Genomic DNA, 243,793 nt, shown 5'->3' on the forward strand with positions numbered 1-243,793 from the left:
CTCTCATTAATTCCATCATTGTTTCCTAGCTTAATGAACATGGCAATCCATCAAGGCAGTCCGGCAGCCTTCCTTCCTCCCTGGGCCCCGTCTAGTTCTTGCCACCACCATTACTTGAGGCCTTCAGCCCTTGCTCACCACCTGTAGAGGTGTGTGTGATTGGGGGGTTTGATAGCCTCTCTTTGCATACCTGACATTGACTCATGGAATATTGGTAGTTTCTAGCTTGCTAAGAAAAATGTAAAAAATATACAGCCGCAAGCCTTGTTGTGACTTAACCCTTACTATACTAACATGCATTAAAATATACTGTTTAGTTTCATTCATGCTTATGATTCTCTTTGAATATATGCAAATCATCAACTTTGAGGATATTCTTTTCTATAGTATTCACCTCTACAACTTGAACCAATGAAAGTTCAGCTTCTTACTCACTCCATACCACTGCTGCCAAGCAAACACAGAACAAGACATGACTCCCTCACAATTCTAAGCTGATGGCTTTACACACATACACTGTGAAACCCACTTAATTCAATAGATTCACCAGTCGGGCTCAACTGCACAGCACTCTGGGTAAAATGCTTAATGTGATTAGGCTGACTTATTACACAATTCACATACAAGTCCACACAGACATAACCCATAAGATACAAATTCAGAGATACAGAATCTCATTTCCTGTTTCCTTTTACAGTCACAGATTTTCATGGTTTGTGACTCAGTGTTTTATAATTTCATGTGCTAACAAGTTTACCACCAATTTTTAGCATGCAGTAAAATTTATATTGAGTTGGTAAATACAGAATTGAAGTCTTGGACACCTTTAAAAAAAGTTTATATATGTTCATTGAGTGTCATATCATTTAGCCATTCTCCATCATTAAGCTCCTTTATCAGAGAGTTTTTTTTGTAATCATTTATAGAAAATTGTATTCTTAAAATTGGTAATCTCTATGTATTAGAAAAGTATTGTGAGCACATGAGAAAAGTAGACACTATATTTTACTAAGCATTAAGACATAAGAGTTAAGATTAAAAAGACATCCCTACATATTTTTTATTATTCTGTATGAGCTAGAAACCGCCAATAGTTTATTAAGCCAAAGGTTAGACGTGCAGGAGAGCTGGAGAAAGATGGCCCCTCACATAGAGAGGGAATGTGAACTGTTTGGCTGTAAATTAGACCCCACTCTGTTTCTCTTATCTGTTTGATAAGGGCTATTTTCGCTTGCTAGTATGACACCCCCTTAACTAAGAATTATTGGTGGAATCAATTAGAGGTTGGAATAGAGCAGTGATTCTCAAACTGTGGGGCGGGCCCCCCTAGGGGGGCGCAAAGTAACCAAAAGGGGGGCGTGAAGAACAAGAATCGAAAATATGAAAAACACATCTATTGAAACCAAAACAAATTAACTTAAACTACATTCTGATACTAGAAAAATTAATATAGAGTTAGATAAATGTTGATAAAAGTTAAGTAGGTATAATAAAATATGCATCTATGATATAGCATTAATTAAAAAAGAACAAATTGGTATTAGTGGGCTCCTTTGAAAAAAAACGTTAGGGGGGGGCGCGATTAAAACTGTTATGAAAACTCGGGTCGCAAACACTTAAAGGTTGAGAAACGCTGGAATAGAGCAATGGATTGGTACATGTCAGATGAGGAATAATAATGACTTGTGTGATAAAAATTGTAATAAAAGTAAAAGGTTCCCATTGCTTGGAGTTCATTGTTCCATCTTAAGTGAGTCTGCATGTGCTCCATACCATAAAGTTTAATTCTGCTGTCTGTTCTGAGTCTCAGTGCCTTCATTGGGGCTGAGGGTGCCCCTGCCGTGTCAGCCTGCTTCAACACCTTTTGCAAACGTTCACTGTTTCGGTTATATGTGACCTTCCATGAGTCTTCAAACTGTGTGCTCAAAATTCCTGCTTTTTCTGTGGGCCCAAAACACTCATATTAGAAAAAATTTGAATTAAGGGGTTTGGAGAACATTGCGTTAAAGAAGTAATGTCCACAATGGCACCATGCTGCTGGGTATATTACTACACTTGTTAGCTGAGTAAGATATTATATATTTTCGTTATTTTGATTTAAGGAGGAAAATAATCAGAAACATACTTTTTTCTTTTTTTAGGAAGCCATTTCACCTTTTAAAGAAACTGCAGTCAGGATGTTCAGTGAGGCACAGGGCTCCAGATCTCTCATCAGATCGGGTGTAAATTTGCCGGTCATAAAATGAATTATTCCAAATATCATATATATCTATGTCTCTGGTTTTTTTTTGTCAGTGCTGCTTTGACATCATGGACCCTAAGTTGCATACTAATTCAGCATGAGCAGGAACACTCAATAAAACTGAATAACAAAAATGTCAATGAGATATGAAGAAGGCAGATTCACCAGCATTTGTGTGTCAGCTTTTATCCCTCCAGATCACAGAATTTCCAGTTCCATTATCTCAAAACACCACTCACGTCTACAGTTTTTCCCAGTTTCAAATAAAAACTAACCACATCAGATCTGGGGTTTGGGGTTGTACCGTGATCGTGACTGAGAGAATAAAAGTGGATTAAAAAAAAGTTAGCTTTTACAAGTACTATAAATTTACATTGGCTGTTACAGACACAAATCAAATGTATGTTTTTATTGTATAATATTAACAATAAGAGCAGTTCACTACTCCTCTTCTTCTGCTTTCGACTGCTCCTGTTAGGGGTCGCCACAGCGGATCATCTTCTTCCATATCTTTCTGTCCTCTGTATCTTGTTTTGTTACACCCATCACCCGCATGTCCTCTCTCACCACTCACTACTCAAAACAGTAAATTTGCAAGGCAGCCAGAATCAAACCGGCGACCTCTTGGTTACAAGCCAGCAGTTCTTACTGCTGCACTATGGAAACTGTCGTATTATACTTGTACCTTTTGTGAAAGTGTTTATTTGATATTTGGACTTCAGCCTTCACATATTATACAGTTCATGTCGACATTTTGTCATTTATTACTAAAACATGAAAAATGTTTCTGTTATTCTGTTTTAAATTGTTGTAGACATGGATCACACATGAAATGCATGTGTTCCAAATAATGATCTATTATTTATCCTCTAAAACTCCAGCACTTCACTCCAAGATAATCGAGGCTTGAACTGGGAGAGCTTTGTGCCCTTTCTGCGTTTGGTGGTGGGGATGGTATAGTAGGCTGCTTGCTGTTTGTGTTGGTCGGCACATTTACAAGACAAAAGACACTGACGGAGAGGTACAAAGGGATTTAAGATGGCCCGAAATTACCAAGTTTTTTTGTAGGCATTGGTAATTCTAGTGTTAAGCAACATGACCCCTTTTATTAACTAACTAGGAAGATTACATTATGCAAGCTTTCGAGGAAACTCAGGCCCCTTCTTCAGGCAAGACATCTCAGGCATGCTCTGTAAAGCATATTGTGATGGTGTCTGCTGTCAATAATTCCATCTAAATTAAGGATTGGTTGATGGTCACAACATAAGTGTTCATTAATGCAGTATGTCCTGTGTCACTATTTAATTTCCTGTAAGTTCCTATAGAAATTCAATTAAGTGCTTCTTAAGATAAATGAATAGATGAAGTAAATGTGGTGGCCTGCCATTCAGCTCATTTACTTTAAACACACTATGCGTAACCCAAGTAGTGAATACTGGTGGGCCTCAAGTGTGTGAGGTGGTTCCCCTCAAGCCCACTGGACCTTCACTTCACACTTATGAGTTTGTTTTACACCTGATAGTCTGATATGAAGAGTGATGATATCAGCATGCTGTAATGTGATTTCTGTAAGTTGTCTGACTTAGCTGGTAGGATGCCAGAAAAAGAAAATCAAATGTGTTTAGATCTGAATTGTGTAGTTTTGATGGAATTAAATTCTGTTCTTTCAACAGCAAGGAGGAAGTAGCTGCCATTTACTGTTAATACCGAGATGGATGTGAAAGAGGAGACGTGGGAGGCTGACATAAATACCATGGAGACAATGGCTGTAACTGTTAAAGAGGAGGAATGTGAATGGGAGTGTGTCCACCCTAAGCAAGAGAATCTCAGCATTAAGGGTGAAGATTATGAAGTGGGCTCAGTGGACATTAAAGAAGAGGCAGAAAAGAAGTATGTCAGCCTGGAGACGCTCGACCATACAAGTATGGAGGGTGTCGACTTCAACGTGAGGTCTGAGTCATTACAGTCTGACACAAAGAGAACTGAGGAAATTTCATCTGTTAGAACTCTGGAAGATCAGCCGTCATCTTCAAATTGGGCTGAAAGAAGTAAGTGGGTAAACAAAAATACATTTACTTTTAGGTTCAGTGGTTGTAGCAAGAAGTTTATTTGTGACAAATGTAATTTGTGAAATTTAATCCATGCACTTCAGCTGAGAGAGAGAGACTGCTAGGGAGATTGACTAATGACAACTGTAAGTTAGGTTAGGGAGATGGGCAGAAAACATGTGAAGGACAAAAGCGTGTTGTTTTGTGAAGAGGTAATATCTGCTTGACCAATATGGTTACAAAACACCAGTGTTTGTGAGGGTATTAATAACCAGCCAATTTTGACAAGAATTCTATGAATATGTAATTATGTGAGTGTTTATAATGAATAATAATTCTTTGCATTTATATAGCGCTTTTCTCAATACTCAAAACGCTTAGCAATTGCAGGTTAAGGGCCTTGCTCAAGGGCCCAACAGAGCAGAGTCCCTTTTGGCATTTTACGGGATTCGAACCAGCAACCTTCCGATTGCCAGTGCAGATCCCTAGCCTCAGAACCACCACTCCGCCACATGCCTATGCTTCTCTCCAGCATGAATATATATATGTATACAGGATTATACATTAAATATTAGGAATGGATGCTCTCTTTTTAAGCAAGTTAAATACATATGTCTCTTTTTGTACCATATTTCTCTCTTGTAATCATTTTCCAGCATGGGTATAAAAGGGATGGTGTTTGGTTCTAGTCAATTCTGCATCAAGAAAGACATCCCGGGGAGAAATAGCACCCCCTGCTGGATACAGTGGCATAGCCCTGAAAAGGCAGCCTTGTACTTTTTACATGAAACTTGAAAATTTAGTGAACTTCGATATGGAGAGGTGGAAAGCACTGTAAACCTTTGCTCCAAGAAGAGTTTGTTGATTTAAGTGGTGGTGGTGCTGCTGTCTTTTTTTCCATTAGTTGGACTCAGTGTTGTTGATCTTAATCTCCAAGGTGTCATTTTGAGATGTTGCTGTGTTTATAGCAGTATTCCCTTTACATAGTAGCAGTTAAAATATTTCTCAACTTAAACATTAATGTAATCAAATCAAATATAAAACCAAAGCTATTTGCCACTGCCAGTGCATTAATGTTTTATCTAGTTTGTTATATAAAAATAAGTTACCTTCAGAGTCACAATCACAACATTATAATGGGCACCTTCCGAACAACAGCAAGTTAACATTTCTAATTCTGTTTTCTTTATTAACTGAACAGATGCCAGCAGAAACATTTTATTTTATCAGGGAGCAGCATAAACAGTCTATGTTCAGTAGCAACTCTTTGAGGGCTAATATTTTTTTCCAAAAAACTCAGTTTTCTGAAAAAACGCACAAAGCAATGGTTTCACATATAAATCAACGTAAAATGTCTGTTGCTGCCTGTTGTGCCTGCTGCCGGTGCCTATTTACAGTTTATAGCAGCAGCGGCTTTGTGGGGGGAGGCTCAATGGCCAGCAGGAATGCACGGTGGGCTGGCTGTCTTTGTGAGACAGGTGTGCTGGGGTGGCAGTTGCAGTGAGACACAATATGATTTTGTAGCTCCTGTCTTCGTAAGTGTCTGTCCTCCCAGGCGAACATTGCCATAGGCGCATCAGCTACACGAAAATGTTCAGCACGACAATCAGCTGGGGACTGATTAGCTGATGCTGGTACCTCACTTTCATTTTCAATCTACATCTCCAGATCATTTGCATCAAAATCAGAGTCCGACAAATCGGAGTCTGATTCGGCGATAAAACAAAAAAGGTTTTGCTTTGAGCATTCACGTTGGTATCTCTCCACATGCCATTTTAGAAGCCGTTTGCTTTTCGCTACTCATACACATGCAGGGAATCGAGGTCAAATCAACAAAGCTAACTTTCCTTCTAGCAAAAGCATAACGAACAGCGATATAACAAGAAGATCACTGATCTCTGTCGATTTCTAGCGAGACTGAGGCTTTCAAAATAATAATAACAAAAACTGCGTTAATGCTCAATAAAATAATTGTCGGTGTTAATGCGTTAACGCGATAAAAACACATTAACTTGCACCACCCTGATATTGATATTGTGCTTTGAGAACAATTAGAGATATATGAAATACTGCATTTCAAGTCAAAATTATCACAATATCAATATAACTTTATATCGCCTAGCTGTACTTGGAGTTTCCTGCTATAATCCTGTGACAAAAATAATAAGTCAGTAAGTAAATCATTTACTTGCAAGAATATAAAAATTAAGCAAGGATTAAAACCGAGCATATTTCAATATGATTAATCTAAATAAACAATAATACATGACCTTTGCTATTATAATAGAGAGTACATGTGAGACCAATATGTGTCACAAAGCATGGCACTCAGTTTTACAAATGAGTGGTCTTGTTTTTATGATTAACTGGATATTGTAAATAAAATTTCTCTTTAAGTGAATTAATTGTTCAACGTTTAATTTTAAAAAATACTTTAAGACTGATGGTAATATGATGATACAATTCTGTAATACAGCTAAAAAATGTGATCAATAATCTTGTCAATCATATGCGACCTCTTTACTGTTTTCAGTTCTGTTTTAACATGAGTGGTAATCGTGTTCATGTGGTTAGTAGTTGTAATATGAAAGGGGAATGATCAAGATGAGAGTATTTTCACATGCATTTTTAAGATTGCTTATGCTGTGAGAAACTTCCTTATAATTTTAACAAGTATTTATTTAGTGCTGTGACTTAATGTAAATAATACGGCAGTGAATTGAAAATAAGCTTTTGTTTTCCTTTTCAACTTCATACAGGAGACAAACCTCACTGCTGTCCTAAATGTGGCAAACGATTTCATCATTTAAGAAAGCTTCGGATTCACACAAGAATTCACACTGGGGAGAAGCCGTACAGCTGTTCTGAATGTGGCAAACGATTCTGCCACAAGAGTTCTCTCCATGGACACAAAAAAATCCACACTGGAGAGAAGCCGTATTGCTGTACTGAATGTGGCAAACAGTTTGCCGAAAGCAGAAGTCTGAAGAACCACACAAGAATTCATACTGGAGAAAAACCATTTTGTTGTTTGGAATGTGGCAAACTGTTTTCAGTGAAGAGCAGCCTTAAGATACACACAAGAACTCATACTGGAGAGAAGCCATACTGCTGTTCTGAATGTGGCAAACGATTTCGTGACAGGGGTTCTCTTCGGTACCACACTAGAAATCACACCGGAGGGGAGATGTATGGCTGTTCTGAATGTGGCAAACAATTCTCACATATCACCAGTCTTCAGATTCACACCAGAATTCATACTGGAGAGAAGCCATTTTGCTGTACACATTGTGACAAGCGATTCTGTACCAGGAGTTCTCTTCAGAAACACACAAGACTTCATACAGGACAGGATCTGTATTCCTGCTCTGAATGTGGCAAACAGTTCTCAAGAAAGAGCTCTCTTAGGAATCACAAATTAATTCACACTGGAGAGAAGCCGTATTCTTGTTCTGAATGTGGGAAACGATTTTCTTCAAGTAGCACTCTTCAGAACCACAAAAGAATACACACTGGAGAAAAGCCATATTGCTGTTTGGAATGTGGCAAACAGTTTTCTCAAAGAAACACTCTTCAGAGCCACACAAAAATTCATACAGGAGATAAGCCGTTTTGCTGTTCAGAATGTGGCAAGTGTTTTTCTGGAAGAAACACTCTTCAGGGCCATAAAAGAATTCATACAGGGGAGAAGCCATATTGCTGTTGTGAATGTGGCAAACAGTTTGCACAAAAGAACAGTCTTAGGAGGCACAAAAGAGTTCACACAGGAGAAAAGCCATTTTGCTGTTCAGAATGTGGCAAACAGTTTTCACTTAAGTTCAATCTTCAGAGCCACCAAAGAATTCACACAAAAGAAAAGCCGTATTGCTGTCCTGAATGTGGTAAACAATTTTCAATGAAGAGAGGTCTACTGGAACACACAAAAACTCATACAGGAGAAAAACCATTTTGCTGTTCAGAATGTGGCAAGCAGTTTTCACAGAAGACCAATCTTCAGAGCCACATGAGAACTCACACAAAAGAGAAGCCATATTCCTGTACTGAATGTGGTAAGCAATTTTCAGTGAAGAAGGTTCTTCTGGAACACACAAATATTCATACGGGAGAGAAGCCTTTTTGCTGTTTGGAATGTGGCAGGAGGTTTTCACAGAGGAGCAATCTCCGGGGCCATAAAAGAACTCACACAAAAGAGAAGCCTCATTGTTGTTCTGAGTGTGGTAAACAGTTTTCAGTGAAGAAGGTTCTTCTTGAACATATAAGAATTCATACGGGAGAGAAGCCGTTTTGCTGTTCAGAATGTGGCAAGCGGTTTTCACAAAGGAGCAATTTTCTGACCCACAAAAGAGTTCACAGTGGCTCCACCACCACCACCACCACGAACAGACAAGACCACACAAGAAAATGAAAGAATTGGACAGTTACCAGTGTTCAGTTAAAAATGAAGATGACCTCATGTAGAGCTACTGTTATACGACGAGTCCAGAGTTTTAAAATAAAGCATATGCCAGAAGGACTTGCACAAAACTGAAATATATCAAAGTAAACTTTATACCTAAGTTAAGTAAAATAAGCAATTCAAGCCTAAGAGCTGCAATTGGAATAATTAATGAACGAAAGCAAAAAAAGTCAAGAGTGTTTAGAATATCTAAAGAGGAAAAACGAGCAGAATTGATACCATCTAGGGTTGTAACGGCACCTGTATTTGTACTGAACCATCACCGCATGGACGTTACAGTTTGGTCCGTGCAGTCGTACAGAGAATATGCGGCGACTGTGGAAGGATTGAGTAATGCAGTGTGGAACCAAATTTACTATAATGAGTTTCACATGGAAACGGTATGCTTTTAGCAAGTTGAGCCACAAGCTGATAGACGTCTCACAAAATCAGTCACACTATGGCAAGGGTAAACACCACAGATGCTTCTTTTAACACTAGGATTACCAGAGTCTACGAAAAAACTCGTAGATCCGGCCCACCTTAAAACCGTTCTCACCTCTCTTTTGTCTTCTAAATGTGCCGATTAAGAGGAGCAGCGAGCAGCCGGCTATTCCATCCCCCACCGTTGCAGAACGTTCACTAAGTTTTCCCAGCTCATGCCTTGTTTGATTATCTGGGAGTGACTGAACTGCTGGAGTTTTAGAATGGAAATAATAGATCACTATTTGGAATACATGCATTTCATGCGTGTTCCGTTTCTACAGTAATCTGTGTAATCACATTGCTAAAACAGAAACTTTTTCATATTTTAGTAATAAATGTTACAAAATGTAGGCATAAACTATAGAATCTGTTAAGCCTGAAGTCCAAACATCAAATAAACACTTTCACAAAAGGTTCAAGGATGCTACGACACCTTCCGTGGCTTAACGCTACGGTTTTGCTGACTTGGAGCACAGCTGCCTTACTGTGCTACAGAGACCTGAGTTCGATTCCCAGCCTTGGAGAAAGTTTTTTTTTTTTCCTCAAACGGACATTAAATTTATAAATTGGTATGCACTGTAAATCGTTAAGTTTAAAATGTCAATAGCGGTTATTTCTGTTGATTAATTCATGCTTTTTTACTTAGAGTCAGAACAGGAGCTTGTTCAGCTTATTCAGCTTCTGATCTGACTCAAACAGCGCCAGTATAACTTCACACCCCGATCTGCCGCTGTTCGTTTTCAAATAATATTGCATTACTTCGACGATGTTTTCTAATTGGTACTATTCGCGGTCATAAAATGATTTCTTCAAAACATCATATTTTTTTAAAATGTGCATTGTAGCACGCAGCAACTGGCCACCTGCATGTTCTTGCACACACTGAATAAGACAGCGCTATATGCAATCATCAGATTCAAATGTTAACAGTTATATAGCACGGAATGAAAATCAGCAGTTCTTAGCATTCCACCACGCAAGCTGTCATATCAACTGCCTACTGTAACATGCTTTCTTTTTCTTCGGTTTATAGTCTTGAATAAAAGTACACTTGTTTTGTTATACTTTTACAACAACATATGTTCCTGTGTTTGAGCTACATGGGCATGCTCAAAAAATACACGTATAATGCCACGAAAAGTGCATGCAGACACTTCAGTTCGCAAGCATTGGTACGACAATGCAGTCACAAGTACACTGCAGAGCTAAAGCGAGTCTTTATGTGAAAACAGCAGTGTCAGATGGGGAGTGTCTGATGATTGCATATAGCGCTGAAGTTACTACTCTTTACTATGCTTTCCTCTGCATGTCCTGGAGTACAAAAGAAACAGCATACAGCAACATGTGGGGACTGGCAATACTGGGGGAAAAAAACACGCGGTCGTATGTATCGTGATAAACTGCAGAACTATAGCGCGTCTTTATGTGAAAACAGCAGTGTTAGATGGGGGGAGAGGGGGTGGTAGGGAAGGATCCTGAACGCGACTGAGACAATGAAAAGTGAATTTAAAAAAAAATAAACAAAGCTAACCTTTACAAATATCATAAATTACACCGCCTGTTACAGACTGAAATCAAATGTATCTTTTTATTCTAAAATAGTGAAAATAAGAACACTTCACAAAAGGGAGTCATGCAGGATCGAACTCATGACCTTGTGATTCCCAGTCAGCGACTGATACTGTTGTGCCACGGAAGCAGCGATAGCTAACGTGTGTCAATGTCACACACTAAGGCGGCTTTTTTTGGCGGTGGCTTTTTTTTGTACCTTTTGTGAAAGTGTTTCTTTGATATCTGGACTTCAGGCTTCATACATTATATAGTTTATGCCTACATTTTGTCATTTGCTACTAAAATATAAAAAACGTTTCTGTTTTAACAATGTGTTTACACAGATTACTGTAGAAATGCAACACTTATGAAATGCGTTTGTTCCAAATAACAATCTATTATTTCCACTCTAAAACTCCACTTCACTCCCAGATAATCAATCAAGGCATGAGCTGGGAGATGCAAGTCGGTGGGGGGGATGGAATAGCCGGCTGCCGGCAGCTTGTCTTTATCAGTACATTTAGATGACAAAAGACGCTGGTGGTGAGGTGAGAACGGTTTTAAGAAGTGATTTAAGGTGGGCCGGATCTACAAGTTTTTTCGTAGGCTCCGGTAATTCTAGTGTTAAATTAGCTGTGTTGGGAACATTTTGGGTTCCCAGTGAATTACGATCGCAATGGAGAGCGAGTGGACAGTGTGGTGACGTGGCTCGGCATTTGTAGGATATGTGTGGCAAACGCATCAAACATGCTAATGCATTGTCAATGAGTGGACACTAGGTGGCACTGTTGCCCTTTTTTTTCCTCAACAGATGGACGCAGGTTAAAATACCAAGAAGTTATTTAATTTCTTCTTTAGTGCCCTTCAAGCACCACAGCCACCAATAAACAGGCAAGAAAACACCAATCACAATACTAATAAACATAAATCTCTCATCCACACCTCCCAGCAAGCTCTGTCCTACTCCCTGCTGGGTTCACAACAGCCCTTTAAATAGTCCTTCTGTTCTTCCTTCCGTGTGACGTGCCAGCACTTCTGGGTCAAATGGAGGACTTGAATTTTCTTCAGCCCGGCTTCCGCCCTCATGATTTGATTGTACTTCCGGGCTATATAGAAAAAAAGAGGTCCTTATATGTTTCTGCAGCGTCCCCTGGCAGTGCCCACAGCAGGGTTGCGATACCAAAGTCCATTATGCCCTGCAGGAGTTCAGGGCACCATTATACTGTAGGGACGCTGCCTTCTATAGTCTTGGGGGGGAAGCAGGATCCCAAATTAGCTGCCTTCCCCCCATCCTTCCACTCTTGGGGTGTCCCATCCGTGTTGAACTGTCGGCCGTCCCTCACAGCATATTTAGATGACGTCACCCACATGTTCCAATCACTGGAGCTAGGCAAATAAATAACTAAAGCGGGAGGCCAACAACTGATCCCTGCTGTTTTTAAGAAGCCCAAAATATTACAGAAGCAGTTGGCATCTTGGTCCCCAGTGAGAGGGTTTTCCTGACGGCAGCTGACATAGTTACTGCCAATCCCATCTGCCCTCACTACTGACAATGTGAACAAACTCATTATGTGGAAGTAAAACTTAAAAACAGAATGTGATTCACAAAGCTGATCACGAATGTGATTCATGGTTATTTCATTTTGTTATTCAGCTCTGTTTTGTAACATTTTCATAGCATAAGAAACGCTTTTCTGTGTATATGTTTGTTCAATATGAGGTTGTTTGCCGTTTACACTGCGTGATACATGCAAATGTTTTTTGTTCCGTATTTTTATAAAGCAGTAACCAAAGATGATGCCCGACTGTACCTGCTATCTCAGTCGCTCTGTGCCAGTAAAGCTGTTTTCTTTTAACAGCACCAAGAGATGTTTTAGTTTGTAACTTATTGCCTTTTGTTTTTTTTTTTTATCATTCATACATAAAAAATTTTGCAAGAGTGGGTGTCATGTGTTTACTGTTTAATACGCTGCAGGCTGTCGGCTATCAAATAGACGACCTCTGGGCTTGGTGGATGGTAACCATTACTGCTGACTGTTCAAAATAAATGAAAAAGAAACCTAGCCTTAAATTCCCTTGTATTGAACCGTGACCTTTCTGTACCGTTAATATCCCTAACCCTAACATGAACACATCAGCACCTAAACCGATTTCAAAAACGCAAAGCCGACATTGACATAATTGAAAACAAATTTTAAAAAAAATGAAGGCTCAAAAATACACTGGCACAACCAAAAAAAAGAGTCGCAACGGGAGTGAGACGTCCTCGAAAGCTACCAATTCTGAAATGCGTAAATTATGGAGGACTTAAAGAGGGGGATGAGGATGGGGCAGATTGAAGGCAACAGTGAAAGGTTAAGTTCAACAGCAACCAATAAAAGAAGGTGACCCCCCCAATGATCCATGATTTGAAAAAAAATCAATGAGAAAATGTGACAGTCACCCAACTCTTAAGGAGAACAACCCAACAAGAGCGGAAATGACACCAATAGAGGACAAAGAAATCTAGGATATAAAAGCAGAGCTTTGTAGACTTAACACTAGAATCCCTGAAGCCTACGAACATGTTTGTAAGGCCGGACCACTTTAAATTCCTTCGCATCTCCTTATCAGTGTCTTTGTTTATTAAAGACCAGAAGTCCATGTGACCGTCATCATCAAGTCTTTCCATGTGAACCCTGAATATCACGAGGACTGATTGAGGTCATTTATGTTAGGTAGAATGCCTAGAGGGGGTGGGTGGTCTCGTGGCCTCGGAATCCCTGCAGATTTTGTTTTTTCTCCAGCCGTTTTTTTTTTGTTGTTTCTTTCCTCCCTGGCCATCGGACCTTACTTTTATTCTACGTTAATTAGTGTTCCCTTATTTTAATACTTTTTCTATTTTCTCTTTCTTCATCATGTAAAGCACTTTGAGCTTCATTATTTGAATGAAAATGTGCTATAGAAATAAATGTTGCTGTTTGTTTAGCAAATGTGTTGATCAGCACAGGCAGCCTGCTATCCCACCAACCAGCAACACAAAATTCTCAGAGCTGAAGTCTGTACCTTGGAGTGAGGCATCTGGAATTGCATAGGGTAAATAATATATCGTTATTCCGAAATACATAAATTTCATATGTGTTCCGTGTCTCCAACGATCTGTGTAAATGTAGGATGACAGGAAATGCGAGGCACGAAATGTTGAACACATAACTAAAACAAACTTTTTTTGTTTTGTTTTAGCTGCCATTCTTGTTACTATCTTCTTTATCTATAATATGCTACCGTAGCTATCCGTTTCTTTGTCCGGGATTTTAAAATCACCCGTAGCTCGCAAACCATTTCACCTATTGACCTGAAATTTGGTACACATATACTACGTGACGTCTACTATCCACTTTCGGGGTGATGCTTTTTATTCCTCTTTTTATTTTATTTTACTGTAGAATCAACTCTCGGCAGCGCGCAGCAGAGTGGCTGTGCGGCGTATGCATACGGGCGCCGTTCTCATTTCCTACCACCTTCACAATCACTTCCCCTACCTCTTCATATTTTAAGTCTTCAGTCTGCCTCAAGAATGATTTAAGTGCCATCTTAAGTGAAAAATTAAGAAAATAATTGCAACACAAACTTAATCAGTTTTAACGCGAAAAAGACGCTGACGAAAGAAAAGAAGAGCTGCTCAGGAAGCAGCAAGCGCATCAACCTCTGAGGAAACGAATGATAAACGTACAGAGAAAGAGGATGAAAACTAGGAATGCTCACATTATCGTGCAGTGCGCCGTTACTGGTCCAAGAATAAAACTGAATACAAAAAGAAACTGTTCAAATTCAGTTTTACGCAAGAATAAAATGGAATAAAAAATAAATCGCTCAAATGACATGTTAATATGAGTGTCCGTGTGTGAAGAAAAGCAACATCTTTTGCAAGTACCTTATATTTACACCAGATGTTACAGACTCACATCAAATGTATTGTAGTGTGTGCCTCCTCGCTGGGAGGTAACACTCTGGCTATGCTTGATCCCCCGGGACACTAGATGGCATACCCCCCCCCCCTCGGTTGCAGCGGACTCCTGCAGAGCTTCATGGGAGTTGGAGTTTGGTGCAGCTCTATTGGGATCCGCAGGCTCCGCAGCAGAAGCCGCTGACCCCTTATGGGCAGTTCTTCCGCCACACCTGGAAGTAGGTCATCAAGCACCTGGAGCACTTGTGGGTGGGCTATAAAAGGAGCCAGCAGCCACTACTCGGGGAGCTAGAGTTGGGAGGAGGGAGACGAAGCTTGACCGGAGTAGTGGAAGAGAAAGGTATTGTGTACGTGCTGTGCTTTGGACTGTGTTCTGCCTGTGGGAAACGGGGAAGGCATTTCCCACGAGGAAAAAAGTTTGTGTGTGCCTAAAACTTGTGTGTGTCGGGTTCAACTGGTGGTGCCAGCCTGGGTGGTCCACAGTATGTTTTTGTTGTATGATGATAATAATACAGGGTGAGTCCAAATTATCTTAACATTTGAATGGTGGAAACAATTTATTTGCAAAATATGTGCCAGATGATTTACAGGAATGTTCAGCCTGTTCGCTATCGTGTTCAACACACAAAACCCAACGAGCTGCAGTACCATTTAAAGCCCGGACACACATTTCACAGGGAATAGATGATAGCACAGTCCGTATTCTGGCTTTCAGGTCACTGATCTCATGAACGTTCCTGCTATACACGCACTCCGTCACCAGACCCCATAACCAGAAATCACAAATCAGGGGAGTGTGGAGGCCATGGCAGTGGTCCATTGACCTGAAAAGGTGTGGTCGAGATAAAAATAATCCATTAGTGTTGACATAAGTTTGACCCACCCTGTAATAACAGCAGCTCACAACTCAAGGCGTTACATACAGCAAAGACACGAGATTTGAGCCTATTACCTCGCCATTGCTGAATGGTAGCTTATCCACTGTGACGACTTGTTGAAAATGAAACACACAAACACACAGGCATGCGTACGTCTTTTATTTCGTACCGACTGATAGTTGGGTGTCAGCAACTTGACAATTGAGCAATTTCTTTTTCTTCAGTTTTATTCTTGAATACAATTATTCTTGCTTTGTTACACCTTTTGTGAAAGTGTTTCTTGGATATTTGGGCTTCACATATCCTACACTTCACGTCAACACTATGTCATTATTACTTCAAAATATGGAAACATTTTTCTGTTTTAGCTGTGTGTTCAGCATTTCTTGCCTCACATTTCCTCTGTCACACTCTGTTTACACAGATCATACAGTTTATGCATTTCAAATCACAATATGTCATTATTAGTATCATTCCTTACAAGCACATCGCCAGATCAGCACTTCAATACACACTTGAGCTGGGAGGATTGCAGCAGGGCGATGTCTTCATCTGTCGGGATTGGGGGGAACTTGGTGTAGCAGGCTGCGTTCCACTAATCCACACATCTGCAAAACAAAAGTAGCCCATTAGCTCAGTGACAAGGAGCTACGAGCTTCTTGGCGTATATCAGGAAAATTTAAGGAGGGCAGGGACAACGAAAAAAACTGTAAGCTTCATGGATTCTACTGTTAATCAACAGACAATCCTACAGAAATCTACAGAAGAAGAGTGACTAAGAATAACATTAAACAGAAGCCGACACAGGTTTACGTAGAGAGTGACGTGAAGGTCATCACGGAGAGAAAAACAAGACCAGCGAGGTATCCTAGACTTAACAACAGTGGACAGGATGCGGAATCGTGTAGTGGAACTCCACATCTCTAAAGTAACCAAGCAGATGACAATGACACTCCTCTACCTTAGAGGAAACAAACTGGAGAACCAAATAAAGATTAGAACATTGGAACACTATGGACGAGAACAGGCCATTCAGCCCAACAAAGCTCACCAGTCCTGTCCACTTAATTCTTCTGAAAAAACATCAAGTCAAGTTTTGGAAGTCCTTTAAGTGTTACTGTCCACCACGCTACTTGGTCACTTATTCCAAGTGTCTATCATTCTTTGTATAAAGAAAAACGTGCTAATGTTTGAGGGAAATTTACCCTTAAATTTCCAACTGTGTCCCCGTGTTCTTGATGAACTCATTTTAAAATAACAGTCTCGATCCACTGGACTAATTCCCTTTATAATTTTAAACACTTCAGTCAGGTCACCTCTTAATCTTCTCTTTAAACTGTAAAGGCTCAGCTCTTTTAATCTTTCCTTATAATTCATCTCCTGTAGCCCTGGAATCAGCCTAGTCGCTCTTCTCTGGACCTTCTCTAGTGCTGTGATGTCCTTTTTGTAGTCTGGAGACCAAAACTGCACACATGACTCCAGATGAGGTCTCACCAGTGTGTTATAAAGCTTGAGCAGAACCTCCTGTGACTTGTACTCCACACATCAAGGTGCTATATAATCTGACATTCTGTTAGCCTTCTTAATGGCTTCTGAACACTGTCGGGAAGTCGATAGCTTAGAGTCCACTACGACTCCTAAATCCTTCTTATAAGGTGGAATTTTGATTTTCCGACCGCCCATTGTGTATTCAAACCTCACATTTTTACTTCTTATGTGTAATACTTTACATTTACTGACATTACATTTCATCTGCCACAAATCTGCCCAAGCCTGTGTGCTGTCCAAGTCCTTCTGTAATGATATAACAGATTCCAAATGATCTGCTAATCCACCTATTTTGGTATCATCTGCAAACTTAACCAACTTGTTACTTATATTCCTATCTAAATCATTTATATTTATTAATGATAGCAGCGGCCCTAACACTGACCCCTGCTGGTCACCACTCTTAACACTGGCCAATTCTGATGAGGTCCCTCACACCATCACCCTCTTCTTCCTGTGTCTGAGCCAATTCTACACCCGTCTACAAATATCACCCTGAACTCCCACTTCTTTTAATTTGATGCCCAACCTCTCATGTGGCACCTTATCAAATGCTATGCATGAATCTATCTATGCCATGAAGATTCTGTATGGAGTGGTGGCATTAATCAAAGGGTCTTAGCAGAACTACAACAGTTGAGATGACAGGATTGCACAATAACATCTGAGGACTCCAGCGTCTCAGTGGCAAACAACAATCTCAGAGTTAAGAAGATCTAAATAGAAACTGTAAGACCCTAAGTGGCCTACAATATTAAGTGGGAGCAGCTTGTGTAAAGTTTACCACCAGACAGAAGGAAAACAAAGGATTTGAAGAAAAACATATGATGCGCCCGAGTAATTCCACGTTTGGACCTCATTGTCACAGATTTTAACAAAACCTGGCCTGCTGGTCATATGAGTAACTCTTGGAGCTGAAGTTGCATGCGTCTTAGATGAATATTAAGGGAGATTTCAGATAACAAAGTTTGAAGTTATTGAGGGGGGATTATGACTTTGACTGGCTATATCTTCCTAAATATAAGTTGCAAAGAAGTGGTTCTGATATAATTTTAAAGCTCTTTTGCATCTTTACATTTTGCATAAATACTATACTAAAATGAAAAATTACCATGTTATGAGTGATTATATTATTAAATATTGAATATTGAAAAAAACTATATTTTAAAATTGGACAGTTTTTTTTACTACAGCTGGGTTATAATATCATGAACATCTCCAGAAAATGTGGTCTTTTGGTCACTGCTGAGCTATTGTGACTTATGTGAAGTGTGCATCAAAACCACAATTCCTTACAACGCTGTTGGATAGCAGTTATTGATCAGTGAGTGGTATGTTAGGTTATCAGGGCTCATGAAAATGAAGACTAAAGCCAGAACTAGCCGTGAAAATATAATTTTAATTGAGGATGCTTTCACAGATGCACTCTTAAAGCTGCAAAATGTAAACAAACAAATGACGAGATTTGGAAAATGAAAGCGTCAGGTGTTTGTGACAGTTGAAACTTGAATTTGTCCATCAAGTATTACTCTTTCATTAAGTGTATTAAGCAGCTCGTGTCTTCACCATAAAGTGATGCAAACTTCCAAAACACACCTAAGCTGACCAAGTGACTTACTGATGTTAAAAGGAAGTGTTTACCAAAGTATTTTTAAGACACTGTCCTGAAGATTAGTGGCATTCACTAGCCTGTGAAGTGTGCTGTCTCCCAGTATCGTGATATATTTACATGATACACGTTTAAGCTGCCCTTCTTTTTATTAGAAATGTGGAGAGGACTAACACTTACAGTATTGTTGCACCTTAACAGTTATCAGGAGAATAAATAATGGTCTTTATAAACTGCTATTTGTGTAGAGAGTTAGGAGTAGTGTGACTGTCACCACCACTGTAGGACGCTCCAAGGGTGACATTCAGTGACATCCAAACTTGCAGGCACTGTCTGTAGTTGATTCTATAGATCAGGACTTGCCTGTGCTAAAACAAAAATGTCTATTGATGACTGACGTTAATCAGACAAACAGAGGAACATCAAATGTTAGTACCAAGTTCTTAACGCACCAAAAGTAAAATTTCAGTAAGCACTCATGTATAGGGAAATCATAGACACCAACTCCTCCTGTTTTCTCCTTCTTCAGCAGGGTACTTTTCTCAAGTAGCGGACTAATTCTACAACTTGTGGAACTCCTTGTTATATCCAAGAATCCGCACGCTCCATATTACAACCTGAGGGAGGTATGGGCCCAACTGAAATCGATTACACACACTGATCATCGATCTTTGGACTTCAAGCCTACCTGATGCACACTAGAGACCAACACATAAAAAATTTATTTAACCATGCAACCAAAACAAAATCCAAATCAACCTCCAATTTAGGATGTTATTTGGTAAGAGTAAAGGTAGGGTAGGAAAATACCTCACCTTCTGTGAAGATTAACCTTTGACATCAGTCGCGGTGTGGAAAATCTTCAGTTTCTGAACTGCAGACTGTTTCTATTAAATTTGAACTGGTTTTCCCAAACTGAATTTACAGGACTTTATTTACAGGAACTGCAAGCATTATTGTGCTGTTCTGATCAACTTTAATCCAACCATCTTCTCCAAACTCACAGATTTTTGGAACAGATTGCTGACCTGACTCAAAAGTGGATGAACCAGGTCGCTGAGGCATTGAAACAACATTATACCACAGTGATACGTGATTTAACGCATACATTACCTCAGAGTCATGGACTAGCAGTGCATAGGGCAATATCTTATAGCACGTAAAAAGATTTAAAAATAGGCTAACTCTAACTTCTCTTGATGCTTTTAGAAGGATCCAGTTTGACCTTTATACACCACACTTAGGTTACTACATTCCTGATTTGGAAGATGACAAAAAGTGGTCCTGTACAAACGATATCTCAAAAAAAGGTTCCACAACAGTCAACAGTTATTTATTCTTCATTTCTCAATCCCAGACATGTGGAACCTCGGGTCACGACCGTAATTCTGCTGAAGTAATTTCCCCCATAGGATTGTACGTAAATACAATTAATCCGTTCCGTTCTCTCTCTCTCTCACACTCTCTCTCGCTCTCTCTCACTCTCTCTCTCTTGCTCGCTGCACAGGGAATACACAAGGAAGGGAAACTGGCTTGTTTGTCACCCGAGTGTGTGGTCGTGAACAGATGCAAAAGTTTGGTGAACATTTTGGTCATAACCCGATTTGTATGCGGTCCAAGACGTTTGTGACCCGAGGTTCCACTGTACTTAGTACTGAATGAGACTTGACAACAGATTTGCAATAAGGAAAGCTAAAGATTAGCACCATCTAGTGGCGATATTCAGCATTTTTTCCTACTTCGGGAATTGCTTGTCGTTGGGTAATGACGTCATCAAGCTGAGCCTCAGAGAGAGAATAGGAACAAAACGGAGATGGCGTGTTTGTCTCGCTTCTTTGGCTTTAAATATCCAGCTCAGTTCGGCTTTTGAAGGCATTGTCGGTATGTAGAAATGTTTTATAGATTTTATTTCTTCATATTAATGCACATTTGAGAGTCTTTTAAGTATTTAAAGTTATTTGGTGGTGTACATTTAAGGAGAAAGTTCTAGTTTTATGGGAGCTTTCACTGCATTAAAATTGTACTTGTGAGCAGAACTTTGCCAGAGTATGTACAGACAATGTATGCCATTTCTTTTTTATATACTGTATTGGTAAAGAATAAGTAATTCCACCATTAAGTTTGTTCTGTGAATTCGTATATAAGGATTTCTCACATCTTTGTGTTTCTGATTTGCTTGTACTTATTTACCCAATTCCAACTGGCTTCAGTAAACAAAGCTAACTGGAAACTCTTGTCTGTGTGGTCATTGGAAAGGAGTTGATAGGAATGTCGACTTGAGGCAGAAGGCAGGACAATTATTATTATTTTATTGTACTAGCAATTTATGCGTTTGTTCCAGTGTGATTGTTTTTAGACCTGGGAATGGTAAATAAGTACAGCTGCCTCAGAAGCTGTTTGAATTGGTTTAAATCCTGGGGAAGGATGGATGCCGTAGGAGTAGGAATTGTAGAATTAGTTTACAGCTTGAGAAAGGAAGGAGTCTGGAGGTAATTAAACGCTCAAATACTTCAATCGGTCCCCCCCCATTAAAGGGTACCATAATGTTGGGGACACTTGGCATCTCATGTGTTTGTGATTCCTCAGGTGTGTTTCATGGCTTCATAAGATACCTCGCCCTCCTTCTGCCCTTTGGAGTCTGTAGTTGCCATTGTTCACAAGTTTTGCAAGTGAGCTTCGACAGATGAAAGCAGTTGGACGAGCTTCGAGCGGCGTTTTGTTGCAACCAGTTTAACGGTTCACAAATTAGCTTATCGGGAACACCAAAAAAACTACTCCAGAGCACAGACCAGTGCCAGATCTCAATACTATTGAAATTTAATCAACAGTCCTGGAAATTCCGTGATAAATTATTTACTTTATCCTCACATAGAGGAGCAGTGCAATAATTTTATTGAATATTTCACCTCTAAGGTGGACATCATCTGCTCCTCATTGTCTGCCTCCAGCCCTCCATCGCTGGATGTTTCTACATCAAAGCCAATGGGCTGCCTTTCCCAGTTCCTCTGTACCACAGTTAAAGAAGTTGAGGACATCATACAGAGGATGAGACCTTCAACGTGTTCATTGGACCCTTTTCCTACTCCTCTGGTAAAAGCTAATATATCAGATATAAGCCCTCTTATTGCTGATATCATTAATGACTCTCTCCAGAGCGGCTTAGTCCCACTGGCCTTGAAAACCGCAAAAATTAGACCTCATTTAAAAAAAATCCTCTTTGGATCCTGAAGTGATAGCAGATTATCGTCCGATCTCCAACCTTCCATTTCTGTCTAAGGTTTTGGAGAAGGTTGTTTTGGTTCAGCTTTAGGATCACCTCAAAAAAATTCAATCTGTTTGAAAAATTTCAGTCTGGTTTCTGAACTTCTCACAGCACAGAGACAGTCCTAGTTAGAGTCACCAATGACCTCCTGATGGCTGCTGACCAGGACTCTCCATCCCTCCTTATCCTCCTGGACCTCACGGCTGCATTTGATGCAGTAGATCATAACATTCTCCTTCATCATCTTCACTATATAATTGGACTTTCTGGCATTGCTTTCAAGTGGTTCGAGTCCTATCTCACAGACAGGACTGAGTATGTGGCCTTGGGGGATGCTAAATCTCATACCCACACTGTCACCTGTGGGGTCCCACAAGGATCAGTCCTTGGGCCGACCTTCTTTAATATCTATATGCAACCCCTGGGTCACATCATCCACAAGCATGGAGTTTCATTCCATTGCTATGCCGATGATATGCAGCTCCATGTGAGACTCGATTTGACTTCTCTTACACCCCCATCAACGTTTTCCTCTTGCTTGGATGAGATTGAGGCCTGGATGTCCAAGAACTTCCTCAAGCTGAACAGCACCAAAACAGAAGCTCTTTAAATTGGCACCCCTAAATCAACTTTGTTCCTCTGTAAATTATATTTCCTTTTCTGACCGTTCCATTACCTTCTACCCTTCTGTTACTAATCTGGGTGTCAAGTTAGACTCCCATCTGTCATTTGATACACATGTCCATCACATTTGTAAAATTGCATTCCTTCATCTCCAAAACACAGCCAAACTCCGTCCCTACCTCTCCTCCTGTGATGCTGAAAAGCTGGTTCATGCCTTTGTCTTATCCAGACTGGACTATTGTAATGCACTCCTCATCGGGATACCCAACAAGAGCCTTCAAAAGCTCCAACAAATTCAAAATAGTGCTGCAAGAATCCTGATGAGGGTGCGGAAATATGAACATCTCACCAATCCTTCGGTCACTTCACTGGCTCCTCATCCATCTCCGTATTTAATATAAACTGTATGTTTACTCACCAGTGTATCCATGAAAATGCTCCACAATATCTCAAGGAACTCCTTATACTTCAATCCACTACAAGAAACCTCCGTTTTACAAATACCTACCGCCTTCGCCCCACTGTGACCAAACTTCATACAATGGGTGACCGAGTCTTTACAGCCGCTGCTCCAGGGCTCTGGAATGTCCTACCAGAGAGCCTAAGAACACAGCAGATTGTGGGCTGTTTTAAAAAACAGATAAAGACTTTTATATTAGGAAAGCTTATTAACAAGAATGCTAGAATTATTGTTGTTTTATCTGTTTTTATCTTGCCTTGCCTTTGTTTAATCTTTTTATGTTTCACTTTGAGATTTACTGCTAATGTAAAGTGCCCTATAAATAAAATGCATTATTATTATTATATTATTATTATTGTTCAGACAAGAGCTGTGCCAATGAAAGTCATAGAAGCCATTATGAGCCTGAAAAACAAGAATAAATCCATCCATTGGCAACACTTTAGGATGACCAAAATCAACTGTCGGGAATATCATGAAGAAGAAAGAACACACTGGTGGCTCAGGAATCACAAAGGGACCGGCAGGACAAGGAAGATGACTCTGGCAAAGAAAAAGCCCCCAACGCCTGATGGACAGATCGTACACAGTCTCCAGAAGGCAGATGTGTGTGGCAGAGATGACTATCATCAGAAGACTTCATGCACAGAAACACAGAGGACACACTGCAAGATGCAAACCACTAGTTAGCCACAAGAACAGAATGGCGAGATTAGTTTGTGAAAAAGGACTTCAGCGAGCCTGCAGAATTCTTGTGGACAGACGAGACAAAGATAAACGTGCATCAGAGTGATGGAAAGAGCAAAGTGTGGAGATGAAAAGGAACTGCCAGAGATCCAAAGCAGACCACCTCAACTGTTGAACATGGCGGTGATGGTGTTATGTCTTGGGCATGTACGGTTGCCACAGGTCCTGGCACACTTCTCTTTATTGATGATAGAACTGCTGACAGCAGTGGCACAGTGAGGTGTGTAGAAACATCTGATCTGCTCAAGTTCAAGTAAATGTCTCCAAACTCACTGGACGGCGCTTCATCTTACAAGATAATGAGCCAAATATACTGTTGAGGCAACACAGGAGTTTTTCAAGATGGGTTGTTTTGAGAGAGCATAGGATTATCTGGATACAGGTTCCAGCACTGGAGGACATTTATAGCACACGCTGCCTCAGGAAAGCCACCAGGATCTGCATGGATTCCACTCGGCCATGTGCACAGTCTATTTGAATTTCTCCCATCCACTTCAGAGCCTTTCCTGTAGGGACCTTGCGGTTCAGAAACCGTTTCATCCCAAGAGCTACAAACGCACTCAGTCAGTCCATCAAGTGCTCCTGGTAGAAGTGCTTGTACTTTGAGTTGCAATCACCTCATTGTAAACTTGCACTACAACTGTAATATTGCACAACCTGAGCCACTTTGTGAATCATGTGCAATATATGTACATATATATTGTACTTACATTGTTCTTTATTGTATTATTTTTTTAACATTTTATACAAAAATAAGTTCATGGAGGAGTGGCATTTTCAATTATTATTGTACCATACAATGACAATTAAGGAATTCAATTCAGTGCAATAGAAGAAAGCGCGTATTTACAGATGATGTTGATGACTGCCTTCTAAGTTGGTTCAGATTTCCAAGAGCTATCCTGTTTGCTATTAGAATACTAGGACATATACTTGATATTTTATGATGAAATGAATTAAAATATTTATATTACATTTTACTGGTATTTGGTTAACTTCATTAAATAATGTATACTGTTAATAGTTAAACAGGTGAGGACGTGGTGGCGCAGTGGTAGTGATGAGGGGGGTACCCTGTTCAGAGGTTGTTCCTGCCTCGTGCTCTATGCTTACTGGGACCTGTGTGACCCTGGATGGATGGAATAATTAAACATTTACTATGAAGATTTTTGAATGTTCCTTAAAAGTTTTGATGAATCAGAATTTTACGCTTACCACTGGTTTTACATTTATTACAGAGCTCATTGTGTGGCAATTGGTTAGGTGGAGAAAGAAAAAGGAAGCACAGGAATTGAGGGTTGGTATGTTTGACCACTATCCCTCATTACTACTGTTGTGCCACTATGCCCATATGTTTAATACATGCTTTAATGCATTTCTTCATGAAAGTGATACCAAGTATACGTCTTAGTATTGTAAAATGTTCAGAGAGCTGTACTATTCTGTATGTAATATATTCTGTGTGGCAACCACTGCCTGTGCTCTCCTCTCAGCACAAGAAGAAGCCCATTTAAGAAGCACGTACCAATTAAGGACTGGGTCGGGGAACGCATAGAATACAAAGAATACAAACATGCTACTTTAGTTACGATAGGATTTGAGAAACTCTAGTAAATTAAAAGTTTATAACAGTCTGTTTTAATGGCAAAATGAACTACTAGATTAAAGTGGAAATTTCCGAAGGACAGCATCTCAGAATACAGACTCCGTGACTATTTGTTGGCTGATTCAGTGGACCAGACATGTTGCCTCCTATATTTTTGTGCATAGACTGGAATCTGGCTACAGGAGACCTAGAGGAAAACAAATGCAGTTCAAAGATTATCTTGAAAGAAAACCTTGATTTTTATTTAACATCAGAAGAACTGGAGAAACTTGCAGCAGAATGTAAACTACCTGCCAAAATGGCATAAATTGGAACACCAAGAATGCGACTTTCTGAGGAGCATCGCCAATGAACTCCCCAGCAATGGCTGAAACCTCTGCTGAACCCCACTCTGTGGCAATAGTATTGACCTGTTCAGCCAGATTCCTCTTAACAGCGAGAAGGGGATAGACAAGGTTGTTGTTGTCCCATTGTTGGCGGACCACCATTAGCATCCCCACTTACCTAATTCTTTTAAAGCAGTTCCCCATCTTCTGTTCCTTCTATTCTGAAGCAGCACTAGGCAACAACTTAAAAAATGCTCTTTTGCCTTGTGCCTGATGGTGGCAGGGTAAGCTTTAATATCTCCATACACAATGCCCCAGAGAGCATTGATTAAATGAGTGTAAAAATGTTATGAAGACAAAAATGAAATGCAGGAAAGATACTGGTAATAAATACTAAACATTTACAAAAAAGCTCAATACTGCAAAGATAATCTCACACGTACAAGTGATCAGCTATAAATACAACACAATTTGAGGAGACTAATATCTGTTGTTGGTACATAAGTCTTATTGAAACCAAACCATTAACTTATTAAAAGGATAACAAACTGCAATAAGTAACTAATATTTTAGATATCCCTCCCCTTATGTCAAGTATTACTCTCTGGTTGATACAGCCCCTTTGATCGGTGCCACTTCAGCTTACGTTCTTCTTTACAGCACAGGTACGTTGTATTTTCCATAAGGTTTCCAATGGAGCAGTCTGGAGACTTTGTGGTGTATAAGCCCTTCGCCACTTTCTATCCGGATGTTTGTGAGGTCCTACTTCTATACAGACCGTTCTACAGGTAACAATTCCACCCTTTGAGCACAGCCCACTGATCAAATATTCATCGCATCGATATGTTGGTGTATTGAAGAGGGTGGTCGTCCATTTGGTTTTTGATCTTTGCTATCTATGTGGTGGGCTGGTACCCTGTCCAAGATTTGTTTCCTGCCTTATATCCTGTGTTGGCTGGGATTGGCTCCAGCAGACCCCCGTGACCCTGTAGTTAGGATATAGTGGGTTGGATAATGGATGGATGGATGGATCTTTGCTATCTTAATTCTTTTATTACACTTAGTTTAATTAATTAAAGTTCTTATTCAGGCCATCACTATTGCCAAGAATTTGCCCAAGCCTTACGACAGAGGCTTATTTGGGGACTTTTTTGTGCCATCGTGTGAATTTAAAATAAAAGTCTGTATTTCATTGACTACTAATCTGTACTTGCAGTCTGTTTCAATTAAACACACTCCACCTTCTCACCCTGACATGTCCATCTTAAGAAGTCTACTTTTCAGATGACACCCAGTTATACCTTTCATTTAAATCAGATGAAGTTTGTCTGATGTTGTCTTTAATGAGTTGTGTTAATGAATTAAAGGAGTGGATGAATGAGAACTACTTGTCTTTAAATACAGATAAAACAAAGATGTTAATTGTTGGAGGGAATGATGCTGATCATAACAATATTTTGTCATCATTTAATTCAGTTGGAATCCCAATTAATTTTACTGAACCAGCCCGCAATCTGGGAGTTATCTTTGACTCTAGCATGTCATTTAAAGCGCATATTACAAAGTTGTCCAAAACATGCTTCTTCCATCTTAAAAATGTTAGGAAATTAAGGTGCTTTCTAAATAAACAGGATTCTGAGAAATTAATTCATGCATTTATCTCTAGTAAGATTGACTACTATAATGCTGTGTTCACTAGATGTTCAAACTGTTCTTTATACAGCCTCCAGTTAATCCAAAATGCAGCTGCAAGAATTATTACAAGAACAAGAAAATACGAACACATTACTCCAGTTCTTAAATCCTTACACTGGCTCCCGGTTAATTTTAGGGCAGATTTCAAAATCCTTCTTTTAACATATAAAGCATTAAATGGCCAAGATCCGGCTTACTTGTCTGAACTTATCATGACTTACAAACCAGAGCGCACATTAAGATCTCAAGATGCTGGTCTGCTTATGGTTCCAAGGATTAATAAAATAACAGTGGGAGGTCGAGCTTTTAGTTACAGGGCCCCTAAACTGTGGAATGGTCTGCCTACTACTATAAGAGATGCCCCTTCGGTCTCAGCTTTTAAATCCCGGCTGAAGACTCACTACTTCAGTTTAGCACACCCTGACTAGAGCTGCTGATTAACTGTACAGACTGCATCTCTGTTGTTAGTCATTAGCACTAAAACATAAGTAACATGAGAGTTAGAATTGGTCATTAACCCTCACCTATTCAGTTTCTCTTCTCGGTACTCAAATGTGGCACTTGGTGCCACGGCCCACCTGTCAAGTTGTATTGCGTGCCTAAGGTAAAGTCATCCCTGATGGAGGATCGCAGGAATCGTGGGAAAGAGGGGTCCTTTCATCGGATTGGCTGGCCCAACACTGTTTCAGCCGTGGAATGGCCAAATGGGGGAGGCAGCTTGATGGATGAGGTCTCCAGGAGTCTAAAACTATCCAAATTTAATTATGTGATATCATCTACTGTTAAATTCTGCTCCGTACTTCGAAAAATTTTTTATTTTTTATTGAGGATTTGTTCTGTTCTGTGTATTGTACTGTATTGTATTGACCCCCTTCTTTTGACACCCACTGCATGCCCAACCTACCTGGAAAGGGGTCTCTCTTTGAACTGCCTTTCCCAAGGTTTCTTCCATTTTTTCCCTACTAGGTTTTTTGGGAGTTTTTCCTTGTCTTCTTAGAGAGTCAAGGCTGGGGGGCTGTCAAGAGGCAGGACTTGTTAAAGCCCATTGTGGCACTTCCTGTGTGATTTTGGGCTATACAAAAATAAACTGTATTGTATTGTACTTTTGTATTTATAGGTTGCTTTTGGCTTTTCTCTTATGTGTAATTACTTCAAAATTTCATGGTGTGCTTCCTTTTAAGACAGAAGTGAACCTCACCTTTAAAGCACGAAGTTTCTGTTGTAATGCGGTAACTCATTCCCTTAAATGTACAGCGAGGGTCTGCTGTACCACTTGAATTCTTCCCAATAACACATCCTTTTGCAGTTTTTGGAGTTACAGTGATTGATGGAGATGGACCTGGCCATTTCTTTTTGTTATTCCTGTGCTTGCGACTTCGCTCTAGCGTGAATTCTTGAATGTCTCTGAAGATTACTGCTGGTGGTGAATCGTTTGCCACATTCAGAACAGCAGTATGGCCTTTCTCCACTGTGAACTCTTCTGTGTTTCTTAAGGTGGACGATCCTTGAGAATTCTTTCCCACAGTCCATACAACAATAGGGCTTCTCTCCAGTGTGAATTGTTTGGTGGGCCAGAAGATTGCCTATTTGCGAGAATTGCTTGCCACATTCAGTGCAACAATATGGCTTCTCTCCAGTGTGAATTCGGGTGTGTCTCCTAAGGCTGCTATTGCTAACAAATCGTTGGTCACATTCAGTACAACAATATGGCTTCTGCCCAGAGTGAATTCTTGAGTGGTTATACAGACTGCCCGACTGTGAGAATTGCTTGCCACATTCTGAACAGGAATATGGCTTCTCTCCACTGTGAATTCTTGTGTGATTTTTAAGCAGGCTACTGCAGAAGAATTGCTTACCACATTCTGTACAGTAATGTGGCTTCTTTCGTTTACGACTGCCTTGCTCATTATTGTATTTCAGTTTTTGTTTAAACCTTTTCTTCCGCTCGTGAAATACACATGAAGCAGCTGAATTTGTGCTGTGCACCTGTCGTTGAACACTCCTTTTATCTCTCCTTGTTAGTTTCACAACAGGCAGAGAACTCCTTTCTAAAGCGGCTGGCGTCAGTGCCTTGGACCCGGATATCAGAGCTATAAGAAAAACACAAAATATAATGTTGAGATATCGGTAAAACACAATATAACATATACCAAGAAATAACTGCTATATATGAAATACTAGCCATCCCCCTGCGGCTTTGCCCGCGTAGAAGTGAAACAGGACAGTGAGGAGGGGCCTGCCCGGCTTACTACTAACAACGTATTTCCGCCTCCCCTCGGCCCGCAGCCTCTGCAGTTCCGATATATTCACGCTAATCCGAGACAAACAAACCATGATTCTTAGCGCAATGAGAGAAGTCGCAAAATTAACTGGAATGTTCAAGCAAATTATAGAAAAAAAACCAATCTAAATCCGTGAAGTAGGTCTCTCGTGAAAAAGAGGACAGACATACAGACAGAGACATTGAATTATAATTATATAATTATAATATATAATTATTATATAAAGAGAGAGAGGGAGGGATAACACTCAGGTAAAGACATACAAAATGCAGATGTTTGGATGGATATGTCTGACATACTGTGGGTATAGAAGAGAATCCCACCCTTCAGAATATTCCCATTTTTTTTTGCTTCACCACCTTAAATGAAAACACACAAACCAATATTTTTTCCATCTTTACTTACTCAATGCAATCTATAATATCCAAATGAAGATATCACAGCTATAGTTTAGAATTATAAAAAATAAAAAACAAGAAATCCTGAGATGAATTAAGGACCCCCCCACCCAAACTCCATCAGGTGTAAGTGCCCACCATTTCCATTGCAGACCACGGTTACTGGCGTCCTTCCACCTGTGATCAATTGTAATCTGTGTGATTAGTGAAGCTGTTCCTGGAGCATTCATTCCCTTGCTTGGTAGTGCAACTGACAGCAAACAACTGACTAGGGGTGGCAAGCCACCTTCAAAAGATCTCAGGGATAGTGTTGTGGACAGTCAAAAGGCAGGAGATGGAGACAAACAATCTCAAAGGTTTTATCAATCCCAAGGAGCACAGTAAAGTCCATCATAAAGAAGTGGCAAGTGTTTGGTACTATTAGGACCCTCACTGGATTTGGCTGTCCCTCCAAACTGGATGGAAGAGCAAGGAAGAAACTGGTAAGAGAGGCTACCAGGAGGCCAATGGCCACTTTGAAGGAGTTACAGGATTTGATGGCAAAGAGTGGTCATTGTGTGCATGTGACAACAATTTCACAAGCGCTCCACAATTGTGGCTGGTTCAGGAAGGTCGCAAGGAAAAAGCCACTTCTCAAGAAAGGCCACATTAAGGCTCGTTTGAGCTTTGCCAGAATACACCTTGAAGATTCTGATGCCAAGTGGAAAAAGGTCTTATGGTCAAATGAGGCCAAAATCAAACTATTTGGCCTCGATACCAAACGGTACACCAATGCAGCTCACCATCTACAACACACCATATCTACAGTAAAGCATGGAGGGGGCAGCATCTTGTTGTGGGGGTGTTTCTCTGCCACAGGGGCTCTCATTAGGGTAGAAGGAAAAATGGATGGGGCCAAATACCATTAATGTTTTGAGGAAAACCTGCTACCCTCTGCCAGAAAGTTGAGGAATGTTCACCTGTCAACATGACAATGACCCGAAGCACACAGCAAAATTGACCGCACAGTCAGAGCCCAGACCTAAAATCACACTGAAAATCTGTGGAAAGATTTGAAGATAACAGTCCACCAACGCTCACCATCCAATGTGACCGAACTTGAACAGTTCTGTAAAGAAGAGTGGGGGGGGGCAAATATTGAGTGGGCTCAATCTAGATGTGCAAAGCTGAGTGAGAAGAATCCCAACAGACAAGGCTGTCATTAAAGGAAAAGATGGGTCAACAAAATGACATTGACATTGGGGGGTGATCCTTTATTAATCTCATTATGTCTTGGTTTTGATTTTTTTTTATTCTTCTGAACTGTAGCTGGAAAAAATACTGGTTTGTGTTTTTTCATTTAAAGCTGTAAAGAAAAAAAAAAAAAAAAGAATATTTCGAAGGGGGGGATTCTTTTCTATACCCTCTGTATATTGCTCACAACATGGAAAACTTTTGTAAGAGTAGAATTTGAACCCTGGTCCAGTGTGCTCCTAGCATGTGTCTGAGTCTCATATCCTTCTGAGCTAATGCCTAAAAGCTGATACTGTTATTTTATTATTCACTGATAAGTTCACTTCTTGTTATTTTATATAACTCTTAAGAGAAAATGTTATATTTTAAGGTACAGTATAATCATTTTTCTATTCAGTAATCCCTCTGGAACGTAACCCCTGCGATAGGTGAAAATCCGCGAAGTAGCAACCTATATTTATTTTATTATTTATACATATTTTAAGGCTTTATAAACCCTTCCCACACTCTTATAAACCTTTCTCACTCTCTTGTTAACCTTTCCCACACTCTTATAAACACTTCCTATGCTCTTAAACATTGCAGACCAACACTGCTGACCAACACTGCACACAGCGATCAGACGTCGATGTGTCTGCACTCGCTTTGTGAAGGGGGGCAGCTGAACTCACGCTGAGCAGAAATGGACTTTGTGCTGCTTCTGCCAAAATGCCTGCTTGTCGCTCTGCGCGTTCAGAAGGATGAGGAGGAGTGGGGGGTGTGAGGGCTGAACGCACATTCGCTCAAACCCCCCTCCCCGGAGGTGGAGTACGCTCCTGCCACTTTGCATTGTCAAGGGGGTGGGGAGCTGAATGAACGCTAAGGAGAAGTGGACTTTGTGCTGCTTGTCGCTCTGCCTGTCAATAATTTAAAAGCATGTACATCACCAATTTTCCTGTCTCACTGTCTTGTCTTGCGTGAAGTTAAAATGTTTTATAATAGTAAGATGTTACTCATATCCTTAGCCCGACATCCACATATCATATGTGTTAAAGTGTGTTTTATAAGTTTACATGTGTTTAAAGCATGTGGGATGGGTATTTGAAGGCTTAAACTATAAAAATGTTTATTTATATGGTCTTTCTATATCGCGGATTTTCTCCTGTTGCTGATGGGTCTGGAACATAACTTCCGCGATAGGCGGGCAATCACTTGTATTTAAAAACCTGCAAAGTCGTGAATCCGCAAAAAGTGAACCGCAAAGTAGCGAGGGATTACTGTATTTTGCTTAGTACTAAGGTTCCCCAGCTGGATTACAAATTTAGATAGATAGATACTTTATTAATCCCAAGGGGAAATTCACATACTCCAGCAGCACCTTACTGATAAAGAAAATATTAAAGAGTGATAACAATGCAGGTATAACAGACAGTAACTTTGAATAATATTAACGTTTACCCCCACCCCGAGTGGAATTGAAGAGTCTCATAGTGTGGCGGAGGAATGATCTCCTCAATCTGTCAGTGGAGCAAGACAGTGACAGCAGTCTGTCGCTGAAGCTGCTCCTCTGTCTGTAGATGATACTGTTTAATGGATGCAGTGGATTCTCCATGATTGACATGAGCCTGCTCAGCACCCATCGCTCCACCACAGATGTCAAACTGTCCAGCTCCGTGCCTACAATAGAGCCTGCCTTCATCATTAGTTTGTCCAGGTGTGAGGTGTCCCTCTTCTTTATGCTGCCTCCCCAGCACACCACCGCATAGAAGAGGGCGCTCGCCACAACCGTCTGATAGAACATCTGCAGTATCTTATTGCAGATGTTGAAGGACGCCAGGCGTCTAAGGAAGTATAGTCGACTCTGTCCTTTCTTACACAGAGCATCAGTATTGGCAGTCCACTCCAATTTATCATCCAGCTGCACTCCCAGGTATTTATAGGTCTGCACCCTCTGCACACAGTCACCTCCGATGATCACAGGGTCCATGAGGGGCCTAGACCTCCTAAAATCCACCACCAGCTCCTTGGTTTGGCTGGTGTTCAGGTGTAGGTGGTTTGAGTTGCACCATTTAACAAAGTCCTTGATGAGGTTCCTATACTCCTCCTCCTGCCCACTCCTGATGCAGCCCATGACAGCAGTGTCGTCAGCAAACTTTTACACGTGGCCGAGTTGTATTGAAAGTCCGATGTATATAGGCTGAACAGGACCGGAGAAAGTACAGTCCCCTGTGGCGCTCCTGTGTTGCTGACCACAATGTCAGACCTGCAGTTCCCAAGACACACATACTGAGGTCTGTCTGTAAGATAGTCGACGATGGCGATACTCCATCTGGACCCACTGCTTTGCTGACATGAAGTCTCCTCAATACTCTGCTTACCTGGGCTGCTGTAATTGTGGGTGGGGGGGGAACTCTCCCCTATGCTGGTATCAGCAGACGGATGGGTGGAGGGTGCAGTACTCCGAGGTGAGAGTGGGTTAGGGTGGTCAAACCTGTTAAATAAGTTGTTCATTTGGTTTGCTCTGTCCATGTCTCTGTCGATGGTGGCACCCCGCTTTGAGCTGAAGCCAGTGATGACCTTCATCCCATCCCACACTTCCTTCATGCTGTTATTCTGCAACTTCTGTTCCAGCTTTCTCCTGTACTGCTCCTTCGCCGCCCTGAGCTGGACTCGGAGTTCCTTCTGCACGCGCTTGAGCTCATGCTGATCACCACCTTTAAAAGCCCTTTTCTTCTGGTTCAAAAGGCCCTTGATGTCACTTGTAATCCATGGCTTGTTGTTAGCATAGCAGCGTACTGTACATACTGGAACTACAATGTCCATACAGAAGTTGATGTAGGCAGTAGTGCAGTCAACAACCTCCACAATGCTCTCAGTATGTGATCCCTGCAGGATATCCCAGTCCGTAATTCCAAAGCAGTCTCCGCCTCAGGGGACCACTTCCTGAATGAGCATGTGGTTGTAGGTAGGACCCTCACTCTTGGTTTGTAGTGAGGCTGAAGCAGAACCAGGTTATGATCTGCTTTACTAAGCGTAGGCAGCAGGGTGGCGCAGTATGCGTCTTTGACCTACTGTATGCAAACGTTAACAGTCCTATTTCCCTTGGTGTTAAAATCCAAATACTGGGAGAAGGCAGGTAATGTTTTGTCCAGCGTCACATGGTTAAAGTCTCCAGCGATTAGCACAAGCGCCCCAGGGTGCTGCGTTTGTAGTTTAAGCGAGATCACTGTTCTACAAACCATAAGAAACAGGATAAATGTGAAAAAACTGTCACGTCTCTTAAGAAAAGAGTAATAATAATACATTTAAAAAGTCACGCACACCCTAAGATATCAGGACTATCAATCCACCTAGTGGACGGGGTTACATTGTGGTCATTTAAGGTATCAACGTTTGTCATGTCCCGTTAGCAACTGGGTGTAACCAATCATGTTAAAAGTTTTCTGATCATGTAATGAATTCCTTTTTTTCCAGTAGTGACCTATTAAATGAATTGTATAAATATAGCGCAGAAGACACTTTATTTTTCCTTGCAACACTTGTTATTAAGATATGCTGTTGCCTCTTGCAAGATTTAGATAAGGAATGATGATTGATTCTTTCTCCTGCCTGTGTTTTATTGCTTAAATTTATTGCTGTTTCAAATTATTTTCTTCCGCACTTTGCAAAAGAAGACTCTCAACATCACAATAAATATAAGAAACTGGCTATGTCCTCACACTTAGTCACAAATACCCCAGTCAGCACAGAGTGGTCCTTCTCAATTCAAACTAAACACTTATCAGACTGCTCCACTTGTCAATCCTCTTTATCCCTGTCACTCAGATATAGCATACACACTCACTAGATTCACACTAACGACCCTATGGAGCTTCCTTGCACTTCACTGAGGGAGCTGCTAATTTTGGATTACTCGAGTCAACACATAGGGGCAATAATTTGTGCACAATTAATAATTAATACATTTGTTGCTTGTTAAAAATAATTTTTAGTTTGAAAAGTACAAATATATCAGATCTACTAAAGCTGTTAGAATACTCCATTTTACAACAGTATTGATTTTTGACCATATTCCTCACTGCTACTGCCATAATCAACAGAACCATTCCCACTTACACAAAATAATGTTTTAGCAAATAAAATTATATATATATATATATATATATATATATATATATATATATATATATATACGTTTATAGGTCATAGGTTTATATTGAAAAACTGGTTTATATCAATGTAGTTTTCTATAGGATATATAAGTAAGAAAGTATTCACAGCGCATCACTTTTTCCACATTTTGTTGTTACAGCCTTATTCCAAAATGGATTAAATTCATTTTTTTCCTCAGAATTCTACACACAACACCCCATAATTACAACGTAAAAAAAAGTTTACTTGTGATTTTTACAAATTTATTAAAAATAAAAAAATTGAGAAAGCACATGTACATAAGTATTCACACCCTTTGCCATGAAGCACAAAATTCAGCTCAGGTGCATCCTGTTTCCCCTGATCATCTTGAGATGTTTCTGCAGCTTAATTGGAGTCCACCTGTGGTAAATTCAGCTGACTGGACATGATTTGGAAAGGCACACACCTGTCTGTATAAGGTCCCACAGTTGACAGTTCATGTCAGAGCACAAACCAAGCATGAAGTCAAAGGAATTGTCTGTAGACCTCTGAGACAGGATTGTCTCGAGGCACAAATCTGGGGAAGGTTACAGAAAAATTTCTGCTGCTTTGAAGGTCCCAATGAGTACAGTGGCCTCCATCATCTGTAAGTGGAAGAAGTTCAAAACCACCAGGACTCTTCCTAGAGCTGGCTGGCCATCTAAACTGAGCGATCGGGGGAGAAGGGCCTTAGTCAGGGAGGTGACCGAGAACTCGATCGTCACTCTGTCAGAGCTCCAGAGGTCCTCTGTGGATAGAGGAGAACCTTCCAGAAGGACAACCATCTCTGCAGCAATCCACCAATCAGGCCTGTATGGTAGAGTGGCCAGACGGAAGCCACTCCTTAGTAAAAGGCACATGGCAGCCCACCTGGAGTTTGCCAAAAGGCACCTGAAGGACTCTGCTCTGATGGGAAAAAGATTGAACTCTTTGGTGTGAATTTCAGGCGTCACGTTTGGAGGAAACCAGGCACCGCTCATCACCAGGCCAATACCATCTCTACAGTGAAGCATGGTGGTGGCAGCATCATGCTGTGGGGATGTTTTTCAGCAGCAGGGACTGGGAGACTAGTCAGGATAAAGGGAAAGATGACTGCAGCAATGTACAGAGACATCCTGGATGAAAACCTGCTCCAGAGCGCTCTTGACCTCAGACTGGTGTGACGGTTTATCTTTCAGCAGGACAATGACCCTAAGCACACAGCCAAGATATCAAAGGAGTGGCTTCAGGCCAACTCTGTGAATGTCCTTGAGTGGCCAAACCAGAGCCCAGACTTGAATCCGATTGAACATCTCTGTAGAGATCTTAAAATGGCTGTGCACCAACGCTTCCCATCCAACCTGATGAAGCTTGAGAGGTGCTGCAAAGAGGAATGGGCGAAACTGGCCAAGGATAGGTGTGCCAAGCTTGTGGCATCATATTCAAAAAGACTTGAGGCTGTAATTGCTGCCAAAGGTGCATCGACAAAGTATTGAGCAAAGGCTGTGAATACTTATGTACATGTGATTTCTCAGTTTTTTTATTTGTAATAAATTTGCAAAAACCTCAAGTAAACTTTTTTCACGTTGTCATTATGGGGTGTTGTGTGTAGAATTCTGAGGAAAAAAATGAATTTAATCCATTTTGGAATAAGGCTGTAACATAACAAAATGTGGAAAAAGTGATGCCCTGTGAATACTTTCCGGATGCACTGTGTATATATATAACACCCAAACCCTTACAAACCTGTGATCTTCGCTAAGGCCCACCAAGTCCCTATTAACTGCTGTGATGCTTTTTCAGAGAATTTTGGTGGGTTAAGTTTGAAAATGCCACTGTCCATTTTTTTCTGACATATTGTAATTATTTCCAGGTGCTATAACTGTGGAAAATGAGTGCCCTTGTGAAATCTCATAATAAGCCTACCACTGCTGTTTGATCTGATTTTCACCACAGTCGGGGCCTGTTCAACGCCATTCAAATTGTTATTATTTGTTTAAAGCTCTTCACAGAGCACAGGCTCACAGGGCTTACACATTTATAGCTATAATGCATTGCCAGTAAATTATTAAACCATAAGCAGACACATTATATTAATCAGAGCAAATACAAAGGTAACCTTAATGTTTAGCATAAACAGATCATGATCATGTCCCATATACAAGTGACAGAGGTATGACCGGTTGGCAATGGAGGACAGTAAAAGAAAACTCCAGTTGACAGCTTTAATGGAATAAATAAACCTGGGGGTCTGCGGTCAGTATTAAAAGAAAAGTTAGCAGCCCTTATCCCCAGCCAGGTGTTCTCCACTGTGATAAATACATGCAGTCCGATTTAAAACTGGACTAATATGAGAGCAGAATTTCATTATCAAGTTCCAGGCTCCCAAAATCTCTGGAGCTACTTTAATAAATTTAAACAAGCGATCATGCTGCTCAAGAATGACTACATTTACTTGAGTAGTTTACTAAAATTTAAACAACTGTCCTGACTTTTCACCATACATTTTTCAGATGTAAAATATGAGACCCCCTCTTTCAGATTCACATCCCCGAAACCTTAAAACATATATATTTTTTTATTTTTATTTTGCACTTACTTTTCCCAGACTGATTTGAAGGTGACGGCTGATCTACCTGACTTCGAACAGATGAAATGTCCTCCGTTCTCATTTTGTCGCACTTTAGTGACTCGGACCGCAGCTTGACGTTGTTATGTTTGGGTTTCTCAATGCTGACAGACGTTTCCTCGGCCTCTTCTTTAATGTCCACAGTCCCCTGCTCATAATCCTCATGTTTAATGCTGAGACTTTCCTGTTCGGAGTGGTCAGACTCCCACTCACAGTCCTCTTCCTTAATCGTTACAGTCATGATCTCCATGGTGTTTGTGTCACACATGTCCTCTTTCATATCCATCCCAATGCTGCGGTAAGTGGCAGCTGCTTCTTCCCTGCTGTTGAAAAGAACAGGATTGAATTCCATAGTGATCTAAACACATTTGAAATTCACTTTACTGTAGACTCCCTGCTAAGGTTTATGCAAAATCAGACTGTCTAGATAGATAGATAGATACTTTATTAATCCCAAGGGGAAATTCACAGTCTAGAGCAGGGGTCTCCCAACACGTCGCTCGCAAGCTATCAGTAGCTCGCCATCTCTTTCCAAGTAGCTTGCCAAAGGGTTAATGAATCCTACATAAATTTGAAAACTTGATTAGTCAAATTAGGGGTGGGCAATCTTTCCAAAAAATCTTAACATGATCCACAATCTGAACTGCAATCTGTCTTTTCAATGTGACATACCCTTAAGAGAATATCTGGACTCGCGACTCATCAAGACCTCAGTAACACTTTATTTTAAATATCAAATAAAGTTGAATTTAATTGTTCTCTCATTGCTAGCAAAGTGGAGTTAAGGACCACACCCTGAAGCTGGTGAGCGAGTGAGGAAGGCCCCTCCCCTTGGCCTGCTACCTTTTTCTCGGATTTGCGCAAATAAATCGGTACTGCAAGCGAACTATGATACATAGAAAAATCAACGGGAATGTTCAAGCAAAGTATAGTAAAAAAAAAACAATCTAAATCTGTTAAGTAGTTCTCGCATTTAAAGCAGACATACAGACAGACATTGGATTTTCTATATTATATATTAATAAACCTTCAAAATAATGTGCAGTTAAAGTCTCAGCAGCATTCTCAGCATTTCTGGAGCTCACTAGAGCCAGATAACTATAAGAATCTTCACCAAGCAGCTCTGAAAATGTCTGCTTTGTTTGGGTCTCCATACCTCTGTTAGTCTGACATGAATGTCATGAAATAAGAAAGTTTCAGAACAAGACTGAGAGATGAACATTGAAATGACTCCATAAGAGTGAACCTAAGTGGCTCCACTCCACCATACACCTCAGTGCCAGTTATCTGACTAACTAAAAAACACATCACACGCGCAACTGGACATGTGAATAAAGTGACACAGTGACATGGAACAAAATGACAAATGAAGAAGTCATATCTGTGGATTTGGAATTGCATTTTGTTTTGACAGCATTCATGTTTTAATTCAGTAGTGTGAGATAAACTGGAAAATGCATACAGACACAAAATGCACTTGCAGGTGAACTATTTTTTGTGATGTTTTAATGTAAAATGTGAGTTGTGGACACCAACATTTTGTAAATGTTCAGGAAAAACAAGTGTATTCAGTTTGTTTGGGTTGAAATAAGTGATGAGAATGTTAGAAAACATGAGTAGCTCTCGGCCATTTACATTTTATAAAAGTAGCTCTCAGGGGGGAAAAAAAGGGTGGAGACTCCTGGTCTAGAGGCATCACACTTTACAGAGCTGACCATACCTCATTACTGTTCATATCAAATTATCAAGTGTAAAATAAATAATAAATAATAAGGACCACCTCACACAGTTGTGGCCCACCACCATTAACCATGTGGCTTACACGTATTGTGTTTAACAGTAAAGGTGCTGAAAGGCAGGCCACTGGATTTATCTGACATATTTAGTTAAGATTTGCTAATTTCGCTTAGTTGTGGGTCTTTAGTTCAGTATGCGTGCCAGGATTTCAATTTACAGTTAGCTGTACTCAAAGCATAGGAAACCCCCCCCCCCCATCCCAAATGGGACTTCACTAATTGCCAGATCCCATCTGTCCTTCCATCTTCACAGCAGAACAATCTTAAAGTGTGTGTCAGTATCTTCCTGTATCACAAGCAAAGAAAGCGGACTGTTTCCTGATGCATTTGTATACATTGTCAGCCCTGCCGTGTCTGTGAAAATATCGTGAGCAAGCCACCTTCCACCATGCTCATCACTCACAATGATTCAATAAACAATGGAAACCTGTTAAGAGCAGTCTTTCCTGTATCCTCAGGGAAATTCTCTGGTATATGTCAACCATATATGTGATCTCACCTATGAAGGGGAAACCAGACCAGTAATGGTATTGTGACTGCAGCATTTAATTTAAATGACACAAGCTATGGAGGGTGATCAAAGCAGCAAACAATCAGTATGGAGACAGGTTATAAAATGATTTCAGTGGCAGCAAACTACGTCGACTGTAGAAAGGTCTGTAGGCGATCAGCAACTGTAAAACCTCACCAGCTGTGCCCACCTCACCTTGCTCCCACAGCTTTGCTTGTTTTTAGCCTCACTGCTCACACTTGTTAAGTGTTGCGATGTGTCCAGTGCTACTGGGCAGGTGACAGAGACAGACGTATGTAAAACTTTATATACTTTCAAATGCACGCAAGCCTTGGGCCCAGACCACATCCCGTCCCACATCCTGAAGGTGTGCGCCATCCAGCTGTCATAGGCATATCCTGACATTTTCAACTTGTCCCCTGTCTTTGTGCCACAGTATTTTAAGAAAATGACAACGGTGCCTGTGCCATAGCAATCTTCTGTTTCCTGTCTGAATGACTACTGGCTTGTCACGTCAATCTCCATTGCTGATGAAGTGTCTACAGAAGCTGGTCATGATCCACATTAGCCACATCATCCCCGACACCCTGGATCTGCTATAGTTTAAAGAACAGCATAATAGATCTTGTGGATGATGCCATTCCCTCACCCTGCACACCGCTCTGGGACATCTGGAAAGGAGATACACCAATATCGAGATGTTGTTCATTGACTATAGCTCTGCCTTCAAGACGTGATGCTTGGTCTGAGAGGATCCATTTATAACTAGGTGTTTGATTTCCTGAAAAACAGACCTCAGTTAGAAACAACTGGCAAAAAGAACTCCATCATGCTATTCACAAACATCGGCAGTCTGCAAGTCTGCTGCCTTAGCCCACTGCTGTACAGTATTGATCACTTATGACTGTGTAAGAAAGCATGCAGACAACAGTATCATCAAGTTTGCAGACGACACCACGGTGATTGGCCTCAATTCAGTGACAATGGCAATGAAGCCTACAGCAGGGAGACAGAAGACCCAACTGCATTGTTGCATAACAATAACCTCTCTCTGAATACCGACAGAACAAAGGAGGGCATTGTTGACTTCAGAAAGAACAAAGGCAGTCAGGCTCCACTCCACATCAATGGCTCCCCTTGTCCAGAGAGTTAGCAGGTTCAGATATCTGACTGGCTCTTGTGGCTTGTCAACACCACCCGCATAGTCAAAAAGGCTTAGCAAAGTCTCCTTTTTTTATGAGGAGGTTAAAGAGCTTTGGGGTTGGAACCAAAACTTTAGGGAACTATTTCCGCTGCACTACTCTACACTACACTATCCTGACTGGATGCATTACTGTAGGGCAGTGGTTCTCAAACTGTGGGGCGGGGCGCGAAGATGTGAATAAAAAGAAAGTACTTCTATTGAAACCAAAACAAATTAACTTAAACTACATTCTGATATTAGAAAAATAAATAGTTAGATAAATGTCGATAAAAGTTAAGTAGGTATAATAAAATATGCATCTCTGATATATCATTAACTCTTTTAGGGCGGATGTCGACTTTTGTCGACAGGAGGGGTTGAGGGCGAATGTCGACAAAAGTCGGCATCCATGGATAGACGGCGACAATCAGTTATTAATGGCAACAAAACTCACTGTCACGTCGCAGGCATTCCCTCTGTGCTTGGAGGAATGCTAGACTCGTTGACTCGGCAACTAATCCTTGCATGTGCATGAGTTGCGAAATGTAAACAATGGCAAGATGGCATCGACATGTCACAAGGGAGCGAAGCGACTGCAGAAAAGAAAACACTCGGCAGACAATGTTTCGCGCATTATCGCGGAGTCGGACTCTGATTTTTCAGAATCGGATTTTATTGACAGTAATCAGGAGATCGAACAAGAGAGTGAGAAGCCGGTATCAGCTGCTCGGACACCAGCCGATGCCGCACCAGCTGAGCACATTCACACAGCCGATGCATCTACGGCAAGGTTCGCGTGGGAGGTATACACAGACATTGATCCGTGGGAGCCGAACTGGCTACCGGACTTCACAAGACGGCATGGCTTGCTGTTGGACACGACAGATCACCAGCTGCTGAACTACTTCAGGCTACTCTCTCCTGATGCTGCTTTTCAGCTACTGTCAGACGAGACAAACAGGTAGGCAGAGAAATTTTTTGAATCACCAGCTGCGCTTGCATCGCATTCTCGTTTTTCAAAGTGGAAACCCACAACAAAAGACGAGATGAAGCGTGCTGTGGTATTACAAATAGAGATGGGACAGAACTGGTGATATAACTTCAGGGAGCACTGGTCCAAACGTGCTTTGTCCCCTGGTGGCTTTGGACAGGTTATGCAGCGTGATGATAGGTATGTGATGCCGCAAAGTTTTATTCACTTCTGTAATAAACAGAAGCAAATCCCATGGGGTGAGCCAGGCTATAATGCCATGCATAAAGTTCAGCCCCTGCTTGACATTGTGGAACCAACATAGAAACAGTTTTATCAGCCTGGCTGTGATTTGTCTGTGCATGAATCTATGATAAAATAAAAAGGGACACCTTTTTTTCTGCAAATATATTCCAGACAAGCCCACAAAGTATGGCATAAAGGATTTTGTACTGGCAGAAGCAAACACTGGTTTCTGCCTGAAAGTAATTACATATACAGGAAAGTATTTCTTTCAAAGAGAGAACTGTCCCTTGACAAGTCAGGTTGTGCTGGAGCTGCTTCAGGGCTATGAACATTTGGGTCATGTTGTGTACATTTGGCCAATTTTTATACATGCCCAGAATTGTTCATGGAGCTACAGAGCAGAGGAATTTGAGCTTATGGCACAGTGAGTGTGAACAGGAGACACACAGGCCTTCACAGTTGAAGCCAGACAGGCTGAAGATGAAAAGGGGTGACAATACGGTTTTCATGCAGGCGGAAAACTTGGTGGCAGTAGCATGGCACGATGGCAAACGGGTGACTTGTCTCTCTACAGTACACACTAACAATATATGTGAGAAAGTGCAGCAACAGACAATTGAAAAGTAGGCACCAAAGCAACACGTATTGTAAGCAGTGCAATGTGGCAATGCATTCAATTGGCTGCTTTGAGCAGATCAGACTTTGAAGGACTTTGCTGTGTAAAATGTATGTGATGTGTATGTGAAATCATAGAGTATGCAGGCTCATACAACATGCAAGACAGTAACATTTGTGAAAAGTAAATATTTTTTGTTGATTTCAATTGCTTTGTGTTCTTTTTTTAAAAAAAGTTAATTTTTGGAAAAATATTCAGCCCTGGGAGAAAAGAAACAAAAAAAAAAAATTAGCCCTAAAAGAGTTAATTAAAAAAAGAACAAATTGGTATTAGTGGGCTCCTTTCTGAAAAAACGTTAGGGGGGGCACGATTAAAACGGTTATGAAAACTCGGGTGGGAAATACTTAAAGGTTCAGAAACGCTGCTGCAGGGATTGGTAACTCCACTTGCCAAAACTGCAAATTCCTCCAAAGTACTGCCCATTGTTTCTAAAAAATCTGGGGCTGATCTTCTACAGCTACCATCTACTCAACCAGAGATCAGAGAAGAGCTGCCTCCATCATATTTGAAGCCCACCACCCAGCTCATCCCTTGTTTTCACTTCTGTCTTCTGGTTGTCATGTTTCTGCCCTGGCTGGCGTTCACAGAGACATTTGTTTGTTTTGTCTAATGTTGTATCATTTATTTGTATTAATGTTTCTTTTGTTTATTATGTTGTAAGGTTTCTAAACTTTTTTGGGACTCCCCCCAACTGGATGACATCCTGAAGAGAGTCCTGAAGTGCAATCGCTGCGTTTGTGGCAGACAGCATATCCGTTGCCGGGGCAACTGCAGGCTCCCAGCGAAAACAAACCCGAGCCGTCTATGGTTGCACTTTAAGTGCTCGTCGTCAATGGGTGATACAAGGAACATTAGAAATGCAGGGAACAGGATTACTTGGACACTAACCTGCCTGATTGATGTGTCTGTGTATAAGAGAGTGGTAGATCCCGCTACAATAAATAACTGTGCTGTTCCATTTTCCAAGCTGAATAAAGTTGGTTTTGCTAAAGTACTGAGACTCAGCCTCGTGTTTTCGGGTGCAAGACAGGGACTCACACGTCATAAAGTATATTTTTCTTTGTCCTTATTTGTAAGTGGAACTGGCCAAATTACAAGGGGCAGTCAAAAAGTTGCCAGAATATGTGATCTAGCGGGAGAGTGAGAGATCAGATTGCGCACACCTGGTTGAGGAGGGTAGAGAAGCACGTCTGAAGACCAGTTAGAACAGGTCTGGATTGGTTTCAGTGTGTAGTATTGTTTTAATTACTGTTTTGAGTTAGACGTGTGGATAGTCATTTGGCGCAATGTCACAGCACTTGCTAGCATATCTGAAGCCAATTTCCCCAATTTGAACATGAACTTGATGATAAAGCGTTGTCTGAACTGCGACATTGCACCAAATGACGACACACATGTTTAACTCAGATTGCCAAAACCAATCCAGACCTCTTGTAACTGCTCTACAGACTTGATCACAATTCTGGAAACTTTTTGACTGCCCCTCGTATGTCCCATGTGTTTTGTGGGTGGTCTCCCAATGGGGAGGGGCCACCTGCCAATCACAACCAGGAACTGCCCTCCAACCTATTGATGAGAGGGACTTCTGTAGTTCCTGGTGACTCCTTTCGAACGTGCCACAGAGTGGAGAGTTTGTTGTGTTTACTGTGACTTGTGCTATTGCATTTTGTGTGTTCTGGATTTTTCAAACCTGTGCTCTGTTTCTCGACTACATCTTCGGATTCCGTATTGGGACTATGTTTATGGATTTTTGAACCTGTGCTGTTTTTGACTACACCTCTGGATTCTGTATTGGGAGTTTGTTTGCTGTGACTGCCTTGCCTGTTCAGGCAATCCCTTTGAACTCTTTGGACATCATCTAATGTGGTCTACCTAATTTTCTGCATGAAATGTCCTCACACTGCACTCTATGTGGGAGAAACTGGACAAACACTCTGCCAGAGAATGAATTTCCACAGGTTCCACATTAAACATGGCAACACAGATGTTCCTGTAGTGGCCCACTTCAACAGTCATGGACACTGTGAGAGGGACTTTAAAGTCACAGTGCTTATGGGCAACTTCAAAACACAGCAAGAGAGAAAAGAATGGGAAGTTAAACTTATGCTAAAATGTAATACATCACAACATGGCTTGAATAAAGACAAGAGTTTTATGGCCAGATATAAGGATTGTTTACATCTCTCAGAATGACAGACAACCTGTCTACAGATCCACATTGTTTTGAAAAACTCATTACAAACTTCAAAAGACTTTGTTGGACTGTTATCTTATCCAAAGATCTTCACCATACATTGTTCTTCTCTCTCTTGTTAAATTAACCCTAGCCTGAATGAACCTATTAATTTTTTACATTTAAAATTTCTCATTTAAATATTTACCAATGTTGTTTCTTGTCCTAGAGTGTGTATATAAACATAGGGAACTCCAGTGTCTGTATTACATTTTGCCTGAAGAAGGGGCCTGAGTTGCCTCGAAAGCTTGCATATTGTAATCTTTTCAGTTAGCTAATAAAATGTGTCATTTTGCTTGGCTTTTCTTTGCATACAAGTTGATAAATATTTTGTATGTCTTTATTGATAACTTGTAGCACTAATGTCTATCATTGATAAGAACAGCAATGGTTAGATGGTGTCACACACTTGCGAGTAGGGGGACGTTGTATGGACCAAGCAAAGGTAATTCCACACCAGGCCTGGGGGTGGCAGGGTGCACTAAACCTTCTCCTGTTCTCTCTACAGACCAGCCGCGGGAAAACCTATCTGATTCAGTGCTGACAATGCCGGTTCCAGCACCCATAAGAAGGTCACTTCCGGTCCTGGTGCACAGAATGACGTCACTTCCGGCACACAGGCTGACGTCAGAAGGACATCACTTCCAGTTCCCTTACATCACTTATGGTCTGATCCCTTAAAGAAGCCATCTTTTCCAACCCTCATCAGTTCTGTTTTGGACTCAGTATTGTCAACAGCTGTGTGCTATTTCAAAAAACCATTTGCAGCCAGGAATATTATATGGGTGGCTTCTCCAAACCTTTTTACATGTGTTGAGTCTGTTCCTTTTTACAATGGTTAAGAATCACCACCCCACCCCCTTATAAGAACAAGTCCTTTGTAGTTTTACAACAGGGTTGGAGGAAATGCCTTAAACAAGTTTGCCTAATATTTCTCTGCTAAAGTCTCTCAGTGTACCCCCAGAGGAAAGCCAGACTGCCTAACTGCCAAGCTTTACCTTAACAAATGGTTTGGAGGGCAGGTGTGAGGGTATTCTGTCCCCCCATTGGTCTGAAGTATTACTGTTTAGAATTGGCTTGTATCAGAAACCTTTAAGTACCACGACGCCCTATTGGCTGTAGGGGATGGACAGAAAACCTTTAAATGTGCTTGCTTTTCCCAGCTCTCTGTCTCTCTCTAACCAAGCTGATGATGTCTCACACCATGAACTGAAAAGGACAACACAATGAAGAGCACAGCTCGGCAGCCATATTGAGACAGGCATGCGGCCTGTCTGAAGAAAGCTGACCACAAACAATGCCTTATAGAGACATTTTAAGTAACAAGTCTGTGTGCCGCCTGAAACTACACATCACCATTTTATCAGGTTGTATGATTGCCAATATTCACTTGTACTTTGCATATTGTTATTATTTATGAATATTATCATATATCATTATCATATTACACATTATTAAAAGTGTAACTTAACTCCTGCTTGTCTTTTACTACGTCTAGTTGCCGGAGATTATACATGTAGAAGGGAAGGTGGGGAGTATACAGACGGAATGGTGGCTCTGAGGCTGGGGATCTGCACTGGCAACCAGAAGGTTGCCGGTTCGAATCCTGTAAATGCCAATAGGGACTCTGCTCTGTTGGGCCCTTGAGCAAGGCCCTTAACCTGCAATTGCTGAGTGCTTCGAGTATTGAGAAAAGCGCTATATAAATGCAAAGAATTATTATTATAATTATAAACAGTGGTAAGTCTGTGAGATTTGAGGCATTCTGACAAAGGCTACATATTAATAATACAAAAGGGGGAAAGTAGAGCAATATACTGTATTACTCTACCAAGACAAAATAGTCACTGAACTCCCAGTACCCTGATCTTACTCGCCCTTACTGTGTACTGTACCCACCTGCTGGTTAATGTGCAATTGTACTGTATGTTACCCTTTTTTAAATTGTTATTCACTGTATTATTTATTTAATTAGTAAGAAGTCAGGGAAAATGACACTTTTTATTGGCTAACTAAAAAGATTTCAATATGCAAGCTGTTGAGGCAACTCAGGCCCCTTCTTAATCACTTGATTACACCTTGCCTGAAGAAGGGGCCTGAGTTGCCTTGAAAACTTGTAGTACTAGGGTGTTGTACCGTGTTAGCCATTATGAATGTAGAGAAAAGCCAAGCAAAATGACACCTTTTATTGGCTAACTAGAAAGATTACAATATGCAAGCTTTCGAGGCAACTCAGGCCCCTTCTTCATTATTACATCTTGCTTGAAGAAGGGGCCTGAGTTGCCTCGAAAGCTTGCATATTGTAATCTTTCTAGTTAGCCAATAAAAGGTGTCATTTTGCTTGGCTTTTCTCTTGAAAACTTGCATATTGTAATATTTTTAGTTTAGCCAATCAAAGTTGTCATTTTACTTGACTTCTCACTACATTCATAATTGCTAACACTGTACAACACCCTAGTACTATTTATTTAATTAAAAACACTGTGCTCAGGCCCCGTGAGGCATAGGTGTGTGCAGTATTGTGGTGCAGCAGCCCCGGAGTGTTGATGAGATAATTGGTGGATCATGCATTCACATGCTGCTCAGTTGATTTCCTCATTGACGCCCACTGAAGTATAAAACAGCCTGAGCAGGACAGACAGGAAAAAAGGAAAAGGATTGAGAAAGAAATGAAAAAGATGGAGATGGAGGTTTAAGGAAAGGATAAGGAAAATGAAATATGAGTAGACAGGATTTTGGACGAACCAGTGCTACTATGGAGCGGAGGCAGGCGTTCAAGGCATGTGACCCTGAGAGGAGCAGGCAGACGACTCTCTCACTGCCTGCGGAGTGCTTGAGGAGGAGGAGTGACCAGTCACCCCAAATGGACTTCCACTGATGGTAACGGGAGAAAGGAAAAGTGGGACTCACTGGGTTTCCTGCTGAAGGCCACGGGATAGTGGCAGGACCACGAGTCGGATTTGAGGGTCGACTGCGCCTGTCAGAGGACGTCTGACTGTAGTGGGTAAGCAGAGGAGACGTCAGTTTTAGAAAGATCCCCAGAGGTTTGGGAATGATTTTAAAGTACAGATCCTGTGTATTTTAACGTGTTTTTGGGTGTATTTATTTCAACTTTTAACCTCCATAAGAGCACGGATTTTATTGAATTATTTATCGACTTATTTATTTAAAGAAGTTTACACTGCACTTTATTTTATTTTGAACAGGTTTTTTTTTAATAAAAGCACCGTGCACTTTGCACCATCCCCTGTCCGTTATGTGTCCACATTGCCCAGTCCATCCTCATTTTCATGACTATTGTTGTCCCAAGTTCAAGGCAAGTGATGCCAGCTGAAGGCAACCCGGGCATCACAATCACGGAATAAATTTGAAAAAATTACACCCCACGTAAAAGAACATGTAGAGCATGCACAGGGAGCTGAAACCCATCTGTACCATCAAGGAACGACACTCCGAGTTCAGTCCCAGAGATTGTGTCATGGTTCACGACCCAACATCCCACCGATTAGCGTCTGGTGGATAAAGTCCTTCTACCTCGCTATAACTATAGTGCCTCCTACCTGATGTGATATTTCAGCCAGGGTTCCTCCCCTGGTGAGGTTCAAATGCCATTTTTATGTGTCTTTTTTGGTTCATTTTTGATTCCTTTGTTTATGTTGTAAGAGTTGAATTTGAACCCTGGTCCAGTGTGCACCTAACATATGTCTGAGTCTCAAATCCTTCTGAGCTTATGTTTAAAAAAGCTGCTGCTGTTATTTTATTATTCACTATGACAAATGTGTATTTCGTGTTATTTTATGTAACCTCTTAAGAGAAAGTTATATTTATGGCATAACCATTCTTCTATAGTACTAAGTTTCTCCTGGTTTGTACCCAGCTGCATCATAAAAAATTAAAAAAAAATAGATCTTTGTCCTTTTGTTCAAAACAAGATATATCTAGACAGGAACTCGCACGTCTCCTAAAATAAGAATAAAAATAATACATTTTAAAAAGTCATGTACATCCTAAGCTAACAGGACTATCAATCAAATTGTGGTCATTTAAGGCAGGGGCCGCCAACTCCAGTCCTGGAGGACCACCGTGGCTGCAGGTTTTCATTCTAACCATCCATCCATTTTCCAACCCGCTGAATCTGAACACAGGGTCACGGGGGTCTGCTGGAGCCAATCCCAGCCAACATAGGGCACAAGGCAGGAACCAATCCCGGGCAGGGTGCCAACCTACCGCAGGACACACACAAACACACCAAGCACACACTAGGGCCAATTTAGAATCGCCAATCCACCTAACCTGCATGTCTTTGGACTGTGGGAGGAAACCGGAGCGCCCGGAGGAAACCCACGCAGACACGGGGAGAACATGCAAACTCCATGCAGGGAGGACCCGGGAAGCGAACCCAGGTCTCCTAACTGTGAGGCAGTAGTTTAAAAACCCTTTTTTTTTTTTTAAATGAATGCCCTGTTTGTGCTGCTAATTAACTTCCTGTGAATTCATTTTAATTGAATTGCTTCTTTAGGATTTGTTCCCCTGAATTTCTTTATCATTCCTCTGAATTGCTTCATTTCTTTCCTTAAGTGGCACCCAAACAGAAATTAATGTGAAGTGAGTGAGCCAGCAGAAGACCAACTAAGTCAGGGCCTCAAACTCCAACCAGTTGCTTAATTAGGCACCGAGTCTTGTTGTTAAGTAAACCCGTTCTTTAATTCCATGGCTTGTTGCTGCTCTCGTGGTGCATTAGCAGACATTTTCAAAATTGTTGACTTTCTCTTTTCTAAGAGCACTGGTCAAATGTTTTGGGGACCCGAGCACATCAGCATTCCTGAGACCTTCATTTTTCTTTCTTTTCAGATACTGTATGATGGACACCAGTTGTTTTGGCTCATTTTGTATCTCATTATTGTTTGGCTGCTAATTAAGGAAAAAAGAAACAATTAAGGGGTCTGAGTCTTCAAGAGCAAGTCAAATAAAATTAACTCAAAAGACATTTATTAGCAGCATAAACAGGGCACTCATTAAAAAAAGAGGCAAGAATGAAAACCTGCAGCCACGTCGGTACTCTATAACTGGTGTTGGCGACCCCTGCTTTAACGTATCGCTTGTCATGTCCTGTTATCAACTGGGTGTAACCAATCATGTTAAAAGTGTTCTGATTATGTAATGAATTCCTTTTTTTGAGTAGTGACCTAATCAATGAATTGTATAAATATAGCGCAGAGGACCACTTTTTTCTTTGTAACACTTAACTAATATGTCATTTGCCTCTTGCAAGATTTAGATAAAGAATAATGATTGATGCTTTCTCCTGCCTGTGCCTTACTGCTTAAATCGGGGCATTCCACTTGGGGGGTGTCTGTATTCATAATTTTCTTCCACAATGTTAACATTGACGGTCATTTAGTTTGTATTTATCAATACGTCTTGTTTTATGTTCCATGTGTGTTGTGAGTGATCCCCCATGTGGCAGGTCTACCTGCCTCTCACTGCACTGGCCTGCCCTGTTCCCTGTGAAGGCTGAGGATAACCCATTGTCCCTTGCAGTTCACCGAATGCATTAATGGTGTGTCGAGTTTCTCTAGTGTTTAATCTGTGCCTTTGCGAAGGTTTTGGATTTTTGATCACTTCCTTTGTTTTTTGACTTCACGTATTGGGACTTGTTGTCTCTGGATTACCTTTCATTTCCAGCAGCTCCTTTTATCTGTGTGCTCTTTTCATTTAATAGAGCTTCTGAAAAATAAATCTTTATTTTTAAAGATTCAGTGTTTGCCCTGGTGGTGGTTAGCAGAGGTTTGGTGCCCCAAAGTGTGGGGACTATTGTGCTTAATAACTTCAAGTTTATAACACCGGGATGACATAGTCGTATATTCCTGCACACGGGAGGAATATGTGCTGCCTGTTTTGGCTGTTCTTTACTCACTATGGGATGTAGGGCTCCAAATAAATCCTAAAAAAATGGCTTTTATAAATTAAAAGTAGGCCAAATATTTAGGTGATGTGCTGGGTGGAGAGATGGTCAGACCAGAAAGTTCCAAGGTTACTGCATATCCTTAACTGGCCCACTCCACAAAACTAGCGGCAGGTAGAAACGTTCTTAGGTTTAGTGGGGTACTACTGTCAGTTTGGAGCCCAATTCTCCAAGACAGCCAAATCCTTGACAAACCTGACATGAAATGTGTGCTTTGAGTACAGTGGTATGGAATGAGCATGGAGGCTGCCTTCAGCGACTTGAAACACTCCCTTACTCAGGCACTGGTTTTGATTTCCCCTGATTTCTCTCAATCAATACTTCGGACACTGGACTGGAAGCTGTGCTAAGCACCCTATGATCTACTTGAATCAGAAACTATTGGCCCACACGACGAGGATTGCGACAGTAGGAAGGAAAGCTCCAGGGATACTACTACCTCATTGGTCCCGAATTTACCCCAGTCGCTGACCATGCACCCTTACAGTGGATAGCCGCACACAGGGAGTCAAATCCAGGTGTCACTAGATGGTTTCTGGACCTTAACCTGTATAAAAAGAAGGTCCTACATCATTGAAGGTCCCTTCATGGCAATGCTAACAGCACTCCCTCAGTTCAAATCACAAAACCGGCTAGGGGCATAAATTGGGGGACATCTTCAAGGCTTATTTCACTACTTGTAATACCACTGCGAGTCAGGGGTTGACACTATCTTTGACATTCTCTCCCCTTTTTTGACCTCAGAGTGGAAGATTGGAGGCCTGAGGCCCTGGGACATCACTTCTGCTTCTGCCAACAAACCCACCTCGCCCTCCTGAAAGCACATTTAGGAACACGACCACCGAAGAGGTCAGCCAGAGATGAAAAGTGACATCTTCCTCAGACACGCATCAATGTCTCACCGTTATTCTTTTAATAATTTGTTCATGTATCGGTCAATCATCTGCCAGTCATGAGGGGTTCACCATCCGATAGTCCAACTGTTGAGCTTTGTCTTTGCTTTATTCTTACAAGTGATTTATTAAATAACTAAACACTAACAAGGTTGTGATGCCACCAAAAGAAAACAAAATCTATTACTTTCAGGCTTTTCAACCTCAATTAGTTTAATATAAAAGTACTAGTGCTCACTTCACTCGCCAATCCCCCCGGCCTGCGCTACATGCCAGCAACTTCGCATCTCTGCCACTTGCATATGTGGATTTCACTTTCACCAAACAACAAATCTTTTAATTCTTGCGGATATGCCTCTTCATTGGGAAGAAACACTACTTTTCCCTGATGGCAAAATGAATTAGATAATCTACAAGTCTCTGACTTAAAGTTTAAAGCTGAACAATATCTACATACTTCTGTCATATCACCTATGTCCATATATTTGATCTCTTTTCACTGTTATTTCACCAAGTAATAATTTCCATTTGTTAGCGCTAATGCCATCTTTAATATGTTTTTTGAGCCTTTCAAATTTTAGTACTTCCATTATCTCTAACCTGCTCTGCATGTGTATTGCACCATCATTTTTGAACCTCTTTTCGACGTTCTACTTTGTCTTCTATTCTTTGTCTTTTATTTCCAACCCACTCGGAGCTGAGTGTGCAGGAACTGTGTCTGACAATAGCATTCACACAAATGAGAAGTGAGTGGACCGTGGGTGCGCCAGCAACTTCGCGTCTCTGCCACTCGCGTATGTGGATTTCACTTTCACCAAACAACAAGTATTTTAATTCTCGCAGATATGCCTCTTCATTGGGAAGAAACACTACTTTTCCCTGATGGCAACATGAATTAGACGATCTACAAGTCTCTGACTTAAAGTTTAAAGCTGAACAATAGCTACATACTTCGGTCATATCACCTATGTCCATATATTTGATCTCTTTCTGCTGTTCCGTTATTTCACCGAGTAATAATTTTCATTTGTTTACGCTAACGTGATCTTTACTATTATTTTTTGAGACTTTTGAATTTTAGTACTTTCATTATCTTTAACCTGCTCTGCATGTGTATTGCACCAACGTTTCCGAATTTTTTACAACGTTCTGCTTTGTCATCTACTCTTTGTCATTGGGTGTGGTTAAATCTCTTGGCACAAAGTCTTGTCTCGTGGACATGAAAGTGTCTCTCGGAAATACTATTGGTACCCTAGGTTTTATGCTAGTTATTTTCCTTTAAATCCAGTATGTAAGAAATTATCCATGCTTATGTTATATATTCCTGGAATGTGCAAAGCATTTTAATAACAAATTGTAAAATGTGCCTTACAGAAGAGAGATGGCACAAATATTCCTGTTGCCCTAGGAGAAGAATCCAAATACACGTCTCTAAACTCAATTTGACATTTACATTTGATAACAATAATAATAATCTCTGTACGGATCTGTTTTCTTTTTATTATATGGATTTTTTAACTACGTGTGAACTGTTTGCTACTGCAGCTGTTGTTTCTCTCTTAAATAAAGTTGGGATGCTACGTAAAATGCACATAAAAACAGAATGCAATGATTTGCAAATCTCATAAAGCCATATTTATTCACAATAGAACATAGAAAACATATCAGATGTTGAAAGCAAGTCATTTTACTATTTCATGAAAAATATTAGCTCATTTTGAATTTGATTTTGAACACATATGGAAAAAAAAGTTGTGATTGGGGCAACAAAAGAGTGGAAAAGAAAGTGATACCAAAAAGAAACGACTGAAGAAACCTTTTGCATCGGATTAGATTAATTGGCAACAAGTCAGTAACAGGACTGGGTACAAAAAGAGCATCTTAGAGAGGGAGAGTCTCTCAGGATAAAGCTCTGTCATGCAAAGAAGCAGCCATAAGTGAACATGATCCAGAAACTCTGTTGCTGCTTTCTGTGAGCCAAAGCTCATTGAAAGTGGACTGAGGCAAAGTGGAAAACTATTCTGTGGTCACACGAATCGAAATTCTTTTTGGAAAACATGGAAACCGTGTCTTCCGGACTAAAGAAGAGAGGGACCATCTAGCTTGTTATCAGCACTCAGTTCAAAAGCCTGCATTCTCTGATGGTATGGGGGGGGGTACATTAATGCTTATGGAATTGGCAGCATGCACATCTGGAAAGACACCATCAATGCCGTTAGGTATATACAGTTTTTAGAGCAACATATGCTCCCATCCAGATGACATCTTTTTCAAGCAAGGCCTTGCATATTTCAGCATGACAATTCTAAACTGCATACTGCATCTATTACGACAGCTTGGCATCATAGTAGAAGAGTCCAGGTGGTGAACCGGCCAGCCTGCAGTCCAGACCTTTCACCGACTGAAAACATTTGGAGCATCACAAAATACAACAAAGACGACCCAGGACTGTTGAGCAGCTAGAATCCTATATCAGACAAGAACAGGATAACATTCCTCTCCCAAAATTCCAGCAACTGCTCTCCGTTGGTTCCCACATGTTTACGGACTGCTAATAGGGGATGCTGCACGATGGTAAATTTGGCCCTGCCCCACTGTTTTTGAGACCAATTGCTGCCTTGCTGCCATCAAATTCATAATGACCTCATTCTTTTCTTAAAATGGTACATTTTCTCACTTTCAATATTTGATAGGTTTTATATGTTTTATTGTGAATAAAATATGGGTTTATAAGATTTATAAATCATTGCATTCTGGTTTTTATTTACATTACTTACATATACACGGTGTCCCAATTTTTTGGAAATGGGGTTGTAAATCAAAGCATGTTTTCTAGATGAAGTCGCCTCCTTCTCGAGCTCAAAGTATTCAGCTGTCCTCAGAGGACACTGACTGAAGGAAAATATCACAGAACAAATATGCATTTGTAGCGGCTGGAGGCGATGCGCCTCTGTAAGGACACAACTCACATGCACTGGGAGGAGGCTGGGTGATGAGAGGAGAGGCAACAGTTATGTATATAGTCAGTAGTAGTTTTCGCTTGCATCGAGAAAACGTTGTCTTGCGTGTTTTCTTCCCTCGCAGGGAATTAAAGTCGCGTAACTCGGACTAAAGCAAATTAAAAACCCCACACTAATAAAGTCACGAATCCGAACTCGGATAACTTACCTTCTACCTCCGAATGGTATGATAAAGTCGATTCACTCAACAGGAAGAGCTTACAGCCTAGTTTACAACTCTTAAGTAACAGACGCGAGACGCACGCCGACATCTGTTTTCGTCGCGCGTGTGACGTCACATCGCACGCCGCGCTTCCTGTCGCTTAAGTGCATGAGCGGCGTTCTGCGTTCACTCGCTCGCTCTGGTTTAAATGACGATGCGCGCGGCCGCCTTTAAAGAAAGAATGAATCGTTAGGAAAAGGCATGTGTAAAGTGGCGTTTTAAACAGAAAGCTCGTCCTTGTTTGAGAGTCTGTAGTGTTTCAAGTCTAAATATAAGATGGGAAGGCTTTCCGTTTTAAGACTCTTTCTTTATTGTCCTCGGATTTAACAACTGCTTTTCATAAACAATATGATTTTACTCCCTGCCTGATTTCTCCGAGACATAAGTTTAAAAGCAATACGTTCTGAAGCGAGTACCAAATAAAGTAAGAAGACGAGCCCTTCAACGAATAAACCGGCTATTTTAATACATCACGGCAGTGCTGGCGCATACTCTACATTACAAATGCTGTTCCATGTAACTTTTTAGAATACCGTCACGTGTACCCGTTAGGCGCCCGCGTGACGTCATTTAGCGCGACGGATGCTGAAGCCACGCCTTCTCTTCGCATTGTCCAGTACATGAGAGCAAAGGTAATCATTCACTGAGTAAGACAGGAGATTAAATTCATTTAGAAAGAACCCCAAAACCGAGAGGCAGCAGGTAAGTGCTCGGGGTGCCACTTTATGAATGTATGAGTTTTCATTCGTTCCACTCAGTAGCAACTTGAATCAGGCACGAACAGCACGTTTATGTTTATCAACACAACCCGTTACTGTCCTCGTGTGTTGTTACTATTTATTAGTGTGTCCCGCTCACTTCACACGTTCAAGTCCCATTTCTGTTTCACATCGCCGCCTCTTTCCGGTGTAATCAGTCGTGTCCTTCCTTAAGTACGGCGAGTCCAAAAACGACGCGACTTAATTTCTTGTCCTCTTTCCAATTTATTAGTTGGCGTGTCCACTTCAAAGACAATTGCGAAGTCGGTGTCTTGGACACTTGAAAGGGCAGCGGGGAGTCAGTCGGGGTTTGCGGGTCTCTTTAGTAAAAGAGAAAAACGAACTGGAGCGACTGGAGTTCGTGATCGTGGAGAAGAGTGAGAGTGGATACAAATGTTACAGTGAGGGAAAATTGTCATGCTGGCATAACATTATACCTTCGTAAACTTGCCTGTGGAACTATAAATTGAGTGTTAATAAGTAGCTAAGGTCATCATCCGTATGTATTTGTGTTCACGACTGCACTTTCTCAGACCTGCATAATCCAATGTAGAGAGCATTACATACTTTGCTTTAATGAACAAGTTAGATTTTTTATGTCTTTTAAACAATATCAAATATGACAAAATCCAATATTTTAGCGTTAAGGTACAAACCAGTAATACCTATTATGTGTATTAAACAAATTCATTGAGATTTGTGGTTAGTGGTACTGCCTCACAGCTCCATCATACTGAATTTGAACCTCAGCCTGTTTACAGTTCGACTGGCTCTTCTAACTTGGCTTGCTTATGGACGTGGACTGAAGTGACCAGTGACCCTGTGATGGCCTTTAGTTGGTTTCTGTCCTGTTCAGGTGCTCTGGTTTTCTCGCCATATCCCAGTGACATCTGTTGGTGTTTGTTTTGTCCAAGGCCATGGTGGTGAAGTGGAGGCTAAGTTGCATACGTTATCAGATACATGCAGTTTTATCGTGCTGAGCCCAACTAGGTTGTGTGTGGGACTAGGAACTCTTAGGTGAACACCACTGCCTGGCATACTCTTTTTTGGCAAGGCCCTGTTTGATATAATTAGGATATTTGTAAGGGACAATGATGGGTAGTTCTTTTCCTAGTCACTCCCATTAAGGTTACCCATGGCACATTGGTTAGTCAAGATCACAATTCTGAGGACAATGGAGCTCTAGGAGGGATGGGGTACACAAGCTTCACAATGGCACAGCCACAGTATTGCGTGGATATAGTATTTAATAGGAGTTTATTACTGTGTTAAATATAAAATTATTAAAAATTTTGCATGTCTGTTTGCAACATTTACAGGTGAAACTGATAGACTTGAAACTTGGTTCGAGTTGTTCAAGAGGCTGACATTTTCTAACCCTTCTTATTTCAGTCTAGGGTCATGTCAGTGGGGATTGTGGTGCTTGAGCCCATCCCAACCAGCATAGGGCACAAGGCAGGAACAAACCCTGGAGAGGGCACCAGTGTTGAACACATATATACCCCAACCACAAACTAGAGGCAGTTTAGCGTCACCATCCATCCATTTTCCAACCCACTGAATCTGAACACAGGGTCACGGGGGGGGTCTGCTGGATCCAATCCCAGCCAACACAGGCGCAAGGCAGGAACCAATCCTGGGCAGGGTGCCAACCCACTGCAGGACACACACACCAAGCACACACTAGGGCCAATTTAGAATCGCCAATACACCTAACCTGCATGTCTTTGGACTGTGGGAGGAAACCCACGCAGACACGAGGAGAACATGCAAACTCCACATAGGGAGGACCTGGGAAGCAAACCCAGGTCGCCTTACTGCGAGGCAGCAGTGCTACCACTGTGCCACCATGCTGCCCTTAGCATTACCAATTCACCTCAATTGAATGACTTTGTTAGTAAACTGGAACACCCGGAGGAAACTCACACTGACAAGGCCAGAACATGCAAACTTAAAGCAGGGAGGACTGATGATGCGAACCCTGGTCTCTTCTCTGTTAGGGAGCAGCACTTTTGTTTGAGATTTTTTTTTTCAAGTAAAGTATGCAAACATTTATTAAGGCTTGTACCAGGTAGCTGCTCTCATCTTTGACTTGGCACCTTTTTCCAGACAGTTTTATTTGTAAACCTCCTGCTGGTGCCTAAAGCTTCTTTTATACAGAACATGACCGTCCATGAGTATTTAAAACGTGAGGCCAAAACTCTTGTTATAGGTTAGACAGGAACTGAATTTTGGAGGTAGGTGTAGATTATGCTAATTAATTACAAGTACACAATGGCGCTGGCTTACTGCGTATTTTACTACACTTGTTCACTGAGATGGCATAGTTCTGTTTGGATTAGAGTGGACAGTATTAAACATACAGTTGTTCTTATGATTATGAAGTCCCTTAAGGCAGGACTCCAACACCCTTAATGCTTGTACTGAACAGCTCACTTAATGCACGCTGTTGTCATTTCACTAAAGCACATATCTGAGTCCTCACGGGATGCATCAGGCTCCATTACAGGGGGCACCAATATAGTCATAGGCGAGTGTAACAGAGCTTATCATGTTCAGTGTTATACTTGGGATTTTAATATGTGTACATTTTTTTTTTATTATTTCCCCCAAATGTTTGTGTTCTTTTTGTCCAATGTGTATTTAACATTGACAGGAACCATTATTGGGAAAGCAAGTGTTTTTAGGCTCCTGCCCAGGGCGCAAGTATATGGACGCATTTCCTGTCTTAAGTAAGCACAGATTTAATTTACTAGAGATAGGATGGGCTTTGCAGAGCTCCCATAAAATTTTTGTTTAAAATACATTTTTAAAAATGTGAAGTTTTTTTTTGTAATGTTTTTTCCTTTCTTTTAGAGGAAAGTTGGAAATAGGAGCATCCCTCAGAAACCATGCCAGAGCCTCAGTTAAATTATTTTTCTTTTTACTCCCAGCCCGATGCCAGGGAAATAAAACTTCAGAAATTCAAGGCTGCTGATGCACTGTCTTTTGCTATTTTTCTTAACTGAAAGTTATTACTGACACATTTCCAGTATTCAATGTTAAAACAGGTAATAATACAAAGTTAAACACTCAATACTGAGCAGTCCAGAAATGCATGGGCAGAACATTCAAATTCCATACAGTTGATGATGGAACGGCAGCTATATAAGTTAGAATATCTGTACTAAACATCCATTATCCAACCCGCTATATCCTAACTACAGGGTCATGGGGGGTCTGCTGGAGCCAATCCCAGCCAACACAGGGTGCAAGGCAGGAAACAAACCCCAGGCAGGGCGCCAGCCCACCACAGGGCACACACACACACCAAGCACACACTAGGGACAATTTAGGATCGCCAATGCACCTAACCTGCATGTCTTTGGACGGTGGGAGAAAACCGGAGCACCCGGAGGAAACCCACGCAGACACGGGGAGAACCCAGGAAGCAAACCCAGGTCTCCTAACTGCGAGGCAGCAGCACTACCACTGTGCCACCGTTCCAAACATTAACATGATCAAAACTAATTGTATCCCTTGTGGCCAGGTGCAGTAATGACTGCTCTACTAAATGAAACAAATTTGGGGCACCAACTGGGTCATTCCTTTCTTTGACATGACTGTCCTGCAGAGCAGGGCTGAAACTTACACCAAAGTAGTTTGGCAGGTTAGCCACAAACCAGGTCACTTCTGTAGCAGAGTTCTGTCCAGCAGGTAGCTTTTGCCAGAAGCTCAAGCTTTTATGGAGGCTGAACGGAAGAGGTAGAGTCAGTGGCCCTCACTGGGTGTTTTCTCGACACTGTTAGCGATCGCGCCCCTTCCTGTCCCAGCAGGTTATTACATTATCTCGACAGCGCCTGCAAGGAGATCCTCTGATGCGCATGCGGGACAACCTATTTGTTTTGTTAAATTCTTGTCACTTGATTGCAAGATACGTGTTCATTTGACCTCACCCTCAGAATCTGTCACTAGAGGAGCAAAGGACACTCGTGTTCAATTGCCCCGCCATTTTGTTTTAAGTTTCAGTCAACTGAAGAGGCAGTGACTTCCTGTAAGAATGCTTCCCAAGGGTTATTTGTTTTCTTTTACCAGCATGTTATGAGCGTTCACATTGACTTCAGTGCAGCAGGCCTTAGGGCAGAAAGTGCTCGAAATCTGCTGCGTGCAGAGTTTTCTAAACCACTTCCTGCTAAAACGGACAGTGTCAATGACAACAACGGCAAATACATTTTCAATTGGTGTAGGGAGAGTTCTGGTTGAGCACTAAAACACAAGAGAAATGCTTAGGTGTGAATGGACACTTACACCAAGGGTAATACACCTGCATGAGGCCTCACTGCGACTGTGACTGTCCTCTTTTCTTTTAGTAAAGTCGGACGTTTTTTCTTTATTTTTGTAGTTCTTCTCTGGAGGTTGGGTGGTGGTGGTGTTCTGTTATAATATTTATTGAGCTTCTGTATAAAGGTAGATTTTCCCCTTAGGACAAATAAATATCTGTCTGCCTAAAGTCTTAAATAACTAGTGCTTTAAATGCTTTAGTTTATGCAGAAATCCTTAGTGGACTATTGTGTACGTAACTAAGAGTGTTTTAATTGACTGGATTTTCTCCCTTATTTTTCCTCCCATTGAAGATAACGGAATGTCAGCTTCATCTGTTTGAAAATTTGTTTCCGGTTGTTTTCTGAACCCTTCCTTGATTGTGCTTGTGTGTTTCCTTCTGTCCAACGACATGTAAGTTAGGTGGCCTGCAACTGCTAAACTGTCCCTAGTCCAGGTGGTGTTCCTGCCTTCCACCCAATGATCACTGGGAAAGGCTACAGCTGCCCTGAAACATTGCCCTGGATAAGCAGGCAAAGAAAATGGATGTTTTCTGGAATAAATTATATTGAGCTTTAGTTTGTTTCCACTAAGTTGTCATAGAAATTCAATTAATGTATCTCTATTATATAAAAAAAATCCTGGGATGAGATGTGACTTTTTCAGACTGACACTGTCACGTACCGCAAGACAAGACTTTGTGCCAAGAGATTTAACCACACCCGGGGCTGAAAATAAAAGACAAAGAGTAGATGACAAAGTAGAACGTCGTAAAGAATTCAAAAACATTGGCGTGACACACATGCAGAGCAGATTAAAGGTAATGGAAGTACGAAAATTCAAGAGTCTCAAAAAAATGATAGTAAAGATCGCATTAGCGCAAACAAACGGAAATTATTACTCGGTGAAATAACGGAACAGCAAAAAGAGATCAAAAAAATTGTTCGGATTTAAACTTTGTCTTGTAGATTGTCTAATTCATGTTTCCATCAGGGAAAAGTAGTGTTTCTTCCCAATGAAGAGGCGTATCCACGGGAATTAAAAGATTTGTTATTTGGTGAAAGTGAAATCCACATACGTGAGCGGCAGAGACATGAAGTTGCTGGCTCATAGTGCAGACCAAGGGGTTAGTGAGCGAAGCCCCCCTAGTTTTAAGTTAAAATAATGCATTAAGCAAATCTGGTGGCCTACCATACAGCACTTTTAAAACACTAAAAGCTTACGTCCCTGAAATGGCAGTGCAAAAAATGATTGTCATAGAAGCTCAAAGTCAGGTCAATGAGCTTTTCTGCAGAAAGGAAATTCACAGTTCAACAGAATAAAACACTTTAAAATTGGAACAAGGGGTTTTATAAAGACTGTGACTCCAGTCAAACATTGTGATTGTCTCGGGGTAAATGGGTGACTAGGCGACAATTTTGTGATTGGTTTTAATCAGTTGCCAAATACCAAGGGCTATGACTAAATTTCAATCAAAAATCAAAATGAACCATCATGGATAACACCTAAACTAGAAAACTTCATTCTCTCTGCTCATTTTTTCTTCATGTCACAAGCCGTGCATTCCAGCAAGTTAAGTTCTCCTTCATCTGACCCTGTGTAACATGCATCTGTTTCTTAACCCAATCATAAGGCCTTACTTACAAAAAACATTCCTCCAAATAACTCCTAACGCAATTCTGGGACTCCAACCACACTGTTTGTTCAATCCAAGTAGTGAGTACTGCTGACCTACAATCATGCAAGATGGTGTTCCTTTCTTCTATTCTGTTTATTGGAAAGGAAGGTGAGAAGGCAAACTTGCAGTTTTCTGTAGTCGGTGTGGTGTGTCGGTTAGAACACAGCAACTGATCCAACCATTGCAGGAACATTGCTTTAATGTTGAAATGCCAGAAATACGTATGAGGTAGAGCAAGTGTACAGGTAGGTGAGTGTGTGGTTATTTGGTCAACAAACGTACAAACTTAAACTTTCTCTAGCGTCTCCAGTAGTTCTGGCTTTCACGTGGTATATCTCACAAACTCTCATACTCACTGCACACTCTGCTGCTTTCACGTGACTGCGCCTCAGCACCTTTTTTTACACTGTTAGTTGTTCCTCCCTAAATTTGTTTCACTCCTGATTCAATATTAAGATTGACGAGTTACTGTCAATTTTCTATGAACTGTCTGAGTTGATGTAAACTTTAACTGAGAGGGTGTTGTGAAATGAAAATCAAATGTCTTTAGATCTGAAGGATGCAGTTTTGATGTAATTAAATTCTATTCCTTCCACAGACAGAAAGAGAACGAACTGCTTTTTACTGTAACGTCTAGATGGACGTGAAAGAGAAGATATGTGAGGGTAACGCAAATTTAACGGAGGAAAGAACTCTAAATATTAAGGAGGAGGACTGTGATTGGGAGTTTGTCCACCCTAAACAGGAGAGTCTGAGCATTAAGGAGGAGGATTGTGAACTGGGGTCAGTGAGTATTAAACAAGAGGCTGAAGAAAAGTGTGTCAGCATTGTGGTGCACAAACTTGGAAGTGTGCAGAGTGTTAAGGAAGGTGACCTTCATTATGAACATCAGGATGGAGCAGTGACTGAGTTTGCCCCTTCATCTCCCGAATCTTCTGTCAATGTAAAGTCTGAATCATTACAGCCTGACACAAAGAGGATTGAGGAAGCTTCATCTCCTAGAACTCTGGAAGGTCAACCACCACCAAAGAAGAAGTCTAAAAAAAGTAAGTGAAAAGTAAAAGTTGGTGTCATTTTTAGGATTGGGGGTTTATGAGCCTCAAAGGGCAGTCTTGTACTTGGAAACATAGTGAAGTTGCTGTGATTTCTTGTGGTTTTTAATGTAGTTTGGAAGTTCCTCTATGGCGTTATAAGGTTTAGCAACTTACTGTTGTTGCATTATAGTTGTAAAATTATGCAAACGCTCTAAGCCTGTCCTCAGTAAAAAAAAGAAAAGTGCTATACAAAAGTACATTTGCAACAAAAGGTTGTAAACTCTTTGGAATTCCCAGGATTTATGCATAAATTCCTCTTAACAATGTGTTGGATCTTCAGTCAACCCTTTTGGCCTTGACATCTTATTACTAGTACATAAATAGGTAGCCATTTTTGTAAAGCACAGGTATGTTTGCAGCCATTGGAACCGGGAGTGCTACTATTAGTGCAGACTGGAGAGACTGGCATACAGTCCGCGAAACACGGAAGTGAAAATGGACGCTTCTGGACTGTGCGCACCACATAGTAAGTAGCTTCACTTTCAATTTTATTTCCTCAGGAAGACTAAAGTATTTGTCAGCTATTGTATAATAAATCCATAAATTATCCAACCAGCTATATCCTAACTACAGGTTCACGGGGGTCTGCTGGAGCCAATCCCAGCCAACACTGGGCACAAGGCAGGAAACAAATCCTGAGCAGGGCGCCAGCCCACTGCAGCTATTGTATAATAATAGTGATATTTTTTTGTTTTTTTAATTTTTGAGCTTCCTAAACACCCCAAAGGTAGAATTCCTCACAAAATAATTTGTGCCTGAAGAAGGGGCCTGAATTGCCTTGAAAGCTTGAATATTGTAATCTTTTTAGTTAGCCAATAAAAGGTGTCATTTTGCTGGACTTCTCACTACTCCCATAAAAACAGAAAATCCAGGGCTGAAAGGGTTAAATTCCAAAATCAGGAACTTAACAGGGACACAGTAGACTTAAACTAATAACACACAAACAGTTAGATGACTTCTCAGGCCTGAACACATTGTTGAAACTTTCATAATCCAGTCTGTGACCTCCCGTCTTTAGTAACTGGTTGACCCGTCTTTAGCTTAAATCAGGGGTCGCCAAGTCCAGTCCTGGGGCCTCATGTATAAACTTTGCGTATGCACAGAAATGTTGCATACTCACGTTTCCACGCTCAAATCGCGATGTATAAAACCTAAACTTGGCGTAAAGCCACGCACATTTCCACGGTACCTCATACCCTGGCGTACACAATTTCTCCGCTCGATTTTGCAGACTGGCGGCACCCAGCGTCAAAGCAATGCTACTGTTCCTGTGTGGTCACCCTTTCTTTCTTAGACCCACATTCCTGACGCGGCTTTATAAATACACTGAAACTAACTGCATATTGTTTATTAGTGTAATGCATCTGATTGTAATTAACTTGCAGCAATATAATGGTCCAGGGAATAGCCATAGAATTCCATAACTGCTTTAGCGTTGTTACTGTGAATGTATCTTCTTCTTCTTTCAGCTGCTCCCGTTAAGGGTTGCCACAACAGTTCATCTTTTTCCATATTACTCTCACTGCACCACTCGGAGTATTTATATCACTGTATCTGAGTGGGAAATCACAGCAGCAGCTAATTGGAATTATCGGTATACAGCATGAAGCAGATGCTGCCTCAGCCACGGCAAAACGTTTCAGAGCCTTTCCTGTACGGACTTTGCGGTTTAGAAAAAGTTTCATCCCAAGAACTATAAACGCACTCAATCAGTCCATCAAGTGCTCCTTGTAGAACTGTTTATACTTATAAGTACAATTATCTCACTGTAAACTTGCAGTACAGTTATAATATTGCACAACCTGCGCCACTTTATAAAGCGCGTATTTACATATGATGACGATATCATTTTTAAGATGAAATGCAGCAAAATAAGTTGATTATACAGATAAAACTTTAACTTCATTTAAATAATCTGTATTGTTAATAATTAAACATGTGAGGACACGGTGCCGCAGTGCTAGCTAGTTCACAGATTGTTCCTGCATTGCGTTGTATTCTTGCTGGTGCTGACGCGAAACTGGAAGGATAGATGGATAGAATAATTAAACATCTACTACGAAGATATTTCAATGTTCCTTAAGAGTTTTGAAGAATCGGCATTCTAAGCTTACAGATGGCTTCACGTCTATTACAGAGCTGATTGTGTGGCGATTGGGTATTTGTAGAAAGAAAAAGAGTGAGCCCGTTTAAGAAGTAGGTAGTGATTCACACACAGAGCACATAGAAGATCAAATACAGAACAAAGCATTTAACATGCTACTTTAGTTACAATGGAATTTGAGAAACTAGTAAACGATTTTAAGATAAAGTTTATGATGTTCTACTTTAATGGCAAAATAAACTACATGATTAAAGTGGAAATTTCGAGATTAAAGTTGACATTTCGTGCTTTTTTTCCCCACTGTGTGCCTATTTTTTGTCTGTACCCTAATAAGCTTTCATATGACACTCAGACGGTGGGCTACGACTCGCCTTTTCACAGCGACTTTGATATGTGACTTTTTTTATTTCGGGCACTGTGCGACTTTGTGAACTTGAGCTTTCGAGTTTCTCCGACACTCTATGTCACTCGATCAGCTTCCTTTTGTTGATTATACCACTGTTTAAACTAACAGTACGTTTTTCCTTTGCCTCCACTTGATATTCGCTGAAATTCTTATATTTTCCCCCGTGCTTTTCCCATTGTCTTTTCACAGAACGCTATTTATATTGATTTGCATATTCAAAGAGGCGTAATTCTGGGAGGAGTTGGGGCCGGACAGAAGGCGCATGCACGTGTGTTACTTTTCACGCTGATCGGGATTTATGTAGCGGAAGAACGTGGAAGTTTGCGTACGTACAGATTCCTGCATCTGGATTTTTCTGTGCATACGCACATTCCCGCTTTTGTGCTTACGCCATGTTATAGTGTGAGTTCTACGCACGGCGTTATACATGAGGCCCCTGGAGAACCACCGTGGCTGTAGGTTTTCATTTTAACCCTTTTTTTAAAATGATTTCTCTGTTTGTGCTGCTAATTAGCTTCTTGTGAATTCATTTTAATTGAGTTGCTTTTTTAAGATTTCTTCATTGTTCCTCTGAATTGCTTCATTTCTTTCCTTAAGTGGCACCCAAACAGAAATGAAATGTGAAGTGAGGGAGCCAACAAAAGACCAGCTAAGTCAGGGCCTCAAACTCCCAACCAATTTCACTCCAACCAGCTGCTTAATGAGGTGCAGATTCTTGTTGTTAATTAAACCCATTCTTTAATTTTGTGGTTTGTTGCTGCTCATGTGGTGCATTAGCAGACATTTCTGAAATTGTTGATTTTCTCTTTTCTAAGACCACTGGTCAAATGTTTTGAGGACCTGAGCAGATCAACATTCCTGAGACCTTCATCGTTCTTTATTTTTAGATATTGTATGATGGACACCAGTTGTTTTAGCTCATTTTGTATCTCATTATTGTTTGGCTGCTAATTAAGGAAAAAAACAATTAAGGGGTCTGAGTCTTCAAAACAAATCAATTAAAATTAGTTCAAAAGAAGTTAATTAGCCACACAAAAAGGTCACTCATTAAGAAAAGAGTTAGAATGAAAACCCGCAGCCACGGTGGTCCTCCAGGACTGGAGTTGGGGACCCCTGTGTTAAATGACATTTCCTGTAACTGCTGCTCAGCCTTGAAAGTTTACCCCATTCCTTCTTTCCAAACTTTTTCAGTTCCTTGATATCTCTGGGATTCCTTAAATGATCGTCTGTGCTCAGGTCAGGCCATGGCCTCGAGCTCTGGATTCTGATTGGCCATTCCAGAATACCAGTTTCCTTCTGCTTAAGCCGTTTTCTTGTTGATTTCTTCCTTTGTTTCAATGAATTATCTTGTTTTATCATCCAACTTCTTTTAACCTTGTGGAAGTAACCTCCGAGGAAGACAGGAATAGTTAAATCAATCGGCTTTTTATTCAGTCATAGATTAGTACGTGGATTCATGCATTGCAAGGCAGAAGAGCACAGTTTTCTGTTTTTTCTCAGGTTTATATTTTTTCCTCCCCTTACTTATCAATAAGCTTAATATCGTTTATCTAAGCATTACATCTTATATTGTGCAAATTGGCGAACCGTTTGTTTTGTGTATGTAGCAGAAGAGGTCCTAAAGAAGTAAAGGTCTTCTTTCCTGTTCTTAACAGATGCGTTCCTAAAGAGGAAGTTGTCCTCGGTCAGCTTACTACACCCTGTCTTATGACAGACGCCTGTATGAATAACCTGCCATTAGAGCAAAACGGCTTTGCCAGCTTTTAACCCTTAGTAGCTTGCAAGCAGTTAATTTTTCTTTCACAGCCTCCTTATAGCGTTGCATTTTATTCCAAAAAAAAAAAATGTAAAAACCGTTGCATTTTTTTTTTTTTTGGCATGAAAAATTTCATTTTTGTTAAATCTCAAAAGTATAATAATGATACAAATAATAATAGTAATGATAAATAAAAATAATATGAAATTAACAATAATAAGAGTAATGATAATACTACTAATGATGCCAAAACAGTATATATTGTGGAAGATTGTGGGTTCGCTTCCTGGTTCCTCCCTGTGTGGATAGCGCTTTGAGTATTGAGAAAAGCGCTATATAAATGTAATGAATTATTTTATTATTATTATATTATCTCAAAATGAGTGCTTTGTGGTAAATCTTAAAGCGCAGTTAAAGACACAGTGCAACTCACAGTCGGGACATTAATAGCGTGTTTCTTATTGGGTTTTCTTTTCAGATCTATCAGTTTTTGAACAGCACACTGCACAGAGTAAGATTTCATTTTCTTTTTCTGTTGGAGGTATATAATCAATAAAATGTCATCTACTAATAAGACACTCTGGATTGATCTGCGATGTGCCGGGTCGACCGTGTCTGTTTAGTGGTAGTGTGGCCGGAGGATGTGCAGCAGTGATTTGTTCTACAAGCTGGCATGTAAACTTTGCATGAGATTCAGTTTCGCCAGCTTCTTGTTTTTATAAGACTAATGCATTCCAAATGCACTGTTCCACCAGATGATGAAATATCTTTTTGTAGTATTTCTTTTGTTGCCTCCACATAATTAGATAGAAAGTCCATTCTTGATCCTCACGATCTCCGCCGCCCATTGTGGTATTTTAGTCGAGCACAGCACAAGGCCTTGTATCCTGCTTGTCGCCTTTGCCTGTACATTGACTGCAGCCCCATTATGTACGGTTCTAAGACGACAAACATCTTTCTTGTCTTTTCATTTCAGCGTTTGCACTTTATCCTTTTTCCAAGCTACTAGCGCACCTCACTGAAATTTAGCTCGGCTATAGTCTTCAGGCCTTCCATGACGCCCTGCTCCATGTGCGTCAGTCTTTCACTAGAGCTATTTGACATCTGGCTGCAAGAAATATAAACATTGTCCATAGTCTCACACTAACCTGATCCAGCAAAGCATCTATCAAAGTCAGCACTGATAACGTAGCAAAGCTGTACTGATTGTATTTCAGATCAAACGTTGTTCCTTTCCCTGTGTACAGAACAAAATTACAAATGTATCCCGTTTTACATTCACAAAGCTTGTAAAGCTTTATGCCAAATTTTGCACTTTTTGACTCGATGTACTGTATCCATGACAGTCTGCCCTTATAAGCCACGAGACTTTCATCAATGCCGACCTCGCAGTCTGGAATGTGAATGCTCTGAAATTTTACTACAATCGCCTGGTATATCCCCCATATTTTCTTCATTTTGGGGGCTGGATGGGTATTCTCATCAAAGTCTTCATTGTTGGTAAAGTGCAGATATTTCATAATTAGTGAAAACCTACCCTCAGACGGAACTTCTCCAATGAACGGCAGCACTGGTAGCACTTTTACAGCCCGAGTGATTGTCACTTCTAATGCTTACAAAAGACGCATCTGTACACTTGCCCGTATGACACTCGGGACTAACACTTTTAGCGCAGTTTTCGCAGCCTGATATTCTCCTATCAGATTTTGTTTTGTTTTAATGATAATTTTTTAAATTTTTCTCATGTTGATAGCAACCTGTCCAAGACCTGAAAATGAAAGGTAGTCCTATCCAATGATGCTAACCACACTTTGAAGTATTGGCATTGGTGTGCAGTGCTGTTTTTACCTATAAATCATCGGGAAATGGCAACACCAACATGTTGAAAAAGAGGTGAAAGACTGTCAAAAGACTCTCGCACCAGGCAGGATCTTCATTAGTTTAACCTAAATATAGACCCCACCCCAGGCAGCCTGACCCCAAACTCCGCAGGCAGTCTTTGGCCTGCACAGGCTCAGAACATGATGCTGGCTTGGGTCTGTATTGAAGGAGTGACACTTCATAGGAGTGACATAACAAAGGAGTTACATTTTATTGGACCACACACAATTGAAAGTACGCTTGCCAAAAAAATCGTTGTCACCTCACCTACCACTTGGATGGTTGGTTGGATGGTTGTCACTCCTTTGAAATTTATATCTGAGGTTTTACTCTTTTGTTATGTCACTCCTATAACATGTCACTCCTTTGAATAGGACCGGCTGGCTTAGATATTCACAATAAAGCTGTCGTCAAACATCGATAAACCTCTGAAGAACATCCTCCCCAGCCTCCAATATAAAGGCCCCACCTCTTAGGGTTCCACAGAGGTATTTACATAATTTTAAAAATGCTGGATAATTAATAAGCAACACAATATAAGCAAGAATCACGAAATTACATAAATTATAAACAGGGAAATAATGGACAACATAAAAAGTCAACTAATGTTTGAAAAATAACAAAAGCACTACATAAGAAAAGAATCAACCTGAGCAAAACCGTAACACAAACACGGTGTTTCACATTCTTTTCTCATTTGTCCCATGAACATTGTCTTTGATGAGCAGCCAAATGGTCTTTTACAAATTTCAGATGTGCAGCGTTGTTTCGTTTAGAAAGCATTGATGTCCTTGGTGGTGGTCTTCCAAATACCATTTGTGCATTTTCCTTCCAGTGGATAGTTAAGACAAACGTTTAAGAGATTTCTGCAGGTCACCTTCACCCTTGCTGTGATCTTTGCAGGATGTCCACTCCGGTACTAAATTTTCTTGACTTGTTGACAGTTTGTCTTCCTATGTCCTTTCAAAATGTTTTTGTCAGATTTTCCAATTTTAAGCATTTCTCCCTTTCTTCTAAGGTGCTCTCGACAACCTTTAAGGAGTATCTTGTTGAGTTATTTAGCCATTAGCTAAACCAACAAACTTGATGGATTGATGAATGGTCTCTTCTCCTTTGTCAAATTTTTTGTTCTATATGTTCATGAACTGATCGTTTATTAAGAAGAAATCACTTTGTGGGCAACACCCACTTTTTCTGTGCATTTTTATTGGGCGAGGTGCCTCAAGGCCACACCTTCAGTTTAATGTCATTGGTTGCACACCTGGCAAGAGTGGACCGTCAATGTTTAAATGACATGTTCAGCATTGTGTTTTATGATTTTAAATCGATTGTGTTATTGTAGCATTGCTAAAGGTCAGACCACATTATCAGGAAAAATTTCTGCCGAGATCCAGGGAATTCCAAAGGGATCACAGTGTAATGGACTAAAAAACCCAACTAAGATTCTCACTGCCTTTGATGGTGATTTATTTATTTTTTCGGTGGAGATCACAGGAACTCACCCAGCCTTGGGCCGACTCACACACACACACACACAATCCCTCACAGAGATAAAACAGCAACCAGTAATAAAAGAGAAATAGAAGACCGTATTAAACAATAATACACGAAATATAACTAGACACACTACAATGATCCTACCCCAGTATCCAGTGATGCACATCCATCCATCCATCCATTTTCCAGCCCGCTGAATCCGAACACAGGGTCACGGGGGTCTGCTGGAGCCAATCCCAGCCAACACAGGGCACAAGGCAGGAACCAATCCCGGGCCCCATAAAGGCTTGGGCCAGCCCTGTGCATGATCAGGCCATAACACTGCCTCCACTGGGTTTCACAGAAGATGTGGTATTGATCGAATCCTGAGCTATTTCTTCTCTTCTCCATACTCCTCTCTTTCCAACATTGTGGTATATATTGATCTTAGTTTCCTTTATCCAAAGAAAACTGTTCCAAAACTGGAAAGGCTTTTAAAAAAATGTTTTCTGGCAAAGTCTAATCTGTCCTTCCTATGCTTGAGGATTATCAGTGGTTTCAACCTTGTGGTAAACCCTCTGTCTTTACTTTCATGATGTCTTCCCTTGATTGTAGACTTTGGCAATGATAGATCTTACCTCCAAGAGAGCGTTCTTGGTTTGGCTAAATGTTGTGAATTTTTTGTCCACAAGGGGAAGGGCACACTTGTCTTCCATGGTTCACCAGTCATTCTGTTTACGAATTTACCAAATGGTTGATCTGTCCACTTCTGGTGTTTCTGCTCTCCCTCTCTGATGGGTTTGTTTTGTTTAAACCCTTTGAATTAATTATTTCTGTTTAAACCCTTTGAATTAATGCAGACAGCCTACACTTTGATCATGTAATCATTTCTTCATGTTAACTCTATTGTGGTGGAGTTTAGACTGCAGGTGTCAGAGTTAAAGATGCTAAGATTTGCACTGGGTGTGACGAGGATGGATAGGATTTGAAATGAGTACATTAGAGGGTCAGCTCAAGTAGGACGGTTGGGAGACAAAGTCAGAGAGGCGAGATTGCGTTGGTTTGGACATGTGCAGAGGAGAGATGCTAGGTATATTGGGAGAAGGATGCTAAGGATAGAGCTACCAGGCAAGAGGAAAAAAGGAAGGCCTATGAGAAGGTTTATGGATGTGGTGAGAGAGGACATGCAGGTGATGGAGATGTAGAGGAGAGGAAAATATGGAAGAAGATGATATGCTGTGGCAACCCCTAACGGGAGCAGCCGAAAGAAGTAGTAGTAGTAGTAGTGGTAGTAGTGGTGGTGTTTAGAGTGAAAATTATGAAAATTATGTCACTGTCCAATTACCTATGGACCGAACTGTAATTTTGAATAATATTTTCAGTATAATGACAAAATACTGATCATTAATCTTGTCAGTTGTGCCTCTCGCATGTCATTTATTCATTAGAACAACCTAGATAAGAACAGGCCGTTCAGCCCAACAAAGCTTGCCAGTCATATCCACTTAATTCTTCTAAAATAACCTCAAGTTTTGCTTTAAAAGTCCCTAAAGTTCTACTGTTTACTACACTAATGTGTCACTTATTCTGCGTGTCTGTGGTTCTCTGTGCAAAGAAAAGCTTCCTAATGTTTGTGCCTAATTTACCCTTAACATGTTTCCAACTTTGTCCACATGTTCTTGATGAACTCATTTTAAAATAAGTCTCGTTCCACTGGACTATTTCCCTTCATTATTTTAAACCCTTCAATCAGGTCACCTCTTAATCTTCTTTTGCTTAAACTGTAAAAGCTCAGCTCTTTTAATCTTTCTTCATAATTCACCCCCTGTAGCCCTGAATCAGCCTAGTCGCTTTTCTCTGGACCTTTTCTAGTGCTGCTATGGTCTTTTTGTAGCCTGGAGACCCAAACTGCACACAGGACTCCAGATGAGGCCTCACCAGTGTGTTATAAAGCCTGAGCAGAACCTCCTGTGACTTGTACTCCACACATCAAGGCGCTATATAACCTGATATTCTTTTAGCCTTCTTAATGGCTTCTGAAAACTGTCTGCCTGTTGATAGCTTAGAGTTCACACTACGACTCCTAAATCCTTCTCGTAAGGTGGACTTTATAGTTTCAGACCTCCCATTGTGTATTTAAACCTAACATTTCTACTTCCTATGTGTAATAGTTTATATTTGCTGACCTTAAGTTTCATCTGCACAAATCTGCCCAAGCCTGTATGTTATCCAAGTCTTTCTGTAATGATATAAAGGATTCCAAATTATCTGCTAATCTTGGTATCATCAGCAAACTTAACCAGCTTGTTATTTATACTCCTGTCCAAATCATGTATATATATTAAAATAGCAGCGGCCCTAGCACTGACTCCTGCTGGTCACCACTCTTAACATCGGTCAGTTCTGTTGACGTTCCTCACACCATCATCCTCTGCTTCCTGTGCCTGAGCCAGTTCTGCTCCCATCGACAAATATCATCCTGAACTCCCACTTCTTTCAGTTTACTATTTAAACATCTTGGCTCCTGTGATGATGCTATGTGGTTAGTAGTTATAATACAGAAAGTAAAATTAACAACTTGAGTGTATTTCAATTTGCATCTTATGTTTTATGATTGCTTATTCTAATCAAAGTTTGTTCACGAAGTTCACCATAATATATTTCATGTTTTGACTTGATGTAAAATGAAGGAAATGGATTAAAAAATAAGCTTTTGTTTTTTTTTGTTTTTTTTTTAAATATTATACAGGAATCAAATGTCACTGCTGTTCTGAATGTGGTAAACAATTCTCTGACAAAAGTAAACTTCAAATCCACAAAAGAACTCACACAGGAGAGAAACCATATTGTTGTTCTGAATGTGGAAAACAGTTTTCACAAAGAAGCAATCTTCAGAGCCACAAAAGAATTCATAGAGAGAAGCCATTTTGCTGTTCAGAATGTGGCAAACAATTCTGTTACAAGAGTAGTCTTCAGACCCACAAAAAAATCCACACAGGAGAGAAGCAATATTGTTGCCCTGAATGTGGCAAACAATTCTTTCTTAAGAGTGGCCTTCAGAGCCACAAAAGCATTCACACAGGAGAGAAGCCTTATTGTTGTAAAGAATGTGGCAAACACTTTTCAAAAAGAAGCCATCTTCAGAACCATCAAAGACTTCACACAGGAGAGAAGCCGTATTGCTGCTTTGAATGTGGTAAACGATTTTCTCACAGTACTACTCTTCAAGTACACATTAAAACTCACACGGGAGAGAAGCCGTTTTGCTGTTCTGAATGTGGCAAACAGTTTTCACAAAGAAACCATCTTCAGAGCCACAAAAGAATTCACACAGGAGAAAAGCCATATAGTTGTTCTGAATGTGGCAAGCAATTCTCTGACAGGAGTAGTCTTCGAAGCCACCAAAGAATTCGAACTGGAGGAAAGCCTGTTTGCTGTTCTGAATGTGGGAAACAATTCTGTCACAGGAGGACTTTTCAGATACACAGCAGAATTCACACAGGAGAGAAACCATATTGTGCTGAATGTGGCAAACAATTCTCTGACAGGAGTAGCTTGTGGAGGCACACGAGAACTCACACTGAAGGGAAGTCATACTTATGTTCCGAATGCGGCAGACTATTTTCTCGTATAAGCAGTCTTAAGAAACACTCTGCAGTTCACAATGGAGAAAGAGGAAGCGTCGAAGGAGTAAATTGTTAGGTGAAGAAGGAAGAAATGGAATCCTCCCAGTGGCTCAATTCTTGAGAAGTATCTTCATGTGTTGATCTTGATTGTGTAAGAACCATAGCCAGTCTTATCAAGGTGAATCTACTCTTATAGTATGAAAATAAACTAAACTCACCCCCCTACATAAAAATGTGCCCACTAGGTGCCTCAGCTCTCAGGTACAGTAGGTGGTGGTCTTCAGATAAAGCGAAGATGCCCTCCAATGTGGTCACAGTCCAGGTGGACGATATCGATGTCCCCAGCACAATGGAACCGTCGACAAAAAATGCTGACTGAATTCATCCATTACCTTGGCAACAGAAACTATTCACTGTTTTATTAATATTCAAATGATGAATCATTCTGACCCTACAGTGCTGATGACTTCAACCAAGGGGACATATTTGTGGGCACAGCAAGCTGGATCTGCTCCATTTAAATGTCAATACCTTTCAATGTAAACCTGAGATACAACAGGGTAGGTCTGACCATCTTACGGCCACCTGCAAGACTGTTATTAACTTATTTATTAACTTTATTTATTAAGAACTTCTGGCTTGAATAATAAGTTATGTTGGTTTTTTTTTGGTGGTGGGATTATTTTAATATAATATTTATATTTTTCAATTTTCCCCTTTGCGGTAAATACATTTCTATTTGTTCTATCCCTTTCAACTTGTTTAACGGTTTCTGGGTTATTCCAATTTAAAAACAGTTGAAAGTTTAGCTCACTCCATGCTCTCATCGTTCTCCATGAGCTGTAATCATCCAAAAATAAAACGGACTCACTGTGAAATTCACATTTTTCTTGTTCCTCATAAAGTTTGTTCGACTTCTCATCCATATATCATATGATTAGCGGTACTACTTGGGAAGATTAATATGTCAAATAAACTAAAACAGTCCATCATACAAAAGTCTCTGGCAATTGGTGCATTTGCTAAACTATACGGCTTCACTTTATACTCATTATGACTGTCAGATGTTTTAAAGGCTACTTTCCATTCTGTGCCATGTTGTATTCTGATTAAATGATAGGTGCTTTGTAAATGTGACTTGGTAGAAAAACAGTAGACCTTTCACTTGATTCAAGCTTGTAAAAATGAATAGTGATCAATTTTTAACCCTAGCCTGGGATGCCTGGAAGGACCAAGAGAGGGACAATACCTCCCCTGGGCCACGAGTGGGGAGCTTCCCTGGTCTGCATCGGGGCCACAGGATCAGAGCTTAGAAGCTCAACCCTGTTGGGGCCCATGGCCACCGCCAGGGTGCACCCAGAGGATTGTGGAGCCCTGGATTGCAGGATTCCAGGCACACCCAGGGTGCTTCCAGGTGCTCATGCTGCACCTCCGCCACACCAGGAAATGCCGCCAGAAGATCCTCGCAAAGCACCTGGAGCACATCCGGGGCATTATAAAAGGGGCTGCCTCACTCCATTAGTCGAGCCAGAGTTGGGAGGAAGGGGTACGGAGCTTGTGTGAGTTTAGCTGGTTTGAGCATTGTGTGGTGCTGTACAATGTTGAAGAATATAATTAAATGTGTGAGTTTTGGACATTTGGTGTCTGCCTGTCTGTATATGGGGTCTGAAATATCACAATATGTTATAATTTTTTTACACCATGTGCTATCTGTGCCAAAATAAATTAGAACTCTTACTAGCCAGTAAACAGCCTGCTAAAGACCCCTCTGTCATGTTTGATTGTTAGTGTTATTGCAGGCTCATGATGGTGTCAGGTAAACATTATTTATTATACGTTTTTCTAGATGTTGTGAGATTTTGCATATAAGTTGATAAATATTTTGTATGTCTTTATTTGTAACTTAGGCAAAGCAACGTAATATTAGTGTTACAGTGAACCCTCGTTTATAACGGTTAATCCGTTCCAGACTCTACCGTGATAAATGAATTTTCGCGAAGTAGGATTCTTTATTTATAAATTGAACTAGGGGGCTCCGCCCCCTGCTCGCTTCGCTCGCCAACCCCTGGTGTTGGGAATGACAAAGAGTGAGATGTATGAATGAGATATAGAATAGTGTGAAGGTGTAGATGATGCAAATAGAAAGCAAACAATAAAGTGTGTGGCACAGTGTAAAGGGTTATTGGAAAATTTCTTTGTACACGCCGTTTAAGTGTAAAAGGTAATTCCAGGTCAGAACTTGTAAGGTCAATGAAGATGGTTATTGTTGTGATCAGAGTCAACTTTGTCAGAGCTTAGAAAGAGTTGTGTCTCTCCAGGAAGTAATGCAATGACTTGGGTATTTATGTTATCTACATTAATATTGTTTGGACATAATAGCGCGTTGTGTTAAAAGGGGCATTTGGTCTAATGAGATTGCTGTTCCAAATCTGTCTGTAACTAAGTCGGCGCAGATAAAGGCTTGAGGAATTGTAATAATATGTGGCTGAAGTCCATCTGTATTGGTGAATATACCATCTCCCAGTTGTAATAACCAATTGTTATGATCTGGATCTGGACATCGTATCTTTTTTACTAACTGTATCTTTTGAAAGCAATGTCAATTGTCTGCGTTTTTTAAGGTGCACTGAACAATAGCTGAGCGCATGGAATGTGGAACAATAGCTAAGCACTGTCTAAAATCTCCTCGTAATAAAAGTACCTTTCCTCCAAAGGGAAGATTATTATTCATAAACGTTTGTAGAAGTTTATGAATGGTGTTGAGTAAGTGAGTGGATGCCATTGTACATTCATCAATAATTAACAGTTTTGCAAGACTGATGTCATGTGCAGTGCCACCGTTAATGTTCATAGTGGATACTGATTTGTAGGATCTAATGCAGTTGATAAAGATTTCACTTTCAGGTACATCGTTAGTTAGAAGCTTCTGTAGATATACAGGATATGAATGTAAAGGAGGCAGTCTAATTTGACCGTTTTGATAACAACGTGTAAATTCATTACTTGTATTGCCAGTTGTTTCTTCAGGGAAGTTAAGTGAATGACAATGATTGCAAATGACATTCATTAATCCCAATGAATTTTCCTCAATACTGGACTCATTATTGAACGCGTTGTCAGCTAAGTGGCGCAAGTGTTTAGCAGGTGTCTGCAGACGGTTCCTTTAGAAATGGGACTTTGGGTGTCACTTCTTATTGATGTTAGTGTGTTTGTGGGTCTGAATCGTTGTTGTTGTGAACGTTTCGTGTGCCATGTCTGTAGTCTGTCCCGTTTCGTCTGTAATGGGCTTGGTGTGGTGGTCACGGCTTCTTTTTTTGGTGTGGTAGGAGCTTGTTGAATCCTCCTCTTTGTGTGTGTCCCGTTTCGTGTGCAATGGGATTCGTGCGGCGCTGTGTGCTTTGCCGGCGTCTGGGGGGGATGTTGCTTGGAGGGAGTGGTGGGATTGGTGGGGCGCGAGCGTCTTCTTTCTTTTTGTGTGCCAGGGGCTTGTTGAATCCTCCTCTTTGTGTGTGTCCCATCCGTTGCTTGTGGGGGGGGGGGTTGCGGGTTCTTTTTGTTTCGTGTGCAATGGCTTTCGTGCAGCGCTGTGTGCGTCGCCTGCGTTTGACTCCTTTTTTCTGTGCTCACTCCTTTTTCCTGTGGTCGCGGCGGCCTCTCGCGGTGCCTCATTTCTTGGGGCGCCTGCGCAGTACATCTTTTTGCGGCTACGGCCCATGGCCGGATGTCCCTGCGTCCATCCAGTTTAGCATTCTCGGTTAGTAATGTGGATATTTTCGCAGTTAGAGTATAGAAAACCTGTTTACAACCTTCTAAATATGTGTTTTAACATTATTAGATCCCTCTAGATATGAAATAACACCCTTTAGACACCATTACCCTCGTATTACCCAATATATTAGACAAAATTAGAGAAAATAAGACATATTAGACGTTACAAATATCATTATTATTATTGTACTGTACATTAAATTACACACACACACACAGTTCTTACACACAACCACTAACCTATGAAGGCACGACCTCAGTAGGAGAGTCTTCAGGTGGTGCAGTATCTTCAGCAGGTGCGTCGTTGTCTTCTTCCGCTGAAGGAGTACTAGGAGTAGGCAGTGGGTGTCTGGGTGTGCGGCTGAAGAACATCTTGATAGGCAGTTGCTGGCGCTGTCTTTTCGTATGCGTGAGGAGGTTTTTGTAGGGTATTGCCATCTTTGATCATATCCAAAAGAGTTTCACTTTCTCCTGGATGGTAAGCATCTTCCTCCGGCACTTAGTTTCATTGTCAGAAGGCTTAGAAAAAGCAGCACGTTTAGGAGCCATCATGGGGCTTAGATAAAAGTTCTCAGAAAGCACATGCGTAGTGACGTAAGCGTGTATGAGAAAAAATCGCAATAGAGTGAAGCCGCGAAAGTCGAAGCGTGATATAGCGAGGGATCACTGTACATTAGTGAGAAGCATTCATGTCTCTTTGAATTTTACGATAGAGTTGGGGGAGAAGTGCCTCATAACCAGTTTGGCAAGTGTGTCTCTGCTAAAGTCTTCTCTCTCAACCCCCCGCAGGATAGCCAGGCGGCCTAACCGCCAAGCTTTACCTTAACATATGGTTTTGGGGGGCAGGTGTGAAGATGTTCAATCCCCCCATTGGTCTGAAGTGTAGCTGTTTGGGACTGGCTTGTATCAGGAGCCTTTAAATACCATGACGCTGTATTGGCTCTAGGGGTTGGACAGAGAATCTATAAATTTGCTCACTCCCTCACTCACTCTCTCTCTTACCAAATGATGAAGGAGCATCTCACACACCATGAATTGAAAAGGACAACACACTGAAGAGCACAGCTCGGCAGCCATATTGAGACAGGCATGCGGCCTGTTCTGAAGAAAGCTGACCACAAATGATGCCTTAACTAGAGACATTTTAAGTAACTAATAAGTCTGTGTGCCACCTGAAACTACACATCACCATTTATCAGGTTGTATGGTTGCCAATGTTCAAATGTACTTTGCATATTGTTATATTTTTGGTAATATCATAAATAATATTGTTTAAATTGTAACTAAACTTCTGCTTGTCTTTTACTTCACCTAGTTGAATGAGGTTATAGATATAGAAGGGAAGGTGGGGAGAAGTTATAAAGTACAATACCTTATAAACAGTGGTAAGTCTGTGAGATTTGAGGCATTGTGACAAAGGCTACATATTAATAATACAAAAGGGGAAAGCAGAGTAATATATTACTCTACCAAGACAAAACACTAGATTAGAAGCAAAACCCTTGAATCACAACATAAGAGTTTAGCCCTCTCGTAATCAAGGCTGTGCGTTTGAGCAGGGTGAGCCAACAGCTTAGCTATTAGCTAAACAAATGAGTCTGGTGAACTTAATGGTCACCTCTCTTTTGTCAAAATTCTTATGACTGTGATGTTATGTTAAAATTCAAAAGGAAATGCTAAACTGAAAAGCTTGTAAAAGCAAGAAAAATCTAGTACAAACAGACGGCCTCTTCTGTGCCACGTTTGTCTTGTGCCCCTTCTTCAATGCTTGTATATCATTTTTCATAGAATCCTCCTGTTTATTAATAAATTGTATCCTTCTGTTTCTTAAAAGGAGTGAGCGTCTGTCTCCATGGTGTAAGTGTAATGGCCAAAAACCTGACCTACGGAGAAAGGTAAGTAGAATAAAGTGGGAGCTTTACCGAATGATCTAATAAATTACTGAAATTGCCAAAGGAAACAACTGTAATTATCTGATTAACATCAGTTCATCCTTCTTCACAGCAAAAAATGCCAAATGATTCCACAGTCACCTGGGGCCTCGTGTATATAACCTTGTTAAAATTTTGCTTATGCTAGAAAGGAAAAAATGGTGTATACACACACACACACACACACACACACACAAAATAAAGGATTTTTAAAACCGTATGTACGTCAAATCCCATGTTGAGCTTGTTTACGAATCTCAGATGAACTGAAAACTATACACTCGCCGTGTGCGGTCAGCCCCTCCCGCCAGTACCCAATCCCAGTACAGTTACAGGTTTACAAAATAGTGTTTCCTTTTAGGGGGCGATACCTCCCTAGTTGGAATAAGTTCTTTTGTAATTTCAGTGTTTTAAGTAACCCAATACTATATAGATATGATATTAAAAGACGATATCCCTCCCATAGTGATACGGCAGTAAAAATCACATAAGAGAAAATAACCGCTTTCTTTACTGACGATTTACGCGGCATTACAGATGGGAAAGTCTATAGCAAGACAATACCAAGGTAGGATCTTGATCTATACAGTCTGCTATTTTTCGTCGCTGCTCTGGAAGGCTTTTCAGGACAGATGACGATATCACCCATTCGTCCGTCAGCTTCGAAGTGTTTGGCTGCTGTCCAAGTCTTTTCTTATACTGTCTTCTCCACGCGCAGGCCCTTACTTAAGTTCCAAACAAGGGAAGGAGAGGATTCCATTTCATCTCTAACATACAGAAATAGTACAATGCCCATTTTCGTAAGTGTACCTTCTGTCGTCAAATGCTTGCCTAGCAGTTCTAAATGCTGAGAGCCCCTGTGTGCTAACTTTGGCCTGGCCTATACATGTGAGTGGATTTATACAATAATTATTGTACAGAGCACAGTGACATTAAACTTATATTCTTATTACAAATGGATGGATGGATAGTGTGACCGACAACTCATTGAAATGCACAATGAGAAAACGATTTTCCGTTCACATCATTGTCCTGCTGCCTAAAATAGCTAAAATGCCATCTTACAGTGCAATGTTGCAGAACTTTAAGTCAATTTCCACTCCAAGTTTGTGTTTTATAAATCCTGACTTTTGCATAAGAAATGGCTTATGCACATTCCCGAATGTAAGCAAGTTTTATGCCCGACGCATGTTTATGAAAACAACACAATGACAATAGAACAGAAGGGGAAATAAAATGCAGCACTGTATTAGGGTGACTTAACGAGTACATTTATCAGGTTCATCTACTCCCACCCTTGAAGATTAACACACACACACACACACACAGATATACACACACGTATGACGGATATGTCGAGATCCCAGCCAGACAAAATCTTGAGGGATGCCAATTACCAGTCACTTCGCAATATCGCGCCTAAGATTCTCTGCATAAGGACTCCCTATCATCAGCTCTAACTAACTAACTCTTGTCTTCGCAACACACACAAAAACACATCTTTTGGTCATACGTCACTTCCCAACCAAACAACGTCTTTTACCTCAGTGATCCAAATTATTGAGGAGGGACCTTAATAGCCTTGAGTATATTGGGAAAAGGATGTTAAGGTTAGGTTTGCTTCCTGGGTCCTCCCTGCGTGGAGTTTGCATGTTCTCCCCTGTTTCCTCCCACAGTCCAAAGACATGCAGGTTAGGTGCATTGGTGTTCCTAAATTGTCCCGTGTGTGCTTGGTGTGTGTGTGTGTGTGTGAGCTCTGCGGTGGGCTGGTGCCCTGCCCGGGGTTTGTTCCTGCTTTGTGCCCTGTGTTGGCTGGGATTGGCTCCAGCAGACCCCCATGACCCTGTGTTGGGATATAGCGGGTTGGAAAATGACTGACTGACTGTTAAGGACAGAGCTGACAGGCAAGAGGAAAAGAGGAAGGCCTAAGAGAAGGTTAATGGATGTGGTGAGAAAGAACATGCAGGTGATGGTTGCGACGGAGCAAGATGTAAAGGACAGGAAGAGATGGAAGAAGATGATCCGCTGTGGCGACCCCTAGGAGAGTGACAAGTTGTGTTATTCATAAGGCACATATCTATGTATGTGTGCATTAATCTTAAAGTGCGACAGTAGACCAACCCGGTAACGAACCTGATGAGTACACTTACCCCTAGGGTTAGGGTTAGGGTAAGTAAGTAGTGGGAAATTTCACGATAACACAAAAATAGATAGAGAAGTCTGGATATTAAAACGTTTTTAGAAAAGCTTACTGAAAATCGGAAGTGTCGAGGAAGGATGTTGTCCTGAGTGGCTTTTGATTTAGCCATTATTGTTATTCATCGATTACATTCTTCGACATCCAGCTGAGATGGTTACACATGTCTCGATCTCTGATATCACTTCTTCTGTCATTGCCTTTCTGTCGTCACCTCTTTTGGTCCGTCGGATGAGCCGTATTTATGTTAAAATGCACATGTGGGATTCCAGGACATGTGACATTGCACACATCTGATTGGCTGTCTTGTCCCGGTGATGAATGATTCTGATCAGAGAGTTTGATCTTTTAAGTTCCTCCATACTTCTTCCTTTCTCAAGCTATGCACTAATTCATTAATTTTTAGTCCTGCCGCATCTCTCTGTTCCAAGATTATAGACTAATTAAATCGGGTTCTGTGGCTCTGTGCCATGGACTTGCCTTTTTGGTTTTTTTTCTCTCCACCATTATGTTTTCAACCTGTTAACACAGACACACCAAGGTTTATAATTTACTAATACAACACGGGAAGAATGTACAAGAAAGGATGTTTGTAATTAAAGTCCGAGATACTCAGTTCATACTGGTTGGTTTAAACAAAATAATGAAAAATGTAATATAAGCAGTCTGACGTTTGGGAAATTAAAAAATAGATTTTCCACTCCAGGACAAGCACAAAAAACCAGCTGGTGTTAAATTAAGTATATGCTGCGCTTCAAGAAGTTCCAAAAAGTGAGTGTGGCATGGATCAACCATAAAAATCCTGTGATAGGGTAACACACAGCTGAATCGTCAACAACAACATTTATTTATATATTGTGTTTTCATATAAACAATGTACCTCAAAGTGCTTTACAAAATGAAGTAAATGGAAGTTAATAGAAAACGTTATCAAGATTAGGCAATAATATTATACAGTATGAACGCTAGGGGTTGCTGTTGCCCCTTTAAACCCAACAGACAAACGCTCAGGACACAAGTAAAAGCACTGAGAAGTATTTTTATTTCTTCTCTTCTCAAACACAGTACCCTAAGCACCACAGCCACAATAAACAGGTAGATAGACAAATAGATTATTAATACCCAAGGGGAAATTCATATACTCCAGCAGCAGCATACTGATAAAACAATATTAATTAAAGAGTGATAAAAATGCAGTGCAAGTTAAAAAGTGCAAGGTGGAGAGTGCAAGGTAGGTATAACAGACAATAACTTTGAATAATGTTAACGTTTGTCCCCCCCCAATGGAATTGAAGAGTCGCATAGTGTGGGGGAGGAAAGATCTCCTCAGTCTGTCGCTGAAGCTGCTCCTCTGTCTGGAGATGATACTGTTTAGTGGATGCAGTGGATTCTCCATGATTGACAGGAGCCTGCTGAGCGCCCATCGCTCCGCCACAGATGTCAAACTGTCCAGCTCCGTGCCTACAATAGAGCCTGCCTTCCTCACCAGTTTGTCCAGGCGTGAGGCGTCTTTCTTCTTAATGCTGCCTCCCCAGCACACCACTGCGTAGAAGAGGGCGCTCGCCACAACCGTCTGATAGAACATCTGCAGCATCTTATTGCAGATGTTAAAGGACGCCAGTCTTCTAAGGAAGTATAGTCGGCTCTGTCCTCTCTTGCACAGAGAATCAGTATTGGCAGTCCAGTCCAATTTATCATCCAGCTGCACTCTGAGGTATTTATAGGCCTGCACCATCTGCACTCAGTCACCTCTGATGATCACGGGATCCATGAGGGGCCTGGGCCTCCGAAAATTTTCCACCAGCTCCTTGGTTTTGCTGGTGTTCAGTTGTAGGTGGTTTGAGTCGCACCATTTAACAAAGTCATTGATTAGGTTCCTATACTCCTCCTCCTGCCCACACCTGATGCAGCCCACGATTGCAGTGTCGTCAGCAAACTTTTGCATGTGGCAGGACTACGAGTTGTATTGGAAGTCCAACGTATATAAGCTGAACAGGACCGGAGAAAGTTCAGTCCCCTGCGGCGCTCCTGTGTTGCTGACCACAATGTCAGACGTGCAGTTCCTGAGACGCACATACTGAGGTCTGTCTGTAAGATAGTCCACGATCCATGCCACCAGGTATGAATCTACTCCCATCTCTGTCAGCTTGTCCCTAAGGAGCAGAGGTTGGATGGTGTTGAAGGCGCTAGAGAAGTCCAGAAACATAATTCTTACAGCACCACTGCCTCTGTCCAAGTGGGAGAGGGGTCGGTGTAGCATATAGATGTTGGCATCCCCCACTCTCACCTTCTCCTGGAGGGTCGAGGGCGTGGCGGACCTGTGGCCTCAATTGGTGAAGCAGCAGCTGCTCCATGGTCTTCATCACATGTGACATCAGAGCGATAGGCCGGAAGTCGTTCAGCTCACTAGGATGTGATACCTTTGGGACTGGGGTGATACAAGATGTTTTCCAAAGCCTCGGGACTCTCCCCTGTTCCAGGCTCAGGTTGAAGATGCACTGTAGAGGACTCCCCAGCTTCAGCGCACAGACCTTTAGCAGTCGTGGCGATACTCCCATCTCGACCCGCTACTTTGCCGGCATGAAGTCTCCTCAGCTCTCTGCTTACCTGGGCTGCTGTAATTATGGGTGGGGATGTCTCACCTATGTTGGTATCAGCAGAAGGATGGGTGGAGGGTGCAGTACTCCGAGGTGAGAGTGGGTTAAGGTGGTCAAACCTGTCAAAGAAGTTGTTCATTTGGTTTGCTCTCTTCACATCTCTCTTGATGGTGGCACCCCGCTTCGAGCTGCAGCCAGTGATGATCTTCATCCCATCCCACACTTCCTTCATGCTGTTATTCTGCAACTTCTGCTCCAGATTTCTCCTGTACTGCTCCTTCACCGCCCTGAGCTTGACTCGGAGTTCCTTCTGCACGCGCTTGAGCTCATGCTGATCACCGCCTTTAAAAGCCCTTTTCTTCTGGTTCAAAAGGCCCTTGATGTCACTTGTAATCCATGGCTTGTTGCTAGCATAGCAGCATACAGTTCTTACTGGAACTACAATGTCCATACGGAAGTTGATGTTTTCAGTAGTGCAGTCAACAACCTCCTCAATGTTCTCACTATGTGACCCCTGCAGGATACCCCAGTCTGTAGTTCCAAAGCAGTCTCTCAGAGCCTGCTATGCTTCAGGGGACCACTTCCTGAATGAGCGTGTGGTTGTAGGTAGGACCCTCACTCTTGGTTTGTAGTGAGGCTGAAGCAGAACCAGGTTATGATCTGCTTTCCCAAGCACAGGCAGCGGTGTGGCGCTGTATGCATCTTTAATGTTTGCATACAGTAAATCAATAGTCCTATTTCCCCAGGTGTTACAGTCCACATACTGGGAGAAGGCAGGTAATGTTTTGTCCAGCGTCACATGGTTAAAGTCTCCAGCGATTAGCACAAGCGCCTCGGGGTGCTGTAAATAAACACAATAATCAACACAATTCTATCTATCTATCTATCTATCTATCTATCTATCTATCTATCTATCTATCTATCTATCTATCTATCTATCTATCTATCTATCTATCTATCTATCTATCTATCTATCTATCTATCTATCTATCTATCTATCTTCCCTCCAACCAACTCTGGCTCACTATTTGGGTCTTCAGCAGTTCTTTAAAAAGTTCTTGACTCAGACGTGCTTCTGCTCTTCCCTCCATGTGACATGCCAGCATTTCCGGGTCAGATGGAGAACCCAAGTTCTTTAATCAGCCTGGAAGTACTTTCGGGGCTTCCGTCCGCGTGACATTGTACTTCCAGGCTATGGGGAAAACTCGACTCTCCCAGGTTCTCTTGCAGCATCCCTGGTGACACCCATGATACCCAGCAGGGCTGTGGTATTAAACTACGTGTCCCATGGTGCCTTGTGGGAATCTGGAGCACTGCTACACTGCAGGGAATCTGCCATCTAATGTTGTGGGGGAAGCATTGTCCCAAAGCGGTTGCCTTCCATTCTATGGGCATCCCGGCCAGCCATCTATTACAAAGAAAAAAGTAAGCTCGAATGGCCAGCAGGACAGAAAAAATAAAACTTAAAAAAAAAAAAAAAAATCTGCAGGGGTTCCAAGGCCAAAAGACCACCCAGCACCCACAGGTCATTCTAGCTAACATAGTTGTTCTAAATCAGTCTTTATGGTTATCAGGCTTCACATAGAAGAAGTTGAAGATGGAGGTGGTCATGTGGACATCTGGGACACCCGCCATTCAATCCATAAACAGAGTGGGCAGCATGGCACCTTGAGCAGGTGGTGGCAGTGGACAGAGATCACCACCACAAAACAAGTTGACTGAATTCTTCACATTGTTGTTGTTGTTCAGCCACAGTGCAGTCAGTTATGAGTGTGGAGAAGAGAGAGCTGATTAGAGCACTGAGCAACATCCAGAGGTGAGACCAGTCTGGGGAGAAGAAGAGATGAGCGAGGACACGAGGAATAACCATCTGATGGGCTACGGCGCACAAACATAAACATTTAAGCAAAACGGAATCCCCGTTGTACCAAAGACTGAGCTTTCATTGACACTGCAGATTGTGATGTCTGTGCCAACTCGCACCGACTACACTCCCAAATATAAAGTGCAAGAAAAGACTTGAAGAAGCATGAAGAGCAGACAAAAATATTAGAACTCCATTTATCTTCACCGTAAGTGACATTTCCATACAAAATCTAATAACACAACACTAATTGTTTTGAAAAGAAGATGCTAAAAACGTATAGGGTACAGACCCTCCTATGATGAGAAGCACATGTATATTGATCTTAAAGAGATCTCTCATTGTTTAAAATTTGTGCTAACTCTACCTGTTTCTCAAGTTGCAGGGAATGGGAACACAGAAATAGGAGTAAGGAGAACATCAAGTAAGTGTATCCATCCATCCATTTTCCAACCCGCTGAATCCGAACACAGGGTCACGGGGGTCTGCTGGAGCCAATCCCAGCCAACACAGGGCACAAGGCAGGAAACAATCCTGGGCAGGGTGCCAACCCACCGCAGGACACAAGTAAGTGTATCTGTATGGTTTATTAATTCCGATGGAGTTCTGTATTTGAATACATCCTTGATAATCGTGCTGTCGGAGACTGGGGCATGCAGGGAAGAATGTCACTGTATGATACCCCTGAGGATACAACTACGATAACATGCAGTGTGGCTGGCGAGGGTGTGATGAAAGTGAATGACAAAAAAAAAAGAAGACACATTTATCATGTGGTGGGCTGGGACCCTGCCCGGGGTTTGTTCCTGCCTTGCACCCAGTGTTGACTGGGATTGGCTCCAGCAGACCCCCGTGACCCTGTAGGTTGGATAATGGATGGATGGACACATTTATCATATTCTGACAGTAAATGATACAAACAGAAGTCTCGGGGCATTAAAGCAACGAGAAAAGGCCATTCAGCCCACCAAAGTTTGCCAGTTCTATCCACCTACTCCTCTAAAATAAAGTCAAGTTGAGGCTTGGGAATGTATGGCACCACAGGTCCTGGCACACTTCTCTTCAATGATGATGGAACTGCTGACGGCAGTGGCCCAGTGAGGTGTGTAGAAACATCTGATCTGCTCAAGTTCAGTAAAAATCTCCAAACTCACTGGACGACACTTCATCCTACAACAAGATAATGAGCCAAACACACTGCTGAGGCAACACGGGAGTTTGTCAAAGCTAAAAAATGGAAAATTCTGGAATGTCCCAGCTGTCACCCAATTTAAATCCAACTGAGTGGCCTTCCATATGCCGAGGAGACAACTTAAGGGGACAAGCCCCCCCCCCCCCCAAAAAAAAAAAACAAGCAGGAGCTAGAGATGGCTGCATTAGCGGCTTGGCAGAGCACCACCAGAGAAGACCCTCAGTACCTGCTGATGTCATAAACTTCAAGTCGTCATTGCATGCCAGGGATAGGAGACAGCCTGAGGTGGGCTGGCGCCCTACCTAGGGTTTGTTTCCTGCCTTGCGGCCCTGTGTTGGCTGGGATTGGCTCCAGCAGACCCCCCATGACCCTGTAGTTAGGATATAGCAGGTTGGATAATGGATGGATAGGCGACAGCTTAGACCTGCCATTGCTGTGTGCCAAACATTATGATGCCCTGAAATGGGGGGGACGGTGGACTAAGATGCGGTGACTAAGATGTCTGCAAATCCCTTTAAATGAAAATCTGCCATGTGCACTTTAATCACAATGTCTGAATTGTTTTGATTTGTAATTTTAAATTCTGGAGCAGAAGGAAAATGTGTCTTTGTCCCAAACGTTGTGGCAGCCAGTGTAATATTTAACAGTTCGAGTAACTGCCTGCTGTTATTCTGTCCATTTCAAGTCAAAGCTTCTTGGAGAAACTGGAGAGTTAAGTGTGTCTTCCTGCTCTGTGCACATCACATCAACGTGTGTGGAAGAGCAAAGTAAGTACAGCTGAAGACTGGGTAAGACATTTGGTTTTGGTGCCTTCCTAAACAGGTAGGAATACTACTGTGAAGTTCTTCTTTTGGTTTCTCTTTTATAAAAGCTGAAGGTTGATGTTGGAGGTCCATCCGTCTCTCACTGTTTGTCTGTCACTGTGTCACTCATTAAGGAGGAAGTTTTTAACTCATGAATTTGACCAAAAGTAGCAATATGAGAGAGACTGTGCCAAAGCAGACCACCTCATCTGGTAAACACAGTGGTGTGGGTGTTATGGCTTGGGCATGTATGGCACCACAGGTCCTGGCACACATCTCTTTATTGATGATGGAACTGCTGACGGCAGTGGCATGGTGTGGTGTGTAGAGACATCTGATCTGCGCCATCAACCTGCACCCAGAGATCTGGAGAACCAGCTTGAGGACAATGGCAAAATGTCACCATTCATGATTAATAAAAATGTAAGAGAATTCATAGTTTTGTGTCAATCTTTGTGTAATGTTGTTTACTTTACCCTTTAAGCCACCGATTGCTTTTTCTTTCACATTTCATGTCTCTTTGATTACCGTCTTTGGCTTTTTAAGGGTAACACCAGTTCAATGGCATTGGTTGTACACTCGCTGACTGGGATGCGAAGTTCCGAAAATTTGTAATGTTAAATATTCCCTTTTTTTTTTATAAGGTGACAGGTGCGGGGAGTTTACCGGGGAACCACTGGAGGTGAGGATGACGTGTCCAGTCTGAAGACCACCAAACTAGCTGTGTAGCCCACCTGGATGGGCCATCGAGGACTGCATGGCTTTCCATACCTAACAGTCTGCTGAGCTCTCTGTGGTAAGCAAGACGTCCTCTGGATTTCGGAGAAAGGATTCATAGATGGGAAATGTCATTTTTATTTAGTTTAATTATGCTTCATGTTAATTATGTTTTATTGTGTTTCATGTGATTTATAAGCATTACAGACAATATTTCATCATGTTAAACAGTATCCCCCTGGGGATTCATAAAGTATCTATCTATCTATCTATCTATTATATTATTAATAGTAACCTATTCATATCTATCTATCATATTAATAATAGTAACCTATTCATTTCTATCATATAGAACTTTTCATATCTATCATATTAATAATAGTAACCTTTTCATATCTATCTATCTATCAATCAAATTAATAATAGTAACCTCTTCATATCTATCATATTAATAATAGTAACCTATTCATTTCTATCATATAGAACTTTTCATATCTATCATATTAATAATAGTAACCTATTCATATCTATCATATAGAACTTTTCATATCTATCATATTAATAATAGTAACCTTTTCATATCTATCTATCAAATTAATAATAGTAAGCTCTTCATATCTATCATATTAATAATAGTAACCTATTCATTTCTATCATATAGAACTTTTCATATCTATCATATTAATAATAGTAACCTATTCATATCTATCATATAGAACTTTTCATATCTATCATATTAATAATAGTAACCTTTTCATATCTATCTATCTATCAATCAAATTAATAATAGTAACCTCTTCATATCTATCATATTAATAATAGTAACCTATTCATATCTATCATATAGAACTTTTCATATCTATCATATTAATAGTAACCTTTTCATATCTATCTATCTATCAAATCAATAATAGTAACCTCTTCATATCTATCATATTAATAGTAACCTCTTCATATCTATCATATAGAACTTTTCATATCTATCATATTAATAATAGTAACCTTTTCATATCTATCATATTAATAATAGTAACCTATTCATTTCTATCATATAGAACTTTTCATATCTATCATATTAATAATAGTAACCTTTTCATATCTATCTATCTATCAATCAAATTAATAATAGTAACCTCTTCATATCTATCATATTAATAATAGTAACCTATTCATTTCTATCATATAGAACTTTTCATATCTATCATATTAATAATAGTAACCTCTTCATATCTATCATATTAATAATAGTAACCTATTCATTTCTATCATATAGAACTTTTCATATCTATCATATTAATAATAGTAACCTTTTCATATCTATCTATCTATCAATCAAATTAATAATAGTAACCTCTTCATATCTATCATATTAATAATAGTAACCTCTTCATATCTATCTATCAAATTAATAATAGTAACCTCTTCATATCTATCATATTAATAATAGTAACCTATTCATATCTATCATATTAATAATAGTAACCTATTCATATCTATCATATAGAACTTTTCATATCTATCATATTAATAGTAACCTTTTCATATCTATCTATCTATCAAATCAATAATAGTAACCTCTTCGTATCTATCATATTAATAGTAACCTCTTCATATCTATCATATAGAACTTTTCATATCTATCATATTAATAATAGTAACCTTTTCATATCTATCATATTAATAATAGTAACCTATTCATTTCTATCATATAGAACTTTTCATATCTATCATATTAATAATAGTAACCTTTTCATATCTATCTATCTATCTATCAATCAAATTAATAATAGTAACCTATTCATATCTATCATATTAATAATAGTAACCTATTCATTTCTATCATATAGAACTTTTCATATCTATCATATTAATAATAGTAACCTCTTCATATCTATCATATTAATAATAGTAACCTATTCATTTCTATCATATAGAACTTTTCATATCTATCATATTAATAATAGTAACCTTTTCATATCTATCTATCTATCAATCAAATTAATAATAGTAACCTCTTCATATCTATCATATTAATAATAGTAACCTCTTCATATCTATCTATCAAATTAATAATAGTAACCTCTTCATATCTATCATATTAATAATAGTAACCTATTCATATCTATCATATAGAACTTTTCATATCTATCATATAGAACTTTTCATATCTATCATATTAATAGTAACCTTTTCATATCTATCTATCAAATCAATAATAGTAACCTCTTCATATCTATCATAATAGTAACCTTTTCATATCTATCTATCAAATCAATAATAGTAACCTCTTCATATCTATCATATTAATAGTAACCTCTTCATATCTATCATATAGAACTTTTCATATCTATCATATTAATAATAGTAACCTTTTCATATCTATCTGTCTATCATAGTGTCTCTTTCTAGCTATCTAAAAATGTTTTTTTTTCATTTTACATTTAATTTTTGATCTCTACAACAGTAGCTAAAACACAAAAATAGGACACGTGCAGCAGAGAGATGGTTTGAGAAGGTCAAGTGAAGTCAAGTTGGCGAGCATGCACTGGTACAGTGTGTTGTCTCACCCACTACATGACTAAACAACTCGGGATCCCGGTTGGCAACCCCCCAGGCAGACCAGTCCAGTCCCACCCTCCAGAAATGACCCTCTATCTGCTGCAGCCTGCTGTTATGTAGGTGACCCCTTGGCCTGGTCCAGCCACTCAGGTCCCCAACAATGAGGATCTTACAAGCTGGATCACCCTCAGGGAATCGTGCCACATGGCCGTAGTGCCGTAACTGACGCTCCCTCACAATGCAGGTAATGTGCCTCATTTGGGACTCCATGAGCAACACAAAGTCAAACCAATGGTACCCAAGGATTTTCCAGAGAGACACAGTGCTGAAGGAGTCCAGTCTATGTCTCAGGTCACTGGATAGCGTCCATGTCTTACAACCATATAGCAAGACAGGAAGTGCCAGGACTCTAAAGAGTTGGACCTTCGTCCTTTTGCATAGATATCAGGAGTGCCACACACCCCTTTCCAGCGACCTCATGAAACCCCCATACTCCCCCCAATCTGTCCACTGACTGCATAGAAAGAGTCACCAGAGACATGAATGTCACTGCCAAGGTGAGAAGTGCAAACCAGTGAAAATGAAACATCATAGCAAAATGAAAGGTCTGAACTTTAAATGGTAAAACGGCCATTTTTATGGTCTTTCCATGTGTGTAAAGCCCTTGAACCATTGGTTATCTTTGTGCTTGTGTACCTCATGAACATGCGCTGATATGATTGGTCAGGATGAGACTGGGCAGAAAGAGGCTTTGGGTGTTCAGCACGAATCTTACAAAATAAAAAGTCCGCAAAAAGAAAAGACCAGGAAAGACCATCACCAAGAAGACCCGTAACAGGAGACACTGCAAAAGTGCCCAAAAGACAGCAGAAGGAAACAGCAAAGAAAAAGAGTGCACTGCAATGCAAGAACCATCTTCCACTTCAACACAAAGCAACAACTCCACACAACATTGGACATATCCGTAAAGACTTGGCATCGTAAAACTATTTATTTCTGCCAAAATAAAGTAGAACTCTAAATAACCAGTAAATAGCCGGCCGCTCTGTATTATATGTTTGTCTGTCTAGTGTGTCGGTGGCCTGTCTTAAATATCACCATTTATACAGTATATGTTCTCCTAGGACAGAGGAGGGTAAGGTAAACAAAGTAGAAGCCTCAATGAATTATTTGATTAATTACCAGTATGTCTGAAGGCAACACTGATAATCAGTTAGCCAAGTTAATTTTTTTTTTTTTTCCAAACTCCCACATTATTATGGTGTCTTATTGATTATTAATCATCAAAAAATCCCACAATGGCAATTATCAGACTAGGTGCTCTGCAGAAAGCTGTGTTTTAAAATTGTGATCCTGCCCACCCTAAATTGATTTTCAGGGTTATGTTGAGCTTTGTTAAAACGGCAAAGCTGAATGCTCCCCCACAAGATGCCACTTTTGAAAACTTGGCAGTGCCAGAGACACATCTGGCTGAAGGAAGCAGCGGGTCATCCATGCGTTGGGAGAGAAGCAAAGCACTCAAGACAACAACAGACTTTCTTTTCCAATATGCGTGATCCGTATGTACACCCTGCACAATTTATTTCCATTACCAATTATTCCTTTATATTATTAGTACAAAAAAATAAGCTGGACTAACACCTGTACATAGACATTTTATATGAGTAAACAAAGTAACATTTCTCATGATGGTTTTAATTTTTTTTCTTATTAAATTAATAAACTGTAAATCTTTAACAATATAATTAATGATTTAAAAAAAAAACAGAATAACTAAATAAAAAAAGGTAAGGACTAGTAAGGTATTGGCATTTTTTTATTCTTGACCAAAGTTGGCATTTCAATCTGTTTACTTACGCCGAGCCAAAGTTGCCCTGATGTACAAATCCCAATTGGGCCACTGCTGGCTGCCCTACACTGGGCAAATGTCAAACTGTTTGCTGGGAAGACAACATAACTATGCAAATAGTCGGACACCTTTTGTATAGCAATGCAGATTCTCTCTAGTGTGACTTCTTGTACGGGCCTGACAACTGCTCATTTCTGAGAATCGTTTGCCACATTCCAAACAGCACTAGGCTTCCCTTCAGTGTGAATTTTTGATGTGTTTGTGAAAATGGCTGCTATCAGAAAATTGTTTTCCACATTCAGAACAGGAATATGGCTTCTCTCCAGTGTGAATTCTTATGTGGGTCCTAAGACTGGCTTTTCGCGAGAATCGTTTGCCACATTCTGAACAACAATGTGGCTTCTCTCCAGTGTGAATTCTTTGGTGGCTCTGAAGATGGCTGTTGTCATAGAATTGTTTTCCACATTCAGAGCAAGTATAAGGCTTCTCCCCAGTATGTCGTCTTTTGTGGATTTGAAGATAGCTGATGCTTGAGAATTGTTTTCCACATTCGGAACAAGAATATGGATTCTCCCCAGTGTGATTTCTTTTGTGTCTCTGAAGATAGTCGTTTGTAGAGAAGTGTTTTCCACATTCTGAACAAGAATATGGCTTTGCTCCTACATGAATTCTTGAGTGAGTTTCAAGACTACGCCTGTTAAAAAATTCCTTATCACATCCAGAGCAGCAGTATGGCTTCTTTGCAGCGTGAACTTGTATGTGGGTCTGAAGGCTGATCATATGTTTGAACTGTCTGCCACATGTATTACATAAATATGGCTTTTCCCCAGTGTGAATTCTTGTGTGACTCTGAAGATGGGAGATTTGTGAAAATTCTTTGCCACATTCAGAACAGCAATACAGCTGCTCTCCAGTGTGAGTCCTTGTGTGGCTCTGAAGATTGACAATTTGCGAGAATTTTCTGCCACATTCTGAACAGCCATATGGCTTCTCTCCAGTGTGAATTGTTGTGTGTCTTTGAAGATGATCAATTCGTGAGAAATGTTTGCCACATTCCAAACACCGATATGGCTTCTCTCCAGTGTGAATTCTCGTATGGGTTTGAAGATGGGAGATTTCTGAGAATCGTTTGCCACATTCAAAACAACAATATGGCTTCTCTCCCATGTGAATTCTTTTATGTCTCTGAAGATGAGAGGTTTGTGAGAATCTTTTGCCACATTCAGAGCAGCAGTACGGCTTCTCTCCAGTGTGAATGCTGGTGTGACTTTGAAGATGAGCAATTCTTGAGAATCGTTTACCACATTCAGAACAGCAATGAGGTTTGTCTCCTGTATTAAGGTTAAGAAGAGAAATAAAAGGTTATTTTACACTCAACCTGATCATTTTGACCTCTGTATTGCAACTGCTCAGCACAGGAGCACAACTTCTGGAGCCAAGATGTTTAGGTGTTAAATGAACAGGAACTTTACAATTTGGTCATGTGTAATAGTGCAGTCTGATTATGTTTTAACAATTAAAACCGTTAATTAAAAACAAGTTACAGAAGTGCATCTTCATTGTGTCATCATATCATCATTCAAGATTATGATGTTCATATTTTAGTCAATTAATGGCTATATAAAGTGATGATCTTTCATATTGTTGCAACATAAAGATGGTTTCAATCTGTAAAATAAAGAGACAAGCCAAGCAAGTAAAATGCACTTTTAGTTTCTCTACACTTAGATTAAATCTACCTGAATACAAAAAGAATATAAAAAATGATTTTATAATTATAGGAATAAAACAGAGAAATTAACAAGTGACACATTAATGTTCAGGTTTACAGGGGCATCAGGGGTCTATAAGAACATAAGACATAACGGATGAAGGGGAGCTGCAGGTGACACCAGGACTGGTCAGCTTTGTGACACACTGGTGACATTTACAGAAACATGCAAAAGTATTTCATCCCCTTGAATGTCATCATATTTTCTGCATAACAGAGGATTTGTACACATATTTATCCACTCAGTATTTTAAATGTGAACTCTTATGCTGTAACAATAAGATAAACTGTTTTCTGTAGATATTTAACTGAAGAAGAAAAACTCTGCAGTTCATGTTTGCATAATTATTTAAACCTTTGTGCTTTGGAAGCTCCAGGTTTACACAAATGGCAAAAGAACCACAAATGACACAAAGGTGACAGTCATTTGACAGTCATAATTAAACACAGTGAGGTACTACTTGTGAGTCCTGGATATCTCTTTGAACATAAAAAGCCCCCTTTGTAAGGGCCATAGTCTTTATGGGACAAACACTGCAAAAATTAAGACAAAGGAGCATTCTGCTGATGTGAGAAACAAAGTCATTGAAACGCTCAAGGTGGGAATAGCTGCAAAAAAATATCAAAGAGTTTGAATGTCCCGAAGCGCGCTGTTGGATCCATCATCACAAAGTTGAAGGTTCATCACAGAAGACAGACTCTTACTAGAACAGGCCGTCCCTCAAAACTAAACATCAGAGCAGGACATCAACTGGTGAGGGAGGCGACTAAAACTCCAACTGTCTCTCTCAGACGTCTGCAGTGCTCTTTGGCTGAAACTGGAGTAAAGGTGCAGGGGTCCAAAATTTCTCTCCATAAAACAGGCCTCTACAGGAAGGTAGTAAGAAATAAGCCATTCCTTAAGAAAATCCGCATAAAAGCACATGAGGTGGAAGAAGGTTTTATGGTCAGGTGAGACCAAAATAGAACTTTCTGGCCTGACCCCAAAGAGGTATGCGTGGTGTAAAACTAACACTGTCCATGCCTGAAGAAACACCACACCTACTGTGAAATATGGAGGTGGCAACATGCTGCACATCTTGTCAGAGTTGAAGAGACAATGGATGGACACAGATATGGAACATTATTGCAGGAGAACTTGTTCCAGCCTGCTATGAATCTACAGGTCGGGGGGAGATTTATCTTTCAACCTGACAATGACCCTCAGTGTAAGGTCAAAGCAACACAGGGATGGCTCAAAAACAGAAAGGTGAATGTTGAGGAATGGCCACGTCAAAGCCCTCATCTTATCCCTACTGAGAATCTGTGGCACTATTTGAAAACTGATGGCCAAAGCAGCCATCCCACCAACCTAGAGGAGCTCTAGAAATTCTGTCACGAAGAATAGGGAAGAATCACTCGTGAACAATGTGCAGAACTGAGCCCTACTTACATACCCAATAGAATGAAGGCTGTTATTACAGCAAAAGGCTTCTCAAACAAGTATTAATGTGTTGAGATTTTCTTCTTCAGTAAAATATCTACAGACAATGGTTTATTTTGACTTTGGAAATGTATTGTTACAGCACAAGTGTTCAAATTAAAAATACTGAATGGATAAACGTGTACAAATCTTTTGTCATGCAGAAAATTAGGATGACTTTCAAGGGGACTGAATACTTTTTCACACCACTGTATAGTCTCTGCTATAATGTTAATAGATGATTGATCTATGCTAATCGAATTGAAATCTGCTCTGTTTTACTGTGTATGTAATCAAATTTGTGTGTTCATACAGGTAAATGATGTCTGGTTTAATTATTTCAGTTGCAGCATTAGAGCTGAGTGATGAAAAAGTATATTTAGACTTATTGTGAGTGATGAGGGACCAAGAGATGACAACGTGTGCCAGAATCACAGTCGCTGCCAAACGAAAGGCAAAACCCATAAAGATCAAAAACCGTAATGTGCAAACAAGGCAAACAGAAAAGCAAAGGCAAAGAGAAGATTGAATCTGAGACGAAAGAAGACTTAAAAGAAGTGGTGACACAGCCTTCTGCTGTTAAGAAATCTCAAATAGCTTACCAGTAGAAATTTGCCAGGCTAATACAGTGGAGCACTTTAAAAAAGAGCATTACTTTAACATGGCTTTCTCATAGCTTCAGTTTAGTTTAATCCTTGATATTCTGTATATGCACTGAATTATCGTTTTAATCACGGCACTGAAATCCGTACTAACACCTACTTTCTCTGCTGTTCTTTTTCTGTGGTGAGGATGATCTGCACCCCCACCACCTGATCAAAGCACCGTGATGTCCCTACATTGACGGATTGAAGGCCAGAAGTCCACATGACCGTCATCTTCAAGTTCTTCCATGTGAACCCTGAATACCATGAGGACTGATTGAGGTCATTTATGTTAGGTAGAATGCCTAGAGGGGGCTGGGTGGTCTCGTGGCCTTGGAACCCCTGCAGATTTTGTTTCTTTTTTTTCTCCAGCCCTCTGGGTTTTTTTTTTTTGTTCATGGTCATCAATCCTTACTTTATTCTTTGTTAATTTTTATTTTATTCTTTTTTTCTTTCTTCATCCTGTAAAGCACTTTGAGCTCCATCATTTGTATGAAAACATGCTGTAGAAATAAATGTTGCTGTCGAAATCTAGCACTAGACCTACTCAGAACTGAACTTTACTTGCACTAAAATTATTTATTTATTTTTTATTTAACTAAGGGTTAATCTAAACTCAGATCATGGCTGTACTTATACTGAAACTTCTGATTATATATTACGAGAGTGACAGCCGTTGTCAAGTGCTGCATAATTTACATGGTGTAAAAAAATAAATGGGTGAAAAATATTAATTTTTTTCCCAAATTAGTTCCAAACATACAATTAAAAACTATAAGGGGCTGCAACTGTTTGTCACATTGACAGTCCAAGTACAGTGTACTGCTAATCATTTTGCGCCATCTCAGTGTGTGATTTGATTGATCCGATTACAATGGAATGGTGAATGGACAGTTCTTTCTTTTTCTTTCTTTCTTTCTTTCTTTGTGCAGTCAATTGCTCTCTGAATTGGTGGAAGGGAACAAAAAAAAAAAAAAAGCATTTTTGAGCCGGAGCCGGGTCCTGGGCTGGATCTAATTAACCAGGACTTATACATTACGTGAAATATGCTACATTTATGTGCATTCATGGGTTTATTTAGACATTTTTGTTATGTAAATATTAACTTTGTGTGTTTTGTTGTACAAATTTTCTTTTTTTTTTTTCAAAAAAGATTTTGTAACTAAACAACCTAGGGGTGTTTTTAAGTATTTTTTCATGTTGATTTCAGAAATCTATCACCCATAGATTTTGAGTGACACCTCTTTTTAACCTGCATATTTAGCATATCAATCCTTACTAAAGCTGCGCGGTGGCACAGTGGGTAGTGCTGCTGCCTCACAGTTGGGAGACCTGGGGACCTGGGTTTGCTTCCCGGGTCCTCACTGCGTGGAGTTTGCATGTTCTCCCCGTGTCTGCGTGGGTTTCCTCCGGGCGCTCCGGTTTCCTCCCACAGTCCAAAGACATGCAGGTTAGGTGGATTGGTGATTCTAAATTGGCCCTAGTGTGTGTGCTTGGTGTGTGGGTGTGTTTGTGTGTGTCCTGTGGTGGGTTGGCACCCTGCCCGGGATTTGTTCCTGCCTTGTGCCCTGTGTTGGCTGGGATTGGCTCCAGCAGACCCCCGTGACCCTGTGTTCGGATTCAGCAGGTTGGAAAATGGATGGATCCTTACTAAGGTGTATTTCTTTTAAAAGTTAAATTAAAGATTTGTTTTCTTTTGTTGTTGTTTGTGATAGTTTTAGAAATTTCCAGACTCTTTTTTTTATGTAAATCCCAGAGAGGTCAGCAACAAGCAAGCAAGCAAGCAAACATTTTCATCAGGACATCTCTGAAATGGTAAAGCGTTACCAAAGAAGTGGACCCCTAGTATGCTTGAGCAGTATCCACTTGCAGAGCCACAGCACCATACGTCACTGCAGTTGTAGACCCGCAGTTACAGACCCAGAAGTGACATCTCCGTCGTTTCAGGACTGACTTCATAAAATTACTTTTGGAAGGTCTTGGCAAAGCCCGGAAAGTAACGTCGGGTTCAGAAATTAAGCGATAAAAATGAGAAGGAAAAACACTATGAGGGCCTCAGAATTCATTGGTTTGGATTGGTTCAGTCCTAAGTAATGCTGGGGGGGATTGATTTTAATTAGTTGGACTCAGTGTTCCTGATTTTACTCTTTTGGGTGGCAATTCAGACACGTCGTGTGCAACTTCTGGTTAGTATTGGAATGCCTTCTCTGAGCATAGGAGTGAGAGTGGGTGGTATGGCCAAAACTCCATATTACAGTAAAATTAAGAATTCTGATTGTTTTGTCGATGCTGATATAATGTGTTTTTTATACACTTGTAAGACTGAAATGTATTTTTAACCAAAAACAAATTTATTATAGATTATTTGTTTCCACAGGCACACACATACCTTATCCTTCAAAATGATCGACAGGATTCGCTTGCAGGTGTTCACCTCTCCTGAAGTGATAACAGAGCAACTTCTCACTCACTCAGGCTTCCAAGCAAACACCACACAAGACGCAGCTTTTTCCTTTCCTCTCTTCCAGTTTGCATTGTCTCAGTTGAACCGCACAGCACTCTGGGTGATATTCTTAAATGCTCCCTGAGCCTTACAGGATTGAATATCAAATTTTGTTATTGACTTGCCCACTAACGCCCTCTGATTCTGTGCCCCCCCACTAACCTGCACTCTGTGGGTGACAGCAGGGCCTTCAGCTGTATATAGCGCCCTGACTGTGGAATGGCCTCCCAAAATTAATGACATCAGCTGACTCACTTCATTTTTTTTAATCTCATTTGTCATATTATATCGGTCCTGTTGTTCTTTCTGAATTTTGGGCATAGGAAGGGTGCTATATAAATAGTGTTCTTATTAGCATTTTAATTTTTTTGCTTTTGATGGCCCATTGTTTATAATGAAAAAGGTGACAAAAACTAGAGCAGTTCTATATAAGGCAATTACTACATAGCATAATTCAGTGTAGAATATGTATTGCCGTTTTCTTCACATACATGTTTAAAAATAATAGATTGGCTTAAATGTGTATTCTGAATTGGTTTAGAACAATATTGCACAAATGCATAGTACATTTTAAAAAACAATCACTTTTATTATTAAAGTTTTACTAAAATCTAACGTGGTGCAAAAATTGCAATTATAATGTATATTTTGTTTCATGAATGTAAACAAAAGACTATTTCAATTAACACAGATCTTGATGATTTCAATTTTGTCGACATGTTAAATGGTTCCCACAGACCCGAACACAACGTAAATGTTAATAGTGTATTTCACATAAACAATCCATATCGTTTAGTTTGATGTATGACACAACGTGATGGCAGAAACCCTATGAACTTCACAATGATGCGTATTATTTGGTTTGATGTACGTTTTTTCCTTCTCGTTTTTATCACTTAATTTCTGAACCTGACGTTACTTTCTGGGCTTTGCCGAGACCTGCCAAAACCTTCCAAAAGTAATTTTATGAAGTCAGTCCTGATATGATGGAGACGTCAGTTCCGGATCTGTAACTGCGGGTCTACAACTGTGGTGACGTATGGTGCTGTGGCTCTGCAAGTGGATATTATTGGTATGCTTGCGGACTGCAGCTGGACCCTTCAGATGGAAATTCCCGAGGCCAAGTGCAGCAGCAAATTGTACACTTTTATCATTTAGGCGAGATGCTCCTGGCATGCATGTTGTTAGACATGTGAGCTTCAGGAGTGTTTTACGAGCTTATGCTGAATGAGTATGGAGAACTAAAAGAGTGAGACACCGACCTTATAAAAATATTTCTACATTTGTAAAGGAGAAAAACAGTAGACAGAATGTGTGGGCCTAACCCTTTAAGAATATCACCCAGAGTGCTGTGCGGTTCAACTGAGCCAAAGCAAACTGGAAGAGAGGAAAGGAAAAAGCTGTGTCTTGTGTGGTGTTTGCTTGGAAGCCTGAGTGAGTGAGAAGTTGCTCTGTTATCACTTCAGGAGAGGTGAACACCTGCAAGCGAATCCTGTCGATCATTTTGAAGGATAAGGTATGTGTGTGCCTGTGGAAACAAATAATCTATAATAAATTTGTTTTTGGTTAAAAATACATCAGTCTGACAAGTATATACAAAACACATTATATCAGCATCGACAAAACTATCAGAATTCTTAATTTTACTGTAATATGGAGTTTTGGCCATACCACCCACTCTCACTCCTACGCTCAGAGAAGGCATTCCAATACAAACCAGAAGTTGCACACGACGTGGCTGAATTGCCACCCAAAAGAGTAAAATCAAGAACACTGAGTCTAATTAAAATCAATCCCCCCCAGCATTACTTAGGACTGAACCAATCCAAACCAATGAATTCTGAGGCCCTCATAGTGTCTATTAAGTTGTATTTTTCTGCGAGTTTGAGTAGGCCAAAGGCTTTTCTATTCTGAATTAATATAATTAATTTCTGAGTACTCCAATGATATAAAATGACTGGCTGTGAAATCCCATAATAAGTCTCCCACTTGATCCAATTTTCACCAGAGTTGGTGGCTCTTCTGCTCTGTTCAAATTATTCTTGTTCACATATAATGTGCAAATCACCTATTGCAAAAAGCTCTGTGGCCTCATGTATAAATGGTGTGTACACACAAAAATGTTGCGTTTGCCTGTTTCCACGCTCACATCACGATGTATAAAAACTAAACTTGGGTGTAAAGCCACACGCATTTTTACAGCAGAACCCCCCGATTGCGTACGCACGTTTCTGCTCAGTATTGCAAAATGGCGGCACCCATCGTCAAAGCAGTGCTACTCTTCCTGTGTGGTTTAACTTTCTTTTTTAGATTCACATCCATGATGCAGGCTTTATCAAATAAACTGAAATTAACCGCATATCGTTTATAAATTTAAGGCACCTGAAGGAAAGCTCTATGGCAAAAGCGTGGAGGATTATCGGGATACAGCTTCCAGCCCTGAAGGACATTTATAGCACATGTCACCTCAGGAAAGCCACCAACATCTGTATGGATTACATTCAGCCATGCGCACAGTCTATTTGAACTTTTCCCATTCGGCAAACGCTTCAGACCTCAAGGTTTAGAAAGAGTTTCATCCCAACAGCTATAAACGCACTCAATCAGTCCACCAAGTGTTCCCAGTAGAACTGCTTGTGCTTAGAATTACAATGGCTTCACTGTAAACTTGCAATACAGTTGTAGCACTGCACAACCTGAGCCACTTGCACATGTATATTGTACTTATGCGATGGCTTCTAAGTTGATTTAGATTTCCAATAGCTATCCTCTTGGCGCTGTGTGCTGTTAGAATACTAGGATGTATACTTGATATCATTTTTAAGGTGAAATGCATTAAAGTATGTAGATTACATTATACAGATAAATTGTTAATTTAAATAATGTATACTATTAACAAATTAAACATGTGGGGGCACGGTGGCATAGCCATAATGATGAGTTGGCACTCCGTCCAGGGACTGTTCCTGCCTCACTCTGTATGCTTGCTGTATGCTGCATGTACTACGAAGATTTTTCAGTGTTCCTTAAAAGTTTTGAAGAATCAGCGTTCTAAGCTTACAGATTTTACATTTATTACAGAGCTTATACTATGGCAATTGGTCATGTGGAGAAAGAAAAGGAAGGACAGGAATTGGGGATTGGTACATTTGACAGTGGCAGTACTGCTGCAATTCATCGAGGGTTGTACATGTCCCAACAAGCATCTTGCTGGAGGCAGGAACAATTCCAGGATGGGACACCAGCTCATCGCTACCACTGTGTCACCATGACCCCATGTTTAATACATGCTTTAATGCATTTCATCATGAAAATGATAATCAAGTATACATCTTAGTATTCTAAAATGTTCAGAGAGTTATCATGAATGTAATGTTTTCTGTGTGGAGCTCAGTACCTGCGTGCTCCCGTCTACAAAAAAGAAAGCACATAGTGATTCACACACATAGAATACATAGAATATGAAGCATTTAACGTGCTACTTTAGTTACAATGGGATTTGAGAAACTCTAGTAAATTAATCAATTTTAAGATGAAGTTTACAACGTTTTACTTTGACAAAATAAACTACATGATTAAAGTGGACATTTCGAGATTAAAGTTGACTTTTTGACTTTTTTTTCTTCACTTTGTTGCTATTTTTCTTCTTTTCTGTGTATCCTAATATGCTTCTGTATGACACTCAGACAGTGGGCTGTGACTTGACTTTGAAATCGGAGTATTTCTTGTTTGTATTTCGGGCACTCTGCGACTTTCTGAACTTGAACTTTCGAGTGTCTCCGCCACTCTGTATCAGTCAATCAACTTCCTTTTCTTGCTTACACCACTGCTTAAGTACGTTTTTCATTGCCTCCACTTCATATTCACTGAAATTCTTCTAGTTTCCCCCCATGCTTTTGCCATTGTCTTTTCACAAAACACTGAACTTAGAGGGCTATTTATATTGATTTGCATATTCAAAGGGGCGTAATTCTGGGAGGAGTCGGGGCGGGGTGGCAGGTGCATGCACGTGCGTTACATTTCATGCTGACCAGGATTTATGGAGCAGAAGTGTTTGGAAGCTGGCGTACGCACAGATTTATGCATACTCACATTTCCACTTTTGTCCAGACTCAATGTTTTATTGTGAACTTTATGCACGGCATTATACATGAGGTCCCTGGTCTGTCTGTCCGCATGAAATAACATGGCCATACAGACAAATTTAGTTGAGATGTGGCACACTAACACCTCAAATTTGTTGAGGTGGTTTAATTTTCATTCAGATGTCTCAAACAGATTGTATTATATGATGTTTTAAAATTTCCCACTAAAAAGCATTGGTAAATATGCAAACTCATCCACCTTAAAATGGTGAAACGTTCTGTGTGACTTCAGCTAGGACTTCACTTACTGTTTCTATTTTACCTTGACAGCAGTTGCTTGAAATTATATATTTTGCATATCTTCCTCTTTTTCTCATCTAACAGCCACTCATATATCTAATGCAGCCGAGTCAGACGGAGCACACATTCGCAAACAGCTCAGACTGCAGCATCCTACTCCTGCTGTATTAGGTAAGTTAACTAACAGAGGACAAAAAAGTCATTTCTCTGGAAATAAATGGAAAAGGAAAGCAACTACAAAATCATAAATAAGACAGAATTATTGAGCAACATGATCAATTGTATACAACCGACATTATCAACCTGCTGCTAAATGGTGTTTGAACTAAGTAATAACACGGAAAAGGTGAAGCTACCTTAATACTAACATAGGATGGGTTTAATAATGGACAGTGGCGTCGGAGGGTGGGGGGTTTCAGTAGCTTAAGCTCTTGATCTCTGTCACCCTGCTGCTCATCTTTCAGTCCCAGATATACGTGAACAATTGTGGCAAGCCTCTGATCTTCTTCCCCATTGTGTATAATTCATATTTCTGCTATATACTTATTTAAATGATTTGAATGCATTACTGTGTTTAAACTAATATTAATAGCAAGACAGAGAACTTATTTCAGATGCTTTTCTTCTTTCATTGGGTAATATTGGAAATTATTTTCTGCTAGTATTGATCATTTTGTATTAATAATCTTCAATTGATTATTACTGTTCTATTTAGTATACTTTCAAAAATGTTACTTTTAGGAAATCTGAACAACAATTAGGCATACACCCTCCACCAATGACACACATCAGTCGAAGCCATTTTCATGTCACTCAAATTACAGTCTGCTGTGTTTGAAAGCCATTGAGCCACCAGAAGCCTTCATTGTTACGTGCTGTTAAAAAGTGCTTATTTAATGGAGCCTACAAACACATGGAATTACATTCTCTTATTGATATTACTTTTGAATACGACACATTGTTACAAAGCAATTTAATAAACAAAAATGTAAGAACTGACTTGGATGCAGTAAATAAAAAATGTCAAATGCCCCAGCTTTCCTATCAGTTTACTTACTTAGTTTAGTTTACTCCAGATGGAGTATCGCCACGACTGCTGAAGGTCTGTGCATTGGAGCTGGGGAGTCCTCTACAGCACATTTTCAACCTGAGCTTGGAACAGGGGAGAGTCCCGAGGCTTTGGAAAACATCTTGCCTCACCCCAGTCCCAAAGGTATCATGTCTTGGTGAGCCGAATGACTTCAGGTCTATCGCCCTGATGTCACATGTGATGAAGACCATGGAGCAGCTGCTGCTTCACCACCTGAGGCCACAGGTCCGCCACACCCTTGACCCCCTGCAGTTCACATACCAGGAGAAGGTGGGAGTGGAGGATGCCATCATCTACATGCTACACCGATCCGTCTCCCACTTGGACAGAGGCAGTGGTGCAGTAAGAATTATGTTTCTGGGCTTCTCTAGTGCCTTCAACACAATCTAACCTCTGCTCCTTAGGGTCAAGCTGACAGAGATGAGAGTAGTTTCATAGCTGGTGGTATGGATCGTGGACTATCTTACAGACAGACCTCAGTATGTGCGTCTCGGGAACTGCAGGTCTGACATTGTGGTCAGCAGCACAGGAGTGCTGCAGGGGACTGTACTTTCTTCAGTCCTGTTCAGCCTATATACATCGGACTTCCAATACAACTCGGAGTCCTGCCACGTGCAAAAGTTCGCTGACAACACTGCTATCGTAGGCTGCATCAGGAGTGGGCAGGAGGAGGAGGAGGAGTATAGGAACCTAATCAATGACTTTGTTAAATGGTGCGACTCAAACCACCTACAACTGAACACCAGCAAAACCAAGGAGCTGGTAGTGGATTTTAGGAGGACCAGGCTCCTCATGGACCCCGTGATCATCAGAGGTGACTGTGTGCAGAGGGTACAGACCTATAAATATCTGGGAGTGCAGCTGGATGATAAACTGGACTGGACTGCCAATACTGATGCTCTGTGCAGAGCTGACTGTACTTCCTTAGAAGGCTGGCGTCTTTCAACATCTGCAATAAGATGCTGCAGATGTTCTATCAGACACTTGTGGCTAGCGCCCTCTTCTACACGGTGGTTTGCTGGGGAGGCAGCATCAAGAAGAAGGACATCTCACGCCTGGACAAACTGGTGAGGAAGGCAGGCTCTATTGTAGGCATGGAGCTGGACAGTTTGACATCTGTGGCAGAGTGACGGGTGCTCAGCAGGCTCCTATCAATTATGGAGAATCCACTGCATCCACTAAACAGTGTCATCTCCAGACAGAGGAGCAGCTTTAGCGAAAGACTGCTGTCAATGTCCTGCTCCACTGACAGACCGAGGAGATCGTTCCTCCCCCAAACTATGCGACTGTTCAATTCCACTGGGGGGGGGGTAAACATTAACATTATTCAAAGTTATTGACTGTTACACCTGCCTTGCACTCTCCACCTTGCATTTTTTAACTTGCACTGCGTTATTATCACTTTAATTTAAATTAATTTAAAATTAATTTAAACTAATTTAATTTAATATTGTTCTTTATCAGTATGCTGCTGCTGGAGTATGTGAATTTCCCCTTGCGGATTAATAAAGTATCTATCTATCTATCTACTTAGTCACCGAACGCACCCAAGTGTTTCGCCATGTCGACGTTGTCTAACTTGCTATACGATGTTTACTTGTAATGTGTTGTAGTTGTAAATGTGTGTACATTAGAAAAGTTATACAACATTTATGAACTTAAAATTAATAAATTATGTTAAGTATACAACAAAACAAAATTAACGTCAATGGTAAACATAAACAGCTCATGGCCATGTTCCTTATTCTTGTAACAGAGACATAGAGAGAGATGGTAAGAGTGGAAAAGAAAACAAAAACGGCTTTAATGGAGAAAATAAAACTCTGGGCAGTGTGCAGTCAGAACTAACAGGGAACTTCACAATCCTGATGACCCCTATCCTAGCCCACCCCCTGGACAATCTCCATTGTTATAAACACATGCTAGTCAGTCTAAAATGAAGCAAATTGAATCCTTTAGTGTTAAATACTAGGCCTCCAAAATCTCTGCAGCTACTTTAACAGATACAAACCAATTCTATACTTATAAACAAGAAAAATGTGTACTCCCTTTCATAATGAGATATTAAACCTCGCAGCATTTCTAACTTTTGCATAAAAAGCATCTGACAACCGCCCTCAGGACCATACCTTGATCCGTAAACTAGCCTATTTTTCCTATTTTATACTTACGTTCTTCAGACTGATGTGTAGGTGATGGCTGATCTTCCCGAGTTGTCACTGACGACACTTTCTCACTCCTCTTTGTGCCAGACTGTACAGATTCGGGCCTCATATTGAGCTCAACGGGCTCCACACTTTTATGTTTGTACGTCTCGATGCTGACAGATGTCCCCTCGGACTCCTCTTTAATACCCACAGTTACCAGATCACAGTCCTCATCCTTAATGCACAGACTCTCATGGTCAGGGTGCACAGACTCCCATTCACAGTCCTCCTCCTTAATACTTACAGTCATTATCTCCATGGCACTTACACCACCCTCATACATCTTCTCTTCTACTACATCCATGTTGGTGCTGGAGTAAATGGGATCTGCTGCTTTTCACTGTTAAAAGTACACAATTTAATTATATCAAAGCTTCTACATTAAGGTCTAAAAACATTTGAATTTCTTTGTACAGCTCTACCTCAGTTTACAATAAAACCACTGTGTATTTTTAGTACTAAAGCTCCAAAGGCCACACCAAGTGGCATTTGAATCCTTTTGGTCTCACTAATAAAGATCTATCTATTTAATGGTGCGTTTACTCAACATGGTGGTAGCACATTCCTGATGCTCTACTCCTAAAAACCATACAAAGACTAAAATGTTTGAGGTAATGTAAATGATTCGGACGTGAGCTTTGTACCTTAGGAACCAAGTTACCTGAACTCTTCTCTAACATTTCAGTAATTATTTACTGCTCTCAAGCTGATCTTTCTGATCATAAAGTAGGTCATTACGATAGCAATTGACGAGAAGAATTCATAATTAATTGTAGAACTGCAGTATTTGAGGGCTCCTCTAGAGCATCTCTTTCTCTTGCACGATTTGGCTCAAAAACTAATCGGCACATCATCATCTCATAACAGGCTTATGTTTCGAGTTTGGTATTTTTCCGTCCAGCCGTTTTAGCTGTAGACCATCCTCAGGAAACTCTGACACACACACACAGGACAGACAGACATACACCCATAACCAAGATATCAATGTTTTCAGTATCAGAGGATCCTAAAACATTGACGGAAATCAAAATGTTTGATGAAATCTAGATCTTTTGCTCCTCCTCCATAGATGACAGGTTATGGTGGGGGAGGGCGCAGAGCAAAATGAGTAATACCTTGGCACACAGCTTCACATTTGCATTTATTAGTATTATAATTACTAGTGAAAAGAAAAACAACACATTTCAATCAAGACCGACTTTGCCCCAGAAGCCTAGATAGCAATATACTGGATAGTGGAGCCATCCCTTCTGTTTTTTTGTTCGATTTATTACCCACTACTTATTCCTGATGAAATAATTCATGTCCAGCAGTCCTCCAACACTCATTCTGTTTTTTGATTCTCCTTTCACAGTGGGTGTAGATGGCAGGATTTTACCCAAGTCATGACCAACTATACAGACTATGAAACACTGATGAGGGATGGCATCTGCAGTTACAATTGGCATCACAGCAGACAACTTTTGCAGAAGCAGAGGCACAGTACACGGGCCAAGAGGGCTTTCAAATGGACAGTGCCTGTAGTTCAAACACAGGTTGTAAGGTTTCTAAACTCTTTTGGGACTCTCCCCCCCCCTAACAGGACGGCATGCCAAAGAGCAGTGTCTGTGGAAGACAGCTTCTCAGTTGCTGGGGCAACCTCAGGGTCCCAGTGCTGTAGCAACACACCGCAAAAACAAATCCTAAAAGACTGCGGTCACGTTATGAGCACCTGCTGTCGATGGGTGATGCAAGGAACATTAGAAAGGCAGGGAACAGTATTACTTGACCACGCCCCTGCCCGTTTGCGGAGTCTGTGTATAGGAGAGTGGTAGATCCCACTACAATAAATAACCAGGCTGTTCCTGTTTCAAGAGGAACAAAACTGGTTTTGCTAAAGTACTGAGACTCAGCCTCATGTTTTGGGGTGCAAGACAGGGACTCGCACGTCACAAGGTAATCATGCTCTGAAGACCTGACAATGATATTGAGGCCTACTTTCTTCTCTTTGAAAGGTCCATAGTCCATCACCATTGGCCACAAGAGGAGTGGGCCAACATACTCTCCCCGTTCCTGACAGGCGAAGCCCAGAGTGCTTATTATGACCTTGATAAAACAACAAAGTAGGAAATAATGAAGGCGAGATTTTAGCCCATTATGGGCTCACCTTGGACCTCTGCACTAAACAAAGAAGTGCTTGTACCAGTACTTTGACTTTGAAAAGCCAACATACACCCCAGGCCCTTGATATAATGGGAAAGGTTGCCCTTTGAGCTAACCTAGCTGAAAACTCAGCAGAAAAGCTTGTGATTTCCCAATCCAAGTTCTTCTTGATGAGCTTGGAAGGTAAGTACAGGGACACTTCTCAAAAAACATGGAGAGCTTTGTTGAGATGCCTATGCAGTGCCCCACTGGGAGGCCTGTAGAACCTCGGGACGCAAGAGGGCAGCCCTCCAGAATTGCATGGGAACCATGGAGCTGGGAAGCCCAACCCTGTAGGGACCTGTGGCCACCGCCAGGGGGCTTCTGGATGGTTCTGGAGCTATGGAATGCAGCACTTCTGCCACACTAGGAAGTGCTGCCGGAACAGGAACCAGGTACACCCGGAATGCTTCCGGGTGCCCATGTAGCACTTCTGCCACACCAGGAAATGCTGCAGGAAGGTCATCAGGGAGCACCTGGAGCACAGCCGGGTGAACTACAAAAGGGGCCGCCTCACTCCATTCGGGGAGCTGGAGCCGGGAGGCAGAGGACGGAGCTTGTGACTGGAGGAGTGCAGGCGGCAGAAGAGAAGGTAAAGAGACCAGAAAAGAGAGAAGAAGAGAAAGTAAAAGTAAAGGACTGTGTTGTTGTGGCTTTTTTGGTGCACTGTGTTGTGCAAGAAAATAACTGTTAAATAAACGTGTGGGCTTTTGGACATTGTGTGTCCTGGTGTCTGTCTGTGGCCGGGCTGAACCTTCACACTGGAAATGCAGATAGCTGGGACGTATAGTTCCAAAATGTCCACGCCTCAATAGGCCTATGGACTACTGGTGGATTCACTGGAGAAGATCCTGTGCCACAATTGTAGCTTACCCTATCACTGTACCTTCCACAGGTGCAGTGAAAATAAAACAGACATGGCTCACAGTCTTAATCAACTTGAGCAGGAACATAACTATCATTGCCCACCATAATGTCCACCCACAATAATACAATCGTAAAACAAACAGCCTTACCTGCATACAACGGGAAACCTGTCTGTATTCAACCGCATGCTGTTCAATAAACTTCTTGGGCCAGACGGAGATCATGCATGTTGCAGTACACTGCAGACAGATGGAAAAAGTAAATGGGTCATTCTGCACCATGCAAAGCTAAAACCATGTGGTGCCAGGGCACCCCCAAGACACTCCAACATCACACCATGTAGGAAAGTGTGAAGGGCATGACCACACAGTGGGTCACTGCTGACTTAATGATAACCGCCTTCCCTTCGATATCAATTATGGAGGATGCACCACTGCCTGACCTGCTTCGGTCATTTGACACCCAGTACAGAAATCTCTCAGAATCGTTCATATGACAGCAACAAAATGACGATTCCCGGTGAGGAATGCAGATGTGTCTGTAAATGACACACCAACCTCTGGGTCCCAATCACCAGGCTTGCATTTTGTAATCAAAATTGTTCTCTTGTACTGAGTGGCCAAACTCCAGGGACCGACCCGACACTTATTGTTAGTCCAGTGGACTTACCAACATAAAGTCTGTGAGTCTGGTCAATCACACCTCTTGGGCACTCAACTGGAAGTAGAAAAGCCCTGGAATGTATGAAGTTATGGTTTTATTGGCCAGAGATACAGTACATGAAGAACAACACTGATATTGCATCTCCTGTCCCAAATTCCAACTACACCCGATTCCCTGAAGATAAAGTGTGCAGCTCATCACGCTCCATATTATATACCTTTGAGCGTCTCAGCACTGATATTGTTGGACCCCTTGATCTATCCATGTGAGGCCATATATTCATCTTAGATCTTGTAGATTATGCCAGCCGGTATTCTGAAGCCATTCCCATGAGACAGATGAATAGGAAAACTACTGCTGGGTAGCTATTAAGGGTTTTTGTGTGGGAAGGCATTCCTAAAGAAGTCCTTATGAAACAGGGAACCACTTTCACTTCAGTTATGTTTAAGGGAGTTGCCAAATTGTTCCACATAAAGCACCTAAAGACTCTTTTCACTATATATATTGTAAAGGACGGCATGCATGGGCTGGCAGGAGGTCAATATAACAGAGGGATCGGAGGGAGGCTCCATTTCAAAGCTGTATGCTCCCCGGACCTAATAGATGGCAGCATCCCTGGGCTTCAGTACTCATTCAGATACCTGCACAGAATGCTGGGAATTGTAGTCCATTGGGGTAGTCCTGCTGGGGTGTGTGGGTGTCGCAGGGAGTTATGTTTCCTACTTTAAGAGACTTTCAGTTGAGCCTCGGAAGTGCTTCTAACAGACTAGCACCGAAAGTACTCCTGGGTCCAAGATAAAAAGAAACTGAATGGCCTCGTCCAGGCGAGCTGGAGTTGGGCGTGGAGGAAGGACAAAGCTCATCTGAGGGGTGTGAAGGTGAAGAAAGAGGGAAAGAGGGAAAAGAATTGTGTTGTGCTTGTGTTGATGCCACTGGTTAAGCCTTTTCAAAAAGCATTTATGAGAATATACTGGAATTGTGTCTATGTAGTTGTGTATGGGGTGCTGCAACTCCCCTTAGGGGTCACAATATACAAATATGATTTATTTGGGTTCTAGCATAATAAAGAGGAGTAAAAAGGAAAAAAAGTTGATTGGCTAAAAAAAGCTATTAAAAAACGAAAATGTGATACTGCAGAGATGGGGTCTTGTTCAAAAAGCAGATGCCATCTCCTTCTTGTCGTTTGTTTTAGACTGGCCTACTCCTACTACAAACCCTGAACCTAAGGTTTGTGGGGGTAAGGCCAGGTACACCAGGGTCCCTAATTTTAAAAATTTAGAGTAGGTTTCTAATCTTAAAATAGTATAAGGGTGCCTAATCTTAAAAGCAAGTGGCCGTCCATTTTTTGAACAAGAGCCGCAAAGATGCACCCTTTGCTCATTTACTGTTACATAACAAAGGCTTCTTTTGGTCTTTGTAACACTTCTAAAACATCAGTAGATGGGTTAGTTATGTCTGAGCAGTATGGGATACCGACATGATGGTAAAGTGACTTCATGAATATGAATATATTCCATACAAAGTAGTCACAAATCTCATATCAAGAGACACCTCTGACTGTTCCAAAGTGAAGTTATTGAAGTAGGCCACATTGCACAGATGAACACACACTTTACCAACGTTTTGCAAGTATTATGGTCACCAAAAGAAGCCTTTGTTAAGGACTTGTTACATAATGATAAATAAAAAGTAGTACCTAAACTAAAGTGTTACCCCACTTTAAATAAAGTGACGCATCTTTACAGAATTTGTGGAGATGTTTCACCTCCTAACTCAATGACTCTACAGAAAGGAAATAAAGTATAACAACATGCATTCAACATGCACATACCATTTTAAAATTAGTTATTTTTTATCACATCACATCATTTAGTATTGTGTAAATTTTGTAATTATAATGAGACAACTGAGCATTTCTTGTTACAGTGTGGGGCATACAAATAAAAACTTACTAAGTTATTAGGCTATAGAGAAAGGTTTAGACGTTCATAGAGCTGTTTTTTTTTTTTTTTTTTTGCAATTTATACCTAAAAGGGATCATTTAGGCTGAAGCCATAAGGTATGCTTGATTCAGTATTCCCAGTAATTTTTTATCACTCCAATCCAGCAGGTTTGCCAACAGGAATTTAGTGACAGGGAAAAACAAAATGAAGAAACCGGGTTCAATGTGTTCACCTTTAGAAAACTAAATGGCCATTTGTTTCTGACTGAAAGCTTCCAGGGTCACAGCCTTCATCTTCTCCATTTGATGTCCTAACATGAAGGATGAGAGCCTGGGCGATTCCTCGCTGGTGACTATCCTTGCCTCACTAAGTCATATGTTTTGGGCATGCTGTGCACTCAAATCATTTCTGCAAATCTTTCAGCCTACACTCTTAAATCTTTACTTGGTTTTGTGGTTCCTCATTGAAGTATTGCTTGACAAAGCACCAGTTCATTCTGGGAATTGCTTTCTACATGTATGGTAGTGTACTTAGAAGAACACTAATAAATGATGAAAATCTGAACTTAGCCCTTTTAAAATCAGGAGCCATTGGTATTTCACAAATCTGCTACCCTCTATTCATGGGGAAAATAAGACTATTGACTTACTGTATGCAAACGTTAAAGACGCATACAATGCCACCCCGCTGCCTGCGCTTGGGAAAGCAGATCATAACCTAGTTCTGCTTCAGCCTCACTACAAACCAAGAGTGAGGGCCCTACCTACAACCATACGCTCATTCAGGAAGTGGTCCCCTGAGGCAGAGAAGGCTCTGAGAGAATGCTCTGGAACTACAGACTGGGATATCCTGCAGGGGTCACATAGTGAGAACATTGAGGAGGTTGTTGACTGCACTACTGACTACATCAACTTCTGTATGGACATTGTAGTTCCAGTAAGAACTGTACGCTGCTATGCTAACAACAAGCCATGGATTACAAGTGACATCAAGGGCCTTTTGAACCAGAAAAAAAGGGCTTTTAAAGGCGATGATCAGCATGAGCTCAAGTGCGTGCAGAAGGAACTCCGAGTCCACCTCATGGCAGTGAAGGAAGGAAGGATGGATGGATGGATGGATGGATACTTTATTAATCCCAATGGGAAATTCACATTCTTCAGCAGCAGCATACTGATACAATAAATAATATTAAATTAAAGAATGATAACAATGCAGGTGAAAAACAGACAATAACTATGTATAATGTTGAATGTTAACGTTTACCCCCCCCGGGTGGAATTAAAGAGTCGCATAGTTTGAAGGAGAAACGATCTCCTCAATCTGTCAGTGGAGCAGGACAGTGACAGCAGTCTGTCGCTGAAGCTGCTCCTCTGTCTGGAGATGATACTGTTTAGTGGATGCAGTGGATTCTCCATAATTGATAGGAGCCTGCTGAGCGCCCTTCGCTCTGCCACAGATGTTAAACTGTCCAGCTCCATCCCTACAATAGAGCCTGCCTTCCTCACCAGTTTGTCCAGGCGTGAGGCGTCTTTCTTCTTAATGCTGCCTCCCCAGCACACCACTGCGTAGAAGAGGGCACTCGCCACAACTGTCTGATAGAACATCTGCAGCCTCTTATTGCAGATGTTGAAGGACGCCAGCCTTCTAAGGTAGTATAACCGGCTCTGTCCTTTCTTGCACAGCACATCAGTATTGGTAGTCAAGTCTAAATTATCATCCAGCTGCACTCCCAGATATTTATAGGTCTGCACCATCTGCACACAGTCACCTTTGATGTTCACGGGGTCTATGAGGGGTCTGAGCCTCCTAAAATCCACCACCAGCTCCTTGGTTTTGCTGGTGTTCAGTTGTAGGTGGTTCGAGTCGCACCATTTAACAAAGTCATTGATTAGGTCCCTATACTCCTCCTCCAGCCCATTCCTGATGCAGCCCACGATAGCAGTGTCATCAGCGAACTTTTGCACATGGCAGGACTCCGAGTTGTGTTGGAAGTCTGATGTATATAGGCTGAACAGGACCGGAGAAAGTACAGTCCCCTGTGGCGCTTCTGTGTTGCTGACCACAATGTCAGACGTGCAGTTCCCAAGACGCACATACTGAGGTCTGTCTTTAAGATAGTCCACGATCCATGCCACTAGGTATGAATCTAATCCCATCTCTGTCAGCTTGTCCCTAAGGAGCAGAGGTTGGATTGTGTTGAAGGCGCTAGAGAAGTCCAGAAACATAATTCTTACAGCACCACTGCCTCTGTCCAAGTGGGAGAGTGATCGGTGTAGCATATAGATGATGGCATTCTCTGCTCCCACCTTCTCCTGATATGCAAACTGCAGAGGGTCGAGGGCGTGTTGAACCTGTGGCCTAAGGTGGTGAAGCAGCAGCCTCTCCATGGTCTTCATCACATGTGATGTCAGAGCAACAGGCCGAAAGTCATTCAGCTCACTAGGACGTGATACCTTTGGGACTGGGGTGATACAAGATGTTTTCCAAAGCCTCGGGACTCTCCCCTGTTCCAGGCTCAGGTTGAAGATGCGCTGTACAGGACCCCCCAGCTCCGATGCACAGACCTTCAGCAGTCATGGCGATACTCCATCTGGACCCGCTGCTTTGCTGGCACGAAGTCTCCTCAGCTCTCTGCTCACCTGCGCTGTTGTAATTATGGGTGGGGATGTCTTTCCTATGCTGGTATCAGCAGAAGGATGTCTGGAGGACTTTGTTAAATGGTGTGACTCAAACCACCTACAACTGAACACCAGCAAAACCAAGGAGCTGGTGGTGGATTTTAGGAGGCCCAGGCCCCTCCTGGACCCCGTGATCATCAGAGGTGACTGTGTGCAGACCTATAAATACCTGGGAGTGCAGCTGGATGATAAATTGGACTGGACTGCCAATACTGATGCGCTGTGCAAGAAAGGACAAATCCGGTTATACTTCCTTAGAAGACTGGCGTCCTTCAACATCTGCAATAAGATGCTGCAGATGTTCTATCGGGCGGTTGTGGCGAGTGCCCTCTTCTACGCAGTGGTGTGCTGGGGAGGCAGCATAAAGAAGGAGGACACCTCAAGCCTGGACAAACTGGTGAGGAAGGCAAGCTCTATTGTAGGCATGGAGCTGGACAGTTTGACATCTGTGGCAGAGTGACAGGCACTGAGCAGGCTCCTATCAATTATGGAGAATCCACTGCATCCACTGAACAGGATCATCTCCAGACAGAGGAGCAGCTTCAGCGACAGACTGCTGTCAATGTCCTGCTCCACTGACAGACTGAGGAGATCGTTCCTCCCCCACACTATGCGACTCTTCAGTTCCACCCAGGTGGGGGGGGGGGGGGGGGGTAAACGTTAACATTATTCAAAGTTATTGTCTGTTTTTACCTACATTTTTATTACTCTTTAATTAATATTGTTTTTTGTATCAGTATGCTGCTGCTGGAGTATGTGAATTTCCCCTTGGGATTAATAAAGTATCTATCTATTTACTGTATGGGAACTGTTACTGATCTAAATAAATAAAGTTTCTATCTGGAACCCTTAATGTGGATAGGTCTTTTCGGAACCAAAATGGTTCCTCTATGGCAGGCATGTCCAAAGTCCGCCCCAGGGGCGAATTATGGCCCGTGTTCAAATTTCCACCGACCTGCAGCCTCTGTCATAAAATCAATAATATGCGGCCTGCCAGCACTGTTGACCACAGTATAAAATACACGCGTACAAAAAAGCTATTTTATATTTCACTAGAAGATGGCAGTACACCTGTGGCCGCACTTTCGCCGCGTGACCCTTGTGTGATCTTTTCCAGTCCATTTCTAAAATGGCGACTGTAACTAAAGAAAGGAAATTTGACAACAAGGGCCGCCGCTTCCTGGACAAGTGGAAATTGGAGTATTTTTTCACTGAAATACGAAACAACGGTGTCTGCCTAATTTGCCAAGAGACTGTTTTCAAGGAATTCAATATCGAGAGACACTACCAGACAAAACATGCTAACTGGGAACGAAAAATTGATGCAATTGGAAGCTGCTCTTTTTCACAAATGGAAATGCCACAAAAGCGAGCTACGAGGTGGCAACGCTGATTACCAAGCGCTGCAAACTTTTTCCTGAGGGTAAATTTCTTAAAGACTGCGTGATGAAAATGGTGGAGAAAATTTGTCCTGAGAAGAAGCTAGTTTGCCAATGTTTGCCTGGCTCGTAACACTGTGGTACAGAGAATTGAAGACGTTTCATCTGATATTAAGAGACAATTAGAGGCAAAAGGAGTGGAGTTTGACTTTTTTTCGTTAGCCTGCGATGAAAGCACGGATGCATCTGGCACCGCTCAGTTACTGATTTTTTTGAGAGGAGTGCACAATGAAATGAATGGGAGTGAAGAGCTACTTGACCTCCAGAGCCTTAAGGACCAAACAAGAGGAACCGATTTTTTTGTGTTCTGTGCGAAGAAAAGTATGCCATTTGCAAAAAAAATTCATAAAATAATTCATTTGCATTTAATGTTAATGGTTCAAAGATTGTCAGGCTGAATGGTCGGTCCCCACACATTTTCACCTCACCAAATCCGGCCAAAGTTTGGACACCTCTGCTCTATGGCATGACTCTGAAGAACCACTCCGATATGTTTATTATTAAGAGTGTTGGATCTGAAAATCACTCCAAAACATGTAACTACAATATCAGGAGAAATGACAGATGAGATAACATTATGTTATTGAAGCACTCTACATGGCATGGCTCACACAAATACTAACCTTTCTTAGAAGATTCCAAATCCACCTCTCATACGAAAAAAACATCAATCGTCTCTCTGAAGAACTAACTTTAGAGTTTGGCAACAACCCATTAAACGTTACAATACAACTTTTTTTTCATGTTGTCAAATAACATGGGAATGGGAAGGAGACTGATCTCTTTTTATTAAATGCTGCATGCAGTATTTGTGGTTTGCGTATCTACGACTTAATGTTGTGTGTTAGTGAAGGTATTTTAAGGTTTTAAATACAAAAAGAAATGCAGAAACCAAAATGACGTTTCTGTGCGAAATCGAGTCCTCCTCGACCGTTAAGAGTTTGGATACTGACTTAACGTATAAACGGAAAATAATGAATTATTTATCGGCGGTGATGTTGTTTCGGGGCTCTTTCAAGTAGACAGCGTAACGTGAAGTGAGCCGCAGACCGGGGCCAAGTCGAGGAGAGGACTTAAAAGTTACGTGAATGGCACAAATGCGCTGCTCGCACAGTGATCTAAATCGCGTGCTGTAACTCTGATTGGAACACATGAAAAAAAATAAACATTTATAAAGTGCCGGCCACATACTCGGACCACTTACCTTCTGCCTCTCTACGATGTAATACTTAAACTGCGACCTACTCAGCAGCCTCCTTTGGATACTGCACGCACACAAGCAAGACTTCCGTATTTGTCGCCTCCAATGACGTCACAAAGGACTCACTATGTAGACGTCATCAAGGGCGACGAAAACTGATGCGTCTCTAAACTTTAACAGTAAGCAGGAGAGAGTAAATAAGACGGGGCGCTCTTGCCGTTGAGTCATTTGTTTTTATTATAATACCAGAAGGGAGAAGTAAGTGATCCGAGTTTGAGTTCGTTACTTTATGGATGAGGGATTTTCCATCCTGCTCGACTGCATTAATCTTGGCTGCGGTACTCTGTACGTCACGTTATCGATCACTTTACATGGCCAAGACACACCGCTGCTGATTCATTCATTCTGTACTGTCAGCGAGTGTTCTCTGAGGATCGCCGAATATTCTGAGGCCGAGAAAGGGGTCGATTTCATGATTTGGGGTTTTTTTTTTTGTTTTTTTTTTTTAATATTTTTATTTTATTAATTTTCATTGTAATCATTCCATACAAACAGATCAATTTATAACCCAACAAATTTGAAAACAAATCAAACCCCACCCCTGAGAAGGAGAGCTTAGCTAAAGGAAAATTTCTTTAAGCTTTTTAATAAGGCAACATTAGACAAAAGAAGGGGAGAAGTAAATATCTATATACAGTGGTGTGAAAAACTATTTGCCCTCTTCCTGATTTCTTATTCTTTTGCATGTTTGTCACACAAAATGTTTCTGATCATCAAACACATTTAACCATTAGTCAAATATAACACAAGTAAACACAAAATGCAGTTTTTAAATGATGGTGTTTATTATTTAGGGAGAAAAAAAATCCAAACCTACATGGCCTTGTGTGAAAAAGTAATTGCCCCCTTGTTAAAAAATAACCTAACTGTGGTGTATCACACCTGAGTTCAATTTCCGTAGCCACCCCCAGGCCTGATTACTGCCACACCTGTTTCAATCAAGAAATCACTTAAATAGGAGCTGCCTGACACAGAGAAGTAGACCAAAAGCACCTCAAAAGCTAGACATCATGCCAAGATCCAAAGAAATTCAGGAACAAATGAGAACAGAAGTAATTGAGATCTATCAGTCTGGTAAAGGTTATAAAGCCATTTCTAAAGCTTTGGGACTCCAGCGAACCACAGTGAGAGCCATTATCCACAAATGGCAAAAACATGGAACAGTGGTGAACCTTCCCAGGAGTGGCCGGCTGACAAAAATTACCCCAAGAGCGCAGAGATGACTCATCCGAGAGGTCACAAAAGACCCCAGGACAACGTCTAAAGAACTGCAGGCCTCACTTGCCTCAATTAAGGTCAGTGTTCACGACTCCACCATAAGAAAGAGACTGGGCAAAAACGGCCTGCATGGCAGATTTCCAAGACGCAAACCACTGTTAAGCAAAAAGAACATTAGGGCTCGTCTCAATTTTGCTAAGAAACATCTCAATGATTGCCAAGACTTTTGGGAAAATACCTTGTGGACTGATGAGTCAAAAGTTGAACTTTTTGGAAGGCAAATGTCCCGTTACATCTGGCGTAAAAGGAACACAGCATTTCAGAAAAAGAACATCATACCAACAGTAAAATATGGTGGTGGTAGTGTGATGGTCTGGGGTTGTTTTGCTGCTTCAGGACCTGGAAGGCTTGCTGTGATAGATGGAACCATGAATTCTACTGTCTACCAAAAAATCCTGAAGGAGAATGTCCGGCCATCTGTTCGTCAACTCAAGCTGAAGCGATCTTGGGTGCTGCAACAGGACAATGACCCAAAACACACCAGCAAATCCACCTCTGAATGGCTGAAGAAAAACAAAATGAAGACTTTGGAGTGGCCTAGTCAAAATCCTGACCTGAATCCAATTGAGATGCTATGGCATGACCTTAAAAAGGCGGTTCATGCTAGAAAACCCTCAAATAAAGCTGAATTACAACAATTTTGCAAAGATGAGTGGGCCAAAATTCCTCCAGAGCGCTGTAAAAGACTCATTGCAAGTTATCGCAAACGCTTGATTGCAGTTATTGCTGCTAAGGGTGGCCCAACCAGTTATTAGGTTCAGGGGGCAATTACTTTTTCACACAGGGCCATGTAGGTTTGGATTTTTTTTTCTCCCTAAATAATAAAAACCACCATTTACAAACTGCATTTTGTGTTTACTTGTGTTATATTTGACTAATGGTTAAATGTGTTTGATGATCAGAAACATTTAAAAGAATAAGAAATCAGGAAGGGGGCAAATAGTTTTTCACACCACTGTAAATAAGAGATGGAAAAGGGAGTTAAATGCAATAATAGTTGTTTCTCTTATTCTAAAATAATATTGATTAAATCCTGCCATGTTTTGAAAAAATTTTGTACAGATCCTCTAACTGAAAATTTGATTTTTTACAATTTCAAATAATATAAAACATCGGTTTCCCACTGACTTATAAGAGGAGAATTAGGATTCTTCCAATTTAACAAAATAAGTCTGCGTGCCAAGAGTGTAGTGAATGCAATCACAGTTTGTTTGTCCTTCTCCAATTCAAGTTCATCTGGAAGAACACCGAACACAGCTGTTAGTGGGTTAGGAGGGATTGTGATACTAAGGCTGTCTGAGAGGCACTTAAAAATTTTTGTCCAAAATGATGTTAGTTTGGTGCAGGCCCAGAACATGTGACCCAGTGAGGCAGGAGCTTGGTTGCAGCGCTCGCAGGTTGGATCCTGGCCTGGAAACATTTTGGACAGTTTTAAGCGAGACAGATGAGCTCGATATATAATTTTTAGTTGAATAATTCTATGCTTTGCGCATATAGAACTCGAGTGAATTCTCTGCTTTGCTACCTTCCACTCCTTTTCTGATATATTGATTAAGAGATCTTCTTCCCAATGTCCTCTTGGGTCTTTGAAAGGTAGGGACTCTAATAAGATTTTATATATTGCGGAAATAGTGTTTGTTTCCTCGAAATTGAGCAGTATTTTTTCCAGCATTGTGGAGGGTGCAAGGTGGGGGAAATCGGGCAATTTCTGTTTAACAAAATTTCTAATTTAAAGATAGTAAAAGAAATGTGTAGCTGGGAGGTTGAATTTTGAACGTAATTGTTCAAAAGATGTAAATATGTTATCTATATAAAGATCTCTGAGCATTTTAATCCCAAAACTTTTCCAGGTATTAAAAACTGGATATACTTGCGAAGGTTGAAAGAGGTGGTTCCCTTGCAGAGGTGCCACTGATAAAAGATTTTCCATCTTAAAATGCTTTCTAATTTGGTTCCATATTCTGAGTGAGTAAAGCACAATTGGGTTATTAGTATATTTGCGATAACTTTCATTTATTGGAGAGCAGAGCAGGGAATATAAAGAAGTACTACAGGATTTTACTTCTATTGCAGACCAAGCCTGGGTATGTGCATTTATTTGTGTCCAGGTTTTTATGGCTTGTATGTTTGCTGCCCAGTAATAAAACTGAAAATTAGGTAAAGCCATGCCACCTTCTGCCTGAGGTCTTTGTAGGGTCGCTCTTCGGATACGTGGGTGTTTTGAGTTCCAAATGAATGAGGTTATTATTGAATCTAACTGTTTAAAAAACGATTTATTGATATATATTGAAATGTTTTGAAATAAAAAGAGAAGTTTAGGAAGGATATTCATCTTAACAACGTTAATTCTTCCGGCTAGAGTGAGATGAAGGGTTGACCATCTATGCAAGTCTTGCTTAATTTTTTCCATACAGATGCCAAAATTTTGTTGATAAAGAGCTTTATGTTTACTTGTGATATTTACCCCTAGGTATTTAAACTGATCTGCTATGGTAAAAGGTAAGGTGTCTAATCTAATATTATATGCTTGTGAGTTCACTGGAAAGAGTATACTTTTATTCAGATTAATTCTAAGACCAGATATCTTTTGAAATTCTGTTAGTGCTGTTAAAACAGCAGGGACAGTGTTTTCTGGGTCCGATATATATAAGACCATATCATCTGCATATAGAGAAATTTTCTGTTCCAGTCCTTCTCTGACAATCCCCTTTATCTGATAAGAATTTCGTCAGTGAACCGCCAGTGGTTCAATAGTGATTGCAAACAACAGCGGCGACAAGGGACATCCTTGTCTGGTACCACGTTCTAGTTTAAAGTAGTCTGAGCAAATTTTATTAATACAAACTGAAGCTTCTGGACTGGTATACAGTAGTTTGATCCAAGCACAAATATTCGGGCCAAACCCAAATTTCTCCAATGCAGTGAAAAGGTAATTCTATTCGATCATGTCAAATGCCTTTTCTGCGTCTAATGCTAGTAATATCTCTGGGGTGTTTGATTTTGCTGGTGAATATATAACATTAAACAAGCGTCGGAGATTTGAAGATAGATGTCGGCCTTTAATAAATCCAGTTTGATCTTGTGATATTACCGAGGGCAGCACTTTCTCCATCCTTCTAGCTAGGATTTTTGAGAGTATCTTAACATCATTATTCAGGAGTGAAATTGGTCTATATGATGCACATTGTAACAAGTCCTTATTTTGTTTAGGAAAGACGGTGATTAATGCTTGTCGAAATGTTTGAGGTAGTATTTGGTGGTCTTTAGCTTCTGTAAATGTTACCAATAAGAGTGGAGCTAGCTGAGTGGAGAATTTCTTATAAAACTCTACGGGGTAACCATCAGGGCCTGATGATTTCCCGCTTTGTAGTGACTTTATAGCGTCTAGTAATTCTGTTAGCGTTAGAGGTTTATCCAGTTCCTCAGCACTTAAAGCATCTACAGTGGTGTGAAAAACTATTTGCCCCCTTCCTGATTTCTTATTCTTTTGCATGTTTGTCACACAAAATGTTTCTGATCATCAAACACATTTAACCATTAGTCAAATATAACACAAGTAAACACAAAATGCAGTTTGTAAATGGTGGTTTTTATTATTTAGGGAGAAAAAAAAATCCAAACCTACATGGCCCTGTGTGAAAAAGTAATTGCCCCCTGAACCTAATAACTGGTTGGGCCACCCTTAGCAGCAATAACTGCAATCAAGCGTTTGCGATAACTTGCAATGAGTCTTTTACAGCGCTCTGGAGGAATTTTGGCCCACTCATCTTTGCAAAATTGTTGTAATTCAGCTTTATTTGAGGGTTTTCTAGCATGAACCGCCTTTTTAAGGTCATGCCATAGCATCTCAATTGGATTCAGGTCAGGATTTTGACTAGGCCACTCCAAAGTCTTCATTTTGTTTTTCTTCAGCCATTCAGAGGTGGATTTGCTGGTGTGTTTTGGGTCATTGTCCTGTTGCAGCACCCAAGATCGCTTCAGCTTGAGTTGACGAACAGATGGCCGGACATTCTCCTTCAGGATTTTTTGGTAGACAGTAGAATTCATGGTTCCATCTATCACAGCAAGCCTTCCAGGTCCTGAAGCAGCAAAACAACCCCAGACCATCACACTACCACCACCATATTTTACTGTTGGTATGATGTTCTTTTTCTGAAATGCTGTGTTCCTTTTACGCCAGATGTAACGGGACATTTGCCTTCCAAAAAGTTCAACTTTTGACTCATCAGTCCACAAGGTATTTTCCCAAAAGTCTTGGCAATCATTGAGATGTTTCTTAGCAAAATTGAGACGAGCCCTAATGTTCTTTTTGCTTAACAGTGGTTTGCGTCTTGGAAATCTGCCATGCAGGCCGTTTTTGCCCAGTCTCTTTCTTATGGTGAAGTCGTGAACACTGACCTTAATTGAGGCAAGTGAGGCCTGCAGTTCTTTAGACGTTGTCCTGGGGTCTTTTGTGACCTCTCGGATGAGACGTCTCTGCGCTCTTGGGGTAATTTTGGTCGGCCGGCCACTCCTGGGAAGGTTCACCACTGTTCCATGTTTTTGCCATTTGTGGATAATGGCTCTCACTGTGGTTCGCTGGAGTCCCAAAGCTTTAGAAATGGCTTTATAACCTTACCAGACTGATAGATCTCAATTACTTCTGTTCTCATTTGTTCCTGAATTTCTTTGGATCTTGGCATAATGTCTAGCTTTTGAGGTGCTTTTGGTCTACTTCTCTGTGTCAGGCAGCTCCTATTTAAGTGATTTCTTGATTGAAACAGGTGTGGCAGTAATCAGGCCTGGGGGTGGCTACGGAAATTGAACTCAGGTGTGATACACCACAGTTAGGTTATTTTTTAACAAGGGGGCAATTACTTTTTCACACAAGGCCATGTAGGTTTGGATTTTTTTTTCTCCCTAAATAATAAAAACCATCATTTAAAAACTGCATTTTGTGTTTACTTGTGTTATATTTGACTAATGGTTAAATGTGTTTGATGATCAGAAACATTTTGTGTGACAAACATGCAAAAGAATAAGAAATCAGGAAGGGGGCAAATAGTTTTTCACAACACTGTATTTGTGGTATTTGTGAATTATCCAGAAATGCATTAGATTGCGTGTTGTCTTCTTTGGGCTCAGTTGAATATAAAGACTTATAGTAATCTCTAAATGTGTGCATTATTTTATTATGGTCGATGATTTCTTCTCCATTCTTGTTGGTGATTACTGGTATTGCATTGTGAACTTCTTGTTTATGAATTTGTTGAGCTAAAAGCTTATTAGCTTTTTCTCCGTGTTCATAGTAATGCTGTCTAGACTTATAAATAAGTTGTTCAGTTTCTTTATTTGTTAAGATGTTGAGTTCTGTATGCAGGGCCTGCCTTTTCCTGTGAAGAGCTTCACTTGGACGCCTGGCTTGTTCTTCATCTATTCTAGTAATTTCATTTCTTAGCTCTGACACTTTCTTGGTTTCTAATTTATTTCTATGGGAAAGATATGAAATAATCTGTCCTCTTAAGAAGACCTTTAGAGTTTCCCAGAGTGTTCCTGCAGAAACCTCTGTGGACGTGTTTGTCTCTAGGAAGAAGCTGATTTGTTTGGATATAAATTCTGTGCAGTTCTCGTCTGCCAATAAAAGAGGGTTAAGACGCCATCTGCGAGGTGAGTATGAGGGGCTTATTGATTTTAGCTCCAAGACTAGAGGGGCGTGGTTAGAGATAACAATTGTGTCATATTTGCATGATTTAATTGTAGGCAGGAAATTATTATCTATAAAAAAATAATCAATTCTTGAGTAGCTATAATGCACTGGTGAGTAGAACGAATATGTTCTTGAGTTTGGGTTAAGAAACCTCCAGGGGTCTGATAAGTTGTGATCATTTAAAAAACTGTGTAATTATCTTTGCAGTATTAGATGTCGTCCCCCCTGTCACAGGAGTCCTATCTAAGAGTGGATTTAAAACACAATTAAAGTCCCCAGCCATTATAATTTTATGAGTGTTCACATTGGGAATGGATGCAAATAGATTTTGCATGAATTCCTTATCATCAACATTGAGTGCATAAACATTTATCAAAATCATTTTACTGTTATATAAGTTGCCCATGACCATCACATATCTCCCTTCAGGGTCCGACACTACCTCTGATGCTACAAATGGAACTGTTCTATGTATGAGAATTCCCACCCCTCTAGTTTTCTTTATAAAGCTAGAATGGAACATTTGGCCAGTCCAGTCTTTTTGTAATCTGAACTGATCCTTGGTTAGTAAGTGGGTCTCCTGTAAAAATACTATTTTAGCGTTTAAGCCTGTTAGGTGAGAGCATACTTTCTTTCTCTTTAATTCGTGATTCAGGCCTTTAACATTCCAGCTCACAAAGTTAACTGTCCCATCATGGAGACATTGATTCTGAATTTTTAATGTCATTTATAGTTTTAATTGGTAATATGGCAGTTTTAATCTTAGTTTCAAGATTCCCCATGAGTTGTTGCATTTTAGCCTGTTGTTGCATTGATATTTATAATTATAAGGATTACAAGAATAGATTAGATATAACCTGCTCTCCTTCTCTCCCCCCTTTATCCCCCCACCCCCCCATTTTGCCTCCCCACATGAGGCTAGATCCCACTTCGCGATGTCCCAGTCCTCTGACATACGAAGAGACAGAGCACGTCCAAAACAAAACAAACCCCACCCTGCAGCGGCGTTACAGAATTAAAACAGAGATATCTTTTACAGTTAAATCCTTAATACTATCTGCCGAAAATGTTCTCATTAACAATATTTAAGCTTGAAATAATCTTCAGCGCTTTTAAGTTAAGATATTAAGATTTAAAAAAAAAAAAAAACAACCCTGGGAATGATTTTAAAAACTAGTCCAGGATAAACCTGGTAATTCCTACTGTAATAGTATAATGGTAATAGTATAAATAGTAGAAAAAGCAATAAACCAAGGGTATGAAGTTAAACAGTCTACTTTAAGGTATAGTAAAATAAAAAATAAATAAATAAATAAATAAAAAATAAATAAATAAATAAATTAAATTAAATAAAACGAATCCTACTTTAATCACTTCCACGTTTTCACACTCACGTCTATAACTCTATAACTCTGAATAAAACATAAACATATAACATACAAAGTCCAGATAAAAAAAAAAAAAAAAAAGAAAATAAGGGATGTATAATTATAATACCAGTCTCTTTAAACATGGATCCAGCGATCAGATCATAGGTCCTTCCCGTGCCTTGATAGAATACGGCTCTTTAATTTTAATTAACTTTCAAAAAAGTGTCGGAAACAGCTTCTTTAATTCTTTTTCAGCTTGTTCTTTGCTGAAGAGAATATAATGTCGATCTTGAACTTCCACTTTCAGTTTGGCAGGATACAAGAGGCTGTATTTGATATCGGCTTCCCGTAGAATCCTTTTAATGTCGTTGTAGGATCTGCGTTTTGCAGCTGTTGATGGTGAGAAGTCGGGAAAAATACGAATAAGATTATTTTCGAATATAATCTCTTGCTTGTGTCTGAGAAGTGCCATCACATCAAGCTTACATCTTAGTCGTTCGAAGCGGACAATAAAAGACCTAGATTTAAAGGCGCTTGGTATCTTTGTGCGATAAGCCGTGGCTATCTCATTGTCGAGTTTAAAGTCATCTCCAATTATTTTAGACAGTAATTCTACTGCAAATTTCACTGGGCTTGAGCTTTCTCGTTTCTCAGGTATACCCTCAATTCTTATATTATTTCTTCTGCACCCATCCTCCAGGGCTGCAAGTCTGTCTCCAAGTTTTTTGCATTCCGAGTTCGCAGCTGTGGCTTTTTCATCGGCGTTAGATGCCAGCTGTTCCGCTGTTTCCACTCGAGCCGTGAGTCCCTGCTTAACGTCTTCCAGCTGATCTGAAACGTCATTAATATGATCATCAAGCCTTTTCAGTTTGGAATTAGTTTCTTCAATGTGTTCCACTAATTTCTCCAACATGCCTTTAAAGTTCACGTCGAAACGTTTAAATAGACGCGTTTCCTTATCTTTGTTATCCTTCTTGAACTCAATGGCCACCTTCTTAAGATCATTTGTGTTATCTTTCTTAAGCTCATTCTTAAGCTCCTTCATGGCCGTAACCATGGCAGTTGACTGTGTAGCGATCATTTCTTTCTGTGTAGCGATCATCTCTTTCAGTTCGGACAGTTCGCTTCGCCTTTCGTGCTCCGCAAGTGAAAATGCAACTCCTGTTACAGGCTCGCGATGAGTAGATGAGAGCACGTCCTGCAGAGCCCTTTCTAGTCTCGAATGATCCTCAGAAATCGGCGATCCCTCGCGACCTGTATCACTTGCGCCTTCGCTCCCATTTTCACTCTCGACTGGAGACGATACAATGGCGCGGGGTCCCAGGAATTCTGCGCACTCTTCTGCCTGTTCTAGGTCAGTCTCCGTGAGGCCATACCTTACACTTGCACTCAGGCCAGAAGTCTGTCCGGACTTTGATGCAGCTTTAAGTTTCTTTTCCGGTTCCTTCTGACTTTTCTTCTTGTTACTCATGCTTGTATATTGTAGTGGAAGTTCCTTGGTCGGGTTAAATACAGGATACCTCTAAATAATATGAAATACGTGGGAAAATAAAGCCGCTGCTAGCGGAGCTCTGCTTCAGACGTCCATCTCCTATAAACGGACGAAACCAACTCCCTCATACCCTGATTTGGGTATTTTTTTTTAAAGAGAGTAGCACAACTACAGTTGCATATAGTTCCGCTTATGTGCAACTATTTTATATAAATAAGATAAATAAAAAGAAAACAGCTCTTCCGGGAGACAATTAATTTTTTTCTGATTTAAGGTTTACACTTAATTTTCCCTGTAAGGTACGAGAGGTATATTTGGATTCTTCCAGTTAAGCAAGATGGAAATGCGTGCGAGCCGTGTCTTGTGGGAAACCTTTTAAAATTATTATTATTCTTTTTTGAATGCTTTGGTCATTCCTAGAATATATAAGATACAGATAAAGCTGATATCTTTTTATACAATGTAGCAAAGGAAAGCATAATACTTTTTAAGTTAAGTTTAAATTTATTGAGGATGAAAATCCTTTAAGTAATAGATTTACTTAATTGTTTGTTTGGGTGGCATCACAAATATGTAAGTTACAGTATGTAAGTTACAGTATTTAATAAACCATCTCTATCTATCATAGTGCTCTTCATTTTATCTATCCATTATACAGTGCCTTTATCTATCTATCATAGTGCTCTTCAATTCTATCTATCAATCATATACTGCCTTTCTTATCTGTCTGTCTGTCTGATTGTACCCTTCTGGAAAGCCTCATCTTGTGTCTGTAAAATGTATCTAGTGGAATAATTAATTATATATTGTTTGTATCAGCTAAAGGAGACATAATCAAAATGTAATGGCATGTAGAAAATTTGAGAGGGGACTCCTTGCCAGTTAATTTTTTCAAGTCTAAGAAAACATTTCTCTAAGAAGAGCTGACAAATAGACAATTAAGAAATGTGTTCAATATATTTTGTAGCCCCTTTACAGAACACAAGCATCATTAACATTAAAGAACTCACATTGTGTTTTATTAATTTGATATCTGTGCAGTGTTTTAAACAGAAAAGCATTCACCTTGATATGAAATTTAAAAAAAAAACTTCTAGGAAAAGGCCTAGATTGACAGTGATCCCTTTGTTGAGGTGACCGATTGTTACTGGAGGATCAGATTTATGAATTGAGAAGTGCCTTATAAAATTATTACACTACCTCATTATGTTACAGCTACTTATAGATGATAACCTGTTTAATGAGAAAGTGCCCAATGGGTTGATTGCCTTTAGTTAAAAAAAATCTGAACAGGGTGTCATACAATTTTACTTTCTCTTATTGAAGAGACTAGCTGTGCTTACCCATCTAAGAACAGTGGAAATCTAAGTAATCAATGAAGATTCCAGCGTTAACGTTTGCTCTGCCTCTGTTACACACCAGTGCTAAAGTTTGTGATGCACCATCTGTTAGATAACAGAGACATACTGTAGCGACTGGACGGACACACAGACTCTTGTGGATTTATTAAGGTGAAAATTTCCTAATTTTGAAGAGAAGTCAGAATGGGCAATCATATGACAATTTCTATCAACTAATTAGTGAACCAATAAAATGTTATTAAACCATTTACTCAAGAATAGCAATCTTCTCTCATGGCTGATAATATTCAGTGTCTCGTGAAGAAGAATTGCATGTGTTAAGTAAAACTAAACTCCTCAGAACTTATTAATGAAGGGCAGCCCATTTCCTAGGTAGTTTACTAATTTTGCAGGGTCATAATAGGAAAGTTCACAGGTCAGAATTTCTGCTAACAATTCAAATTGGTTTTGCAGTTCCATTTACAAGAAGGAGTTTTAAGAAATGTTTTGATTGAGACAATTTTAATAGCTCACTTGAGTGTTGAGAAATCAAGGACATTAAACTCCTCATCTGTTATTCTATTTTTAAACACAACCTTTTGAACTTTGGAGCTCATTCTTCTGTTAGAAATAAAAAGAATCTCGAGCACATTTGCGTATCTTTTCATCCCTTGCCACTGTTAATGACATTCATTCAAACATTGCTGTCCACATGTCAGTTGCTTTCTGTCTACTGTGCAGACAACTAGAAAATCAATTGCAAAATCATTGCAGTACTAGAAAAATCACAGAAACGTGTCACATAATCACTCCTATTGTTTCATTGCATGTGATAAAGAAAATAATTGACAAATCCGGAGAGCTCTCAGCACTCTTGTTATTTTATTTAGGTAGAAAACTAATATAAACTTAGCTGAAATAGTATCACAATGTTTTTCACATAATTTGGAATATGAAGTTCACGGCCAGCATCTATTTGACATGGGGAAGAAAGGCACAGAAGATGGCACGTTGTGGATGGAGCAAGTCATGAGTGATGTGCATCGAAAGGCAGCTCACTCACAACTCTTCACTAACACGGCAGAACTGACAATGTATACAAATGCAAGAAAAAAGAGTCTGCTTACTTGCTTTGTGTTACATGAAGTTACTGAAACAAATCCCAGACTGTAAATCTGGAAGGACAGATGGAAGGTGACTGGCGGCACAGCGGTAGCGCTGTTGCCTCGCAGTAAGGAGACCTGTGTTCGCTTCCCGGGTCCTCCCTGTGTGGAGTTTGCATGTTCTCCCCGTGTCTGCATGGGTTTTCTCCCACAATCCAAAGACATGCAGGTTAGTGTGTGCTTGGTGTGTGGGTGTGTGTGTGTGCGCCCTGCCCGGGATTTGTTCCTGCCTTGTGCCCTGTGCCGGCTGGGATTGGCTCCAGCAGACCCCCGTGACCCTGTGTTAGGATATAGCGGGTTGGACAATGACTGACTGACTGACTTAGCAGTGAATGAAGTGCTGTTGAGGTGTTAAAACAAACCACGTGATTTGAGGAGAGCTACTGTATATTGAAATGTTGGTGCATGTACTGAGTCACATACACACAGTTGTTTGACGGGATATTCCAAGGAATTGTTCCTAAATTGGCCCTTATAGCAAACTGACAGGTCCTTATTTATGGCATCTGATGTCACTGAAGCCATTTATAATAAGGTCTGCCTTCATAGGTCCCATGTTACTACTATGTTTCCACTAAAATTAAATAAGTACAAATTAAGTTAAACATGAAGCAAATCCAGAGGCCTGCCATCCAGCACTTTTTACTTTTAAGCACAGTAGACAAGGTGGTCCACCTCAAGCCTTTTGGACTTTCACACTGCACTTCCTAATCTCTCTCTATATAAAATCCACTGTCTGTCTGTCCGCTTTTCACGAGATTTAGATGGGTTTTTTTTTCTATAACTTGCTTGAACATTCCGGTTGATTTTGCGACTTCTCTCATCGCGCTATTTATCATAGTTTGCTTGCAGTGCCGATTTATTAGTGCAAATCTGAGAGAGACATGCTGGGGCCCTCTTCACTCACTCACGCTCCAGCCTCAGGGCATGTACCTTAACTCCGCTTAGTTAGCGAATGAGAGAACTACTTCACAGATTTAGATCATTTTTTTTTATTCTATAATTTGGTTGAACATTCTGGTAGATTTTGCGACCTCTCTCATCATGCTCAGTAAGTATCATAGTTCCCATGCGGTACCCCAATTTATTTGGACAAATGCAAGAGACATGCAGCGGGCCGAGCGGAGTGGGGTGTGTCCCTCCTGACTCACTCACTCACACACCAGCCTCAGCTTCAGCGCTTAGTTCGCGAACGAGAGAACTACTTCACGGATTTAGATTGCGCTTTTTTCTATAATTTGCTTGAACATTCTGGATGATTTTGCAACTTCTCTCACCGCGCTAAGAATCATAGTTTAATGATAGTGCTGTGTGCATAACATTTTAAGTACCAAATAGCATTTTATACATTACTAGAAAAATACCCATGCTTTGCAGAGGAGAAGTAGTGTGATAAAGAAGTTATGAAAAAGAAAAGGAAACATTTTAAAAATAACGTAGCATGATTGTCAATGTAATTGTCGTAGGCTTATTTTAGTATTGAGAGTGAATTTGATGATTGTAAAGAGTATAATTTTTGATTGTAAATGTTGTGTATGAGAAATGCACATTTTCAGGATGTAAGGATCTCTTTGTAAACGATGTTTGCAGTTCTGCCCTCAGGCTGTAAAATGACCAAGCGGTCTGCTGAGCTTACTCTGAACATACAGCGGGCCATGGAAGAAGCAATCTTGTTAAACAGAACCTGCCCAGTTTTCCTCACCTCCCACCTACGTCTATGCCGGAAAAAATATTCATCAGTCTTGAGGACTCAAACAGCATTTCTGTAATATATAAAATTATTTTACAGTCCCTCAATTTTTAAAAAATCCCAGAGTAAAGTGGGAAAGAGATCTCTCACTCAACATCTCAGAAAAGGAGTGGAAGGTAGCAATGCAGAGAATTCACTCGAGCTCCATATGCACAAGGCATACAATTATTCAACTAAATTATATATCGAGCACATCTGTCTCGTTTAAAATTGTCCAGGGCAAGATCCAACCTGGGCGGCACGGTGGCGCAGTGGGTAGCGCTGCTGCCTTGCAGTTGGGACACCTGGGGACCTGGGTTCGATTCCCGGGTCCTCCCTGCGTGGAGTTTGCATGTTCTCCCCGTGTCTGCGTGGGTTTCCTCCGGGCGCTCCGGTTTCCTCCCACAGTCCAAAGACATGCAGGTTAGGTGGATTGGAGATTCTAAATTGGCCCTAGTGTGTGCTTGGTGTGTGGGTGTGTTTGTGTGTGTGTCCTGCGGTGGGTTGGCACCCTGCCCAGGATTGGTTCCTGCCTTGTGCCCTGTGTTGGCTGGGATTGGCTCCAGCAGACCCCCGTGACCCTGTGTTTGGATTCAGCGGGTTGGAAAATGGATGGATGGAAGATCCAACCTGCGAACGCTGCAATCAAGCTCCAGCCTCACTGGGTGACATGTTTTGGGCCTGCACCAAATTAACATAATTCTGGACCAAAATCTTTAAATGCCTTTCAGATAGCCTTGGGGTCACAATCCCTCCTAATCCACTAACAGCTGTGTTTGGTGGGCTCACAGAGGGGCTTAAAGTGGAGAAGGACAATCAAACTGTGATCACCTTTACTTCACTATTGGCACGTAGACTTATCTTGGTCAACTTGAAGAATCCTAACTCACCTCTGTTAAGTCAGTTGGGTAACTGATGTTATATACTACTTGAAATTGGAAAAAAATCAAATTCACAATTAGAGGATCTGTGCAGAACGTTTTCAAAACCTGGCAGGATCTAATTAATACTTTTTAGAATAAGCTTTTAAATTAAGGAAGCAGATTCTCTTCCCTTTTTTTTATTTTCTTCTCCATGTATCTTTATTCACTTATTAATTCATCTATTTACTTACTTTACTAGCTTTAAGTTTTGGCCTAGCTCTCTTTCTCAGGGGTGGGGGTTGATTTGTTTTCGATCCTATTTTTGTAAAAATGTATTTATTTGTATGGAATGTTGTGTGATTGCCTCGCAGTTTTGAGACACGGGTTCACTTCCCATGTCCTCCCTGTGTGGAGTTTGCATGTTCTCCCCGTGTCTGTGTGAGCTTCCTCCGGGTGCTCCAGTTTCCTCTGTAAGCTGGAGCGCTGATCGCACCCTCAGAGGACACAGACGCCCCTGAGAAAACCCCTGAAACAGCTGACAGTCTACCTTCACCTTGCTCCTTACCCTTCTTACTTGCGCTATAATGCACGATAAACCTCTCACGCGGTACTCCGCTTACTTAAAAGTATTGTGCAGCGCCTCTCAGCTTTGGAATTGGTTGTTTTTTGTTTAACTCTCTCAGCCATTCTCTGCTCCTGGCGGAACTGTCATCTCTGACTTGTCATGGAGCATGTTTAAACTTCTGAAAAGAGACAAATGTTTGTTTGCAGTGTTTTGAATAAAGTTCCTTTTTTTCCTACAACCTCCTGTGTCTCTGTGCAAATTTGTGACCCAAGCGTGACACCTCCCACAGTCCAAAGACATGCAGGTTAGGTGCATTGGAGATCCTAAATTGTCCCTAGTGTGTGCTTGGTGTGTGCGTGCGCCCTGCGGTGGGCTGGCGCCCTGCCCAGGGTTTGTTTCCTGCCTTGTGCCCTGTGTTGGCTGGGATTGGCTCCAGCAGAACCCCGTGACCCTGTAGTTAGGATATAGCGGGTTGGATAATGGATGGATGGATGTTGTGTGATTTCAATAAAATCAATTAAAAAAAAAACAGAAAGAAGCAATCTTGTGTCAAGTCAATGGTGACCTTTTTTTAGAGTCTGGCTCTGTGACTTATTTATTTTCATAGAGAAGCAGACCCTTACTGGCAATTGGAGACGTTTGAATTGGAATGGGAGGTCAGAGAGTATGAGAGGGATGCAAGGAATAAATCCAGTCTCCCCTGAGCCAGTTCTAGTGAAGACAGTTGCCTCAATGAGGTTCTTGTGCAGAAATTTGATCTGAAGCCTGGTGCCGTTACAAAGTTTTGGTGGTTGTACATTTTGTAGTAACATAATTGGTGCGCTGACCTTCCAAAGTAGAGAATGTAGATGCATGCCCGGAGGATTAAGAGGGTAAAGAAACTAAATGAGAAGGCAGGAGTTACCAGCAGGAAGACATGAAACAAAGCGAACAATAACAGGCTTGAAGCAGTGGAGTAAAGAAGAAGGGAGCAGTGAGCATGACGAACAGCTGAGGAAAGTAAGGAAGCGAGTGAGGAGGCACATGAGCACGAGATGTCGTTAATGTATATAGGTAGGGAGCCAACCACGTGGTAGGTGTGCGGACAGTGACCATCGTGAAATAAATCGTCGGTTAACGAAAATAAGGAATGAAACTGCTAAAAGGAGAGGCCAGTTCTGAAAGTTCCTAACGGCATAATGGTGAGAACCGCCAAAAAGAAGACATTAATTTCGAAAGTTTGTTACAGTGCATGGCGCGAAGTGAAACATACTTAACGTTTGTAAGTACAGTGTATAGGATGAGCATTGGAAATTTGGGCTTCCTACATATATGGGAAGTCACAGAAATAGTGAGGAGGGGTTTCCCCTACCTATATATACAGTTTAGGGGGTACAGCCATTACAATAGGACATGAAACATACCTAACGTTTGTACGTACGCTGCAAGGAATGAGCATGCGAAATTTCAGCTTCCCACCTATATGGAAAGTGGGAGAATTAGTGATGAGCCAGTGAGGGCTTTGCCTTTTTTATGTATAGATTATGCTTTACAGCATCATAGTGTGCACTGAAATTGAAACGGACAGTGAAACCAAAAGTGATTCTGATGAATCAGCAAGCGAAGCTCATGTTTGGGTTTCTGTTGAGCCTGCTTCAAATACAGCCGCACCACCTCGTTTTGATTTTGTGGGGGCAGCCATGAGTAAAAGTGGGCATCGACAGCCAAGATCCTCTTACTTAGTTGAAGTTATTTCTTGATGATGATGTGATCGAAAGAACTGTTGAAGCGTTATGCTGAACAGTGTCAGGTAAATGACGGTGCACTTAAGCAGTTTTACTGTTTAAAGATATACCACACAAAAGACATTTTGATAGTATATTAACATCATAATTATTATTCATTTTATATTATTATTATTAGTATCATTCGTATACTTTTTACACTTCTGATTTTGTACTTTCAGTGTTTTGCCCATTTTACTGTAGGAAGATGACATTTAATAAAAATGTCATTTTTCAAGCTAAAGAATGCAATGCTTTTTACATGTTTTTTTTTTTTTGGAGAAAATATGTAACACTAAGGAGGTTCATGAAGGTTGCTTTGGTACAGTTGTCAAGACTAAATACCATTCTCATGTCATCAAAAAATTGTTGTACCAAGTGCAGCCGCTCCACCAGTTTCCATCTGCAGTTTCAGGTCATCCATAAACAGGAGGCAACTGACTCCCTGAGGCTCTGGTTGATTGAAGAACTGATATTAAATCTATAGTCAAGGTTATTGAGGAGACTGCTGAATGGGTTAAGTGTCTGGCAGAACAGTAGGGGTGATAATAAGTCCTCTTTTATTTTTATGTTCTGGATAGTGATCTGTCCATTTTCCTGAAGAAGCTGCAGGATTTGTTGGCCTTTGGAGTATGGTGGTAGAAATTAAAGTTACAAAACGGGGTGGAGTTTGCAATTCAGGCTCCAAGAGTGAGGTATACTGTCAAAGGCTTTTTGTGTTCAATCCATGCCATGCTAAGGTATCTGCCTCCTTTGCAGCATTTCATTCTCTCCGGCATGACTTCTTCTGTGCTTCAGTAGGCTGCTGTTTGTAATGAATTGTTTTCCACATTCAAAACAGCAGTATGGCTTCTCCCCAGTGTGAATTCTTCTGTGAGTCTGAAGCGCACTCTTTTGTGAAAATCGTTTGCCACACTCAGAACAACAATACGGCTTCTCTCCAGTGTGAACTCTTGTGTGGTCCTGAAGACTGCTAGTGCTGGTAAATCCTTTACCACATTCTGAACAGCAATAGGGCTTCTCTCCTGTGTGAATTCTTCTATGCCTCTGAAGGCTACTAAGTTGTGTGAATCGCTTGCCACATTCAGAACAACAATAGGTCTTCTCTCCAGTGTGAATTCTTCTGTGGACTTGAAGGCTACCGTTGGTGGTGAACTGTTTGCCACATTCAGAACAATATGGCTTCATTCCAGTGTGAATTATTCTGTGGACTCGGAGGTTCTTGACACTGGGAAATCGTTTGTCGCATTCAGAACAGCAGTATGGCTTCTCTCCAGTATGAGTTCTTATGTGGTCCTGAAGGCTGCGTGTGCAGGTAAATCCTTTACCACATTCTGAACAATGATATGGTTTCTCTCCCGTGTGAATTCTGCTGTGTCTCTGAAGACTGCTCACTTGTGTGAATCGCTTACCACATTCAGAACAACAATATGGCTTCTCTCCAGTGTGAATTTTTTTATGTTTATGAAGATTGCTGACATGTGTAAATCGCTTGCCACACTCAGAACAACAATATGGCTTCTCTCCAGAGTGAATTTTTCTGTGCTTCTGAAGACTTCTCAATTTTGGGAATCCTTTGCCACATTCAGAACACTGATACAGCTTCTGTTGTGTTTCACTAAGATTACACCTTTTCCTCTGCTCCTGGTGGACAGCGGCTGCGTCTACATCATGTATTTGTATCTGTCTGGTGATCACACCTGCCGTTGTTAGTTTCATCCCTGGCAGAGTACCACTGCTCAATGAGGCTGGTATCACACTCTCTGGTCCAGATGTCAATTTCTTTATACTTTCATCATTTGTTGTCTGCTGTGATCTGCATTGAAGAGAGGTCTGAGGCAATGGAAATAAGAAGAAGCCGCCATTGTCTTCTACAGCTGCCAAAAAAAAAAAGAAAAAAAAAAAAAGAAATTAATTGCAATTTTAGAAAGAAATTTGTTGACATAGTGGTTTATTGTCACTGCGGTGGGCTGGCGCCCTGCCCGGGGTTTGTTTCCTGCCTTGCGCCCTGTGTTGGCTGGGATTGGCTCCAGCAGACCCCCGTGATCCTGTGGTTGGGATATAGCGGGTTGGATAATGGATGGATGGAATTTGTTGAGATAGTGGTTTATTGTCAACATTAACTGACCTTCATTTTATTGATAGATTCGATTACTATACGGATTTTTTTTAACACTATAAAGTACACAGCAACATAGTAATAAAGAGAATGGAAATTAGTTATTTTAATTGTTCAGCCCCTCAATTATTATATTCATGTAAGGCATTTGTTATGTGAAAATCACAAGTAGGCAGAAGAACAAAGTTTGATCTGTGAATTTCACATTGTGTATTTTAACTTCTTATAGAAAAATATGTCAAGTAGTAAAAACAGGGATAACAAGAGGATCAGCTACAAAGACAGACAGTGTTGTTACTTTTACAAAGAGAGGGGTCTTTAGGCATTAATGGCCGGTGGGGGCAGAGCCTAAACAGCTCATGATGTGCAAAATAAGGAAGATGTTAAATGACAATGGAAAGCTTATTATTAAAATGTTTAGAGTGAACCCGAGCACAACCTCAGCAGAGTCCTGAGGCAGAAAGAATAGCTAAGTAAAAAAAAATTTTTTTTTTCTCAGTCATTTACCAGACTCATGCTGCCCAGTAAATCCTGACCACACAGTGATTTGCAATGCCGCTGGACAGCTCTCCGAGTCTCGCGTTCAGGTCATGTGGGGTATGCAGCCTGTGTGTTCTTTATGTGTTCTTGTCATTTGTCACCTCAAAGCTGCTCAATTCTAAAGTGGAAAGAGACTATAGATTTTCTTAGCATTGGGTAGTTGTGAGGCTTTTACTTTAATGTTTAAAACCCTTTATAGGTCACTAATTGAAATACTTGGAAATTCAAAATTTCAACCCTAGGGTGTTATTGGAGGATATTACAAGACTGTTATTACTATAGTGTGACAAACAGACACACTCGATTTATCAAGAAAACACTTTTTCTTGGTAATGTTGTAATACAATCACTACAAACAGCATGGTTCAAATTATACCTTTCTTTAATCTTGATACAGGGACTCATACACCAGGCAGCCTCAGATAGCAGTGGTAGGCAAACTCAACCCCCCTTTAAACTTCAATAAAACACACCCATTGCAAAAAGCTATAAACTGTTTGAAACCCAACATGAAAGAAATCATAACTTCTTCTTCTGGCTGCTCCCGTTAGGGGTTGCCACAGCGGATCATCTTCTTCCATATCTTTCCGTCCTCTGCATCTTGTTCTGTTACACCCATCACCTGCATGTCCTCTCTCACCACATCCATAAACCTTCTCTTAGGCCTTCCTCTTTCCCTCTTCCCTGGCAGCTCTACCCTTAGCAATCCTTCTCCCAATATACCCAGCATCTCTCCTCTGCACACGTCCAAACCAATGCAATCTCGCCTCTCTGACTTTGTTTCCTAACCGTCCAACTTGAGCTGACCCTCTAATCTCCTCATTTCTAATCCTGTCCATCCTCGTCACACTCAATGCAAATCTTAGCATCTTTAACTCTGCCACCTCCAGCTGTGTCTCCTGCTTTCTAGTCAGTGCCACAGTCTCTAACCCATATAAAATAGCTGGTCTCGCTACCGTCCTGTAGACCTTCCCTTTCACTCTTGCTGATATCCGTCTGTCACAAATCACTCCTGACACTCTTCTCCACCCATTCCACCCTGCCTGCACTCTCTTTTTCACCTCTCTTCCACAATCCCCGTTACTCTGTACTGTTGATCTCAAGTATTTAAACTCATCCACCTTCACCAACTCTTCACCCTGTATCCTCACCATTCCACTGACCTCCCTCTCATTTACACACGTGTTCTGTCTTGTTTCTACTGACCTTCATTCCTCTCCTCTCTAGAGCATATCTCCACCTCTCCAGGGTCTCCTCAACCTGCTCCCTACTATCGCAACAGATCACAATGTCATCAGCAAACATCATAGTCCACGGGGACTCCTGTCTAATCTTGTCTATCAACCTGTCCATCACCATTGCAAATAAGTAATGGCTCAGAGCCGATCCCTGATGTAATCCCACCTCCACCTTGAATGCATCCGTCACTCCTACCGCAGACCTCACCAGTGTCACACGTCCCTCGTACATATCCTGTACATATCTTACGTACTTCTCTGCCACTCCCGACTTCCTCATACAATACCATAGCTCCTCTCGAGGCACCCTGTCATATGCTTTCTCCAGGTCCACAAAGACGCAATGCAACTCCTTCTGGCCTTCTCTAAACTTCTCCAACAACCTCCTACTAACAGTCTAATTTTAGGTGCAGCGCCACAGAGCCCCCTGGGACATCAGTGCTGTCCATCGCTACACTAGTGATTTTTTTTTTCAAATATCTTCATTTTTACATTGCATATCATGGTGAATAAAGTTACCATAAATGGTTCCTTGCCAGTATAAGGTAAACATTTTTCCAAAAAATGTATATACATATTATATATACTGTGGGGAACAGCCCGGACACAGACAGGCAGACATCATTTTGTCACCCAACACACGTTTATTTACAAGTCTATTATGTACAAAAGTGCCATACAACCCACAGACTCCCCAAAGTCCAGGCCAAACCACTATGCCTCACTCTTCAGGCCACCTCCTGTCTCCAAGACCTCATCCGTCTTCCACCCGATTCCAGCCATTCCATGAAGGGAGGTGGCCCCTTTTATATGCACACGGATGTGCTTCAGGTGCTTCCCGGCAATCTCCCACCGGCACTCCCCAGTGTGGCGGAAGTGCCGGCTGCGTACCCGGAAGCACTCCGGGTGTCCCCACTCGTCTTCCCCGCAGCACTTCCTGGTGTGGCGGAAGTGCTGGGGTCCAGGGTTCTCCAGGCATGGGGGCGCCCCCTGGAGGTGACCATGGGACCCTACAGGGTTGAGCTTCCCAACTCTGTACCCGTGGCCCCCAAAGGAACCAGGGTGGTCGCCCCTTCGTGGTCTGGAGGAGGCGTGAGCCCTCCTCCGGTCCTCCTGGGCGTCCCAGCTGGGGGTGGCGTGCCACAATACATACACACACACAGTGGGGAAAATAAGTATTGAATGTGTCAATGTTTTTCTCAGTAATTATATTGCTAATGACTATTGACATGAAATTTTCACCAGATGTTGGTAACAGCCCAAGTAATCCATACATACAAAGAAACTAAAACAAATAAGTCCATAAATTAAGTTATGTGTTATAAAGTGTAATGACAGGGGGAATAAGTATTGAACACATGAAGAAAAGGAGACGCAAAAAGGCCTGGAAAGCCAAGAATGCAGCTGACATCTGTCAGAATTTAGAAAGCAGTCCCCCATCAGTGCAAATGACTATCAGCTGGTGTCATCCTAACTGACGGCCTATAAAAAGGTTTCTCATTCCCAAGGTGTCACACAAGAAGCATCTCATGATGGGTAAAAGCAAAGAGCTCCCTTTGATGGCACTGGTTACAGACATATTTCTAAACTTCTGAATGTTTCAGTGAGCACTGTTGGGGCCATAATCCTGGTAAATGGCAGCAGATTCTGATTAAGAATGTCCCAGTACATATCTCCATTCATCCATCCTTCAATTATACATAAAGTATATATATATATGCATGGAAGTGTGCGAGGCTACAGCATAAAGCTCAAAGAGCCGGCAAGGCAGCCCCAAGTTAACGAGTCGGAAGAAGAAAGAAGTACGAGGCTACAAAATGAAGCTGAATGAAAGCTACCCCATTGCCAAAGTGAAATCACCAAGGAAGGACAAACGAAAGAGATAGACAAGGGGAGTGGGCCGACTCGGTTTTTTGTTTCCTGACGATTTCAATAGTTTCTAAGAGCCCAGGCTTCTTACAGCATGGGTTTACACAGCTAGTATTATATATAATTATACTGTATATACACACATACGAGGGGGAACCCACAAATAACAAGAATTTTTTTCTGGAGGCTGGAGGGGCGTTATTTCCAACATGTGCCACTAGATGCATGTACTAGACTGCCCTCTGCATCAATTGGCCAAGTGGCCTCCTTCGGGAAAGGTCTGTAAGGTCAGTGTCATTTATTCTTTCTCGAGCCACTGTTACCATCTATGTCAATTCTGAGATGGCAGACTTGAACAATTAACGTGTTTGCATCAAGTTCTGCTTCCTTTTGGGGAAAACAGCAGCAGAAGCTGTCACAATGCTTCGAGAGGCTTTCAAAGTAGCTTTGAGCCAGGCAAGGGTTACCACCTTAAAGTACTCAAGCGATTGTGTGATTCTGTGCGGTGAAAGCGATCCGAATTGTGGCAATCAGGAGAGTTGGGTTCTGCATCTCGCCAACACACCTGCCCACTCCTTGCCCAAAATTTGCGGGGGTTATGTTCCTAGAGCACCTGAGAATTGTGAAAAACCACAAGTTTTGGATGTGGTCAAAAAAATCCCTATTTTTATAGTTTAAACCCTAAATATGCTCCCAAAACACTTTAATTTAATTTCAATCTCAGCTTAATACATTACCCTAAAAAAAAAAAAAAGAATGTAAAGGTAAACCCGTATACTGCACAGTACTATACTGATATGTCTCCTGCAGTGCTAGAATGTAAAATACCGATGTTACCGCTATACGTACTGTAATTCATGCAAGCGCATTTTCTTTGGTATCTGCTGTCGTTTTCTTTGGTGTAAGTAGGGTAAATATGTAATAATTTAATAAAAGTACAGTAAAATGTACGGGTACTCACCAATAATGAATGATATTAATTGATGATGATGATGAATTAGCTGTACAGTACAATGAAGGTATGTAATGAAGATAATGACTGCACAGCAAAGCAGAGGATTTACAGCTCCTCGGGTGGCTACTGCGGCATAACTTTTTAGTTTTAGGAATGTAGAGAAAAGCCAAGCAAAATGACACCTTTTAGTTTTAGGAGCAAATCCAGTAGTTCAACCTTCTCCTAGACTGTCTTAAACTGTTTCTGGCACTTAGGTTCATTGCCAGAAGCCTTGGAAGGTGCAGGGCATTTGGGCGTCATCTTATGGCTTTAAGAAGAACAAAACGAAAAACACGAGAACGCTCAGTGAAACACTCGAGATAGCTACACACGGTAAACTGTTATGATACGCAAAGGCTGGGCTGCATCTGCCGGAGATGCGTCACATGGCAGCAGCCAATCAGCATCAATGAGAAATAAATAACGCTCTCGGATTGGCTACTTTCACCATCACAAGCCGCCTTTTCCTCTACAGTTGCTTTGTGTTCTATCTACAGTACAGTATTGTCATGAAAAAAGCCACAAAAAATTGTGGAGGATATTTGCGGTTTCCGCTAACAATTATTCGTTAGGTTCTAAGGCAAAATCCGCGAACGACTGAGGCTGTGAACTCTAAACCGCGACTTTGCAGGGGTCTACTGTATGTCAGATTTAAAAAAAAAAATAAAAATAGAAAGCATCTGCAGTAATAGGGGGTGATTTGTCTCCCTAATATTAGAAAAGACGATTCAAAAGATGATTTTAAAATTGCAACCAATCACAACACTGTATATCAAAGGCAAAAATTAGAACTGCCTCATTATAAAATAGACCATTAAAAAACGTAATTGAAAAAGAAATCATAAACATTGAACCTTTGAACAATCTGGACGGGAACAGGCCATTGAGCCCAACAAAGCTCATCAGTTCTATCTACTTAACTCCTCCAAAACAAAATCATGTCGTATTTTGAAGGTCCCTAAAGTCCTGCTGTCTGCCACACTAACTTGGTAGCTTATTCTGTGTGTTTGTGGTTCTCTGTGCCTTCAGTAGTTCTCTTATATCATATTATGAACAGTGAGTTGGCGTGCACTAAAGAAAATAGAAAAACGCACTTCCTTCTGCTCCGTCTTGGTTCATTTCTGCTGCACTTAGTAACCATATGAAGGTTGACAAAAGTGTTTTCAAATATGCGAGGCTCTGCTTTGATGAAATTGGTTGTGTCTTCAGTTCATTTGAATTATTGTCATGTCTACACAACACAGCAAAATTCCTATCTGCACTCTGGATCAACATGCACCATGGTACCACAGTTCTAGTCCAGTGCCAATATCTCACTCTGTAGACAGAGAGAGGGAGGTTAGGAGCACGCGCTGATACTGCACATTATGCAGCACCCACCACATGACAAACCAACTCAGGATCCCAGATTAGGACCCGAGTGCAGCCATGCAACAGGTGACACCTCAGCACCACACCAGTTCAGATGGAAAGGATCCAATGTGAGATTTTTTTTATGGTGGCTAAAGTGCCAATTCTGCCACCAACCCCCAGGGCTGGATGCAAATAAACGTCATACCCAGGACGGAGCAATTTCAGGTTAAGGGCCTTGCTCAAGGGCCCAATGAAGTAGAGTCGCTTTTGGTATTTACAGGATTCGAACCGGCAACCTTCCGATTGGCAACCTTTTGCCAGCACAGATCCCTAGCCTCAGAGCCACCACTCCGCCCCTCACTCTGTCGGATATGAAAATATATCACAAAATATAATGAGTAGCGATGAGAAAAAAGTCGAGTACCCTTTCCCATGGTGGCACAAGTGGTAGCGCTACTGCCTCACGGTTAGGAGACCTGGGTTTGCTTCCCAGGTCCTCCCTGGGTGGAGTTTGCATGTTCTCCCTGTGTCTGCATTGGGTTTCCTCCCACGTTCCTAAAGACATGCAGGTTAGGTGCATTGGTGATCCTAAATTGTCCCTAGTGTATGCTTGGTGTGTGGGGGTGTGTGTGTGCGTGTGTGTACCCTGCGGTGGGCTGGTGCCCTGCCCTGGGTTTGTTTCCTGCCTTGTGCCCTGTGTTGACTGGGATTGGCTCCAGCAGATCCCCGTGACACGGTATTCTCACAGAATTCCAGCATGTTAGTAAAACATGACCTCCCTCTTCTGAACCCACGCTGACTGTTCAGTAAAACTCCTGTCCTTGCCATGCATTGCTCAATCTTATCCTTAATAATTCCTTCCATTAATCTTCCTGTGATGTACATTAAGCTTACTAACCTATAGTTGCTTGGATCTGCCTGGTCACCCTTTTTATATAATGAGATGACATTTGCCATTTTCCAGTCCTTTGGAGTCTCTTCAGTGCGCAGTGATTTCATAACAGTGTGTGTCAAGGGTTTATATCTGTACTCTCTAGCCTCCTTAAGAACTCAAGGGTAGATATTATCTGGTCCTGGTGCTCCATGTGTGCAAAAGCATTCAGTCATTCAACTTAAAATCTTTCATCAGGCACATTTATCTCATTTAAAATTGTTCAAAATGTTTCCAGGGCTAGATCCAACCTGTGAACGTTGCAATCAAGTTCCAGCCTCACTGGACCATGTGTTTTGGATGTGTACCAAATTAACAACATTTTGGACAAAAATCTTTGCATGGCTATCAAGACAGAATTGGTATCACGATCCCTCCTAATCCATGAACAGCTGTGTCTGGTGGGCTTCCAGGTGACCTTAAAGTGGAGAAGGACAAACAAACTGTAATTTCCTTTTCTACACTATTAGCACGTAGACTTATTTTGCTCAACTGGTAGAATCCCACCCCACCACTCTTAAGTCAGTGGTTAACCGGTGTTCTATGCTATACTTGAAATTGGAAAAAAATCAAATTCTAACTTAGAGAATCTATTCAAAACCTTTTTTAAATATGGCAGGATCTAATCAATAACATTTTAGTAAAAGCTTCCATTTCAGTGGTAAAGGATACCCTTCATTTCTTACTCCTTTTATAGAGTAGCTTCGGTTGCCGTCTCCTCTCTCTTTCTCTAGGATGGGCGTCGAATTTTGCTTTTGCTTTCGTTAAATTTGACTTGACTGTATGGAATGTTATCTGTTTCAAATTAAAATCAATACAATAAATATAAAAAAGTCATGCAGATGTGTGTGTGTGAAAAAGAGGTGACCACATAAACCAAAAGGAAGCAAAGCAGGAAGGTGCAAAATTGAAGTAAAAGCTATTACCATCTGCAAGAAAGTTAGATGGTGTTCTTTATGATGGTAGGTGGTCATGTATCAAAGTATATTAATTTAGTAACACCAATGTCAGCATCGATTGTAAACAGCAGGGTATATCCTGATGTCCATGGCATAGTCATTCTTCCCCCACTAATCATCCCCTGGCTAACTATCACTCACCCCTTTCCTTCCAAAACAGCTCATGTGTGGTAAGCATACTGGTGAAAAAATGGCTGCTATCACATCATCCAGGGGGATGCTGCACATTAAAGGCGGTTGAAGTGTCTCCTCACTCACTATATGAAGCGCTTTGAGTAGCGAGAAAAGCACTACACAAATGTAAAGATTATTGAATGTGGGTATTTTTAAAAAGTCAGCCCACAAACATCTCAGCCATCCTGAATTTCACCTGAGAAGCTGGCACCTTGAACCAATCTGTAAGAAACTGGATCCTTCTAACAACATAGGCATGTATTACTTAACTGGGAGGGTCATTGGTATTGTTGGGGTGGAGAATGACAGTTTATGGGGTACGTTTATATTTGATCTGACAAGCCTGTGTGCCGGGGATTGATCTCTCCACGTCTTAGTGGTGCCACCAGCTTACTCTTTCAAATTTGCTTTACTCTGACTTTTGTCCATCTTCTCTTCTGATCCTCCATAATGAACCTTACTCTCCTGTGTGAGAATGTTCTGCATTGGGGTGTGAATGTAAAAAGGGCATGTGGCACTAGAGGGTGGAGGTGGCCTTGACACAAGAACTGAGACCTTTACAAAATGGCAGTGCTCAAGGTTGCCTCTTAAACTTGCACTCCCATTCTCAAAGAAAATATTCTCATAATGCCCAGGACCACTACACTTGGACACAATAACACTTGTAAATGACGTCTTAGAGAATAGGGTCAAGAAAACTGAGCAAACTAATCAAAAAATGACCCCAGCACCAACATCATGGCCTAAAACCACACAAACCAATGAACTCAGTTTGCGAGTTGAGACACAAAAATAACCGGACTGGGCTTGGGGCTTCCTGGAAAACTGTCTGGAGGTCAGCCGGACGTGAATCATAGAACTATATCCCCTCCTACACACCCTCTCAAACTGCCGACCGGCTAGGTATATCCTGTGAAGCGCCCAGTCACACTTTGCACAACAATCGCTACACGAGTTGCTGCGAGAATGTCGGGTGAAAAAAATAATCAAACAGCGAATCAACATCAAATTTCTCATGAAATTGAGCAAAACTGCCACAGAAACTTATGAAATGATAAAAATCAGTGTACAGTGATAACAGTTTGACTCACACACAAGTTTCTGTGTGGCACAAACGTTTCAAGGAAGCACAAAAAAATGTGGAAGACGTTCAATGCTCAGGTCGCCTCAGACGGATGAAAACATCAAAATGGTGAATCAAATTGTTTGAAATGATTGTCGCCTAGGTGTTCGAGTTATCTCAGAGTTGGCTGGTATTGACAGGGAATCAGTGAGATGCATTTTGCACCAAGAACTTCACATGACAAAAGTTCATACAGAAGGTGACAATGTTTAGAATGCTGTAATTCAACAATACATATTTTTGTTTACCAATACGGTTATTTTTGTGTCTAACCTCGTATTTTACATAATGATCTTCATGGAGTGCAGGCTCACACACTTACAAACTGCCATACAAAGCATTACCTGTTCTTTCTAAAACCAGAAAACATTTAAATATGAATGCACAAACATTCAAAAAAACTCTACGTTTATTTAAACATGGACTAAAACAAAATTAACCTTAATGGTTAGCAAAAACAGATCATGGTAATGTCCCTTATACTGGTAATAGAGATATGGACAGATTTGCAGTGGAGCAGAAGAAAATGAAAACTCCAACTGACAGCTTTAATAGGGAAAATAACATTAGGGTGAGAATTAGGAGACAAAGTCGCAATTCTGACAACCTCCTAGCCTGGCCCTCCTGGACATTCATTAATGTCATAAACGCTTACTGGATGGTCTAAAATGCAGCAGCTGGAACCATGTTCACGTCACGAGCTCTTATACTGTCTCAAATGAGTTCATATTGCACTTGCCAAGCTAGTAATTTGCCAAAAAAACAAATCACTTCTTCCCGCTTTCCACCACTAAATATAAACCTCACAATGTTTTCAAGTCTCACATTAAAAAAGTACAAGATTGCCTCTCCATGCTCATACAACCTACCATAACACTTAAAAGTATATTTATTTTACACTTACTTTTTCCAGACCAAGTTGATAATGATGACTGACCGTCCAGAGTTCTAAAAGATGAAATGTCCTCAATCCTCTTTGTGTCAGACTGTAACGATTCAGACTTCACCGTGATGTCATTGCGCTTCATAATTTTCCATTTGTGCTCCTCGTTATTGACAGACGTCCCCTCAACCTCGTCTTTAATGTTCACAGTTACCTGTTCATAATCCTCATCCTTAATGCACAGACTCTCCTGTTTGGGGTAGACACACTCCCATTCACAGTCCTCTCCCTTAATACTCACTGTCATTATCTCCATAGTATTTACATCAGTTTCACATGTTTCTTCTTTGACATCCATCTTGATGTTATAGTTAATGGCAGCTGCTTCTTTCTTGCTGTTAAAAGAACAGAATTTAATTCCATGAATACATTTTAAATATATTTTAGTTTCTTTATAAGTAGCTTTCAGCTAAAGTGTAGGACAAGGCAGACAGTTTAGAGAAGTCATGCTATAGCAGATTGAAAGCAACTCATCACTCTTCGTATCACATTATCGGGTGTAAAACAAATTTAGAAGTGTGGAGTGAAGGTCTAACTCTCTTGAAGAGGACCACCTCACACAGCTGTGGCCCACTGGAATTCACTACTAGGTTTACAGATGTAGTGCATTTACCTTTAAACACTCTATTTTTTTACGGACTTTCAAAACTCGACTTGATGTTTTTTTTAGAAGAAATAAGTGGAAAGGACTGGTAAGCTTTGTTGGGCTGAATGGCCTGTTCTCGTCCAGATTGTTCTAATGTTCTAAACGGCAGGCCACTGGATTTGCTTGTGTATTAGTTTAACTTAAGATGTCATAATTGAATTTCTTTGAGAACTTAGTGGAAACAAAGTAGCACTGTGGGATACATGAAGGTAAATGTACAGTGTGACAGTCGAGCAGACTTTAACACAGATGGCATCATTGACCAGAGGAGTCATCACAAGGCATTTTTCAGAGCGAAAAATTACAATGCAAGGTACAGTCATACGAAAAAGTTTGGGAACCCCTCTTAATTCTTTGGATTTTTGTTTCTCATTGGCTGAGCTTTCAAAGTAGCAACTTCCTTTTAATATATGACATGCCTTATGGAAACAGTAGTATTTCAGCAGTGACATTAAGTTTATTGGATTAACAGAAAATATACAATATGCATCATAACAAAATTAGACAGGTGCTACAGGATTTTGGACCAAAATTTTTAAGTGCCTTTCAGACAGCCTTAGGGTCACAATCCCTCCTAACCCACTAACAGCTGTGTTCGGTGTTCTTCCAGACAGACTTGAAGTGGAAAAGGACAAGCAAACGGTGATTGCATTCACTACACTCTTGGCACGCAGACTTATTCTGTTAAATTGGAAGAATCCTAACTCTCCTCTGATAAGTCAGTGGGAAACCAATGTTTTATATTATTTGAAAATTGGAAAAAATCAAATTCTCAGTTAGAGGATCTGTACAAAATTTTTTCAAAACCTGGCAGGATCTGATCAATATTATTTTAGAATAAGAGAAATAACTATTACCGCATTTAATTCCCTTCTCCATCTCTTATTTACATATATATTTATTTCTCCCTTTCTTTTGCTTATTGTTGTCTTATTAAAAAGCCCTAAGCAACTCTCCTTTAGCTAAGCTCTCCTTCTGAGGGGTGGGGTTTGATTTGTCTTCAATTTTGTTTGGTTATAAATTGATCTATTTGTATGGAAAGATTACAATAAAAATTAATAATAATAAAAAAAAAAATTAGACAGGTGCATAAATTTGGGCACCCCAACAGAGCTATGACATCAATACTTAGTTGAACCTCCTTTTGCAAATATAACAGCCTCTAGACGCTGTCCTCCTATAGCCTTTGATGAGTGTCTGGATGCTGGATGGAGGTATTTCTGACCATTCTTCCAAACAAAATCTCTCCAGTTCAGTTAAATTTGATGGCTGCCGAGCATGTACAGCCTGCTTCAAATCATCCCATAGATTTTCGATGATATTCAAGTCAGGGGACTGTGATGGCCATTCCAGAACATTGTACTTCTCCCTCTGCATGAATGGCTTTGTAGATTTCGAACTGTGTTTTGGGTCATTGTCTTGTTGGAATATCCAACCCCTGCGTAACTTCAACTTTGTGACTGATGCTTGAACATTATCCTGAAGAATTTGTTGATATTGGGTTGAATTCATCTGACCCTCGATTTTAACAAGGGCCCCAGTCCCTGAACTAGCCACACAGCCCCACAGCATGATGGAACCTCCACCAAATTTGACAGTAGGTAGCAGGTGTTTTTCTTGGAATGCAGTGTTCTTCTTCCGCCATGCAAAGCGCTTTTTGTTACGACCAAATAACTCAATTTGTGTCTCATCAGTCCAAAGCACTTTGTTCCAAAATGAATCTGGCTTGTCTAAATAAGCATTTGCATACAACAAGCAACTTTTTGTGGCGTGAGTGCAGAAAGGGCTTCTTTGTCATCACTCTGCCATACAGATGTTCTTTGTGCAAATTGTGCTGAATTGTAGAACGATGTACAGATACACCATCTGCAGCAAGATGTTCTTGCAGGTCTTTGGAGGTGATCTGTCGGTTGTCTGTAACCATTCTCACAATCCTGTGCATATGCCGCTCCTGTATTTTTCTTGGCCTGCCAGACCTGCTGGGTTTAACAGCAACTGTGCCTGTGGCCTTCCATTTCCTGATTCCATTCCTTACAGTTGAAACTGACAGTTTAAACCTCTCAGATAGCTTCTTGTAGCCTTCCCCTAAACCATGAGACTCAACAATCTTTGTTTTCAGATCTTTTGAGAGTTGCTTTGAGGATCCCATGCTGTCACTCTTCAGAGGAGAGTCAAAGGGAAGCACAACTTGTAATTGACCACCTTAAATACCTTTATATCTCATGATTGGACACACCTGTCTGTGAAGTTCAAAGCTTAACAAGGTAATCCAACCAATTTGATGTTACAAGTAATCAGGATTGAGCAGTGACAGGCATTCAAATCAGCACAATTACAAGGGGACCCACATTTTTGCACAGCCAGTTTTTCACATTTGATTTAATTTCATACAACTAAATACTTCTTCACTAAAAATCTTTGTTCGGAAAACACCCCAGTACTCAGATGTTCCTAGGAAATGAAAGGCATACCACTGTTATCTTTTTTGTTAAAAGTAGAGTCAATTATTATGCAGGCTGAGAGGGGTTCCCAAACGTTTTCATATGAGTGTATAACAGAATTGACCAGCACAATAATATCAAAGCAGCAAAGGCAAATAAATCCAAAAAAAGTCAAAAATGAAGAGTTGGAATTCTACCTCACAGATTTAAGCAGCAAGCAACCAAATTAGCATAAAAAATAAACAATTAGAAGACATTTCTGATAATTGAAGAGTTTGTACCCAGTAAAGCCAGTAGGTTAGTCACAGGGCTTCTTCCCTGCTACATGGAGGTTTGCAGTCACTGTGTTGTGTTTCTGTAATGGTGCTCAAGATGATTAGATATGAGTAATGAGATACGTACTTTAGTGAACCGACACCAGACCGCACTTTAGTGAAGTGTTTGAAACAAATATTTGGGGGAGTGTGCTGTTGGGAGTCCTGCCTCACTGAGCAGCCCAGCTACAGCTTTTTGAAAGAGAAATGACTTCTTACTACTACTACAACTACTACTAATAATAATAATAAATTACTGTGTGTTTCTGAACATGTCCTCCACAAACAGAATATAATCAAAGTATTAGGAGCCAGCAGAAAGCTTACAAATAAAACTGCCTTTAAAAAAAAAAAGGTACTTGTGTACTAAATGGACAGCATGACAAAGGAAAACAGAAGTGTTTTGAGGAATTCATAACATATTTATTGAGATAAAAAATATATATATAGAAATTTACAGAAATTGGAATATTATAGAAATACATACGTACAGTTGGAACTTATTACAAAGGTCGTGGCACCAAATTGAAGAGGGGAGGTTGCATAAGGTTTCCCCATTCCTACCCATTCTAGTGTTGGGCTCCGTGGGGCAGGTTTTACTGCCATCCATTTAGTACACAAGTACCAAAAAAAGAAAGAAAGAAAGAAGCTTAATGATGGAGGGCAGCAGCTAAACGGTCTGAGATTTAAAGAACATTTGCAGATTTTCCTGTAACATCACTAAATCAAAACTTCAGCTTCATTTTCAACAACTCAGACTACAGTTTCATGCTTACTGATTTAATCGTGTGATAGTTTGTGTGTGTCTCTCTCTCTCTCTCACACACACAGAAAACCTTCATTAACTCAAGACTTAAAAGAATGAAGACCTCTTTAATACTGGCAGTTAGGAGGGGGATGATAAACCAGCTGACCTGCTGCTATACAATATGATATGACCTGAGGCATGAATAAAAAATAAATAAAAATTGAACATGTGTTCAAAATTAGTGGGAAACACCTTAAATTATAAAACATGCTCACAAAACATGAAAGAAAAAATGTGAATGCAGAGAGAAATGGGAAATGTGAGCATGTGAGCAAGTGAAATTACCACCTCCTCCTCCTCAAAAAATTGTTTGATCAAACGATAACACTAAGAGAAGGAATGTACGGAAAGAGGTTAATTAGCCTTCCATGTAAGACTATCCAGTACATATATTTTTTATTAGATTGTAAGGGCTAATAAAGCCTAGGGATATTTTCTTTAAGTTTCATTTGTTATTTTCGTGGGAAACAGTACTGAGTGATAATTAACATCAACACTCCTGCCATGTAAATGGAACTTTCCACAAGAAAGGAAAAGCAGGTGATATTGAGTGCGCCTTCGGTTCTGTGATGGCCGCTATGAAGTGACGTTTTTCTATTCTCCTCCCCCGTGTTTCATTTGCTTATATTTTAATACTAGCCGGACCCCGTGGCTGCGCCCAAATAGTAATGAAACAGGCCAAACTTTAAAAATCAATAGACGTTGGCACTATATCTGATCGTGTTCAGCTCTGATGGGAGGGCGTTCCCCGCGTAGGGAGAAAAGCACATGGCCATGATATCTCTGGGAATAAGCAGCTACCCAGCAAAACAAACATAGCTCTGATCTCTCTCTCAGTAACGTCAAACGTCACTCCTTAACAATCTGTAGATATTAATGTCTGTTGGACAAAAACGTATCGCTAGCTAAGCAGAGGCAAGATGCATTCCGTGGCGAGACGAGGACCAACTCGTGAATGAGGAAGGCCCCCCCGCTCTCGGCCCACAGCCACTCTCTTGGATTTGCATAAATACATCTGTACCGCAAGCGAACTATGGTACTTAGCGCGATGACAGAAGTCGCAAAATCAACCGGAAAGTTCAAGCAAATTATAGAAAACAACAAATCTAAATCCGTTAAGTAATTCTCTCGTGAAAAGCGGACAGACATACTGACAGAACGCGCTTGGACCACGATTTTTTTAAAACCGTTTCTTAGCGAGCACTTATGGGCCAACGGTAACCTACTTTCCAAATGTCAAGTCCCAAGTCCTCATGGTTCGGGAGATTTCGTGATGAGTGAGTCAGTGGTATCTGGCTTTTATATATAATGTAAATGTTTTGTATTACAGGGCATACAAGTGAAAAAAACTCAGTACATGCTGTGTATTCCAGATATACTGTACATATTATTTAATGTTTAAAAAAACTTATGTTCTGTGATTGCCACTGTGGGGGCATGCAGGTGATTAAACTCTGTACATGTTTCGTATTAACAGTGAAAAATTATACTCGCAGGATAGTAGAACAAATGATCGTGTGGCCTCTATCGCACATTTAACAACAATAAATAAATAAATCAATCATAACGCAGAGGGTGCCTGAGACTGCGGTTATACAAGGAATTGCGGTTTGAAGTAGAAACGGGACTTGACGACATGAATTGAACTGAGTGAGCCGCAGACGGAGGAAAATGAATGGCGAGTACCGCAGGACACGGAAACATTCACTTGAGCAAAGTCCTCAGCATTCTGCGTGCTGTAACACTGACTAATGCGCCAAAAGATACACATCCTCAAAGTGTCTGACTCACCTTCTGCCTCTGGGTTATGCGATACTTTTTACAGTCAGCTCACTACAGAGCAAGAGTCTGTCGCCACGTTCAGAGTCTCCTGTTTTACGGCTCACAAACGAGCCAAGCGAAGCGCGTGCAGGATTTCGTTTCTGGCGCATTTGATGACGTCACATGCACGTCTTCTCACTGTACCGGGTTCGCGCAGTGCACTGAATACTGTATGTAAGGTGACTGTTAAAATAATTCGCACATTTGTTTAAGGGTTTATCTGTGTGTTCTGTTTGGTGATGGTTTTAGATCGTATATATTTATTATGTCGTGGCGAAACCAGAGCTTGTGATCGCACGCTTTATGAAAAGATGCTCTAAAATCCGAGTGGAATAAAGAAAGGAAATCTTCCAGTTTCAAGGGCGTATTTTATACAGGAACGTGGATTATCGTGGATTACATTATCGGCAGAGAGAGATCTTTCTGTTTTAAAGAAAATAAATTGTTCTCTCGGATTAAACGTTTATAGCATTTAATCCACTTTACATTTTTTTTGTAATTATTCATTTGGTGTTTTAAAGGGGAACGTGCAGAAAAGGCTCGCCGAGGCGCACGTTCTTCTAAAGCACAGTGGGCGAATGCGCGTGCACGTAAATGACTGGCAACACGACGTGCGCGTCATCAAAAGCGACGAATAACGAAGTCGGCACGTGCCTAAATATTAAACTGTAGGCGTTGAGTGAGCCAACTTCATCAAATAACCCAGAGGGAGAAGGTAAGTAATCCGAGTTCAGGTTCGGGATTCTTTGGACGTTGGGTTCTTCATTTACTTTTATCAGCATTACGTGATTTGAATCACAAGGAAGAATAGTCTTGAAGCTTGTTGCGTCGTGCATGTGAGCCTCAATTACCCATCATGATGTCGATTCCTACTTCTGTTCAAAGTGTCTGGTGATCGGCGAATGCTTTGATTTCATCCAGAAATAACGCCTGAGTTTCTTTTGTTTTATTATTGAATAGAACAAAACGGGTACAGTGACACACAGTTGAGTCAAATGCAGCAATTGTGTTAAACTGATATTCATTAAAATGAAAAGAAAACGGGTCCTCAGTAACGTAATTTAAATTTTTCCGGTTTAAGGTTTACCCTTCACGGTCCCGTTGAGTTAATAGCGGTGTATTTGGATTCTTCCAATTAAGTAAGATGAATATCTTAATATTTTTTTATTCAATTATTTTATATATAAAATTCTGTGTACTTTCCAACTATACATCACATAAAAACTGACATACTGCTACATTTTATACAAAATATTAAATGAGAAAGCATAAGCATAAAAACTGTAATACTAATACCTTTTATATTAGGATTAAATTAAATAAAAATTAATAGATTTGCTTAAGTATAACTTTTGAGCCATCACAAAGTTGTTAGTGTATTTGAATTCTTTAATAATTTAGTGCATACAAGCTATCCAAATTATGGTGTCTTTATGGGAAGCCTCGTCTTATAAAATCATCTAGCATTACAGTTAGTCATATTCTGTTCATCTGAGCTAAAGGAGGCATAATCAAAGTGTACTGACGTTTGGAAACTTTGAGAGGGGTCTCCCTACTCGTACTTCAAGGCTAAGAAAAGATCTTTCCAAAAAGAGCTGACAAATGGTCAATAAAAAATAAGTGTTCAATAGATTTTGAAAACCCTTTTCAAAATACACAAGCATCATTTACATCAAATAACTCGCACACTGTTTTATTAACAAAAATAATTTTAGCAGTGTTTTAAACAGAAATGATCTAATTTCTTACTATAAAAATTTTATAAGAATCAAGTCCAGATTGAGTGAGAGTGTTTCCTTTAGTTGAGTGGACTACTGCAATATCACCAGAGAAGCGGTTTTATGAATTAATAAGTACCTTATAAAATTATTACACCTCTTGTCCATTATATTAACAAATTTTATGATAATAAACTAAAGAAAAAGTGTCCAGTTGTGTGATTCCTTGTAAACAGAGAGAAAAAAAAACATCTAGGATAAAGACATTCAGGTTTATATTCTCTTAATGATGGGGTACTTATAACTTTTGAACAAAAGTCAGAAGAGGCAATGATATGGTGGATCTTCTCAATTAACAAGTGAACCAATTAAATATTGTTATTGTATCCTTTACCAAAGTAGTTTTGTGTGATAGGTAATGTATTTATTGTCCCATAAAAAAAGCGCCATGCAGAGAATAATTATGAAGTAAAAGCCAACTCATCAAAACTTGTTTATGAGGGCCAATTTTATTAATTGTGCAGAAACTGTAACCTGCCTTCTTTGCTCATAATAAGAACAGGCGTGAAATTACATTTACAGCAAGTTTAAGAAACCTTTTGATTTGGCTAATTATAATAGTTTGGTTGAATGTGGAGAACACTAGGACATTACATCTTCCGTCTGATGTTCTGTTTTAAACGCATCCCTTTCAAATTTGAGGCTTGTTATCTATATAAAATCACAAAGAATCTTGACTGTACCCTGCATATTATTTTTACCTCAACAAATTCTTCCCTGCCGCTGTTATTAATATTGAATATTGCTGCCTTAGTGTGACTTGTTGTCAACTGACAGTTAGAGAAAAAAAAAAAGTTGTAAATGTGTCACACTTCTATCACTCATGTTGTTTCACTACACATAATGAAGAAGATAATAGAAACTTCTGGAAAACTGTTGGCAGTGCCAGGTGAGAGGTTGCACATGCAACCAAGGAAAAGTGAAGAACTGCCTTTTTGTGTGCTCACAACAGACTCCAAAAATCTGCGTGGGCTGCCAGTGTGGACAATTTTATAATCAGTCCATAATGTTGCTCATTGTTTACGTACATAATGTGTGAAATATGTAAACTGCTAACTGTTTATGTAGAATGGGTTATTGTATGTGGAGAGAGAGTGAGGTGGGGAGCATTCACTGATAGTGCATTGCCGCACCCACCACATGATGAACCACCCGGATCGGGACCCGAGTGCAGTTGTTCAATGAGTGATCCTTCAGCACCACGCTGGACCAGTGTGAGGTTTTTATGATGGCTGGAGTGCCAATCCTGCCACCGAACCTCCAGGTTTTCCAAAGCTGATTTAAAAGTGTTGTTTTGCTTTTTTTTTTTTTTGATTATACTGAAAGCAGCAGTACAGGTTTGGATTTTTTTTTTTTTTTTTTTTTTACAAATGGAAAACACATTTTAGGAGAAATAAATGCAAGAGAGAAAGTTTATGACAGTGTTTTTATTTATTTTTGGACATTCATGCAAGCTGTTTTAGACTATCTGTGCGTTTTTGAGATAGGGCAGTACGGACACATTAACAGCATTCTGAGTTAATGGGCTATTATTAAAAATTCAGATGCCACTTGACATAGTCTCAAGGATTGTAAGGCTAAAAAAATACATTCAGGTGTTGCAGTTTCAATAAATATAGTAGAAACTGGTGAAAATCAAACAACAGTATTGAGTGATTTTTATTATTATGTACCTAACCCAAAACAGTTTCAATTAAATCTCAGTAGAGTCAATAAATCTTTTGTAGTCAAACTTCAATCATATCCACATAAGCATTTACGTGTATTTAATGCCCTTTTACATTTAGCAATAATTAAATTTAAATGATATTTCCAAGTTAATTTATTATCTTTCCATATTCCTAAAAATGTAGCTACCAATACATCTGTAAGAGTCTGACGACATCATTTTAAATGTCCTTTAATTGTCTTTGTGAGTGATCATGTTTTTAACTGTGATGGCATTTGAATGTTCAAAGCTAAAAGTCGAGTTTCTGTTACTTCCTCTTTCCACATCACACAAGCTCCTTTCTACTGCCAGGGTCTAATATGCCTGATCCACCCCACATTTGCTCATCTGTCGCCTGCTAAGCTGACCTGATGCTTACACTTTGCCTTGTGAGTGGTAAGCCCATATCGCAGCTTGTCACAGATTTATTAGGACTGGGTGGGTTACATGCCCACCATGCCATGGTTAAGTAGTGGGTTTTCTGTCCCAGACTTCCCTGTTCACATTAAGGTTACAGTAATGGAAGGTGGTAAGGATCAACACACACACTCTGACCCACAACACTGGGAGGAGGTCATCCTCTTCCAGCCTGTTGGACCTTTATCCTCACTTTTTGCCCCAGATTACTTTACACCAGATAAAATCACATAAAGAGTAATGAGTCACTCTCAAAATGAACTGTCCTTCGTGACGTATACTTTAACTGAGAGAATGTTGTAAAATGGAATTCAAATGCCTTTAGATTTTAATGATGCAGTTTTGATGAAAATAATCTTCTTTCCGCAGAGAGGAACAAGAAGCTGCTGATTACTGTACTGTCTGGATGGATGTGAAAGAGGAAGCCATTGAGCCTGACACAAATATCATGGAGTTATGGAAGGCAAAGTTTAAGGATGAGGACTGTGAATGGGAGTCTGTTTACCCTAAACAGGAGAATCAGGGCATTAAGGATGAGGAATGTGAGCTGGGATCAGTGGACATTAAACAAGAGGCAGAGGAGATGTCTGTCAGCATTGAGACACACAAAAATAAAAGTGTGGAGCGGGTCAAGGAAGACGACCTTCATTATGGATGTCAAGATGGAGTGATGGCGGGGTCAGTCTCTTCTCAAAGTAGACACTGTTCATCAGTCAACGTAAAGTCTGAATCACTGGAGTCTGACACAGAGGTGACTGAGAAAAAATCATCTATTAGGATTCAGAAAGATCAGCCACCACCTATAATTCAGTCTGGTAAAAGTAAGTATTAAAAAAAAGAATATGTGTAAGTTTTAGGAGTGAGGGTGTGGATGTGAAAGGGCAGTCTCATGATTTTTTTTTTTTTTTTAAAGTAGCACAGAAATGTAGTGAAGTTGCATCTTCGTGCAAATGCTTTACGCTGTGGACCACCCAGGCTGGCACCACCAGCTTAACCCGACACAGACAAGCGTGGGACACAAATTCAAGGCACACACATGTTTTTTTTTTATTATTTTTATTTTTACCTCATGTGAAATGCCTTCCCCGTTTCCCACAAACCCAGCACAGTCCAAAGCATTAACACCGCACAATACAATGTTTTCCTTCGCTCTTTCTTTTCTCCTGCACTCCTTGGGTCAAGCTTTGTCTTCCTCCTCCCGACTCTGGCTCCCTGAGTAGTGGCTGCTGGCTCCTTTTACAGTGGTGTGAAAAACTATTTGCCCCCTTCCTGATTTCTTATTCTTTTGCATGTTTGTCACACAAAATGTTTCTGACCATCAAACACATTTAACCATTAGTCAAATATAACACAAGTAAACACAAAATGCAGTTTTTAAATGATGGTGTTTATTATTTAGGGAGAAAAAAAATCCAAACCTACATGGCCCTGTGTGAAAAAGTAATTGCCCCCTTGTTAAAAAATAACCTAACTGTGGTGTATCACACCTGAGTTCAATTTCCGTAGCCACCCCCAGGCCTGATTACTGCCACACCTGTTTCAATCAAGAAATCACTTAAATAGGAGCTGCCTGACACAGAGAAGTAGACCAAAAGCACCTCAAAAGCTAGACATCATGCCAAGATCCAAAGAAATTCAGGAACAAATGAAAACAGAAGTAATTGAGATCTATCAGTCTGGTAAAGGTTATAATGCCATTTCTAAAGCTTTGGGACTCCAGCGAACCACAGTGAGAGCCCTTATCCACAAATGGCAAAAACATGGAACAGTGGTGAACCTTCCCAGGAGTGGCCGGCCGACCAAAATTACCCCAAGAGCGCAGAGACGACTCATCCGAGAGGTCACAAAAGACCCCAGGACAACGTCTAAAGAACTGCAGGCCTCACTTGCCTCAATTAAGGTCAGTGTTCACAACTCCACCATAAGAAAGAGACTGGGCAAAAACGGCCCGCATGGCAGATTTCCAAGACGCAAACCACTGTTAAGCAAAAAGAACATTAGGGCTCGTCTCAGTTTTGCTAAGAAACATCTCGATGATTGCCAAGACTTTTGGGAAAATACCTTGTGGACTGATGAGTCAAAAGTTGAACTTTTTGGAAGGCAAATGTCCCGTTACATCTGGTGTAAAAGGAACACAGCATTTCAGAAAAAGAACATCATACCAACAGTAAAATATGGTGGTGGTAGTGTGATGGTCTGGGGTTGTTTTGCTGCTTCAGGACCTGGAAGGCTTGCTGTGATAGATGGAACCATGAATTCTACTGTCTACCAAAAAATCCTGAAGGAGAATGTCTGGCCATCTGTTCGTCAACTCAAGCTGAAGCAATCTTGGGTGCTGCAACAGGACAATGACCCAAAACACACCAGCAAATCCACCTCTGAATGCCTGAAGAAAAACAAAATGAAGACTTTGGAGTGGCCTAGTCAAAGTCCTGACCTGAATCCAATTGAGATGCTATGGCATGACCTTAAAAAGGCGGTTTATGCTAAAAAACCCTCAAATAAAGCTGAATTACAACAATTTTGCAAAGATGAGTGGGCCAAAATTCCTCCAGAGCGCTGGAAAAGACTCATTGCAAGTTATCGCAAACGCTTGATTGCAGTTATTGCTGCTAAGGGTGGCCCAACCAGTTATTAGGTTCAGGGGGCAATTACTTTTTCACACAGGGCCATGTAGGTTTGGATTTTTTTTCTCCCTAAATAATAAAAACCACCATTTACAAACTGCATTTTGTGTTTACTTGTGTTATATTTGACTAATGGTTAAATGTGTTTGATGATCAGAAACATTTTGTGTGACAAACATGCAAAAGAATAAGAAATCAGGAAGGGGGCAAATAGTTTTTCACACCACTGTATAATGCACCCAGATGACCTAACTTCTGGCAGCACTTCTGGGTGTGATAGAAGTACTGCCCAAAAGGGCTCAGCAGATCCTGCTGCACCAACCCCTGGCGACGCCCGCAGATCCCAACAGGACTGCACCAAACTCCAACTCCCATGAAGCCCTGCGGGAGTCCGAGGCACCACTGCAACCCAGGGGGTCTGCCATCTATCGTCCTGGGGGAGGTAATGCTGTGGCCACGTTTGCTCCCCTGGTCCTTCCAACGTGGAGGTGTCCCAGCCACAAGCTACAATGCCTATACAAAAGCACATGTTTTTGCTACATAAAACTGCAGATGTAGGAAAAAGTTTGTGAACCCTGTGGAATTCCCTCCATTTCTCCACATGTTCCTCCTAATAATTCTGTCTAATCTTTAGCTAAATTCCAAAACCAGACAAATGTAATTTTCTTAAAATGGTAACACACTAACGATTGGACTTCTTGTTGTCAGTCCTGACCACAACTTTTCTTAAACATTCACAGTCCCGTCCGTGACCTCCTGTCTTTACTAACTGGTTGTCCATCCTTTAGCTTCAATGATCTACACTAAACATTTCCTGTAGCTGCTGCTCAGCTGTGAATGTTAGCTTATTCTTCCTTTCCAAACTTTTTTAACCCCTTGTTATCACTGAAATTCCTTTCCTGATGCACAACATCTCCCATTTCTGTGAGATCTGGGCAGTCACAGGCCATCCCAAAACCCCAGTCTTCTTCTGTTTAAGCCTTTCAGTTGTCAATTTCTTCCTGTCCTTTTGCTCCTTGTCTTGTTTCATCATCCAGATTTATTTAATTTTCTGCTATCCTGACATTCTCTTGTCAGATTTCTTGATAATATTTTTGTCTTCAGTGTTGGCTGTCCAGGCCTTGAAGAAGTAAAGTTGCCCCAAACCATGATGGTTCTGCCACCATGACCGTGGTGTTGTGTGTATCTGCCAAGGAGTTCTTATTTATCACCCAGGTGGTCTTTTACAGGCTTAAGGTATGCAGTGCTGTTTCTTCAGAAAACAGGATTCTCCTCAGGTTTGTCCTCCCATGAACACCATTCTTCTGTTTTTTGTTTTAATTACCACATGAACAGAGTTTGAGAGATTTCTGCAGGTTCCTTTTCACTGCTGCACCCTTGCAGCGATCTTTGTAGTACAGTGATCCCCCACCTATCACGGAAGTTACGTTCCAGACCCACCCGCGATAGGTGAAAATCCGCGATATAGAAAGACCACATTTTTTTTATAGTTTAAGCCTTAAAATACCCCTCCCACATGCTTTAAACACATGTAAACTTATTAAAACACACTTTGGATACACATGATACACGGATGTCCGTCTAAAGATATGAGTAACATAATAATAATTATCATCAGTTTTACCTTCTCCTGTATGGTCAAGGTCTTCCTCTGGTGCTTAGGCTCACTGCTACCAGAAGGCTTACAAGATGCAGGACGCTTGGGAGCCATCGTAGGGCTTAAAACGAAACGAAAAGTTCACATAAGTTTGCTCAGAAAAGTCGGACCACAAGCAAGGTATGTGATATGCGATTCGTCGGGGACCCACGCTCGCTGTTCTTGCGAGATTACACCACGTTAGCAGCAGCTAATCAGAGCCCAAGAGAATAAAATCCACTCTGATTGGTTGAGTCTCCTCTTTCAGCCAATAACGGGCTTTGTAAGAAATCATCAGGGTGCTGTAACACAAAACTCTTTGTCTGCTGAAAACCGTATGCTTTGTTATGAATTGGTTGCAAGGTGCACTACAGGTAGGATGTACTTATTGAATTTTTCTGCGATATAGCGGGGGCGCGATAGAGTGGGGGATTACTGTAGTGAATTTCCTCCATTTGTAGACGGCTTGTCTTTCTATGGATTTACCGACTCTCAGGCCTTTATGCATCACTCCAACTCTTCTTCTAACGTCCTCTAACATTTCATGAACTAACTATAGACGAGACGACTTGCAGTATCTACATTTCTGCCGCGTTCCATTTACCACGGATGGTAGAGCTGGGAATGACGTCACACCCAAGTTGACTGCGTTCCAGTAAAGTATTTGGAAAATCAAAATGGACTCATCCAGGAAAACTGTTGTGATTGTGCAGAATGAATAGCAGTCATCTGTGTATCCAAACATTGTAGCAATATGTCCACGAATAGATGTTGGACAGTACTGTGGGTACAACTGATTTAATGAGACCCCAGTGCTAATAAACAATATAAAATTACAGCTTTCACTAAAGTTTGTGGAGTACATTGCTATTTTGGATTGACATCATAATCTGAAGGCAGACAAACTTGGATTTGACTGACCAGCCTGGAGTTTCCAAGCTGGAAATTGGACTTTAGGGGGCATTCTCGTTGAAAATTCAGAGCAGGAAATTGAGAATTCCCAGTTCCCATTTCAAATGCAATGCTGCATGTGTGTTATTTATTTATTTATTTTTTTTTTTAGTCAGGCTGAGCACCTTCAAGCCACACCTTGAGTCTCATCTCCTTGGTTAAACACCGATTGCAATGAGATTCTGTAGGGGCCATTAGCATGGAGGGCCACAGACCTGGCTGTGTTTCTTGAAATGATGCAGTCAGCATTGACACTCCAATTGTTTGTGTGTTACCACTTTTAAGTTGGTTGTGTCCATCTGTTATTGTGATGCAGCTGAAGATCAGACCGTGTTGTCAGGAGGAATTCATGCAGAAATCCAGGGGCTTCACACAATAAAAAAAAGGATTTGCTTTTTCTTGTATCTGTAAAGTGATTTACAATTCAATGAAATTCAAGATTTTAAACATCACATTCTCAAACCCATTTAATTTAAGTGAATGTCAGTATTGGTTAACTATGCATTTATAGAATTCCAATTGTCTTTAATTTGGCCTATTTTTAATGTGTACAAATGAATCTGCTGCATTTAATTCCATTTTAAATTATTATTTTCTGTTTTTTTTTTTAAATACATGAAAAGAATGAGTTAAAATGATGCAGTTGCCACATCTATATATTTAAACAGCCCTTTCATATAACTGTTACAGCTGTTTCGACAGCTCAATTTACTATTTTTCAAGCCAAAGTTAAACTTTAACTTGAAACAGAAAATTTTGTTCTAAAGTAAAGCAGTTTTTCATAAATTGTAAAAATTCCTTGACTGTTTTTGCAGGTTGCAATTTGATTATTGGATCAACGTGTCCATTGTGAATAAAAAAGGCCTTAAAACTTTCCTAATACGTTCACTTTGAAACAGGAAAGGTTTCCATTAAAGTCAAATGCCTTCTGTGTTTATGAGGCATCCTTGTGATAGCAAACTGTAAGTGATCATTTAATCACGGCTTCTTGAAGGTATTTTTCTTGAGGTAAGAATGCACTTCCCGTTCAGTTGTCTGCTCATAGCTTCCATCATGGGTACTGCATGATAGTTAGTCACTGCACAATGAAGTTTGGGAAAATTTAAAAGTGACTTTAGTAAATTGCCTTATGAGACTGCTCACGGGTAGCGCGGTGACGCAGCGGTAGCGAAGCTGCCTCGCAGTTAGGAGACATGGGTTCACTTCCTGGGTCCTCAGTGCGTGGAGTTTGCATGTTCTCCCCATGTCTGGGTGGGTTTCCTCCCACAGTCCAAAGACATGCAGGTTAGGTGCATTGATGACCGAAATTGACCCTAGTGTGTGTGTGTGTGTGTGTGCCCTGCGGTGGGCTGGCACCCTGCCCAGGGTTTGTTTCCTGCCTTGCGCCCTGTGTTGGCTGGAATTGGCTCCAGCAGACCCCCGTGACCCTGTTCATTCCTGTTTTGGGGGTCATCTCATTGTTGCCCCTCATTAACACCAAAGCAGTTGAAACTGATTAACAAGCCCCTCTGCTACTTAACTGACCAGATCAATAGCCCAGAAGTTTTCCTTGACTTAATGCTCTACTCAGATTAACAAGTGTGTCTTTAATTTTATTGAGCAGTGTGTGTGTATATAAATATATAATATAATTACTTTTAAATAATCTCACATACGACTCTCACACTGTTCTTGCCAGTGTAGAATGAAACGTTGAACAAGATGTATAAGAAAGAGCAGAGACATTAAACTTCAGAGTTTGGAGATTACACGACTATACCTGAACAGAAATCCACCTTGCACGGCAATAATATACTGAAAGACTGGAGAGTAAAACCATGTTGACAAAAAAAATGAATATAAATAAAACACATAATTAAGCAAATTGTTTCACAAACTTCTGTCCAGCAGCAGACCCACCTCCTAAACACAAACACAAACAACTCAAAAAGCTAATTAAAAATATATAATATCTTTAGAAACCACAACAAAAAGTCTAGTTAATTTCATGTTGATGGACTCTATGAATAATGAAATGCACTGGCAACAACAACAAATGCAAACAGTGCAGTAAACAATCAACAACATGAAACTACTTCACCGCGTCGGTTTCTTCCTTCAGTGGTTTTGCATCCTTGACAATCCGCAGTGGCAAGTTCCTTATTCTTCGGTCATGTATGATCCTATCTCAGAATCTACCAGACAATGGATGTGTGACAGCCTTTCCTCACTCCCCTACAGATAGTAGAGTGTTGAGACTGACTTAGAAAGAACTGCTGCATTGGGGGTCAAGTACACTGTCTTAAAAATATTAATGAAAGGGTCACCAAAACCCATCACCTGCAGAATTTTCCATAAATAATGCCAATTCAGTCTGTCAAAGGTCTCCTCGGCATTTAGTAAAAACAACACTTCTTCTTTTGGCAGCTCCCATTAGGGGTTGCCACAGTGGATCATCTTCTTCCATATCTTCTTGTCCTCTTCATCTTGTTCTGTTACACCCATCACCTGCATGTCCTCTCTCCCACATCCATAAACTTAGGCCTTCCTCCTTTCTCTTCCCTGGCAGCTCTATCCTTGGCATACTTCTCCCAATATACCCAGCATCTCTCCTCTGCACATGTCCAAACCAACGCAATCTCGCCTCTCTGACTTTGTATCCCAACTGTCCAACTTGAGCTGACCCTCTAATGTCCTCATTCCTAATCCTATCCATCCTCATCACACCCAATGCAAATCGTAGCATCTTTAACTCTGCCACCTCCAGCTCTGTCTCCTGCTTTCTAGTCAGTGCCACCGTCTCCAACCCATATAACATAGCTGGTCTCACTACCGTCCTGTAGACCTTCCCTTTTATTCTTGCTAATATCCATCTGTCAAATATCACTCCTGACACTCTTCTCCACCCATCCCACCCTGCCTGCACTCTCTTCTTCACCTCTCTCCCACAATCCCCATTACTCTGTACTGTTGATCCCAAGTATTTAAACTCATCCACCTTCGCCAACTCTACACCTTGCATCCTTGCCATTCCACTAACCTCCCTCTCATTTACACACATGTATTCTGTCTTGTTCCTACTGACCTTCATTCCTGTCCTCTCTAGAGCATATCTCCACCTCTCCAGGGGCTCCTCAACCTGCTCCCTACTATCGCTAAAGATCACAATGTTATCAGCAAACATCATAGTCCATGGGGACTCCTGTCTCGTCTGTCAACCACTCCATCACTATTGCAAACAAGAAAGGGCTCAGAGCCGATCCCTGATGTAATCCCACCTCCACATTGATTGCATCCATCACTCCTACCATGGACCTCACCACAGTCACTCTTCCCCTGTACATGTCCTGTACAACTCTTACGTACTTCTCTGCCACTCCCGACTTCCTCATTCAATACCACAGCTCCTCTCGAGGCACCCTGTCATATGCTTTCTCCAGGTCCACAAAGATGCAATGCAATTCCTTCTGGCCTTCTCTATACTTCTCCATCAACACCCTCAGAGCAAACATTGCGTCTGTGGTGCTCTTTCTTGGCATGAAACCATACTGCTGCTCACTAATCATCACCTCACTTCTTAACCTAGCTTCCACTACTCTTTCTCATAACTTCCTGCTGTGGCTCATCACTTTTATCCCCCTGTAGTTACTACAGTCCAGTACACTTCTTCTCCACTCCTCAGGCATCCTCTCACTTTCCAAGATTTCCAAGATTCCATTAAACAATCTAGTTAATAACTCCGCTGCCATCTCTCCTAAATACCTCCATGCTTCCACAGGTATGTCATCTGGACCAACGGCTTTTCCATTTTTCATCCTCTTCATAGCTGTCCTTACTTCCTCCTTTGTAATCTGTTGCACTTCCTGATTCACTATCTCTACATCATCCAACCTCTTCTCTCTCTCGTTCTCTTCATTCATCAGCCTTCTCAAAGTATTCTTTCCATCTGCTCAACACACTCTCCTCACTTGTGAGTACATTTCCATCTTTATCCTTTATCACCCTTACCTGCTGCACATCTTTCTCAGCTCTGTCCCTCTGTCTAGCCCACTGGTCCTTTTCTCCCTCCTTAGTATCCAACCTCTCATACAACTCATCATACGCCTTTTCTTTAGCCTTCACCACCTCTCTCTTCACCTTGTGCCTTATCTCCTTGTACTCTTGTCTACTTTCTGCATCTCTCTGACTATCCCACTTCTTCTTTGCCATCCTCTTCCTCTGTATACTCTCCTGTACTTCCCCATTCCACCACCAGGTTTCATTTTCCTCCTTCCTCTGTCCAGATGTCACGCCAAGCACCCTTCTTGCTGTCAACCTTACCACTTCTGCTGTAGTTGCCCAGCTGTCTGGTAATTCTTCACTGCCACCCGGTGCCTGTCTCATCTCCTCCCTGAACTCAACCTTGCAGTCTTCCTTTTTCAACTTCCACCATTTGATCCTTGGCTCTGCCCTCACTCTCTTCCTCTTCTTGATCTCCAACGCCATCCTAGAGACCACCATCCTATGCTGCTTAACTACACTTTCCCCTGCCACCACTTTGCAGTCTTCAATTTCCTTCAGATTGACTCTTCTGCATAGGATGTAATCTACCTGTGTGCATCTTTCTCCACTCTTGTACGTAACCCAATGTTCCTCCCTCTTTTTAAAATACATATTCACCACAGCCATGTCCATCATTTTGGCTAAATCTACCATCATCTGACCACCTTCATTCCTCTCATTGACACCATACCTGTTCCCTTCACCAACATGTCCATTGAAATCCGCTCCAATCACCACTTTCTGTTCCTAGTGAAATCAACACTGCAGGTCTAAAAATTGAAAGTCCGCCTTATAAGGAGACTTTAGTTGTTACTGTGGACTCTAAGCTATCGACTTCCCGACAGTGTTCAGAAACCATTAAGAAGGCTAACAGAATGTTAGGTTATATTGCGCCTTGATGTGTGGAGTACAAGTCCAAGGAGGTTTTGCTCAACCTTTATAACACACTGGTGAGGCCTCATCTGGAGTACTGGGTGCAGTTTGGGTCTCCAGGATACAAAAAGAACATAGCAGCGCTAGAAAAGGTCTAGGGAAGAGTGACTAGGCTGATTCCAGGGCTACAGGGGATGAATTATGAGGAAAGATTAAAAGAGCTGAGCCTTTACAGTTTAAGCAAAAGAGTATTAAGAGGAGACATGACTGAAGGGTTTAAAATTATGAAGGGAATTAGTCCAGTGGATCGAGACGCTGACTTTAAAATGAGTTCATCAAGAACACGGGGACACAGCTGGAAAGTTGTAAAGGATAAAATTCACACAAACATTAAGAAGTTTATTTTTACACAAAGAACCACAGACACTTGGAATAAGCTACCAGGTAGTGGTAGACAGTAGGACTTTATGGACTTTCAAAACGCGACTTGATGCTATTTTGTAAAAGATAAACGGATAGAAGCAGGTTTGTTGGTTAAATGGCCTGTTCTCAATTACATTGTTCTAATGTTCTAAAGTGTAGCCTAGGATTGATGCTTGCTAATTCTATTTAGAAGGTGATGCAAGTTACGAGTACCACTTTAGCATTGAATTTTATTCCAAAAAAACACGTATAAAGGATTGCATTTTTTTTTTTTAGGACTGAAAAATTACATTTTTATTTAATCTTAAAAGTATAATAATGCTACAAATATCAATAGTAATGACGAATACAAATAATAATATGAAATTAACAATAATAACACTAATGACAATACTACTAATGATGCCAAACCAGTATATAATATCAAAATGAGTCCTTTGTGTGGTAAATCTTAAAGCGCGGTGAAAGGCACAGTCCAACGTTACAGTCAGGACAATAACAGCATGTTTCTTTTTGGATTTTCTTTCCTGATTTATCAGTTTTGAGCAGCACACTGCACAGGTACGAGTTGGATTCCGTTTTTTTTTTTTTTTTCTGTTGAAGGTATATAATCAGTAACATGTCTACTAATAAGACACTCTGGATTGATCAGTGATGTGCCAGGTCAACCGTGTCTCTTTAGCAGTAGTGGGGGCGGTGGATGTAAAGTTTGCATGAGATTCAGTGTCGCCAGCTTTTTGTTTGTTTTAGGAGAATGCATTTCAAATGCACTGTCCCACCAGATGATGAAATATGTTTTTGTAGTATTTCTTTTGTTGCCTCTGCCTAACGGGATAGAAAGTCAATTCTTGATCCTCACGATCTCCACCTCCCATCGTGGTATTTTAGTCGACCACATCACAAGGCCTTGTAACCTGCTTGTTGCCTTTTGCCTGTACACTGACTGGAGCCCCATTATGTACAGTGCTAAGACGACAAACATCTTTCTTGTGTTTCCATTTCAGCGTAAGCACTTTATCCTTTTTCCAAGCTACTAGTGCACCTCGCTGTTGTTCAGCTCTGCTATAGTCTTCAGACCTGCCATGACGGTTAGGACGTGCTGTTTCATATGCACATGTTACTGGCCTCAGGGAACCTGGGCCTGGTAGAAGTCACTGTTGCTACAGAGTGTAGCCAGAGCAATATGGTGAAAAGCATAAAAGAAACAGGCAGCAGTCATAAGTCTTAGACAAGACTTCTCTGTTCTCCTTTATTCTCATTTACCCAGAAATATATCTATACTAATAAAAGGCAAAGCCCTCACTGACTGACTGACTGACTGACTGACTGACTCACTCACTCACTCACTCACTCACTCACTCACTCACTCACTCACTCACTCACTCACTCACTCATCACTAATTCTCCAACTTCCCGTGTAGGTAGAAGGCTGAAATTTGGCAGGCTCATTCCTTACAGCTTACTTACAAAAGTTAGGCAGGTTTCATTTCGAAATTCTATGCGTAATGGTCATAACTGGAACCTGTTTTTTGTCCATATACTCTAATGGAGGAGGCGGAGTCACGTATCGCATCATCACGCCTCCTACGTAATCACGTGAACTGAAAACAAGGAAGAGATTTACAGCACGAGTCAAACGCGGGAACGAACGTAAATGACGTTAATTGTTGAGTGTCTTTTAATACTGTGTAAGCATACATATTAACACGTGCAATTAAACGTGTGCATTTACGGGGTGATTTCTCAGGCTTAAAAGCTCGCCTTTTATTAAAAAGGTAAATGCTAACTGTTTTCATTCTGAAGGGCACAAACCATGTTAGATTTCAGGCTGAAGAGTAAGCTCAGCACACAGCTTGGTCATATTACAACCGGAGGGGCGAACTGACAATGTGGTATACAAAGAGATCCTTAACAAATAATTATTGATTCATTTTCCCTCAGTTTAAAAAGGTTTACTTTTCTTCTTAATAAAAATTTTAAAGCAGTACTTCTCCGCTGCGAAGCGCGGGTATTTTGATATATATCAAAATATATCGCATCATCACGCCTCCCACGTAAGCACGTGAACTGACCCGCTGCCGTTTGCAATGCCATATTCGCGAGATACAAGTTTAATGAGAAGACACGAGGTATACTGTATATAATGCTTCAATCTCTGCATAGATCAACATAACGATCAGTGAAACAATGGTGCATGACAATTTGCTCTGCATAACAAATAGTGTAAACACATTTACTTTGGTTCACCAATAGTATTGTGGTGAGCTATGAAAAAGTGCCTGATTAGAAACCAATGTCCCCAGAACTCGTTCATTTTCAAAGGAAGCAGGCAGTTCTGTATCACCGCATTGTTTGTGGATGAGATACTAAACAAAGCAGGTGACTCTTTAAGGCGGAGTGGTGGCTCTGAGACTAGGGATCTGCACTTGCAGTCGGAAGGTTGCTGGTTTGTATCCCGTAAATGCCAAAAAAGAGACTCCGCTCTGTTGGGCCCTTAAGCAAGGCCCTTAACCTGCAATTGCTAAGCATTCTGAGTAGTGAGAAAAGCGCTATATAAATGCAAAGAATTATTATTTAGCAAGACAGGTAAATATTTATGTCCAGTAGGTCGCCATTAACAATATCCTGTAGCAGAATTTTCCAGGAATTTTGCCTTTACTTTGAAACACTGGTTTATAGCCCATTACACTAAGCAACACACAGAAATGTCATTTTCTTTACAACACTGAATTCTAGTCCGTTACACACACACATCCACTTCTTGCCTCACAAAGTTAATAGAGGATTCCGTACCAAAATGTGATCTTTGAATGTATACCTTCCACCCTGGATGGGTTTCCATAGCAGTAAACTTTCATCGATCAAAAGATCTCCCTCTGGAATGTACAGTGGGTATAGAAAAGAATTCCCCCCATTTTTTTTACTTTATAGCCTTAAATGAAAACACACAAACCAAGATTTTTTCCAGCTTTACTTTCTCAATGCAATCTATAACATCCAAGTGAAAGATATATCACAGGTACAGTTCAGAAGAATTAAAAAAAAATAAAAAACAAGAAATCCTGAGATGAATAAAGGATCACCCCCCTCCAAAACTCAATCAGGTGTAAGTGCCCACCATTTCCATTGCAGACCACGGTTACTGGCGTCCTTCCACCTGTGATCAATTGTAATGACTGTGATTAGTGAAGCTGTTCCTGGAGCATTCATTCCTTTGCTTGGTAGTGCAACTGACGGCAAACAACTGACTATGGGTGGCAAGCCACTTTCAAAAGATCTCAGGGATAGAGTTGTGGACAGACATAAGGCAGGAGATGGATACAAGAAAATCTCAAAAGGCTTTATCAATCCCAAGGAGCACAGTAAAGTCCATAATAAAGAAGTGGCAAGTGTTTGATGCTGCTAGGACCCTCCCTGGATCTGGACGTCTCTCCAAACTGGATGGAAGAGCAAGGAGGTAACTGGTAAGAGAGGCTACTGAGAGGCCAATGGCCACTTTGAAGGAGTTACAGGATTTTATGGCAAAGAGTTGTCATTGTGTGCAGGTGACAACAATTTCACAAGCGCTCCACAATTTTGGCTTGCTCGGGAGGGTTGCAGGAAAAAGCCACTTCTCAAGAAAGGCCACATCAAGGCTCATTTGAGCTTTGCCAGAATGCATCTTGAAGATTCTGATGCCAAGTGGAAAAACGTCTTATGGTCAGATGAGACCAAAATTGAATGGTACACCTGGCAGAAATCCAATGCAGCTCACCATCCACAACACACCATACCTACAGTAAAGCATGGAGGTGGCAGCATCCTGTTGCAGGGATGTTTTCTCTACTGTAGGGCCTGGGGCTCTCGTTAGGGTAGAAGGAAAAATGGATGGGGCAAAATACCTGCAAAACCTGCTACCCTCAGCCAGAAAGTTGAAGATGGGCAGAATGTTCATCTGTCAACATGACAACGACCCGAAGCACACAGCAACTTTGACCACACAGTGGCTGAAGGAGAAAAAAAGTGAATGTTCTCGTGTGGCCGAGTCAGAGCCCAGACCTAAATCACAGTGAAAATCTGTGGAATGATTGCAGTCCACTAACGCTCACCATCCAATCTGACCGAACTTGAACAGTTAAACTGCAAAGAAGAGTGGGGGGCAAATATTAATAGCTCAACCTAGATATGCAAAGCTGATAGAGAAGAATCCCAACTGACTTAAGGCTGTCATTAAAGCAAAAGGTGGGTCAACAAAATGACATTGACATTATGGGGGGGGGGGGGGGGGTGATCCTTTATTAATCTCAGTAGGTCTTTTGATTTTTTTTTATAATTTTTCTGAACTGTAGCTGTGATACCTTTTACTTGGATATTAATGGTTGCATTGAGTAAGTAAAGCTCGGAGGAAATATTTTTGTGTGTGTTTTCATTTAAGGCTGTAAATCAAAAAAAAAAAGGGAATATTTCGAAGGGGGGATTCTTTTCTATACCCACTGTAATTTCCAGAAAGTTTTTGAATGCAGTGGTCAAAGAGCCTTGATTTTATACATCATTGGAGAAACTGGTCCAGCGCTACTATATACTTCATTATCAAATAATGGGTAACACACATCTAATTGCTACACAGAAGGCACAAATCTCATAAAAGAAACTTATAAAGCACCAAAACACAGACAAAACTACTGAATTACCACTCGCAAAATACAGCACGGTAATCAAAGAAATTTCAAATGTTCAAAACACGTCCATGATAAAAACTGCAAAGGTACACTGCCGAAAGAAAGATGTTTGTCCTCTAATAATAAATGGCAAAACTAAATCCTTTTCCCTTAGAAATGTGACTGAGGGCAAGTGAAAGGAAAAAGTACCGTTTGGGGGTTCTTTGGTCTCAAAACTACTATAAAACTTTGACCCACGTAATGAATGTTTGTACCTCTGCCATTATGACTACCGAGTTAAAATAAATCACACTAGATGGCAGACCTTGTTTCCTTAAGAGGCATTAGCTCTCTGGAAATGTGTTCTTTTGAATTGCGGCGTTTTAATTAACCTGAATTTAAATAATTATAAATAAAAAATGTATTATCCCCACCCCTCATACAATAAGACGGTTAAAAGATTACACGAGAAGCATCTTTACTGACAGGTTCACATGGTATTACAGACGGGAAGCCTATGACAGACATATCAAGCCGTGGGAATCTTGATCTGTGCAGTCCGTCATCTTCCGTCGCCACGCTGAAAGGATTTTAGCCGGACAGAAGACATAATCTTCCGCCCGGAAGCTTAAAAGTGTTGGCCGTAGGTGTCCATTCTTATATACTGGTTGCTCCATGTGCAGGCTCCTGGGCTCCGAATCCAAACAAGGTCAGGACAGGACTCAAACCCCACCTTCAAACATACAGGAATAGCACAATGCCTACATACAGTTCTTATTCTCCCAACAAGGAAAGAGGTTTTTTATGCTGACAGAAGACAGAAATATACTAGTCTGTCTTTAGGCTGACTATTCAATTCTCCAGCTGTCTGTGACTCTCTATAGTCCTGTGCTTGGCTCGGCAATTCTAAATACTGATGCAGTGCCCCTGTGTGCCATACTTGGTCGGCCTGTATGAATGAGTCTATAACAGTGGGCACAGAGAACAGTGACATTAAACTTAATAAAAACACATAGTATAACAGACCCATGCAGAGAACCGATCCAAAGGAATTGCATCCATAGACGCATTTCCCGAGGAGGGAAATATCTTTTTATTAAGTGTGTCTATAGACGCTCTTCTTGATTCAGCATTCCCATTAATGGGGGTTAAGGCAGTCCACTTTATTTTTCTTTGGTACAAGGATGATGCCTGCGTTCTTGAAGTTCTGGTGGGGACAGATGAACCTCTGAAAGATGTGTTAAAAATGTCCGTAAAGACAGCAGCTAACTTGGTTGCAGCATGTTTTTAAAACGCAACCTGAAACTCCATCTGAGCCGGCTGCTTTGCGAATGCTGACTTGGGATAAGGTCCTCCTCACATCATTCTCAGAGATCCTCAAGCTGGAGTCATGCAGCGCTGAGGAAATTACAGAGATCTGTCTGAGTTAGTGAGCTTGAAGTGGGCGAAAAAACTCATTCAGCTTAACCAGGAGTGAAGCGGTGGTAGTGGTAGTTGCGTGTGTCTGAGGTTTGTAGTCTACCACATCTGACAAGTATCTGCTGTGCTGTTAAACTGAGAGTCCAGTTTGTGGGTGTACCGTTGCTTTGCATGTTTAATGGCATCCCAGAGATCATACTGTATCCGGGGGGTGTGGATGTTAGCTTCCTGAGGATGAGTTCTTTTGTAAGTGCGGCGTGTTACATAACCCAAATCTATATAGATATGATATATAAGGGCACTGTGTGCCATACTTGACACCCCAACGAAAATGGCAGACTCTACACATCGGGCCCCCACTACCAAACTGGGTTTTTCCATTGGCTTCCTTCATCTGTTGTGCAGTGTCATTAAACAAAGCTAAGTTATTTCTCCTATGTGATTTCTTACCGCCGTATCACTAAGGGAGGGGTATCTCCTTTTTATGTTATATCTACATTCATGGCCGAAATTATCGGCACCCCTGGAATTTTCCCAGAAAATGCACCATTTCTCCCAGAAAATTGTTGCAATTACAAATGTTTTGGTATACATGTTTATTTCCTTTATGTGCATTGAAAAAACACAAAAAAAAAAACAGAAAAAAAAGCCAAATTTAACATCATTTCACACAAAACTCAAAAACCGGGCTGGACAAAATTATTGGCACCCTCTACTTAATATTTGGTTGCACGCCCTTTGGAAAAAATAACTGAAATCAAGCTCTTCCTATAACCATGAACAAGCTTGTTACACCTCTCAACTGGAATTTCCGACCACTCTTATTTTGCAAACAGCTCAAGTTTTCTCAGATTTGAAGGGCGCCTTCTCCCAACAGCAATTTTGAGATCTCTCCATAAGTGTTCAATCAGATTTAGATCCGGACTCATTGCTGGCCACTTCAGAACTCTTCAGCGCTTTGTCTTCAACCATTTCTGAGTGCTTTTAGAGGTATGTTTGGGGTCATTGTCCTGCTGGAACACCCATGACCTCTGACACAGACCCAGCTTTCTGACACTGGGCCCTACATTGCGCCCCAATATCTTTTGGTAATCTTAAGATTTCATGATGCCTTGCACACAGTCAAGGCATCCAGTGCCAGAGGCAGCAAAACATCCCCAAAACATCTTAGAACCTCCACCATGTTTGACTGTAGGTACTGTGTTCTTTTCTTCATAGGCCTCATTCCGTTTTCTGTAAACAGTAGAATGATGAGCTTTACCAAAAAGCTCTACATTGGTCTCAACTGTCCACAAGACGTTCGCCCAGAAGGATTTTGGCTTCCTCAAGTACATTTTGGCAAACTCCAGTCTGGCTTTTTTATGTTTCTGTGTCAGCAGTGGTGTCCTCCTGGCTCTCCTGCAATAGCGTTTCATTTCGTTCAGATGTTGACGGATAGTTTGAGCTGACACTGTTGCACCCTGAGTCTGCAGAACAGATTGAATATGTTTTGAAGTTGATTGGGGTTGTTTATCCACCATTCAGACTATCCTTCGTTGCAGTCTTTTATCAATTTTTCTCTTCCGTCCATGTCCAGGGAGATTAGCTACAGTGCCATGTGTTGTGAACTTCTCGATTATGTTATGCACAGTGGACAAAGGAACATGAAGATCTCTGGAGATGGACTTGTAGCCTTGAGATTGTTGGTATTTTTCCACAATTTTTGTTCTCAAGTCCTCAGACAATTCTCTGCTCTTCTTTCTGTTTTCCATGCTTAGTGTGGCACACTCGGACACACAACAGAAAGATTGAGTCAACTTTTCTCCATTTTAACTGGCTTCAGGTGTGATTGCTATATTGCCAGCACCTGTTTCTTGCCACAGGTGAGTTCAAGTGTGCATCATATGCTTGACATAAAACGATTTACACACAATTTTGAAAAGGTGCCAATAATTTTGTCCAGCCCGGTTTTTGAGTTTTGTGTGACATGATGTCAGATTTGGCTTTTTTTTTTCTCTCTTTTTTTTTTGTGCAGTTCCAATGCACATAAAGGAAATAAACGTGTATACCAAAACATTTGTAATTGCAACAATTTTCTGGGAGAAATGGTGCATTTTCTGGGAAAATTCCAGGGGTGCCGATAATTTCGGCCATGATTGTATATAGATTTGGATTATGTAACACGCCGCAATTACAAAAGAACTCATTCCCAAGGAGCTAGCACACTCTGCTGGATAAACATACCTTCTCATTTTGTATGCCTGCGTATCTCCGGAATGAATTGCACTGCTGCCCTCGCGGATCCAAGAGCAGACTTCTGCACACATCCAGGGCTTCTGGTTGGGAAATACGCATAAAGATTTTGTGGGCACGCAGTCATCCACACATTTCCTGATGAAGCCTGTGATGACTGCAGCATACTCGTCTTCTTTGAAAACGTCCCAATCCACAGATTCGAAGCAGTCTGTAAGTTTCTTCTCTACTGCTGGGGTCCAGCAGTGCTTTACTCACAGGGCCATAATGAGGTTGTACAATTCCTTAAGTGTGATGCTGGTGTTAGCTTGCGGGGTGATGTAAACTTCCTAGGCAGTTAGAGCGGCCAGCACTTGATGAGCAGACACTCAAGGTCTGGTGAACACCTTTATGAAGAGACTTCCACATTCGTACACCATGCGTTGTTGATGAGAACACATACCCCTTTCACCTCTCTTCACCTCTCTTCTTCCCAGAGGAGTCCGCCTGATCAGTGCAATAGATCGGGAAGCTGTCCAGTCCCGTAGATCCCACTGGAAATGAATTTTACTGCGGAGATCGTCCACTTTGTTATTCAGGGACTGAGCAGTGGAAGTCGCAGTCGTCAGTGTTTCGTCCTCGCTTGGATTCCAGCACGGTGGCCATGTTTTTCCTCCGGGGTAGTCGCATCTGCCATATTGGTCTTAGGTAATTTTGGAGAACGGCTTTGGGTTGATAATTTCAAAACTGGCGATTTTGTTCTTTTGTTGATCCAATGTTTACTAATGTTCTGTGGTTTGTAAAAGAATCCGTCTCAACAAACGAAAAAGGTATGGGGCTGCCATCCGTATATATCGTCCCTGTCTGCAAGAGGGTATAGAAATATGATGAGATGTACTCTCATTGAGTTCCAAAACTGAACTGATCAAGCAGTGATAAGATAGCGGCTTTAAAGGCCAAAACCAGAAGAGATGTCTTCCGTGGTGCCAGAACCAGAAGAAACGTTGTTGATGATAAATAAGGTAGGTTTTCCCATATCTGGCCTGCACTGATAACAGAAGTAGGTTTAGTGCACACTGCTACCCCCTGGCCTGGCGCGTAATTACCTTCACTTGGTCCACTCGGCTTCCTCCTACTCACCCGTGTGTGACAGGTTGTACATAATAAAACAGCGAACAGGTAGTACAGACAGTGACAATAACAGAAATATAGACACAAAAATGAAAAGTCTACGAGGAGCAACATGCAACACGTCGCCTCACTCTGGTGCCATCTGTATAATCCTGTATGCCTGTGTATGAATACATCACTTTGTTCATTCCTCTGCTTTCCTTTGGTGATCTAAATAAGCCATTTTGATATACATTTTGGAGTCAAGTGGCTTTGTCTAAGTGTGCAAAATTTTGGGGCACATTCTGATGATTAAATGTGCATCTAACATTCTTGGCATGACACTTGGTAATTGAAATTATGTTCATTTTTGTGATCGCTGAAGATTTCCAATTGTTATTTACGTTTATTGAATACAGTAAGAGTATGATGACAAAATGAGGATATAGTTCTGTAATATAAATAAGAAAGTGACACCACTAATCTTCTCGGGTGGATCTATCACCTGTGATCTGCATGTTTATCTGTTACAACTTTGTGGTTCTGGTGACTCGTAGTTATACAGATAGGAAAATTAACAAGTCAAGTGTCTTTCCAAGGGCAAATTAACTGATGATTGCTATTCACCATTTCAATTACCATTTAATGCTGTGATTTAAAGTGAATAATTGGTAGTGGATTGAATTTTATTTCTTCCCTGCCCAAATACAGGTGACAAACCTCACTTCTGTTCTGAATGTGGCAAAGGATTCTCAAAAATTGCCTATCTTCAGAGACACAAAAGAATTCACACAGGAGAGAAGCCATATTGCTGCTTGGAATGTGGAAAGCGATACTTTAGCAAGAGTTCTCTGCACAAACACAAAAGAATTCACACAGGAGAGCCGCCATATTGCTGTTTGGAATGTGGAAAGCGATACTTCGATGAGAGTTCACTGCACAAACACAAACGGATTCACACAGGAGAGAAGCCATTTTGCTGTTTGGAATGTGGAAAGCGATACTTTAACGAGACCTCACTGCACAAACACAAACGGATTCACACTGGAGAGAAGCCATTTTGCTGCTTGGAATGTGGAAAGCGATACTTTGACAAGAGTTCACTGTACAAACACCAAAAAATTCACACAGGGGAGAAGCCATATTGCTGTTTGGAATGTGGAAAGCGATTCTATGACAAGAGTGCTCTGCAGAGCCACAAAAGAAGTCACACAGGAGAGAAGCCATATTGCTGCTTAGAATGCGGACAGCAATTCCGTAGCAAGAGCTCTCTTCAGAGGCACAAACAAATTCACACAAGAGAGAAGCCATATTGCTGTTTAGAATGTGGACAAGCATTCTTGCGTGCCTCCTATCTTCAGAACCACCAAAGAATTCATACGGGAGAGAAGCCGTATTCCTGTTCAGAATGTGGCAAAGAATTCACGCGTAGTACTATTCTTCGGGTCCACAGAAGAATTCACACTGGAGAGAAGCCATATTGCTGTTTGGAATGTGGCAAACGATTCCATGACCTGGTCAGTCTTCGGAACCACACCAGTTTTCACACTGGGAAGAAGCCATATTGCTGTTCTGAATGTGGCAAAAGTTTTTTGCTTAACGCACATCTTCAGGTCCACAAAAGAATTCATACAGGAGAGAAACCGTATTGCTGTTCAAAATGTGGGCAGCAATTCTCTAACAAGAGTGCTCTTCAGAGACACAAAACAATTCACACAAGAGAGAAGAAAAAAGAATTCACACATTGTGGTAAGTCCCATGCCTCTGTCAAATCTGGGAATGTATAGCCTTGGGATGCATTGATTCTTGTATATTAACTGGTGTGCATGGAAACATTTCCATGTTTTTATATGCAGTTTCTGTAAATCATTCTGTGGCCAGTCTGATACCAAAGCTGTAAGATACGATGGGATGGCTAGTTAATTTTATTTCATGCTGTAAAGGAAGTCTGGATGATCATCTTTGTTTGACAAATGTGATCTTTTTCCATCAGTAATTCTTTATGATTGACTTCTGCACCTTCATTTACTTCCAAGTACTTAGAAGTCTCTTTATGGATTAAGATTATGATGATTGAGTCAGCGGCCAGTTTGATGTTTCTGCTGTTCTCAACAATAGTAATCTTTGGAGTCGCAGAAAATTCATGCTGAGCCCTTGCTGCAAACACAATGGAGTAAGAAATAAAGCAGTTCAATTGACCTATCCTGACTAAAGAGTGAAGTTCACTCCTGTCTTAATAATAAGCGCACTGAGAAAATCTATAGAAAAAAACCCAGAGAGAATCAGTACTGCTGTTCTGAATGTGGCAAACAATTCTCTACCAGGAGTAGTCTTCAGAAACTCTCAAGAATTCACACCAGAGATGATCTATTTTGTCATTTGGAATGTGTCAAACAATTCTGTGACAGGAGTCATCACTAGAATTGACAATGGAAAGAAGCCCTGCTGGGGACGAAGGAGGAAGGTTTCAAAAGTCGAACCCCCAATCTTCTCAAGTACCTTAATGTGGTGGGCTAAATGCTAAATCTCATCAAGGTGAAACTACTTTCTTAAGATGAAAATGATCAAAAAATAATAATTCATCCTGGCAGCACATCTCCTAGGATAAAACAATGTGCCCACCCCTTGCCTCTGCACTCGGACAGATAAAGGTGGTATCAGTGGTGCAACATCATCAAACGACAAGAGGACCTTCTATTGCGGTGACGATTAAAGCGTACATGGAAGGAGTGAGAACATGTGAAGTTCTAACAAAACTACAACAGTTGAGATTGCAGTGTTGCATATTAAGCTGTGAAGACCAAAAGTATGCAATGGCAAACAATAAACTCAAAATTCTGAAAGAAGCAGAGAAATTAAGAAGACGCAAACAGAAGTGCAAAAATCAGCACAGACCAGATTATTCAAGAATAATCCAAAACAGTTCTATAGTGGAGATAACCTGAAAGTAACTATAGCACCTAACAAAAATAATTTGGAGGGAACATTTATCAGATTTTAAAGAACACCTGCAAATAACCAAGTTACAGATGGAAACAGAAATAATCCAAGTGACAGAAGTGTCATGGATTGAGGTAAAGGCGGAAATGTTCAACAACACCACAGATTCCAAACTAATGCCAAAGGGAAGGTCCAGATCCCATACCTAACTTCTGGCTAAAGCACCTAACATCACTGCACCAGGATATGACTGACCGTAAAAATATAGTGATGCAACAACCAGAGATGACCATACAAGGGCTCACTACAGAGAGAACCGTCCTGCTCCCAAAAAATCCAACAAACCAACATTTCTGAAAACTTCCATCCAGTAACCTGCTCTCGACTGTAGACAGCTGTAGACGCAGATAGAATTTACAAACATCTGGACCGGAATAGCTTGATGGTAATAGCAAAGAACGGAAATGAAAGAGTCCTATGGAATTAAAGACCAACTGCTACTAAACAAAGCAATTGTGGAAATCTCCCAGAAAGGCAGAAACATTAGCGTGGCATGGGTTGGTTATACAAAAGACTTCAACAGTGTACAAAATCCACCCAGTCGTGACAAGTTTAATTTTAGCCACCTCATCCCAGTGACAAACAAATCTGCATCTTCACCGTGACAAGAACAGATCCTAATCACAAACATAAAAATAAAAAGAGGAATAGTATGTTGATTTTGGGGAAGTTACTGGTATGTTAAAAACTTTCTTTTTGATGTGAAATGTATTTCTGACTATTAATGGCAGTTATTTATGTAAAAAGTGTAATAGGTAAAGTTAATGCACAATATAACGTAATCCTGTAAACGTCTTTTTTTTTTTTAGCAAGTAGCATGTTTGAAACAATGAAGGAGTGTATGTGTATGCCAACATGTGCGTAGTATGATGGAAAATGTGTATTTTCTTGTATCTGCTTTGTTATTTAAGGTTATGAATCCGTGATACTCCTCTACCTGTTACCTTTGCGATTTCTTCATCATTAAAAAGGCATTAAATAACAGAAAGGAAGAGGTGTTCCATGTGTCCTCTTTAATCACCTAAAGGCCTTTTGCAAGTTTGGGCAGACATTGAAGAAGGAAACTCAGGTAACTTGACATACACCAGAATTCCTTAAACAGCTTCTCCCCACTTGCAGTTTAAAGTTCCATAATGTCATCATTTTCTGTCTCTCAGTGTGGTCAACAATCAGCTGTTACTCTTAACACTAGGGAGAGGAATAACTGATGCAGTCTGTGCATTGAGACGGCAGATCGAAAACCATCAAGGGAAACGGAAAGGATTGTGTATGGAGTGTGTCGATTTAGAGAAGGCTTATGATCGAGTGTCACATCAAAAGAGGTCTGGAGGTGTGTGAGAGAGAAAGGAGGACAGAGCAGTATGTGAGGAATGTCTGGGATATATATGAGCGAGTGAGGTCTCTGGTTAAAGCAGTGTTGGGGTAACAGACAAGATGCCAGTTAGAGGAGATAAGCACCAGGGATCTTCAAGTCCTTACCTCTTTGGTCTGGTTATGGTTGTGTTGAGTCATGGGATCAAAGATCAGTTCCCCCTGGTGTTGGCTTTGTGCTGATGACATTGTGTTGTGTAGCACCAGAACAAAAGTGAAGTGGAGAGGAAGTTGGAAGAATGATGAAGGGCTTTGGAAGATAGAGGACTGAAGATAGACAGGAAGAAGAAGACAGAATATCTGAGGTTTAATGATGATCAGGATTCAGAAGTTAGCCTGCAGGGAGAGCTGTTGAAAAGAGGGCCTACATTTAAAAATCCAGGATGAGTGGTAGCCTAGGATGGAAAATTAGGTGCAAGGAATAACCCATAGAGTGCAGTGTGGTTGGAACAACTGGAAGAAAGTATCAGCAGGAGTATTGTGTGACTAAATAATTAAATTGAAGGTTAAAGTTGAGGTTTTTAAGACCGCGGTAAGACCAGGAATGACGTATGGAGCTGAGACATGAGCAGTAAAGGGCAGAAGAAGTTAGATGTGGCAGAAATGAGAATGTGGAGATGGATGTGTGGAGTTACAAAAAAGGACAGAAGAAGAAAAGAGACAATCAGAGGTATAACAAAAGTGGGAGAGAAAACCAAGAAATTTAAGGGAAGTTGGTTGAAGTGGTATGGACATGTGATGAGGAGGGACAATGAAGATGTGGGCAAAAGAGTGATGGAAATGGAAATACAGGGGAAGAGAAAGCAAGGGATGCCAAAGCAAAGGTGGATGGATAAAAGGAAAGAAGAGCTGAAGAAAATGGGCCTGATAGGGGAGGAGGTGCAGGAGCAATCTGTAGAAGCACTAATCTGTTTATTGAGTTCATTGGCATTGGGCTTTGGTAAAATGAAGCTGTTTCGTATACACAGGTACATCAATGAACACGACCCACACTTATCCCTTACACTTCATGACAACTCAAGCTCCATCTCTTTTTTTTTTTTTTTAGATCTTGTCCTTAGTGTTGCTAATAACTTCATTCACTCCTTATTATACAGAGAAACAACAAACTGGATTCCAGCTTTCATCCCAGATCACTCATTAACAACTTGGATTTCTTATGTGCGATGCATCATTTCAGGCCATTAGGACTTCTGTAGCTTTGCTAAATTATAAAATGATTGCTTTTACTCAGTGGGTTATTAAAATGTATTTACATCACTTTTAAACACACAGTATTTAATCACAGGGACCTTGTACCCATATCACAAACAAAGCTATCATTAAATAAAAAATCATATCTAGCCTCACTCATTTAGACTCTGCTAATTTTATTCTTTCTACTATTTTAAAACATTAGCACATGTTTAGCTTACCATTGGTTTTCTCTTTATCCCCCTGTTTGCTTTTTCCAGTATTCATATTATTAAGGTTTATGTAGTTACTCACTGGGTGGCACGGTGGCGCAGTTGGTAGCGCTGCTGCCTCGCAGTTAGGAGACATGGAGTTTGCATGTTCTCCCCGTGTCTGCGTGGCTTTTCTCCGGATGCTCCGGTTTCCTCCTACAGTCCAAAAACATGCAGGTTAGGTGCATTGGCGATCCGAAATTCTCCCTAGTGTGTGCTTGATGTGTGGGTGTGTGTGTGCCCTGCGGTGGGCTGGCGTCCTGCCCAGGGTTTGTTTCCTGCCTTGCACCTTGTGTTGGCTGGGATTGGCTGCAGTAGACCCCCGTGACCCTGTGTTAGGATATGGCGGTTTGGATAATGGATGGATGGATGGACAGTTATTCACCTCCATATCTTTTTTTCCCCACCTCACCCTATTATCTCTCACTACGTAATTCCAGGACATTTTCCCATCTTTCCAAATTTCATCACAAATTAGTCACATGAGACATTTTAGCTGTGTGTAAAGCACATTAGGATACTTCTGGTTGTGAGTGTATACATTACGTGTATGTATGTGTATATATATATATATATATATATATATAATATATATATAATATGTAATATTGTGACCACCATGGGGCACGCCAGTTCCTCAAGCACCTGACACAACAGACACAGGCACAAGTGCAGCAAAACACAAGGCTTTTATTCAGTGGGAAACGCTTTCTCAGTTTCCCACCAGCACGAAGCACAGCACATAAGCACAATCAGCAGAGTAATAAAGCACAAAGCCCTTCTCTTCTTTGGCTTTTCTTTCTCTGTTTCAGCCTCCTCCCCTTCTCACTGTCAAGATTTGTCCTCCAACCTCCAACTCTGGCTCCCTGATTAGAGTGAGGCAGCTCCTTTTATAGAGCACCCGGAAGTGCTCCGGGTGTCTCATGATCTCCTTCCAGCAACACTTCCAGATGTGGCGGCATTCCTGCCATGAAGGGCTCTGCTCTTCTCCATGCAGCCCTGGCCATGACCACAAAACCCAACAAGCCTGAATTTCCAACCTCCCAACCTGTGGTAACAACAACAACATTTATTTATATAGCACATTTTCATATGAAAAAGTAGCTCAAAGTGCTTTACATAATGAAGAAAAGAAAAATAAAAGACAAAATAAGAAATTTAAAATAAGACAACATTAGTTAACATATAAAAGAGTAAGGTCCGATGGCCAGGGGGGACAGAAAAAACAAAAAAAAAAACTCCAGACGCCTGGAGAAAAAAATAAAATCTGCAGGGGTTCCAGGCCACGAGACCACCCAGTCCCCTCTGGGCATTCTACCTAACATAAATGAAATAGTCCTCTTTGTAGTTAGGGTTCTCACGGAAGGACTTGATGATGATGGTCATGCAGACTTTTAATCCATCACTGTTGGAACATCACGGTGCTTTGAGTAGATGGTGGTGGCACAAGCCACCACCAAAGGACACCGGAAAAGGCAACAGAAGAGAGAGTAGGGGTTAGTACAGATTTTAGAGCCACCATGAATAATTATAATGAATTGGATATACAGAGTATCAGGATTAAATTACAGTGAAGTTATGAGAAGGCCATGTTAAAGTAATGTGTTTTCAGCAGTTTTTTGAATTCCTATTGGCAGGCTATTCCAGATTTTAGGTGCATAACAGCAGAAGGCCGCCTCACTACTTCTTTTAAGTTTTGTTCTTCGAATGCTAAGGAGACACTCATTGGAGGATCTGAGGTTGCGATTTGGAATATAAGACGTCAGACATTCCGATATATAAGATGGGGAGAGATTATGTAAGGCTTTATAAACCATAAGCAGAATTTTAAAGTCAATCCTTAATGACACAGGTTACCATTGCAGTGACATCAAAACTGGAGAAATGTGCCTTTATGCAGGCATCCCAGCTGGGTAGAAACCCCAGCTGTCGTTACAATATATATATGTTTGTTTGTGTGTGTGTGATCAGATTGTAGTTCAAACCTTTGGATATAATACTCTGGTCTGTACCCTGTCAAGTAAGTGAACCAGCCACCGTGGTGCAACATTTGAGGTTTTGCCTCCGGTTTGATCTTCACAAGGGGACTGAAAGGTGCATACAAATGATGAGCCCCAATTAGGGCAAAACACGCGTCATGTACTCTTTGTATGATTTGTCAGGTACTCTATAACATGCCTATAATCTGTTTCACGCGACTGATATGGCGTGGCAGATGTTTGCCGACTGGTCGAGCAATCACAAGCATAACCTGATAGATGACCACCCAAATAATCAGATTGCCATTCAGACCTGATTGACATTTCTTGATCTTTATTTCTAATACTGAGGACTAACAAGAAATAGTTCATTATTATCAGCAGAACACCACTAGGAGTAACTATACTGACCAAAGAAAGCTGATGAAGGCACATAGTAAACTAAACTGTTGAGAATGGAGATGCATCTTCACACTGGCTAAGCCATGGCACTGAGTCACCTTGGTCACCAAGCGTGACTTGCCCTGATCCTCTTTGGCCGAACCAAACCTGGCTCCTGTAAGCCCCTGTCTAAATTTAAAACAATGAGTTTGATGTACCACAGGTGGCGCAGTGGTAGTGCTGTTGTTTTGCAGTAAGGAGACTGTGGAAGATTGTGGGTTCGCTTCCCGGTTCCTCCCTGTGTGGATATCGCTTTGAGTACTGAGAAAAGCGCTATATAAATGTAATGAATTATTATTATTATTATTATTATTATTATTATGGCAGGCCTTTACATGCATCCACATGTTGAGTCCTCTTGGGCTGAATTGTTTAATTGCCGAAAGGATTGACATCATTTTCTGGAATTTTCCAAGTGGTTTAAAAGCACAGTTAACAAAGTGCTTGTACACTTGTGACCCACTGGAATTGTGTGATAGTCAATAAAAATTGAAATAATTTGTCTGTGAACATTGTTTGAAAAAACTTACTTTTGCCCTTCATAAAATAAATATCTTAAACAATATTCCACATTTATAGTTTGTTAGTGTAAAATCTGTGAAGGGTTGTAAAGTGAGTTTTAAAAAATTCACCATAAGTGTATGGAAATTTCTGACTTGAACTGTAAATGACGTCTTTCAGTTCTTTCAATGCAATTGTCAAGATCCTATCAGGACTGGGGGGTTTATTAGTCTTCAACATTTTTAAGGGCTTGAAGTACATCTGACTCTTCTCTTTTAAAATATACAAACACTGGGTTTGTTTCTCCCTTTATAAATACTTGGGTGAAATCTTTATTCAATTCATTTGCTATTTCCTTCTCATTTTCAATGATTTCTCGATTTGTGTCCCTACGCCTCTCTAAATTCAAATCAACAATAAAACGGCTCACTAAGCACTCTTCATGGAGTACCACCTGGGGGGTATTTTTCGTACGTGGATTAGTCATTTAGCCGGATGTAATTGTTGACGATTTGGCCTGATCCTGGATCTGTTGGTTTTTCGAAACTCTTGCTGGAAGTGTTGTCATAGCAGCACATCCTAATCCTCAAACCTGCTCGGAGCAGGTGTGTTCTATGTAAACAAGGATTAGTTTACACACGTGATCAGTGAAGGTGCCTAGAAGTCATCCAGTCATGGCTTCACCGTTCATGAATGAGCGACCAATTGATATATCGGTGCGCAAATTATAAGAAGAGAATTTAATAAAGAGAGGGGTTTGCGTGATCGGCAGGATCCTTTATTGCTCCTGGAGGAAATTCTTTTCGAAAGATACCGCTTTAGTTGAGGGGGAATATTGTACCTCAAAGATTTATTAGCACCTTATATTCGAAGTCAAACTAGGTGAAGTCGGGCTCTCACAACCACACAGACAGTATGCATTGCTTTGAGGTTTTTTACAAGCGGCAGTTTTTTATATACTGTAGGCGATGCGGAAAATCTATCTAAAAGTGCAGTTTGCCAGGCAATTCGTAAAGTCTGTTTGGCTCAGAAATATTTCCTTTGGGTTTTCATTGTGTTTCCTGGACTCCTGCATGTGCAGACAATAAAAGAGGCGTTTCATGCCACTGCAGGTAGGTAATACACAGGCTAAAACACCCACAGTTCCATAAAGAATCCCACAATCAGCCTAACATTCTCATTACCAGGATTTCCAAATGTGATTGGGGCACATGGAACTGATCACAGTGGAGTTTGATCAAACATTATTTGGAAATATTATATGTACCTCTCCTCCTGATGAATATTCAGACACAGTGTGTCTCATCAAGTATTTGACCTTCGTACGTCAGACACAAGTTCTAGGGAACTGACCCAACAAAAAAAAGAGGGCTATATGGAACATACCTATGGCACACATGGAGGACAAATATATGCAATGACCATCCTTTACGTGAAATGAAGTGACCACTGCATCCTGCCACTGGTTCTGAGGAGGAGCTTCCCCCTGGAATGCCCTCAGAAACAGGGCGATGGGCATTTTGCTGGAGAGCCAACTCTTCTGCAGGGGATAGGTCTGGACCACGTGGACCTCCACCTGTTTTTTGCTTGTCTGCCTTCTTATTAGCTTTAAAATTAATGTTCTTTACATTATATATGATTCTTTGTGTCAACAATTCTTTAAATAGTTCTATACCAATATTTACCAGTTTGAAGTATATTCTTGTACTTCACTTTAACCTGTTCCCATGTTCTCCTTGTGCTCACGTTTGATCTACAATTATGACATATTAAATAATAATTAATCTGACACATAGGAAATGAAATGCTGCATTCAGTAAGTACAATGCACACTACTTAGCGTTTAATTTGTTGGCTTCTTTTTGCCAGCCGTCTTTTCTGGTTTGGGCTGCTTTTGCAGTGTTACCCCTTGTGCATATTAAATCTTGAAATTCTTCATTTCATTCGAATAAAAGGTCCTGCTCCGCTTGTGTGATAAAAAAAATGTGCCCGTTCTTTCGTCATTTTGTTGCAGCCTATCAAAGACTTGCTGATCATGTTTTCTAGACTCAATATATATGGGGTTTTCAGAAAGCGCGGGCGCACACATTCATCTTGGATGATTAGATCCTGCTAGACTAATCTACTACATGGCTGCGTTTGAAAAACCGACTTATCTGGATGAGTTTCACCGGCATTAACTCATTCAAGATGAGGCATCTGATCTCGGATGATTTAAGCGACGTACGGAAAATACCCCCCTGATCTTTAAGACATCTCGCATGTTTTTGTGTTTATAAACAAGGTGGAGAGCTGTGATGAGCCGTGTCCAGTCAGGTGGCGAGTTGGTAATGCTGCTGCTTTGCAGTAAGGAGATTGTGGGTTTGCTTCCCGGGTCCTCCCTGTGTGGAGAGCGCTTTGAGTAGTGAGAAAAGCGTTACATAAATGTGAAGAATTATTATTAAGGAGTTGCTCTTTCATTGTGGCATTAACAGTGTTTAAGGACATTCATGAAAATTGAGTACCCACTGTGTTAACGGTCGGACACTCTTTGATGGTTTGAATATTCCTAAAAATGTGAGAGATGGCAGCTGTAGTGTCCCTCTCAGAGGCCCCCCTCGTGTGTCCTTTAAATTTTTTTTTTAATTTTCAATAAGAATGTCATTTAAGTGAAAGTCATAGGGTCAGTTTGACTTGTGAAATGTCCATGTGGATGATGTGAGCCGACTGATGGGACTCGGTGTCCATTATTGTGCTCTCTGCACAACAAAACTGACTGCTGTTTACTGCAGACTTGTGTTCATTTTAAACAGGGTACTTACGTGATGGATGTTAACCCTTTGCTTTGTGTCCTTGACTCTGTTGACTGTCACTTGTCACAAGAATGGACAGGAGACATAAAAAAGGTTTGGGGCAGCCACCCATGTATTATGCCCTGGCTACAAAAGGATTAATTTTTTGAGGAGTTGTGTCAGGTTCAGTGTCCAAAACAGAACTGATGACATGTGGCAAAGATGGCTGCTTTAAAGGTTTGGATAGGAAGTGACGTCATCACAGGCACCTGAACCGGAAGTGATGTCATCATGGTCGTCAGAACCAGAAGTGACGACAACATAGGCCCCAGGACCGGAACTGACACCATCGAGGCAGGAAGTTACATCATCACGTGTGCTTGGAACCCTGTGGAATTTTTGAGAGAAAATCAGTGCACCCTGCCACCCCTGGTCAGACATGGAATTGTCACTATTCGAGCCCTTTAACTGCCTCCCTTGCGCACGTGTGTGACACTAATAAAGCTCATAATCGCAGCTTTTCTCCTGCTTGTCCCTTTGTCATCAAGTGTCTTACGTCAAAGATTTTTTGAGAAGCCACCTGTGTGGTGCCCCCCCTAACAATCACAATATCAGGCATAAGAAGAGAGCCACCAGAACATTGTCTGCTGTCTATCACATCTGCCATCAAATGAAGATGTCCCATGGTTGATGCAGCGCCTTACTCTTCCTGTATAGAAAGGGCAGTGTTCTGGGACCATGAAGTGGCATAGACAGTGTGGTGGACCAAGAGATGAAAATGGAAGGCTAATTCATGCAAAGGTGAAAACTAGTAATTCAAAGCTACTTGTTGTCAAAAAAAAAGGAAAGAGCTAGTATTTGTTTGGCGGAAATTTACCACGGAGTCATACAGAGCTTTAACAAAGACGCCCCTAACTTGGACACTCACATGATGGCGGCTTATATACTGTAACTCCCTTGATGTCATGTGATGTGTCTTCTGTTGGCACATCCCCTGGCATAAAGACCAGACATCATGGCAATCGATAATGTAAATGATGGTGTCCACATGTAAAACCAAATGGTTTATGGAAAATTCAAAGCCTAATGGGAAAGAAATTAAACAAGGCTGAAGCAAAGTTACAAGAGACAAATGAAGATGTGGATGACTGTTGGATCAAATGGATAAGATAAACAAGCACAGAGAAACAACATTTATTTACTATGGGTTGAAAAAGTATTTAACCCCCTTGACGAAGTTTAAGTTTCCTGTAATATTTTTCTTTGAAAGTGCATCTTTAGTTTCATACTGTTACTTATAAATGAGGGCCTCTTGGACAATAAACTTTCACTAAAAAATCCTGAAAATCAAATTATGCTGCAACGATAAAGAACCTATCAGTGAAATGTGCTGTTGACTAAGTATTCGAGCCCTAAGATCTTGAAGACTGTATGATTGTTAACAATGCAATAAGAGTAATGAAAACAGGTGTAAACAATCGAGCCGTTAATCCCCTAGCTTGTTGACTGGTCTAGAAGTGATTATTCAGGCCAGTTCTCGGGAACACACAACTGAGAAATCGGTACAAGTGGCTTATTTGACGAAACCTAAAAAACTGATAAAAATTAAGACGAACTTTCTAATGACTTGAGACGCACTGTGATTAAGAAGTTTAAAGATGGCAGTGGTGCCAAGAAGATTGCCGAGCTCTTTAGCCTCAGTGTGTCCACTGTGAAGGCCATCATAGCAAAATGGAAGACAACTGGTAGTATAGTGAAGCAGCCTAGGTCAGGCCGCCCTGTTAAAATAACAAATAAAATGTCAAGAAAGCTAGTCAGAGAAGTAAGAGCAAATCCTAAGGTGACTCTCAGTATCTGCAGCTGGAGTGGATGTGCACAAGACTACAGTATCGAAGGTTTTGCCAGGAGTTGCCAGAACTAAAGCCACTACTAAAAAAGTCATCTGAAAGCTCGATTAGAATTCACTAACAGACATCTTGACAAGAGTCCTGCATTCTGGAGTCATGTACTTTGGTCTGATGAGAGCAAAATTGAACTTTGTGGCCTCAACACAAAGGGGTTTGTCTGTCTGGTGGATGGAAGGGACTGACAATGATCCAGCAAACACCATTCCTACCATCAAGCATGGTGGGGACAGCATCATGCTTTGGGGCTGCTTCTCCAGGGGAGGCACTGGGTCCCTTATCCGTATTGAAGGAAGAATGGATAGTAAGAAGTATATCCAGATTTTGGAAGAAAATCAGCCATGAAATTGGGACTTGGATGACTCTACCACTTTCAGCAGGACAATGGTCTAAAACACTGTGCAAAAGGAACCAAAGCACGATTTGACAAAAAGAAGGTCCAGGGTCTTCAGTGGCCTAGCCACAGTCCAGATCTGAATCCGATTGAAAGTTTGCGGCGTGATCTCAAAATTTCAGTTCACAAATGAAAGCCTTCAAACTTTGTCCAGTTGGAGCAGTTCTGCAAGGAAGAATGAGGAAAAATGGCCTCCATTTAGATGTGCTAAGCTTGTAGATGGCAATCCAAAGCGATTGCAAGCAGTTATCGGTGCTGCTACCAAGTATCGACTGTATGTCATGTGAAGGGGTCCATTACTTTTTCAACAGCATTTTTCACAACATGACTGTCAATTTGCATTTGTTTAGTTCACCAAGCCCTAAATGTTTCAAAATATGTACACAGAGAAATAAAAGTTCACTGTGATACTCTGCATTTGTGATTTTTATAGGTTGTAATGATGTAAGATGGAAATACGGTGGCTGGCCAGACTTTTTCAACCCACTATATGTAACAAATTTTCATACAACAATGTAGCTCAAAGTGCTTTACACGATGACAGGTAAAGTTACAAGATGAGAAAAACAATTAAGATTCGGCAATAAAATTAAATAATCAGTAACAACAAAACAAGGTAGGGTCAGATGGCCTGGGGGACAGAAAAAAAACAAACCAAACTCCAGTTAGGGTGAAGAATAAAACAAAATCTGCAAAGGTTCCAAGGCTAAAAGACCACCCAACACCATTGGGCATTCTACTTAACATAAATGTTTCTAAATCAAACCTGTTAGTTTCCATGGTTCACATGCCAGAATTTGAAACATCTGAAATATTTAAGAGGTTAAATACGTTACACAGTATCATGGGAACAGAAAAGAAAAAGTTCACATAACTATCTTCTCCTTACTTGACACCCTGCACTATCCCTCCATTTTCATATCAGCGCCTGTGGCTTTTTCATGTCAAACCGTGGCCTGAAAATGTGAGCTAAAACCTCAGATACCAAATCCAGCTGTGTGTGTGTGTGTGTGCCCACCCACTGTCTCTTCACACATAAGGTGACAATTTCTGGCCCCCAGATTAAACCTAACTAACCAGCTACAATGTCTTGTCATTCAAACCAAACCTAGCTGGCCAATGCCATTTGTCTACTTGTAACGCTTGCTGTGTGAAACTCTTTCTGCCCTGCACATGTACTTTACTGTCATAAATCAACGTTGCATCTTGGCACTAACTGGCCCAGCCCACTCGAACGCTGCTTTTCTTGGTCAGTATTGTGAACAGCTGCCTGCATGCCCATTTCTCTCCCATGTTGCCCACGTCGTACTGTTTGGCACCAGGATTGTTCTGTATATTTTAACTCTCGCTTATCCAGCCGCACGCCATATATTTCACCTTGTCTTCACTCACTTCCTGGACTCCACTATCCAGTTCACAAACTGCAGTCAACAATGGCCATCCACATTTACCAGCTGCCCTGTCTTCTTTTTCCTACGTCAAATTCTGAAGTGGCTGTTTCTAACCTAACACTCTTTACCTGGCCTAAAATATGAGAACAAGCTATTTCGGAAATACCAGATGGAGAATGTGGTGCAGTAGAGAATAATGGAAAGAAACGCCCTTACACTTTTCCTTTCTTTTAGCCCTCACCTTTGGTTTCCCACTTGCACTCCCCATCGTCATCTGAGTGCTCAGTCTCAGGTAAGTCACCTGCCCCTGTTTTAGGGTTCCAGTCAGATCTCGTCACTACTGAACTAACTTTCTTCTATGGATGGCTTATCATTAGTTTTTCCCTCCCTTTATACATTAGGAGGTGACTCTTCTGCATGCTAGCACCTTGCATTTTTCTTACCGTCTGTTACAACTGTCGGGCACGGACTTCAAACATTCACTCATTACCACATTGTCACTTTCCTGTTTTGTGTTCACTCATGAACACTTTTCAAATCACTTCAGTTTTTTTACTCTGGCTATCATATACCATTCAACATATCTTGATGTCGAGTAATGCAAGACATTAAGATTTTTGGGGTTTCCTCCCATTTTTAGCAATCCAGACCCAAACCCCCCTCATGTTTGGTCAATTTTTGGACCATATTTTGAGCAAGAAACGGGATATGTACGAGGGAAGTGTGACCGTGGTGAGGTCTGCAGTAGGAGCGACAGATGCATTCAACGTGGAGGTGGGATTACATCAGGGATCGGCTCTGAGCCCTTTCTTATTTGCAATGGTGATGGACAGGCTGACAGATGAGATTAGACAGGAGCCCCCGTGGACTATGATGTCTGCTAATGACTTTGTGATCTGCAGCGAGAGTAGGGAGCAGGTTGAGGAGACCCTGGAGAGGTGGAGATATGCTCTAGAGAAGAGAGGAATGAAGGTCAGTAGGAACAAGACAGAATACATGTGTGTAAGTGAGAGGAAGGTCAGTGGAATGGTGAGGGTGCAGGGAGTAGAGTTAGCGAAGGTGGATGAGTTTAAATACTTGGGATCAACAGTACAAAGTAATGGGAATTGTGGAAGAGAGGTGAAGAAGAGAGTGCAGGCAGGGTGGAATGGGTGGAAAAGAGTGTCAGGAGTGATTTGTGACAGATGGATATCAGCAAGAGTGAAAGGGAAGGTCTACAGGATGGTAGTGAGACCAGCTGTGTTATATGGTTTGGAAATGGGAGCACTGACCAGAAAGCAGGAGACAGAGCTGGAGGTAGCAGAGTTAAAGATGCTAAGATTTGCATTGAGTGTGACGAGGATGGACAGGATTAGAAATGAGGACATTAGAGGGTCAGCTCAAGTTGGACGGTTGGGAGACAAAGTCAGAGAGGCGAGATTGCGTTGGTTTGGACATGTGCAGAGGAGAGATGCTGGGTATATTGGGAGAAGAATGCTAAGGATAGAGCTGCCAGGGAAGAGGAAAAGAGGAAGGCCTAAGAGAAGGTTTATGGTTGTGGTGCGAGAGGACATGCAGGTGATGGGTATAACAGAACAAGCTGCAGAAGACAGAAAGATATGGAAGAAGATGATCCGCTGTGGCAACCCCTAACAGGAGCAGCCAAAAGAAGATTTTGAGCAAGAAACAACACCTTTATGATAAAGAGTAAACCAATCGCTGCCTTCATCAAAAATGATCAGAAGGACTTGAAGTTGTGCAGGCCGCATCAACCGACCAGAGGGGTTCACCCTCTAATAGGATATGATTGGTCCAAGTTACTTCTTTTCAGAAAACTTTAAAAAGGGGAATGGTAATATAGGCACATGGAGTGTCATTTTACTATTTCGAGTTTGCTGATCACAGATGTGATGATATTTTTGATATCCGATTCTTTACCAATGATCCTAGCCCTCTCAGTGAGTGTGATGGTCACTCCCAGATGATTAAAAATTACAACTTTCAAACATAAACATGTCGGGTATCATTTACAGCAGGGGTGTCCAACTCAGTCCTGGTGGGCCTCAGTGTCTGCAGATTTTTATTCTAACCCTTTTCCTAATCATTGGCCAGTTTTCTCTGCTAATTAACTCCTTTGCCCTTCATTTTAATAGCCCTGTTTTTAAGGATTTAGTCCTCTGAATTGATTTGTTTCTTCATTAAATGTCATCCAGACAGAAATTAGATGTGAAACGAGCCAACAGATGACCAGCTAGACTGGAACGTCAAACACCAGCCAGTTTCACTCCAAACCAGTTTCTTAATGAGAAGCCAATTTTTGCTGTTAGTTTAAGCCATTATTTAATTCCATGACTTGTTGCTGCTCTCATTCTGCCACAGCAGACTGTTGATTTTCTGCTTTTTCCTAAGACCACTGTCAAGATGTTTTGGTGACCTGACCAGACCAAAACGACGAGACCTTCACCATCTTTATTTTCAGGTGAGCTGGTCACGTGGCGGCTTGTTTTATGCCTCATTATTGTTTAGCTGCTAATTAAAGCAAAAGAGACAACTAAGGGGTGTGAGTCACGTCAATTAAAATTAAGCCAAAAGAAGTTAATTAGTAGCAAAAACTGGTCACGTATGAAGAAGATGGTTGGAATGAAAACCTGCAGCCCACCTGGACCGGAATTCGACACCCAGGAACTAAGGGGTGTGAGTCACATCTGTTGAAACTAAGGCAAAACATGTTAATCCGCAGCAAAAACGGCTCACTAACTAAGAAGATGGTTAGAATGAAAACCTGCAGCCATCGCGGTTCACCGGGACTAGAGTTGGACACCCCTGATTTAGAATGTTTTAAGGTCAGTATATGAATATCATATTATTTTCATTCCTTTCCTAGGAAAAAATGATACATTTCTATTACAATCAAGAATGTCTAGACTTTAAACATTCACAACCCCAAATCAGAAAAATTTGGGACGGTATGGAAAAAACTAACAAACAAATAAATAAAACAAAGACTTGGTGATTCTTAAATTTACTTTGACTTTTATTTCATTGCAGACAGTCTGAACCCAAGATATTTCATGTTTTGTCTGGCCAACTTCCTTTCATTTGTGAATATACAGCCATTCCTGCATTTCAGGCCTGCTTCATATTGCAAAAAAAGCTGAGATGGGGGCCAATTAAAGCCAGTAATGAGGTAAAAAAGTTAATTAATGATGTGATTTCAAACAGGTGATGACAATAGGTGATTGTAATCGGGATTTGGTATCCATTAGTGATGGCAAAATGGAGCCTCGTGAAGCTTTGAGGCTTTCTTTCTATTTGTACCGAAAAAGATTTGAAGCTTTGAAGCCTCAGCCCCAGTATGAACAGCGACATTTGGTGGTTAACTGAGGTCAAGGCAACCTCTCAAGAGTGCTAGTGAAGCTGCACTCACTGTTTCAGTCTCAAGTCACCAGTAAAAGATCAGAAAAGTCTGTGTTCATTCTATTCTGCTAAGGTCCTTGTCCTACAATACTATTTAATTTTGAATGCCGTTTTCCACTGTTAGTCACCATCTGTCACCAAAGCTCTCCAAATCTATCACAACCCAACACTGTTGAATTAGAAGGACACATTTTATATAGTTGTTGTGTTTTTACACTTAAACCACAAGTGTAATAGTAAGTTAATAAAGAAAGACACAAATACGGCAATTACCAAACTTCCACCATTTTATGTATATAAACAAGTTCCCTTAAACTCACAAGGTAGACGGGAAAGTCCATCTGCACTTTCATGTTGTTTTGTGCTTCTGAATTCAATTTGGTAGTCATGGCCGCCTAAAAACAAAGACCATCGTTGTAAGCGTGCTGCAGCCATGGTTGGAACACACTTATGAGGACTGAAAATAGCAACTAAGGGCTGATGATCAGTAACTAATGTGAAATGTTTACCATATAGGTATTGATTAAATTTCTTTACCGCCCACACTAGGCTTAGACCTTCCTTGTCTATCTGTGCATAATTCTTTTCAGCAGTACTTAGAGACCTTGATGCAAAAGCAATTGGTCGTTCTGTGCCATCAAGCATCTTGTGAGAAAGAACAGCACCAATGCCATACGGTGATGCATCGCAAGCCAGGCGCAATGGCAACTTTGGATTAAAATGTGTCAGCATTTCATCAGATGTAATCAGCTGTTTGGCAGTATTAAACGCTTGTTCACAATCTTGTGACCGTTCCCATTTATTTCCTTTTTGTAATAAATAGTTTAGTGGATGCAACACTGTTGAAAGATTTGGCAAAAATCGATGGTAGTAATTTACAAGGCCCAGGAAAGAACGTAACTGGGTCACATTTTCAGGCTGAGGTGCCTTCAGGACAGCATCAATCTTGTCTGGGGATTTATGGAGGCCATTCTTATCAATAACATGTCCACAGTATTCTAAAGAGTCCCTAAAGAATTGGCATTTACTTTTATTTGCTTTCAGTCCAAATTCTGACAGCCTAGTAAGGACTGCTTCAAGGTTTGTCAGATGTGCACTATTATCTGTACCAGTTACAATTATGTCATCTAAGTAACACTGAGTACCAGGGATGCCCTGTAGCACCTGATCCATTGCTCTCTGCCACATAGCAGGAGCAGACGAAACTCCAAAAACCAGTCTGTTATAACGGAAGAGTCCCTTGTGAGTATTAATAGTGAGGTACTTTTTAGATGACTCCTCTAATTCCATCTGTAAATATGCTTGGGACAAATCTATCTTTGAAAAGTTCTCGCCACCAGCAAGTGAGGCAAAGATATCCTCTATGCGTGGTAGAGGATATTGGTCGACATGTAGTACAGGATTTAATGTGACTTTAAAGTCACCACAGATGCGTACAGCACCATTTTTCTTGATCACGGGCACGATGGGCGTTGCCCACTCAGACCAATTGACTTTGGAGAGGACACCCTGTCCTTCTAAACGCTTGAGCTCTGCCTCAACCTTAGGGCGAATAGCATATGGTACAGGGCGAGCCTTATGGAACTTTGGCTGTGCATCCTCTGCCACTGCAATGTGTGCCTTGATATGTTTGAGAGTCCCAATTCCCTCTTGGAACACCTGTGCATAGTGAACTAATAGTGAATTCAGCTTTTCTTGCTTAGGAAATATGCTCAGTCCTGAGGTGACCTGCATTTCTTTTATGGACTGCCAGTTAAGCTGGATACTTTTTAGCCATTCACGTCCAAATAAGGGAACACCTCCTCTTGATAGCACATATAAATCCAGCAGATGTCTCTGGCTTTCATACACAACTGTCACCTTAAGCTTACCAATGGGAGCAATCTTTTCACCTGTGTATGTTTTTAGTATTACTGAAGTGCCTTTCAGTTTCACATTTGGAAATTTTTCTTTATAATCTTTTTCTGAAATAATTGACAGGGCTGATCCGGTGTCTAACTCCATTTTTAATGTCACTCCTTCCACTTTGGGTGCCACCCATATTATTCTGCGGTCAGTGTGTTTAATAGAATGGAGCTCTAGACAAGACAGATGTTCAGTTTCAGAGTCACTGGAGTTGGTTTTATCAATTTCATGCACCTTTTTGCTTTTATTACCCATTTTATGTGACTTCCCTTTATTTTCGTTCATTCTGCACATTTTCTGGATGTGCCTTTTTTTATTACACTGTCTGCACTCTTTATCTTTAAACCAACATTCAGTCGGAACGTGCGATTTTTTTCCACATCTAAAGCAGGATGGTATTTTCTCAGCGTGCTTTGCTACAACCTTATTGAGGCTGCACTGTGAAATCACTTTTCTCTTAAATTCTAAGGTGTCTTTTTCCGTCGTTTCCATTGAAATCGCTATTTCCTGTGCGCGCTGTAATGTTAAATCTTTTTCTGTGAGGAGCCGTTTCTGTATGCTCTCGTTGTGAAGCCCGCACACGAGTCGATCTCTTAGCGTGTCGGACAAGCCCTCGCCAAAATGACAGTGCTCTGTAAGTCGCCTTAGCTCAGCAATATAGTCCGCAATTGACTCGTGTTCCTGCTGGTCCCGTTTATGAAAGCGAAACCGCTCGGCAATAATCATTGGCTTTGGGTTCAAATGTGCTTGCAATACATCCACAATATCTTTAAATGATTTTTCTGCGGGTTTCAACGGTGCCACTAGACTGCGCAACAGATTATAAGTTTTCGGACCCATTACACTTAAAAGCACAGCCACCTGTCTCTCATTCCCGATATCGTTTGCGAGGCAGTACTGCTCAAGTCTCTCAATGTAAGTAGCCCATTCCTCCTCGGTGCTGTCAAAAGCAGCCATTTGTCCTACACAGCCATACATCTTGTTTCAAATTCTTAAGATTTTCTTTACTCACTTCTGTGTTTTATCCGTCTCTCTTCTGGCAGGCCCAGGGTGCGCTCTTCAGTATGCCACGAAGCACATAGAAAACATGGAAATTCACTCAATGCAAAGTAGAGAAGCTCAGTTGGTTTTGAACAGTCAGCATCCTCGTCGCCAATTCTGTTGTGTTTTTACACTTAAACCAACAGTATAATAGTAAGTTAATAAAGAAAGACACAAATACGGCAATTACCAAACTTCCACCATTTTATGTATATAAACAAGTTCTCTTAAACTCACAAGTTAGACGGGAAAGTCCATCTGCATTTGCATGTTGTTTTGTGCCTCTGACTTCAATTTGGTAGTCAATAGTCTACCTGTTAATTTAGCTCCAAAGTTGTCAAACCGATGAAACGTTGTCAACCCAGTAAAGCACGCTGTGAAGCACTGATGACGTTCGAAGCTTCAAACGTCATGGGTCACGTGACAGCGGTGTTTTGACACAGGCTTCGACCCAGTGAATCAACTCGCTACACTTCAGATTGACTGACACAAGCTTTGACAACTTCTGTATCATTTTCCCATCTCTTTTATCCACAAAAGGCTGAGTCTTTGAGGAGCAATGATGGGCAGAGGACTTCCAGTTCGTCAACCAATGTGCAAGGAAATTATTAAAAGGTTTAAAAACAATGTTCCTCCACAAAAGATTGGAAGGGATTTGCATATTTCTCCCTCTATAGTGCATAATATCATTAAACGATTCAGGGAATCTGGAGGAATTTCAGTGCATAAAGGGCAAGGATGCAAGCCTAAGATGAACACCCGTCATTTCCGATCCATCAGAGGGCACTGCATCAAGAACCGTCACTCATCGATAGTTGTTAGAACCACATGGGATTACAGGGGATTATTTTGGCAAACCTTTGTCAAGCACTACAATACGGAGTTACAGTCACAAATTCCACTTCAAACTTTACTGGGCAGCATTCTTAGTAGTGAAGCCCATACTTCTTTTTCTCCAGCCACACCGGACAATTAATACTGTGGGATCCCATGGGGTTCCTATGCCACCTGGGAAATATAATCCTCCCAGAGTGCCCTGAATCTTCCCCAGTGTTTGCTTCCAGCTGTTTGTGCCCATAAATCCTCCACAGGGGGGCATCCAGGAGGCATCTGTATCTGATGCCCCAACCACCTCAATTGGCTCCTCTCAATGTGGAGGGTCAGCTGGCTCCACTCCAAGCCTTTCCCGCATGTTGGCGCTTCTCATCCTATCTCAAAGGGAGAGCCTGGCCACCCTGGAGAAAGCTCATTTCGGCTGCTTGCACCCACATTCTCATTCTTTTGGTCATTACCCAAACCAGATTGACTGGTAAATCAAGGGTTTTGCCTTCTGAATCATCTCCTTCTTCACCACTACATATTAGTATAGCAACTGCATAAATGCACTTGTCACCCCAATCTGTTTAACAATCTCACCTCCCCTTTTTCCCCTTCAGTCGTGAACAAGACCCAGAGGTACTTAAACTCTTCCACTTGAGCAGTAACTTACTTCACACTAAGAAAGAACAGTCCACCTTTTTCCTACTGAGGACCATGTCCTTAGATTTGGAGGTGTTGATCCTCATCCCTGCCATTTCACACTAAGTCGCAAACCATGCCAATGCATGCTGGACACCACAGCACAATGAAGCCAACAGGACTATTAGTGATATAATTCTAAGGCCACCAAACTGGACCCCCTCCCCACCCTGACTGCACCTTGATATCATGTCCATGAAAATCACAAACAGGATTAAAGACAAAGCACAGCCCTGGTGGAGTCCCACACCCACTGGAAACGGTGCTGATGTTTTTCCAAGTATGCAGACTGCATAGCCCTTATTAGGGGTCCTGGAACCCCATACTCACCCAGCCTTCTCTAAGTCCACAAAACTCAATGTAGACCGATTGGTCATACTCCAGTGCCCCCTCCAGAATCCTCATGAGGATAAAAAGCTGGTCCACCATTCCACAGCCTGGACGGAATCCACATTGCTCCTCCTGAAGCTGAGGTTCCACAACTGGCTGAAGTCTCCTTTCCTGCACCCTGGCATAAGCTTTTCCACAGAGGCCGAAGAGTATGATTCCTTGGTAGTTGGAAAACACCCTCTTGTCCCACTTTTTAAAAATGGGGACCACCACCCCGGTCTGCCACTCCAGAGGCACAGCTTCCTATGACCATACAATATTGTCCAGAGCCTTCAGAATTTCTGGACAGATCTTGTCCACTTCTGGGGATTTGCCACTATGCAGTTGCTTAAGTACCTCAATGCTCTCCCTCAGGGAAATGGGCACTGAACCCTCAACAGTTTCTGGCTCTGCCAGTCTTTTGGGTTCAGGAGTTCTTTGAAGTGTTCCTTCCACCGCCAGACAATATTCTCCGTCCGGGTCAGCACTTCTCCACCCTTACTGAGAATGGTGAGTGAATCCCTGCCTTCCCTTTCTGAGCCACCTAATGATTTGACAGAACTTTCCATGGTCTTCCCAAACTTGTCCCACACCTGGGTTTTTACTTCATTGACCACAAAGGCCACAGCCCTTTATGCCTGTCAGTACCTCTTTCCTGCTTCTGAAGTCTCCAGTGTTAAATATATATGGAAAGCCTACTTTTTCAGCTTGATGGCATCCCTCACTTCTGGTGTTCACCATTGGTTCCTTGGGTTACCACCATGAGAGGCACCTATCGTCTTCAGGCTGCAGCTCTTTGAAGCCTCTACCACAATGGAGGCTTTGAACAAGGTCCATTTAGACTCTGTGTCCCCGGCCCCACCCCCCAGGATGTAAGAAAAGCTCTTTCAGAGGTTAGAGTTGAAAGTCTTCTGGACAGGGGTCTCACCCAGATGTTCCCAGTTCATCCTCACTACTCAATTAGGCTTTCTAGGTCTGTCCAGACATTTCCTCCACCATCTGACCTTGCTCACCACCAGGTGGTGATCATTTGACAGCTCTGTCCCTCTCTTCACCCGAGTGTCCAGAACATATGTCCACAAATCTGAGGATACGATTATGAAATCGATCATAGATCTTTGGCCTAGGGTGTTCTGGTACCAAGTACACTTTTGAGCCTCCTCATGTTTGAACAAGGTGTTTGGTATGGACAAAACATGCCTAGTACAGAAGTCCAATAACAAAATGCTCAGGTTTAGATCAGAAGAGCCATTCCTCCCAATCACACCTCTCCAGGGGCCTCATGTATAACGCCTCCGATTCCTTTCCTTACTTTTCTTTCTCCAAATACCCAATCGCCACACAATCAGCTCTGTAATAGACGTGAAGCCATCTGTAAGCTTAGAACGCCGATTCTTTCAAAACTTTTAAGGAACATTGAAATATCTTCATAGTAGATGTTTAATTTATCTATCCGTCTATCCTTCCAGTGTCACGTCAGCATCAGCAATAATACAGGACAAGGCAGGAGCTATCCCTGAACTAGCTAGCGCTGCGGCACCATGTCCTCACATGTTTAATTATTAACAATACAGATTATTTAAATGAAGTTAAAGTTTTATCTGTATACTATAAGCAACATATTTTCCTGCATTTCATCTTAAAAATATTGTCATCATACGCGCTTTATAAAGTGGCGCAGGTTGTGCAATATTATAACTGTAGTGCAAGTTTACAGTGAGGTAATTGTACTTATAAGTACAAACAGCTCTACAAGGAGCACTTGATGGACTGATTGAGTGCGTTTATAGTTCTTGGGATGAAACTGTTCCTGAAACACGAGGTCCGTACAGGAAAGGCTTTGACGCGTTTTGCCATGGCTGAGGCAGCGTCTGCTTCATGCTGTATACTGATAATTCTCTTTCCGATCAGCTGCTGCTGTGATTCCCCACTCGGATGCAGTGATATAAATACTCCGAGTGGTGCAGTGAGAGTAATATGGAAAAAGATGATCCGCTGTGGCAACCCTTAACGGGAGCAGTTGAAAGAAGAAGAAGATGCAGTGAGAGTAACAACGCTAAAGCAGTTATGGTATTTGGAATACTATGGCTATTCCCTGGACCATTATATTGCTGCAGGTTAATTACAATCAGATGCATTACACTAATAAACAATATGCAGTTAGTTTCAGTGTATTTATAAAGCTGCGTCAGGAATGTGGATCTAAGAAAGAAAGGGTAACCACACAGGAACAGTAGCACTGCTTTGACGCTGGGTGCCACCAGTCTGCAAAACCGAGCACAGAAATTGTGTAATGCCAGGGTATGAGGTACCGTGGAAATGTGCGTGGCTTTACGGCAAGTTTAGGTTTTATACATTACGATTTGAGCGTGGAAATGTTCGTACGCAACATTTCTGTGCGTACGCACCGTTTATACATGAGGCCCCAGATGTCTCCATCATTACCCTTGTGAACTATGAAGTCTCCCAGAAAAACTATGGAGTCCTAGCTGGGACCCTTCCCTGGAACTCCTCCAGTGACTCCAAGAAGGCTGGGTACTCTAGTGCATAGGCACATATGGCAGTCCGTGTCCTCTCTCCTGTGACCTTCAGCCGCACAGATGGACAAACTCCAACAGGGCATCAACCTGGCACAGCCTCAATAAGAAGCCCACTCCTGTCCCACACCTTTATCCGCAGGCAATTCCAAAGTAAATAGAGTAAAGTAAAGGGAGTCCAGCCTCTTTTGAGGGATTTGGTTCCAACATCAAGCGAGTGGGTGGACATGAGCCCAATTATCTCTAGATGGTATCTCTCCACCTCACCCATTAACTCTGGCTCCTTTCCCCCAAGAGAGGTGACATTCCATGTCCCAAGAGTCAGTTTGTGTGTCTGGGTTACAGTCCGCCAAGGCATCTGCCTTCGACTGCCACCCAGGTCACAATGCACCCAGCGCCTATTCCTACTATAGGTGGGGGGCCCAGAGGTGGACAGTCCCATTTTATGTTTTTGGGTTGTGCCAGAACAACAACAACGTTTATTTATATAACACATTTTCATACAAGTGATGTAGCTCAAAGTGCTTTACAAGATGAAGAAAAAAAGTTTATACAAAATAAAAATATAAAAATAAGATTAGGAAATACTAAATTATGACAGAAACCATGAGACCAGGCCCGGTGGTTGGCTGAGCCGCTAGGCACTCGTCTACGGGCACTTCTCCCTGGCCTGGCTCCACCATACTGGGTGGGATACTCTTTCTTTCTGTGTAGAACTGCATTAGTCAGGGCTGTGAATCACTCTTTGTTTGACCCCACACCTGGTACCAAATTGCTGTGTGAGGCCTTACTAGGAGCTTTTGCTCTTGACAACATAGCTTCCAGGCTCACAAGGGCACTCAAACCTCTCCAGCACAGTAAGGTGGTGATTGCTGAAGAGGCAGTTTGTACATGCACTAGTTGTTTTATACATACAGTGGGGGAATAAATTATTTGATCCCCTGCTGAATTTGTAAGTTTGCTCACTTACAAGAAAATTAACCATCTCTAATTTTATGGCAGTTTCATTTTAATGGAGAAAGACAGAATATCAACCAAAAATCCAGAAAAAAACACATTACATAAAATGTATTAATTGATTTCCATGTCATTGAGAGAAATAAGTATTTGATCCCCTACAACCCAGCCAGAATTCTGGCTCCCACAGACTGACTCTGCTCAGAGCCTCCAGTTTAACGGCTCACAAACGAGCCACGTGAAGCGCCTGTAGACTTTGGTTTTGGTAGCCCCATGATGACGTCACATGCAGGGCGTACCACTTTAGCGGGCTCGCGCAGTCCACTGGATCTGTAAGGCGACAGTGCTGCGTTTCTCGTCTTAATGGGGAACAGGCAGAAAAGGCACACGGAGGCGCGCGTATTCATTTTAACAGCAAGCGAGAGAAAGCGCGTGCACGTAAATGACAGGCAACACAACGTGCGCGTGACGTCAACAAGAGCGACGAAAGCAGAAGTCGGTGCACGCCTAAATAGTAAACTGGGGGCGTTGAACACGACAGCAGTTTCTTCTCTTGAGTGAGTCAACTTTACCAAATTACCCAGAGGCAGAAGGTAAGTAGTCCGAGTTTAGTTTCGTCACTCTTTGGATGCTTCATTTTTCATTCGCTTCTGTCAGTGTTAACGCGATTTCATTCTCAAGCAAGGTGTGACTTGACGACACCGCTCGACTGAATTTCATTATGTCGCGCGTGAATTGCCATTCATTTACTTCGGCGTGTAGCTCGCTGCCATTCACGTTGTCAATTCCTGTTTCTGTTCAAAGCGCCCAGAAGCACCGTCACCGATTCCTGTTCTTTCTATGCCAGATTTTCCTTCAGTTAGGGCTCTCTGGTGACCGCGGAATGCTTTGACTTCGAGAAGAAGGCGACTAAATGCAGAAATTGTGCCTGGATTTCTTTTGTTTTATTATTTAAGATAACGCAGTAGACACGTTAAAACACAGTTAACTCAGATGCAGCTGTTGTGTTAAATTAATTTTCATTAAAATAAAAAGAAAACGGCTAATCGGATACGTATTTTATTTTTTCCAATTTAAGGTTTACCCTTCACGGTCCCATTGAGTTAATAGCGGTGTATTAGAATTTTTCCAATTTAGCAAGATGAATATTTTAAATGTGTTTTTTTATATATAAATTTTACACATAAACACTGACATGAAGTTATTTGTATATAAAATGTTAAGATAAAGCACGATCATAAAAAATGGAATACTAATACCTTTTAAATTAGGATTAAATTAAATATTAATAGATTTACTTGACTGTACGTTTTGGTGGGTCACACAGTTGTTAGTGTAGTTGAATTCTTTAATAACTGAGTGTATACAAGCTATCCAAATGATGGTGTCTTTGTGCAAAGCCTGGTCTTCTAAAATCATCTAGTGTCACAGTTATTTTCCGTTCATCTGAGCTAAAGGAGGCATCATCAACGTGGAATGACATGTGGAAACTCGGACTGCGATCTCCCTACTCGTACTTTTTTTTCCAAGGCTAACAAAAGATCTCTGTAAAAACAGCTGACAAATGCACAATAAAAAATAAATGTTCAACTATTTTTGAAAACCCTTTACAAAACACACAAGCATCATTTACATCCAATAACCCGACACAGTTTTATTAACAAAAAGAATATTAGCAGTGTTTTAAACAGAAATGATCTAATTTGTTATTGATTAAAAATTCATAAGATTGAATGATGGTGTTCCCTTTAGTCGAATCAACCATTGAAATGTCACTAGCTGAGCAGTTTTATGAATTGATAAGTACCTTATTATATTTCTTGTCCATTATATTAACTGATTTTATGATAATAAACTATTTAATGAAAAAAGTGTCCATTTGGGTGGTAGTCTTTAATTAAACAGAAAAAAAACATCTGGGATAGAGCCATTCAATTTTATATTCTCTTATTAAATGAATATTTAGAACTTTTGAACAAAAGTCCAAATAGGCCATCATATGGTGGTTCTTATCAATTAACAATTGAATCACTCAAACATTAATATTGTACCATTTTCCAAATGATAGTAATCTTGCACAATGGGTGATATGTTTATTGTCTCAGAAAAAAAGCTATACAGAGAATAATATGAAGTAAAAGCCAACTCATCCAAACTTGTTTACAAAGGCCAGACAATTGTATTAATTTTTCAGAAACAGTAACCTGCCAGCTTTGCTGAAAATAAAAATGGGTTTGCAATTCCATTTACAGCAAAGATTTTGACCTCAGTGCCAGTCATCTGACTAACTAACACATGCAACTGGACATGAGAATAAAGTGAAACAGTGACATGGAACAAAATGACAAATGAAGAAGTCACATCTGTGTATTTGGAATTGCATTGCTTTGTTTTGACAGCATTCATGTTTTAATTCAAAAGTGTGAGATACACTAGAAAATGCATACAGACATACAAAATGCACTTGCAGGTGAACTAAATATTTTTATGTGATGTTTTAATGTAAAATGTGAGTTGTGGACACCAACATTTTGTAAATGTTCAGGCAAAACAAGTTTATTCAGTTTGTTTGGGTTGAAATAAGCTATGAGAATAAACTTTAGAAAACATGAGTAGCTCTGAGCCATTTTCATTTTAGAACATTAGAACACTCTAGACGAGAACAGGCCATTCAGCCCAACAAAGCTCGCCAGTACTATCCACTTATTTCTTCCAAGAAAACATCAAGTCGAGTTTTGAAAGACCCTAACGTCTTACTGTCTACCACACTACTTGGTAGCTTATTCCAAGTTTCTGTCGTTCTTTGTGTAAAGAAAAACTTCCTAATGTTTGTGCGAAATTTACCCTTAACAAGTTTCCAACTGTGTCCCCGTGTTCTTGATGAACTCATTTTAAAATAACAGTCTCAATCCACTGCACTAATTCCCTTCATAATTTTAAACACTTCAATCATGTCACCTCTTAATCTTCTTTTGCTTAAACTGTAAAGGCTCAGCTTTTTTAATCTTTCCTCATAATTCAACCCCTGTAGCCCTGGAATCAGCCTAGTCGCTCTTCTCTGGACCTTTTCTAGCGCTGCTATGTCCTTTTTGTAGCCTGGAGACCAAAACTGCACACAGTACTCAAGATGAGGCCTCACCAGTGCATTATAAAGGTTGAGCATAACCTCCTGTGACGTGTACTCCACACATCGTGCTATATATCCTAACATTCTGTTAGCCTTCTTAATGGCTTCTGAACACTGTCGGGAAGTCGATAGCTTAGAATCCACTATGACTCCTAAATCCTTCTCATAAGGTGTACTCTCGATTTTCCGACCGCCCATTGTGTATTCAAACCTAACATTTTTACTTCCAATGTGCAATACTTTACATTTACTGACATTAAATTTCATCTGCCACAAATCTGCCCAAGCCTGTGTGCTATCCAAGTCCTTCTGTAATGATATAACGGATTCCAAATTATCTGCTAATCCACCTATCTTGGTATCATCTGCAAACTTAACCAGCTTGTTACTTATATTACTATCTAAATCATTTATATATATTAAAAATAGCAGCGGCCCTAGCACTGACCCATGTGGAACACCACTCTTAACATCGGCCAGTTCTGATGAGGTTCTTCGCACCATCACCCTCTGCTTCCTGTGTCTGAGCCAATTCTGCACCCATCTACAAACATCACCCTGAACTCTCACCTCTTTTAATTTGATGCCCAACCTCTCATGTGGCAATTTATCAAATGCTTTCTGAAAGTCCAGATAAATAATATCATAAGCTCCACTTTGATCGTATCCTTTTGTTGCCTCCTCATAGAATTCCAGCATGTTAGTAAAACACGACCTCCCTTTTCTGAACCCATGCTGACTGCTTAGAATAACTCCCGTCCTTGGCAGGTGTTGCTCGATCTTATCCTTAATAATTCCTTCCATTAATTTTCCTGTGATGCATGTTAAGCTTACTTGCCTATAGTTGCTTGGATCTGCCCTATCACCCTTTTTATATAATGGGATGATATTTGCCATTTTCCAGTCCTTCGGAATCTCTCCAGTGCGCAGTGACTTCCTAAAAATTTGCGTCAAGGGTTTATATCTGTACTCACTAGCCTCCTTAAGAACATGAGGATAAATATTATCTGGTCCTGGTGATTTGTTCGATTTCAGCTTATTTAATCTGAGCAGTACTTCTCCCTCTACAATTTCCAAATCCCTCAGTACCTCCTTAGTAGTCCCTGTTGTCTCTGGGAGGTTATCCACTTGCTCACTTGTAAACACCTCAGAAAAATGTAAGTTTAAGGCATCCGCTATTTCACTGTCTGTATCTTTTAATTCCCCTGTACTATTTCTGATGCACTTGACCTCCTCCTTGACTGTTCTTTTACTACTAAAATACTGAAAGAATCTCTTAGGGTCTTCTTTCACCTTATCTGCTATATTCCTCTCCAACTGTCTTTTGGCCTCCCTGATATCCTTCTTAATGGTTGCCCTCATGTTCTCATACGCTGTACAATTCACTTTGCAGTCATTAGTCTTATATGCCTTATAAAGCAGTTTTTTCCTTTGCAACTTCTTTTTTAAATCTTTATTAATCCACCGTGGAGTTTTTTTTTTTGTTTCCTATTAATTCCAAATTTAGGGATGTATCTGTCCTGTATTTTGTAAAAGTAGCTCTCAGGGGGGAAAAAGGTTGGAGACCCCTGATCTAGACTGTGAAGGAACATACACCAGAATACTGTTTGTAGAGTTCTCTTCAGCATTTAACCCCATTGTCCCAGAGAAGAAGGGCCTGAGCTGCCCCCCAAAACCTCAAATATTCTAATTTATTCAGTCAACCAATAAAACATCATTTTGCTTCACTTCTCATTGAATCCATAAATGGCTAACACGGTAGATGGTACTCACGTGTTATAATCCCGGCTCAGACACGAGAAAAAGGTTGTTTTTTACATCCATTTTATTTACAAAATAAAAACAAATACTTACTAATTACTTTTGGAACATTACTTCTGTCGTAAAGTTTCTAACGTCGTTAAGTTGAACTTAGTTCTCCATCTGTGGCGGGGAGTGAATGGAAAAGGGCTATCTGGGTCGAGTGGCAGGGTTATAACACACCAGTATCCCGTATGTCACTCTACTGCCACCACCCCGTTGTCTCTCAACTGTTGCTAACTACAAACTGAACTGAATGCTTCCACCTGTACATGGATTTACAGTTTTGTGAAAAACCAGAAACCGTATGTCCGGATAGGCTCCCGCCTCCCAGTCCTCCTCAAGGCTGTGTACTTTCCCACCCTACTCTATTCCTTCTACACCAATGACTGGAGATTCAATAAAGATCATTACATTTGCTGATGACACCACCATTATTGGACTAATTCCTAATGGCAATGAAACAGCTTACAGAAAAGAGGTGACCCGTCTTGTGTCTTGGTGTGCTACCATAACCAGGTTCTCAATACCACCAAGACAGTGGAAATGGTAATCGAATTCCGCAAACAGCAGTTACATCCTCTCGCTCTAGAAGTTAATGATATGATGGAATTCTTCACATTTCTGGACTCAAGTATGTCAAACTCCCTCAGCCAGGACATTTGCATCACTAACAAGGCTTAGCAGCGGTTGTACTTTTTACACCAACTAAATCGGCCCATCCTAGTGCAGTTCTACCAAGCCACCATGGAAAGTGTGATCACATTCTTAATCGTTGTCTGGTTTGGTTTAGCAATGGTCCACTTCAAAAAAGATGAATTATGCCGTGTTGCGAGGTCCGCTAAGAAAATAACTGGCTGTGCTCTCCCATCTGTTGCAGACCTGAATGCATCAAGTGTCACAAACCGTGGATCACCAAGGACTCGTCTCACCAGGTCATCAGTTGTTCTAAACTATCTATCTATCTATCTAAACACTCCTCTTGTTTGGTTAATGCTTTAGGTCAATTCACTAAACTAAAACTAACACACTTTGAAACAGTTTCTTTCCCAGAGCCACAGCCCTCTCAAAGCAGTAACTTAGCCTGTCTTCCTCGCTTACTAACGTGTCCTCTCATATACTGTATGAAGATCTGTGTGGACACTATATGGACAGGTATAAGTGTGCACATGTACACCATACACACATGCTTTCACTTGCACATCATGGGCACACCTCCTTTATAACTGCACTGTTCTGCAGCTGTTTATTATGTATCTTATTTACTTTATTTTATTTGTATGTGATTTTGTGTCGTGTTATAAGCAGCTCCAAAGCTAACAAATTAAATTCCTGTACATTAAGTAGTGGGGAATAGAAGGGATTCTGATTTCTGTGGGAGATATTTAATTATTGTAAAAATCGTATATTTGTCTAACTTGGTGAGAACAAGTCTGAAAAGAGCATTTTTCAACAATCCGTTTTAAAAAGATAACTGGCATAAATTGTCAAAGAGAAACTGAAATGAAAACCAGTAATACATGTACACAGTGAACATTACAGGGGTGCCGAGTCAGCATGGTCAGCTCTGCCATTTTGGTGAGCTGGGCAGTTGCTGAAGGCAGCATTTTTATTATTTTTAACAACAAAGACCCTGACTTGTGAATATCCTCACAGGTGGCGCAGTGGTAGTGCTGCTGCTTTGCAGTAAGAAGATTGTGGGTTCGCTTTCTGGGTCCTCCCTGTATGGAGAGCACTATATAAATGTAAAGATTATTATTATTATGGAATCAACCATTCAGCTCCCATTAACCTGATATTATGGTTTTCTATCATTGTTGTGTGCAGGCAGTGTTTGCTGTTAAAGTCTGCCAGCCTACGTGAGCCCAATACAGGTGGCCTTCTAAATCCCAGGATGCACTGTACTCTGCTTCACAGAGGCTCTCTCATGTCCTCGTTTATTTGACTTCTTTTGTTTTAGTTCTTTTTCCATTTCAGCCACTTTTGGTTTTATCTTATTTTCTGCTCTCATTTTGAGATTGGGTTGAAGCAGATTTTGGGTGCATACGTATATTTTTCATTCTGTTTGCTCCTTTCTTTTCTAAGCACAGTGCATTGCCATTTCAAGAGGTTATAGGTTTGTTTATCTGCCTGATATGGATCTGACAATATAAGGGGCAAAAATGGAGCAAGGCTGGAGTTTTTTCTAATTGATAAACAGGTCAGCATACACTTAACAGCCTGGGGATTTCATGAACTACATACTGTATTTAATATTAAGTGCTGTATAGTAGTATGCCTGTTCTGTATTATTATAATAGTTATTATTCTCTATTAGTATTAATGTAAAAAATAGGATTTTCTATAAAGTTTACGATCTTACAAGGTAGCAGTTATTTCTGTTTGTCTGTCTGTCTGTCTGTCTGTCTAACAAGTCTTGTATTTCTCAGCAACTTGCTCAGTGGAGAGTGAACAATTCCCAGAAAATGGATTTACAAGAATTGCTTGTAAGTTTGAGCACTGCAGTATTAGCAGCACCGCTGTCTCGTAGTAAGGAGAGCAGGGTTGGCATCCTCCCTGCATGGAGTTTGCATGTTCTGCCCGGGTCTGCATGAGTTTCACCCCTTTGTCCAAAGGCATGCAGGTTAGATGATTTGGTGATACCAGATTTGGCCTTAGTGTGTAGTTGGTCTGTGTGTGTGTGTGTGTGTGTGTGTGTGTGTGTGCATGCGCCCGCCCATCAATGGATGGGTTCAGGGTTTGTTCCTGCTTTGTGCCCTATGCTAGCTGGGATAGGCTCCAGCACCCAGAGCGACCCAGCTTAGAAAATGACTTACTGATTTGGCTTCTAAGTTCACAAAGACACAGTCAGGAAAATAGCAGTTTTGAATTTAAGTGATTTGTATTTTTATAATTATGTCGATATAATTTTAATTAAAAATAGTTTTTTGTTTTTTAAAACTAGTATGCGTTTTGCAAAATTAGGCAACCATCAAGCAACTAGCGTATTCATTATGATGCCATATGGTTATATTATTCTATTTGCGTTTTGCCATTTTGTAAAAAAAGAAAATTATATATAGTGACAACTGTAGAGGGCATAACAGCGACTCATCCTGACATAGATAGACACAGGAGGCACACTAATAAAACACGTTTTATTTTACTTTTTCTTCACCTGTGGGCAAAGCCTTCTCTGTTTCCCACAGGCATAACACAGTCCCAACAAGCACTATTACAACACACAATTCTTTTCTTCTACACTCTCTACCTCCACCAATCCTCTCCGGCAAGCTTTGTCCACTACCACCCGACTCTGGCTCTCGGAATACTGTCTGCTGGACCCTTATATAGATCACCCGGAAGTGCTCCAGGTGCTCGTTGACCTACTTCCGCCAGCACTTCCGGGTGTGGTGGAGGAACCGCCCACACGGGCTCAGGAATAGTTGCAGCACACCCTAGCAGCGCCGTCGGATTCCAACAGGGCTGTAACAAACTCCAATTCCCATGAAGCCCTGAGGGAGTCCGAGGTACCGCTGCCATCCAGGGGGGCTGCCCTCTAGTGTTCTGGGGGAGGTGATGCTCTCTCCACACTTGTTCCCCTGGTCCTTTCAAGGGCCCCGGCCATTTATGACTATATATATATATATATATATATATATATATATATATATATACAGTATACTCTGTTCTAAAAATGTTAAGTCAAGTTTATATTCTGTGGAGCATGGCTCGGACACAGACAGGCGGACACCGCTAGTTCACCCAACACACATTTATTATACATTCTTATTTTCAATTAGTGCACACACAACCCCAGTACTTCCTCAAAGTCCAGGCCTTCCTTCACACTGCCTTCCTCAGGTCCGCCTCCACTCCTCTCCTCCAAGACTCCGTCTTTCTCCACTCCTGACTCCAGCCATCGAATGGAGGGAGTCGGCCCCTTTTATATCCACCCTGACGTGCTCCAGGTGCCTCCCAATGAGTGACTGCCGGCACTCCCCGGTGTGGCGGAAGTGCCGGCTATGCATCCGGAAGCACTCCGGGTGTCCCTAGTCTTCTTCCCCCCAGCACTTCTTAGGCATCTGGGCGCCCCCTGGCCACTACAGGGCTGAGCTTACAACCCCTGTTCCCGTGGTCCCCGTACCATCCAGGGCGGCTGGCATGTCGTGGTCCGGAGGAGGCGTAGTCCCTCTTCCAGTCCTTCCGGGCATCCCGGCTGGGTACCACCCCCAGCTTCTTGCCACAATTCATATACCTAATATCAGTAATTAACATCAAAGAAAACTAGCAGTTATTTACCAAGAATAGTACAATTCATTAATACAAATACATATGTATATAAATGCATACTTGAATATGAATACAGGTAGTCCCCGAGTTACAGACATCTGACATCCAACTTATGAATGGGGCCGCAGATGCTCCTTCATCTGTCTGGGGGATGCAATGTAGGCTCCATCATCTCCAGCCTGGGGACGCTGCAAGCAGTGGCTGGAGGGGGGTTGTTTCGCTGCTCGTGCCGTGTAGTGTCCCTCAGGCGGCTCTGGTTGATGAATGGGGCGGTGGGGGCTGCACCACATTCATTCTCAGTGGGCGGCTGGATGCGCGGCAAGCACTCGTGTGCAGGACGGAGGCTTGATGGGGTGGAAGAGGGCAGTTCGCTGCTCGCCCACCACGCCGCCACTGCAGCTACTGCTCCTAACTGGACGGAGGCTGGATGGGGCAGAGGGGGTGTTTCACTGCCTGCCCACCACACAGCCTTGCAGTGTCCCTCAAACGGCTACCCCCGTTCTTTCTCGGCGGGTGGCTGGTGATTCTGCAAGCAGTGACCCAGTTGTGGCTGAACAGAGGCCATTGAAGGTGAATGGGGTGGTGTGGGGCAGCATTGCAGTGTGCCTCGGGTGGCTGCCTGTTGAATGGGGCGGTTGTGGGCAATTCACTACCCACCTTTGGCCGCACCCTGTTCATTCTTGGTGGGCTGCTGCTGCAGGCACCATACTGCATGTAAATGGAGGTGACTGTGTGGTGGGCAGGTGGTGAACTGCCCCTCGCTACCCCCATTCATTCTCAGTAGCAGGCCTGCTTGTACTGTTATGTACAGGGGTGCCTTCCTGCTGTGATAGAGTGTACAGTGCTGTGCAGAAGAGCTCATCTTAACCCTTTGTCTTCACCCTTCAGCAATGTCTCAACACAAATCTGATGCAAGTGCTGGTGATACAGTAAAGAAGAGAAAAACCATCACCATGGAAAATAAAGTAGAAATAGTAAAAAGTTCAGAGAAATGTGAAACTCCATCATTCATTGGCAGAGCACTTGGTTTGTCGGTCAACAATAGCATTTATTAAAATAATCTACCTGTTCCGACTTACATACAAATTCAACTTAAGAACAAACCTACAGTCCCTATCTCGTACGTAACCCGGGCACTGCCTGTATATAAATAGAATAGAATATATGAATCAGTTCATAATCCATTTAAACGACCAGATTACTAAAAAATGTTATATAGACAATACTACATCAAAGGGTAACACTGCATTAATCGTAGATTTATGAAACTCTTATGTTGTATTAATGGGCATACGAGTGGCTTTTACAGAAGTGTATGTAAACCAAAGGTAAGCAGCAAAAACATGAGAGCTGGCCTTGGGTTTACGATTCTGATTATGAAAGGAAAGAAGTGAACAAATACACATATGTATAGTGAGAAGAAAATTGTAGTGACGTACTGTTTTTCCTGTGTAAACTCTTCTGGAGAGCTACTCACTGAATGTTTGCTGATGAGGGACATCACCCTCCGTATGTGTGTATTTATAAAGTGACATGGCTTAACATTATGAAAACTATTTAATCCAATGTAGATAGGATAAATTTACATGCTTGGCGTAGATGGAAAATTGTATGAATTTTTTCCCTTTAAGCTCAAGCCGGTAATACCTGTTGGTGAGTAATAGAGAAGCTAATTGAGATTTGTGCTCAGCTTGACTACCTCACAGCTCCAGCAGACTGAATTTGAACCTCAGCCTGTTTATGGTTTTTGTGCTATTTTCATGTGAGCCCTTGTCGTTTTTGTTTTTTTCCCCACACTGACAAAGCTAACCTGGCTTGGTGTGGTCCTGGACATGAATGTGAGTGTACCTAGTGATGGCCCTATAGGGGTACTTTAGTTTTTTCCAGTATCCCAATAACTTCTCTTTTTATTTTTGTACTGGACTATGGCGGTGAAATGGAGGCCAAGTGTCTCATGGCAGCTGCTGCATGTAGCTTGTAATGCGGAGTTCAGCCAGACTGTGTGGGTCACCCTTGGGTACCACCAGGCACTCGTAGGTGAACTCCACTTCCAGGCCTGACATCCCTCTTAGGGGCAAGGCCCTTCTTAGTTTAATTAGAATATTCATGAGGGTCAATAACAAGTTGTTTTTGTCTGGCCTCTCCCCTTAGGCCCCTCCCCAAACCTCCTCACAGTGGAGCTCTAAGGATGAGTGAGGCACACAAGGTCCCAATCCTCTGAGGCACTGTTATTTTATTAGTGAGCAAAATAGGAAATTATTTATGATTATGTGTATTTGTACAACATTTACATCCACAAGTGGAAACTGGAGAATATGAAATTTTGTTTTGAGTTGTTGCAAATAGAGTTTACGTACTGTGTCAGAGATTTTAACAAAATCTGGAAATGTTCATTAAGACTCATCCCGTGTTTCTTCTGTCTTCCATCATTACACACCTTTTCTCAGACAGTTTTATTTGTAGGCCTTCTGCTGATGCCTAAAGCCTCTTGTGTATGTGACTCACCATGAGTCTACAAGCAGGGAGGTTTGACTGTGTATGACTGTGGACAGAAGCAGCTCATATAATAAACAAAAATGGAAAAAAGTAGTTAAAGGACATCTTGTTAACTAATTAAAAAATATCTGCATATCTGATTACTCATGGGATACGTCAGGCTCCATTGGTGGCAGCGAATCTCTGAAGAAGGTGAGTAGACATGCAAGTATCACACTGGTTTAAGTACAAACCCTTAATTAGTTAAAAAAAAAAAAGTCCTCCGCTTAACTGATATATTTGAAACACCTATAATGCATTCGATTTAAATTTATAGATAGATAGATAGATAGATACTTTATTAATCCCAATGGGAAATTCACAATTCATAAGATCTAGTTTCATCTTCTTCCCATGGCTGGTATCACTGCAACTTTGTAAATATCCATCACCTTTGTAAAATTGCATTCCTTCATCTCCAAAACATAGCCAAACTCCGTCCCAACCTCTCCCTCTGTGATTCTGAAAAGCTAGTTTATGCCTTTGTCTCATCCAGACTGGACTATTGTAATGCACTCCTCATCGGGATACTCAACAAGAGCCTTCAAAAGCTCCAACAAATTCAAAATAGTGCTGCAAGAATCCTGATGAGGGTGAGGAAATATGAACACATCTCACCAATTCTTCGGTCACTTCATTGGCTCCCTATCCATCTCCGTATCGAATACAAACTGTTTGTTTACTCACCAGTGTATCAATGGAAATGCTCCACGATATCTTAAGGAACTCCTTATACTACAATCCACTGCAAGAAACCTCCGTTTTGCAAATATCTACTGCCTTCGCCCCCCTGTGACCAAACTTCATACAATAGGTGACCGAGCCTTTACAGCCGCTGCTCCAGGGCTCTGGAATGGCCTACCAGAGAGCCTAAGAACACAGCAGATTGTGGGCTGTTTTAAAAAACAGATAAAGACTTTTATATTTAGGGAAGCGTATTAACAGGAATGCTATAATTATTGTTGTTTTATCTCTGTTTTTATCTTGCTTTGCCTTTGTTTAATCTTTTTATGTTGTACTTTGAGATTTACTGCTAATGTAAATAATAGGGGTGGAGTGGTGGCTCCGAGGCTAAGGATCTGCGCTGGTATCCTGGAGGTTGCCGGTTCGAATCCCCGTCACTGCCAAAAGAGATCCTACTCTGCTGGGCCCTTGAGCAAGGCCCTTAACCTGTAATTGTTCCAGGGGCGCTGTACAATGGCTGACCCTGCGCTCTGACCCCAAGGGGTATGCGAAAACTAACAAATTTCTAATACGAGAAATCGTATAAGACGAAATAAAGAACAAAAAAAAAAATGTAAAGTGCCCCTATAAATAAAATGCGTTATTATTATCATTATCTTTGTATTTTCTTCCTGTTTTGTAATTTCCATAGATGGCATTATGATGGGGTCAGCTGTAAAGAAACTATGTAAAATAAAGTTTGGTTGACACACCATAAACTGGCCTTTATGTGCAATACTACTTGAGTTACAGTTCTGGGTACGGTACAGGGATATTATGAATAGCAAGGGATACAGTATACCTTGCTATTTGAATATTTGCTTTCTTGAATCCTGGCAATGTATGACCAAAATTCAATATCCAAATTGAAAAAACCCAGTTTTCTGAATCTCATAACCTGCCATAGCGCCCACCAGAGAAGCCGATTAAATTGCTGACAGTCCAGGGTGAGTCAGAGCAGCACGTTGCAGAATGTGTGATGCATATATGGATATGAAAATTTTTCCCCCCACAGTGTCCAGTTGTGACCAAATTGCCTTAAGCAGACCAGAACAACCTCACTCACTAGCTAGCTGAGGTAACATAAGCATTCGATCAAAAACGTACACTTCTTACGTTACACCAGAACATGCAACATTAAAGCTGTTTAAATTACCCAACAGTCCAGTGAGAGGATGGAGTGCACACCATGTTGTGTCTCAGCTGTTCACAAGATGACACTTTGTACAGTTTAAAAGTGTTGAGCGTTTGGTTTTTCACTATTCCTGTATTTTATTTTTGTGTTTTCATTGTTTACTTAAGGTACCCATTTATGCATAAATGGAAGGAAAATCCATCCATCCATCCATCTTCCAACCCACTGAATCCGAACACAGGGGTCTGCTGAAGCCAATCCCAGCCAACACAGGGCACAAGGCAGGAACCAATCCAGGGCAGGGTGCCAACCCACCGCAGGACACACACAAACACACACTAGGGCCAATTTAGAATTGCCAATCCACCTAACCTGCATGTCTTTGGACTGTGGGAGGAAACCAGAGTGCCCGGGGGAAACCCACACACACGGGGAGAACATGCAAGCTCCATGCAGGGAGGACCCGGGAAGCGAACCCAGGTCCCCAGGTCTCCCAACTGCGAGGCAGCAGCGCTACCCACTGCACCACCATGAAGGAAAATGTGTTATCCAATACCGTATACTATCTCTGTGTGTCCTTGTGTACTACATCCAAACATACACACTGATGAGTTTGGTAATTGTTAAATATTAGGCAATTAATGTTTTGAACTCGGTGGGGTACTTGACGTGCTGCTAATGCCTTACTCGTTTTCCAAGTTTCAATGAACATACTTTAAGCTAAACCAGTACATCAACCAAATCCAGCTGTGTGCCATTCAGCACCTTTACTTTTAAACTCTATTACAGTAATGTCTGTCCCAGTAACAGCGATGCAATGAAGGATGTCATAGGAGCTCAAGTAACGTCAATTAGCTGTTGACGTCTGCAGATGTGAAGTTCACAGTTCAATGGAACAAATCACTAAGAATTATGAGGAAAACAGAGTTTTTTAAAATTTGTCACCGCAATAAAACATTTTGATTGGCCCAGCAGATAGTAGGGAGACTGGTGGCATTTTTATGATTGGTTTTAGATAATTACTGGTAAAAACTCTTTGTCTAAACATACCTCCAAAAACAGAAGATAAACCTTATAAATTGCATGTTATGATAAGATAGAAAATCCATTAGTTCATTGAGTCGTCCTCTTTCCTGACTTGTACTTGTCTCTTAACACAATCCTGAGGCCCTGCTTGTCTAAACATTCCTCATCATAACTGATAACACAATTCTGGGACACCCCCCGCCATCCCCAACAATCCAGCTATTAAATACTGCTGGGCCACGACTCTGGGAGGTGCTCATTCTCTTCCAGCCTCTTAGACCTTTATCCACAGTTTTTTTTTTCCCCACGGTCCTTTTCAACATAAGAGTAATGAGTTACTGATGCAAACCTGAAGTGAGAGAATGTTGTAAAGTGAAATTCAAATTTCTTTAGATCTTTGATCACATTACATCCTTTTCTTTCCACAGAGAGACACAAAAATCTGCTGATTACTGTAATGTCTGGATGGATGTGAAAGAAGAAAGAAATGAAGCTGACACAAATATCATGGAGATATGGAACACAAAGGTTAAGGAGGAGGACTGTGAATGGGAGTCTGTCCACCCTAAACCGGAGAATCTGGACATTAAGGATGAGGAATGTGAACTGGGATCAGTGGACATTAAACAAGAGGCAGCAGAGAAGTGTGTCACCATTGAGGCACACAGAAATAAAAGTGTGGAGTGGGTCAAGGAAGACGATCTTCATTATGGATGTCGAGATGGAGTGATGGCGGGGTTAGTGTCTTCTCAAAGCAGACACTGTTCATCTGTCAATGAAGAGTCTGAATTATTGGCATCTGACACAGAGGCAACTGAGAAAAATCCATCTGTTAGGACTGCAGAAGATCAGCCACCACCTACAAATCATTCTGGTAAAAGTAAGTATAAAATTAGAATACGTGTAAGTTTTAGGAGTGAGGATATGGACTTGAAAAGGTGGTCTTGTGATTTTTATGAATAGCATAGAAAAGTAGCCAAGTTATAACCTTTACAAAAGTACAAGATTTTGGTATACAAAACTACAGGTGTAGGAAAAAGTTTGTCAATCCAGTGGAATTTCTAGGGTTTCTCCATATACTCCTCCTAATTAGTTTGTCAAATCTTCAGCTAAATTCCAGAAACAGACAAACACAATTTTCTTAAAATGATACCACGCTCACAATTGGACGACTTCTTGTCAGTTCTGAGCACATCTTTTAAATATTCACAGTCTTGTCTGTGACCTCCCTGTCTTTACTATCTGGTTGTCCATCCTTTAGCTTCAATGATCTTTTTAATGTATTTAAATGATGTAGATAGGAATATAAGTAGCAAACTGGTTAAGTTTGCAGATGACACCAAAATAGGTGGATTAGCAGATCATTTGGAATCCATTATATCATTACCGTTATATCATTACTCCGCCAGGGCTGCCCTTTGTCACCAATTCTGTTCATAACTTTTATGGACAGAATTTCTAGGTGCAGCCAGGGTGTTGAGGGGGTCCGGTTTGGTGGACTCAGGATTGGGTCACTGCTTTTTGCAGATGATGTTGTCCTGTTTGCTTCATCAGGCCGTGATCTTCAGCTCTCTCTGGATCGGTTCGCAGCCGAGTGTGAAGCGGCTGAGATGGGAATCAGCACCTCCAAATCCGAGACCATGGTCCTCAGCCGGAAAAGGGTGGAGTGCCCTCTCAGGGTTGGGAGCAGGAGTTCAAGTATCTCGGGGTCTTGTTCACGTGTGAGGGAAGAATGGAGCGTGAGGTGGATTGGTGCGGCGTCCGCAGTGATGCGGGCTGTGCATTGGTCTGTCGTGGTGAAAAAGAAGCTGAGCCGTAAGGCAAAGCTCTCAATTTACCAGTCAATCTATGTTCAGTCATCCGGGAGGGGCTCAGAGTAGAGCCGCTGCTCCTCCGCATCGAGAGGAGTCAGATGAGGTGGCTCGGGCATCTGATCAGGATGCGTCCTGGACGCCTCCCTGGTGAGGTGTTCCGGGCGCGTCCAACTGGGAGGAGGCCCCTGTGAAGACCCAGGACACGCTGGAGGGACTATGTCTCCCGGCTGGCCTGGAAACGCCTCGGGATTCTCCCGGAAGAGCTAGAAGAAGTGGCCGGAGAGAGGGAAGTCTGGGTATCTCTGCTCAAGCTGCTGCCCCTGCGACCCGACCTCGGATAAGCAGAAGAGGATGGATGGATGGATATATCATTACAGAAGAACTTGTATAGCATACAGGCTTGGGCAGGTTTATGGCAAATGAAATTTAATGTTGGTAAATTAGGAAAATGTAGGAAGTAAAAATGTGAGGTTTGAATACACAATGGGCGGTCGGAAAATCAAGATTACACCTTATGAGAAGGATTTATTAGTCATAGTGGACTCTAAGCTATCAACTTCCAGACAGTGTTCAGAAGCCATTAAGAAGGCTAACAGAATGTCCGGTTATATAGCGCCTTGATGTGTGGAGTACAAGTCATGGGAGGTTCTGCTGAAGCTTTATAACACACTGGTGAGGCCTCATCTGGAGTACTGGGTGCAGTTTTGGTCTCCAGGCTACAAAAAGGACAGAGCAGCACTAGAAAAGGTCCAGAGGAGAGCAACTTGGCTGATTCCAAGGCTACAGGGGATGAATTATGGGAAAAGATTAAAAGAGCTGAGCCTTTACAGTTTAAGCAAAAGACGATTAAGAGGTGACCTGACTGAAGTGTTTAAAATTATGAAGGGAATTAGTCCAGTGGATCGAGACGGTGACTTTAAAATGAGTTCATCAAGTACATGGGGACACAGTTCATCCATCCATCCATCCATCCATCCTCTTCCGCTTATCCGAGGTCGGGTCGCGGGGGCAGCAGCTTGAGCAGAGATACCCAGACTTCCCTCTCCCCGGCCACTTCTTCTAGCTCTTCTGGGAGAATCCTGAGGCGTTTCCAGGCCAGCCGGGAGACATAGTCCCTCCAGCGTGTCCTGGGTCTTCCCCGGGGCCTCCTCCCGGTTAGACGTGCCTGGAACACCTCACCAGGGAGGCGTCCAGGAGGCATCCTGATTAGATGCCCGAGCCACCTCATCTGACTCCTCTCGATGCGGAGGAGCAGCGGCTCTACTCTGAGCCCCTCCCGGATGACTGAGCTTCTCACCCTGTCTTTAAGGGAGAGCCCAGACACCTTGCGGAGGAAACTCATTTCAGCCGCTTGTATTCGCGATCTCGTTCTTTCGGTCACTATCCATAGCTTATGACCATAGGTGAGGGTAGGAACGTAGATTGACTGGTAAATTGAGAGCTTTGCCTTACGGCTCAGCTCCTTTTTCACCACGACAGACCGATGCAGAGCCCGCATTACTGCGGATGCCGCACCGATCCGCCTGTCGATCTCACGCTCCATTCTTCCCTCACTCGTGAACAAGACCCCGAGATACTTGAACTCCTCCACTTGAGGCAGGATCTCGCTCCCAACCCTGAGAGGGCACTTCACCCTTTTCCGGCTGAGGACCATGGTCTCGGATTTGGAGGTGCTGATTCCCATCCCAGCCGCTTCACACTCAGCTGCGAACCGATCCAGAGAGAGCTGAAGATCACAGCCTGATGAAGCAAACAGGACAACATCATTTGCAAAAAGCAGTGACCCAATCCTGAGTCCACCAAACCGGACCCCCTCAACACCCTGGCTGCGCCTAGAAATTCTGTCCATAAAAGTTATGGACAGAATCGGTGACAAAGGGCAGCCCTGGCAGAGTCCAACTCTCACTGGAAACGGGTTTGACTTACTGCTGGCAATGCGGACCAAGCTCTGACACCAGTTGTATAGGGACCGAACAGCCCTTATCAGGGGGTCCGGTACTCCATACTCCCGGAGCACCCCCAACAGGATTCCCCAAGGGACATGGTCAAATGCCTTTTCCAAGTCCACAAAACACATGTAGACTGGTTGGGCGAACTCCCATGCACCCTCCAGGACTCTGCTAAGGGTGTAGAGCTGGTCCACTGTTCCGCGACCAGGACGAAAACCACACTGTTCCTCCTGAATCTGAGGTTCGACTATCCGACGGACCCTACTCTCTAGAACCCCCGAATAGACTTTGCCAGGGAGGCTGAGGAGTGTGATCCCTCTGTAGTTGGAATACACCCTCCCCGTCCCCCTTCTTAAAGAGGAGGACCACCACCCCGGTCTGCCAATCCAGAGGCACTGTCCCTGATGTCCATGCTATGTTGCAGAGATGTGTCAACCAAGACAGCCCTACAACATCCAGAGCCTTGAGGAACTCCGGGCGTATCTCATCCACCCCCAGGGCCCTGCCACCAAGGAGTTTTTTGACCACCTCGGTGACCTCAGTCCCAGAGATGAATGAGCCCACCTCCGAGTCCCCAGGCTCTGCTTCCTCAATGGAAGGCATGTTATTGGGATTGAGGAGGTCTTCGAAGTACTCCCCCCACCGACCCACAACGTCCCGAGTCGAGGTCAGCAGCGCACCATCCCCACCATATACAGTGTTGACACTGTACTGCTTCCCCCTCCTGAGACGCCGGACGGTAGACCAGAATCTCCTCGAAGCCGTCCTAAAGTCGTTCTCCATGGCCTCCCCAAACTCCTCCCATGCCCGAGTTTTTGCCTCAGCAACCACCGAAGCTGCATTCCGCTTGGCCTGCCGGTACCTATCAGCTGCCTCCAGAATCCCACAGGCAAAAGGGACCGGTAGGACTCCTTCTTCAGCTTGACAGCATCCCTCACTGCCGGTGTCCACCAACGGGTTCGGGGATTGCCGCCACAACAGGCACTGACCACCTTACGGCCACAGCTCCGGTCATCTGCCTCAACAATAGAGGCATGGAACATGGCCCATTCGGACTCAATGTCCCCCACCTCCCTCGGGACATGGTCGAAGTTCTGCCGGATGTGGGAGTTGAAGCTACTTCTGACATGGGGCTCTGCCAGACGTTCCCAGCAGACCCTCACAACAAGTTTAGGCCTACCAGGCCTGACCGGCATCCTCCCCCACCATCGAAGCCAACTCACCACCAGGTGGTGATCACTTGATAGCTCCGCCCCTCTCTTCACCTGAGTGTCCAAGACATGTGGCCGCAAGTCCAACGACACGACCACAAAGTCGATCATCGAACTGAGGCCTAGGGTGTCCTGGTGCCAAGTGCACATATGAACACCCCTACGCCTGAACATGGTGTTTGTTATGGACAATCCGTGACGCACAGAAGTCCAATAACAAAACACCACTCAGGTTCAGATCGGGGGGGCCATTCCTCCCATTCACGCCCTTCCAGGTCTCACTGTCATTGCCCACGTGAGCATTGAAGTCTCCCAGCAGTACGAGGGAGTCCCCAGAAGGTATGCCCTCTAGCACCCCCTCCAGGGACTCCAAAAAGGGTGGGTACTCTGAACTGCTGTTCGGTGCATACGCACAAACAGCAGTTAGGACCCGTCCCCCCACCCGAAGGCGGATGGAGGCTACCCTCTCGTCTACCGGGGTAAACCCCAATGTACAGGCTCCAAGTCGGGGGGCAATAAGTATGCCCACATCCGCTCGGCGCTTCTCACCGGGGGCAACTCCAGAGTGGTAGAGAGTCCAGCCCCTCTCATGGAGATTGGTTCCAGAATCCAAGCTGTGCGTCGAGGTGAGCCTGACTATATCTAGCCGGAACCTCTCAACTTTGCGCACAAGCTCAGGCTCCTTCCCCTTCAGAGAGGTGACATTCCACGTCCCAAGAGCCAGCTTCTGTAGCCGAGGATCGGACTGCCAAGGTCCCCGCCTTCGGCCGCCACCCAACTCACACTGCACCCGACCTCCTTGGCCCCTCCCATAGGTGGTGAGCCCATGGGTAGGGGGACCCATGTTGCCTCTTCGGGCTGTGTCCGATCGAGCCCCATGGGTGCAAGCCCGGCCACCAGGCGCTCGCCATCGAGGCCCACCTCCAGGCCTGGCTCCAGAGGGGGGCCCCGGTGACCCGCGTCCGGGCGAAAGAAAACACCGTCCAAATTTTTTATTAGTCATAGGAGGTCTGGTGAACTGCACTTTGTCTCATCCCTCACCTAGGACCAGTTTGCCTTGGGTGGCCCTACCAGGGGCATAAAGCCCCGGACAACAGAGCTCCTAGGATCATTGGGACACGCAAACCCCTCCACCACGGTAAGGTGGCGGTTCGAGGAGGGGAGTTGGAAACTTGTTAAGGGGAAATTTCACACAAACATTAGGAAGTTTTTCTTTGCACAAAGAATGATAGACACTTGGAATAAGCGAACAAGTAATGTGGTAGACAGTAAGACTTTAGGGACTAAATATTTCCTGTAGCTGTTGATCAGCTGTGAATGTTAGCTTATTTTTCCTTTCCAAACTTTTTCAGTTCCCTGTTATCACTGGATTTCCTTTCCTGATGCGCTGTCTTCAGATCAAGCCACAACATCTCCCTTTCTGTAGATCTGGGCTGCGATGGGCCATTCTAGAACACCAGTTTTCTTCTGTTTATGTCTTTCAGTTGCTGATTTCTTCTTGTTGTGTTTTGGCTCCTTGTCTTGGTTCATCGTCCAGTTTTTTTTTTTTTTATTTATCTTCCACCACACTGACATTCTTCTGTCAGATTTCCTGATAGTATTTTGTATTCAATGTTCTCTTGATGACAGCAAGCTGTCCTGGCCATGAAGAAGCAAAGTTGCCCCAAATCACGGTGCTCCTTCCACCATGACCGTGGCGTTGCACATTTCTGCCAAGGAGTTCTCATTTGTCATCCAGGTGTTCTTTTGCATATTTGAATTGTGCAGTTATGTTTGTTTAGAGAACAGTATTTTCTTGGGTTTGTCCTTCCACGAACACCATTCTTGTGTTTTCCTTTTAATTGCCACCCAAATAGAGTTCAGGAGGTTTTTGCAGGTCCTTTGCTCGTCTTCTATTAGTCCTTTTTCATTTCTGCCCTCCTGCAGTGATCTCCACAGTAGTGAATTTCCTCCCATTTGTAGACAGCTTTTCTTCCTATAGACTGACTGAGTCTCAGGCCTTTATGCATCATTACAACTCTTCTTCTATGGTCCTATAACGTGTTTTGAACAGGTCCTCTTTGAGATGAGCTGGCTGGCAGGACCTAAACTTTTGCTGCATTCTGTTAAGTCAGATGTTGACTGCGTTTCAATAAAACATTTTGAATATCAATATGCATGTGTCCAGGAAACGCTTTGAATAATTAGCAGTTGATAACCACACACAACAGAATATTTTGCATATCCAAACAGCATAGCATCATGTCTCGATAGAAATTGGAGGGTGCAACTGATTTAATGAGACACAAATAGCCAGAAGTGCTAGTAAAGAGTGTCATACTACAGCTGTTCACTAAAGTTTTGGTGTACATCACCATTTTGTCATAACATAAAATCAGACAAACTCAGATTTGACAGACCAGCCCTGAGCTTCTGAGTTAGAAATCTGACTTTAGGGGGTGTTTATGTTGAAAATTCCAAGTAGGAACTTGGAATTTCCCACTTCAAATGGAACGCAGCATTTTTGTTCTTTTTTTATGGGGCACACCCCTGGTATCATCTCATTGGTTAAACACCTGATAACAATGAGCTTCTAGAGAGGTCATTAGCATTGAGGGTCACACGTGGTCAGCACTGACGGTCCAACTGTTTGTGTGTTATGACTTGCAAGTTGATTGCGTTTGTCTGTTGTGTGACTAAAACAACACTTAGACGTTCATAAAAGTTTGGGGCAGCCACCCGTATAATGTCCTCTGGCTTCAAAAAGGCTTATAATAGAACTGAGTATTGTTTACTCAACTGAGTCCAAAACAGAACTGATGAATAAAGACAAAAATGGAGGCTTTAAAGGCCAGTGAAGGAAGTGACGTCATCCGAGGTGCCGGAACCCTGTGGGATTTCCTGAGAATGGTCTGCAAGAGATCGAGAGAGACCGTTGGTGCACCCCACTGCCCCCTAGTCGGATGTGGAATTACCATTATTCAAGCCCTTTGCTTGACTCCTACTCGCACGTGTGTGACAGTTGTTATGATGCAGCTGAAGATCAGACCACATGGCCAGTAGGGAGCTTCACAAACAAAGGATTCACTTCTTCTTATATATGGTATGCAAACTGCATTACAGTTCAGTACATTTTAATAAAGAGATTTTAAACATCACATTTGCAAAACCATTTAAATACAGTAAGTGTCAATATCTGTAGATCAGCCCTGAATTTGCGAGTTTGAAATCGGGCGTGAAGAGGCATTCCAGTTGAAAGTTCCCACTAGGAACTCAGAAATTCTGACTTCCCACTTCAGAATGAACAAAGCATTTGTGTTCTTTTTTTAAATCAGCCATCTCCGAATCACCCCTTAGCCTCAATACCCGATCGCAGTGATTTTATGGAGAGGTCATCAGCGTTAAGGGTCACACGTGGACAGCATTGACAGTCCAACGGTTTCTGTGTTACGACTTTTAAGTTGATTGTGTTTGTCTGTTATTATGATGCAGATGAAGATCAGACCACATTTTAGATAACAAAATTCCAATTGTCTTTAATTTGGCCTCTTTTAAATGTGTATAAAAGAATCTGCCATATGTTATTCCATTTTAAATGATTATTCTCTGCTTCTTATTTATTCATAAATGAAAAGACTGAGATGAAGGTATGCAGTTGCCACATCTACGTGTTTAAACAGAACTTTTTTTTACAGCAATTACAGCTATTGCATCAATAAGACAACCAAAACATCAAAGGATAGATGTGTTATTTTGCAAGTCAAAGTTATTTCTTCACAATCTTGGTAAACATTAACTTGCCATATAAAGTTTTATTCTAAAGTAAAGGATTTTTTTTATAAATTGTAAAAATCCCTTGACTGTTCTTGCAGGTTATAATGGGATTATTGGACACAGTAGGTCCATAGTGAATGGAAAAGCCTTTACAACTTACCTAATGTGAGGGGGGACCCAAAAGAAATGAGACTGGCCTCTGTGTGGCTGGACGGCGACTGGAGGGGGTTGGATGAAGGTCCAACCTTCTTTTTGTTTTCTCATTCCTCACCAGTCAGTAGCCAGGTCGGACGCCTCTGTGAAACGATCTCACGCAGTCATTGTTTTTTTTAGAAGCTGTTCTCACGACCTTGTCAAAATTGTGATGTCGAATTTCATGGAACAAAGAACTTGCTTGAAATTTTGTTTTCTACTTGGTAAAACAGCAATGGAATTGTTCCAAATGCTTCAGATGGCTTTCAAGGAGGAAGCAGCTCTGAGTCGGGCGAGAGTTTTTGAATGGTTTTCACACTTCAGAAATGGAAATTTTAAGCATCGAGGATCAACCCCGTTCTGGACGCCCTTCAAGCAGCCGGAACACTGAAAACATTGCAAAAATCCGTGAAAAAGAAAAATGAAGGCCATCGTTACACAATTGACGAGTTGTCAGAAGCTACAGGATTAGCATGGAGGTCAGTTCAGCACATTTTGACTGAAGACCTGGGCAAGAGGCGTGTTTCGTCCAAATTTATCCACCTGCCTGCAAACAGATGACCAACAGAACACTCGACTCAATGTGTGCAAAGACTTGAAAATGGAGCTTAAATGTGACCCAGGCTTCTTGTCCAGGGTCATAACAGCTGACAAGAGTTGGTGTTACGGGTCTGACCCTGAAACGAAACAAGCATTAAACCAGTGGAAGAATCCTGATTCACCAAGGCCCAAAAAAGCCAGACAGGTGAGATCGAACGTGAAAACGATGCTGATTTGTTTCTTTGACATTAGAGGCATTGTGCACAAGGAAATCGTTCCAAGGGGTCAGACAGTCAACCAAGAGTACTATCTGGGGGTCTTAAGATAGCTGAGAGAGAGAGAGAGTGCGGAGGGCAAGGCCGGAATTGTGGCAGTCAGGCAAATGGCTCCTTCACCATGACAATGCCCTGGTACACACAGCGTTGCGAATTTGCCAGTTTTTGACCGCTCAGGGCATGACACTCGTGCCCCACCTCCCCTTACTCACTGGACTTGTCCCCCCCGTGACATTTTCTTGTTCCCCAGAATGAAAAGGGACTTGAAAGGGCACTGACTTAACAGTGTGGAGGACGTGATCACTGCTTCGACGACAGTGCTAAATAGCATCCCTGGTGAGGGTCAGTGGAAAAGGAGATTGGACAAGTGTGTGTCTTCCAATGGGGAGTACTTTGAAGGAGACTAGTCAATTTATTGAAATATTTTCAATAAAATGATTGCTTTTGAAAAAGTCTCAATTCTTTTGGTTCCCCCCCTCGTATGTTCACTTTGAGGCAGCAAACATTTCTGTTTTTAAATAATGATGCCTTCTGTGTGCATCTTGTGATAATGAGGGGAAACCAGAAATAATCATTTTATCTCTGATTCTTGGAACTATTTACGTCATCCTCAGAATACATGGCCTGTTTGTTTGTCTGCTTTGTCTGTCTTTGGTTTTTTTTTTCTTTCTTTGTTTGAGCTCCTCCTGTCAGGAAGACGCTTTAGGTCAATCCGTGTGCGCACAAACAGACTAAAAAATAGCTTTTTCCCATCTGCCATAAACTTTCTGAACACTGGATCTCCTCATTCTGAGATCATTTTTAATTGAACATGTGCAATAAGCTATATTGGTAATGTGCAATATACTAATGTATTATAATATAGAATATGTAATGTACTATTCATTAACAGGTGTAATAACAATTTATGCTGCTGTACTTTGAGCAATAATAATTTGCTCTGGTTACTTGATCACTTAACACTGTATACAACATATTTGGAATTATTTGACTTTTCTTTAAATGCACCTTGGGGCTGTCACAAAAAGTAATTTCGTTTTGTTACACAATGACAATAAAAGTGCTTGAGCTTGAACTTGAGCTTCTGTCGCAGGTGTCACTGCATGATTTTTAGTTAGTTAGTTAGTTTGTAACTGCACTGTGAATTTCGGGAAAATTAGTAGCGACATTAGAGAATTGCCTTATGAGACTACTCACACTGCAAGACAGCTCACTGAAATTTCTGATGTGAAAGAAAGTCTTCCAGTCGTAAGATGTAATCGGGCTTTGCAACCCCACTCATACTGCACGGGAAACAACAGCCAGTAAGGCTGACATTCAGGCCGACTCTGAAAAATCAGTCTGTGACTGGAAATCAGGCTTAAAACCGTGCCAAAACTACACAGTGTATTCCTACCTTAAGGATGAGCTCAGACGCCCTGTGAAGAAAACTCATTTGCACCGTTTCAATCCTCAATCTAGTTCTTGCGTTCGCTACCCTAAGCTAGTAGCCATGGGTGAGGGCAGGAATGTAAATGGACCAGTAAATCGAGTCATTTGCCTTTAGGCTCAGCTCTGTCTTCATCATGACTGACCGGTACAACATTGACATAGCTGCTGGAGCTGCTCTGATCTGCTTGTCAGTCTCCCATTCCCTTCTTTCCTTACTGATGCAGAACTAAATAACTGCCATCAAAGAGATATTCCACAGAGTCCTGAGTAGGGCAATCAAATTTAAACAACTCGGGTATTTCTGAGCAATAATAACTAATAATATACTCGCTGGTGGAACAAACTGCCCACCTTCATCTGTTCTGCATAGTCCCTTACCTTTTAAATAAATGCTTCTGACGACCCCCTTCTTCGGTGGTTACCTGAACCCAATATGCTTATTAATGAAGTTTCGATTTTGGGGGTTTGTAATGGGACAAGTCCACAATATGACGTCTGCATTATATTTAGAGTTCGTTTAGCTGATGACGTTTATGAATGAGGTGCAAGAGTGTATATCAAAACCTCAGTACAATTATCAATGCGTCCATTCTGAAACTCAGATGAGATTTTGAGTACAAATATCTGGGATCTCACATTTGAACAGGGCAATTTATCATTTAAACAGTTGATCCTGTGTCTTATGTGGCAGATTTGTACACGATAGTTATTAACCTTTTGGTTTCATTTGGCATGTAATTACTGGTTGTGGAAGAATAATTTTAGGGTAACATAGCATTCATCTCAAAGAAATAGCATAAAGGGTTAATAGATGTGGGGAACCAAATAAAGGTCAAGTGAACAACAAAATGTACACTGAAATTTTAAGATTTAGTTTAGGAAAAATACTGAGATGGTCAAGTAAATAAAGAATGTACCAGAAGAAAGATTGATGTAATATACAAAATGAACTGAAGGATGTCTAAGAAATCAGCAGAAGTCCAATAAGCAATGAGAATGGACAGTCGTTATATGCACAGAAATTTCAAGGGTGGTGTCTCATCTCAAAAGGTATAAGGTTTTCAAAAGGTTTTCATCCAGGATGTCTCTGTACATTGCTGCCGTCATCTTTCCCTTTATCCTGACTAGTCTCCCAGTTCCTGCCACTGAAAAACATCCCCACCACCATGCTTCACTGTAGGGATGGTGCCAGGTTACCTCCAAACGTGATGCCTGGCATTCACACCAAAGAGTTCAATCTTTGTCTCATCAGACCAGAGAATTTTCTTTCTCATGGTCTGAGAGTCCTTCAGGTGCCTTTTGGCAAACTCCAGGCGGGCTGCCATGTGCCTTTTACTAAGGAGTGGCTTCCGTCTGGCCACTCTACCATACATGCCTGATTGTTGGATTGCTGCAGAGATGGTTGTCCTTCTGGAAGGTTCTTCTCTCTCCACAGAGGACCTCTGGATCTCTGACAGAGTAACCATCGGGTTCTTGGTCACCTCCTTGACTAAGGCCCTTCTCCCCCCGATCGCTCAGTTTAGATGGCTGGCCACCTCTAGGAAGAGTCCTGGTGGTTTCAAACTTTTTCCACTTATGGATGATGGAGGCCACTGTGCTCATTGGGACCTTCAAAGCAGCAGAAATTTTTCTGTAACCTTCCCCAGATTTGTGCCTCAAGACAATCCTGTCTCGGAGGTCTACAAACAATTCCTTTGACTTCATGCTTGGTTTGTGCTCTGACATGAACTGTCAACTGTGGGACCTTATATAGACAGGTGCGTGCCTTCCCAAATCATGTCCAGTCAACTGAATTTACCACAGGTGGACTCCAATTAAGCTGCAGAAACATCTCAAGGATGATCAGGGGAAACAGGATGCACCTGAGCTCAATTTCGAGCTTCACGGCAAAGGCTGTGAATACTTATGTACATGGGATTTCTCAGTTTTTTTATTTTTAATAAATTTGCAAAAATCTCAAGTAAACATTTTTCACGTTGTCATTATGGGGTGTTGTGTGTAGAATTCTGAGGAAAAAAAATGAATTTAATCCATTTTGGAATAAGGCTGTAACATAACAAAATGTGTAAAAAGTGATGTGCTGTGAATACTTTCTGGATCCTCCCAGGTGACGCAGTTGTAGTGCTGCTGCTTTGCAGTAAGGAGACTGTGGAAGATTGTGGGTTTGCTTCCCAGTTCCTCCCTGTGTGGATAGCGCTTTGAGTACTGAGAAAAGCGCTATATAAATGTAATGAATTATTATTTTTATTATTATGTATATAGATATATATATATATATAATATGTGTGTGTGTGTATGTATATATATATATACTAGCAAAATACCCGCGCTTGGCAACGGTCAAGTACTGCTTTAAAATTTTAAGTAATAAACTGAGGGAAAATGTACCAATAATTATTTGTTAAGGATCTCTCTGTATACCACGTTGTCAGTTCGCCCTTCCGGTTGTAATATAACCAAGCTGTGCGCTGAGTTTACTCTTGAGCATGCAACGTATAGTTGGCCATGTGAAAAGCAATCTTGCCTCAAATTAATGCCAACCTTTTGTAGGGTCTGTCCCTGAGACTTATTAATTATCATTGCGAGGAATAAAAACTCTCTCCCCCGAGCCACCCTCAGTAAAAGTAGTTGCCTCAATTAGGTTCTTTTGCAGGCATGTGACCTGAAGTCTCGTGCCATTACAAAGTTTCGGTGGCTGTAAGTTTCTCAGCCCCAACCTTCAAAATTAGATTATGCTCAGGAGTGCCTGGAAGATTCAGAGTGTGGACCGAGCTGCAGGCTATGGACGTATATATATATGTATGTAAGTAGGATTCAGTTATCGTTGGGAACCCGCATACCAAATTTCTTGAAGATGGGCCCATTAAGTAACAAAGACCGTTGGAAAGTTCAATATGGTGGCCGACAGTGGTGTCATACCACCGAAATAAGTACGTACATTGGTTTCGGTTAGCGCAGGGAAGCCACCTACCAAATTTCGTGAAGATGGGGCCATAAATAAGAAAGTTTAACATGGCGGACGTTGTTGACCGTTATGACCGTTACGTGTAGAATTTCGAAATGCAACCTGCTTAACTTTTGTAAGTACGCTGTAAGGAATGAGCCTGCCAAATGGCAGCCTTCTACCTACACGGGAAGTTGGAGAGTTAGTGATGAGTGAGTCAGTGAGGGCTTTGCCTTTTATTAGTATAGATGTACTAGCAAAATACCCGTGCTTCGCTGCGGAGAAGTAGTGTGTTAAAGAGGTTATGTAAACATATAAATACATATATACACATATCTACATATACACATCTACATATACATACATATATATATGGTTGAAATAGTTTACTGTCAAATAAATGCAAAGAGTACACGACACGTGTTTCGCCCTCATTCTGGGCTCATCAGGCGTACACACTCCACTGCACTCCCTCTCGGGAATCAAACCTCGGACGTCAGCGCCAGAGGCGATGCCCCTAACGTTGCGCCACGGTGTGTGGTTCGTTTATTTGACAGCATGTAGATCGGGGTAATTACATTCACGGCATTCGAAGTCTGTGTCACAATCTGATTGTATGGGTGGTTACCTACTATATATATACACATCTACACATATATATATTACACATATCAACATATATATACACCTACATATACACACATACAACGCACTATGTATGTATGTGTATATGTATATATGTGTATGTGTGTGTGTGTGTGTAACACGGGCTGTGGTTGTTACATGGGAGGGAGACGACAAATCACAGCTTCCCGCTTTCTAATCGGGCCTGTGATTGGTGCTTTGACTGATGCCCAGATCCCACAGTATCTCCCCTTAGGATAGGCGTTAGGCAAGTGTAATTGAATAGCGGTGCTGCAAGTTTAGCTTTACACCTGTTTTTAAGGCTTATTGACTGAAAGGGGCTTTCATGAAAAAAGTTAGGACTTTGCTACAGGATACACCCTCCACAAGTTAAGGAAGTAAAAATAAAAGTATATATTTCTGTTTTATTTAAACCTTTTAAGTTTGTATGCAGGCGGCATGGTGGCGCAGTGAAAGGTGCCAGTTAGGAGACCCGGGTTCGCTTCCCTGCGTGGGGTTTGAATGTTCTCCCCGTGTCTGTCTGGGTTTCCTCCGGGTACTCCGGTTTCCTCCCACAGTCCAAAGACATGCAGGTTAGGTGCATTGGCGATTCTAAATTGTCCGTGGATAGTGGGTGTGTGCACCCTTCGGTAGGCTGGCACCTTGCCCGGGGTTTGTTTCCTGCCTTGTGCCCTGTGTTGGCAGGGATTGGCTCCTGTATTTAGGATATAGCGGATGGATGGACATTTGTATGCATAGCCCCATTTGCCCGTTTTTGTTTTTTTTCTTTCTTCAGTAATATTTCAGCAAACCCGGAGCTTGTCAGTTCAAATCCTGATACTGACACCACTGTGTGACCCTGAGGAAGTCACTTCACCTGCCTGTGCTGCAAAAAACAAAAGTAATGTAAAAAATTGTACCTCAGATGTTGCAAGTTGCTGGAATAAAGGCATAAGTCAAATAGATAAATATGTATTATACACATAGGAACTATTCATTTATTTTCAGTTAAGTCAGCAAACCTTTATAAATGAGGGTTTCTCCTTTTTAGATAGTGCAAACTGTTTCTTCTTCATTGAGGTTTTCTCTTGGAGAACTTTTTTCATTTCATTGAAAATTAAAGCAGCAGCTGCCAAAATATGTAGCTTTCTTATTAATTTTTCAACATTGTGTAAAATAACTTTATAAAGTAACATAAAAGGTTTAAATACTGGTTATCCTTTTACACTAAAATATTACTAAAGAGATACAAAAAAAGTAAAATGCATATGTTGTTTTTCTTTAAGGAGATTAAATATTACTGAAGAAAGAAAAAAAAAACAAACAGCCAAATGGGGCTATGCATACGAACTTTAAAGGTTTAAATAAAACAGAAATATATACCTTTATTTTTACTTCCTTAACTTGTGGAGGGTGTATCCTGTAGCAAAGCCTTAACTTTTTTCGTGAAAGCCCGTTTCAGTCAGTAAGTCTTCAAAACGGGTGTAAAGATATTGACAATAAGCTACGCAAACCCACCAAGACATGGAATCGTTTAAATCAAGGCGCGAGTCGAAGAACACCATCCCATACTATTAGTTAACGATTAACACATTTCTATATGTATTGTAAGCATACAATACAACTGATAATATGTTGCGCTTATTTATCTGGTGTACTGACATTTTTGCGCGTTTAACGGCTGAAATCAAACGTGTTTTGTGCCCTTCAGAATGAAAACAGTTTGCATTTACCTTTTTAATAAAAGGCGCGCTTTTAAGCCTGAGAAATCACCCCGTAAATGCACACGTTTAATTGCACATGTGTTAATATGTATGCTTACACAGTATTAAAAGGCACTCCGCAATTAACGTCATTTACCTTCATTCCCGCGTTTGAGTCATGCTGTAAATCTCTTCCTTGTTTTCAGTTCACGTGATTACATATGAGGCGTGATTACAGTATATGGACAAAAAAGAGGTTCCAGTTATGACCATTACGCGTACAATTTCAAAATGAAACATGCCTAACTTTTGTAAGTAAGCTGTAAGGAATGAGCCTGCCAAATTTCAGCCTTCCACCTACACGGGAAGTTGGAGAATTAGTGATGAGTGAGTGAGTGAGGGCTTTGCCTTTTATTAGTATAGATAGATATATGTATGTATATATATTCATATGATTTTTATTCATCATTTTAATCAGCATTTATTTAATTTTGTGATTTTAAAGTGACAAATTGGCAATGGATTGAAAAAAGGTTTTTTTTTGTCTTTTTTCTTTTTAAACTTCATATAGGTGACAAACCTCACTGCTGTTCTGAATGTGGCAAACAATTTCATCAGAAGACCTCTCTTCAGAGCCACAAAAGAATTCACACAGGAGAGAAACCCTTTTGCTGTTTGGAATGTGGTAAACGATTTTGTGACAGGAGTACACTACAGAGACACAGGAGAATTCACACTAGAGACAATCCATACTGCTGTTTGGAATGTGGAAAACGTTTGTGTGACAAGACCACGCTGCAGAGACACAAAAGAATTCACACTGGAGAGAAGCCATATTGCTGTTTGGAATGTGGAAAGCAATTTTGTGACAGGAGTACACTGCACAGACACAAAAGAATTCACACTGGAGAGAAGCCGTATTGCTGTTCAGAATGTGGCAAAGGATTCTCGTGTGCCACCCATCTTCAGAGCCACAAAAGAGTTCACACAGGAGAGAAACCATTTTGCTGTTTGGAATGTGGCCAGCAATTCTATGATAAGAGCTGTCTTCAGAGCCACAAAAGAATTCACACCGGTGAGAAGCCATATTGTTGTTCGGAATGTGGCAAAGCATTCTCACGTACCACCCATCTTCAGAGCCACAAAAGAATTCACACCGGAGAGAAGCCATATTGCTGTTCAGAATGTGGCAAAGAATTCTCACGTAACACTCATCTTCAGAGCCACAAAAGAATTCACACTGGAGAGAAGCCATATTGCTGTTCTGAATGTGGCAAATGTTTCACACGTACCACCCATCTTCAAAGCCACAAAAGAATTCACACAGGAGAGAAGCCATATTGTTGTTTGGAATGTGGCAAACGATTCTGTGACCCGAGTGGTCTTCGTAGCCACACAAGTGTTCACACTGGAAAGAAGCCATATTGCTGTTCAGAATGTGGCAAACATTTCCGTGACAGGAGTGGTCTTCACAGACATGCTGGAATTCACACTGGAGAGAAGCCATATTGCTGTTTGGAATGTGGCAAACAATTCCGTGACAGGAGTGGTCTGCAAAGACATGTTGCAATTCACACTGGAAGAAATTCAGTCTGAGATATGGCAAATGTGGAAAAAAAACATAGTGCCTGTTGTTCTAGGATCCATGAGACTAATAAAGAAAAACTTTCAGGCCCATCTTAACATACTACCAGTTACAATAACGTCTAATTAATTTCACACAGAGAACCACAGACACTTGGACTAAGAGACTAAGTTGTGTGGTGGACAGTAGGACTAAACGTGAAATAAACGCGATGTTTATTTGGAAGAAATAAGTGGATAGGACTGGCGCTCTTTCTTGGGCTGAATGGCCTGTTCTTGTCTAGAGTGTTCTAAAGTGAACAACAAAATGTACACTGAAATATAAGAACTGGTTTAGGAAAAATTCTGAAATGGTCAAGTAAATAAAGAATGTACCAGAAGAAAGGTTGATGTACTATACATAATGAACTGAAGGATGACTAAGAAATCAGCAGTTGTCCTATAAACAACGAGAATGGACGGTCGTTATATGCACAGACATTTCAAGATTGGTGGCACAACAGAGGTGTAAGAAGAACCAGAATGTAATATAACAGACTTGTATCTTCTTATTTAATAGTGTCTGTCTGTCCAGAATTTTAAATCACCTGTACTTCGCAAACCGTTTGACCTATTGACCTGAAATTTGGTACACATATACTACGTGACGTCAACTATCCACTTTCAGGGTGATGACTGACTTCCAAGGTTATTCCTGTTTTTATGTTTATTTTATTGTAGAATCAACTCTCGGCAGCATCCAGCAGGACGGCCGTGTGGCACATGCATATGGGCGCCTTTCTCATCCCTACCTCCTTCGCCGTCCCTTCCCCTACCTCTTCATATCGTAAATCATTCTTGAGGCAGATTGAAGACTTAAGTGAAATATTAAGGAAAATGTACTAAGTAATTGCAACACAAAAACGGACTTAACCAGTTTTAATGTGAAAAGATGCCGATGGAAGAAGAGAAGAAGCGGGCCGTCTAGGGTGGAGAAAAGAAGAGCTGCTCAGGAAGCAGCAAGTGCATCAACCTGTGAGCAAACGAATGGTAAACGTACAGAGAAAGAGGATGAAAACTAGGAATGCTCAAGTCAGGTGTATTCTGCAGTGCGCAGTTTCTGGTTTTATATAAATCATTTGTGTGTAAACCAATGAACCAACCAGAGTGAAGTGTAAGCATTGATTGACACTGTATGTAAATTTTACAGTTTATAAATTGAACCTCTATTCATTCTTTTCTCTTACAATTCTGACCAGGCTGTAACAGACTGTTTTTGAAGAATGCTTCCTCCAAGGTATTTGGCCGAGGAGTAATTAAAAGATACCATGAAGAGCTTTTCTCCTGCCTGATTACTGAATTGTCCTGTTAGGGGACGTTTCTTTCTTTAACAAGATGTTAAATTTCTACCACAGGACATGCCAATACCAATGGACAAAAAGACAGATGCCAGGAAACCAGACATAGTTGTCAAAGAAGAGCAGCCTAGTAAAGCTTGGATCAGTGAGGTCTTGGTCCCAAGTAATTACTCCATATGCTGAACAGACACCTTCCAGGAAACTCTGCCTTTTATGGAGTGTGAACCGGAAGGGGCGGAATCAGTTGCCCTCACTGGGCGTTTCTTGACACTGTGGAGAGAGAAGAAGATGACACTGTTAGCAATAGCACCCCTTCTCGTCCTGGTGGGTAATTACATACAGAGCCTGTAAGGAGACCCTCCAAAACGCAGACATGTTAGGGTCTAAGTGAAATTGACTACACATATAGATTAGCAATAATTGGACTCCAGACTTACCCTATGAACTCCAAGTACCCAGATGTACAAAAAAATATTACATCAAAAATTTAAAAATTCAAACTATAATAAAGCTATTCTGAAAAAGTGATGGAATGACTCCGACCTTGTGCCCAGATGGACACAGCGCAACACACTAATAAATGGAAACAAATTCAAGCAGAGAAGGAGAAACAAGACAATCAATACAGTGGGAAATATCAAGAATTTTCTTATTAATGAGGTGAACTATGACCAAAAGATGTGTGCCTAGTCATGGTTGCACACAAGTTGGTCAAGGACATCGATAGAAAACAAATGGCACATCAGATCAGTGCTGCTTCTGTAAAACAAAGCTAGAAAGTGTAACACACCTGGTTGTGAGGTCCTGATGGTACAAAGTGGCCAGACTGTAAATTCTGCAGAGAATGCAACTGATCACAATAAAGAGTTCATGACAGAGAACAAGGAGGTGCGAGTCACTTGGGACACAACAATACCAACTGACAGAAAACTGGACATAGTTATTAAAAACAGTCTACGAAAGCCTGGGTAATGAAAGTACCAGTTCAATTATTGGAGTTTCAGATGAGAGCAAAAGAAACTGAACAAAAGACTTGACACTGAGAGAGAAAGAAAGCTAAAGTTGGTCTTATTAAGTCCAGAGCTCAGTAGCACAAAGTAACTAAAGCTTCATTATACAGCACACAAGTGACGGCTTAATGAGGAGTGGGCACACTGCTCCATCATTATAATCCACAGCAGGGGGACTTGTTCCCATTTAGGCCTTGAGACACCCAGCTGTGCTGCCCATTTAGCCGACATAAAAGCAGCATCACTGGGCAGATGAAAGATGAGGTCCAAGTTCTTCTTCCAGGCCAACCAACACCCATACTGTGGAGCAGACAGACGGGCAGACATGTTAGTCTTTCGGATTTTGGCCCAGCACTTTTCTGCATCAATGATTTACGCTTCTAACCGAATGGAATTTAGTTGTTTTCAATTTTATTTTATTATATGTATTGTACCCAGGGTTTGGAGCCTTGTTGCTCTCAGTTTTAGACTTTTTTGTTTCTCTTAACATGTTGTTTTTATTTAAATAATTGTATAATTCAGCGGTTCTGAAACTGTGGGGCACGCCAAAGTAACAAAAAAGGGGGCGCGAATGTTGCCATATGTGGCAGAATTTTGCTATTCGTAGGAAAATTTTAAACTTGTAGTGGTGTATCAGCAGCAAAAAGTATAGGAATACATTTTATTAGGGTTTCAAAAAAACATTAGGGGGGCGCGATTAAAACTGTTACAAATACTTAAAGGCTGAGAAACGCTGGTATAATTACTGTTATGACACTGTAGTTTGGGTGTTCGTTGCCATTTTGTGCCTCTCTTTACTTAGCATCTGCCATGTAGCTTACGGTCGCAGTGTCTGTGCCCAGTTAAGTGAGTATTTTCTCTTTACTGCTTTTGTATGGTGGTGTGCAAAAGTATTCAATCCCTTTGAAAGTCATCCTAATTTTCTATATGATTAAATATTGGCACGTATTTATCCGTTCAGTATTTTAAATGTGAACTCTTATGTTGTAACAATACATTTCCAAAGTTTTCTGTAAATATTTAACTGAAGAATAAAAACTGTACAGTTCATGTTTGCAGGAGTATTCAAGCTCTACACATGAATACTTTAGTTGAGATCCCTTTACCTGTGATAACAGCCTTCGTTCTATTGGGGTATGTAAGTAGGCCGCAGTTCTGCACATTGTTCATGAGGGATTCTGCCCAATTCTTCATGGCAGGATTTCTAGAGCTCCTCTGTGTTCGTGGGATGGCACCTCTGACCTGCAGTTTTCAAATAGTGCCACAGAGTCTCAGTAAGGTTAAGATCAGGGCTTCGACTTGGCCATTCCCACACATCCACCTTTCTGTTTTTGAGACATTCCAGTGTCATTTTGGCCTTACACTTAGGGTCATTGTCAGGTTGAAAGATGAATCTTCTCCTGAGCTGTAGCTTCACAGCATACTGGAACAAGTTCACCTGCAATATTTTACCGTATTTGTGTCCTTCCATTCTCACTTCAACTCTGACCAGATTCCTAGTCCCAGCACATGAAGAGCATCCCTATAGCAGCACACTGCCACTGCCATATTTCACAGTAGGCGTGGTGTTTCTTCAGGCATAGACAGTGTTAGTTTTACACCACACATACCTCTTTGATGTCCGGATAGAAAGTCCTATTTTGGTCTCACTTGACCATAAAATCTTTTCCCACATTTTAACTGGGTCTTTCTGATGGTTTGTAGCAAATGGACCTTCTTACGGAATGGCTTCTTTCTTACTACCCTAATGTAGAGGCCTGTTTTATGGAGTGCTCTTGAAATCGTGGACCCCTGCATCTTCACTCCAGTTTCAGTCAAAGAGCATTGCAGATGTCTGAGAGCAACTGGTTGGACTTTTAGTTGCCCCTCTCACCAGTCGACGTCCTCCTCTGATGTTTAGTTTTGAGGGATGGCCTGTTCTAGCAAGAGTCTGGCTGCTGTGATGAACGTTCTACTTTGTGATGATGGACCCAACAGTGCGCATCGGGACATTCCAAGTCTTTGATATTTTTTTGGTAGCCATTTCTTGCTTTGTGCATTTCAATGACTTTGTTTCTCACATCAGTAGAAGGTTCCTTTGTCTTTATTTTTGCTGTGATGGTCTAACAAACACAATGTCCCTTACAAAGGGGGCTTTTGTATCCATAGAGATAGAAAGGACTCATAAGTAGTATCTCATTATGTTTGATTACGATAGTCAAAATAACCGTCGTTTTTGTGTCGTTTGTGATTTGTCATTTGTGAATACCGGGAGCTTCCAAAGCACAGAGGATTCAATTCTTAATGGAAACATGAACTTTCAAGTCTTTCATCTCAATTAAGTGTCTACAGACAATGGTTTATTTTGACTTTGGAAATGTATTGTCACAGCATAAGAGCTGAGATTAAAAATACTGAATGGATAAATATGAGTACAAATCTTTTGTCATGCAGAAAACTATGATGACTTTCAAGGAGATTGAATACTATCACACACACGTGTACTGTACATACTGTATATAGATATTGCAGATGCCAGGCAGGAAGGACAGGCATCCTGGCTGTGATGGTGGATGAATTCCTACCCAGCCAGTAGGCCAAAACGGATGGACTGGGCGAGCAGCCATACCAAGAGCAGTTCCTTCTCCCACATGACCAGTGGCAGCATTCCTTAGGGCAGGGGTTCTTAATCCGGGGGTATCCATACCCCCCAATGTTGGGAGGTATGGGACTCGATCTCTGGGTACTGGTATTTATTTTATTTAATGTATTCATTTATACTTGGGTAGTACGTGAATGGAATGCGATAGAATCTTTGAGAACATTCGACATTTCCTGCAAATACTTGTATTTAATTTTACACGTGTGTCAAATCCCATCTTACCCAAGCTTGGCATGGAGGGCAATGAATGTTTTATGTCCGTGAAACAGGATTCTCTGCATTATTTAATCTGAAATCAGCGTGGAGAAATCGACTTGATGTGTCAGATGGCGTGTGAGTAGCTTTGTCCGTAACTGTACCCCCGATTCCATGCTTTGATTGCACAAAAACAACAGCAAATATCTCACTAGATTAGTGAACGTCTGTGTTATGTGG

The 243,793-nt window shown here is 41.2% G+C and overlaps 5 protein-coding genes across 5 annotated transcripts in view; 3 read left to right on the top strand and 2 right to left on the bottom strand.

The window, feature by feature from the left end:
• The window catches only part of LOC114667993 (zinc finger protein 709-like), a 67,582-nt gene extending 58,005 nt beyond the window's left edge, over positions 1-9,577 (top strand). The window contains exons 4-5 of the mRNA XM_051933794.1: positions 3,930-4,290; positions 7,050-9,577. Coding sequence (XP_051789754.1) covers positions 3,930-4,290; positions 7,050-8,695 — 2,007 coding nt within the window. The 3' untranslated portion in view covers positions 8,696-9,577. The remainder of the gene's footprint in view (positions 1-3,929; positions 4,291-7,049) is intronic.
• Positions 9,578-27,498: 17,921 nt separating this feature from the next.
• LOC114667717 (oocyte zinc finger protein XlCOF20-like) lies at positions 27,499-55,888 on the bottom strand. The gene is made up of 3 exons (XM_028823139.2): positions 55,778-55,888; positions 38,107-38,459; positions 27,499-29,553 (listed from the first exon to the last, which is right to left on the bottom strand). Exons 2-3 carry the CDS (start codon positions 38,420-38,422, stop codon positions 28,820-28,822), a joined length of 1,050 nt encoding a protein of 349 aa, XP_028678972.1. The 5' UTR covers positions 38,423-38,459; positions 55,778-55,888; the 3' UTR covers positions 27,499-28,819.
• Positions 55,889-56,440: 552 nt separating this feature from the next.
• Positions 56,441-75,122, top strand: LOC114667452 (oocyte zinc finger protein XlCOF20-like). The gene is made up of 3 exons (XM_028822763.2): positions 56,441-56,533; positions 63,165-63,612; positions 74,033-75,122. Exons 2-3 carry the CDS (start codon positions 63,204-63,206, stop codon positions 74,983-74,985), a joined length of 1,362 nt encoding a protein of 453 aa, XP_028678596.1. The 5' UTR covers positions 56,441-56,533; positions 63,165-63,203; the 3' UTR covers positions 74,986-75,122.
• Positions 75,123-94,340: 19,218 nt separating this feature from the next.
• Positions 94,341-155,160, bottom strand: LOC114668150 (zinc finger protein 345-like). Its single transcript, XM_028823787.2, has 4 exons — positions 154,973-155,160; positions 148,934-149,307; positions 137,509-138,606; positions 94,341-95,723 (listed from the first exon to the last, which is right to left on the bottom strand). The coding sequence occupies exons 2-4, from the start codon at positions 149,268-149,270 to the stop codon at positions 94,624-94,626; spliced, it is 2,535 nt and encodes an 844-aa protein (XP_028679620.1). The 5' UTR covers positions 149,271-149,307; positions 154,973-155,160; the 3' UTR covers positions 94,341-94,623.
• A 390-nt stretch (positions 155,161-155,550) lies between these two features.
• Positions 155,551-241,427, top strand: LOC114668069 (zinc finger protein 420-like). Its single transcript, XM_028823720.2, has 7 exons — positions 155,551-155,717; positions 159,275-159,726; positions 179,524-180,598; positions 194,244-194,301; positions 201,443-201,510; positions 220,779-221,230; positions 237,358-241,427. The coding sequence occupies exons 2-7, from the start codon at positions 159,312-159,314 to the stop codon at positions 238,380-238,382; spliced, it is 3,093 nt and encodes a 1,030-aa protein (XP_028679553.2). The 5' UTR covers positions 155,551-155,717; positions 159,275-159,311; the 3' UTR covers positions 238,383-241,427.
• The last annotated feature ends 2,366 nt before the right edge of the window (positions 241,428-243,793 follow it).

The sequence above is a fragment of the Erpetoichthys calabaricus genome, chromosome 1, assembly GCF_900747795.2.
Source record: "Erpetoichthys calabaricus chromosome 1, fErpCal1.3, whole genome shotgun sequence".
NCBI lineage: Eukaryota > Metazoa > Chordata > Cladistia > Polypteriformes > Polypteridae > Erpetoichthys > Erpetoichthys calabaricus.

Bases quoted from the DNA above. Each gene is read 5' to 3' on its own strand.
- LOC114668150 (XM_028823787.2), bottom strand. From the start codon at position 149,270: ATGGATGTCAAAGAAGAAACATGTGAAACTGATGTAAATACTATGGAG. The intron at 138,607-148,933 runs GTAAGTGTAAAA...TTTTTTTGGCAG, and splicing joins ATCAACTTGGTCTGGAAAAA to CTGTAGAAGACAATGGCGGC. The intron at 95,724-137,508 runs ATGCCGGAGAGA...TTCTTAACCTTA, and splicing joins ACTGAAGCACAGAAGAAGTC to ATACAGGAGACAAACCTCAT.
- LOC114668069 (XM_028823720.2), top strand. From the start codon at position 159,312: ATGGATGTGAAAGAGGAAGCCATTGAGCCTGACACAAATATCATGGAG. The intron at 180,599-194,243 runs GCCTTGGGATGC...CCTTTCTTTTAG, and splicing joins GTCAAATCTGGGAATGTATA to CCCTCACCTTTGGTTTCCCA. The intron at 221,231-237,357 runs GTAAGTATAAAA...AACTTCATATAG, and splicing joins TACAAATCATTCTGGTAAAA to GTGACAAACCTCACTGCTGT.
- LOC114667717 (XM_028823139.2), bottom strand. From the start codon at position 38,422: ATGGATATGAAAGAGGACATGTGTGACACAAACACCATGGAGATCATG. The intron at 29,554-38,106 runs GTAAGTGCAAAA...TTTTTCTTATAG, and splicing joins TTCAAATCAGTCTGGGAAAA to CTCTGATATCCGGGTCCAAG.
- LOC114667452 (XM_028822763.2), top strand. From the start codon at position 63,204: ATGGACGTGAAAGAGAAGATATGTGAGGGTAACGCAAATTTAACGGAG. The intron at 63,613-74,032 runs GTAAGTGAAAAG...AATATTATACAG, and splicing joins AAAGAAGAAGTCTAAAAAAA to GAATCAAATGTCACTGCTGT.